Genomic DNA, 243,793 nt, shown 5'->3' on the forward strand with positions numbered 1-243,793 from the left:
CAAATAAATAAAAAGTCCAGTCCAACCCAAATAATTTGGTTATAGTGAAGACTCTTTCCTCAATCACAAGTTATAAGCATCCACCTGAATTGAGTGGTTGCAGTTAGGCAAGCAAGGACAGAATGTCAAATCGAAAAACTACACATTCCCAACTCTTTTTTTTTTTTTGTATTTTCTCAGTGCCAGGCAGACTCGCCGCAGACTCTTACCTCCTGCTATCTCGGTGAATTGAATAAAGTCACAGCAAGAACACAAGAGCGCCATGTTAAATAAATTCTGGTGCACAGAGTACATCAAGGATTGGCGGGAATAAATATAGAAATGTGAGGCAAGTCTATACCCTGTGACAGGAAAACCTGTCTCGCTCATCGAGAGGAGGAGTGAGTTGCTTGAAATATCCTGGCACCCTAAACCTGATTAACTGAGAAGGTTCTTCGTTTAACTATGAGTATAATTTCAAAATGAACTTGTTTTTACGGTGAAAATATGTACTTTCCACATCAATCAGCTCGTCGCGTGCACGCCTACCGCTAATGATCCGAAGCGGACGGTAGACGTCATGCTGAGGGATACCATCACACGATCTCCGAGCGGTCCATTCACAGGGCGAGATGATAAATACTTGCTTTCTCTGGTTTTGCGATTCCGCACCGCGCCCTCCAACTGTGGGCCTCTGCCGTGCAAAAAAAATGTCACCATCGCAGCAACAAACATCGCACGCTCGCAGGCAACTTCTAATCTATGTGGACTGCAGAATCCCTCCTGCTCACATCAACTCTGCCAAGAACACAGCTTGCCTTTTGCTGCATAATCGTCCAACAACAAAGTTCTCCTCATTAATGACACAATTACTGATCAGAAACTGGAATTGGCCTAAAAAAAAGAAAAAGACAGCTAGGACTGAGATGAACCTCCAAATGTTTGATGGACTGATGAAATAAAAAAAAAATACATGTAAAAAAATGTCAAACCTGATAGGCAATGTGAGAGTTGATGACTGATTTTGTTCATTTCAATTTTGGCTGCAGTTTTTCCAAATTTGGTTAATATGCAAAGGACAATCCCCAAAACATTTTTTCCCTTTTTATGTCGTCAAATTAAAAACACAAATCTGTGAGAAAGTAAGGGAAATGCAAAATTATCCAGATGGATAATGACAAATCTATTCATGGTGTTCCATAAATCATTATCGAATAGAGCTTGGAGGACAGCTGGACCATTAGTCTGCCCATACAGCATCGGTTGTACTCAAGTGGTCAGTAGTTTCTGTATCGAGCTTCCCCACCAGGTCTCCATTTGTTCCCATAAAGTGGGACCCAAGGATGGAGCGTACATTTTTCTTGAATTTGGGAGTTATACTTCATATGCTGCAATTTGTCATTCCTTCCCCTTTTGCTGTACTGGCTCGTTGTATCGATCAAAGGATTCATACCACAGTATTAGCCACAGAATCCACCTCAGTGGGTTTCAGCTGGTTATAAACAATTGGCACAGTTTGGTGAAAGAGCGAAAAGATAGCGTGGTGTCCAAACGGAGATGGGAGGGTGTAAACCTGTTCAGCATCTGGATAATGACAGACAAATGCTCTTCTGGGTGCATCAAGATAAGAAAACAGCGACTCTGTTCGACTTTGAAGCCGTTGAGCGATACACCAGCACAGCATAGTGGAACTCGACAATAAGACAATTGTGATACATTTCAACGTCGCGTGATTGATTATCCTTTGAATCATCAGCTCAAAAAGCGCTATGAAACGCAGTTGTCGCCTTTTGACAGGTGATTTGAGAGGGGGAAAACGTGAATATGTACAGAACTGAACACTGAGCTGTCAAGCCGAAAGAGACTTACACAAGCAAGATTTGTTTTGGGTCATTTTTGTTGGATTTTTAGCTCGTGAGCTTACCGGAGCAGAAAGAAGGCAGACCCTCCACCTATCCGTCTGTTTTTTTTTATTGTTGTTTTTATACCTGCTTATGCTATCCAGCGTCACGGTGGGCTGGAGTCAATGTCAGTTGAGTTCCAGCAAAAGGTGGATTTGATCTTGGACTGGTCAATCGCAGGACACATACAGTAAATAGAGAGACAATCATTTACTCGATCACTGACTGGGAATTGAACCTACGCTGCCTGCACTGAAGTCAGAGAAATGGACCACGATACCATCAGTAATGCTAGACACGGACCCATTTTCCGAAACAAAAAGTAATCCGAGGTGTTGCATGGGCTTGAAAGTATGGTTACATGTCTCACTTTTTCTCGTCATATTCTGTAATATCACTGAATTTATCACGACAGCAGACCGTTGGCTTGTGTACTTCCATAATTGTCAAGCAGACTCCTGGCGCAAACAACTAAAAGATGAGTTTGCTATTCCCGTCGCCTCATTAGTGCCCGGCCTTCAAGTGCGCTTCTCTCGTATTGATTATCCGAACCGCAGTTGACACTGTCCTTTCTGCCGAATTAATCCTTCCCAAGAAAGCAGCGATTTGGGTGGAGCATAAACATCAGAAGAGCAGCATCAGGGCAATTTTACCTCCCTTCCTGGCAGTAGTGGAGGAGAGAAGGATAATCAGCACCAAACACACAAGATAAAAAGGGAGAACCGTCGTATACGGTGTTCCCCCGCATTTTTGTGCGTTTTCCTATTCCTGGACAGTCCTTAAATCCTTCAGAGAGGTTTTGGCGCTGCATTGGCAGTCCCGCCCCATCGCTTGCCTCACTTCTCTTGTCTTTTCCAGAGCCAATCTATCTATGATGTAACATAATTGTTGGCACGTACTGCTGATTTTTGCTCGGGTCTCTCTTTGCGCTCTCTCTTGTTTTCACATGTGGCTGAAATGATTCCGCATGAGTCCAGTTTCTTTTTAGTTGTAGGTGTTGTTGTGATGGCCAGCGTGACAGTGTTGCTGCGTGAAAGTAGACAATCCTGCGAAATTGTTATCGCCGTAGAAAAGCGGCCGCCTCGGTCAGTCGCCGCCATAGATCTGCCGTGAAAGTAGTAGTTGAACAGTGTGAGTGTGCGTCGACGTCACCGACGACAACCGTCGGTGGTCTGCAGGTGGCTGAGCGACGCAGTGTAGCCAGCAGTGCACCTCGACTGAGGAGGCGTGTAGATGTTGTGGATTGTGATGGACAATGTTTCGAGGTAACGGCGATCGATTGCGCTTCGAGGTGGTCGGTCGAGGCGTCCAAACGTGGTGGTAGCTGATGTGGTTTCGAACCAGGAACGCCAGCCCGCCGCCCTTGCCGCCTCCGGTCGCAGCGGATGATGGCGTAGTCGGCGATTGCCGTTAGCTTGGCTTTGGCGGTGAGCTCGGTCTCTTGAACGGCACAGACATGAATGTCCTTGGCCACCAGGAAGGCTGAGACTTCGGCTTTCTTGACCTTGAGGCCATTGATGTTTATCTGGCAGACGTTGAACGACTCAGGTTGTGAGCTGGGCAGAGGCGGCGGCGTGGGTGGCGCAGCGTTGCAGCGGTGACCGATGTAGTTGTCCCAGTCGGATCGAAGGTTTAGGAGGCCGGAACAGCCCGGCTGGATCCAGTTTAGGCACGATGAACGCAAGATGGAGTTGTAGTTTACATAGCGGCGGCAGACTGAACAGTTGTCCGAAGGTCCCGGGTTGGGATGGACGTTGCCCGACATAATTAGCAGGATCCGGGGCAGGCCAGCCGGGCTAAGCCTCTCCCCCGGCCCAAAAAAAACGATGGACGCACGATTGTCGACGTCGACGCAGCGTAACTGCGCCAGAAAGGGTTGACAAGCCTTTGACCGCCTGGTGGTGGTGTGGATTTGCTGCTGACAAGCACATTCACCGTGAAATCCTTTTTCGTTGTAGTCGGGAAAAGTTGTCTGCTCTTTTTTTCCTCAGGTTATACTTCGAATGTTTGCACCTGAGTTGAAAGGGATCTGGTGTGTTTGATTTCCGTTGAACTCCATTGTTTTGTTTATAAATGGTGCGTGGAAGGAACATCCGTTATGTTTTATTCTCTCCACGGCATTAACAATTCTCCGGAGAGCCTTCCTCTTTGCTTGGGCGATGTTTTCATACCAGACGAGGATTTCAGAAGTGAGGATGCTCTCTATCAATCCCCTACAGACCAACATGAGTGGCTACAGCGCAGACCTCCCTTTCTGAGGAACCTGCTGAAGTAATGCCACCTTTTCTCTCAAGGCAGCACCGTGTGCCGACCAATTCTTGTTGGGTGACAATACGCAGATAAAGAATATTCGTCAATTTCAATCCCTTCAGAGATGAGAGGACGCAGATGGGGGTCTCCTTAAATCTGTAATAAACTCCCCTGTTCTGTAAGGTGTTTGTTTTCTATAGTCTGCCTCACCCACAGTCTCTTATTGGCATTCTTGAGGACAACTGCATCATCCCAGGTTGAGGTAGAGTATTGTGGATAGAGGTTGAGGAGGTACGGACTGAAGCTTTATCCCTTTGGTGAGCCGGTCCTGACTGCGAGCTCAGATGAAGCCTTTTCTCCAATCTTCACTACCGGTTGTCGAACAGTTAAAAACAGAAAACGTTTTCGGGATGTCAAGGTCAGCTTCACATTCCCCTGGGTCAATAGTGACAAACGCAGAACTGCAATCCAGGAAAAAGTATTCTGGAGTGTTACTGCGCAGGCCAGGTGTTGTAAGGTGTGCTGGAGCGCCAGGGCTACTGAGTAATCCACGGCTTTATCAGGATAGTAGGTGAACTGGAGGGTCAACAGTGAGAGTATAGAGCTGAGGCTAATTACTGAGGTCACCAAGGAGGACATTTTAAGCACCGGGACTTTCCCGAGAAATAAAAAAACAAAACAAAGCGGAACACTTGTGCCAGAAACACAAAAAATGACATTTATAACCTGAAGAGATTTAAAATCTCTACCACTAACTTGACGTTTACCAATCTGACAATGTGGAAAACTACTTTTCTCTTTCCCGTGCCCATGTCTCGTTTATCCAGTTCTTCAGTAATTGTGAATTTGAATCTCTCCCCGCTATTTCGTCCGATTAGGACTCAGAGAGCTAATTATTGATGCTCCTCCATGCATTTAAATCCCATAGGCGTGTGTCTGGGGGGACGTGCGATTGAATCAACACCGCCACACGTGCAGGAAAAAGTATCCAAAGTTACTGTGCAAACACAATCAGGATGGTGGGACTGAGCTTGCCTTGCAGACCCTGAAGTCAGGCCGTACGACCTTAAAGGGCCACTGTCATGAAATGGATGATTTTTGGTTTGTTATTAATGAAAAAACGGCAGCCAATATGGGCCCATGTGTTTTTTCAATACAAAACATGATTTTGACGTATTTTTGTAACTCCTGCCTGAAAATCCTCTCGAGGGATTTGTAAGTGATGTAAAGGACAGAAGCGCCCCCAAGTGGACTCGTTTGTTTCCATTAGTTTTACGTCCGGGAAGGTAGCTCGTTGTTCCTTCGTGTTAGCCAAAATGCCGGCTCGTTACATTGCTGGACATTGCTTAAACACTCGGGAGAAGGGATTTACTCGTCATACTTTTAAAAAAGACTCGGTTCGTTGTGAAAAATAGATTGCACGGGTGCAGAGGATGAGAGGTTCGCGGGTTCCAACTGACAGGTAGGTGTGTATACAGCTACTAAAAAAAAAACAATAGTTTGGGGCGGACCATGTAATTGGTCTCTCACAACGTAACAAAAGATCCGCGTACGAAGCAAAGGCTGCGCTTCGGGCTCGCGGGCGGTGGCGGTTCTGAAGAACGCAGTACTAATGCCTCACTCAACCGCGTGCGTCGACAATGCAGTAAAGCACCCCGGCTAGACGGTGTTGTTCATCGCGTACTGCGGCGGCTATGAACAACCCCTTAAAGCACCACGGCTCGGCTCCATGATAAGCCACCTCGGCGCCGAAAATGAGCCACACTGGCCGGCTGCGATGAGCCGCGATGGCTCATCTCCGCCGCGGAAGTAAATCGGACGGGGAGGCGGTTTGGCCGTAATCGCATATTATCTGAATATGGCCCGAAACAATAGTGTAATATTGCCCCGCTAACTTCACTCAGTAGTGTGGTGTCAGAAGGGGCGTGTTCGTCTCCCAGGGTTAGGGTTAGGGGTTAGGGTTAGGGTTACCCTACCCTATGCTCCCAAAGTTCATTGAATTTTATTTCAGTTGACTTTGGTCTTGAGTCTGTTTTTAGGTCCCATGAATCAGCATTATGCCTCCTTAACAAGGAATGGCCAACAGGCAGTCTTGTGGTCTCTTTTCTCTCGGTATAACTATTTACAAGATCCACTTGATTTAGCCTCCTCCCCACATGTTCTGCTGTATTATCTTTATGAAGGGAAATCAAAGTCACTCAGAACATTTTGGGGAATATCTGGCAGCACAGTACGAAACTAATTTCTTTTATTTCCCCAGTATTTCAGTGAAGGTCAGCAGTAATCAATCACTTTTCTGCCACTCGAAAATGTCTTTCCGCGAATTGTTTACAAACACTTTAAGTTGGTTTGTATAATGTCATTATTGCCATCTCATACTGTTTTTTTTTTTTTTGCGTTGATGGCATTTCAAATAAATATTCATCTCAACACAAACTTCAACAGAGGGAGTATATCAAACTCCCCTGGTGCAAAGCAAAACTTTTCTAGCATGATAAGGCATAAAGATCCACTACACTGCATAAATAAGCAGCCAAAACAATACAGGTTAAAAAAAGATTCTATTTCTAAAGAAATATGTGATAAGGCGAGAGCCACCAGAAATACTGTGTAACACTGGCTATTACGCACATTTAGCAATACTCAGATATTCTGTGATCAGAAGTATTTTTGGTGAGCTAAATTACTTTTTGAATAATGTCAGTACTATCAAATATGCTGGATTAACGAACTGTTTTGGGGGATTGTCTAACGGTTCACCCAAATCACTCGCCATGATAAAGTTTGTAACGACAATGTAGTTACCAGACAAGATGCCAACAAGTTAAGTTTCTTCGAGTTCCTCTTCTGCGCTTACTACTTCTTTGTGTTTTCAGGCAGTCTAGCCGCCCCTGTGGCTTACGTACACCACACCAGAGCTGCAAGAACACGCGTCCCCCCCCCCCCCGACCCCTCCCCCTGCTGACATGTGAGGTCTTTCAAATTTTCTAATTCTGTAATTGTGTCCTTGGCTTTTGGGTTTCTAACTTCCTTTGAAGAAAAAAAAAACCCAACACAATCGCTAGGTTGCCCTTCAGCTCGTGCATTCAGAACAAAACATATGCCTCTAATTCTGGAGTCTGCAGTCATTTGCTTCCTTTTTGTTTTGCAACTCTACATGACATATTTGCGCGACTATTGCACATAATCTTGTTTGCTCTGGTCAAACTATGTATTATCTGACATTAAATTCCTTTGAATTGAAGTTAATCAGGAATTCTCTCTTTAGACATTTTGTGATGTTAAAAGGCAGTACTCACGACGGTGGGTAAAAAAAAAAAAAATATTCACCCCGTTCTCTTCTCTCATGCATCCCACGCCTTCGCTCAGATCGTGAATGAGAAGATCGATCTGCGAGAAAGTGCACGATCACACATCGGAGGACGATAATACAGACATCTCGTTCTTACCAGCTCTAATTACACGTTTGATCAATGCACTGACCTTTAACATTCAGGTTGGAAGAAGAAGAATGTGCTGCTAGCACCTTGGAAGTGCTTGATAATAAGAACACCTTAAGGGGTAGGATGGTGGGGTTTGTGGAAAGTCGCCGTGATAAAAAGTTGAAAAGATGAACAATACTTTTGGGTCAATGTTTTATAATATATTTATCAAAAATCCTGCTTTTATCCTTGTTAGTTGTTTTTTTTTCAACCCACTAAGTTGGCCCTTCTACTTCACTTCTTCTTTTCCTTTTGGCTTATCCCGTTAGGGGTCGGCACAGGGTGTCATCTTTTTCCATCTAAACCTATCTCGTGCATCTTCTTCTCTTCCACCCACTGTCCTCATGTCCTCCCTCACAACATCCATCAACCTTTTCTTTGGTCTTTCTCTCTCTCTTTTGCCTCCTCAGCACTCCATCCTCAGCGCCTCTGCACCTGTCCAAACCATCCAAGTCTGCTCTCTCTACCCTCGTCTCCAAAACATCCAACTTCGGCCGTCCCTCTAATGAGCTCTTTTCTAATCCTATCCAACCTGCTCACTCCGAGCGAGAACCTCGACATCTTCATTTCTGCCACCTCCAGTTCTGCTTCCTGTTGTCTATTCAGTGCCACCGTCTCTAATCCGTGCATCATGGCCGGCCTCACCACCGTTTTATAAACTTTGCTCTTCATCCTAGCGGAGACTCTTCTGCCGCATAGGACACCAGACACCTTCCGCCAACTGTTCCACCCCGCTTGGACCCGTTTCTTCACTTCTTTACCGCACTCCCCATTGCTCTGTATTGTTGACCCCAAGTATTTGAAGTCATCCACCGTTCTAGTTCACATTTTATCCAAATGGCTACTACAGTTTTTCAAAGTTCCCCTGGTCGGCGTGACCCCTCACAGTTCAGCTTTGTCGCATTTGTGTGGTTGTTGTCGTTGCCAGGTGTGACTGGTAAATGCTAGTTTCTTGCATGATGATCGTGGCAAAAGTGGTGCTTCAACCCGAGTTGTGAGACAATCAAAAGAGGTCAGATGTCAATTCAAATTTCTTAAACTATTGGTCGTCTCTGTCCTCAAGGGATTGTCCCTTTTCTTTGAAATCTAAAAGAACTGATTGCTCAGGACATGAAAAGACTACCTTCCCGTGTTGTGCTACGCTTTTGTGTCGGCATTGTTATGCTTTTTCCGATGTCCTGTAGTGGTCACGCCGCTCCTCACTACACTGTGCTGCATAAACAACACCGCTGAGTTCGCCCCCAGGGAACCTTGCCCCCGAGGTGAGCGATCTTTTGTCCGAGGGTGTTGAAGTGCATAGGTGCGTTCTGTTTGGAGAAAAATCCTTCTGGGTTTCTCGGACAAAACACCACAATATTCCACCCCCCGCTGCGTTTGTCCTCAGGGCCAGGTGGCCTTTCTTCTACTGACTGGTTTGACAAATATCCAGTAGTGTCACAGTTCGGTGTTTTGAATGCAACTCGGCGCACACACGCTCAGTCACTCAATCCCCCCACTCCCACCACGCACCCATGCTCCAATGAAATCCCGAGTTCTCTTGTCTGAACCTTCTTTTCATTGCTAGATTGCCCAAAAATTGTTTCAGGATCATCAGTCACTGTCTGCCTTAGGTCCACATCCAATCAGCCATGGAATCCCACGACTGCCACCAATTTTCTTGGAGGGCGAAAAAAACATTACTGCATAGAGAAACCCTGTAAAATAGATATCATAACTTGCGGAGGTCAATATGTTTGCAATGTTGCCAGATAATGGACATAGAGACAAGGGATTATGTCGGTGTCTGGCGGAAAACTGGTCTCGCACATGCTGTGACGTGCAGAACCAAATCTGCTGATGCCTCTCACACTGTCCATCGTACCTGGGAAGAACAATCACTCACGACCTGATGTGTGAGTCCGGCACCACAAAAAAAAAAAAAGGCTCAACGGCGGATGCACCGCTGAAAAAAAGCATTGGCCTGCCACAGGAGCTACGAGGAAGTTTTGCAGCCCACTGTGGGTGTCAATCAAGGGTCCCGAATGAAAAGCACAAGCTCGCGAGCCCCCCCCCCCCCATTTCACCAAGCGCATATGACATTTTGATTTAATTAGCTGTCACCAGTCGGCTATGTAAACATCACAAGCATTTTGGCAGGGAAGCAGTGCCGTGATTATCTCTGACTTGTAAAGGACACACTAACACACATGGACACACTTCATTACCATTCAGCATGGCAATAAAAAAAAAACAAAAAAAAAAAAAAACACATGGGCAGATGATCAAACACTGCTCCATAGAGAGGTTCAGAAACAAGCAGCCAAGCGCTAAGAAGTGGTCATCACTGGAAAAAGAAAAAAAAAAAACTTTCCCTTGAAAGTGTGGCGGATACCTCTCTGATACCGATCGACTGCGGGGCAATGCGGCAAATTGTCTCTTTCAAGAGCGTTTTTAGCCGTTCATCACTCGTCACCCGGCTGCTCTCCGCTCCCCTCCCCTTCCACTTTTCATTTTTTTTTTGTCCCCCCCCCCCAAAACCAACAGCTCCAGCTTTCTTCCTCGTTCAAAGAATCCCTCCCATTTTTTTTTCTTTTTTTTTAATCCATAACACTCGCATCCACGAGTAAAACACGGCCCCGACACCATTCATTATCTGTGACACCCGGAGTAACAACGGCGCGGAAGAACACACCCGACCCTGCGTGGTGAACGCGAAGGGTGAGTTTTAAAAACTGGGGGGGTGGGGGGGTCCCCCTTTGACCTATAGCAGGAGAGAAACTGCAACTCTGCGTCTCACTTCGCCAAACGCTCCTTTGTGCGACTCGATTAAAGCGGATCAAAAGAAATAAGACTCGCTAAATAAATCATCTCCAGCGATAAATTACTTTAAGACCTTCTCTCCGCCATCCGCCCGTGCGGATGACATCACATCGGGGGAATTGTAAAGGGGACAAAAATGATAACTATTGTAAGAGCTCATGACAGACCGGGGGGGGTCTAGAGGTGAGCGTTATCAATATTGTATGCATCGTTTAAGTGCTGAGGCCCCGAGTCATATTTTTTCCTACAGCATCCCAAATCCCCGGCGGTAACCCCCCCACCCCCCCACTCGACATCATATCAAGGCTGAGTAGCCCAACAACTTACCACTGAGCGTGCTGAAATCAATTTTTAGCGACGTACACCTCCCCACCCTGTACTGCGGTTGTACTGTATTTTCCTTTCACTTTCCGGCCACATACACAGGCAACAACACCCACCGATAGAATGTGAAATGTATTAAAATTGCTGTGAATGCTTTGCCAAATTGTCTACAAAAATATTTTTTTATTCAATTCCGTAACAAAATTGAATGCAATATACATATATTGATTTTTTTTTTTTTTTCCCAGTTTTTGTCTTCATTATGCTGCTGCAGAACGGGGGTTACCTCACCCTGATCCAAATCACTTGCTGAGCATTAAAATATAATTTTAAGCATTTACCGCATACGAGTGCATGCACAGCTGTTATTGCATTGATTTTTTTTTTTTTTTTTTTTTTTTTTTTGCTGTCACACTATCCATGCCGGTGAGGGGTTAAAAGAGGATTGGATTTAAATATCCTTACTATAATTTCTGCTGCGCAAAAGGACGTCACCTTGTTAACTCAAACAATCAAAACGCCGCCACGCATACAAATCCAGACTGTTGTAGTATGCGTGGACGACAACAGCCGCACTCACAATCATAACCGAGGGTCAATTTGGAGTCTCCAATGAATGCATGTTTTTGGGATGTGGGAGGAAACCGGAGTGCCCGGAGGAAACCCACGCAGGCACGGGGAGAACATGCAAACTCCACACAGGCGGGGCCGCGATTTGAACCCCCGTTCCTCAGAAATGTGAGGCGAACTCTCGGCATCTGCTACGACGTGCCTCTTCTTCTTTTTCTTTCGGCTTGCCCCGTTTGGGGTCGCCACAGCGTGTCATCTTTTTCCATCTAAGCCCCTCTCGTGCATCCTTTTCTCTAACACCCACTGTCTTCATGTCCTCCCTCACAACATCCATCAACCTTTTCTTTGGTCTACCTCTCGCTCTCTTCCCTGGTAGCTCCATCCTTGCCATCATCCTACCAATTTCCCCACTCTCTCGCCTATGGACATGTCCAAACTATTGAAGTCTGCTCTCTTGAACCTCGTCTCCAAAACATCCGACTTCGGCTGTCCCTCCAATGAGCTCATTTCTAATCCTATCCAACCTGCTCACTCCGAGCGAGAACCTCGACATCTTCATTTCTGCCACCTCCGGTTCCGCTTCCTGTTGTTTCTACATTGCCACCGTCTCTAATTTGTACATCGTGCCCGGCCTCACCACTGTTTTATAAACTTTGCTCTTCATCCTAGCGGAAACTCTTTTGTCACACAGAACACCAGACACCTTCCGGCAACTGTTCCACCCTGCTTGGACCCGTTTTTTCACTTCCTTACCACACTCTCCATTGCTCTGTATTGTCGTCCACCCTCGTCATCTCTTCTACCTCGAGCTTCCCTCTCACCCCTCCGCCCTTCTCATTCACGCACATATCTTCATTCTTCTCCTTTCCAGTGCGTACCTCCATCTTTCTAATTCTTCCTCCTGTTCCCTGCTTTCGCTGCAGATCAAAATATCATCTGCGAACATCGTGGTCCAAGGGGATTTCGGTCTAACCTCAGCCTATCCGTTACTACCACAAACAGGAAGGGGCTCAGCGCGGATCCCTAATGCAGCCCCACCTCCACCTTAAGTTCCTCTGACATACCTACGGCACATCTCACCGCTGTTCTGCTGCCCCCATACATGTCCTGTAAAAAAAAAAAATAACAACACACACCACCAGCCTCGTGTCACCAGGATTTCACACTGAGCTTTGTTGAAAGGCAGATTGGTGAGGAGTGTTCATCATGTAATCGAGTATTACAGTATTTGTAATAAGAACTGATACAATACTGTACTAACAGTGCAAGATAGCAACCTGAGCTCCCAAAAAAATTAAAAAGACTAACCCATCAGAAACATGTCGCAGCATGGTACAAAATTATTCTACATTAAACCATTAAAAATCTCTCCCCTATAGATGATAATAAAAGCAGCGCATATTAAATTAACCATCAAATTATGCTTCGTTTCCCTCTACAAGTCACCCCCTTTTTTTTTTTTTCCCCCCCCACTCCCCTCATTCTTGCGGTGCGACGTAACCCTGCGGAGCAGCAGCCGGTGTGTGCTTTGTGCGTTTTGCATCTTTATCAAGGCAGGAGCCTGACTTACATGATTAGCCTTTCATTAAAGCTGGATGTTTCATTAAAGTGCGGCGCTTCCCTCGGCGGAGGGTTCGTTTATGAAGGCGGCACGTGATCTGCGCGGCGCGGGGAGGAGATCTAAAGAAACATTCTTTCCCTCCTTTTGTCCCACCCCCCCCCCCCAAAAGATGGGGAAGAAAGGAATTCTGTTGCTTCAAAACTACGGCGAATATTTAATAGAGCCTAGATACTAACACGCGCGCGCACACACAAATCAAGTTATTGAAGAAAAATAACAAACGGATAATCGTTTCATAAAAGAAAGCTGTCGTGAGTTCTGGAGTCCCGCGTGCATTGACTGCGAAACGAAAACGACTTGCTTTATGGAGGCTGACATTTTTTTTTTTTTACATTTTAATTTTCATTATTATACTCATTTTCATCCCCAAATGGAAATAATGTAGCAATTCTGCTTCACTCTAAATATTGCGCTGCATTCGATAGACGCATTAATTGGTTTGTTCTTTGCCGTCCAACACCACACCTAAAAAAAAAAAAATTATAATAATCAAATGAAACAACAAAGTAGGTTCAGAGTATGGAATTGAATGATCATGTGAAAATAATTATTTTATCTTAGTGTGTGTACGTATTATTATTTAATGTAGTTATCTCCATTTGTTCAATCTATAAAATATATCAGAAAAAGTTTTCCCGTATGTCATCAGATTTTTACGACGCATATGCGCAGGTCTGCGGATTTAAAATGTTACTTTATTTTTTTTCCCCTCAACACATGTGACACACTTGATTCAATCATCAAGCATTAGCAAATGCTTTTCCGCCGCTCCACCTTTGTATCATAATGATATGGAAATTGATAATTATTTTGTCATAAAACCGGCTTCTATCGAATGTGCATTCATAAGACAGCAGAAAGTGAATATCTTTCACAAACAATTTGCTTAATATTGCTTCCCCCCCCCACCCCCCCACCTTCGATGATTTGTGTGGGCCAGAGGCAGAATGAGATTGAAACATTGCGGTATTAGGTTTGCAAAACATAAAACGCGTTACGAGTCAGTGTTGTGGCTCAATGCTGATTGATGTCACTTTGAGTTATTGTCATATTGCCATACGGAATAAGCGATAAAGTATGAAGCCGTTTCCAACTTGCGAAGGTTTCTCCAGCGTCTTCGTAGGGATTCCTCATCTGTGTCACGGCCAGAACACGGGGTTGGAACCAAATGCACGACCCGGGAGGCGTAGAGGCAGTTCGGGAAAAGTGTTTTTTCGGTCCAAGGTTGGGGATCAGGCAGGCAGTGAACGGGAGCAGCAGTAACAAGAACGTCAGGCGTCGGAGGCAGGTCAGTGGGCAGGCAGGAGTCGGGCCACGGGAGATCAGGAACAGGATTGCGAGAGTGCGGGAACGAGGCATTAAGCAACCATCTGGCAAAGGCCAGACCGTACGTGTGGTTCTATAAAACTGGGACGTAATTTCTAGAGATGAGGCGCAGGTGTGTGCCTCGGCTGATTGCGGCAGATGCGTGCCACCACGGGGTCTGGTAAGGCCAGGACTGGGACCATGACAGGACCCCATCCTCAACGGCCGGCCCCGGACGGCCCAGGTGCCTCGGGGTGAGAGGCGTGAAAGTCTCTGATGAGGGACCACAAACTGGGATGGGATCCATGATAGTTCTTCGGGATCGTAGCCCTCCAAGTCCACCAGGTACTGGATGCCCCTTCCCTGACGGCGAGACGACAGGACCCGGCGCACAGTGTAGACCGGGCCCCCATCCACCATACGGGGGGAAGAGGGGGTTTGGCAGGCAGGACTAGCGGAGACGACCGAGCTGGCTTGAGCAGACTGACATGAAAGGTACGGTGGACCCGCATCGATCTCGACGAGTGTCAAAGATACCGCAACCGGGTTGATCACCTTAGTGACAGGGAAAGGGCCGATTGAACCTGGACGCCAGTTTCTTCTGTCACGGCCCAACGGTGCACGGGCGGACCCAAAATGCAGGATCCCATGGCGAGGACATGGTGATCAGTTGGTTTTATTCTTAGTAGCACAAAGCACACTCACAGACTTAGGGCGCAATGAACATAACGAACTTAATTCAGCATCTAATTGCAGTTCCAATATAAAGGTGGACAGGTGCTATCGAACAGGGCAGTGGCCACGCCTCTCTTGGCCGTGTTCCATCCTGGCACATGACAATCTATTGTGCGCTGGCCAATTTCCTGCTGCAGATCCAAGTTGCTCATGGTGTTGGGTCAGAATGAATTGCAAATAGACTAGACCGAACAGTGGACCTTTCCGATGGCGATCTTAAACTCCCCGCCCCCTTAGCCATGTCCCACAAGCTTACAAAATGGCGATTGAACAGCACATGTTTGAAGTCGATTCTCTATCGCGTGTTCCAGATAATATTGGGGTATGTTTTTCACCAAATCCGTCAGACTCGTCCAAGAGAGTTCTACAGAGAGGTCTCAACTATTTCACACAAGGATATGGACACGGAATTAAGATTTTGGACAGAGCAGGACGCAATGTCAGAGTTAAAACGAAAAAAAGTTTGGCGCCTCACAAACTTCATATTGAAATCCGACAGGATAAAATAGTGGAATCGTACTGCGCATGTAAGCCAGGGTGAATACTTTTTACTTGGAAAGATCACAAGTAATATCATTGTCGTCAGTGATACGCTAACAAAGTGAAAGTTGATCATCTGCAATGTATAAAGCACTGATAATAATTCAAACTCAGAGAAGATACTTCTCCCTCACTAACCTTCGAACACACAGCCTTGTGTTTGTTGATATTGTCCACATTTAGTTGCACGTGCGCTCTTCTGCGGGCCTTAATCCATCGTTGACACTTCGTCAACTGTGTTTTAGGCTTTGGAAAATGAATCAACCGGGCCTCTTGTAAGCTAGCAGGATATCTTTCATCAGAATTGCACATTCCCCATGCGCATGTAGGACCATTTTCTTCGTAGCATTAATTTTTCCAAGCGCACGCTACTGGCAACCAGCATTGCTTGTGGGACAATACAGAGAGAGGGGTGTGTCAAGACAATGCGGCGATCTGATTGGCTATTATTGTACGAGTGGTTGACAGGTCGGAAAGGTACATTGCGAGAGTCACAGAAAGCCATGGGTGCGGACGTTCATTCTCATTCCGAATTTGCCGTTTCACTTGATGGAAATTGAAGATTTGGTTGCAGTTCTGGTGTTGCATCTCTGGCAGGATGTGGGACTGGCGTGTTTATGTTTTTCCCTCCCGCCTCTGCGCTTGAGTGGAGGAAACAAACAAAAAAGAAAGCAGGACATGATCTGCCTGATTTCTGTTTATCAAAAATATTCCATTTGTTATCTCGGTATGCCGGCATTTTTTTTGTTGTTGTTGTTGTTGTTGAAGAAAAGTAATGAGAAGCGACTCTCGTCGTGTTGCGAGTCTGTTTACGCTCCTGAAGAAAAGTAGCTGAATTGATGCAATTTGAAGTGGGATATACATCTCCTGTACCATATACTCTAATCACAATCTATATGTATTCTACTTCGTGTATGTCTATTCAATACCTTGTTACTTCCTCTGGCACTATTTGTATCCGCTGACCTCAAACTTCACCCACAATTCCTCAATATAATCAGTTTCTACAGCCCTTCTTTTTTTTTTTCATCCTCTTCTGCTGTGAATACAAAAAAAAAAATAGACATTCAATGTGATGGGGGTGAAGGCCATAAGGGAGGAAATGAATGATTTAATTGCACTAAATATGACTATTATTAGGAGATTTGAAAGGCTATTACCAACAGCAGCGGCAGACAAGAGTCATTCAGGGTCCTCAGTCAGCCCCCCAACGCTACCCCCCCCCCCTAAGTGCCCAGTGTTCATCCAGAAAAGGTCATGCCACTGTTGTCACCACTCCTCAAATGAAGACACGCACGGACTCTGTACTCCCCCTTTTTTATACATTATAAATTGATCTGAAATTGCTCTCATCCTGGCGGCGCCATTCTATCTGTAATAACCAAATAATGTATGGATAATGGAATGCGTGCATTTAATTGCTTTTGCGGCTAATCCCGTGCACGGGCACGGTATTTTCGTGATGATAAATGCAAAATGACGAAAAAAAAAATGAATCAATACTGTACAAAGATGATGAAACCCCCCGTAAAACCCACACCCATAAAATCTATGATTGCAGTGCATAAAGTATATTTTATAAAAACAGCATAACTGCCATTGTGGTATGGTATATTTAAGTTTTTTTTTTTATTACTATTGTTTATAGAATTATGGAGGGCGGCACAGTGGGCTCAGCGGATAAAGCGTCGGCCTCACAGTTCTGAGGTCCCGGGTTCAATCCCCCTGCGTGGAGTTTGCATGTTCTCCCCATGCCTGCGTGGGTTTTCTGCGGGCACTCCGGTTTCCTCTCACATCTTCAAAACATCCAGCATGAATCGGACACTCTAAATTGCTCCTAGGTGTGATGGTGAGTGCGGCTGTTTCTCTCAATGTGCCCTGCGATTGGCTGGAAACCAGTTCAGGGTGTGCCCCGCCTCCTGCCCGTTGACAGCTGGGATAGGCTTCAGCACTCCCTCGTGAGGATAAGTGGCAAGAAAATGGATGGATGAATGTACACGAGTCTCATTACACCAGCATATGGTCTGGAAGTGGGTCTGCGGATCTCATCCAAGTACATAACAGCAGTTCGGATACCGCGGCCTTGCACAGGGAAGTCAGTGCGGTACTCCCAAGACAATCAGTAGCGATAAAAAGGCCACGCGGTGGACACGGGAAAGTTCTCCGCAGTTCTTTTAGCCTGTCTCGCATCCTGTCACAAGTGAACTTGCTCTCATCCGTGAAGAGCGCAGCGCACATTCTTCACTTGTCTGGCTCTCACGCCACCCTGTCTTTGCTGACAGTTTGGGCAGGAACATGCACACGAGTGGTTTCCTCGAAGAAATTAGTTGGGATCTGGCAGTTACACCTTCTGTTCTTCCTCGTGCGGTCCAATTGCTGGTTTGTCGCCCCCTCTCTCTCGGCCCACCTCTCTGGTATTTCCTTTGCATTCTTGAAACTTTTCTGGAGACCTTTTGGCCCTGAGTGACTTCCTCTCTGGAAGAATAGCCTTATTTATACAACAGTAAGTACCCTTCGATGTCATGTTCCTGCCGGTCCTCGCCCTGGCGGTGCAGTTCCCCCACACACCAGCTATAATGAACCCCAGTATATATAGGACCCAGCGGTCGGTCTGGCTTTGCCAGATCGTTGCCATCCATGCCTCGTTCCAGCACTTCCTTGTTTCTGATCCCGAATCCCAGCGTATCGACCTCCGGTTAAAGTTCTTGATACTGCTGCTCTCTCTGCTGCTCTCTCCCAGCTTACGACCTTGGAACAAATAAAGATCTTCTTTTAACTGCGTACCGAGTCGTGCATTCGGGTCCACACTAGAGATCTGGTTATGATATTGGGCTTTGTGGAATATTTCTAATTGTGGCTTTTTTTGTTTATCGTGGAAGATGACGTTATCGGGAACAACTGTTGAAGAATCATCAGAATTCAGGATGAACAATCACATTGATTGGACAAAGCGTCCAGGTCGGGCGTCCGTGTGCTCGTTCGTAGAACCGCGCGCTAATTGACAAGCGTAATTGCCGGCTTGGAGGTGCAGTCATCCGCGATTAATGAAAATATACTGCACGTTACTCAAGAGATGTGAGAAATTGTAAAATGGTTCGCTGAAAGCAACAACAAAAATGATGAGGGGGGGGGGAGCCTAGAACATGTCTCACAAATCTTAAATTAGATTTTTTTTGTTCTTGGTAGAAGTGTGCGACCTGGACCCAAAAAGCAGACGTAAGAACTGGACTTTTCACGCTGTCATTCTCATGGATGCAATATTAGTTTGAGGCACCGGAATCACACGTTTCCCCCAATCCCTTGTACTCAATTAGTTTTCAGCTGAGCTTTTTCATTTTTCATATAAAATGAGGTTTCTAATATTTCCCCGCATCACCTACATTCTCTAACGCAGCCTTCAATAAAGAAATACCATCGTAGGATTCTCCATTGACGACTAAATCTGTCATTTTTATTGCTGTATCCTTTTCCAGTAAATTCAACTCCGAGAAGACGCTTTTACAAGATTAGCGCGGCGACCAATTGAACAAAATGCATACTAAATTGTTTAATGAAGATATTGAATACGGTGGCCATATTGTGTTCCATAGGCAATGACTTAATAAATGTCTGAGGTAAAAATGAAAGTCATCCATTAAGACTCGTACTGCTATTCCGTTAGGAAAACCGCTCACGACTCAGACAGTCGCCATTTTAAAAACTAATTAAAACAATTAAATAAGTGCAAAAGCGGCAACTGGAGCCATTCTGCGGGGAAACGTTTGCGGTCTGGCTAAACGGCGTCCCCGACACGTCACGTCCTCGCCTCAAACTTCGAAGTTGTTGTTCTTGCGGTCCGGTGCCAATGGTCTTCCGACTTGTTTTAGGTCAACTCTAATCATCAGTTACAGTATAAAATGTATTTATTTCTTGGGTAATCCTGCACCCGGATTCGCAAGAGTTTCTGTCCCAGAAGACTCTTCCTAATCATGTCATTCACCTACAACCTTGCAGAGCCCTCAAATCACCAAGAATCTAAGTTCTTTCTTGTTTTTTTTTTTTTTCAGAAATAAATACATGTTTGTTTGTGATTGCTCGTAAATAGGGAAGTATTAACGAATCCCACAGCAGGCTCCCCACCAAACTGGAAAACTGATCCCCACAGTTGCAGTTGACTAACTAACTGAAGGTAGAAAAGTGGTGTACAATCCAAAATTCACATACTTAGGGAAATACTCAGTTAAACTTAAACCCATTGAACAGTAAAGAACTCAAACAGGATTTGGGCTTTGAGTTGATGATTCCAGGGCAAGAAACTGATGTAGTTCCTGCCGCTGAGGCCTCTGACCAAGAATCCCATCAACGCATCCCTTTGACACCCCCCCCCCCCCTCTCCCACGAAGGCGTCTCCGTCTTCAGGTCCCCGTGCAGTCAGCCGTGCTCAGCCCGGTGATGCCGTCTTGCGCCGGACAGCAAGGTCGATTGCCGGCCGCTGCTCCAATCATCATTTCCTCTCCCGGCCAGTTGGATGGGAGAGGTGGGCAACAACGGGGGCCGTGTAGCTTCACAATGATCAGCTTTCTGGCCTAATTGGCACCAGCGTGAGCCAGGAATTCGAGGTGATGATAAAAGGAGCAATCACCTCCCTGCCCACGCTGTGTCTGCTCTCTTACTTTGACGTCACTTCCAGGCCAGAAGCTCGCTGCTAACAAAGGGGGGCTGACTTGGATCCGACCAGGCCCCGTTGCACGCGCCACCTGCCCGTTTTTACGAAGGATGATCTCTTTCCCCCCGCCTCCCTGTTCCCCGTGACACTTTGGGAGCAACCCTCCTCTAGCTGCCGATAGTGTACAAGCAGTGTCAACAACGTATGTGGGCTGACGATGTGATTTTTTTGGGGGGGGGTTTGGAGCTCGGAGGACTTAGTTCATAAAGTGCTCTGGGAGTGCATTAGTATGTACTCTGGATCCACTTGAAGTTGTTGTCGACAAACATTTTAATCTGCATTTAATTTATTTTTTTACATCAGGTCGAAATGGACCACATAATAATGATTTGTTTTTAAAAAAATCTATGCACTTTTGTCTGTTGGTCAGTTATAACTGTGTAATTACCTAGGCTAGTGGATAATTAAATAGATTAAAATAATTAAACGCTTTAAAAAAGAAGGTACGGTGAAAAAGATGGAAAATCTGCATTTCTCCTTTGTCCTCTTTTACTTGAAATTCAATCACTAAGTCGGGTGACTCATTTAGAACTATTGACTCGGTTTATAGTGGCACAAATGACAATTGTAATCTTGGTCATTAGCTGAAAGGTTACGTGTCATCCCGTGGCCACCATATTTAAAAGACAATTTCATCACCGAGCTGACAGCAGATGATATTTTAATGGTGGGCTTTTTAGCGGGACGTTCGCGATCATTAAATTTATATTCACGGCAGCCGCTCGCCGTTCGCTTGATGGCGAACGTCAAGTGACAAAATCAAGTAAAAAAAGGTTCGTGGCTCGGGTAACGAGGAAGTGCCTCGTCTTGTTTTGCCGAACGTGGAAGTTTGTTGTGCATAATCCCAGTTAGCATGTCATGTTCGCCATATCCGTACTGTATTTTCTTTCCTCAGGTGTGTTCATCAACACATTTGCAATCACATCGTTTTTAGTAGCCCCAAACTTGCAGTCTTCGCACGGTCGATTACTTCTCAATCAAACTCATAACCAACACGAAACGTAATTAATGTTCGTCCAGTTTCCTGCTAGCTAAAACCGGTAAATTAGCTAAAATGTCCTTGTGAGTTTTGAAGTTAGATGTTGTCCTTGTTGTGTATTTTAAATTTATCAACCTTGCATGTTGCTGTTCTCGAGGAAAAACAATCCGTGAAACCAAATTTCATAATCTTGCGAGCACTTTCCATCAGCGTCATATCCTAAAAACGGTGAGTCGAGTCAGGTTATGTGGCTCACCGAATCCAAATGGGCTCTATTTTTGGTTGGAGGTGGTCCAAAACCATCACCATGACAGCACAAGTGCTTCCTGGTGCCAGTAGCTCTGATGACAGTTTTTAAACGAGCCCGTGTGGATGTCATTTCAGGACAGCAGAGGAATTGAAAACAAAACTAGATCTTGTAAGATTTTAGCTTTGTTCTCTACCGCCGGAGTTTGAATGCGTGACGTGTCGGTTGAAAGGCCCAAGCCAAACATACGTTTTATACATACTCATATTGGGAAAATCGATGACTGCAGGAAGGGTTACATAAAGTCTTGGTCCGGTCTCGTCCTTCGCATCCAGCAAATGTCTAACAGGAAAAAGTGTCTGGAGTCTTCGCACTTCTGGTCACAAAAGTTGTTTATTTTCAAAAGCAGAGGAACAAATTCATGGACATCTCCCGATAGAGTCGAAATCACAGTGGGCAAAACACAGATTTATATACATAAATGGCGTCTTTTGGTCAATCCTGACTATTTTAAATTGTGTCACAAGACTGACCATATTTGGCCTTGTCTAGATTTGATGAAAGCTAAAATGGCGTCGCAAATGTGCATACTGAGCCATGGGGCTGTGCAGAAAATGTGGCTATGGCTAAATATTAATGTCTTTGTTTGAAACTATTACTTGGCAGGCATCTCCCGCTATCCTCGTTGATATGCTAACCCGAAACTTGGCGACTGAGTGGCTTTCTGGTCGAGTGGACCCTAGTTTGAAACGCGCGTTAGCGCCACTTTAAAGCACTTAAGTGAATTAGCATTGGCCCGTGGTCAGACGGTCGTCAGAGTTAGGAGCACTTCACGCTTTTATTACGGGGAAATTTCGCATCGCTTCGGCTGCGGGCGCCGGCCGCTTTGCTCAAATTGTTTGGACCACGAAATCGAGAAGAAAAAAAAAAATGGCATCGCAAAATTTGGACTTTGCTCAGTCGAGGTTACTTGTTTTTGTTATTAACGGTTGAAATTAAAAAAACAAATCAAATGTGATTTAATATAGTACTGTATCAATTATTGATGTGCATTGGAGGAGAATTCTCTAGGGTGAAAAATGTATCGCAGAATGAGAACAGTAAACATTACATTGTAGTGGTACGATGGCTAATAAGTTTTATTCATGTTGTTGTTCCCCCCCCCACCCCTTTTTTTTATTTTATTTTTTAAAAACCAAAAAAGTATTGGAAAATCATGGATCAACTTGTTGGAGTTTGTCCCCCCCCCCCCTTCCAAAAAAAAAAAAAAACCCAAATTGTTTTAATGGTAAGCTAAATTTTTAGTCAGTAAAAGTAAACATTTTCTTTAAATTATGCGTAGGTCCACTGTATATTATAATGATTTTCCCCTTAGAAATTAATTCTGCTACAAATTCAACTGTATTAATTAAAAACATGATAAACATGATATGATGAGCGTGTAAAGTATATTTATGAAATGTAGTTCCCATGTGTCAGGTCAAGCAGAAAATTTTAAAAAAAGGTTTTACAGCATGTGTGCCTCTCAGGGGCGTGGCCTCATAAGTGATGTCAAGAATTGAACTAGCTTCACTAGTTTTACGTTTATGTATTTGGCTGCCAATAAATGGCTGACGATGCATCCGCTCCATGTTGCTAACCAAAACATTAGCACTGAAACAATGGTTGCTCCCCCCCGTCGCCCCCCACCCCCCACGTTGTGCCGCATTAATTTTTTTAAACTGCAGTATTATTTGACATACACTGTACAGTAGCTACAATGCTGTTTTAATATTATTTGAATTGCATTTGCATTCCACACTAATGTATCTAAATATGTTTTGGAATTCATTGCTATCCCGTGGCGTCTTTTCCCCAAATGGATTTTCTGTTCGGTTATCATTTCCATAATTGCGTGCGTTTTGCACGCGAGCCGTTGGCCGTAAAATCAGCTCTGCTCGAGTACCTGCTGAGTTCGCATCTGATTTTCCCCGCTGCAAGACCCTAAAATTAAGGGGAGGGGAATCTAAATCTTTATTAAAATTCAGATTAATTTTCGGGAAGGAAAACACATTTTAAAAGACATTTATTCAATTCTGCATACTGAAGTACACCGTAGCGGTAATCTAATTACGTTGTTTACAGCAGCATTATTAAAATGACTTTTCACAGATGCATTGGTTGCAAAAAATAAACATGTTAAGGAATTCTTAAATAGGAGGAAAACTAAATATTCTTAGTCATGGCATTGTAAATTAAAAAAAATATTTTTAATCTGACAATCTGTAAATTATCATGATGGCAAATCTGAACACTTTTTTTATTGAAGCAATTATTTGCTACAATTATAAGAGCATGTTAAAATAAATGACAATTATTCTCAAATACAATTTGACAACTAAATTTGTACAATTTCTTCTCCCCAATACAGCCATTACGGAACAAACTCCCACGTTGATATACTCAAATTATTTTGTCGTTTTTGTCATTTTGTCACAATATTTGTTCAATTTTGAGTTGATAATTTTCAGAAAGAAAATCTCATTTTAAACATTTTTTTTAAATTCTTCTATATTGACATGCATTATTGTCTTTCATGTATTTGATCAATTATCTCTTTTTATCCCCACTCTTAAAATGAAGAATTTGAAAAATCACTGGAAAATAAGAAATAGAAAATAACTGATCAAGATTCTTGACAACAGGCCACGGTTTAGTATGTTACAAAAAATAACTACAATACAAATTACAAAAATAAAATTTTTAATGTCTAAACTTAATCAATTAGTTGTCTGTCTAAATTAATTTGTCATAATTATTTTAATATCAGGTTAAAACTATTGGCATTGTTAAATAAAATTTTATATTTAGAGTGCTACAATTTCAGTTATTTTCATGTTGTATGCATCTGGATAATCATGGATGGAATTATTACCATCATAAATAGACAAATTTTTGTTTATATTTAAGTTATATATTTATATTATATAATATTTAAATTAAAGCCCCTGTTTAAATTTAGACTTTCAAGTTTGTACAAATATATCCAATAAATGTTTCCTAATCCTGATAAAAACCAAAATGTATTTCTTTAGCGATTAAATGTGCTGCTAACCGCACTTCCATTCCATTTTTGGCAGGGAGCACAATATCAAAGAAAAAATACTAATCTTTTTTTAATTACTGGTAAGTAGTTTCATGTGTTACACAATATTTGCAAAATTAGCAAGTTTAACGAAGACATTTTTTTAAATAAAATGTTGTTGGAAAAGAGCTTTTCAATTATGAATACAATTTGTTCTTCCTGTCTGAGTCAGTTGCAGTCATTCAATGTTTTTCACATACTGTACATTTATACATTACAATTTTTTTAGACCACATTGCAAAAGCTAATAAAAAAATTTTCCCGATATATAATACAAAAATATTGGGACCAATAGACCGCCAGTACTGGAAAAACTGACAGTCATTCAAGGACTTGCAAAGCTGAATTGAAATGAAACCATTTTTTTCCTCAACCAATTTTGCGATGTTGCCTCTTTCACAGAATCACAATCCAGCGAGAAGCGGGGGCCACTCGACCACCTGCGCCCTGCTGCCCCCGCGCAGTCAGTCAAATTTACTCCCAAATCATATTTAACATGATGACTCGGCATCTGTAGGTGTTGTGCCCGACTCCAGGTGACTGCAAAGTATGCATGGGTTGATTTTATTTTTTTTTTTTAAATAACCAATTTGCAGTGTGCCTATTTACCTGTCAATGAAAAAATCATTTTTTTTCAGGTGAATTTTATATAAATGTTTTTCCTCTGAATTTTTTAGGCTAAGCTACATTAGCGTCCAACTTTATTTTGAGGCCTTTTATTTATTTTCAGCGCACAGAAATGAAACTAAATACAACAGTGTTCACTGAGCAAAAATGTGATTTAAATGCAACATTATTCAAATTTTCAATTTTTTTGTTTTTTTTTTAACAAAACCAAGGAACAATATGAATTGGGGGGGGGGATATGATGAAATGATTGAAATGCACTGTCTGCTCATTCCTATTAAGCTCGAATAGGAATCATCAGCATTAGCAGCAGCAGCAGGAGCAGACGATTGAAATTGCAGGCATGATTTGCGGCACATCTTGGCGGCATCAGTAATACCAGACCCCCCCCCCCATCTCCCCCTCCCCCGTTACCATAATCAATACGCACAAACAATGCTGAATTAATCATCGTTTTGACATGACATACGATAAACAAACAGCGACGTAAACGCACAGGACGACCAACCAAACTATGACTGATGTGATTTTATTTGCTCCAACACTCATTTCATAAAGCCTATAATGAGGAATATGGTATAATTGTATTTACGTTTGATATTTGGATTGAGTTTGGGGCTTCCTAATATAGACCTGATTCGGGAACATTATGGATCGTTCCAGAACTGGAAGACATTTGTTGCGCCCCCACATTTCACCCCCCCCGCTGCACTTCCTCCCACTCATGCACACCATGAAATTTCCAAATAGTTCATACACAAACATGTACTCGATTACCCTGAGTACCCCATAAATTTACCCTCCCACTCGATTACCAACTCACATATGAAATATAACACATGTATTCAGTTTTAGATGTTTTTTGGGGTTTTTTTTAACTCTCTGGAATGATTGTTGACAGGTCCCATTTGAGTTCTTTAAACATCTTTTATCACAGACATATTTTTAAGTTGTAATTATGCCGTGATGATGGGTTTCTCAACATACGAGAAATGTTATTAAAACCTTTCGGGTGATTTAGAGGAGGAGCCAAAATAAAAAACTGAGCTACATGACTCAGCAGAAATGTTATCATCAGAACTTTTGCACTGGCTATGGTTGTTCTATATTTTAAATATTTTTTTTTTACATAAAAATAAAACATTTATTCTTGACCAATTGCAGCATTTGCTCTTGATTAAAACGCTTACGGTTAGCATCAATTTACAACCCCGTTACAGTAATTAGCTCTCTTAAAATGTCATTACAATTATAGTAAAATGTACCTGGATTGTAAAGAATTTATTCAGCAAAATATGAGGAATATGTATTTTTCAGGTGCCCGATTATCTGTAACAGACAAAATAATATCGTTTACCATTGGCGGTTGAACTATATGATGTTTCTTGAAAAGGGGGAAAAAGAGTTTTTAAAAAATGCGAGTGCATAAATTGCCGTACAATTGTGGAATTGCCCATAATAAGTTATTTTAAATTTTGAGCACATTACAGAAAAGCACACAAATGATGCCAGATGAGGCCTAGCAGCGGAAACGCCAAGACGTGAAAACATAAACGCCTGCAAATCAACACACTCAATTCGTAAATCTCATTTAATCTAATCCCAAATATATATATATATATTTATATAATATATATATATATATATATATATATATATTTTAACATCCGAAAATGTTCCAGGTGTTGATTTGCAGTGACTTTTTGTTTTTGTGATTTTACCATGTTTGACATTCCTGTACATTTGAGCAAGCCACTGCTTGAAATTATATATATATATATATATATATATATATATATATGTGTGTGTGTGTGTGTGTGTGTTTAATAATTATTTTTTAAATATTTAATTTAATTTTAAATTGTATTTGATGTTTTTAAAAATAGTTCATTTGTACTAAAGAGTACATTTGTACTATTTTTTTAAGGATAATTCATGTAGGATGGGTGAAAAAAAATAATAATCCACGTTTCAAATCAATGCTGCAATGATAACCTAATTTAATCTAATCCCAAATATAGATTTTTATTTATTTAAACATCCAAAAATGTCCCGGTGTTGATTTGCAGTGACTTATTGTTTTTGTGATTTCACCATGTTTGACATTCTTGTACATTTGAGCAAGCCACTGCTTGAAATGAAATCTAATCCGACATGAAGATTAATTCTGGTGAGATCTAATTTGTAATTTTAAATTATTTATGTATATACATATATATTATTTTTTAAATATTTAATTTAAATTTTAAATTTGATTTTTTTTAAATAGTACATTTGTACTATTTTGGAAATATTACATTTGTACTATTTTTTTAAGGATAATTCATGTAGGATGTCTGGAAAAAAATAATAATCCACATTTTAAATCAATGCTGCAATGCTAATCTAATTTAATCTAATCCCAAATATAGTTTTTTTTAACATTCAAAAACGTTCCAGGTGTTGATTTGCAGTGACTTATTGTTTTTGTGATTTCACCATGTTTGACATTCTTGTACATTTGAGCAAGCCACTGCTTGAAATTAAATCTAATCCGACATGAACATTAATTCTGGTGAAATCAAATTTGTACTTTTAAATTATTTATTTAAATATATATAATTATTTTAAAAGAATTAAATTCATTTTAATTTTGAATTTAATTTTAAAAAATAAAAAAATAGTACATTTGTACTATTAAAAAAACACGATTAATTCTACATTTGTATCATTTTTTTAAGGATAATTCATGTAGGATGTCTGAAAAAAATAATAATCCACATTTTAAATCAATGCTTTTGAATAATCTCGCCCGCGTTCCTTATAACAATAGCATAACAATAAGATGTGCTGGAGAAATGCAAATCAGATACCAGGTTTCATGCATAAGGAGCGTGGAAATATGGTTTCTTGTCGGCCGGCGTGATGAGGAAATCTCCAGCGGATCATCACGCGACGTGACACGGATGAGGACGCGACTGTCTTAACTCTACTTGATCCTATTATGCGTTTAAATGGATTTTACATGGCTGTTAAGATTCCGAATGTGCTATCAGACGTAGAGGAGGGGATCCATATTCATGGTGCGGCGGCGGGTCGCAAACTGTCCCGCTCGCGGTTCTGGGCCGTTTGAGCGAGGAGTAATTGTATAATGCCTCACGCCGCAATGCATGAATTGAGCTGTCGAACAGTCATGGTAGATTTTGTTTTCTCAGCGAGGGAGGGGGGGGGGGGGGGTTGCATGTGCGTAGCTCAGCAGAAAGAACCATAATGCAAGTGTCATAAACCTCACCCAGATAAATGGCGTTTTGAGCGGCCATTTGCATAAAAAGGCGTATCAACAGGCGGGGGCCGGGGCAGGGGGGGTTGAAGCTAAACTGCAGCTTAGCTTGCCTTGCTACAATAATAAATGCGCAGTGGACTGAATGGGATGAGGCTCTGCTGTGTAAATGCATGTAATTAATATGCTAATCAAAAAATAATGCACACCCTTTGAAATGAATGAATAAGCATCAGTGTGTGTTGTATTTCATTGTAATATTATTATTATTACAGACAGAGTTGTTTCTTACCAGGAGTATAGATATACAATATTATTGTGGGTTTTTTTTCGTAATGAAACGTGACAAAATTTTACATCCGGTACGTTCCCAATTACATATTTTTGTTCATTTTGTGAGAGGGGAGGAAAAAAAAAATCCTTTTGTCATCATGCCCAGGGCCCAAGCATTTGTTTTGATTTTAATAGAATGATTTGAAAACGTGATTTTTGTTTTACTTGGCCAACTGGATTCAATCATGACTTTGAAATTTTGCTCAGAAATTGCATATTTAAAAAAAAAAAAAAAAAAAGATCAGTACTTGAAGCTTTTTAAAAAATGCTAAATTCATTATTCCGGCTTAGTTTCGATTTTGATGCTCTTGGCAGTATTTTTATTTTTTTCACTTTAATTATTCAAATTTGGTGAGGTTGTTAAAACTTTGAAATTATTATTTGTAGAAGACATTTATTTTCAGTTTCAAGGGGACTTCCTAAGACAGGGATGAGAATTTTCCGCGGATTGGAGTTTTTTGGCTGAAAATGTGATTTCTGTGAGACGCGTCAATCCGTTGACAAAATTGGGGGGCTTGACGCGGGGCGAGGCTGCGAGCATCTATCGGCAACGCTCGTGAAATTAGTCACAGCTGTAGCTGATGGCAGAAAACAGCATTGTTTACGGCATCGCTATCTGTTTGCATTAAATCTGGTGTTTATAATAACGACAACATTCCGATTTCCGGCAGCATTTTGTCGGTATTTCGTCGGCATTTTCACTCTGATGTTAACATTTCATAGAGAAGCATTCTGTTTACTACGCCGTAGTTATAACTTATAGAAATATGTACGCATATGCTATCGAGCGGTCTGCACGTTTGGCGGTTTGGCAAAAGTCTCGGAGCGAAAAGATGAACATCGTGCCGGGGAAATTGATAAAAATCACGTGGTTAAAAAAAAATGTTTCAGATGGGCGTGGCTTGAAAAAAGTGTCACGTGCAGATAGGAACGAAAACTGTATTGTGTCTAACCGAACACGCACAAAAAGTGGACATTCCCGGCAAAGTGCTGTGTACTCTTCGTTCCGATATTATCAATTATGGAAGCCGAGGAGCAAAAAATATCTAGGAGCATATCCAAACCAGGAAGCACATTGGAAATTGGACATTAATTTCTCAAATATTATATAATTGACAACTGTTACTACGATTAGGGCTATCTGTAGCATTGGCCCTGTAGATCACGCATTTCATCGCTCACTTTTATATTTCATCATCAATCTCTCTCCCATATAAGATATATATGTAAAGAAATTACCTGTGTACTTATTTCTGAAGTATAACTTGTAAGTGCAGTAGCCTATTTGATATAAATTTCACTCATTCTACATTTTTATGTCAGAAGTTTGGCAAAATTATTTTGGTTGCTTGGACTCATTTTAAGTTTTCAAAAATTTATAATTGCCCTGTATTTGCACTGTTAGGAGTATCCAGAGGTCACCATTTAACAGTGTGCTTTATATAAAATTTTGCCAAATGTCGACATTTTCAATGTTTTTTTCCAAATTGGTCATTCTGATCCCTGCAAATATGGATCAATGGAACAGATGGGCAAATTCTTCAACTCGCTCGGTCGTCTTAGGAACACTCAAATGTCATATTGATGTCAGAATGAATGAAATCACTGGTGATCCTCTTTTTTTTGAGCCGCACTCTTCCTTTCGGCAAAAAAATCTCAAAGCAGCACGGTAGACAAACACAGAAAGGAAAAGATCTGCCCATCGCCACAAAGACAGATGCATGAAGGCGAGGAAAGGGAGGAAAAAAAATATTGCGATGATTTCAAGTTCAAAGAAGAGCCACCCAAACGAATAGTCCTCCCCGTGGATGGGTCGGGTGTTGGGGTGAGGTGTGGTTAAGGTGAAGTGGGCGGGTGGGTGTCAGGTGTTGGGCGACGACGGGACTCTCCTCGACTACGCGTATTCTTAAGCAATAACAACGTGATCCGTATTATCCACCCAAGAATACCCGTCGCCGAAGAGAGTCTTTCGATATACGCGGGAGGCTAACCAGAAACCATGTGAGCAGTTCCACCGCCATTGCATGATCGCATCCCCCGGCACCAACGGCCGTCACCGCTGCCATCAGCAGCCCTTCTTCATGCTCCGGTGGCAAACAGACACATGAACGGATTGAGAAAGGTGGCGCTTGCATTGATTGAAGACTGCCTCACCGCGGTTGTGAGGCTAAGTTCCATCAATGGCTCCTCTGCAAAGGAGAAAATTGACAATGGTGGCATTTTCAATATGAGGGTCATTCCAGGATTGGAAGACATTTTCTCTCTCCCCCCCATACCCCAGTCAAATTTCAAATAATCCATGCGCAAATGTATGTAACGTGTATTTGTTGTGTAAATTTCACTCGGCCTGAGAGATTATGTAACTAGCTGTCATAAAGCTGATTCATAGTTGTATTAGTATCACATCGTGTTAGCTAAAATATCATTTTGCTCTTGAGCGCCCCATAAAATGGGCTTTCTTTCATGTTCAATACATTTTAAATCATCTTTTTGGTAAGACGTATTCCACGTTAGCTTGAAACATTTCCTTTTATCGCAGAAATATTTTCAATTTAAATAATTGTGCACTGAAGTTGGATCTCTTAATATACATGTAACCCCGTTTGTAAAACTTTATCAGCCATCTTGAAGAAGGGGGTGGGGGGGGGAGTGGGCTACATAACTCAGCAGGAATGACATTATCGAGCTAATTGCTCTCACTGTGCGGAGGTGTAAGTCCTCTCGTTTTGTTTTGGGTATTTTTTATTTCCATGTTTTCAGCCAGAATCGAGTGTGCCACTTAAGCAAATACAATCCCGTGACTCATATTTATCAGGAGAAAAATCACATTAATATCCTGGCTTTTCTTGTTTAGGATATGTTTGTTTTTGGCCACATATCAAAGCAGCTGAGTGTTAACCATGAAGGATACTTTTGAGGAAAAACTCTTTTAATATTAGGTTTGATTTACAATCCTGTCACTGTAATTGTTATTACTATTGTTATCATTATGAAGCTGTTTACTCTTGTCTAGTTAGCCTAGCCGCTAACACAGCTAGGATGTATTCTTAAGCATCACTGCTAAAATTCGGATTGATTTGCAAACCTTTTACTTGCCGTTACTGAAATTAGAGTAACACTAAAACTCGATTCTTTTTCGAATTAAATATAACTTTATTTTATTGTAAAGAATTTGCTCAGCTAAGTTTTTTTAATGGCTTTTTCAGGGGCCCGAGGAACCGTAACCGCATTTTTGTTACTATTATTATTTTCAAGCAGTTTATTCTTGTCTAGTTAGCCTAGCTGCTAACACAGCTAGCATGTATTTTTGAGCATAACCGCTAACATTCAGATAGATTTGCAAACCTTTTGCTTGCTGTTACTGTAATTAGAGTAATATTAAAACTGGATTCCTTTTCAAATAAAATGTAAATTACTTAATTTTATTATAAATAATTTACTCAAGTTTTTTAAAATGTGCTTTTCAGGGGCCTGAGGAACTGTAACAGGTATTTTGTTACTATTATTATTATTATCATTATAAAGCTGTTTACTCTTGTCTAGTTAGCCTAGCCGCTAACACAGCGAGCATGTATTCTTGAGCATAACTGCTAACATTCGAATTGGGTTTTACAAACCTCTTGCTTGCTTTTACTGAAATTAGAGTAATATTAAAACTCGATTCTTTTTCAAATTAAATGTAACTATTTTATTGTAAAGAATTTGCTCCGCTAAGTATTTTTTTAAAAGGGTTTTTCAGGGGCCTGAGGAACCATAACAGGCATTTTTGTTACTATTATTATTTTAAAGCAGTTTAAGCTTGTCTAGTTAGCCTAGCCGCTAACACAGCTAGCATGTGTTTTAGAGCTAACATTCGAATTGATTTGCAAACCTCTTGCTTGCTTTACTGAAATTAGAATAATACTAAAACTCGATTCCTTTTTGAATTAAATGTAACTATTTTATTGGAAAGACTTTCCTCAGCTCAGTTTTTTTAAAAATGGGTTTTCAGGGGCCTGAGTAACTGTAACAGGCACAAGGTACGAGTCACAATCACACAGCTAAATATTTTAAAGAGAATCTGTACTGTTGATGGATGAACCAGATGGATCGAATTGTATTTTAGTATTTGTTAGCTGTTTTTGTTTTTATTTTTTCAAACATAACAAAAAATGCTTGTCCCTAAATTGTCGTCCAATTCTGGAATGACCCATGAGCTCGCAATGTGTGTGTGTAGGGCAGGAACAGAATATAAACAGAAAAAAATAATAATAATAATAATAATGGAGCAGAAAAGCTTAGGTTAGATTTCCTCACTTCTGGAAACAAAACTGGAGGTGAGAGCGTAATGGACATGACGATAAAAATAAAAGGCGATCAGTGTTCAGTGTCCACAGCAAGGCTCTTACCTGAGCCACTGCCTCTCTGCGCCGCCTTCCGTTGGTGACTTTTGGCCTCGGCCGCCACCGTTGCTGCCGCTGTTGCTCGGCCCTGTCGTAAATGAGAACTGGGGCTGTGGGTCGGGGTGGTGGGGGTGGGTGGAGTGGGGTTTCACATGTAGGAGAGGTGGGGTGGGTGGGAGGGTTTGTGAGGTTAGGGAGGTCATTCCAGGTGCTGCTTAGGTGAATTGGTGGACCTGTGTGTGTGTTTCATTGCCACCAGCAAACCCCCCACCCCACCCCGCCCCATCCCACATCCCACACCCCACCGTCTAAGGCCCACAGCCCGAGAAATGTACTACAGACGGGAGGTTGCAGCACATGCAGTCAACAAATTAGTTTAACTACATCAATATATTCCGGATGGGTGGATATAAAGTATGGATTCAAGCGCACAACTCGTGACGTATTCCAGCAAATTATTTTTTTAGCTGTTTAAGATTCAGCAATTTTAACGTCGTCGTCCCCTCCCATCCCTCGTTCCAATTTCAAATAAATGAGGAAAACAAACGATCTGACCATTTTTTTTTCGAAATGAATTAAAATGCACGTTAGGAACGATTGTTAGCTTTTAACCCCCTTGTCCTTAATGTGATGCATCTTTTCCCGCGTTTCTCTTTTTAATAAAACACATTAAATACGCAAAATTAGTCGACAAAGCCCCGCAAAGGTGTAAAAAGCTGCACCTTAAGTTGAGCGGATGCCAAGTCCAGATCGAATTTTGTAATTTTTTTTTTTTTTATGAAGTATGCCGCTAAAACCCGATGAAGCCAAAACCCGTGTTCATTTTCTCCCTCTCTTTGTCTCTCTCTCTCCACTTTTTTTTCTAAATTTGCATCCCTTCCTCGCCGAGAACGTCCTGCGAGACGCACACGCGCGCACAAATGCGCACGCCCACCTGAATATTACACATTACGCATGCATATCCAGAGCCAAAAAACAGTCTGAAACACCCCACCCCCCGCCCACCCACAGACTGCGGAGAGATAAGATTTACCACCCGCAGCCATACAAACACATACTCAGCCGGTGTGGCCCAACCCAAACCATCTGCAGGAAAAAAAAAAAAAAAAATTAAAACCTAAGGGCGCCAGCGTAGAGAAGCGAGAAATCCTTTCACTCCCCCCCCCCCTCCCCATCCCTTTCCGAACAAACGCAGATGCAAAATGAGAGGTCGGCAACACCGAGTGCTATTGATTATTCAGTGGAAGCACCCGAAGACTTATCAGATTACCCTGACAGCTCACGGCTAAAATCAGACATTAGGAATAATCCCTTTCGCCCTTTTCTGCAATTTACGCGCCGAATAATTTGACGGTAGGGAAGTACCACAGGTTGTCAATAACACTGTAATAACGCAGGTAAAAGAAGTTCAATGGGAGTGGCATGGATCTGTTATCCAGCTGTGTGTGGGAATATGCGGGTGATTTATTGGTTTTCACATTTTAACATAAGGGGCGGCCACATTTTGCTTTTTTTCCCCCGCAAAAGGTTAATGGCTGACATTGAGTTATGAGATATTACTTCAAAAAAAACAAAAAAAGAATTTAAAAAAGCAGCTAATACATATATGAACATCCGAAAGTTGGCTGAAACGTGAAAAATGTTACATTTTGTTGGAAGATTCTCCACCTAAGGAAAAAGACAGTGGCCGGCCTCTTACCCGCTTTTCTCCCCTTTTCCCGTAAAGCAAAGGGTGTTGCCTCTCCTGGCGCACCTCTAAAAAAAAAAAAAAAAAAAAGGAAAAAAAATTCCCTCCCCTTTCCCCTGCGCTGCGTTCAGCCCGATGCCTTCCTGAGGGTCCGTGGCAAACTGGGAGGCGGTGATCTCTCCCTCCCACCCACCCCCACACCTCCCAGTCGCAGGAAGAGCTCCCCGAAAAGAAGGAGGAGGTCGACGATCCCAGTAGGAAACGGAGGATCCGGCCGGCGCCGGGCGGATCGGTGCTGATGCTGCCGAGCGGGGATGGCGAACAAAAGCGGGGTCCTCTCCCCGCACTTCTTCCGGCCTCCCGCCTTTCCCGCCCCGGGGGTCCGTTCGAGGAAAAGGGAGCTCGTTGTCCCTCGCCGTGGCGAAATGAACTGGCGGGGCCGTCGAGGAAGAGAGGGGAGGGCGGACGTGTCGAGAGGGAGGAAGAGAGAGAGGGAAATGGAGAGCATGCGGGTGCGATGAGGCATAAGAGAGCGATGGAGCGGGGTGGTGGTGGTGGGGGGGGGGAAGAGATACGGAGGTAGAGATGGACGAGGGGCGGGTGGATGGATGCAAAAGAGGAGGAGGAAGACTGATAAGATGCGGAGACGTATGAGAGAAAGAGAAAGCAGACAGGAGATCTATAAAGAGAGAGAGAGAGATTGCAGTACCAACAGTTGTTCAATAGACTCTCCCTCCTTCTTTCACTCTCTCTCTCTTTCTCTCTCTCCCCCACTCCCACACACATTTATATTCTATTCTCCCTCACTCGAGCATAGTCACACCCTCATTCACGCCCTTGCAACCCACTAATGGTGGATTAATTGCTGTATCGTGTGTTTTGGGGTCCTTAGTCAACATCACGGAGGGTGGGGGGGTGTGGGGGTGGGAGATTAAAAAAGAGAAAAGATAACTTCTTTTTTTAATTTGTTTGTTGTTTGTTTGTTTGTTTTTTTGTTTAAAGGAAGCAAAGCATCATGATGATGGTGACAATGATGGGAATAAAGAGGAAAATGGAGTCATCCCCAAGTGGATTGATGAAAACACACAATGGGCCACTGGGTGGGGGTGGGGTGGGGGTGACAATTTCTGCTTTTTTTTCCCCTCCAAGTTAAAAAAAAAAAGTCCAAATTCTTTGCATATCCTGCTCATGTCTTTTTGTTCACAAGGGTACCTCGGTTTGGAATTTGATCCAGGTTATCGAAGGGGAATTAAAAATGTAGGCAAGGGCAGGAATAGATGGAATTAAACACTCGCACGTGGCTATCAATAAATAGATAAGATATTTCTGACGGGGTGGGGTTGGGGAGTATCAAGGGAGACGGAAGTAATTAACAATATGAATAAAATGTACAAAAATAACAAATGGGGATGGTGGAAAGTGTCCTAAAAGCTCAACACTTACGTCCGTTGTTCCACTTTTTTTTTCCATTTCAAATCCGAATGCATCAAACGAGCTTTAATATTCTTTTTTTGTTTGTTTGTTTTTGTTCTTTCACAATTGCTTTTCTAAACAGCAAAAAAAAAAAAAAAAGCCACAAATACATACTGCGATTATCTTTGAAGCATAAAACGAAATGAACGCATTCGATGGAACGAATACTGGACTGTTATGATTCACGGGAATATGAACGTGAAAATGTAGATTTCACATAGTTAGCCAAATTGTTTTGAACTTACTGTCACGATATCAAATTTTGTTTCAAAAAAATGAAATTGTACTTGGTAAAATAATTGTCTGCATAGATTCATAATCAACCGGGTCATGGTCATGCACAAAGGTGAAATTGAGGCAGATTGCTTATCCTGGGAAGAAGAAAAAAATATATAATGTTCTTTTTTTTTTTTTTTTTTTTAACCTAGTGGAAAATGTTCTTCCTGATTTTTGTGAAACAAAGGAAGGAGGCTGAAGACGAGGACCGTTTCATGGTTGCCCACTGCCCCCTAATGGCAGCGTGCAAGATGTTTGTTGGATGCTGGCTGGCTACTTGTAGGTAAACCAAACCACAGCTGCTTTTTTTTTTTTTTTTTTTTTTTTTTTTTTACAGCTCGAACAACAAGAAGTGTCCACATATACTCAATGATTTGTAGTAGTTCCCTTTCCTCTTCACACAATTAAAAAAAAGAAAAATAATAATAACCAATGACATTTAAAGGCAGTTAACTGGGCTAAAGCGCGGGTGTCAAACTCGAGGCCCGGGGGCCAGATCTGGCCCGTCACGTGATTTTATGTGGCCCGCAAAGCCAAATCTAGAGTGTCCATTTCCCATGATGCTAGTAAAAATCTGTATCAAAATTTCAAATTGTTATATATCATAAATGATAAAGTTGAGATTTTACAAGCATTTTTGTGTTGAAAAACACATGACCCTTGATTTCTGATCACAAAACTAGTTCATAAATTATGTAAATATGATGAGATGATTACATGTTTTTTGTTCCGCAGTCATAACGGCCCTCCGAGGGGGAAACAAACTACAATGCGGCCCATGAGAAAAAATGAGTTTGACGCCCCTGGGCTAAAGACACTGGCAAACGGGCGAGTTTAACTTGCGTAACAGGCTGTAACAGAGTTGTAATAAATGGGGTGACACGCTCAGTTTTGGCTGAAAACAATTCAAAATAATATGAAAAGTAAAAGCATTTCTGCTGAGTCGCATAGCTCACTTTTTTTTTCTCTTCTTCGGTAAGGTTTAATAACAGAGTTGGATACTATACAAAACAGTGGTCTCAAACCGGCGGCCCGTGGGCCATTTGCGGTCCCCAAGATGATGTTTTGTGGCCCGCTCCTTAGTGTGAAATTTAAATGATAGTGCGGCCCTGAAATTTTATACGAACGGCAATTTTACGGTGTTGTGCGCGGGGCTGACGAACCCACCAATCACGGTGGGGTTGTGGCCCTCGGGGGCGTGACAGCGACCAGGCTTGACGCGAGCAGAGAAACGTTATTCATTGAGTGAAAGTTACAGCGGTGTTGCCATGGAGAGTTTCATGAGTAGTTTTGCACACAACCTGTTTGCACCAGCTTCCTTGCTCATCTTATTTTGCGATGGAAAAAAATAAAATTAAAAAGACTTTTTTTTTGCACAAATTTCCCATTTAAATTGCGCGTATCGAGCCTGAGCTCGAATGCGGCCGCAGCGGCCCCCGAGGTGACTTGACTTTGAGACCAATATATATATATGTATATAAAATTGTCTGCGATTAAAAACTTTTAAAAATTACAAAGGAAGACCTGCACAAAATCATAGCAAATAAAGTTGATTTAAAACGTCGCTGTTATATTTGATATGGAAGTTGTCATTAAAAGAGAGAAGGACAAGGAAAAAAGCCACTTTAGGAGACGCTCAAGAGCAATTTTGCATTTCAAATCATATTTAAGAATTACTTTTACTGCAACTACAGCTACATTTGGTCTCGGGACAACTATAATTAATTTGATTTATTTCTGCCAAGATTATTTGAGATTTCATCGGCGGAGGGACGACCCATTTACATTCCATCCATTTTTGATACGACTTATTTTCACCAAGGTTCCAAGTGAGTTAACAGTATATCAATACATCTCGTGGACAAATGAAACAAAACAATGCGGTTTAGGCGGTGATGCGGCTAATTTGTGCATTTTTTTTTGTAACTGCCGCAAGGGGGCACTCGAGTGGAAAAGGCAAAAAGTAAACCCGGTGGAATATATGTGCCGAGGAAGTGACTTTTGCCGGTCCGGCCCTGTTAGCGCTGCGCTATAGGTATAGCTCCCGCTAAACATTTTCTGTAGAACATTTGTAAAGAATTTCCAAAGAACTCTAGAACTTTAGGACCCAAGTCCTATAGAATATCTATAGAAATTCTATTGTTCTGTAGAAATTGTATAGAATTCTATGGATTTCTGGAGAATTTCTATAGAATATTTTTAGCTATATAGCATGTTACTGCCGTGTTTTAGTGATTTTTACCAGTGTTTTCTTTTTAACCAGCCCTGTTAGTGCGGCGCTAGCATTAGCGCAGTGGCGCTAGCATTAGTATTAGCGCAGCACCACTAGCGTTAAACTCTCTATGTACCGAGGCTTGTAACCAGCTGCTCTAATGCTACCCAAATGCAAATGCTAGCCCCGCGCTAACGCTAGCGCTGCGCTAACCCTAACGCCACATCACCGCATAAACCGCACGGTTGAAAGCGTGTGGAAAAAAAGTCACGGCTTGTAGGCCGGAAATTACGGTACTTATTGTCACAACAGAGGCTTGGTGACCAACTACTGTACCGTAATTTCCGGCCTATAAACCGCGACTTTTTTCACACGCTTTCCACCTTGCGGTTTATACAGGGATGCGGCTAATTTGTGCATTTTTCCTAACGGCCGCAAGGGGGCACTTGAGCGGAAAAGGTAAGAGTGAGACCAGGGGATTATGACTTTTACCGGTCCGGGCCTGTTAACGCTGCGTTTAGTGTGTTACTGCCGTTTCTCAGTGACTTTTACCAGTATTTTTTTTTTTTTTTTTTTTTAACCGGACCTGTTAGCGCCGCGGCGCGAGCGTTAAACTCTCTGTGTACCGTCTTTCGTTGTAAATATCTCGTGTTTCAATTGTGGGTTTCCATGTGGGCACTTGCTGCGGCGTATGTACAGGTATGTACCAAATGGTATTTCCTTTACAAATGTACCAGGTGAGGCTTACAACCAGGTGCGCTCTGTAGTCCGGGAATTACGGTAGTTATACTGCATCAATTCCAGGAGACGCCACAGCGCGTTGCGGCATAACGTGCGGCTACGCCGAACTCGTGCAACTCGACCCACTCGCGTGGCCTCGATCGGAGTGATGGACGCCATTGGGGGGGGGGGGGGGCAGTATTTATGGACATAGATAGCGAGCGGTCTGAATAAGGGAGCTCTGTTTACCCAAACAAATCGCATCCTCCATTGAAGTCAACGGAAAGGTTTTCATTGACAGCTTGCGTCACAAAAGGTCAGAGATAGGCTCAGCACTACTAATTAAGTCCAATTGGTGAATGTCAGCTCCACAAAGGGCAATGCTAATCCACGGTGCTACCTAAATAAGAATCTTCGCGGCGTGTGGGTGATGTGAAAATTGGATTCATCGTGACCACCACCCTGCATCATCAAAGTCAAACGCTGACGACACACATATACGCTCATATATATGTATCCATCCATTTTCTGAGCCGCTTATCCTCACGAGGTTGGGAGCGTCGGAGCCAATCCCAGCTGTCATCAGGAAGGAGGCGCGGGGTACACCCTTGAACTGGTTGCCGGCCAATCGCAGGGCACGTCGAGACAAACAATCACAATCCCACCTGTGGGCAATTTAGAGCGTCCGATTAACGTTGCATGTTTTAGGATGTGGGAGGAAACCGGAGTTCCCGGAGAAAACCCCACGCAGGCACGGGGAGAACATGCAAACTCCACACAGACGGGGTCCGGGATTGAACCTCGGGACCTCAGAACTGTGAGGTGTGAAAGTTTACACGTACCACAAACATAACGTGTGAAACGAGCTAGCATCTCAAATTTTGGCATGCAACTCGCCGCAAAAAGCATACGTTGTGGGTCATAGTACCACCGTAGTTCATAAATTGGACTAATAAGGACACTGTGCATTTAAGGGTTGTTCATGGGGTCCCACAGGGGACCATAATTGGACCATTATTGTTCAGTCCATTTGTGCTTTCCCTTAGGCACCGCAAAACACGTTAACTTTGATTGTTATGTAAATGACACAATTATTTATAAATGAAACCTAATGAAAGTAATCAAATAAACAAACTCCTGGTAAGTCATAAAGGAGAAATACATTTATTTTCAAAACAGGCCCCGAGTGTCTTAATAACACATTTATGACTCTGTTTTTGCCAAACTACGCCAAGGCACTACAATGACAGCATTTGTCCATTTTTTCACCCTCTTTTTAGCCTCGCTGAAATCAGCCTCGGGCCAAAAAACCGAGTCACCCGGTTGAGAACTTGCAATCGTCGTCGCCCCCCCCCCCCCCACCCCAAACAAAAAAGCTAAATTATTGTGCACGCGTGAAACAACTTCACCCTCGCTATTTCCCGTCCTTGCGCCGCCTCTTTCCGCTTTCACGGCTGGAGAAAATGCAGTCACGCCGGGCCCCGGAGGACCCGAACCCGTCGAAAAAACAGACAAACTGTTATGAAACGACAGGGAGATAATGCGACGGTGTGGCGCGGCGACCTTTAAACACGGGCCCGCCGCCGCACCCCGGCCGGCGAAAACCCTGACCTTTGTAAACCATTACAGAAGACTCTAATCTGAAAGGCGCGGGGAGGGGAGACACGCAGACGTCGAAGCGACCCAATTGTGCGCAGGCAGCCTCGTCTTCAGACGCAAACATTTGCATGCGTATGCACGTGGAAAAAAAAAAAAAAAGTACAAAATTAGAATGAAATCTTATTTCCATTCTGACATAAATCAAGATAGATGTACAGAACCAAGAGAGGGATTTGCTTCATTTTTATCCGTTATTTCCTCTTTTTGTGCATTCTTTTAGCATTTTGGCTTCAGAGCAGCGCCTTGTGTTTACACTTTAAGCGAGCACTTTATTTTTATTGCCGTGTCATAAATGTGACGAGAAATTCTGCCTGTCGCTCCATATGGAGATTTCGGTGCATTTCTTTTTTGTTGTTCAAGATTTTTGGGGTTATGTCTTTTCAAAATTCCTCGACTTGGTTCTCAGAATGCCATTTCAATCGCAAGTAAATCATGTGGCTCTCGTTCAGCTTTTGTGGCGGGTGGGGGGCGGGGTGGTGGTGAATGAATATTGACATAATTACGTGCAATAATAATATTTATGCTACACAAATGGGATGATCTAACTCAGGGGTGTCAAAGTGCCATACATGTAAAACTAAAGGGCCGCAGTATCATTTAACTTTTGTACTAAGGTGGGGGCCACAAAATATCATCATGGGGGGGGCCGCAAATGGCCCGCGGGCCGCCATTTTGAGACCCTTGTTTTATATAGTATGCAACTCTGTTATTAAACCTTATTAGCTATTGAGACGAAGAAGAGGGGGAAAAAAGTGAGCTATGTGACTCAGCAGAAATGCAATCAGCTATTTGATTTTACTTTTCATATTTTTTTTGAAATGTTTTCAGCCTAAACCGAGTTAAAAGTTAAACTCACCCGTCTGCCGGGGTCTTTAGCCCACGGGCGTCACTCATTTTTCTCGCGGGCCGCATTGTTGTTCCACTTTCCCTTGTGTTGCGTTGCGACTGTGGAACAAAAATATTTAATCATCTCATTCTACTTACATCAATTTATGAACTAGTTTTTGAATCAAAAATCAAGGGTAATGTGTTTTTCTTTTTTTTTTAACTATTCACGTTTGGTTAACATAAAAATGCTTGTAATATCTCAGCGTTATCATACATGATGAGGCGATTTGAAATTTTGGAACAGATTTTAACAAAAAAAATCACGCACGTTGATACACATGATGTGCCTTCACGGGCCACATAAAATCATGTGGCGGGGCCAGATCTGGGCCCCGGGCCTTGAGTTTGACACCTGTGATCTAACCGATTGATCACAAGCAGTCATTTTTTTTTACTGTAGACCAGAGAGTTGATTGATTAGTCAAATAAATTTTCCTTCTCTGAATCAAGTCAAACAAGATGTACATTTTTTAACAGATTTCACTCATTTGCACTATGTGATCAATCAGGAAGGAGTTATTTTTATTTTATTTCTTTGTTTAATTTTGATGAATTTGTACTTGCTTGACTCACGACTTGTATTTTTAATTTTTCCGATAATTTAAGTATGTTTTGGGTTTTTTTTCGGAGGGATTTTTGTGAGTAACGTGGTGAGAAGGAATGCAGAGAATGTGAGCTTGTGCGACACTGACATCTACTGGTACCAAAAAAAAAATGATTTTCAAATCCGGTTCCCCTCGCCCGAGATTTGCGCTTTTATTTTGAAAATGCACGCTTTTATTCCGAAAAACTCTCGAGGAATATCAGCTGTTTTTTTCCGTGTGTATTTTTTTTTTTTTTTTTGTGTGTGTGTGTGTGTGTGTGCGTAGAAGTTGAGGAAGTTTGTTTCTCGTCTTTTACAGCTCAACTCATTCATCGTGGAAGTCGCGGGATGAGTGGTCAGACGGACGCCGGGATTTTGGCGACAGACATGTTGGATCTGGAGGAAGACGAAGACTTGGAGGTTTTCAGTCAGGTACGGTCCGACTTGCGGGTCGACCCGCACTACTTACCAGTCGCAATGCTCGTGACGTGGATGTGGCTCCAGTGAAGACGACTTAATAGTATCGAAATGGCAGAAGACTTGTTTTTTTTTTTTATTTTGTTAGCAATGCTCCTCGGTGCTTGTGACCCTTGACCTTGACTTTTAAATCACCTTTTCCTGTTCGGGTCTACCTTTGGAAATGACTCCGCCCGATAATTTGCTTAAAACGGTTCGTTTTGGTTATTTGTTCAGGGTTGGAGCATTGGAGCTGTCTGGAGGGGAAAAGTAAATAATAAGAATTGCATTCAGGATCAAATGTTTTATTTTAGTACGGTTGCTTCGAAGAATTCTCAGCTAAGTTCAACTACGAGTTGTCCCATTCTTTGTGGGCATGACATTAACCAACATTTTATAGAATATAAGAAAAAAAAAAAGCCATGATTGACTTTGTAGGATGCAGCATGCAAATAAAATAATTGGCAGTAAGAGCAAATTGAGAACACAAAAGTTAATATAATGCTGCAAAAAAAAAAAAAAAAATTCAAACAAGGTGCCCATTCATGGGCAGGGTGGCAATTTTTTGCCTTATTGAGATAAAAGTTTCCTAAAAGGCCACAATCAAGGAAATAACACTTATTTTTCGTTTATGGTTAAATTCAGAGCAAAAAAGATGTACCCTCTCGCGGGCAGCGTCCCAAAACTGGGACGAGTATGTTATCGGTTCTGTCAAGTGGTACATACAAGACTACATACTTTTTAGTATGTCATTAATGAAAAAAAGCCGGTATGGACCCATCTGTTTTTTTTCCACTACAAAACATGATTTTGACGCATATGGCTTTTTGTAACTCCCGCCATGAAAATCATCTCGAGGGATTTGTTTTCGACGAGAAGCAGGAAGTGACGTTGGAGGCAGTCGCACGCTCAAGCGGACTCGTTTGTTTCTATTAGTTTTACCTGTAGGAAGGTAGCTCTTTGTTCCTTCGTGTGAGCCAAAAAGCCGGCTCGTTACATTGCTGGACATTGCTTGAACACTCGGGAGGATGGAATCGAAAGACCCGGTTCGTTGTGAAAAATGGATTGCACGTGTGCCAAGGACGAGAGCTTCGTGGGTTCCAAATGACAGGTAGGTGTGTATACAGCTACTAAAAAACCAATAGTTGGGGGGGGGGGGACTACGTAATCCGTCTCTCATAACGTAACAGAAGATCCGCGTACGTATGACAGGGGTGTTAAATGTGTTGATGTCTGCGTCGGGCTTGCCGGCGAAGGCTTCCGCGTTGTGCCTCGCGGACGATCACGGCTTCAGCCGGGCTGGCTCATACATACTGTCTGGGAGACTGTTGTTAGTTAGAAGTGTTCCGCATATCATCTAAATATGGCTCGAAACAATAGGGGAATATTGCCCCGGACACTTCACTCGATTGTGAGATGTTCTCTTTTTTTGAAAACAGCTTCCGTGTCTGAAGGGGCGTGTCCTACAGTCGGGGCCACAGCGTGTGTTCAATGGCGAATGTCCGAGGTGACATCATGGGCAGGAGATGTAGCCAATATGGCGACCACTTGGATGTCGAATGACACTTCCGCAACTTTGCGCATGGATGACACGCTCTCCGCTCATATTTATTTTTTTTGTATGGGCATTGAAGTGAATGTTATATGCATTTTTTATTAGAATATCTATTTTAGAACGTTTATAGGGATGAGGGATGACACTTGACCTTTAAAGACATGGTGTTATATATTTGTACATAAAAAATGAAATACCACAGGAGTACAGCTTTCTTTATTGCAATGTTAGCATGTTTAGCATGACCGGGAATATTAAATACCTGAGATATACATCTGAATACATTTTTCTCTTTGGTCCAGAAATTATTAACGACGGATAGGGATCCAATGCCCAACTCTCCCAGTTCTCTGGTCAACCAGTACCAACTCGATGAAGACGATGAACCACAACTTGTCGGCACCAAAGACTTGTTTGTCACCGTTGACAGTCCTGAGAGTCACGTGACGGCGATTGAGACCTTCATCATGTACCGAGTCATAACCAAGGTAAGGACGTAAATCTTAAAGCTGTTTCTAGCTCACATGACGTACAATTCGCAACTGTATTAAGTACTGTGAGTTGATCGTGATCTGCGGCGCTCTTTCCAGACCACAAGGAGTGAGTTTGACTCCTGTGAGTACGAGGTGCTCCGGCGCTACCAGGACTTCCTCTGGCTACGAAGCAGACTGGAAGAAACCTATCCGACCCTCATCATTCATGTACGTACTGCGTCTACAAGCACAGCACATGACTACCGTAATTTCCGGACTATAAGCCGCGACTTTTGTCACTCGCTTTCAACCCTGCGGCTTATACAACGATGCGGCTAATTGATGCTCGAGCAGAAAAGGTGGAATATATGTGTTGTCTTATACGGTATGTTGTTTTACCCAGCCCTGTTAGTGCTGTCTTACTACCACCGTATTGCTGCTCTGTTACTACCGTGTCACATGCATTTTTTTGGAAAGAAGAGCTAAGGTACATTATTTTAACTTTTAAATCCCTTTATGTGTACCGTCTATCTTTGTAAATATCTCATGTTTCAATGTGGGCACATGCGGCTTATAGACGTGCGGCTTATGTATGTACAAAATGGTTTTTCCTTTTAAAAATGGACTGGATGAGGCTTATAATCAGGTGCGGCTTATGTATGAACAAAATGTTTTTTCCTTTAAAAATGTACAGGGGGAGGCTTATAATCAGGTGCGGTTTATGTATGTACAAAATGTTTTTTCCTTTAAAAAATGTGTTGGGTGAGGCTTATAATCAGGTGCGCCTTATGTGTGTACAAAATGTTTTTTCCTTTAAAATGTACTGGGTGAGGCTTATAATCAGGTGCGGCTTATGTTTGTACGAAATAGTTTTTCCTTTTAAAAAAATGTACTTGGCGAGGCTTATAATCAGGTGCGGCTTATAGTCCAGAAATTATGTTGCCTCATAGTATCATCAACAACTTGATGCTCATCTCCAGTTTTCTTCCATTTTCCTTTTCTACAAAGGAAAACCAAGTGTCTCAATTATTTTGTGTATGGATGTTAGCATTACAAAACAGGAACAATTTGACACTGCTCGTTTTAAAAAGTGGTTTTCCTTCAGCCTCTTCCAGAGAAGTTTGTGATGAAAGGCATGGTGGAACGCTTCAACGATGACTTCATTGGGACCAGAAAGAAAGCACTGCATCGCTTTCTCAACAAAATCGCCGGGCATCCCATCCTGTCCTTCAACCAGCACTTTCAAATCTTTCTCACTGCCCAGGTATCACACAATCAAAGCATACACGCATTTGCACCAGCACACAATTTTTCACATTATTAATTGGTACCAAGAACGGCCACGATGAAGTTGAATTTCAACTTTGGTCCATCTGCAGGATTTCTCATCTCACAGGAAGCAGGGTCCGAGCTTTTTGAGTCGAATGGGCGACACGGTGCGAGCGGTGGCCAGCTCGGTGTGGGGCGTCAAGAGCCGTCCGGAGGAGTTCACGCTTATGCAGGAATACGTAGAAAACTTCGGCTCCAAAATCTCGTCTGTTGACAAAGTTTCTCAGAGGATCATCAAGGAGCAGCGAGGTATTTTGTTTTATTTCGAAAGATTGATGGACAACATGTTTAATGTAGATAGTTTTAGCGTTGCGAATCCTGATTTTGTACAACTGGTAATTCTAGTTCCACAAATATGGGAAAAAAAAAATCTTCAGAATATTTAAGAGCTGACATTGTACTTTTTGATCAATTCTAGCATGGTCTGCCTCAGATGATAATGGTGTCAAATCTGAAACTGTATCTAAAATATTTCAGTGATGCCTAGGTTCTCGACCACAATCCGTTCCAGAAAACGGTTCGAAAAGTGAATTGTTCGAAACCAAATTGTGGTTTCCCATTACAATGAATGGAAAAATAAATAATGTGTTGGAAGCCTAAAAAAAAAAAAAAAGTCTATTTAAAGCATTTTTTTTGCTTTTTCTGATAATAAACTGCATAGTAGAAACAGAAGTATAGTATAAATACTTTATATGATAAAATAATTTAAGACATTTTTATTTTTTGCTTAAAATGTATGCTTTAGTAGTAGTGCACGCTAGGCTGGGAGTGCATTGCTGTATCTGTAGCGACTCGGCCCCCAGCCTTGCAAAGGTTTTTTTAATAACAAAAGTGCAGAATAACTTAAAACAAACGTGTATATCAACAGAGTATTTGGATGAGCTCAAGCAGTACGGGCCTCTCTATAGCCAATGGGGGGACATCGAAGAGGATTTGCATGACCCGCTGAAACTCGTGGCCCACTGTGTGGAGCAATGCAGTACAGAAACGGAAAAGCAGATCCAGAATCTTTCGGAGGTGTTGGTACCTGCTGTGCACGAGTATGTGCTCTGCACTGAAGTACTAAAGGTGAGTTGGAAGCCATTAAGTGATGTGGCGCGAAACATGCGTCACCCAAACATATTGTAAATCCACCAATTTGAACATTGTAGGACACGGGTATCAAACCCGAGGCCTGGGGGCCAGATGCGGCCCGCCACGTGGCAAATCATGTGTAAAATCTGGACCAAGATTTCAAATTGTCATGTCATATAAATGATGCCAATGAGATATTGCAAGCAATTTTGTGTGACCAAACATCAACAAGAGTTGAAAAACCCCTCGCCCTTGATTTCTGATTCCAAAACTAGTTGATAAATTTTAATGTTTAAAATATGATCGGTCAATTAAAGATTTTCATGGTTTCAGTCAAAATGGTCCTCTGACAGAAACCGTAATGACAATGTGGCCCACGATAGAAATGAGTTTGACACCCCTGCGTGTAGGACTTAAGCAGTGTTGAGTTGTAGTTGAAATTGCTTCTGATTCTGCGGTTCTAGACGGTGCTGAAACGGCGAGACAATATCCAGGCGGACTTTGAGACCAAAAATGAGGCCCTTGCGTCGAAAAGGGCAGACCAAGAAGTCGTAAGTGTTATTAACGTGATATACAAATGTCAATACTTATTTCCTTTTTCTATCCCTGGGAGCCAAAGTATGTCTTTTGTGTGATTCCATCATTAGCGTTCGTGTGTGGAGACATGGTGGGGGGGGGGGTTATCTTCCATCTTGTCCTTATCTAGATTTGTGTGGTGAAAAAGGAAATCAATGGTCATGTCAGTTGTTTGCTCAGTGAGGGGAAAAAAAGGTTTGTCGATATTAGATCAGGCTGGAAAGCCAGATGCTAATCACCCTTTCGTCAAAACTCCCACAATCAGACATTGACTCAACGTATGTGAGAAAAAGGCTGACTAAGATTGGTAAAGATTGGTATGTGTGTTCCTTCTCAGTGTGTACAAATACATATAGAGTGTGTTTTAAAAGTATTTAACGATGTATATATTTTTTAACGTTACATGGTCTCTTCGTCAGATTTTCACATGCGGTGGGATTCACTGCATTTTGAGGCAACTTGTTATAACCCATTGTCGCCAGGAGAGGGTAATAACAGTCTAATTTAGAATCACACAATTGCCTGAGGAAAACAGGCATTTCTGAACATCAATTACACTCTTTTAATTAATAGCATAATATTGTAATGTTGGGTTCACGAACAGAGCGTGGTCCACGTTAGATAAGCACAGGTACAGTAAAAACCCTAACCCTAAAACCCTCACTCAGTAGATTTGTAAAGGAAATACCATTTGGTTCATACGTAGGCCGCAGCCGTGGACAAGCCACATTGAAACCGACGTTGAAACACAAGATATTTATAAAGAAAGCCGGTACACAGAGAGTTTAATGCTAGCACCGCTGCGCTAACGCCACAGCACTAACAGGACCGGTTTAAAAAAAAAAAAAAAAAAAAAAAAACATACTGGGAAAAATAACTAAGACACAGCAGTAACACGCTAGCGCAGCACTAACAGGGCCGGACTGGTAAAAGTCACTTCCTCGGCACATATATTCCCCCGGTCTAAAGCTTACCTTTTCCGTCCAAGTGCCCCCTTGCAGACGCTAGGGAAAAAAAAACGCACAAATTAGCCGCATCACCGCTTGAACCGACCGGATGGTTGTAAGCGTGTGAAAAAAGTCGTGCCTTATAGGCCGGAAATTACAGTACACTAGTTGGTTACCAAGCCACTATTGCCTCAATAAGTACCGTAATTCCCCGCAAACAGAGCGCACCTGGTTATAAGCCTCACTCAGTACATTTGTAAAGGAAATACTATTTGGTACATACATGGGCCGCAGCCGTGTAAAAGCCACAAGTGCACACATTGAAACCTACATTGAAACACGAGATATTTACAAAGAAAGACGGGACACAGAGAGTTTAACTCTAGCGCCGCCGCATTAACGCTAGCGCCGCAGCGCTAACAGGTCCAGTTAAAAAAAAAACAAAAAAAAAACTAGTAAAAATCACTGAGTCACAGCAGTAACACGCTAGCGCATCACTAACAGGGCCGGACTGGTAAAAGTTCCTTCCTCGGCACACATATACCACTGGTCTCTCATACCTTTTCCGCTCAAGTGCCCCCCTTGCGGCCATGAGAAAAAATGCACAAATAAGCCGCATCACCTTAAATTACGGTGCACTAGTTGGTTACCAAGCCTTTGTTGCATCAATAACTACTGTAATTTGCGGCCTACATGCCGTGACTTATTTTCCCACCCTTTCAACCCTGCGATTTATGCGGTGATGCGGCGCTAGCGTTAGCGTGGGACGAGTGTTAGGGCGGGGCTAGGGTTAGCGCACCTGGTTACAAGCCTGCAGTACATGCATGAATCCAAATGTTCAACATCATTTCTGGATTGTACACGTTATTTTGTGCAGTTTCCTACAAATTATCCAATACATACAGTATAATTCATGATCCACTGTGCTCACTTTGCTCTGCCCCCAAAAAAACTTACAACCTCAATTTGTGAAATGGCAAGAGTAAATATTTGAAGAAGAAAAATAGATACATATCAGAAAGGTTGTTAGACATGGGAAGCGTGTTTGATGTTTGACCGACTGAGAAATGACAGAGCAGGGCAAAAAAAGAACCAGAAAATCAATACTAACGAATCGAGGCAGTCTCTTGCATAATCTTCGCTACATGTTTATTGGCGCGTTTTTAGGGTCAGCTGGAGAAAGAAGTGGATGCTCTGTCAGACCGAATGGAATTGGCCAACAATGCGTTGAAGGGAGATTGGGTCAACTGGAAGAACAGCATGAGAGGTGACCTCAAATCGGCCTTCATCTCAACCGCAGAGAAGAATGTGGAATGCTATGAAAAGGTGAGGGTTCAAATCAATTATTTAGCAGTTCAAGTTACATGAGGACTACGTGATTTTGTTGCAATTTTGGTGGGCTAAAAAGCGAAGTGTAGAGAGTCTCTCGCGCTCGCGGAACTGCACTTTTGCAGCCTAGAGTCGTCTAGAATAGCCTCATTGGCTACACCTTCCCAAATAGTCACACACTAATTCTTGCCTCTCTCTTCGTATTATTATTATTATTATAAGTGAGTCTATGACTGCATATTTTACTAACTAAATACCATCGATAGGTCTGTGTTTGGTGAAAATGCTGTTTTCGTCTTGCAGTGCCTTGCGGTGTGGGAATCATTTCTCTTGTCTCAAAGAAGTGACCCCATCGAGCATCAAGATGAAGAAACCACGTAATAATGTAACATAACTTCATGAATCAAACACATAATCGCAATATTATCCTTTTGAATGACCAAAACAATGTTGCATACAGTACTTGTTCAAATATTGTAATATGTGATTGTAGAATGTTTATACAATACAATAGAAGTATCCTACTAACTTTATTGATGTTAGTTCTGAATATGGAATTTTCTACGCTACTTATCGAAGAGGATGGCATGTAAAGGTTCCAGAAACTACTTTGTTCATAAAATATGCCATTTTCCATAAGTTTAACCTCCCACGTTTTGTGGTTAAAAGCTCGACTTGTAACTTTTTCACTGCTCGGATCGTTTTTGGTGAGACCTTCTGCGATGCATGACTTGACTTTCTGAAGAAAAAAAAAAAACGATTAATAAATAAGCAAGACTTAAAAGATATTTGACTATTCATTCAACATCACACCAGTTCCCATATCCTGTGGGATTGCGCAACAATTTATTGACGAGACCTTAAGTGCCAAGCCTATAAAAATGTTTCAAATATGAACGTGTCCGCCATCCCGATATTCATGGAACTGAGGTTTATTCTATTTCTTTCTGAATAGTTCACCTCAAAGGTAATGGACAATAGTGTTGAGATATCAGAATATAACAAAAGCATAGATATGTATGACTGTTGAATTACTTCGAAGGGGGTAATGTACACGCGATTGGCTGTTCACTGACTACAGTACTTACAGTGAAGAAAATAAGTATTTGAACACCCTGCTATATTGCAAGTTCTCAAACTTAGAAATCATGGAGGGGTCTGAAATTTTCATCGGAGGTGCATGTCCACTGTGAGAGAGATAATCTAGAAAGAAAAATATGATTTGTTAATGATTTACTTGTGTGATACAGCTGCAAAAAAGTATTTGAACACCTGAGAAAGTTTGCCAATGACCATTTAGATGATACAGAAGCATCATGGGAGAAGGTTTTGTGGTCAGATGAGACCAAAGGGTTAGGGTTGGAAATTTTTGGTCATAATTCCACTCACCGTGTTTGGAGGAAGACGAATGATGAGTTCCATCCCAAGAACACCGTCCCTACTGTGAAGCAAGGGGGTGGTAGCATCATGCTTTAGGGGTGTTTTTCTGCAAACCTGGTGAACAACCACAGGAAACCTCTGACCTCTGTAATTGCAAACAAAGGCTACTGTAGCAAATATTAACATTGGTTTTCTCAGGTGTTCAAATACTTATTTGCACATAAATCATTTTGAAAATTATACATCGTGATTTCTGGATTTTTCTTTTTGGATTATCTCTCTCTCTCTCTCTCTCGCGCAGTCGACATGCACCTACGATGAAAATTTCAGACCCGTCCATGATGTCTTAGTGGGAGAACTTGCAATATAGCAGGGTGTTCAAATACTTATTTTCTTCACTGTAAAAGTGCGCCTCGTCTTGAGTACGAGCATATGACTGTATATACATTGTATACAGATTATTTGTGAATAAATTGCAAACAGTACTTGAAACGTTTGGTTGTAATAATTTTTTTTTACAATCCCATATTTTAACGCGTGTAAAAGCATGGGACTAAGAACGTGGTTCCAAGAAGAATAACACCTACGCAAAAGGATCAATTTGACACATTTGTCACTGGGTTGTAAAAAAAAAAAAAAAAATACCAACTGTGAAAATATATAAATCACACAGTATGAGAATACGTACAATTTCTGTATGTAATATTGTTGTGTATATTTACACTATTCAATGAACAATGACTATCACTATCCATAAAACACCATATTTTAATAAAGCACCATGAAAAAAAAAAAAGCAATGACCTAGAGATGAAAGGGAATGGGAGGAGTCAAACAGTGCATGGTCAAAAAAGTAAAACCGTAATTGATCAAAAATATGACTTCAAGCATACTGTCATATGTCATAAATGTCACTTCATTTGCAATATGACCAAACAAAAGGAAATTGAATTGATTTCATTACATTGAGAAAAATTGAAAGGGGGGAAACATGCATTAGGAAAATTATATTTTCTAATGTGTATTTACTCAGCCCATAAATTGAAGCATAACCTTTCAGTTTGTGGTTTATTGCATTTTTCTTCTGTCAATCATAAAATCTTCATATTTGTTTTATCTCGATCGACTTCGTATGCGCCACCCACTGGCATTTCATCTGAATACTTACACTATACTATATGTATACTGTATTTTATCAAAATAAAGAGCACACTATACATATTGAATTATTATCAATTTAAAAAAACGACAAGTGCGTATTCCACCTATAGATGAGACTAAAACTGTTATCCATCAAAATGATAAGAAAACTCTTTGGAAATACTTTGTCTCTTTTTAAGATTTACTATCTGCAGTTATCCTCGAGCAATAGTTTTCTTTTTTTTTTTCCCTGAGATTTCATCAACCCTCATAATAAAATGAGTATTTTTTTGGAGAGTCAGTAAAATATATTTTATAAACTACGATTATTTGTGGCCGTGGCTGTGTTGTAAACGTGTTTAACTCGGTTGAGGTACAAATTTTCATTCCATTTTAATCTGTTTTGGGGAATATTCTCCACTGACTTTTTCAAAACTCCTCTACGCTCGTGTATAATACGCTCATGTATAATTTGAGAGGAAAAAGTACACGCTACACTACACTACAAGTATGTACATATTGACAATTAGGAGAGACATGATGGAACGATGTGATAATCGGGACAGGTTGGTCGACATTCCTTTCGGTTCCTGGAGAAACTGCCCTTGAGCAAGTCAGCCGGTTCCTAGTGTTCATTTGTTCGTTGTGCGACCTCATTTATACACCAGAAATAATCAGCAGTGAGAAGACAGATCCTGACTAGAACGAAAAGTATACGGTATACTGTACAATGTTCCCGAACAGTCACAATTTGCTACTCACAGATTTTTAGGAACCTTTCCCTAACTCGCCTATTTCATGCTCTGTGCCTGATATAAAAGTATTGCTTTGACGCCATCGTTGTCCCTAGGAACTAGTGCTTCATTAAGACAGGCCATTTCCCTGTCTAATAGAAAAGGAGTGTTTTGTGTATTTATCTGTAGGCATTTGTACATTTGGGGCGGGGGGGTTATTTTGATGACGATTGCAATGTTGCCATGGAAAGAAGGTAAACCGCCTCGTACATCGATGACGCATAAGTACCCACTGGCAATTCAATTCCGTCTCGAGAATATATTTCACCCACCTACGCTCAGGATGTGAGGGTCTGTTATCGACGTATACAGTTTTACAGTTTTTAATGCATAGATTAAGACCTCGCCGCTCAGTTAAATGTCCATTTTCTTCATTCGATTAAAGCTGGACATAATAATGGACTGATTTAAAAAAAAATAGATAAATAAAATTTTACAAAACACAGACGTAGAGGAGAACAGGATTAGAGCTGCACTTGGGCGAACTGGACAGGATTGTGAGAAACGGGGACGTCCTGTGCATCTGCTTCGCCGCTGACTCCGTGTCATGTGACCTCAGCAAAAGCGATGTGATTCTGCAGAAGACAAAGAGGAAAAATAACACCCCACCAGTTAGCTCATGTGAAGTAACAAAATCATTCATCATTTCATGAAAAAAAAAATGGAGGCAGCTGATTGGCAGCATGTTTGCCCTTTGATGAAATGACTTTTATTGGATTTATTTCATACAGAAAGAAGATAACTCTTCAGCAGTGTAGCCAGAGTGGTGCGCGCATCGCCGCTGCCCGACTGCACACAGCGTCCCCTTCGTAAGGCGTTTTTAAAATCTTTTCCGTGGATTTCAGCGACATTCACGAGTCTTGGCAATGCTTCACTTTCCGTGATTCGAAGCCAGCCTCGGCTGTCAAAACAATCGTGCCTCCTTGGCGTTTGTTCATTCACAGTGTGAGCAAGTGTGAGGATTCTGGCCGAGAGAATCCGCGAGGATGCAAATAAAGATGCATGCGTGAATGTGACAATATAAACATACACAGTGAAGAAAATAAGTATTTGAACACCCTGTTATATTGCAAGTTCTCCCACTTGGAAATCATGGAGGGGTTGGAAATTTTCATCGTAGGTGCATGTCCTCTGTGAGAGAAAGAAAATCCAGAAATCACAATATGATTTTTTTTTGTGTGATACAGCTGCAAATAAGTATTTGAACACATGAGGGAAAACCAATGTTAATAGTTGGGACAGTCGCCTTTATTTGCAATTACAGAGGTCAAACGTTTCCTGTAGTTGTTCACCAGGTTTGCATACACTGCAAGAGGGATTTTGGCCCACTCCTCCACACACAGATCTTCTCTAGATCAGACAGGTTTCTGGGCTGTCGTTGAGAAACACGGACTTTCAGCTCCCTCCAAAGATTTTCTATTGGGTTTAAATCTGAAGACTTGGCTTGGGCACGCCAGAACCTTGATATACTTCTTACGGAGCCATTCCTTGGGTTTTCCTGGCTGTGCGCTTCGGGTCATTGTCGTGTTGAAGGACGTGTTGTCGTCCGGTCCCATGTGCAGAAAAACCCCCCCAAAACATGATGCTAGCACCCCCATGCTTCACAGTAGGGATGGTGTTCTTGCGATGGAACTCATCATTCGATCGTTCAAATACTTATTTTCTTCACTGTATACATGATAAGGATCTTGAACAAATGCTATAATGGCTTTCCATAGTAGATACACACAAAAACGTACATTGTGTCCGTGATATGATGTGATTTATTTGTCAAACAACACACCTGGTTAGCTTTTTTTTTTTTTTTTTTTTTTTTTTTCTTTAAGGAGAATTTTAATATGATGTTGAGAAAGTGTACTTTATGAGTGCAGCATCTGGAAGTTGAGTTCAGAATGTGACGCAAGATATTACATAACGCACCGTGATAATCCCCCAAAAAATTTTGTCCAGCTTGTTTTAGCAATCTGAATATGAACTAGGGAATGTTTCTTTCATCCCTGTCATTTTGTTTAGTGCGGCCAGTTTCCCTCCGAGGCTTCCTTGCTGTGCTATTTTTAGGCCGGTTATTTTCCACCGAGCTTACCGTAGCTGAGTTTAATGTGACATTTTTTTATTTTTTTCCCCCCCTCATCTTCATACAACAGAATTTTTTTTTTTTTTTTCACACAGATGGATTTGAAACGAATGTGTTCACGCATTCCACCGTGAATCCATTAAATGTGCATCGTTTCAGGGGGTGCAAAGTATAGTTAGAGAAGGATGGTGGGTCTATTGTTTATTGCGTTAAACAAAGGATGACATTGTGGACAGTTGTTTAGTGGTGATTGCTAAAAACGGAATACACACTGTACACACCCTCCAAAAGTATTGGAATAGTGAGAGTATTTCGGTTGTTGTTTTTTTTTTTTTTTGGGTGGGGGGGTTCAAAGGACTATTGGATGATCCTCCCTTTTTTTTTTTTGCATCTTTGGCAGACAAAATTTAACTGTCGGCGTCATTTCGCCGCTGCCCTCAATTGTTGCATCGGAAAATGTTACTGAGCCCATCCCAGGAGAAGCCGTGCGAGTCCAAGCCTTGCCAGTTCTTTGGGAAATCATCTTTATCTCGTCAGGCCATAAAACATTATCAACAATTTTTGTTTTTAGGCTCATCTGGTCTCTGGTGAGTGTGGTAAAGAAGTGAAGAAATGGGTCCAAGCGGGGTGGAACAGCTGGCGGAAGGTGTCTGGTGTTCTATGTGACAGAAGAGTCTCCGCTAGGATGAAGGGCAAAGTCTATAAAACAGTGGTGAGGGTGGCCATGATGTACGGATTAGAGACGGTGGCACTGAAGAGACAACAGGAAGCAGAAGTGGAGGTGCCAGAAATAAAGATGCTGAGGTGCTCGCTTGGAGTTAACAGGTTTGATAGGATTAAAAATGAGCTCATTAGAGGGACAGTCAAAGTCGAATGTTTTAGAGACAAGGTTCAAGAGAGCAGAGTTCAATAGTTTGGACATGTCCATAGGCGAGAGAGTGAGGAAATTGGTAGGATGATGGCAAGGATGGAGCTACCAGGGAAGGGAGCGAGAGAAAGACCACAAAAAGGTTGATGGATATTGTGAGGGAGGACATGAGGACAGTGGGTGTTAGAGAAGAAGATGCACGAGATAGGCTTAGATGGAAAAAGATGTCACGCTGTGGCGACCCCTAATTGGGACAAGCCGAAAGGAAAAGATCTGGTCCCTGGATCTTCTGGTGAAGGCTGCATTTTGTCTATGAGCTCTTTTACAAATCGTACATTGTGAAACATTATTTTCATTGGCTTTATAAAATGGTATTTGGTTTTTTTTCTTGGCTAAATGGCTAAATATCATCAACTAATAGTAGTAAGATGATGAAAAGGCTCGAATTGTTCGCTGGAGTGCGACACTGACCTGTGAGGCGATGTACTTCTTCAGAGTGCTTTCTACTTGGCCCATGCCCAGCATTGTCGCGTTCATGTGCAGTTCCATCGGGGTGTCGTCATTCAAAAGCAACTTCCCTTTAAAAAAATGGACCACGCACACCACCTAAGCAGAGAGAGAAAAAAGATATGTTTATTCATGTAATGCATTGTTTTTAGAAAAAAAAAATAATAATAATAAACTCACCAAGAAGGTGGCAATGGCCGTGCCGATCATGAAACCGGCAATGACGTCCGACCAGTGGTTGCGGTATTCCGCGATGCGGTTGAGTCCCGTGAGGAAGGCCAGACACACGAGCGCCAGGGACAGCACCGGCTTGGCAAGACGACTCCCTTTCACCTGGACTGTGCACGTCACGTACATCTGAAAGGAAGCGGCAGAACGTACGCAAAAATTCAAAATCAGTGGACGGTGTTCCATGTCTTCAGCGTTTTGCTCTTCTGAAGACCTCAGAGCCACTGAGAAGTGACTGAGTTTGACACTGGTGAACTATGTGGAAATGAGTGGAGGAGCTTCATTTAAACAAGCTGGTTTTGTGACCAGATACAAACAGTTTTTTGTATCAGCGTCAATTGACAAAACACTTCTGACTTGTTGCTTGTGACCCGTATCCGATATCCGTGACTGTGTGCTAACATTTACCGAAAAGGCAGCGGAACAGCGAAAGCCGCTAAATCCAAGTGACACTATTCTGCCGCGATATTGTTCACTCGCGGTTTTTCCTCCTCTTTCAGGCTTTTGCGTTGCACATTGCTGTCAGCCGTCATCACGCTCACGCGCTGTAACTTCTTTGTAAAGCTTTTGAATGGCAAACCGCAGATCACACTTTATCACGGAACTGGAGGAGGACCAAACACGGAAGCACTCCTGGCTCGCTTGCGTACGGGGAAATGCCCATTTGATTTATCTCAAAGATTATTGCCGACTTCATGATTTTGTTGCTAAACTTGGCACAAAACGGCCACAGATCAAACTACTTTTGAATCCAAAACAGTTGCATGACAAAGCATGCCAGGACTGTATCTACAACAATTTTTGGGGGGTTATGTTCGTGTTTCACCACCTGCTTGGGTAATGTGAATCAGTTTAGGAACAGATACATAAATTTGTTCAAATGCAATATGGGGGTGAGGGGAATCCTGTCATTGTGGAGGGTTGTGTGCAATGTTGTCTCTAAGCTGCGCAACTGCGCATTTACGCACTTGTCACACACTCTCGGTGTGATGAAAAGAGATCCAGCGCAGTGAACTACAGTTTGATGTTTTTTCCCTCTCACAACGAGGTGCTGCCCGGCCACACCGGGCCACGCACACTCTACTTTCTAGTTAACCTGACTCCGCCCCCTCCGCTTATAAAGGGGTAATTACAGTTGGTGTGTAATGTTAAAATTCCACTTGCCACAGCCTGGTCGAGGATGAAAGCACAGATGATACAGTGCCCAAAAATCTACAGTAATTCTCTATTTTAAATAATATAACATTAATCCTAAAACTGTTTGGGAGGATCATTCAGCTTTCAACATGCATTTCTAAAGATATTCTGCAAGCAATAATTCAGTTTTACACCAAGAAAAACAGATGAGGATATCATTGTGGATTAGAAAAATAAATAAAAGAAACAAAGTTGTAGGTGACATTTCACATTTATTGTTCATAGTTGGGTTGGTTTGGTTCGCAATTTTTGTTTGTTTGTTGACATTTTCAGTGTAAGTTTCCAAAAACACAAAATTGTTCTTAAAAATGTTATGATGGGAATGTCATCGCAACGTTTTAATGAGCCGTGTGACTTTAATGGATGACACGGACTTGACCACGGTGCGTACGTCTGATGTTACTTACAGTGGTCGAAGGGGGCGCTCACGGCCTTAGACATGTAAAAAAATTAGAGGGAACATTGGTTGTGTGTACAGTTCTGAAACCAACATTAAAAAAAGAAATTCACTCCTTTTGGAAGTAAGGCTGTAACATAACCCTAACTTAGAAACTGTAAATTTCAAGTATGTTTTATGAATTTTGATCCTGTCACCCTGTACCTGTGTTTGCCGTTTTTAAAAATTAAACACCCCTTTTTTTTAGATGACGCTGAATTCCTCCTTCGCCTTCTGTCCACCTGGCTCCTTTGCCTCCACCCGACCATGAACAAACCTCCCCTTGTGGTTTCTCTCGTCCTTCTCGGCATTGGTCACGTATTCCAGATTTCCCGCAAGCCGCCCGCCGTCTGTTTTTGAATTTAGGTTTTATCCCGCTATGACCTCGACTTGCTGCGGTTGCTCTCTTGCCTTGCTTTACCTGCAGAACCGACCTCCAGAGAGATGGTTCGGACCAATCAGGTTTTCCTCTCTGACTGTCTCTTAAAATTAACGCTCAATTTCAAGCTTAGCACGTGTATACCCTTCGGAACCGCGACGTTTAGAGGGAAAGCATTGCATCGGGCAGTAGGGTAGAGAAACTCACAGCCAGGTAGAGTGCAGCATATATGCTGAGAGCAGCCTCCTTGGACGGGAAGGTCTTGCGGGCGTGCAGGATGTCGTTCTGGTTTCCCGTGCAGGCCTCCTGCTGGCTGATGTATCGGAGCGCCTGATGGCAACCCAGCGCTGTGTAGTTGGGTTTGCAGATGGTCATGAAATAGGGGGCCAGATTTCCCGTCACCACCTGGCCGGCGTTGACAAAGATGTCAACGGTGAAGAGTCCAAAAGTGTAAACTCCTGGTCATCAGAAAAAAAAGACGGTTTTAGAGACAAAGACGGAGAAAAAAGGCAGTCATCTGCTTATATAACATACCTTGATTTGTGACTCCACTCAGCAGGCAATATAAACAGCTTAAACGATATCATTTCAACACGGGTATCTAATGCGCTTGTTGTAATTACGATTGGTGCTTGAACTGTGCTGCCCGTCTGCTTTTTTGGCACCGGCTGGGGCTTGTTGGACCTGTGAGAGGATCAGTGCCTCCTCTTAGCTCAATAAATCCGCAACGCGGCGGCAGAATGGTCTATCTCCTTCTCCTTAGGCGAGTTTGTTTTTCGAAACTGTGCTAAAATGGGTTCCTGATAAGTACCGTGTTTGTGGCCGCGACTGTATTAATGGGGTGCATGCAATATAAATCAGCTGATTATCTTTCAGTTTGTGAGCATTTATTTGTCTTGTTTCTTCAAAATCTCGCTGAAAAACAATATCTTGTCGGGATTTAAAATATATTGTTTATTTTTCTCGAGTCTGCTCTAAAAACAGAAGGAAATGGTTGGATTCTCCCATATTGTGAGTGATTGTTAAAATGTAAATTTGTGTTTTTGTTGTTTGTGTACCGTGCCGCAACAAAGGCTCGAATCCCTGGTCACCATTTATGCCCAGCGCTGATTTCTCGCATTTATCCTCATCAGATGAAAAAATAGCAGTATCGGTTGATCAGGAAGACGGAGGAATACTTCCATACACAGCCGTGAGCACCGTCTTCCCGATCAACCGAGCTTCCCAGAGCTGTGCCGCTCACGACTGTGGATGGAAGTATTCCTCCGTCTTGCCGATCAACCGATACTTCTATTTCTTCATCAGATGAGGATAAATCGGCGCCGGGCATAAATGGTGTCCCTTGTAGTCGAGCCTTTGTTGCGCACGGTACACGTCACATCCGTGCACGGCGGTCATGTGACTCGCGAAAATGGCAGCGCCCCTGTAAATTCGTAATTGTCGATAATAATCTTCTCAAAACACTATTAAATGAAAGAGGATTTAACATCACACTGTCAAAATAGAGTACATATCACATGACCTTTTGGATACATTGTTAGTGCAAACCGGTAGATTTCCCCTTTTAAATGTGAAGGTTTGTACAAATCCTGCCGATGCTTGTAAATGGTAAATTGGACTTGAACTGACATAATTTGTATAAAGGGGGAAATTTAGTCAGGTGTCCTTTTCGTCAATATTCTTTTTAGTTGCAAGTGAAGTATGACCCCAAAAATAGCTTTTGTATTGACCTATGATCTGTTAAATTGATAAAAGTGGTGGCACCGAGTAAATAGTCCTCCTCTCAAATACTCAACATTTGCCATAATCCGTTCCATTTTTCTAGATTGTTTTTTTTTCCACGGAAAAATGTCCCTTATCCTGTGCTTATTGTTTCAAAATGTGCGCACATTTTCTTAATTATCCCTTGTCACAGCAGTAATGTGAGGCTCCAGATGTTGACAAGCCAGTTTTTAACAAGCATTAAATGGATTTTGTCAAGCCTCGTGTGACTCACTTGCAGCAGAGGCTCATCGTTCTAATTCTGTCCCACCCCCCAACCGACCCCCAGCCCCTCCGACACGAATGTGGCGATGTGGGCGCTTTGTGTTTTACGGATGACTGCTGCTTTCTAGCTGGCCATCCTTCACCTCCAAAATTGCTTATTAGGGCATGAACATAATTCAGTTCGTCTGATTGAATAAAGCTGGAGGAGCGCCGTGTTTTCTTGCCATATAGTGTCGAACAAGTATTTAATAATGAATCGAAGTCGTGTACGTGGTTCACACGTGCGGCTTTTAAAACTGAGTGGATCACCATAAAAATATTATACGCTCATACATATTATATTTGATACAGTGGGGCTTTGAGATATGAATTTCATTTGTTCCCTGACCACGTTTGTTGCTTAAAATACTTGTAGCACAAATCACCAACAAACAAAAATGTATTTTTAAGAAGAAATATAGGACTTTATAACATGGTATTTTTTTACATTTTTAATTCAGTTCGATGGACATTGTGCTGCTCCTTATGAAATGAAGTTCCGATGCAAAGGTTTTAGTACAACATCCGAAACCAAAGCACTGAAATGAAATATCCTTAACTTTTTGGGCGTTGTGTACAGTATATTAGGGGTACTCGAGTAAGAATTATTGTAAAACTGAATGCAAATTGTCTCAGCGCATACAATTTGATATGGCCACGTAAAGAAATGTAAAAAATGTCACGTACCGAGGAAACGAAAGGTCCTGCGCACCAGCGGGTTGAGATAGCAGCAGTCTCCCGTGGCCACGGTCTTCTCTGAATTGTCAAACTCTTTAGACGTATACTGGACCAGGAACAGCACCGTCTCCGTGACTGTGATCTGGTAGAAACGAAAGGCAGACAACGCACGACGTTTACACGGATCCACTTTGTTTATCAAAAAGAGAATGCGGGTGAGTTGTTGGTGAGTGTGGTAAGGAACTGAAGAAAGGGGTCCAAGCGGGGTGGAACAGTTGGCGGAAGGTGTCTGGTGTTCTATGTGACAGAAGAGTCTCCGCCAGGATGAAGGGCAAAGTTTATAAAACAGTGGTGAGGCCGGCCATGATGTACGGATTAGAGACGGGGGGACTGAAGAAAAAAACAGGAAGCAGAACTGGAGGTGGCAGAAATGAAGATGTTGAGGTTCTCGCTCGGAGTGAGCAGGTTGGATAGGATTACAAATGAGCTCATTAGAGGGACGGCCAAAGTCGAATGTAGGGTTCGATAGTTTGGACATGTCCATAGGCGAGAGAGTGAGGAAATTGGAAGGATGATGGCAAGGATGGCGCTACCAGGGAAGAGAGCGAGAGGTAGACCAAAGAAAAGGTTGATGGATGTGGTGAGGGAGGACATGAGGACAGTGGGTGTGAGAGAGGAGGATCCACGAGATAGGCTTAGATGGAAAAAGATGACAAGCTGTGGCGACCCCGAACGGGACAAGCCGAAAAGAAAAGAAGAATGATGCAACTGCTTTTTAATGCAAATTAGTTGTGTGTTTGTTTTCATGAGACAGGACTATTAAAATCCCCAAACAGACAATTTCTGCCAAGGTCAAAAAATTGGAATGTTAAATTCATAAAGTTTTAGCATGGACATAATCTGCAACACAGTGTTATTGCAATATTTTCGCAGCAATAATAGTCATATTTCATTCATACTGTGATTTACTATGTTATGAATAGCAACGAAAACTGCAGGGGGGCGGGGGGGTTTGACGTTCCTGGAGTTACTGATGAAATGTGTTCAAGTCTACTGAGGCAAATTTGTCCTTCAAATCTGAACGACATTGCAATTCAGTTCTTCTCAGTTGGCTGTCGCCAGGCACAGCAGAAGCTTTTGACTGTAAAGGCGGAGTGAAAAACTGCAAAGTTCTAAAAACCACAAATCCACTTTTCTCCCTTTAGACAAAACATTTTATCTAGGAACAAGAGAGCAGAAAGAGTGGGTAGAACGCAATACAAACCGTACCAAGCTCATTGTCTGAGTCTTAAGTATCTGAAACTAAAACAGTGTGTCCCTAGCAGACATTGTCAGACATTTTCGAATATTTGTGAAAATTATATACTAGGATACTCAAGGTATGTGGCAGAAAGTGCGTGACCTTTCACCTGCCATGTCACACACATTCACATCATGGTGGTAAAGAAGAATTCTTACATCAGTGTTGAAACTCATTGATGCAGCTTATGTCTGCAAAGGAGGTGAGGAGGTGAGTCCAATTCCAAACGTTCACTATCAGTAGACATTAGAGAGCTCCGGACCGGATAGGAAGAGGGACGCTCAGAGTCACAGCTGACAGAAAGCGCTGAAAAGCCGGACTGTGCATATTTGGACTGCTGATGAACCGTGTGAATAAACTGCTGTCAAAGACGTTCTGCTCCGGGCGGTTTTTGCTGAGCTTCACGTTTGGCACCAGATGGGACGTCTCCCGTGTTGTCGGTGGATTGAGCACAGCAATCACGTCCACCGTGTCTTTGAGCGTCTCTCTCTTTCTCCGGCGGAGGGTAAAGATATTTGGAGGGGGTCGCGTCAATTTACATAGCTTTGCGAACTTTGCATTGAAGATGATTTCATCAAATATTTCCAAAAATGCACAGAGCGTTCTCACGATTCTAAAATACTCTTTGTGTACATACAATCGTGAACTGGTGTCGGTTGATCCATGGACCAAACCAGGTCATCCTCGAGATCAGCAAGTTCTGAAATTTGATCTTGAAATTTTACCTGGAACCTCAACCTGCCAACTTTTTGTAATTAATCTGTTATATTGTCTTTATCCGACAGCGACTGCGCTGTGTTCAGTGACTTACACTGAACTCGATAATCACCGAGCTTGCATTCAAGGTACAGTGATTTTGGGGTCTTGTAATTGGCGGAACTGATGAAAGAACATTCAAAAATGACTGCAGCATTATTCATTTGCGATTCCTTCAGGAGACAATCGGCCATTGGGGGACAGTCATGTGATATTTGGGTCCTGGTGGCACATGCCCAAGACTTATTAACCAGTGAGGCGTTCATAAGGCATCCTACCAGATACCTGAGGCCCTGACTCTTAAGCCACCTAGTACTCGGACATCCAGGGAAGGAAACTCATTTCGAACTGTTGTCTCAGTAGTGTTGATTTTATTTTGGGGTCATTATCTACATCTTATGTCCATACACTGTTAAGAGAAGGCTCGGCCTATCGGCTTCACCGCGAAAAGAATGATGCAAAATCCATATCACGGCTGACACTGGATCGATCTGCCTGTCAATCTACAAATCCATACTTGAGTCACTCATGAAGAAGACCCTAAGATACTAAAACTGCTCCCATTTGGCCAGGATCTCATCCTTGACAGCTATTCTCGCTCAGGACCGTGGTCTTAGATCTGGTTGAAGACGAACCAAATTTTGAGACTGGTTGTACCCCAGATGGGGAATAGCTGAACTTCATCTACATGAGGGACAGCCAAATCCAAGTTTTATTATTTCATTGTTTGATGTCTTTAGGGGTCTTGTTGTCTGGTCCCTCCACCCTTAGCTTAAAGCACCCCAAACAATTGCGCTATTAGGATCAGTTGTCAGGACATCCAAACCTTTCCGCCATGATAGGGTAGATAAGCGGGGGGAAAAATCCAGCATCTCTGCTATGTGGCAAGTTTATTCAACGCCAGACAACATCGCAGTATTTGGTAGCATAACAAGTTGACAGTATCTGCGTCAGCTCATCACAGATTCTCCCACATCAGCTCTTTGCCTCAAACGAGAGCGCATACGAAGCTGGGTTGTGGGGAATTATTGATAGAGTCGCTCATTGTAAACAAAGGATTTTCAAACAACGCATTTTTCCCCGTCTTCTGCCTTCCACGTGATCAAGCGAGAGTACACAACCCCTTGAACAACCAGAGAGGACAGTTGAAGTTACGTCTCAAAACATTGTGTCGGAGAGGTACGAAACGCGTTTGTAAGGCTTTGTTTACGTGTCACTTTTGGTTTGGTTGGAAGAAGCCCTCCTGACGTGCTCGGGAGTGCGTTTCGTTTAGTGCGAACGTTCAGAAAATCAGATGCAGAACAAACGGGTAAACTGAGACCACCCAAGGAGTTAGTCCACTGAAAGCGGGATTCGTGTGCGCTTGGGTTCATTTCAGTTGAAGTGGGAATGCCGCCTGGATCAAACTCATCTACTAGCTTTAGAATGATGGCGGAAAAGATTGGGAAATTGTATAATATTTAAAATGCTAAGATGCTCGTATAAAACGGGAACTATGGTACTGTATGTTTTGAAGTGCATTTTATCTCATAGAACAAGCACTATTCCGGTGTTATCATAGTATTTGTGAATTTATCTGCGCTCGAACCGACATCACAAAATATAACAATTCCTTTTTTTTCCCCACATTGCAACAACTGCTATTAAAAAAAGAAAACACGCTAATAAGACTAACGAGCAAGAGCGAGAGATGCAGTCAAATCTTCAGCCGCGCCGGGTTTTGATTTCTCGTTTTGTTGTTAATCCATCCATCCATCCATCCATCCATTTTCTGCCACTTATCCTCACGAGGGCGTGCTGAAGCCTATCCCAGCTGTCAACGGGCAGGAGGCGGGGCACACCCTGAACTGGTTTCCAGCCAATCGCAGGGCACATCGAGACAAGCAGCCACACTCACAATCACACCGAGGGGCAATTTGGAGTGTCCAATTAATGTTGCATGTTTTGGGCATGTGGGAGGAAACCGGAGTGCCCGGAGAAAACCCACGCAAGGCACGGGGAGAACATGAAAAACTCCACACAGGCGGGTCTGGGATTGAACCCAGCAGAAGAAACGTTTGCCAGAGCAATTCATGCTTCAGTTCATTCTCATTTTATCATAACATGTATTACTTGGCCTAAAAGAAATATACATACACTCTATGTGTGTGTGTGTGTGTGTGTGTGTGTGTGTGTGTGTGTGTGGTGTGTGTGTGTGTGTGTGTGTGTGTGTCTATATATATATATATATATATATATATATATTGTTCAATCATAACATACTTAATTTTACTCAGATGAACTAAACAAACACCACAGCATTTAATGTCATGTGAATATTACAATCCCCAAAAAATGGATCAGCTTCAACAAGAGTTGTTGAGAGAAGAAGAAAGTGATAAAAATATAGATTTGTCACAGCGGAGGTTGATTTATTTATTTTTACACAATGCATCGTTGACCTAAAATGTTCTACTCATTTGTTTTCCATAATAATCTCCACTAGTGACATCGCGGCATCCCTGTCAACTCTTAGCAGCTGTTTTAGTTAATAATACAGTAAAAGCAGCTCTAATTGCAGCTCAAGCTCAGAAGCAAAAATGTAGCTATGATTCGAAAGAAAATGACATCACCAGAAACGTACTAAGCAGTCGATCACATTGCTCTTCATAATTTTGATGAGCTCAATTTAAGGGAATTGCTGTTTCTACTGAGGTACTTTTTTTCCACGACATGCTAAAAACAGCCGTTTCGGATTATATCTTTCATCTGATTATTGATTCCCCCCCACTCCTTCAGCTAACTTCATTCCACCGATGACGCCGAGACTCACCAGCAGCGTTGGCAGCACGGCGACTACGGCGTACAGCAGGATGGGAGGGATGGCGCTGTGGTCCTCCGGTCCAAGGTAGGGTTTGGTGTAGGTGGTGTCGTAGCAAAAGAATCCCTGCACGTGCACGCTGAAGGTGTCGGTGTACTCAAAGTAATAGGCCAGCATAACGGTCCCAGCCATGATCACCAACTGAAAGTACAACATGATGCAAAAATACAAGAACAGACATTTAATTGGGAAAAAAATACAAAATACTCCTATTTCTTTCTCTCTTCTACCCTGCGACCCCCTCCTCCATTCTGGCAGCGGTTCATGGCGGCTCGGCTTTACATGACAAGCCCCTTTTCGCGATGGCTCCCCAACCCTAATTTGCTCCGTCTCTCTCTCTCTGAGCTACAACCGGCGAACACGTGTGGGGGTGGGAGAAGAAGAGAGGGGAATACTTCGCCGTCGACGAAGGGAGGACGAGCGAATGGGTGTTTATCGGCGTGTGAAGTGTTTTTTTTTTTTTTTTTTTTGGTTTTTTTTTTCCAAAGTGTGTAATTCGTGTCCAAAAAGAAGATGCTTCCCCATCATGGCCACCGCCCACCTCCTTCACATGAGAGAGAGAGAGAGAGAGAGGAGAGAGAGAGAGAGAGAGAAAGTAGAAGTATGTGGAATGTAGAACGTTCTAAGCTTCGGCAAGATATGTTTTCGCCTGGGAAATCCTGATTGTATTTGCTGCAAGACAAATAATCCCGATTCCATGGCCAGCACTAGGATTTCAACCACTCCAAAGATAGAGAAGTACTCACACTCTTTAATCCGAGCCTCTCTGGCTCTACGTGAGAAAGTAATTGTGCCCGTTAAAACCGTAGTTAACGGTGATTAACCACACGTTTTTCCAGAGCCGAGTTAATGAAATCTCTTCAGAAGATGAGTAGGTTTCAGGATCTCAACAAGAAACATTTTCACAAGAAATCCAAGAGAAACATAGTGATTGAAGTCTATATTAGTCTGGAAATGCTCGCAATGCTATTTGCAAGGCATTGTGACTCCAGCGAACGACAGTAAGAGCCATTAATTATACACATCTGAGAGAGAGAACTGGGAAGGGTGGTGAACCTTCCCAGGAGTTGTCAGCCGACCAAAATCATCCCTAAGACTGCAGCAACTACTCATTGTGGAGGTCACAAAAGAATCCAGAACTGTCTGACTGAATCAGTAAAATGTCTTTTTTCATTTTTATGTAATTGGTATTTACATACATTATTCTCAGTTGGTAGTGACAGGCCATTTTATAAGGAAAGGATTTTTTTGGGGGGGGGGTGTAAGTGTAGTGGCTCCTCTTTGTTTGTATAGAAAAAGTAAATTAAAAAATTCATCATCCTGTTAATTTAATATCCCTGCCAAAGAGAGTCCCGAAGATGTTTCATCAGACAAAACAGTAATTTTCCGTAATTGGAATACTTTGAAAGCTCTAAATGTACAGTGTACGTCTGGGATAAGCCGAGGGTCGGTGACCAAAATATTTTAAAAAAAAAATCATTATTTCTGGTAAGACAACATTCCGGATAATGATCTCTTTATTTCCACTACAATATCTACGTAATTAATCAAAGATTACAAAAAGGGGGTAGGGGGGGGGGGATACAGCTGCCAGGACGTTGCAAGGAATAAAAGCGTCGGTCGAGAGATAAGAAATGCTTCCGCTGTGGTTTGGACCACTACTACGCCAAAGGCGGCAGTATGACCCAGATACACTGAATACATCACACAACAAGGCATATAAAATTATCCTGGCTAACAAGCCCCGCACATCACATTGGAAAGCATATCAATAATTTCTCAGTCCACAAAAATGACATCAAGATGTTCTTCCACAGAACTAAGCAAGAGGATCAAGAATGGGTATTTCATATTTTCAAAGAAATGTATCAAAATATAAGTGGTTAGTTCGAGCAGAGGAGTGGACTTCTCGATCGCATGTTTTAAGTCGCGCTGGCTCATCTGGCTCATCATGCCGAGTAAAATATTCATTCTCATGACCTGCTGATGTGAAAGCACTTCCTGCAGCGTTCTTGAATAAAAACGGTGGCGGCTCTTGAATAAAAATACTGTTGACAGGAACGGTGGAGCTTTTTGGCTGAGGTCCACAAGGAGGAAGCGCGTCCATTCCACCCCGAAGTCACCGCGTGATGTCCCGCGTTAGCTCTGACTTTAGCCTTTAGCGCAGGGAAATGTAATCTGATTTTCATTTAGCAAGGGTGAAGGATTTGGTTGGTTAGAGAATTCCACAGGAGCACCACAATAAAATGTAGACTTTGGGAGTGTTTTTTTTTTTTTTTTAAATATGAAACAGTGGCTAACTATTAAGTATTGAAACTCATGAGAAGTCCTACATGAGTTCTCAACCTCATCCCCTCATCACTTCTCAAGTCATGTCTTCCATTACTCTTCCCTCTCACCTCCAATATCATCAATGCCTCCAGCGAGCCTGCCTAAACCTAGACCCAGCTAGAACATCATAAACACCTTGTGTCCAATCTGCAATCTCCCCATTTTTATTAAAAAATTGCATCTGGATTGATATCACAATGCTTCCTCGAAACGACTTCTCCGAAAGACGCAAACGAGTTCTCCTATCTGTCGAATCTGGACCCTTCATCGCCCTCATCCTGCGTGACCTCAGAATAGCCTTTGAAGCGATCAATCATTCACTTCTCTTTATAAACCTGATCCCACAACTCTGCCTTCTCACAGTTCATATCTGACAACAGTAACAGAAAGAACTTCATTCCCACCAACCTTCTTTCTCAAAGTATAGCATTAAGTATGTATCAGTCACCTTGTCAGAATCTCTCAACAACTGGCTATGGAACTTCATACCCTTGTCATTACTGCCATCTGGGGGATATAGCGCACAGCACACTTATCAATACATCTCCCAATTCCCAAGGAGAACTTGTCTCCGATGACTTAAAATCTCAACTTTGTCGTCAAAGCGATTTTACTTCCAAGTGTAGTCTTCAAGCTACATTTGTAATTTCTCTTAAACAGCCATATAAGCCTTTTTTTTTCTATCCATAACCTCTTTGCTTTCACAATCTGTCCGTGTAAATATTTTGAAACATTTATCTTGAGGTACCGTCAACAGGTGTCTCCTGTATTTCCATGTACCGCAATAACCCCATATGACCTAAAATGGTGAGAACTTCTCCAAATGGTTGCCACTGTTCATCACATTCTTGTCTTTCTTTCTTTCTTTCTTTCTTTCTTTCGGCCTATCAGCTCGGATTTGTTTAGCACAGTTTTTACGCCGGATGCCCTTCCTGACCTCGGGGAGTGGAGGCCCCAGTGAGAAATGAACTCACGACCCCTGGTTTGCCAAACGAATGCTAACCACTAAGCTACGGCGCATCACATTCTGATACTTCCACTGGTTCCTCTGCTGTGAGTCAACTCAAGGGCTCAGGCGTTCTGTCTTGTGTTTCAGTGATTTAGTTTTATTTCACACACTTGGGAAAAAAAAAAAATCTGTGTGCTTGATCGATCATGATCAATTTGACTGCTCGTCCCTCTTATGCATTGGACCATTCCAACTTGTGTCAGTAAGGAAGGAAAGAAATGAAGCAGTTACCCAAGTGAAAAGTTGAAGGCAACAAGATATTTGTTTTTTCCTCAGGTCAGAAGTCAGTATATGTGAGAAACAGTATGGTTTCATGCTTAGAAAGAGAAGCACAGATGCATTATTTGCCTTGTGGACGCTTGTGGAAAAGTACAGAGAAGGTCAGAAGGAGCTACATTGTGTCTTTGCAGACCGAGAGAAAGCCTATGACACAGCACCAAGAGGGGAACTGTGGTACTGCATGCACAAGTGCGGTGTGGCGGAGAAATATGTTAGAATAGTCCAGGACATGTATGAGGGCAGCAGAACAGCGGTGAGATGTGCCGTAGGTGTGTCAGAAGAATTTAAGGTGGAGGTGGGACATCATCAGGGATCCGCGCTGAGCCCCTTCCTGTTTGCGGTAGTAATGGATAGGCTGACAGATGAGGTTAGACGGGAGTCCCATTGGACCATGATATTCGCAGATGATATTGTGATCTGCGGTGAAAGCAGGGAGCAGGCGGAGGAACAGCTAGAAAGATGAAGGTACGTACTGGAAAGGAGAGGAATGAAGATTAGCCGAAGTCAAACAGTATATGTGTGAGGAGTGGAGGGGCAAGTGTGAGGCTACAGGGAAAAGAGATAGCAAGGTTGGGTGACTTGAAATACTTGGAGTCAACAATATAGAGCAGTGGAGAGTGCGGTAAGGAAGTGAAGAAACGGGTCCAAGTGGGAGGGAACAGTTGGTGGCAGGTGTCTGGTGTTCTATGTGGCAAAAGAGACTCCGCTAGGATGAAGGGAAAAGTTTATAAAACAGTGGTGAGGCCGGCTATATTATACAGATTAGAGACGGTGGCTCTGATGAGACAACAGGAAGTAGACTGGAGGTGGCAGAAATGAAGATGTTGAGGTTCTCGCTCGGAGTGAGCAGGTTGGATAGGATTAGAAATGAGCTCATTGGAGGGACAGCCGAAGTCGGATGTTTTGGAGACGAGGGTAGAGAGAGCAGACTTGGATGGTTTGGACATGTTCAGAGGCGAGAGAGTGAGTATATTGCTAGAAGGGTGCTGAGGATGGAGCTGCCAGGCAAGAGAGCGAGAGGAAGACCAAAGAAAAGGTTGATGGATGTGGTGAGGGAGGACATGAAGACAGTGGGTGTTAGAGCGGAGGATGCACGAGATGGGATGAGATGATACGCAGTGGCAACCCCTAATCGGTACAAGCCGAAAAGAAGAAAAAGAAGATGCTCTGCCTAGTAGCAGTAGCACTGCTGTCAGTGTCAGTCAAGGTGGATGAAGGGGACTAACATGAGCGACGCCATTTTCACGAAGACTGACTTGAGATGTTAAACCACAGTTAAGACTCGATTCACGCTCTTATCATTTGCGAAATAAGTATTAAGCTGATTCTCTTGTCAGAGAATAATTCTCAAGACGCTTTCCCTGGAGACCTTGTGCTGGGGTGGTAAAAACAAAAAAAAAAACCCTAAAAACTTTTGAAAGTGCAGTTTTGCCTTGGGCCCCGCATGACTAATGCATGGCCTTTACCGGTTGTAAACATTCACCGCTTCAAAATGAACGCGGACTCCGGTTTTCGTCGTGTTAGGCGATTAGTGAATTAGTAAAACATCCCTATTAATCTTTGAATAATCCCACCACGAGGTGAAACACGCTGTAAAATAAATAAATGAATAAATAACTAAAAAATCACGGGCGGTGCGCACCGCGCATGCGCGTTGGGATCGTTCCTGCTGTCGCTCCTGCGTCCGCGCTCCGCCTGCCTTCCAGCGTGGAACATGCTCGGAAACGACCCTCTCGCGAGATAATTCAAATCATAAGAATCATTTAAAAAAAGAAAATAGAGGTTTTATTGGAAGCTTTATTTGACATCTGACAGGGTGCGGAACGTCTGCTCTGAGCTCCCGTGTAGAAATAAGGGCATGGGGCGCTCGTGATCGACAAGCACAGCAGCCATCCGTGCCTCATCTCGGATCCGGTTCGATGTCTGGAGGTCTGGCCATGTCTGCAAAAGAAAAGGCAATTCTCACCAAGGACAGTGTCAGTCTGCTTCCCTGTTTCTATTTCGTTGAGGTGGGTCATTCAATCCTCTCTCTTGTCTCTCTCTCTCTCTCTCTCTTTTGAAATTTTATTTTCAACTAAACCCGCTGCGTGATGCTCAGCGCGTGTACCGTTCGCGGTCTTCAAGTGGATTATGTAGGTCAAATCAAGACGGCAACGTTTTGCACACAATAACGGCGAAATGTGTGCTCTTAATGATGTGGGGGGACGTGAAATAAAATAATAGAGATATATATTTGCTGGAATATGAGAGAGTTCCTCTAGGAGGAACGTAAACAAAGCTAAAATGCAACATATTTTGCAGGGGAAATGCATTGAAGACAAAGGTGATCATGGCAACACCCCACCCCCCACCCCCACGACCCCCACCACCCAAAAAATGACTAACATCATGGAGATAAAGAGTCCAGGGTACAGGTGTCAAACTTGAGGCCAGGGGTGCAGACCCTGGCTCACCTCCTAATTTGATGTGGCTCACCAAAGCCTGCAAATGATCAGAGCTAATAAGACCTATGCTTTGGGAGGGGGGGGGGGGGGTTGTCATTTTTCATAAATGTATTTATAAATAGCAAATCCCAGGAACCCCACTTTTTTTCCTGAATAGTATTTGATGCAAAAAGATATGAGCATTTTTTTAATAGGAAAGTGTCGTTATATATTTAGATTTATTTTTTTGACTGACCTAGCTCCAACATATTTCTCTACGTAATTCTTATTAAAAGTCAGAGGAAGTTATGTAATAATATACGCACACTTAAAGAGTCCAGGGTGCAGGTGTCAAACTTGGGGCCAGGGTTGCAGACCCCGGCTCACCTCCTAATTTGATGTGGCCCTCCAAACCCTGCAAAGGATATAAGATAATGGGACATATGTTTTTTTTTTTTGTCATTTTTTTATAAATGTATTTATAAATAACAAAACCCAGGAAAATTACCATTTTCCTTCACTTTTTTTTTTTACCTGAATAGTATTTGATGCAAAAAGATAGCATTTTTGTGGCAAACCCCTTGGAAAAAAAAGTGTAGTTATATATTTAGAATTTTTTTTTTTTTGACTGAGCTAACTTCAGCACATTTCTCTACGTAATTCTTATTAAAAGTCAGAGGGAGTTATGCAATAATATACACGCGCTTATACGGTTTCAGTCGTACGATTCCCCACTGGGGGGGCAAACCCATTTGTAATATACGACGCGTTTGACACTCGCGGGGCAGGCTGACCGGAGCGGAAAGCCGCAGCGAATGCTTCTGATGACGCAATACCGCAATTGCTTCCACTTAAAAACTTGGTTGTAAAAAAAAAAAAAAAATTATTATTTTTTTTTTTCTAACTGCGTCCATACAGATTTCATGTAGCTTGTGGTGCCTGCCTCTTTTCCCCAGCTTGACAATTTATGCATGCTCTAATTCACCAGTGGCCTGTGGCCCTAAAATCAAACTGCCGTCATATATTATAGATTTGCCTCTAATGCAATATGATGGATGTTGCATGACTGCGTGTATCGTCTCGCTTCCTGTGACATTTTGCACGAGCGGGGTTTCCCCTCCTTTCCCTTTTTTGGAATGCCAACCATTTTATTTGCGAATTTCCATCGTGTCGCGGGAACAAGAACGCGTGGTTTTTTTGTACAGCTGATTCCGCTAATCAAAATCGTCCTGGCCTGTATTGTTTTGCAAGAAGCAGGAGGCTTATAAAAAATGAGGTCAGCGCTGAAAGTTCTGCTCAGTGAATTATAGCTCTTGCGGATAAAATTATACCCACTCCAGCTAATTCTCAAGTCACTTGCTGGTTGACAGAGAGCTGACGTGGTCCCGGACCCCTTTGCTCGTTCCTATTTCCTGAGCCAGAGAACCTGCGCTTGATGTTGTGAAAACGGGTTTAAGATGAGTTTTCTCTGCCACAGCTCGTAGGACAAGCTTCTTCTTCTTCTTCTTCTTTTCCTTTCGGCTTGTCCCGTTAGGCATCGCCACAGCGTGTCTTATCTCGTGCATCTTCCTCTCTAACACCAAGTGTTCTCATGTCTTCCCTTACAACATCCATCAACTTTTTCTTTGGTTTTCCTCTCACTCGTTTGCCTGGCAGCTCCATCTACAGACTCCCTCGCCTCTGGACATCTCCAAACCATCGAAGTCTGGTCTTTCTAACCTTGTCTCCAAAACATCCGACTTTGTCTGTCCCTCTTATGAGCTCATTTCTAATCCGATCCAACCTGTTCATCCCAAGCAAGAACTTCAGCATCTTCATTTCTGCTACCTCCAGTTCTGCTTCCTGTTGTCTCTTTCGTGCCACCGTCTCTAATCCGGCCTCACCACTGTTTTATAAACTTTGCCCCTCATCCGAGCAGCGACTCTTCTGTCACATAGAACACCAGACACCTTCCACCGACTGTTCTACCCCGCTTGAACCCGTTTCTTCACTCCCTTACCACACTCTCCATTGCTCTGTATTGTTGACCCCTCGTGTTTGAAGTCGGCCACCCTCGCGCTCGCCTCTCCCTGGAGCTTCAACCTCAAGGTTGAAAAGAGAATATGCATAGTCCATAGAACAAGGACTGGTTGGCCAAAGCTGTCTCCAGTTTCAAAGCCCAGGTCCTTACCGATGAGATCCAGTCGCCTCATTCTCATTTGCATCCGTTCTCTCAGAACATCACTCTGGAGTTTGATGTCATCAAATTTGATTCTTGCTGTTATTCTATCAAATTAAGCTATAAAAAAAGATTTGTGCCCCCTCTAAAAACCCGAGCGCCCTGCCGTAGTCGGATATGAATTTAAACTGAGTTACATTGGTTTTTTTTGTTCCCACTGCCTGTTGCGAAAGCATCGTGAATCCATCTGATATGTATCAACGATCTAGAAAAGTGTGATTATTCAATATTATCTTCTGATCAAATTGCATTAGCGGTATGAGAATCGAATTTATCGACATAATTCATTTTCTCAGAGAATGAACAGAATAAATACCAGGGCGAGACTTCGGTTTTAAGAGCGCCACACCATCTATCCATGCCTTCGGCCCAGCACCCTGCCAAAATGACTTCTAGTCAAAGCCCACCAGAGCTCGATTTCCATTTTTACACATCTATTATTCAAATGCCAGTCTCTTTTCTCTGATCTCTCCTCGCAGTCACCGAAGGCCCGGCACAAACACATCGGACTGCCGGTTCAGTATTCTCGTGCGCAGATGTCAATTTCTCACCACAGAACACAAGCGCATAAGGCAATGCTAGGATATATAGGAAGGTCAGGGGGAAAAAAAAAGGACAATAATTATCTTAAAGACATTCTGGGAGAGTTTTGTGGACTGGTAGAGAAAGTAAGAAGTAGAAAACTAATTAAATGGGCACAGCAATAGATGAACTACTTGGAGAATTGAGCACTTTGGACTGATTATCAGAACAGTCGATGGAAGCTTTGAGCATGTAAAGGCCATCTATGAAAAGTGCCACAAAGTAGCTCTTAATTTAGCCTGTACATAAATGGCAATTGAATTTCACATAGCAGACCCAATCAGTCTAATCTAAATTGAATTTCCATGCCTCCACCCTTATTAACAAATCAAATTACTTTCGTCATTGAAGCATGGCGCGCTTGCCGCGTTTACCAGCTCGGTAACAACGTATTTATTCTCTTGGCATTTTGTTCTTGACAGTTTATGACTTCAGTGTGTCTCATTGTGATTTTGCGCCACTGTGTTCATTTACAGCTGCCGATCCTGGTGTCATCTATGGTCAGCTTGTACTTCCTGGAGTGGACCGACGTGTTCAAGCCGGTAAAGTCCGGCTTCAACTGTAACGACCGCAGCCTGAGCCTACCCTACGTCGACCCCAACCATGAGGTCATCCCGCTGCTGATGCTGCTGAGCCTGGCTTTTGCAGGACCTGCGATCACGGTATGGGATCAATCAAATAATATCTGTTGCGTCAGGAAGAGGAAGGATGATGGCAGTGCGAGGAGTTAAACCCCCGGAATGTTTAGAACAGATCTTCACGACGGATTCCTTGGAAACCTGTCGGGAAAAGAAAACAGTGAGGAAACCGCAACGAAGTCGGGTTCAGCCAAATACCTCCAGAGTAAAGCAGGTTCTGAAAAGATCTGAGCTGTCCATAGATACACCCAGTATGTTTTCAGATACTTCTCTGATGTAGTAAGATGTTCAAAGGCAAAGCTCTCCAGAACGCAAAAGGTTTGACATTAAGTCCAGTCCGCTGAGACTATACACGTAAAACAAGGAGGGAGGCCAAGGTCTTGTGAACATCAGACTCATGATCAAGGATGAAACGTTTGATCAAAGAATACTTCAGGAAGACGCCCCCTTCCATTGCTGAACTGTGAAGTGAATGCCTCAGAAAGCAGAAACCTCAAGACCAGGAGCAGAAAGGAGAGCAACCAGCAAAGTGGTCCAAATACACAGAACACAGCAGAAACTACAGACAAAAAGTGGCTGATTTTTAAAAATCCTTTCAAACGGCTGGAAAATTCTGAATTCAGAAAGGCTCCCAGATGCAGACTGTTCAAAGAGTTCCTTGAAAGATTGAGGAAGATCCACTTTGCACTGCTATTGATAAAATATTGAGAATGTTCTCGAGAATAGAAAGTCTTCTCGAGGATAGAGAACTCAAGAGTTTTGTTTTTCATGGGGAATTTGAGGCAACACCTCTAAACTCAGCACATTGATTGGTCTCCGTCTTGTTTCGCGTCCCCAGATCATGATCGGAGAGGCCATCCTGTTTTGTTGTCTCTCTCGACGAAAGAGCCGCACCGGCGCCGAAGCGAACATCAACGCAGCCGGCTGCAACTTCAACTCTTTCATCCGTCGAGCGATCCGTTTTGTCGGTATGTCCCCCACCCCGCCACGTTCTACATCCTTAACACGCTGTTAGTCTGGTTTTTTTTTTTGTTTGTTTTTTTTTTTTGTACTTCATGGTTACGTTCTCACCAACAATATAATAATCATTCCAGTTTTTTTTCCCCCTTATATTTTCCTCAGGTGTTCATGCATTTGGTCTTTGTGCCACTGCGCTCATCACAGACATCCTTCAGCTGATGACGGGGTACCCGGCCCCCTACTTCCTCACAGTGTGTAAGCCAAACTACACCAGCCTAAACATCAGCTGCGAGCAGAACCCTTACATCATGGAGGACATCTGCTCCGGGGTCGATACCGCAGCGATTAACCGGGGCAGGTCAGCTTCAAATCTCTTATAAGACGGACGATAACTCGTAAATTATTTAAAGCCGCACACAACCTGGGTTTTAATACTGATATGTTTGGGTAGCTGGCTTGACAGTGTTTGTTTCGTTATGTCTGTCTATATTTTCCAGAAAATCATTCCCATCCCAGCACGCTACCCTGGCGTCATTTGCAGCTGTCTACATTTCAGTAAGTTTGTGTCATTGCAAATATACCGTAATTTCCGGCCAACAAGCCGCGTCTTTTTTCCCACGCTTTCAAACCTGCGGTTTTGCGGTGATGCGGGTGATTTGAGCATTTTTTTTCTCACGGTCGGAAGGGGACACTCGAGCGGAATAGGTAAGAATGAGACCGGTGGAATATATGTGCCGGGGAAGGGATTTTCACCGGCCCTGTTAGTGCTGCGCTAGCGTTAGCGCTGCTGTGTTACTGGCGTGTCTCAGTGATATTTATCGGTAAATTTTATTTTAACCGGCCGTGTTAGCGTTATTGCTCGCTTTAGCATGGCATTAGCACTAGCGTTAGCGCTAGCACTAGTGTTAATCTCTTTCTTTCTACAATTTTCGTTGTATATATCTCGTGTTTCACTGTGGGTTTCAATGTGGGCACTTGCAGCTTTAACACAAGTGCGGCGTATGTACGTACCAAATGGTATTTCCTTTACATATGTACTCGGCGAGGCTTGTAACCAGGTGTACTCTGTAGGCCGGGAATTACAGTAAAATCTCCCTAGTGACTGCTATAAATATATCCTTAAAATAAAAAACATAATTTTCATTTTGTCTAAATAGCGTGAAATGAAATAAATGGAGGGATTAAAAAAAGCTATTGCAAAATATTGCATTTTGAAAAAAAAAACAACAATATTTTTGGTGGCTAGGCTGAATGAAAATGTATTCATTTGTTTTGTTTTCCTCATTTTTTGTTTTGTTGATCCAAACTACTTATTACACTGCAGTATTTTGTCGTGGAAGCATTTGTCTCTTACCGTGACACTGCAAAATATTAGTATCCAGGCCACAGGTATCAAACTCACGGCTCGGGGGCCAGATCCGGCCCGCCACGTGATTTTATGTGGCCCGCGAAGGCAAATCATGCATATCAACGTCCATGATTTTTGTTCGTCTGTACCAAAATTACAATTGATTGATTTTGGATTACAAAACTAATCCAGAAATGTCATGTGCGAACATGATGAGGCGGTTAAAGATTTTTATGGTTTCACAGTCATAACGGCCCTCTGAGGGGGAAAAAGCGACTACAATGTGGCCCGTGACAAAACTGAGTTTGACACCTTTGATCTAATATATGGATTAAAAAATGAAAAGTTGCTTCACCTAATAAACTGTCGCAACAGGAGCGAATTAACATAATCGCACAATTTGGTGTGGCTCGCGCAGCGCTTTGACGACCGTTATTGATGCGTCAACAGATGTACTTCAACAGCACTCTGACCGATTCGTCCAAATTGCTCAAGCCCCTGCTGGTCTTCTCCTTCATCATCTGCGCCATCATTTGTGGTCTGACTCGCATTATTCAGTACAAGAACCACGCCATTGACGTCTATCTGGGATTTCTGCTTGGCGGAGCCATCGCTCTCTATCTGGTATGCCATTCCTACTTATAGGCTCCTTTTTTGGGGGGAGGATCAAATACATACAGTATTGTGCACACTTGTTGATCACTACTAGCTTTATTTTCGTGACTCTTTTCACAGCAATGTGAACCAATCGAGTCAACAAAATTTGTTTGAGGAATTGTCCATGAAGTAAAAATCCAATTTTAACAAGCAATTTATATTTCAATCAAGGCAACTGTATTTTTATTTTATTTTATTTGCTAAAACAACAAATCTAATGGTGACCCAAGACTTTTGCACAGTACTGTCGAGCAATAAAATCAGTGATTAAAAAAAAAAAAAATCTATGTGAAACAGGTGAATCAACAAAATTTGAGGAATTGTTCATGTATTAAAAATTACATTTTAACGACCAATTCATACTTCAATCAATTCAACTGTTTATTTGTTGTTGTTGCTATAACAACAAATCTAATGGTGACCCAAGACTTTTGCACAGTACTGTCGAGCAATAAGATCGGTGATTAAAAAAAAAGTGAAATAGTTGAGTCAACAAAATTTGAGGAATTGTCCATGTATTAAATATGACGTTTTAATAACAAATTCATATTTCAATCAATTCAACTGTTTTTTTTTCCTAAAACAACAAATCTAAGGGTGACCCAAGACTTTTGCACAGTACTGTCGAGCAATAACATCGGTGATTTAAAAAAAAAAAAAAAAGGTTTGCACACCGTAATCAGTAGAGATGAACACATTTTCAAAATTACTTTAAAAATGATTTTATTTGTCAACGTTATCGAAATTATACATTCTAATTGGACCTGCACGCTTCATTAAACTCTGGGAAAACGCAGCCTGCAGTGCTTTTGCATTACGACTGCAGACGCAGTGCCCCGAGACACATGTCCCATTATCAATTTGTGAAAATTACATTTTTTTTTTTCAGAACTTAGAAACAGTGCGCCAAATGCGTTTATTATGAAATGCTTTGCAATTTACAAGTTGCAAGATTCTCTGTCCAAGTATCGAGCTTTTCTCTGGAAAGAAATTAAAAAAGGTATTTAAAAAAAAAAAAAAGGTTCTAATAGACTTCGCTTAATCCTTTTCAACTTTTCAGCTTTTTCCATCTGGGCATTTGTTGGCCTTTTACAGTTCCAAAATGGTTTTGCCAAGCTGTGAGAAATAAAAAAAAAAAAAATCATTTTGCTGCAGGATGATGATTGTGAACTTCGGTAATGAACTGAAAAACTACAACCATATGGTCATTATCATATTTTAAAATGAAAATCTCATGGGAATTATTTTTTTATGCAGGCCACTTTTGTACAGATTTTTCATGCGTCGCTGACTGCGGTGTATCCGAAAATATACTCGATCAGTCCTGGTACCGCTGCACATTTTCGGGTCCTCGGTACATCACAGTGCGGTGTTCATTCATGAGGTATTTTCTTTCGTTACCAGGGTTTGTACGCAGTTGGAAATTTCCTCCCTAGCGAAGAGTCGAGCACCAGCCTCCCCTCTCAACCGCACTGCCCCTCCTGCTCGTTACCGCACATTAGTCAAGAGGCGGTGCTTCACCACCTGCAAATGAAAGCCAGCATTTCGGGGGAGCCCGGCATTCCCGCCTCCCAGTCCGAAGGGCTTCTCCATCGCGGCCTTCCGCCGCAGAAGGGCGACGATAGCCTAAAGTGCGCGGGCAGGGATGCGGACGGGCTCTCCTCCCACAGCCCGCGGAGCAAAGAGACCATAGTGACCTTTAGCCACACCCTCCCTCGTGTCCACACACCGCAGGCCATTGCGGCGTACGAGGAGGCAGCCAGACGTCACGCTGCCACCCTTCACCACGCCTCCATGGATTCTAGCCGTTCGAAGCAGCTTTTGTCACAGTGGAAAAGTAAAAACAACCACAAATGCACTCTTCAGGTACCTGACTGTTTTCCGCCGTCAGGAGACTTATCTGTTCAGCCCGCTCAGCATCCTCATCACCACGGCAGCATGGAGGTCCGATCCAGCTCCGAACCGTCGGCCATGGGTCTGGATGCGAACTTTGAAGCACACGCGTATATGTCCAAACTGGCCACAGGAACCAGTACCACGTTGCCAAGTAACTGCAGTGGAATTACCGGAGGGGCAAGAATGCTGATGCAGTCTCGACCTGGATCTTCACAACTGGTCCACATACCTGAAGAATCCCATGAGAATTACCACAATAGCTCCCCGAAAGCAGTAGGAGGAGAAAGGAGTGACAGTATTTCTTCAGGAGATGGCACCGTTCAGGCGAACTGGCAAAGGGTTGCCGAGAAGACTGCGATTTGCAGGACTAACGATGACGGGAAGAAAACCCAGCCGAGAATCATGCAAGTGATTGCTATGTCCAAGCAGCAGGGTCTCCTTCAGACTCATTCCAAAAGCTTGGACGAGAGCAGCACTGTCGGAAGTTCCCAGGGCTTGGCTCACTGCAGGGCTCTTGCTGCTGACAAGGACCCTAGTACCACTACAGGACCCAGCTCACTGGGTAGTACCACAGGCAGTATTTCTGGCAGCACCGGAGCAATTGTCAGAATAGAGGCGCACCCTGAAAACAACAAGCCGGTTATTCAGGCTCCTTCCACCGACGGGAGCGGATCGTGGAGGTGGCGATCTCTGGATCACGGCAATGGAGCTGTCGTAGGCCACGGGAGTACAGGAGGTGGGAGTTTGCGGCAATCCTTCGATCTCAACGATCTGAGCAGAGACTCGGAAAGCTCAGACTCGATAAGAGAAGATTCGATCGACAGGAAGAGTGCTTATCACGTGAATACCGCCTCCGTTACCCCGCCCGCAGTGACTGTTCATACAAGCCAACCAGAGCAAAAGCTCCATGTTCAGAGCCTCTCTACTATAAGGGTCACACCGGGGGATGTTAGTGGCACCGGATCTGGCGGAGGCAGTGGAGACGCCGCTTCAGAAATACCATCAGTCGCCTCCAGCCGGGAATCCACACTACGGCGGAAAGGCCACAATGTCATCCTGATTCCAGAGAGAGGAAACAGCCCGGATATCACCCGAAATGTTTTTTACAAGGGCGCGTCGATACCGAGTAAGGAATAACGCACAGAATGACCGAAGGCTTCAGGGCCGTATGTGATCATGAAGCGACACGCTCGTTTTTCCAGGACGCTTTCACGCTGGCGCCCTTTGAATCAAACTCTACTTCATTTCTACCCTTGATGCATTTCATTTAGTGTAAACAAAGTCATCAAAGTTTGAGTTTGGTTAACTGGTAAGCGGTCTGGGTGCGGTTTTACCAACAAATCTAACGTGGTCCTGTTGGGAGAACCTCCTATAAGCCACTCCAAATGGCAAACGAAAATATCAGGTGTGAGCCCAAACGGCTTTACGGTGATGTGAACGTAGCTAGTAAACGGATTAAACCGGTGGGTGTTTGAACCTGTCTTTGTTTTTTTAGCATACATGCACTTAGCAAGGCATCATTCAAGTAAGACCCGATGAAGGGTTTGCTTGTGACGTCCTCACAAAGCGCAATCAGCCGTTCTCTGGTATTCCGAAACCCGGTAGAATGTGCGATCTTGCTCCATGTCGTGTTAATTAGCACCGTTGCACTCACAAGGCCAGCAACTATACAGTCTTCCTGTCTACATTCTCGCGCCGTTAGCAAGCCAATAAAAGACGAGCGCAATGTCGCGTTGTTTGTCGTGACGCGTTGCGGTTCGGTTGAAATTTTTACACTGCGACCGCGTTCCCAAACCCTGTCCCCACACCTCAGAGATGCCCCCACGTGTATCTATCCCATAATATTACCATTCGGTATAAATATCAGAAAAACATTTTATGTAGCATGAGATTTTTTTTTTTCTTCTAAATGTTAACTAAAGCACAACCTTTTAAGTGTTGACAGAAATAATCACTGTGTACTTTGTAGCCACTACGGATACTTATTTTAATATCTGTGATTTAATACTGGTGTCGATTGAGTTTTCTTTTGAAACAGCTTTGTATGTTTTAGATATGAACTCCAAAAATACAAAAATGGGGGATACTGCGAAGAAATGAGATTGAAGTTTGCGAGAGCGGTATTGATGACGGTGTGTTTTTGAGAAGGGCGCTATACCAGAAGATACTATTACCTTGGAAAATACGGTGATGAAAATAAGTATTTCAAGACCCTGCTATATCGCAAGTTCTCCCACTTAGAAATCATGGAGGGGGTCTGGAATTTTCATCGTAGGTGCATGTCCACTGTGAGAGAGATTTATTTGTGTGATACAGCTGCAAAAAAGTATTTGAACACCTGAGAAAACCAATGTTAATCTTCGGTACAGTAGCCTTTGTTTGCAATTACAGAGGTCAAACTTTTCCTGTAGTTGTTCACCAGGTTTCCACACACTGCAGGAAGGATTTTGGCCCACTCCTCCACACAGATCTTCTCTAGATGAGGCAGGTTTTTGGGCTGTCGCTGAAGAACACAAGAGTTTCAGCTCCCTCCAAAGATTTTCTATTGGGTTTAGATCTGGAGACTGGCTAAGGCACACCAGAACCTTAATATGCTTCTTACAGAGCCACTCCTTTGTTTTCCTGGCTGTGTACTTCGGGTCATTATCATGTTGAAAGACCCAGCCACGGCCCATCTTCAATGCTCTGACTCTGACCTTAATACAGCGCAGTCGTCCTGTCCCATTTGCAGAAAAACACCCCCAAAGCGTGATGCTACCACCCTTATGATTCACAGTAGGGATGGTGTTCTTGGGATGGAACTCGTCATTCGTCTTCCTCCAAACACGGTTGGTGGAATTATGACCAAAAAGTTCCATTTTGGTCTCATCTGACCACAAAACCTTCTCCCGTGACTCCTCTGTCTCACCCAAATGGTTATTGGCATCTCTCTGACAGTGGACATGCACCTACGATGAAAATCTCAGACCCTTCCACGATTTCTCAGTGAGAAACCTTGCAGTATATAGCAAGGTGTTTAAATACTTATTTGCTTCACTGTACTTCAAATTCACTTTAAAAGCAAAGAAAAGAACTACGACATAACATAATCTATTTTATATTTTTGGCTCTTTCTGTGGATAAATTCTCAACAGAAAACTGGATTTGAACCACAAGTGTGCTTAGTATTCCTTCTGTAGCTTTGAAGTGAAATAAGATGTCACTTGCACTGAAACTGTTGTACATTGTAATATTTGCTGTAGGACCATATCATAATCTCCCCGTGTGTTCGTATCGCCGGCTAAATTTTTCAAACACAACTAGATTATTTATCCCATACATTTATGAGACTATATTTGAATATTTTCTGGTATGAGTTACACAAATCCATCTGAGAGTCGCTTGGTATTTGTGGGCATTTTCCTCTATGTGGACGATAATAAGGTCAGTCAAAAAAAATAAGAAACAATAATAATAATAATAATAATAATGATAATAATAATTGCTCCTCAACATGCAGCATATTCAATCTCAATGACTGATTCATTTTCAGTTAGCAGAAAATGTTTCAGGGTGCCTTTTCTTAAAAAAAAAGAACAAAGAAAATAAAAATAAATGACTGTGTAGATATACTGTACATTTATGTCACTGTACATTATTTTAAAAATGAAATGATTTCCCATAGCCTGCCGTTTACAAAATGCAATACTAAATATCACAAATGTACGACGATCCGGTACTACTGTAGAGCTCAGTATGCGGCATCACATGCAAACCCTCGGTCGGTTGTGTGTTGTATGAAATATGATTTTTGGGTTGGGGTTTGACAACTGCTGCTACTACAGTGTAGTACACAGAAAAACAGTAATTTCTAGTAATACTTTTGGTTATTATTCTATTTTACGGTTACGTCGGCTCCAATCAGGTACACGGTGTTGTTGAGTATTTCATTCAAAATCACATTTTTTTCTCTGCTGACCAAAGTACACGACATTCAAAGTGTTTTATGTCATATTATTGACATTAAAAATTGATGCTGTGCTGGATGGTACTTAAAATAATAGAATAAAATAAAACTTACTACATTCCAGTTACTCACATCAATTGTTCAGTGGAATCACTTGCCAGAGTGTGAAAATACATCCAAACCCCGAATTTTTCATATTTTCTCAGTGTACAAAAAGGTTTCTACCGTATTGCGTATTATTTATTCAATAGTGTTTGCATGCATTATTCTGCATATCACTCATCACCCGTGTTCTCTAATTTTTAATATTTTTTTCCTTTCTCGTGACAGATTTTCTAAATGTTCAACTGAATTATTGTTTCCATCAAAAATTTGGTTTTGACTTTTTTGTATTGACAGTTATGCACATTTTCACCCCCAAAAAATGCAAAAATGTAAGACTCGCAAACTTTGAAATACTTTTACAATCAATTTATTTAACAGAGGGTGATCCTCTTTTGTGTAATGAAAGTGAAGTGTGTAATTGAAATTGTTGTGTTATTTTACTTTTTTTTTTTTTTTTTTTTTAATTTGTGTCGAAAACAAGACAAAATATTTGTATCAATATGAATGTTTTCTGTATTTAGGGTCTCGGTCCAAACCCTTCTGGAACTTGTTCAGTCACTTATATAGCACATTTTGTTTTCCATAACAGATGGTAAGATGTATTATTTTTATTCCATAATTGATAGTTTCTGTTCCCCGGCAACATTGCAGTTTATATAGGGTTGAACGCAGGGGGTGTCAAACTCATTTTTCTCGCGGGCCACATTGTGGTTCCGGTTTCCCTCAGAGGGGTGTTATGACTGCGGAACAAAAATATTGAATCATCTCATCATATTTACATAATTTATGAACTAGTTATGGAATCAGAAATCAAGGGTCATGTGTTTTTCAACTTTGGTACCACAAAAGTGCTTCTAATACTGTATCTCAACTTTATCATTTATGATGTATGACAATTTGAAATTTTGGTACAGATTTTTACTAGAATCATGGAAATTGACGCTCTGGATTTGGCTTCGCGGGCCACATGAAATCCTGTGACGTGCCAGATCTGGCCCCCGGGCCTTGAGTTTGACACCTGCGGTTGAGAAGGATACAAAATATTTATCATTTATGTATTTTAATTGTTGTTAATGCAACCATTGAGTTCTGTTTGTTGGTAGGGGAACACGCAAGTGAGAAAACGAAAACATTTACATATCAGTCTGAGACAATGTGAACCTGAGTGAAGACCAAGGCAGGTTCAGTACCAGGACCAGGTTGGGGCTAGGCAGTGGTTCTGAAACTTTTTTTCTAGCAAGTACCATCTCAAAAAAAATACCCTCTAAATCCCACCTTTATGACCACCATTAAAATAGCATAGTAGATCCAAAGTATGTGATTATTTAAAAAAAAAAACGATGCATTATTGCAGGGGTGTCAAACTTATTTTTTTGTCGTGGGCCACATTGTAGTTATGATTTCTCTCAGAGGGCCGCTGTGGCGAAACCAAAACCTGAATCTCCCCATCATATTTACACGAGAAATATATGAACTAGTTTTTGGAATCAGAAATCAAGCATGATGGGTTTTTCCACCATTGTTCATGTTTTGGTGACACAAAAATGCCAATTATATCTCAACATTATCATTTATGAATAAATCAATTTATAAATTCAAAATGTTGGGATATATTTTCACAAGAATCCACAGATTTTGACACCGTTGCGGGCCACATAAAGTCATGTGGCGGGCCGGATCTGGCCCCCGGGCCTTGAGTTGGACACCTGTGCATTATTTTATGCCACAAAAGCCAAAATAGTGATTCCATGAAAATGTATCGTGGATAAATGTCTTAACAACGAAACGCAAATGTAGTGTACTTAAATTCACGACACTGGTTTAACGTGCGCAGTTTAAACATTAAATTGGGTGATTCTTGTAAATACCACTAGAGGGAGTCCACGTGCCGCACTTGGAGAATCACTCATCAAAACTGCCAACTTGACCTCTGCGTGGATCCCAAACATCCGCGGGATGTTTCACGATGATGCCCACCTTTTCGCCCCAAACTGCTTTCCATTGGTGCTTGCAGTCCCTCACTGCCATATCTATCTTTTTTTAAAAATTATTATAATTGGCGAGAAGGAAAGCACACTTCGGTGTCAGAATCTATCAGAGACGAGATCTTAAATTCTACGGCAATTAGCTATAGTGCGAGATAATCACATTCCCCTGACATTCCTTGATTCCCAGTCATTTCACTGAATGATAAAATGAGAAATATGAAATATACCCCTGGTATATTCCTTTGTCGGGACACCAAAATGAACTCCGAATCATTTAGCGCAAGCTAGCGACTACGTGTGAAGTGTCTGTCATGGAGAAGAGAAGAGATGAAAGTATTCGATGTACTTCAAAGGAGGGGAAAACTGTGAATTGCATGAATCGTTTTGTGTTGCCACTGGTTGTGTAATAAATATTTCTTTATGAGACTGTGATCAGCTGTATGAATTCTATGCACCATGAAAAACAAAAAAATCTCATCCTGAGCTCAGATATATTATCAATAGTACTTTTATAATATCATGTTTGCTATCCATGGTTATAATAATAAATATATTGTCTGTTTTTATTACACCAAATGTAGTTAAAGAAAATATGTATTTAAGCAATCCAATTTACTCAACTGAGCACGCTGATCAGGGTAGTTGATGAATTGTGCATTGTCAAAATGATTAAAGTTTGCTAATGAAATAGTAGTTTGGTGTCATGTGCTTTATTTGGCTCTAGTGTTTTTGTGTCTGTATGGTTTCGTGCTTAGAATACCACAGATGCTCGTGGAAAAGTACAGAGAAGCTCAGAAGGAGCTGCATTGTGTCTTTGTGGATCTAGAGAAAGCCTATGACAGAGTACTAAGAGAGGAACCGTGGTACTGCATGCGCAAGTCCGGTGTGGCGGAGAAATATGTTACAATAGTACAGGACATGTATGAGGGCAGCAGAACAGCGGTGAGATGTGCCGTTGGTGTGTCAGAAGAATTTAAGGTGGAGGTGGGACTGCATCAGGGATCCGCGCTGAGCCCCTTCCTGTTTGCGGTAGTAATGGATAGGCTGACAGATGAGGTTAGACTGGAGTCCCATTGGACTATGGTTTTCGCAGATGATATTGTGATCTTCAGTAAAAGCATGGAGCAGGCGGAGGAACCGTTAGAAAGATGAAGGTACGTACTGGAAGGGAGAGGAATGAAAATTAGCCGAAGTCAAACAGAATTCGTGTGCGTGAAGGAGTTTCCTCCGCAGGGTGTCCGGGCTCCCCCTTAGAGATAGGGTGAGAAGCTCGGTCATCCGGGAGGGGCTCAGTGTTGAGGCGCTGCTCCTCCACATTGAGAGGAGCCAGATGAAGTGGCTGGGGCGTCTGATTCGGATGCCTCCCGGACGCCTCCCTGGTGAGGTGTTCCGGGCACGTCCCACCGGAAAGAGACCCCGAGGACGACCCAGAACACGCTGGGAATGCCTCAGGATCCCTCCGGAAGAGCTGGAAGAAGTGGCTGGGGGAAAGGGAAGTCTCGGTATTCCTGCGACCCGACCCGGAAAAGCGGCAGATAATGGATGGATGAATGGAATAAGAGGGGTGGAGGAGGAAGAGTGAAGCTCCGGGTGTCATGATCCTGGATTCCAGCCAGGGCTGGGCGTGGCCGTCTAATCGGAAGGGTCACACCTGCGCCTCATGACCTCCGATTAGACCCAGTACATATAGGACCCGGGGGACGACAGAGACTCTGCTAGATCGTTGCCTCTCATGCCTCGTTCCCGCACTACTGTACTCCTGACGTCTACCTCCCGTGTACCGACCAACGCCTGTCTCCCGACCTACCCCGTAAGCCTGCCGTTACTGATCTTGCTGCTTGTTTGGACTGACTCCCTGGTAACCGACATTGGAACGAATAAAGGCTTATTCCGCACTGCTTACCTCTCACCTGAGTCGTGCATTTGGGTCCACCCCCGAGTCTCGTCCGTGACACCGGGACAATAGAAAAGGATGGGTGGACGACTTCAAATACTTGGGGTCAACAATACAGAGCAATGGTGAGTGTGGTAAGGAAGTGAAGAAACTGGTCCAAGCGGGGTGGAACATTTGGGGGAAGGTGTCTGGTGTTCTATGTGACAGAAGAGTCCCCACTAGGATGAAGGACAAAATTTATAAAAAAGTGGTGAGGCCGGGCACGATGTACAGATTAGAGACGGTGGCAATGTAGAAACAACAGGAAGCGGAACCGGAGGTGGCAGAAATGAAGATGTCGAGGTTCTCGCTTGGTGGTAACAGGTTGGATAGGATTAGAAATGAGCTCATTGGAGGGACAGCCAAAGTCGGATGTTTTGGAGACGAGGTTAGAGAGAGCAGACTTGGATGGTTTGGACATGTCCAGAGGCGAGTGAGTGAGTGAGTATATATTGGTAGAAGGGTGCTTAGGATTGAGCTGCCAGGCAAAAGAGGGAGAGGAAGACCAAAGAAAAGGTTGATGGTTGTTATGAGGGAGGACATGAAAACTGTCATCAAATCTTCCGTAGATCATCAGTCTCAATGGAAAATGGTCAAATCCAAACAAATCGGAGGAAGATCAGCATCATAAAATGGACGACGTTCAACCGTTGCGGCAGTTTAAAGGACAGCCTTTGAGGGGTTGAAGATTCACAACATGTTCTTCACAACAAATCTGCTGCCAAGAGCTGTGATCCAAAAAAAAAAAAAAAAAAAATAGAAAATATGAGTCATTTGCATGTAAAGGACACAACACCTTATATGAATCACGTCGAGTGACAAACGCACGACTGACTGCATCCGTTTTGTCAACGCGCAGATGGGAGCAGTTGCTTGTTTTTGCAAGATTTTATGAGCTTCGTCAGTCATATTTATCTTATTTATCATAACTTACACTGCATTTGCTCAGTCGAAATTTCAGTCCGCGCTGAACCCCTTTGAACCAAATTTGACCGTACACGTGCGCGTAAATACGATTCCCTTTTCATAATTGAAAATATGTACGCACATATTATATATCACATCAAGGAATGCTGCTCTGAAGACAAAACGGCTTGAGTCAGTTCCTCCTCCTCCTCGCACTGGCCTGTGATCTTGGACAAATTTGAGTGGGTAATGTTGCTATGGCAACAGAAATCTATCCGTGTAATGCCTAAAATTGGGACAGTATTTCAAAAGCAGCACACAATTTTTTTTTTTTTTTTTTTAACCCCTACTGCGCTGGGGTTTATAATTAAGTCAACGGCAGATGGGATTCATAACATTTCCAGAATTCTGGATATGAACTAGTCGGTTTTGGTGTCAGATCCGTTTGGAAAGAGGGAGAGGGAAAGAGAGAGCGAGAGAGAGGGAGGGGGAGGTGGGGTTGTCTTCCCTGGCTGCCCGAATCCGTCAGCCCACACAATCTCCTCACCACAATCCCGAAGCGCCATCATGATGTTGGACATGCTTTAAAAGAGCCGCTTCTTTTAATATCCGCGCTCTCTGATCTCCGGCCGAAAGACGCACGACGCGCTCGGTGAGTGGACCTCGCAATTATTCCGACTACTCGCCGCGTAAATTCCAGTCCAGGATGACGTTTGAAGACAAAATGCGTGGCTTTTGACTCGGTTACGACTGATCACCTGAAAACACACACTAATGGAATATATGTGTCGCGAACCTGTTCCCATAATATTTTACACAAATCCAGAAGTTTTTTATCGCATGTATCAATCTTAGTACATGGACTGTATGCGTACACTAGTGTCGAAAATCTTTCTGCCGCCAGCACCATTCACTTCGCAACATCCACTCGAACCACAATTTTAAGCGTGGCAGCGACTAGAAAGTGTCTACGATTTCCATCACTAGTTATTAATGTTTAATTTATGTGTGTTAATACTATCAATGCCCTTGTCCCCACATAAATCCTGTTTTGTGTGCCTGCGAGCCTCCGACACGAGAAATCATGTGAATAATCTATGTGGTTGTATTAAATGAATAATTCTCCGAATAGCCGTTTGAAACGTTATTTCTCCTGTTCTGGAAATCAATCAATTCTAATTGGTTCTAGATACATACAGTGAACCAAAGTTGCTTTAAGTCTGCGTGTTTTAACTACACCATCGATGAAATCACTGTTGCGTCAATAGTCCAAAGTTTAGGTATGTGTAATCCATCCAAAACTCAACGGAGAAAGTTAAATTTCAAAAATCTGGTCTGCCCGTGAGGACGCCATTCAAGATCCGTCCTGGAACTCGCGCGAGAAATCCGCCCAATTTCCTTTCAATCTCTCAACACGGGAAGCCCGGAGTACCCAAAGAGAACCGCGGAAAAACATGTTGGTCAAGACTGTGTGAGCAGTTAATCCATCGCAGATCAGATTAAGGAGGGGGACAGCGGAGATTACAAATCAGGAGGACCTTGGCTGAACGGCAACGCAGACAGTGAGCTATTGGGGTCACGTCACTCGTACTGGAGTCTGCCTAAGATCGCCGCCAGGTCAGCCAGAGATAAAAATACCTAATCTTTACTCAAACTTTCTTCGCAGATTACAAAAGGAGCAGCGTGTAATTAATCGGTACACTTAAGTGGTTTGCATCGCACTTACAGAACAAACGATTAGCAATTCCAAACCGCCATGCTCTGTACATTTTCCCAATGTTCCGCTGTTATGATTGGCATTTTATGCTTTTTATTCTAATTTGCGACACACCGTCTTGACATTCTCTCACAGCCAGTACGGACGCACGGTTAGCTTTGGAGCCTCGGTATTTTTAGCATGTTGGATCAAACTACCATGGTGCCAACAGGTGGGACAAACAAGCAGCGCCGTGACCTTTACCAGCAAAAACAACTACAATTCCCTTTTATTCTTCTCTCTCATCTGTTTGTCTTTTCATCTATCTATCTATCTATCTATCTATCTATCTATCTATCTATCTATCTATCTATCTATCTATCTATCTATCTATCTATCTATCTATCTATCTATCTATCTATCTATCTATCTATCTATATCTATCTATCTATCATCTATCTATCTATCCATCCATCCATCCATCCATCCAGACAATCGACTGGACAGCCATTTTTTTCTCCCCTGGAGAAAAATAAAAGTAATTAAAACCCTTTTTTTTGGGCTTTTTTTTTCTGAGATTGAATTTGGTGCTGAGGAGAAACAAAGGAATGAAGGAATCTTCTCCCCCCCAAGCTCCTAGCCCAGTACTCATCAAATGCATCATTCTGACTAAATGGGGACAGGATAACCCAAATTGCTCCAGGGTCTCTGAAACAGACTACAATGGGGCGGTACTCCCCTGTGCTGGCGTCAAGGTGAAATCTGAATTGGTCTTTTGCTTTTGCCGAGTTTTATCCTCCACTGGATGTCTTTAAAGGTGTTTTATTTGTACAGGAAGCACCAAATCTTGGTACGAATCAAAATGTTTTCAAGTCAAACCATTTTCCAGTACCAGCTCTTTACTGGAACACCACCACACTTCCCAGTATAGAGTTGCAAGCCTTGACCCGGAAATCAAGAGCTCGTTCTTTACGCCGTTGCAACGAGTTGAAGAAAGGGTGGCAGCAGTCTCGCCAAATTCCAGGGAGACTCAGATTCCTGAGCCAGAACAGAAGAGGTTCAATGGCTACACTGCACTGCTGCCCTGAGATGAGATATGCCTGCCTGATTCCCATTACGACAAGCACTGGACCACTCAACCCTCCCCACACCAGCTCCACACAAAAGGCACCCTTATACAAAAGTTTCACCTTGGACAGGACGTTCCCCAACATTAAAGGACTGTGAACCACAAAGAAAAACCCGCTTTTTGCTGTCCAAACGACATAATGGCTGTTTTTCACCCTCCAGATCTCTAAATATTTCTCATCAAAAACAAATTAGACAATCTGGATGTGTCTGGAATGCTGTCTGATTTCGCGGCACCAATGAACGTTTCAATAAAACCTTTCAGTCTGCCAGCTAAAATCTTTGACGGTATTTCATAGTCCAGTCAAACAAGAGCCGTCGGTCTCCAGTTCTTAGCTGTTCTTTCGCTAGTAGTCGAAAGACCACAGCACGGTGAAACCTAGGTAAAGTAGTTGCAAAAGATTCCTTGAAAACATGAAGCGAGTCCTGTTATAAAATATTTAAAGTGTTCTGCATGTAGTCCGCCCATGCATGAAGATTTCGCAGAGGGCCTCTGTGTCTCTGCTCGGGCAGATGATTTCTGATCCCAGGGTGGATTCACCTGGGGAAGCTCGAGACGAACTCTGATTTCTGTAGATAACAGAAGTACCTAGTTCATCAGGGCAAAAATGGGTGATTTTCCCTAAGACCAACCTGGTCCGCAATGCCCAGAAACACTTTCTCAAATCTGGACTGCGGTGCAGGACTGACCTGATCTGACATTCTCTTGCAGATCACACCACCATTTTGAAGCTCACCATGGAGGAAAGAAACCTGCTAAAAGAACGTCTGCAGGCTATCACGGTAAAGACTGTTTTTGTTGTTGCTGTATCTACATTTCACTCTCGTGCAACAGACATATGCTTTATAAAACAGCGAGAATTGGTGGCGCAGCCAGGAAATGAGAACTAAAAATAAGATACACGTGGGTGTGCCTTCGAAAAGGTGGAATACGCTTTGGGGATATACAGAACATTTCCCTGGTAGGGAAAGGGACACTCTTTTGTCTCAAATATTTTTTTCCCCCCTGAAGGTACATTCTACAGCAATTAGTCGTACAGTAAATTACAATGTAATTACACAGTTCAGTGTAAAGTCTCAAGCTGAGATTTGATTAGCTCTTTCAGCAATGCTGTAATTTGCCGAACGTAATTTGAACACTACGAACTAGAAAATGTGTTTGTCTCTTAGTCTGTGGGCTATTTTCTGGTTTTATGGAGGATGTTGAACAGATCCGTGGTCCCGTCATTCATTTCTGCATCGAATTTTGAGACAGTTTATCCTGTCAGAGGACGTTTCGCAGTTGACTTTGGCTAAAAGGCAGACTACAGCCTGGATAGTCTGTTCTTTACCCATTTGCCACTAAGAAGGAAGTAGATGTATTTTTTTTTAGCCTTGTAATTAAATTTCCCCCCTTGTATTTTAATTTTAAGATGACTTCGGGTTGTTCTGATTGGGACGTCAAAATACAGCGATTATACAGGTATTGTGATATTAAGAGTAAAACATGAAAGAGTCATCTTGATGTCTTTGTGACTTAAGAAGGCAAAGGTCATAGGACATGTTAAATAATAGATATAATGAATTTTAAAAAATCCCATGAATCTCTGGTTATGGTATTGACAAAAATAGTCACACATGAAATAACACAAAAAACACTCAAAAGTCGTGACTGTGTAGTACATCTTTAAGCACACACATACTTGAGCTATAGCTGAAAAGCCAGGTAAGCCTCAAGGAAATATTCAAGGTGTCACGTTTCTCAACTTTTACGACAGGTTCCAGAGTGAAACTCGGTGTCAACAAAATGGTCATGATCGGACACTCTCAGGATCGTCACGGTTCCGTTATCATTGGTAACGCACAACAGTACCTTTGATACAGTCAAAGTCAGACAGTTCTATAAATACCAGGAGACAAAATTAAAGAGATCTCCTTTCACTAGCGCTAGCGCCAGACTGATCCTGGATCTGGCAGCTAATTTCAAGCTACAATATTCCACCAACATCCTCTGCATCACTGACACAAACATGCCTTATTTTAATTGGATTAACAGTTCAGGGCCGAAATCCCAATGTGGGAGGGCACTAAAGGTGGGTGTGGGTGAGGTCTTAAAGTGCTACCGTGCTACTTTTTGGTTATTTATGGCTGTCTGTTTCCAGCTGTCACCTCAAGGTTGAAGACTTTGACCTGCCAAGAGCACAACAGGTGTAAACATGTTTCGATTTCCTCAACAGGACAAAAGGAGAATCCAGGAATATATCGCCAAGAAGAGAAGAGAGATAGAGGAAGAAAAACTCAAACTACAATACATAAAGGTAATTTTTTTTAAGACAGCGAGAAGCGAGCAACCCTGGTTATCACTGGTTTACATTTTTGGGAGCAATACTTGAAGATGGAACATGAGCTACACCAACTTCCAATTTTACGGAATGGTTCTTCAGCAGATCAACAAATTGAAACTTATCGAATTGGCCGAGTTCTGGCGTTGTTTGCAAAAAATTTATAAGTGATACTAATAGGAATTACTAACGGTATTGTCTATTCGACAAAACTCTGGCCTGCCTCAGTGAAGCTACTTCCTGCAGTTCAACATCAGCGGTTACCATGTAGATGCCATCACAGATATTTCGATATTAGACATGGCTTTGGCCTGAGGGGAAAAAAACAAGATTAAGGGAGGATAGGTTCCCGAAAAAATCTTTGAAAAGAGGCAATTTCGTTAAACCGAAGCACAAATACTAGAAGGTTCGCCGTCTGTCCATATTTTCTTCAGTTTCGACATTGATGTACTGATGTTTCTGTGTACATCTTTCGTTTAATTAACAGAAGAAGGCCCTGAGGGAGCAATGGCTGATGGATGGTTTGAGTCAGCAATCAGAGGAGGAACAGGAAGCGATGAGGCTTCAGGCTCAGGATGAACAGCAGCAGAGCGATCAACTCCAGAGCAACATCGACAGGTACGGCCAATGACGCCGGCTGAAAACATAAAAGATCATTACGTGCTGCGGTGCGGTACGCCGGTTCCGTAAACAGTTTGCGGAAGACAAGGAGAGGAAGGACATGGTTTACCCTAACCAAATCCCGTGGTCTGATGAGACAACTTAAAAATGGATTTGGTTCAGATGGTGTGGCAGCGACTAAGTGAAGAGTACAAAGACAAGCGGGTTGCCTGCACTCATGCATGCTTGTGCGAGTGTCATGAGCACTGAAAGGGACTCGGTACTTCCAGTTGCGGGAACCTTCGGGCGATTAAAAATAAATAAATAAATAAAACATGGCTGACTTCAAAGTAAGGCCAGAATCAGCAGAACCTTGGTTTTTCCCTGTTCTACCCTGTCCTGTCGGAAAAGAAATGCCAAGCAAATGGGCTAATGAAGCTATTTTCTTGCGGGATGCTACTAAAAACATTGATGTTTCACTCTGTAGGATAGAAAAAGAGATCAAGGCCCTAGAAACCGAGGAGCTCAACATCTCCGCTAATGAGGAATACGTTCTGAAGCGGTTAAAAGAAGTTGAGAGGACACCGGAAGACATAATCAAGGTAGGCTGGAAGAGCAAAAGAATTGATTGCTTGCTTGTTTGCTTTGTTTGCGGTTTTACTGCAGTGGAATTTTAACTGAAAGTTGTGATTTGCATTTTTTTTTAACCCCAGACAATAACATGTCAATTGTAACAAGCCATTAGCATTAGCATTAGCATCACTGCACTTGTTGCTCATTTTTTACCCATGTCCTGATTCTTTATTGACTATAGGAGCTCTGTGACAGAAAATATTGTTTTTTTTTTTAAGGTTGCAATGGATATACCACGGACTTTATTTTTTTGAATCACAAATATAAGCAACCTTTGCTGATAGTGCTAAGTCTCAATTAGCTAGCTACTGATACATAGTTGTGTGCTGTATTTACCGCATTGACTTTTGGGACCTTTTTTTTTTTTTAACATTCAAATTGCCTTCCCAATTTTGAGGAAAGTACGAGTACGGCACTTGTTCCATGCATACCAGGGGATGGAAAGCGTCATGATCCTGATCAACAAGTAAATTTTTATAGTTTGATAAGGTATCAAAAACTCTTAAAGGTACGACGGTGGTTTTTCCATTTCTTGCTTTATTGGTAAGTTTTAATTGAAACAGGGTACCCATCTGGTGAAGAGAGAACTGGAGACATATGTCCTCTTTTTAGGTGGTGCAGACTTTTGCATCAGAGGAGACTCTTAAGAGAGTCGCTGGAACCGGCTGAGTTACAATAATCCCGCCGAGAAGTCGCAAAAGGATGAACTAGATTTTTCTGTATCAGCTGGCGGCAAGAAGTCAGAATTATTGATGTTGCACAAGTGAACAAAATGTTGCCCTTGACATTTTCTATATGTAGGAGTTCCCTTGTAAATATCTTCTGTGTCCCAAGGGATGTCATTTCCGTTTTATCTGAATTCAGAAGCAAGAACTTGTGGGTCATCCGGTTTTTCCTTTTTTTATGGCATACCTGAAGTTTGTATAAAGGATTGGTTGAATTATTTTTTTATTTGATGAATAGTCATCTGCATAACAGTGGAACTCAAAAATGTGTGGTCCAGGCATGGACCCCTGTGGGACGGTATGACTGGTATTAGCAGTATTGACAGTCTAAGCAAGATGACAAGTAGGATCAGAGATCAGCAAGGATGCAGTCGTGATTTGACTTAGCTTCGGAAATCCGTGGACGGTCTATAAAGAGTAAACGGTTTTGGTATCAGTTCCTGTACTGTCCAAGTGCCCCAAACTTTGAGCATCAGGGTCAGGGTGTGCTGGCAAACCCCGCCAGCATTCTAGAGACTGTTGTACATTTCAGCCACATGTGGAATATTTTTTCTGTAACGGGTACCAAAAATGTTGTCCTTGTGTTTTGATTTTTCACACTACTCATGCTGTATGTGATATTACTGTACTTACTAAAACGGTGTATTTAGTGAGTAGCAGGTTCATCGTTTACTTACATGGTTGTTGTGTACTGAACAATGACTGACGTATTTGCTTTCTGAAGTTTGCCTGCTTAGATTTAACCCTGCTAAAACCGACGATCACTTTTACACGGCCATGGCGTTGCTTTGCACGAAAACACTTTTTTACTGGATTATTAGTATTACTGTGATGTTGACTGCTTATTTTCCTCATCATTTCGATTTTCAAGTACTTTGTCTTCAAATGTAGGGGTTAAATGCGGATTACCACACAGGTAAATATCACACTTCAGTTGATTATTTTATTTTTGGTGGTGTGATTGGTTTGTCAGTACCTAATATAGTAGGTGTACCATGTAATATTGTGTCACACAAACATTACAGTATATAAACTACTGTAATTTCCGGCCTTTAAGCCGCGACTTTTTTTCACACGCTTTCAACCCTGCGGTTTATGCGTTGATGCGGCTAATTTGTGCATTTTTTTTTTTTTTCTAACGGCCGCAAGGGGGCACTCGAGCGGAAAAGGTGAAAGTGAGACCGGTGGAATTTATGTGCCGAGGAAGGCATTTTTACCTGCTGGGGCTGCGCTAACATGTTACTGCCGTGTCTCAGTGATTTTAACCGGTATGTTTTTTTTTTTTTAACCGGCCCTGTTAACAGAGTGCTAGTGTTAGCGTTAGCGCAGCGGCTCTAGCGTTAAACTCTTTCTGTGTACCGTCTTTCTTTGTAAATATCTCATCTTTCAATGTGGGCACTTGAGGCTTTTACACAGCTGCGGCGTTCGTATGTACCAAACGGTATTTCCTTTACAAATGTACTTGGTGAGGCTTGTAACCAGGTGCGCTCTGTAGGCCGGGAATCACGGTAATTATATCAATCGACTACTCACGAATTTGTAAACAATTGTTCCTGAATAATTCATCATTTTATAACATATTTATAAAATTTATATTTATACAATAATAATAATGTATAATATATGTATAATTTATGTAATATATGAATAATAATTAGTACAATTTCATAACAACCTGCCTGATTCAGACTTACTGCACGTAGTGTTTCAGAATGACTGATCCTTGTTTTGATCATAACGGTATTTGATGAGGATTTTGTACATGGACGTGTGAAACCTGTATTAATAGCAAAATCCAGAACATTTTACTCTCGGTAAATGTGTTAACATTTGAATGGTCTGTGGAATTTCCACCCAGCGATTCTAAAAAACTGGTAAAATCATGAAGTTTCTTGAGGTGATAAAAATTCGACAGGAAAAAGTCGCTTACAGTGAGTCGTGGACATTTTCTGACATGCCTTGTGGTAACTGCTAATTTCCATTAGCCCACCTATGGTGTTTTGTCAAATGGGATTTTCCATTTTGGTTCACTTCGAGCGTTTTCTGTGTCCCATGTTGCGCTGATGTCGCAACAGCCGATTTTAAAACACATCCTTCTGTCTTCCTCCTTCGAACCCAAATTTTTACTTATTTTTCTACCCCGCCGCGGGACGGAATCCCAAGTTCTGTTGCTTAGTGACACGTTCTAAGCGTACAAAAGCTGACCTTTCTTGTTTTTGAAGGTTAGTAGTGCTTTTTTGGAGTTTGAGCATAAAGAGTCCTTGTGAGTTAGGTTTGGGCAGGGGTCTGGAACCGATGGCTCGCGAGCCATACCTGGCTCTTTTGGTGGTCACGTATGGATCACACAGCCCTCATAACGGCATACTGTATACACCAGGGGTGCGGTTGACACGTAGACGTAACTTTCATTAACAACGACCTACTGCACTGCAACACATATCTTCTTCCTAGATTACCTTGCACCGCCCCCCTCCGCTCTTAAAGGGCTACACTCATAATTGCAAATGTTACAGTCCTTACGCAGCCCATTAATGTGGTTTATAATGACAGTTCACGGATAACGGACAGAAGTCTCAAAGACTGCACGAAGTTTAATCTAATGACGTATGAAAGCAAAGAAGTCGCATTAACGGTAAGAAGAAGCTTTTGTCATCATTGGTTTGCAAAAATGTCATTTAAACACTTTTATAGACTTATTGTACTCTTAAAATGTCTTACATAAAATGCACAAATATATTTAATTGAAAAAAATATCGCATGGCTCTTTTGAATGACATTTTAAAATACTTGCCGTTTATGGCTCTCTCCGTTTAAAAGGTTCCCAACCTCACGAGTTAGGGTGCCAGGAGTTGGTTTCTGGCTTTGCATCAAGTTTGCAGCAGAACATAACAACAGCAGGGTGTTCGAGTACTTGCGATGTTTGTCAACAAGAATATTCAGAGAGACATTCTGTGTTCAGTTTGGAAAACTGGCATGTTACAGTCTTTGTGTTGACTGATTTAAATTGCTCTTGTTTTGTTAACTACAGTTTAAAATGCGTACGTTGTACATAAATTAATGTTTTATATCTTTTTATACATTTTTATATTGTTTAATTAAATATTTTTATACTTTTTTAGATTTTCATACCTCTATCCTTCATGATTTTCCAATTGCGATAGGAATGAGAATTCTTTATCATGTGGTCATGCAATCAAATACATGCAATGATTGGCTTCGTTCAAGTAATTTCATAATTTTGAGATGTTAATTTAATTTTTTTTTTCTCAGATACAAGCAACTATTCTTCTTTAGAGCCCCCACAAATTCCATTACTTCCCTCAAGGTCATCTCCAAAACGTCTGGGTCAAAACAATGGTAAAGAACCAAAAACTGTCACAGAACTGTCGTATTTTGAAAAACTCGTTCGTCGGGTCACTTCTACCTCAAAGCGCCACAGCATTGCATAAAAATAAAAAAGAATGATAAGACACTCGGGGTTTTTTTTATGTTTTTTTTTTTTTTTTGCTTTCTAGCAACATTCGCGATGGAGATCAGCGTGGAACACGATAAAAGAACAGGAAAAAGTCGAGTGGTCTCGACTGCGACCGTTACCCCAGAGAACATCCAGAAGAGTGGCTTAAAAGTGTACGATGACGGACGAAAATCCATATATGCTTTGAATCCGGACGGAGGCACGCATTGCCCCGGCGTAGGCGGCGAAATGACAACCAAACAGGCGGAGGAACTTCTACGACAGGCCGCGGATGAGAACGTACCTCGCGATCTGCTGTACCATCAACCTGTGTACTCTGCTTCTTACTTCGGAACCAGCAGGCTGGTGAGACCAAAGAAATCGGATAAAGCGCAGAACCAAACGCTTACAAAATGCCAAAGCCCTTCACAGCCTGGTACAGAATCTGCCAAGCTTACTCAAGAACAATCCCAAAATGGAGAAGAAATTAGCACGTCCAGTGAGCAGATTCAAAACCCAGAAAAATCTGTTCCTCCACACATTTGTTCGCTTCATTTTAGTGAAGGTCTTGACGATAAAAACCACACGGACGGTTCCGACAAGACGTCTCTCGTCACAATCAAAGTCCGACCTGAAGAGAAGTCGACGCCATTGCAGCTTGTTTGCACAGACAAAGATGGCAGCAGGTCTTCCGAGCCTGGCCACAAAGACAAAACTGAGGCTTCGATGGAGAGCTCAGACAAGACAAAATCAGACATTGGAGCAGAGAATTTTGCCGCAGCAAATGTTTTCAACAAGCAATGTGGACAGCCGGAATCGGCACCTGTCACCATGATTTTTATGGGTTATGAGAACGCCTTCGATGAGGGACATGAAGACTTCCAAGCAGAACTGGTGACAGTTGGTTGCAGTGATGATGAGGACGGGGAGGAGGAGGAGGAGGAGGAGGAAAGCAATCATATTGAAACTCAAAACGACGGAGAGTTCGTCTTGTACCACCCGCAAGGATACAAGAGCAAAGTTTTCCAACCTGAACTGGCAAAAAGTTTCGTCACAGGGTCCGAATCTTTCACCGAGGATGCCGCCGCGACCCGGAAGGATTTGAGACGCCACATGCCAACATTCATCCACAAGTCAGGGAACAAGAAAACACTTTAATGCTGCATCCAATTTGCTAACAATCGCCATTGAAATTCGATTTGTATTACTGCGTACGGGGTACCCCTTCCTCCATATTTCAAACATATTTGAAATAACGGGTTTATAATAAAGAGTGGCTAGTCCAACATTGAATTTACGTTGAATTTCTCCAGGCATCATTTGCATAAACGGAAGCTTTATCAAACAAATGAAGACAACGAAGCTGTTTGTGGATTACTTTCATGAATTGCTCGTCATTATTCGATGCCATGAAACATCAGACAGCAATTCTGATGGGTTTTTTTTATTATTTTTTACAGCTGTTATTGTTTGTATACTCAGTTTTATGTTTTCACATTTTTAAACCCTACACATAGGAGAAAGACTGTTGTATTTTCATTATATATTATATTATCTATTGTACTATTTATGCTTCTCTCGGCTTTTCATGAGAGTGTTGTTATTCCCTACACGTAGGAGAAAGACTGTTAAATTTTTATGACATATCTATTATACTATTTATGCTTCTCTCGGCTTTTAATGACAGTCTTGTTATTGTCATTTTCGATCAGGATAATTTATAGTGAGTTAAGTATATCAAATTTTGACCTGCGCATTAATCGGACTGACTAATTTAAGCCAATTTAAAATATTTATTGACCCCAATCAGCTCAAACAATTATTCTTATTGATCAATGTTGCTGGCACTAGTTTAAATCAAATAAATAGTGAGATTAATTAAAAAGTATTCTTAATATAACATTAAGGACCTTAAAAAGAATAACACTTCACCTAAATATAGGAGTATGAAAATGATGATAATAATAATGAGTCAATAAAAATGTATGACACAAAGGCAGATAAAAAATGTCATTCAAAAAAGTTAAAGACAACAGAACTGTATGGATTCTCGCGTGTACCATTTGTCCCGACAGTCTGAAGACATTAAACGAACAAAAAAAGAACAATTCATTGTCACAACTGCGAAATTTGCTTACGATTCATTTAAATGTTGGGGATCTCGTCAGGATGAACATTACTCTACATTTCATATTCACGTTTATTGCAAAGCCTGGCTGTGCATTTCCACTTTGTTTACATAAATGTGGCTTTCGCCACATATAGAGCTCGTGCACCTGCGTCACAGAATCACGTGACTTTTGTTTACGTCGCCATATTGCCGGTCAAGCTAAGCGTTGCTCATTGCTAAGTCGGTTGGAAACGACACGGAAATATGATGCGCAGAGTCTTGTCCGATACCGACAGATATTTAAAAGGTGAAAATAAACTACGGTACGTGGAAAAATTAGATAAACTCGCCATAGAGGACCCATATTTAAAGCGAAATGGATGTTTTCACCGATAAGAAATTGGACTGTTAATTCGCTTCCGCTTGTCTTGGACAGTTGGATCTCCACACGGATCTAGTGAGGACGTCGTCGAGATTTACAGGGAAAAGTTTGAAAGCGTATAAAAGTCTGGACGCGTACGAATACTTTGTTGCTGGATCTTTTCTCATCAGGAATCTCATGACTGCTCGTGAACGCGTTAACCTTTGCCGTAATCCATCGAACTTTTCAGCTAGTATTCAATACAAATACCAATATTTAAATAAATGAACCCTGGTTTTACACAAACTCGCATTCATTAACTATAATTCAAAAAATAAAAGTGGACTGAGTCGTCTCCATGGAACGTACATGGAAGCGATTGCGGCTAAACTTAACCTCCGTAAACCTCTGTGATTGCTACATAGGCTGTGCGTGTATTTTGGTTGGGCGCTACCCATCACATTTAATTGCTGAAATCCATTGATTTTCCGGTCTTTTCAGCTGGTATTCCATAGAATGATCTCTTTGAATATCTGTCTCGTCTGTTGTGACAACCAACAGCACAAAAGGTCTCGGGGTAATGTAAATATTCTCGCCTGGTTCAATGTTCCCCACAATGTCGATGAGCTCTGTTCGACCTGCAATATGGCGCCGTAAAAATGGTGGCGTCACATGCACGAGCTCTATGGTTCGATAAATAGGGAATAAAGTTCAAAATGATTGTGCATTTACAAATATAATCTCTTTTAAGATTGAAATACCACCCTGTGCCGTAATTGATCAAATGATTAGATTTTGTAACAGCGATATCATTTTTTTTTTTAAGCGGTGATAACGAGGCAGGTGATTATTTTGAGGAGTTGGACGCACACGCACGTGCGTATGTGTGAGAGCACAAAATGGAATCTTCTGTTCCCGTTGTCGATCAACGCCAGCCCGAGTATTGGTCGTCTTTTTCACACCCCGTTCGCTCGCCATCCAATCGGTGACCGCAGAAGCCAGGCAGAGAACCGCTAGTTTGAGGCTGCTCTTAGGAACAGAGCCGTCTCGCGCGCGAGCCCGCCGCTCGGTCTCAGGTAGGTCTGTCCGCGCGCACGCAAAATGGAAAAACATCATGATTATCCAAGTTTTTAAAGATTTTTTTTTTTTTAAATTGTGTAAGAGGAGCCAACGTGGATCGGGGGGGGCCGGGGGCGGGGGGGGCGTCAGATAAAAGGAAAAGCCTCACGGCATCGAGTCTCGACGGGGTTCTGTCGCAAGCTGCATGTGTGAGGGGAATCTTGGAGTGGGACTGCATATAGCGGGAGCTGGAAAATGCAGTCCATGAAATATATGCCGATCATAACAGTTTTTACATATCATTTCATAATTTTCCTGATTTTGGTGACTACAATGTGTTTTGTAATGATACTCAACTGCGATTTCACTGCAAGAACTGTTTCCTATTACATTGAAATGACATGATGCATGCATGTTCTTTATTTTTTCTGATATCGGTAGTGCCTCCTGTGAGAGAATTTATCAATGCCAAATAAGGAAGTATGCCACACATATGTACAATATATAAAATATTGTGATTTTTTTTAATTATTTAATTATTTTGGGGGGGTTTCTAATGGTAAGGGCAGTCATGTTTTGCAATGTTTAGTGTTTTTTTTTTTTTTTTTTTTTTTTAGGATCTAAATTGCTCTTTGGTCCCATCCTTCCTGCGCTGCAGCAGCGGCTTCGGCTGCGACCATGCGAACTACAGACTTCTAATTTAGTTTTTCCTCAGCAGCGGCGCTACTTGGTCGCCTCTTCCTTGACGCCGTGCAGCTTAGTTACTTCAAACGCGTGACGGGAGCGCAATTTCTGTCATGCTGCGGTAGAACACGCAAAAGAGGGTGCTGAGAGGTCTCGCTCGGTGGGGTTTTTCTCTTCCGACAGGGTCCTCCTCAATTTGGAGGAGCAGAACGCGGGAGATTGAATCCACGTCTGGACGATCCCTGGTGATGTAATGTGATTTAAATCTTAATTTTATTCTTGAATCGTCAGGTAGCTCTGGGGAAGTAAAACATGTTTGCATTTTATATTTCAGATCTGTTTGTTTTTTATAGTCGTAATAGGTACAATTTTTATTAAATCATTCGGTACCTTTTTTTTTTTTGTGACAGCTTTAAGACCAGTGCTGATGTTCATAGCGTGTACTCGGTGGTACTTGGTGTTAAAAAGTTCAAGAAGCACAATTTTGGACACAATTTAAGCTAGGTCTCGGTTACTTGCGTCACTTTCGCTCGCATCAAGACGTTGTGTCACAGGTGTCAAACTCGGGGGCTGGGGGCCAGATCTGGCCCGTCGCGTGGTTTTATGTGGCCCGCGAAGCCAAATCTAGAGTGTCAATTTCCGTGATTCTTGTAACAATCTGTACCAAAATTTCAAATTGTCATATATCACAAAATGACGAAGTTGAGATATTGCAAGCATTTTTGTGTTACCAAACATCCATCCATCCATTTTTTTTGCCACTTATCCTCACAAGGGTCGCGGGGAGTGCTGTGGAGCCTATCCCAACTGTCAACAGGCGGGAGGCGGGGTACACCCTGAATTGGTTGCCAGCCGAACGCAGGGCACATAGAGACAAATAGCAGCACTCACAATCACACCTAGAGGCAATTTAGAGTGTCCAATTAATGTTGCATGTTTTTGGAATGTGGGAGGAAACCAGAGTGCCTGGAGGAAACCCACGCAGGCACAGGGAGTAGATCCAAACTCCACATAGGGAGGCCTCGGATGGAACCCGGGATCTTCAGAAATGTGAGGTCAACGCTTTACCAGCTGACCCACCGTGCCGCCTACCAAACATGAATAGTCGCAAAACACATTACCCCTTGATTTCTGATTCCAAAACTAGTTCATAAATATAAAAAAGTTTGTTCCGCAGTCATAATGGCCCTCTGAGGGAAACACAAACTGCAATGTGGCCTGCGAGAGAAATGAGTTTGACACCGTTACATCCTCACTTTCCAACAGAACCAAATCGAGATGCTGTAACGTTAATCTAAGTGTTTTCTGAATTTGACATGCCAAATAATCATCACGTATGTAAAATGAGGTCTGGTAATAATGATGAAGTACTGCTGGTGCCAACACATGTGCTCGAGCTTTTATTTATCAAGGATACCAAATACGTGCTCCAACATTTGGACCTATAGGGACCCACTCGAAGACTGTGTTGTGACTCCACAGGAAGTCCAGAAGTCAGTATCAGTTGCAAAGTCCCTTGTGTGCCAGATTGGACTCCAGTCCCTGTGGGGTGGTAGCAAACGGAATGTTCCTTCAATAGCCTCGAATGGGTTGCCAGGTCTGCGATTCGCACAATGCAACTGTCCCTGATGATTTTGCTTGTCGCCATCTGCGGCTGCGGCCAACTTGTTGGTGAGGGATTTTGCATGGCGAAGAAAAACACTTTTGTAAGGGGTGTTTTATTTGGCTGTCAGAACAGCATGCGCAAGTCCAGTGTGGCGGAGAAATAAGTTAGAATCAGGGCAGCAGAACAGAGGTGAGATGTGCCATACGTGTGTCAGAAGAATTTAAGGTGGAGGTGGGACTGCATCAGGGATCCACCCTGTGCCCCTTCCTGTTTGCGGTAGGAATGAATAGGCTGACAGATGAGGTTAGACTGGATTCCCCTTGGACTATGATGTTCGCAGACGATATTGTGATCTGCAGTGAAAGCAGGGAGCGGGCGGAGGAACATGGACATGGTTTGGACATGTCCAGAGGCGAGAGAGTGAGTATATTAGTCGAAGGGTGCTGAGGATGGAGCTGCCAGGCAAAAGAGGGAGAGGAAGACCAAAGGAAAGGTTGATGGATGTGGTGAGGGAGGACATGAAGACTGTGGGTGTTAGAGAGCAAGATGCACGAGATAGGCTTAGATGGGAAAAGATGACACGCTGTGGCGACCCCTAATCGGGACAAGCCGAAAGGAAAAGAAGAAGAAGTAGTAGTTTTATTTGGCTGTCAGAATAACACGTGCTATTATTCAAGAGCTGTCGAGTTCTCGCTTTTTAAATCCTTTCAAATTGCAGAATTTTGATCGGCGCCCGACCACAGCATTACTCCCCGGTCCGCTGATGAGTTGGTGAGTGGGCGGCGGAGGAGGTGGCGGATGAGAAGTGCAGCGAGTGTCACTGCTCATGGTTGCCATGGCGACCCAGTCTGTTACCCGGCGCGACGTCCTTGTAGCTCGTTTTGTTGTGTTATGCGTCACTGGAAATCATTTCAAGCATTCTCCGTCCGTGATTGGGATTGACCGCTTTGATGAAAAAGGGGCTGAGAGAAATAAATAGTTATTAGGATTGTTTTTCCTCAAACTTCCCGTACGCTGTCACGCAGGGAATATCTGTGAACATATCTTGAAAATCTTGTCACATCATCTATTCATCTTTTTTCCAGCGCTAATCTTGTTCATGGATGGAGGAGAGCTAGCGCTATGGGCGAAAGGTGAAAATTACAAGGCACAAATAGACGAGCGTTCTTTCACGCTTGCATCCACACCAATTTAAGATCTTCGCTAAACAGGAGCAAGCTTGTTTTTTTTTTTTTTTTTTTTTTTTTTTTGCAACATGAGACAAAACTAGACTGGCACAGATAACTCCTTGTTGAACCCCAGAGGGAAAATCCAAGCGCCGTTGGAACGTGTTTTGCTGTAACTTCACTTGACCGTTTTGCCAATCGAAAAAAGCGTAACGGCAGTTAAAACGGGAAGTTGCAATGCGGCAAAGTACACCCGGGGAGGAAAAAAAAAAAAAAAAAATTGCATCTTTGAAATCCTCAAGACTTGACAAGAATGAACAATGAATGTTTTAGAATCCATCCGACGGTGACCCTCCCGACGATGTGTGGGAGGCAGACGCAGTCCGGCTCTTATATAAGACGGACGTGTGATGCATCAAATTGCGCTGCCGCCAAGCTTGCTGGTCTTTCGGCGGAATAACCCACTTAAATGTAATAAAAACACTGCAGCGGCATATCCCTCATCCCTCGTCACACACCCCCACGCAACCCCCCCCCACCACCGTACACACGCGTACAAACAAACACCTCCATCACCCCCCCACCCCCTGCTTCCACAGATACATCGGAAATGTTTCTTTGCTAGGCACAAAGCCTGAATATGGATCGTGGGTTTTAACACATATACAATGTGATAGTGAAAATGTCACGCAGTATCGAAACATGATTTCCGCACAAAGGAGACAGGATTGCATAAAATGAGCATAAGTGTCTGAGTCACTTCATTTCATACCAAAACTCAATTTTCCCCATCTTCCTTTTCTCTAATTTATTCAGAGAGCCGCTTCGGAGACTGAAGAATCAGATGGCCAAGAACTGAACAAAGGTTCCGGCAGTTCACAGAATCACGATCCGGACGATATCGCTATGGAAACTACTGAGCGAGCAGAACTGGAGATGGACAGTAGCGGGGAGGTTGATGTGGCAGAACTAGCCGAGAAGGAAATCAATTTCAATGTCGAGAGTCAACAGATTAGTATTCATGAAGATCCATCAGATTTCAGCGACGGGTCGAGTTCTGGCAACTTCTCCACTGACGTGGTAACCGACGCCGTCAACGTGTTGCCCGCCTGCCCTGAGACCGGTGTTTGCAATGAGCTACCGATCCTTGAGGAAAAGGAAACCGTAGCAATTGAGGAAGAACACGACGAGCTTAAAAGAAACGAGTCCATCACGTCTTCTGTGTCTGACACGCTCTCAAGCGCTGAAAGTGTTTACGAAAACGAGGCTCACTGTAAGACACAAGTGGAAATAGAACCGGAGCGAGGTTCAGAACAGCATTGTGAACTACAGAAAGATCTGAACCCGGTGAAGCTCGTTGAAACTCAAGAAACATCAGATGTAGAGCCAGACACGTGCCCAGAGCAATCTACAGATCTACAATTATTCCTGGGCGAGGATGAGGAACCCAATTTTTGCAACGATGACTATCACAATTCGGAGTTGGATGATGAAGAGGACCCTGAAGTCCCTGGAAATATTTGTGAAGAACACAGTCCCGAGGAATTAATGCTAGAGCAGAACGTCAGAGAAGATGCTATGTCAGATATATCAAGCGAATCCTGCCGTTATTTTGACCCCGATGAAGTCGATGAATGCCTAAGAGTTGAAGTCGCGGCTGCTTCCTCTGATAGCGAGACGGACGAAAAATGGAGAACAATATTTTCCTCGTCGATAAACAAAGAAGACGACGACTCCTATTTGGACAGCCTTCAGTTAAGCGCGCAGGAGCTCTTTGTGCAGAAAGTTGAAGTGATCGACTCAGAAGAACCAGAGAGCGACCCCTATAACGAAGTCCAACTTAACGTCCCGGAAATAGAAGAACTGCTAGAACAGTCAGACACCGTGTCTTGTTCTCCACCGCCACAGGATGGTAAATGTATCCCTTTGAGCCTTCAAGGCCTCTCCAAAATCTCTGAAGATGAAAGTGAAAATGGGAAAGATGACAGTAATAATTCCAGCACTCAGGAACAATCCTCCCAGAACAAGATGTCCGATCCAAACAGGAAGCTCCCCAAAGACTTTTGCGTGATACAAGAGACAACGAGTGAGAATGTCAGCACCGAGCATGTTGACTTCCAATTGGCTCGTAAACAGTGGCGGGCAATGGAAGAACAAACCAAAAACAAAGTTCTCGTACCTGCAACCAGGCTCCCCAATTTCCATTGCAGCCACAATTGCATGTACACGCCGGTCCGAAACATCGAAAGAACAAACCGGAAGTCCCAGGATCTGGAAAACCTGACTCTGGTTGGGGATTACACAAACACTCAATTCAGCCCGTGCTCAGAAGATTCTGGCTTGGACGATTCCAGCTACAGATCTCCGAACGATGACTTTGAAACACCGGTGGAAAGGGAGATTCGCATTTCGATGGAAAGAGAAGAGCGATTCAGAAAGGAGAGGAGTCTGTCCTGTATGGGCAAGTCTGCAGACGCTCCGTTTAGCACTCCGGCACAAGGAATCCCGAGATCCATAAGCACTCCGCTGACGCCGTCGTTCATCATCACCTCCTTTCCCGCGAAGGAACCATCAAAAAATGAAACCTCCCCAACAAACGTCAGCATTCTTGACCCAAGTAGCGATTTCAATTCCAATCCACGGCACGGCGAATGGCGCTCCGAGGACGTCGGCTCCAATCTCATCATTTTAGAGACGTCGAATCTGATCATCCGCAGCGCCTCGGAGTTCTCGCTCAACAAGGCCTGCGAGCCCCAGGAGAAAATGTTCTTGAGCAACCCCTTTTTCAAGCTCCGTTCCAGAAGCACTATGTCGCTGGTGGATGAGGAGATCCAAATGGTGAAGCAAAGGGAGGAAGAGCTGAGACAGGAGAGGGCGCTTCTTTACGGCAAAGGCAGGTTCGGCGATAAAAGGATGTTGTCAAACAACTTGGGGACTTTATCGTTGGATAACTCAGGTAAACGTAGATTTCTAGAAATTGGTGAGAACAGTACCGCAGCTTTACATTCACTGATGAGCAATTTTTTTTAGCTTGTTTGCCAGTGAAGTGCAAGTCCTCGCCATCATCGCCAATGAAAACGCCCAAGATGGATCGTTCGACTCTATCCTGCGACCACAGAGTAAGCTCTAACAGATACTTATGTTTATTAGTATTATCATCGTCGATAAAAAAAAAAAAGTGGATTTGTCTTTCTCAGTTTCCAGACGTCTACACCGCAGGACGACGTAAGAGTGCCATGGCTCTGCGCTGGGAGGCAGGCGAGTTTACAAAAAATGACTAAAAAGGAAGCGATAAGACGTACGTCATCGATTCTATGTGTTAAAAAAAATGACAAAAAAAGATTCCGTGTTGCCAATATTCATCTGATTTTTGTGATATCCAATCAATGTTTTAGTATTGCTTTGGCCTGGGAAAAAAAAATGCAATTGTTAAAAATGTTTGTGGCTCTGTTCTGCTGTAAAAAAAAGTCTTCGGAGTGTTTTAACAATCATACAATGGACAAAGTATGTTTTGAGTTTTGGATGTGCAATACATTTAATAATCAAATCGAGGAAAATGAGAAATAAATAAATCAATTCAAGTAATCCAAGTAACTGCCTATGGAAGCCACATGTTGGTGGAAAAGCACTATTTTTGTCTAAATTAAGCTCCTCTACGATCTACGTTCCTACCCTCACTTATGGTCGTGACCGAAAGAACAAGATCCCGGATACAAGCGACCGAATTTAGTTTCCTCCGCAGGGTGTCCGGACTCTCCCTTAGAGATAGGGTGAGAAGCTCGGTCATCTGGGAGGGGGTCAATGTCGAGTCGTTGCTCCTCCGCATTGAGAGGAGCCAGATGAGGCGGCTGGGGCATCTGATCCGGATCTCTCCTGGACGCCTCCCTGGTGAGGTGTTCCGGTCATGTCCCACCAGAAAGAGACCCCGAGGACGACCCAGGACATGCTGGAGAGACTCCGTCTCTCGGCTCGCCTGGAAACGTCTCGGGATCGAGCCGCTGCTCCTCTGCATTGAGAGGAGCCAGATGAGGTGGCAGGGGCATCTGATCCAGACTCCTCCATGGTGAGGTGTTCCGGACGTGTCCCACCGGAAAGAGACCCCGGGGACAACCCAGGACACGCTAGAGAGACTACGTCTCTCGGCTGGCTTGGGGAACGCCTCGGGATCCATCCAGAAGAGGTGGAAAAAGTGGCTGGGGCATCTGATTTGGGTGCCTCCCGGACACCTCCCGGGTGAGGTGTTCCGGGGATTTCCCACCGGAAAGCGACCCCAGGGACGACCCACAACACGCCGGAGAGACTGTGTCTCCCGGCTGGCTTGGGGAACGCCTCGGGATCCCTCCGGAAGAGCTGGAAGAAGTGGCCGGGGAAAGGGAAATCTGGGTATCCCTGCTGAAGCTACTTCCCCCACGACCCAACCAAATGGATGGATAAGCTCCTCAATTCACTTCAACATAGTTCTCTGGCACCAAGATGGCACCAAAGAAATACTTTTATTGCTTTTGCACAAAAACATTGCTGAATAATGCAAGATAGCTTCCTAAAAATATTCCACAAAAGGGTGTACATGTATTCACAAATGCTGGTATTCCACTTTCTGGTCCGGTTTTGTGCATACATGGTTGTAAATGCCGCCCCAGTTGTTGCCATACTTTTGTCTGTACAATTTATTAAAAAAAAAAAAAATAGAGCAACATTGTGCATATCAAAGTCAAGAACGAAGCAGACATTATTTATAACCTTTTGCCTTGATATATTGTTTAGTAATCAAGCTAGTTTTCCACTGCAATTATACAATTTGAAGAAGAAAAAAAATGATTTAGTGTGGAAGGGGGGGGGGAGCCTTGGGTATAAAAAATGATTTTGAAAGCTAAGCCAAAGATGGAACACAAAGGGGGGAACCAACCGTCGTGCTAACGTCGGTCCCCTGTGATTGGCTGGGGTGTGTTTGTTTTCTCGCCCCAAATCCCCTCGAAAACAGGGACAACCTAAAAATGAGATACGCATCCAAAGATTTGTGATCATACTTTGTTGAGGACCTCATTTGTGTTGAGAAGAAAATGATTGATGAAGGGGTCGCGTAAATGTTTTGCAACAACGTGACGGCACCGGAATGAAATTCAGGGGGAAGCTTGGCTCGCAATTTTGTGCAACGCAATTCTTTTCCGATGAGTAATTCTTCGAACAGACGATTTATTATTTTTTTTTTTGTCATGTGGCTTTTGTACTCCGACCAAACACACGAGACTTGTTGCTGAGATTTCTGTGAATGTAAGACAAATGCATTGTTGAATTCAGTCTTTGCTAAAACCACTGCTGACACCTTAAATGTGAAACATATTTATTGACATATTTTCAAGTTACTATTCGATATGCTAATCGGGCAAATGCCACGTTCTGCGTGTATTTCTTATTATAATTATTATTATGCTAGTTTGCGACATGTGACCACCCATCCGGTGAGCTGGGTGGCATTAACTCTTAATATAAGGTTAAAAAAAAAAAAAAGAAGATTGTTACAAAGGATTTGCTTATATGTGCCATGATGTTTCTTTTATTTTTTAAATGCCAATGAATTAATATATAAAATGATGTATATATATTTATATAAATTATTTAATGATAGATCTAAGATAAAAAGCACTTAAATGAGACATTTTGTGTGGTTTTTTTTTTTTTTTTTTTTGTATGATTTAAAACAGTGTCTTAACATTTGTGACATGTCCAAATACCCCACGGATTTATTTTTTGTCTTCCGCTTTTCAATAATTGTGCTGATCTGTGTACGTGGCACATGAAACGGGCTTATCACCAAAGGTAAATTGCCCAATTTAGATACAACTAAAAAGCGACTTTTGCATAACTTATGTCCACTTTAACTTTTTTCTTCAGCTACAGTATATCCAATCGAATAATTATTGCTTATGTTATAAGAACGCATTTTCACAACAGCCTGCACAAAAACAGCAAGCTTGGGTGTTTCTTGGCCTTCGTGTCGACTTCCAGTCTTGTTTTACACCCCATGTTGATTCATTGTTCAAGCACTGTATCGATCTTGCTGATGTTTAAAAAATCTTCATGTTTCCTGCTAAGGTTTTTACTGGGTGATGCTTTGGAAATTCTTATTATTGCCCATGCAAGTGAGCCATTTGTGCAACAATAAAATATTACAAAATCAGGTGGTTTTATGTGATTGAGAACATGCTCGGATGGGTTCAATGTTAAAAGACTGAATTGTGCCGATAGATAGGATATTATTATATTATTATAGATAGCAGAACGACGGGGTTGCTAGGCTTGTATTTGGAAAACTATGAAGTTTGTGCTAAAAGTTTTTTGATCTCCACTCAATAAGCTCAAAAAAGTGAAACCAGTTTGGCAAATAAACAATGACAACATGCATCCCTTTAAAGGCTCCCCGCAACCCTTGTGAGGATGAGCAGCTAAGAGGATGGGTGGGTGGATGGATGGATGGAAAGACGGATGATTTTTTTCACATTTTCTTTGAATCCTTATTATTTAGCAAACAACTCCCTCAATGTGCGGATTGAAAGACCGGTTCTGATCAATATTAATACCCCGATCAAAAGTAGATTGTGAAAAATTAAGCAAACTATCATGTGTGCATCGTCATCATACCAAACAGCAAATAGACTTTTGCAGGTAGACTTTGACAGAGATTAAGATGGGGTCCTGTGAGAGGTATATTGAGAACAATAGTGGTCTTGGAATTGAACCCTGGAGGGCCCCTTTTGAAACAGAAAGATAAGAAGAGCACTACACAGCAAAGTGGACACGCTATGTGTGTTCTCACCTGGAAGGTTGTTTGAAAATCAATCAACAGCGTGTTAGCCTTTGTTAGAAACTCTGTCAACAATGCTGTTATTACAGTATTATAACCTTTGCCAGGCCACAAAATGTCGACGCAACCAGATTCGGACCCTTTTGAGATTTCGATCCTCAAAGACGCATGTAAAAAAAAAATAATAATAATAATAAAGACAAAGACACAGCATATCGAGTGGAACCTTGATTTACAAGTTCCCCAAGTTTTTGTAATGTAATAACAGAGTAACCAGCTTGGTTAAAAAAGGAATTAAACTCGTAAATCAAGCTACCACTGTAGTCATATAACAACTGCTTACTTATACAGTACTGTATAGGGAAAGCAATGATACATCATCCCACGCACACCCATGTATATTTTTTTATTCTCATCCTACTCACATGATAAAGTGCGAAACCAATCGTAATCCCGTTGAAATCCCACAGGAATCGCGGGCAGTCGTAATTGTCAGATACTTTCGATTTACTCCGATGAGCTCCAGACAATATTCACTTTTGCAGTATAGTTTTTTTTTTTAGAAATTATTCAATAATTCTAATAATTAATGATGGTAATAATAATGATAATAAATTAATCACAATTAATAATATGCTTATTAAATACATGAAGAAATCCAGAGGACATATACCAATGCTTATGCATTTCCACAAATGGTCATATTACAAATACAAAGCTCCAAAAACTGAATTCACCATCACGACGCAAATTTGCTTTATGGATCGGCCTGAAAATCAGCGATAAGCTATGACGCTTTCATTCAGCGTTGCTTATAAATTAGTCTTCATGATTTTTCGGATTAGTCATTGAGATGAAGTTATGGTGAATTAGAATATTTAAATCATAAATTTGTACCATGTATTATAATAAAGGCTTCTTAGAAAGGTGGTTGTTCTTTTTAATGAAAAGTATAAATGTTGTTAAATGCAACATTTGTATTAAAGCTAGATGTTACGTTATGTTCACAGTAACTTCATGCATGTATGGAATTGCAATACTCAAAAGTCATTTCTCAGCTAAAATAATATTAAATCCATTCTGCTGCTTTTCTGCCACCGTCTGGCCATAAAAATAACTGGCCTGCTGTTGGTGCTGCCATGACAACAGTTGCCAGGTGACGAGGTAGCAAATGAAACGTCAAACCGGGACGATGTCTAAGATGACGTTTTTATCATTATCATTAGTAAACATAATCGTGGTCTAGTCGATTAATATTTTGTGTGAAGTCATAAATATTTCCAGAAGCTGAGCGCAAAATTAGTAATGCCCAGTTTAATAATAAACCCCATGAGTGAGAACTTTATTTGCACGGTTTGATGTTTTTCTAGTAGTCATAAGTTATTTTCATTGACCAATACCCCCCCCCTTCCCTCCCCACCCAACAAGTATGTCAATAGAGGATTTTGTAGGATCAATAATTTTTGTATTATTTAGTGGGACTCAATAATCAAACTTGGGTAATTGTATAACATCGATTGAGTTGTTTTAATTTGAGCCTTTGGACAACTTTTTAGTTCAGTCATTCCACAACATGTATTGTACGGTGTACAAAGATGTACTACATACTGCATCTGTTACATGGTTACAGTAAATAGTTCGGAGTCGGTTACTGACAGATCCGGATCACAAAATACCCAACGGAAATGAAACCAAACCGTAACGCACAACTGTGTGTCGTACCCACGATTTCTATCTTAGTACCGGTCAGAAAAATTGATTGGGAGTTGCATTGTGTAGTACTGGGAAAAAATGAAAAAAACTTCACATTTAACATTGCATGTCTACCACTGAGCTTTGAGGATCACAGTCTTATTACAGTCTTATTACGCTTGTCTAATAATTTTGTTTTCGCACAGGGAAAAAAAAAAATCTCCAGAAACTTAACAACCACCACCAAAAATATAGAAAACAAAATCTGGCACTGTGAACAGTTGGCATCAATTAAAAAAACAACGTCGTAGTAATGGAAATATATATTAGCGGAAATAACGTAGCTTTGTCGACAAGTAGCGAGAGAAGCGGCACAGAGCTTTGTAGTACTATTAGTACCAGAGTGAAGTTCCTGTATTAGTTTAATCGGTAAAGTTTTCCAGTTCCCTCCGTCGTAAACATCTGTAAAATTACTATACACGTTTTTCTCCGACCTAAAGAAGCCACACCTGTTCCCTTTGTTTCCCGTTTGCCCGCACGAATTATTTTTTAAAGGGCGTCAGTCTGCTGATGTTGTGCCAGAAGGTCGAGGCCTTGCGCTTGGGTTCCTCCAGCATGAAGACGTGCTGTTGGGGTAAGGCCGTGGGGAGGGACGGGTGTTTCTGCCTCAGGAGTAAATCGTAGTAGGGTCTGCTCACCACTGAGGAAGCGGAGGTGAAATTATATTTGCGTCATTTCGGAAATTGGCGGGAATTTGTCGACCGATTTATGCTGGGTTTCTCACCTTTGGGTTTTCCAGATAGGCAGTTTCTGCAGGCGTTTAGAATGGCTTGTTTTTTCTGGTCTTCGGTGAGAGTGAAACCTTTGGAAAAAAATCATAAAACCCGCACAGATACTGATTTACATGGACTGTGAGATGAATACTTGTGGATTCATATTCATAATACTACACTATTGTCCCTTAGCCGTGAGTATATTTATTCTTAAAAATACAACAAAACGTTTACGTGAACGCATCGGACCTGTATCCCGGTCAGACTGGACCCGCCTCCTCTCCTCGGCGAAGGCCCGGAGCCACCGCTGCTTCTGTTCCGGCTTCTTGGCGCACAGGAGGTGAACCTCGTCGCCGGCCAGCGAGCGCAGCTGCAGCGTGTTTTTCACGCTGACGTTAAAGTGGCTCTCCTTGCCGTCCTCGACGTCGACGATCTCCATCCGGTCCATGTCCAGCCGACCTTTGTAGTACAGCATGTCGCGGCGCAAGAGATCCTGCAGTGGTGAATAAGAACAATTGTTTATTATTATGATCATCAAACTACATTTCATCAGACTTGATACTGTCTACTGTACCCGTTTTCCATCCCATCATTTCAAAGGGATTTGAAACTGAACTAAATATTCTACACGTAGTTTTCTGCGCGCAATAAGATTTTCATGTTTCGGTTGGCTGTCGACGGCGTCGGACTATCGGAATAAAGGTGATGGGCCACACAATGAAGTTATGGGGAAGAGTAGTGGAGGGTAGACTCGGGTCAGAAGTCAGTATCTGCGAGCAACGGTATGGTTTCATGCCTAGAAAGAGTACCACAGATGCGGTATTTTAATTGAGGACGCAAATTTAAAAGTACAGAGAAGGTCAGAAGGAGCTACATTGTGTCTTTGTAGACCTAGAGAAAGCCTATGACAGAGTACCAAGAGAGGAACTGTGGTACTGCATGCGCAAGTCTGGTGTGATGTGCCGTAGGTGTGTCGGAAGAATTTAACGTGGAGGTGGGACTGCATCAGGGATCCGCCCTGAGCCCCTTCCTGTTTGCGGTAGTAATGGATAGGCTGACATGATGAAGTTACACCGGAATCCCCTTGGACTATGTTGTTCGCAGATGATATTGTGATCTCCAGTGAAATCAGGGAGCAGGTGAAGGAACAATTAGAAAGATGGAGGTACGCACTGGAAAGAAGACGAATGAAGATTAGCTGAAGTAAAACAGAATATATGTGAGGGGTCGAGGGGTTAGAGTGAGGCTACACGGAGAAGAGATAGCGAGGGTGGACGACTTCAAATACTTGGGGTCAACAATACACAGCAATGGAGAGTGTGGTAAAGAAGTGAAGAAACGGGTCCAAGCAGGGTGGAACAGTTGGCGGAAGGTGTCTGGTGTTCTATGCGGCAGAAGAGTCTCCGCTAGGATGAAGGGCAAAATTTATAAAACAGTGGTGAGGCCGGACATGATGTACGGATTAAGGACGGTGGCCCTGAAGAAACAACAGGGAGTCGAACTGGAGGTAGCAGAAATGAAGATGTTGAGGTTCTCGCTTGGTGTGAACAGTTTGGATAGGATCAGAAATGAGCTCATTAGAGGGACAGCCAAAGTTGGATGTTTTAGAGACGAGGTTCGAGAGAGGAGACTTTGATGGTTTGGACATGTCCAGAGGCGACAGAGTGAGTATATTGGTAGAAGGGTGCTGAGGATGGAGTTGCCAGGCAAAAGAGCGAGAGGAAGACCAAAGAAAAGACATGAGGACAGTGGGTGTAAGAGAGGAAGATGCGACTCCTAACAGGACAAGCCGAAAGGAAAAGAAGAAGAAGGTTGGCTGTCAACGGCGCTTACTCGGTTTTAAGCAATGCTACGAAAGCAGCGCGCTAACCTTTTTGCAGTACACGATCTGATGGTCAAAGAGGAAAAACATTCTCTGCTGACTCCTGGCATGCGGCAGAGACAGTTTGGTCAACTCTCCCGAGAAGATGAGGTCAGAGCTCCTGCTTAAAACATCTGAACCCTGCACAGAAATAAAGGCGTATGAAATGCGTCATGCTATTTATCATCCATATAGCGTTGGACTGAACAACAACTCTCCCGTGGTGCATACCTCCCAGCCCTCTATGGAACTCTGCCATCGGGCGATCTTTTCAATATTCTCAAGACGGCGTTTCCTCTCATTAATGAGCCTGGCTACATTCTTCATTGCGTTTAGGGCAGCCTCCACATCTTTGTACTCCCTAAGGACAAAATAGCAGCGAGCAGTTCAGATCGGGACCGAATCTTACGTTGGCGTGTCTTTTTGTCAGTATATGTTGTGCTTCACTGCTATGAATACTTATACAGGGAGTCCTCAGTCTATAACTGAGATCCGTTCCTAGAGTAGCGTCTCAACTCGAATTTACATCAAAATACTTTGTATCAAAAAACAAATACCGTAATTTCTGCAGTATAAGGTGCACCTGATTATAAGGCGCACCGCATTATAAGGTGCTACAGCAGAGGCTGGGTTGACATTATGCATCCATTAGATGGAGCTGCACTAAAGGCTCAATATTGATCCATATATAAGGCGCACGGTCGGCTTTTGAGAAAATTAAAGGCCTTTTAGTTGCACCTTATAGTTGAAATGAATTGAAATAAACAAGATGATGTACTGAGCATAACTGCCGTGAGGTGGATGGAGAAGATGGAGGGGAGGGTGTGCTTTGCTATTGCAAAGGAAACTGGTCCTCAATCCTCTCCATCTCGACAAGTATCATAGAACCTGGTTTTGTGATCATTGTATCAGACACAGGAACGGAACCCTTCACATACGCTAAAATACGGGCTTTGTCTTTAATAATTGTCACCACGGTCGACCGACTGAAGCCTTGGTGGTGTTGGTATCTCTCCTTTCGCCGATCTTTTCATGATCTTGAGCTTCGTTTCCATGGTAGTGGATTTTCTTTTGGTTGCAGAAGCATTGCTAAAAGACAGCTTTCTTCTTTGGGCCGATAATGTCTAAAAAGGAGGGCAAAAAATGCAAAGATATTCCCGGCGCATAAACACGGGCAAGCGTTAGCCAGACAAAATGGCGGACGAGGACGGGCGTTGTAAAGTCGAAATATCTTAGGTTGAGACCGTCTTGACCCGAGGACCCCCTGTGTAGAGTATCTGAACCCGTGCTTGAATGTTGTTAACACTTTCGGTCACCTGTGCTGCGGGTTGGTGTATTTGAGCAGCTCGGCTAGTTGCAGCGGATACTTGCAAATCTTCTGGACCGGCGTGAGCAAGAATCCATCCAGAGAAATATCGATCATCTTTTGGAGGAGTCGACAGGCCTCGAAGAAGAACACGTACTTGCTGACTTTCATCAGCAAGGACAGCTGGATGCAGGCGTTGGGATGATTGTTGCAGTACTCCGAGTAGATCTGGAAATGAACTTGCTGCGCGGAAAACGGACGTATGAGGAGTTTGAGGCGGCTGGGTTGTAAAAAGTGTTCTCGTTCCCGAGCGTGTGCGCTTACGTGTTCAAGGAAGCAGCAGCCGATCTCACTCAGATGAGGCTGCTCCTTGTTGTACTTCTTCTCGAGGATTTTCAGGAACTTTCTCTGGAACTTGTAGATCTCCTCAACGTTGCCGAAGATGGTGTGAAGCTGCTCCTCCGTGAACATGTCCGTCCTCTTGCGGCACTGTTTGATGTAACCCTAATGAGAGAAAAAGACGGGGGCAGAATTATAGGCTACATTTTTGGGGGGGTTAACTGATAACTGAACAAATTGTCGAAGCGAATTTTCAAGAGAATGCATCATAATATCTAAAAATAATTTTACAATATTGGCGGTGGTGCGGTTAAAGTACAACAACGTCCAAGCAAAATCAAACCCCAGACCTCGCAGATGTCTTTGAGGTGTTTGATGTAATCTCGCTCCGTGTTCATAATCTCATTGATGACCTTTGCCCTCATCTGCTCCTTGCTGGGCAGTCCTGGTCCCAACAACAATCCGAGACCCCATTCTTTGCCCCCTGCGGACTCGCCCACCTCCAGGTGGGCTTCGAAGTCCTCTGCCGGCTCGTCCTGGTTCACACGCAACTAAACCGGGAGAGCACCATGCACAAATTGAAACACCGAATCATGTTTTGAATTTCATTTGTAACCACACCATCGGAGCCAAGCCGGAACCCAAGGACACGCCCAGCTGCTGTTGTAGTTTCTTTCCGTCCCTTCGACTCACCCGAACGAAGCAGGCCGGAAACCATCCCTCATTGTCTATGATGCGCCCCCACCACCACTGTTTGTTGGTGGCGTCCACTACTTCGATGACGTCGCCAGCCTTAAAGCCGAGCTCCTGGTCGTCCATGGTGACGTGGTCCCAGAGTGCCTCTGCGCACACCACATTGCCATCGCTGATAAGCTGCGGGGAAGCGTCGGTAGATCCAGATCAAACGCGTGCCGACATGGGGGAGATGACTTAAAAGCAGAAATTACAGTGAGCGGATATTACTGTGGTTCCGACATCGGTGCAGTGAGTTGAAAAAAAAAACATAGAAATAAGGAAAACCCTCTGCTGTACCTTCTCTATGGGTCCGTACAACCTGAACTTGCAATGTAACACACGAACAAAATAAAGACAGATGGTTTCAAACAATGTTTTTATTGTTTCATTACATCAAAACAGGTTCGAAAATCAATTTCAGGTTCAAGAAGACAAAAGTGAAGATTCAGTAAGCACACGGTAGTCGAGGCCAGGACCAGCGAAGAAAACGACGGCGTACCTCCCAGAAAACTATAACTGGGTTATAAAACAGTGTCTTGAAAATGAAGTTTTACGTTTTGCCAAGTATAAATCATAAAGACATTGAAGCTGGTTTCAGTGGAATTTCTTTCAGGTTATGAATACGAAAGCGTGTTAGAAAATTTCCAGGAGTGGTGTCACAAAGATATCTTTAAAATCCAATGCGTGTTTCTCCATCTCGGACTCCCAGTTGGATTCTTCCGGGGTCCAAAGCAGCTCCGGCCATGTTGGTGTCGTGCTTGTCTTGAAAACGAGTGGAAATTGTAAACAATCAGAGAATCAGGTCAGGGAGTTGTTAGCATTTGTGTTGCCGTGGAGACGCAGCCACGTGTGGCCCTCCCGCAGCCCTCGCCTCTTCTCGAGCACTGAAAGACGCTAACGTCACAGGAGCTTCATCGTAGTTCGGGTTTGAAAAGTATCTTGTGCAATCCCAGTCCTGGTACTTTTCTGACACACGCCGTATAGTAACATTTGTCATTGAAGCAAAGGCAGGAGAGCAGAAATACGCAGAGAAATTCATCAGACGCGAGTAAACATGAATCCAATTTTTCCCCCGGTGTTAGCGAAACTGACTCCCCCCCCCACAAAGGTTTTTATAATTGCCTGCCGATTCCACAAGATGGTGGCAAAGCACTCGTTCTTTTCAGTCCATTTAGACTGAAAAACATTTTTTGTGTTTCTAGCAGCTCTGAACAGCAAGGATCAAAATAAAAACATGAAATTTTAAAAATCTGAGCAATGTTGAGCACTTGCCAGTGAAATGGAAGTTACACGTAGAGGCAAAGAGTGGGCTGGGTCGACCAAACACCCCAAGTGTGTTTTAGACCCAAAAAAAGAAAATCACATCATCCCACCTCAAAATAAAAGCTCTTCATTCTCTCCTGCCTCGAAGCAGTTTCATCATTTCGGGCGGCCGTCAATCCCAGATGCGAGCCTCCTCAAAAAAAAAAAAAAAAAAAGGCAGCCGTCGTTCACCGACGGACACATTCTGGTTTTGGTTTTGTGAAAAACGCGAGGTGTGGCCCCCGCGTTCTACTGGAAGGCCAACAGAAACATGAGCACCACGTTGATGATGATGAGCAGCATCATGATGAAGAAGACGACCACTTTTTGCGTCTCGGGCGGGAGGTTGCAGCGCAGCACGGTGTTGACAAATCCCATCCTCTGCCTGCTCCACCTCCCCGAACCGCTGCCCCGAGCCATCAGTTCCGTGGTGTCCGCCTCCTCCGGCTTCGGGGCTCCACACCTCCTCCGTCTGCTTCCCCTCAGCACCGAGCCCCCGCACCACACCGGGTCCTCGCGTCCCCGTCCCCGGCCGTCTTGGTCGTCGCCGGCCCTCGGCGCCTTTCCCCCAGCTCCCCCGGTTGTGGCCGATGCCTCCTCTTCTCCTCCTCCTGCCACTTTGCCGACGTTTACAGGAGCTCCGGCCTGCCGGTGGAGGCTTCGAGAAAATATGCGTGTCGTGGAGCTATTTGTGGCTTTCGCGGCGCGACGTACCGAACGGCCCCTCCTTTTCTCTTCTCAATTCTCGCACCGCTCTTCCTCGTTTTCCTTTTGCTGCTCAAAATATCAGGACGTGTGGCAAAAACTGACGCTGCATTTCCATTGTTTATTCTCATATCTCCTCTTATTGTTTGTCATGTGTGTTTCCTCTTCTTTTTCAAGTGGTCGTCATCCTCCTGTTCCATTGATCCAAAAACATCCAAAATGTAAAAAATGATCGTTTGCTCTCTCCCAGCCAAGTGTTAAAAAAGGATGCTCTGGAGAAGCTCTGCCCGAGCCCTCCAGGATCGCCCTTTTTTCTTTTTTTTTTTTTTGCCTTCCTCTCCTTGCTATTTTTTCTGCGCACACCCTTGCAGAGCCAGCAGCCAATCAGGATCTGGACTATGCGAGCGTACATTGGATACCAGAACGGCTGAGGCTGCGCCTTAGCAACCTCTGATGAGGAGAGGTGGGGGGGGGGGTGCGTTGTCGGGTAGCGAGGCATGTAAATGGGAGGAGGGGCGGGGGGCCGTGGAGAATAGAGCTAAACAATGAATCGAATCTCGAAGGGAAGCACTCGTGCGTGTGCACACGTGCAGCGGCGTTCAACTTTACATTTAGAAATCGCCGTAAGGGTGATAATACAATTTGACACACGACGGTGAAAAGTGTTATTGACAACCATGCCAAATTTGAAGGATTAAAGAAAATCTCCAGGTATACCAAATGAAATTTACAAATCATGCAAAATCTAGCTGATTTTTGTGATATTTGTAGCACAGTGGAGTTTTCATTGGGGAAAACCATTGAAATCCAATGATTCATTTTTATGCAGTGATTATAAAATATAATATTCAATATTCTTTTACCTTAAAGTCTAATTTTGGTCTTGTTGGATCGCAGCGCGGCTTTTTATACGGTAGATCGCAATATGCTGCTAAGCAGGTTGAAATGTGGGTAGGACTAAGTGGAATGGTCTTTAAATGGTTTAGGTCCCACCAGGAGGAAAGGAGCGACTTTGTGACGATTGGAGGTGCTCGGTCTAAGTGAATGGCAGTGACTGGTGAGGTTCCTCAAGGGTCCGTTCTTGGACCTCTCCTGTTCAGCCTGTGTATGCTACCCTTGGGTCAAATTCTTCAAAACTTTAATTTTGACTACCAGAGCTATGCAGATGACACAGTTATATTGAGCAGTGTCTCCAGATGACTACAGTTCACTTGAGGTATCGTGCAACTGTCCAAATCAGATAAATAACTGGACGAACCTAAATTTTCTTCAACGGAATCACAACAAAACTGAGACAATTGTTTTTGGCAATAAAGAAAAGAGAATTACTGTTATTAAACACCTGGACTATCTTTAAAAAACAAAGACCAAGTCCGAAACCTTGGTGTTCTGATTGATTCTGATCTGACTTTCAACAATTATATCAAATCAATCACAAAAACTGCCTTCTACCATCTGAAGAACATATCTAGAGGGAAGTCTTGTCTCAAGCAGACCAGGAAAACCTCATCCATGTTTTTATCTCAAGTAGGCTTGGCTATTGTAACGGTCTTCTGATTAGACTCCCAAAAAAGAGAATTAAATAGCAGCACCTCATACAGTTCTGACCAAAACAAAGCGATCAGAGCGTAGAACTCCAATCCTAAAGTCCTTGCACTGGCTTCCAGTCAGCTTGAGAATAAATTTTAAAGTTCTGCTACTGGTCTATAAATAACTAAATGATTTATGTCCTGAATACATGAAAGAAATGCTTATGGAATACAAACCCGGTAGAGCTCTGAGATCAACTCACACACGTCAAATAGTGGCGCGCAGAGTCCGAAGCAAACATGGTGAAGAAGCATTTAGCTATTATGCTGCACACAATAATAATAAGTTACCAACAGAGGTGAGGTCAGCCCCAAGTGTGAATGTTTTGAAATCCAGGTTGAAAACTCTTCCTCTTTTTTTTTCATGCTTTTTAGAATATATCCACTTTTTGGTCATATTACTTGCACTGTATGCGTTTTTTTTTTCTTTTTTATATATATTTTGTTTGTCATTTTTGTTGTTTTTGTCCTGTTTTAAATGTTTTATCTGTTTTCAAATGCCTTTAATCATGTAAAGCACATTGAGTTACCACGTGTATGAAATGCGCTACACCCAACCAATTTGCTTTGTTTTGAATGATTATGATATGGAATTCTTCATCCCACAACGATCTGTATTAGGAAATACCTCATTGACAGCCAGCTGCTCTCCCCCACCACCTCCTGGATGTCCGAAACAGTGAACTGAACTGCAGAACTCTTCATACAGCAGGTCTTCCTCGCTGCCCAGCTCTTCTCCGGACCTGGACTTCTGGGAGGCCCCTTCAGGCAAAGTCGCTGCAGATGGAATACGGGTGAAAGCGACATAAGGTAAAGAAACACGGGCAATTCCAGTTCAATCAAATATGTGCTGCTCATTAATCTTTTCATTTTATTTTAGCTTTGCTGAAAACCCTAATGGGCTTTTTGGGATTCTCAAAATATAATTCAACATACAAAATAGCTAGTGAACACCTTCCAAAATGGCTTTTTGTGTCCCCTGTCCATCCATCTTGATGTAATACTTACATGTCAAATATAACAGATAAAATACATCTTAAATCAGCTAACATTTCTCGCATGACTTTGTCGTCATTTTAAAAATATTTGAAGCAGTACTTGTTACACTTTGAAATTATCTCTCAAAAATTCATGGAACCGTGTTGGTAGAATTATTTTTATTTTTTTTTCTGACAAGAGGAAGAGAAAAAAAAAAGTGAGCGCTGTGACTCAGAAGTGACATCATCTTTGCCGGAATGACATCATCAAGCTAATTGCTCTGACCATGGTTAGATCAAGATAAATCATCTTTTCTATTTCTCCAATGATTTCACCTTTAATGGACTGTGTCACTAAATCCCAGGCAAACCAATTAAAGATATTCTTTTTTTTATTATTTACATTGCGAAGCTTGTTTTGGCCAGCTAGCATGGCAGCTAACACAGCTAGCATCTCTACTCGAGCAAAATCGAGCAAAAATTAGCATTGACTTGCATTAAATTGCATTTAATTTAATAATTTCTACAGGATTTAGTCACCATTTTTTGTGTGTGTCTTTTACTTATGTAGGGTTGCGCCAAAAAAAAAAAGCAAAATATATGATATGGCAAATAAAACATCCCCCCACATTCAGCTATGATAGGCCTCAGCCTTGCAGAAAATAGACACAGTAAAGGTTATGGATGGAGGGCTCAATATTGTTTCATATAAGAGAGGGGATGTAATTATGCAGCTCTGTTACTGCATTTAGTCTCGACACCCTAGGAGACGTCTGTACTTCGTGGCTACCTATCAAAGAAGCTAAAAATACTCTCGCTGTCACTCCTCATCAGAGGCATCACCAACAACGCCTTTGCAAGTCGTTGCCAGGGAAAAATGTGGGACACTTTGGGACTAATGAAAACAAAACGCAATTTACAGATTTTCTTTGCCGCGGTAAAATCCTTTATCAGTCGTAACGATGTCATGCGTGGCAAATGATGAATATGTTCATACTTCTGGGCATTCTTCAATCGTGTTCAAAATTTTCACCTGACTCAGATCTGAATCGACAGGAATTTGGTTGTTTTTTGCTGCCAGGAGTGGCTTGTCCACTTATTAAATCCATAGTTTCGCATATTATAATTTTTGTTCCCAGCACTTTGACATTTACATGCTACGTTCAGGATAAACATGTAGATCGAATTGGTTGGTATTAGTAAAAGTGTTTGTCTACTGTTGTGAAATAAATGAAGATCAGATCACATTTTAAGACGAATTTATGGCATAATATTACTTCCAATGTTTTTAACACACAGTGTGGTGTGCTTTGGCTAACGAGCGGTTTCCTGTCTCACGCCATATTTTATCTTCACAGCATTCTTAAGTTAACCTTGGCTTCACCTGTCCAAAGAATGTGACTTCAGGGCACGGAAAGTTAACACTTAGATTAATCATCCATCCATTATCTGAGCTGCATATCCTCACGATTGTCGTGGGAGAGGTGGAACCTATGCTAGCTTTCTTTGGGCCAGAACTGGTTGCCAGCCAATTGCAGGGCACACAGAGACAAACAGCCACAATCACACCTACGGGCAATTTAGAGTCTACACTTAATGGTGCAGGTTTTTGGGATGTGGTAAGAAACCGGAGCCCCCGCAGAAAACCGATGCAGGCATGGGGAGAACATGCAAACTCTACTCAGGTGGTGCTAGGATTTGAAACCCGGTCCTCAGAACTTCATAATTCTGAAATGACTCATCTATTTCAACAATCAATGAGCAAAACTGCCATGTTGGACACACATAGCTGTCAATGGCAGTGAATGGTTCTTAAAGGGGACATATTATAGAATAATGTGTAGTGTGCGTATTGCTGGCCGAGCGAGCTAAAACGCTTCCTTGTCTTTAGGGGCACTCACTTTTTTTTTCCCCCCCCACACTCCGGGCTCGAGTTCTGCAAGTAGAGGCAAGCAAGCGACACGGAAGAAAAGACAGCCAAACGCCGGCGGGAAGCACTCTAGATTGTTACCAAAATGATCCGTATGAAATGGAACCATTTCTGCGTTATGCATATAACAACTGCAAGTACCATACAGCAGCCTTTGTGCAATGACTCAAGGAGTACTTAAGGTTCAACATAAGACACAAAAACATTGCATTACGAAATTTCAATATTCAATATTTGTGACGATGACCTTTCCATTAATCACGATTCTTAAACACGTTTTGCAGAACACCATTTTTATCTTATTTTGTGTACGTCTGCGCTTCCTGTTTCAAGATGAATAACGGAAACAGATCGCCGAAGGGTTTTGCACAATGCGCGACGAAGGTGAGAAATAGACCCGACCGAGAAAGGAGAACCCATTTTGCAATGTAATTCTCGGAAATGTACAAGCGTGCGCTTTGGCGGAAAAAGTTACTTATAAATGTTGGCTTCGTTTTTTGCTCACTGTTTTAATAAATGTCTGAAACTCAGTCGAGGTAGGAGATGAAGTCGCTCAGGATGAATGGCTATTCTACAATGACCTATATCCAAGAGACCATTGTGCCATCTATTTTTTTTTTTCCCTCTGATTGATGCTTTCAGACATGCTTCCCTTCCACCCCTCAGCATTTCAAACAGAAAATGTTTTCATGGACGCGACATCTTGTTGCACTGACATTATGTACATTACATTTTTTTAGGGCAACAAATTGTTCATTTTTCAGCAAGGTTCAAATGAGTTTCAAACCTTACCTTCAATATTCAGGAGTGATGGGTAAAGCAGTTTGACTTTTTCATAATATGATTTAATCACTTTCCCAAAGTACCCCAATAATATTCCCAAATTAAAACATTTTACATATTGACCTTCTCCTTCCACATTTCTTGACTGATTCAACCATTCAAATTTCGAACAAAAATCTTCAAAACGTGGAAAAATGTGACAGTCCAGTGGAACCAAGCTTTAATTATCTGGCCATAATTCCAAAAAAAACTGTTTGGGACAATCACAACAATGCTCATTGCGGGTAGAAATACAAAAAAATTGTGACAGAGAAGTTATGGCAATGATAGCATCATGCTATCTTTTTTCAAATGTGGCAGAACTATTCCAAAGCCAGGAAAAGCCTACTAGAACATCTGACCTTTATTCCGAGTTAATCAGAGGTACTTTAAACTCTGGCAGGTGTGGGCCGACTCATTGAACATGAGCTTGAATGTAATTCAATTTTTGCATCCATGTCTGTTTTTCTACATCACAAAGATCTGGTGAACAGGGGTGTGTAGACTTTTCCTATCCAATGTATTGTGGTGCTGCTCCGTGTCTTAAAGAAGCAGTTATGCAGTTATTTGAAGGTTTATAATTACCGTGTGTGTGTGTGTGTGTGTGTATGTATTTATGTGTATATAAATATGTATATATATATATATTATATATATATATATATATATATATGAAGAAAATAAATATTTGAACACTGTGCTATACTGTAAGTTCTCCCACTTAGAAATCATGGAGGGGTCTGAAATTTTCATCGTAGGTGCATGTCCACTGTGAGAGAGAGAATCTAAAAAGAAAAATCCAGAAATCACAATGTATGATTTTTTTTTTATGATTTATTTGTGTGATACAGCTGCAAATAAGTATTTGAACACCTGAGAAGACCAATGTTAATATTTGGTGCAGTAGCGTTTGTTTCCAATTACAGAGGTTAAATGTTTCCTGTAGTTGTTCACCAGGTTTGCATACACTGCAGGAGGGGATTTTGGCCCACTCCTCCACACAGATCTTCTCTAGATCAGACAGGTTTCTGGGCTGTGGCTGAGAAACACAGAGTTTCAGCTCCTTGCAAAGATTTTCTATTGGATTTAAGTCTGGAGACTGGCTAGGCCATGCCAGAACCTTGATATGCTTCTTACGGAGCCACTCCTTGGTTTTCCTGGCTGTGTACTTCTGGTCATTGTCATGTTGAAAGACCCAGACATGACCCATGTTCAATGCTCAGACTGAGGTAAAGAGGTTGTTCCCCAAAATCTCACAATACATGGCCGCGGTCATCCTCTCCTTAATGCAGTGCAGTCGTCCTGTCCCATGTGCAGGAAAAACACCCCGAACGCACGATGCTACCACCCCCATGCTTCACAGTTGGGACGGTGTTCTTGGGATGGAACTCATCAGTCGTCTTCCTCCAAACACGATTAGTGGAATTGTGACCAAAAAGTTCAATTTTGGTCTCATCTAACCACAAAATTTTCCCCCATGACTCCTCTGAATAATCTAAATGGTCACTGGCAAACTCAAGACAGGCCTTGACATGTGCTGGTTTAAGCAGGGGAACCTTCCGTGCCTTGCATGATTTGAAACCATGACATCTTAGTGTATTACCAAGAGTCACCTTGGAAACGGTGGTCCCAGCTCTTTTCAGGTCATTGACCAGGTCCTGTCGTGTAGTCCCGGGCTGATTCCTCACCTTTCTCAGGATCATTGAGACCCCACGAGGTGATATCTTGCACGGGGCTCCACTCTGATTTAGATTGACCGTCATGTTTAGCTTTTTCCATTTTCTAATAATTGCTCCAACAGCACACCTTTTTTCACCAAGCTGCTTGGGAATTTTTCCGTAGGCCTTTCCAACCGCGTGGAGTTGTACAAATTTGTCTCTGGTGTCTTTGAACAGCTCTTTGGTCTTGGCCATGTTACAAGTTTGAGTCTTACTGATTGTATGGGGTGGACAGGTGTCTTTATGCAACTTACGACCTCACATCATCTGGTTCAGGATAATACATGGAGCGGAGGTGGACTTTTAAAGGAGGACTAACAGGTCTTTGAGGGTTAGAATTCTAGCTGATAGACAGGTGTTCAAATACTTATTTGCCGCTGTATCACACAAATCGTTAAAAAAAATTCTCTCACAGCGGACATGTACCTATGATGACAATTTCAGACCCCCCAATGATTTCTCAGTGGGAGAACTTGCAAAATAGCAGGGTGTTCAAATACTCATTTTTTTCCACTGTATATATGCTAATCTCTATTACCCCGTCTATGGCATTTCATATTACTCTATACGTTAGCATTGCGGTGGGGGTTCATTTCATGCTTCGGTTGAACATTTTGGTTTGAATCTCTTTCGTTTTTTATGTCAGTTTTACAATAAATAACTGGAGTGACCAATAAACAACTTGAACCTTATTTAGTGAAATCTGCAAGAAAGGCTTTTCTTTGCAGTTAATCAAAGTTACGTTACACGATCACATTTCTTGACAGAGTACGAACAGCAGAATCCTTTAAAAAGTGTGTTTTGGATTTGGACTTTCAACTACTGCATGGAATTCTGCAACATCTAAGATAAATGAGAGTTCACTGTTTTTAATTGGTACACCGTAGTCTGTGACAGCATTTCTGCAATTTCACCTTCGACCTCAACTATTCAGTGCCATTTTCTATCAGATTTGAAATCAGAAGGTCCAAACTGTGAAGGTCTGGGTAAACACACACAAACAAAGGAGCGAGACACTGTCACCGTCCATCTTTTCCCAAAGATAACCCAAACTTCATGACGACATGTCAACCTGTTGCCACCCGCTGATCATTACGACATGATGATGGGCATCATGGGTAGGAAATGAGACTGAACTCGAGTTTCAAAATTGGAATAAATACTGAAAGGAAGGGAAAGATTAAGGTTGGTTTACCTGTGGTTGAGTGGAGACTCTCCAAGCTCCAGTACCGAGACAGCACACCTTTCAAAGTGCCGCTCAGGCTACCTTCAAATCCCCTGATACATCCGCCACCCTCGACACCGGTGTCCACCATGCTGTCACCCGTTCCGCTCGTCAGGGACGCTCCGTTAGAGTCGGACCCCGGCGACTCCCCTAAGCTTCCGCTGCTGCCACAGCTGTCCTTGGGCAGGGGTGCACTTCCTTTCGAGGACTGATGGGTCCGCATTTTGATGCAGACACAAACAACGAGCCGGGGAACTGGAGTGAGCGATGTAAAATGAAGCTCAGTGGCTGAGCAAGTCGTTTATTCTGCCACCATGGAGACTGCGCAAAGACGAACCACTAAGGCTGCACTATCCGCTGAGGTAAGCTTCAGCTGTCGGCCTGATTATTTCTACCCCCGTGCACAAAACGCGAGAGTTACACCAAGCCATCCTTCCTTCCATTCCGTTCTCTGCTCCTGCTTCTGTGTCTCTCTCCACCCTATTTGCACACTGCCCTCCCTCCCACCCTCCCTCGCTACCGCTAATCTCGCTCCCCTCTCTCGCTCTCTAATTCTTCAGTATAGGATGACATCACCGGGGTATTCACAGGGGGTTTCTGAACCTCGATTATGTCAATGGCTGGCAAATTCACGTGCAGAAATGTGTATGTATAAATATATGCCGGTATATATAAATAGGGGTAGTGCCTTTGTGATAGAACAAATGAAATAGATTGTGCGAACAGACACTTACAGAACTTTGAAATGTGTCTTCTCCTGCCCAGACAGTCCAGACCAACCGGGGTGCTATGTGAGAAACAATGGTCCTTGAGGGACAATCGTCCGAACGCCTTGGTGGGTCCAATGGTAACGCTGGTTTTAGTCTGTCAAAATAAGAAGCAAATCTGTTCATCGCCGTCCTCATCGATATCAACTTACAGAGTGCCGCGGAATCAAATGGACACTGAAGAACGCGCTTTAACGTGCGGATGCCGGAGACAGAGGTTCTGATTGAGGTCAGGCAAGAGTCTCAAGTGATGTTTGCAACTATCATTGTGATCTGTGAGAACAGGGATGCAGGTAGAAGAGAACCTAGAGATGTGGAGGTATCTACCGGAAAGAACGAGGTAAAAAGATCTTGATGCTGTAGCTGTGATCAAGCTCAAAGATGCAGTTAAAGCAGCTGATACAGAGTAAGATGTAAGCTATCTATCACTCTGTGATTGCTACCATTACTTTCTACATGGTGATGTGTTCTACATTTTACTACCTCATCTCATTCTTGAGTAATGGTTTACTTAATTTCTGCAGAATACATTGGGTAGCTCGTCTCCAATCACAATATACGAGGGACCAGAAAATTCTAACCTCAACCCTGCACCTTGCTATAATTTTAATGCCCTCTTTGTTCATATACTGTTGTATTTGTAGTCTGCGGTAAACGTCTTTAAAGAGACAAGACGAGGAGTCAAGAAACAAGGCAGTCGTAGACCGAAACATGCCAGGAACTGCAAGGCTACCACGTTGCTGCAACTGACCTGCTCTCCACAAATCACATGACTTATCTTCAAATCGTGGGTAATAAAACTCTTACCTCAAGCAGGATATTTACCTTTGAATTAAAGGCGCCAGGTTTGTTTGCACTTGGTACATCTAAACAATTTGGCTCCATTATTCCGCGGCATCCCACGTAAACGTGACCGGTACTTGATTGTTGTTGGTCTTGCCGTGATTTGGGGTTCTCTGCGATAGAATAGCTTCGGCTATCAATGGAACACGTGTCTCTAGTGCCGGATTTCAAAGGGACAGTAGGATTTTCTGAGTTTTTCTTTGCATCCTCACACACAGCAAACTCCTTTCTGTGGTTGTGGTGAAGAGATAAAGATTTTATCCTTCTGGTTTTACTCTGTCCAATACAGAAGCTTTCGGACGCCGCCTGCCGAACCTTGACATTCTCAAGTCCCACCAGGCCGTTGAGAGAATCCTCCACCTCATGACGAAGACCTGAATCTGAAATCGTGTGGGCCTCCTCTGCATGTGTCCGGTATTCAGACGTGTAACCTCCATCTACCGTTTTCTGGCTCACTTTGAAGAAGTTATCACCTAAGCAACAATCTTCTGTCCCAGATGCTTTAAATAGCTGAGGGGGTTCTTCAAGGGATTCTTTAGGCTGAAGAGATTTAAAAAAAACAAACATGCTTTTGAGAACCAATGTAAAGTACTCCAGTAGGATCTTCTGGATCTAAATACACTTCGTGGTTTTGTTTTAGAATTAACTTCACAGGGATTCAAAATTGGAACGAATGACTTGCCGATCTGATCTCGAGAGGCGTTTGGGCCAGATGGACGAGGAGACGTTGCACAGACTTTTTCCTCGGTTGCAATATATTATTAGCTAATCAATCCACCCACTGCTAAAATAATCAGTCAAAATTTTTGAAAATATTTTTTGGTGAATCATATCACTCGATGAATACGAAGGATGTTTAAAAAAATATGTTCTCGTAGTTATTTATATACATTAGATGGGATGAATCCAAGAGATTAAAAGGACATTTGTAAATGGTTTACAAGCCTCAAATATTTTCTGCCTTATATCAATCAATTCTTAGATTATTACAAAGAAAATAAGATCTCATTCATGAATGTTTTCACGTTATTTGTGCAATGACTGATTTGTAGATCAAGCTGATAGAAAACAAAATGAGGATGATGCACAACTTAGGGCAAATGAAATGTGTACTTATACTCACTTTTCTGTGTATCAACGTGCAGGCTGCATCCAGCACCAGAATGTAAAAACGAGTCGAAAACCAGCTTAGCACTGCTCCCATGGTCCCACATTAATGTAGACGCAAATACTCGCTGAGTCTGGACCCGTAATACTCCATGGCTGTACCTTGCCCAGGTCCTCCCTTCATTTTAGGTCCCCTGAAGTAAAACCTCCAAATTTCAAATGACCCTTTTCTTCCTTCGTCAGTAGTATTGAAGCTCTTTTGTCGGCAAAAAGAAAGCATTTCCCTCCATGTTTTTATTTTTTTGTTTTGTTTGTTTTCCCAGTGATCCTCCTACAGTGGCTTAATCCTCCCTAAAAAAAAAAAAAAAAAGGATGTACGTGGTGATCTCTGCGATAATAGGAACAGACACTAAGATGCCGTGCTATAAATACGAGGCCCGTAAAGTCAAGGAGGGCATTACGCCTCTGCCCATTGAAGAAAGCCATTCATGCAAAATGCATTCATCTAAATTCATTGGGGCCACGCATACTGTCAATCAATTGACGGCTATTGATTGAAGTAAGTCTTTTCACTTATTCATAAAGACTATCTAATGCGAGCATTATTTGGAGGTGGAAAAAAAATCTATAGTACTCTATATGGGCCGTCACTAGTAAGACAACTCAGTGCACTCGTTGCATTTTTGTACTAGTGTCCTACAGCTGAATGACATTAATTAAAGAGTAATAATACTCTACTGGGGAAATATTAAAATGTTTGATGGATGACCTAAGGACCTATGACGTCACTCCCGGCATGCTGGCATTGACGACAAACGTCATGTCACTATCCAAGCCGCTTATCCTCACAAGGGTCGCGGGAAAGCTGGAGCCTATCCCAGCTAGCTTCAGGCAAAAGGCGGACTACACCCCGAATTGGTCGCCAGTCAGTCGCAGGGTAGATATCAGCACGATCACTGAGCGGGAAACGATCCCACGCTGCCCGCACCAAAGGCAGGCGTGTGGACCACAACACCATCAGTCACTCTCAATCATGACACAGCCAGTGAAAATGTGATGTTCCCACATGTTTTTGTCACATTATATCATGCTCGGGGACACCTGTAGGACCAAATGAAAACCAAGGAGGTCGTTTGGGCAACAAAAAAGGTCATTTGTGATCATACCTGTGAATATGGCGTGTTCCGGTCCTGCACCGCAACAACGATGCGTATAACCACCTCCCGAGAGTTTACCAACGTACAAAAATGCCCAGTTTTATGCCAATCTACGAGTCTTTATTTCATTGGCCTCTGCTTGAACGGACTCTCAAGACTCCCGCTCGGTCAGCATCTCTGAAGAGTCCAGAACTGTACAGTACGTAGACCCCAAGCCAGTTTCAGCACACTCGTAACTTGGATGTGTAGGACGCGCGACAACGAAGGAACGAACGCGTTCCCAGACTCGGCTACAATGGTTCCTGCCGGTCTGCGATGGCGTTGTACTGCCCCCTGAATCCGTGTGGAGGGACTCGACGGCAGACCGCTTGGAACAGACCCGTCGGCAATGCTGTGAACTCACGATGACAACGGCTGACATTTACATGTAAAGAAATCAACCTTTACTTTTAACGTACATCTGTGTATTTTCCATCAACTTCGGGGTGGTTATAATGACATTATAAACCATTCACCAAAAAAAAAAATACTGCACAATTTGCTGTCTCACAAGTATCTGAATGGCAACAGTTTTTTTTCCCCCCATTTTTAGGGATTTTTACTGTTTTGCTGTTCCGCTGCAACCCCCTGATCCCATTCACAGGTTTAAAGATCAAATAAGCTTGACCTGGAAAGGGGAAAGTGCATTTGAGGTTCATTATGAAATTTCACCCGAAAAACCCAACATTTTGGATGTAGTCTCTGGGATGCATCCAGCATGTATTACAATGGTACAGATATCAAATGCAATGTCCGTTTGGGGGTCAATATTGGAAATATCGATTACATTAGAATACAAATCTTGTTAGAATTTTGCACATACAGAACTCGGAGGGGATCTGACCACTGACAGTTCCTCCGTCGGTTTTAAGACAGCATTTTGTGTTTTATTTTGTTGATGTTTGACCTCAAGCTTGTCCAAGCACTCCTCCATTTTTTACAAAATGGTTAGATGTGCCTTATTACATTGTTTACAACACTCGGGAAAACAATCGTCTGACAATATTTCTTTATCTTTACAGAGTGTATCGGTGCAGCGTTTTCATATCGACAGAATGTGTACATCGGACCCCTGGTGTCTCCTCATAAACTTCACGGCTCCTCAATATGGCTTCCCTCCGAGAGCAGAGAGAATCTCCTGCCTCTCGGTCGCGGTGGGCATTTCAGGTTTGACACCTTCCCTTCTCCTGTGCAACATAATATTGTGCTGCAGAAAGGAAGACAGAACAGTTATGAAATAAAATGCTGTGATATGGGTGAAGCCAGTAGATGGCAGTCTAATAACACGTTAATACAGGCACGAGACAGCAAATTTGCTTTTCCGACATTTCGTGTAAAGTACATTTTCACAATAGACAAAGACACCGGTCTGGATTGTGTTGTGGAACCTATCCCCAGGAAGTTGTGTTTTTTATTCTGAAATGCCCAAAAATGCCACAAGGTGCTACCGAAGTCCTGTCTAAGCAGGAAAGTAGTAGTGTCGAGGTAGTACTGTACTGAACTGATACGTCTCAATGAAGAGACGAGCTTAGTATGTCGGGGTGGGGCTAAGTTTAGCCTGGGTTCCGAGTGGAAGTTCCGGAAAGTCTTCGCCGCATCTGCATACTTCAGGTGCAAAAATTTCAGAATCAAATCATCTGTAGCGTAAGCCACTTATTACTTAACGGTTAAGTAAATATTTATGGTTTGTAGTGTTTTGTGTGTGACGTCGCACATGCAGGTTACCTTGGGGGTCAGAATACAGTTAAGAAAATAAGTATTTGAACACCCTGCTAAATTGTAAGTTCTCCCACTTAGTAATCATGGAGGGGTCTGAAATTTTCATTGTAGGTGCATGTCCATCTTGATATTTAATAAGAAAAATCACAATTAATGTTGAATGATTTATTTGCGTGATACAGCTGCAAATAAGTATTTGAACACCTGAAGAAAAAAAAAAACAATGTTAAGATTTGGTACAGTAGCCTTTGTTTGCAATTACAGAGGTCAAACGTTTCCTGTAGTTGTTCACCAGGTTTGCGCACACCGCAGGAGGGATTTTGGCCCACTCCTCCACACAGATCTTCTCTAGATCAGACAGGTTTCTGGGCTGTCGCTAAGAAACGCGGAGTTTCAGCTCCGTTTCAGGTTTCGATTTGGAGACTGGCTTGGCCATGCCAGAACCTTGATATGCTTCTTACGGAGCCACTCCTTGGTTTTCCTGGCTGTGTGCTTCGGGTCATTGTCATGTTGAAAGACCCAACCACAACCAATCTTCAACGCTCTGACTGAGAGAAAGAGGTTTGTTCCCCAAAATCTCACAAAACATGGCCGCGGTCATCCTCTCCTTAATACAGTTCAGTCGTCCTGTCCCATGTGCAGAAAAACACCCCCAAAGCATGATGTTGACCCCCCCGCTTCACAGTAGGGACGGTGTTCTTGGGATGGAACTCATCATTCGTCTTCCTCCAAACATGGTTTGTGGAATTCTGACCAAAAAGTTCCATTTTGGTCTCATCTGACCACAAAACTTTTTCCTTTGTATCATCCAAATGGTCATTGGCAAACTTAAAGGAACACTTTGTCAAAACTAATGGGAATGGGAGCACACATTAAAAGTTAGGAAATGAGGGATCAGTGTTTCTTTTAATGCCAGAGTTAGCTCGACATTTCACCAAGAAACATCCCTAATTGGAAAAGTGTTATCGAAATTCCTGTCGCATCGTCGTAAATAGTAAACTGGCAGTATTGTGTGCTAAAAGCCAACATAGCAAGTATAATAGGGAGTCGATGCTCTGTATTATTACTACTCCCGTCATTCTGCAAACAAAACAAAAATAACAATGTACAATGTTCAAGCGTTTAAGCCAGAACACACACAGGTGGGACTCGACGTGTTGGGAGGTGCGTGGCACTGACGACAAACAGTAACAGTCCCATTAAATGGAGAGAGGAGATTTGTTTGATGCTTTTCTGACAAGTTAGTTTAGATGTAGTGAATATGCAGCAGGCGTGGCCAAACTTTTTTACCTCAAGTTGTAATTTTCAAGCAGCCACCTTCTCGCAATCGACCGGCGGCGGGGATGGCGGGAGGGAGTTTGCACGCGCGCATCGCCGTAAATAGTCACCGGGAAGTGTTGTTTGCTTACGCGTATATATCCATCCATTTTCTTAGCCGCACAATGGTCGCAGGAGTGCTGGAGTCTATCCCAGCTGTCAACGGGCAGGATATATACGCAGAGACTCAGAGAACATGCAAACTCCACACAGAGAGGTCCGGGATTGAACAGCTGCGCCACCGTCCCGCCTCATAAAGTATGTTGTTGCTTATTATTACATGTGAATTTAGACTAACGTTAACCTTTGTTCAAACCAGCAAAATGCGACGAGGCAGTTGTATTGCGTTTAAGACAATTTAATCGCACACACATCAACACAGCAAAAACACGACAAAATAGCTGACACAAAATAGAAGTTCAAGAACAGAGTAGTTGAGCCAAAACGGCGAATAGTCACCAAGGTTGAACAAATGTTCCCAAACAAGCAAATGTTCATCCCAGCGGGTATTCCAAGTTAGCGAAAGTTAGAGCCGGTGCACACACGAAAGACAGCAGGCATCCGTGTAGTTAGTATTCCAAGCAAAGTACTTTCCCAGAGCAGCGGTGAGGTCGGAAGAAAAACCCTCATTGTCAGTCTTTCTCGTCCTTATATAGGCACTCCTCGAAACATTTCAGACTTCCGCGTGACAAAGGACCCAAGAGTATTAGAGGAAACCACGTCACATCATCAGGACTTAAAAGTATGAAAGGTAACAGTGTCACAAAGAATAGAGAATAAAAATACACACAAGCGTAACATTGTACAGTACCAGCACGAGAGGCTATAACTAAACGGCTAATAACCAGTAATGATTAGATGCGTGCAAATTTCCCCGTTGATGAACGAGCCTCAACTGTGACAGCCACAGCTTTATCCTGTCAGCTTGACCCCACGGGAGGTTCAGGAAAGAGAAATTTGCGTGCGTCTTCTCAGTTTTGTTGAACAACACGTCGGCATCTTCACTTAGCTAGAACGAATGGTGTGTAATGCTAAGCACTGGCGATGTCAGGGGCGGGGTCAACGATGTTTCTTCTGGTTTGGCAGTGAAAGCTGGCACATATCCAGATTTTGCTTGGTTTTCAATTTTTTTTTTTCAATTAATGTCCAGAATATATGTAGTAATAATAATATTAATTCACATTGTGTTGTTTTTTTTGTAATTTTGAACAAAGTCCTCCTTTAAGATGGGCTTTGACTTGTACTGGTTTAAGCAGGGGAACCTTCCGTGCCTTGCATGATTTGAAACCATGACGTCTTAGTGTATTACCAACAGTCATCTTGGAAACGGTGGTCCCAGCTCTTTTCAGGTCATTGACCAAGTCCTGGCGTGTAGTATTGGGCTCATTTTTCACCTTTCTAAGGATCATTGAGACCCCACGAGGTGATATCTTGCACGGGGCTCCTCTCCGATTGAGATTGACCGTCGATTTTAGCTTCTTCCATTTTCTAATGATTGCTCCAACAGTGGACCTTTTTTCACCAAGCTGCTTGGCAATTTCTCCGTAGCCCTTTCCAGCCGTGTGGAGTTCTACAATTTTGTCTCTGATGTCTTTAGACAGCTCTTTGGTCTTGGCCATGTTGCAAGTTTGAGTCTTTCTGATTATATGGGGTGGACAGGTGTCTTTATGCAACTTACGACCTCACATCATCTGATTCAGGATAATACATGGAGCGGAGGTGGACTTTTAAAGGCGGACTAACAGGTCTTTGAGGGTCAGAATTCTAGCTGATAGACAGGTGTTCAAATACTTATTTGCAGCTGTATCACACAAATGAATCATTGAAAAAAAAAAAAAAAAAAAAATCATACATTGCGATTTCTGGTTGCTTCTTTTTAGATGATCTCTCTCACAGTGGACATGCACCTACGATGAAAATTTCAGACCCCTCCATGATTTCTAAGAGGGAGAACTTGCAATATAGCAGGGTGTTCAAATACTTATTTTCTTCACTGTATGTTTAGAATTCTAAGGAGACATTTTGATTTAATCAAGCTTTGTTTTACTGATTAAATCATACTGTCCACTGCAAGGGAACCTAAAAAATAGCTAACTAACATCTCTATAATGTCCAGGATTTAACACATTGGTCCAGAATTACAGTTCTTTCACACTTGACCTACTGTTCCCCCAGGTTTGACCCACTCAACTTTAGTAAAAGTAAATGCATATGTACCCAATATTTCCTACAGTTCTTGTAACTCTGGAAGTAGGCTGTGCACATGTTCTTATCATAGTTGGAAGCATCCAAACATTTTTGAGAAGCGTCACTCTCCTGCAGGAAGACAACACAAAAAGAAATTCATCAAACATGGTTAAAATGTAATCTTAAAACTATTAAAAAATGTTTTACATCTGACTACACTGATTAAGGTCTTACTTCAATGCAAGGATTTATGTCTTGATTCCGGACTTTTCTGGAATTTTTGTCCATTTGCACCTGTGAAGACAAACAACAACAACAAAAAACTTTAACGCTTCTAGCAAGATTAACAATAGTGTTATTATATATTCAGGCTGTTATATACTTTTGTTGTTAATCTTTTTCACAACAAAACATATACAGGCATGTATACAATCCTTGTGAAAACATCATTCATTTTTATTTATTTTTTTTTATTTTTGTGTGTGTTCCTTTATGGAAGTAAGAAGGAAACTGTCTGACACTTCCAGTTGGTTCCAAAATGACCGCCGGGCTGTAGTGGAATAATGGCATTTTAATATGGTAAATTTATTTGATACTTGTATAAATAAAGGCGCTAGCTTGGTCACATGACCAAATAAACTCAGTCAAGGTACCACTTTATCTGGTTTATTTCCATTGTAGAGAGTAAAACTAAAAAGTCGTCCGTCAGGATGGGGGAAAAAAAAATTATATATTAAATATTGTTAACAATTGATAACTGAGAAATCGACAGAGCAGCACAGTTGCCAGTAACGTAAATAAAATGCATTTTATTTGAGTCTGGAGATGATTTGACCTCTACGTCCACGTGTAATATTGTTTAGTAGATGCTGCAAAACAGCAGGAAGAACGCAATTCTTTCAACTTACCTCACCCGTAAAGAGTCAGGGGAAGGAGCGCCGTAATGAAGTAAATATTTAACGAATTATGTCGCGGAATCCATAGTTTAGCGTTATCTTCCTGCTAACGGAACGTCTGCGTGTAGCAGGAAGAACAACAACGAGGTAGCACACGATTGACAGTCGCGTCAGCCAATAGCATCCGTTTAACTGCGGTCCAACTCGATTGACAGTCGCGTCAGCCAATAGAATTCCGTAAATGTCGTCCTGACGGAGTGGCAACCTAACCACCCTATGGGTTACTTGACAGGCGTGTACGTTCTCTTAACTTATACTTCAGTGGGAATCTGCGCGAAACGCTTGACAACGTATATTAAAAGTTTTTAAAACGTGTTTCGCCAAAAGGCCTCAGTAAGTGACCCCAGCGCGAATGCGGCAGCGTCTTATTCGATATGGTGTAACCTCAAATGGGCGTGACTTGGTTCCAAGTGCGGTTGCATTGCAGCGCACATACAATGGCTGCTCGAAAGATAGGAAAGCAAACAAATTTCAGGCCCGCCGCGTCTAGCAAAAATATGAGAAAAAAATTATTAAAAATTCGGAAAATAGTTCAAAGTCAAGAAAAACACAGCAAAGGGGATGCTGAAGCGCCCAGGGTAAGTTTCATGTCAATTAAGCATACCGTTACTCATTTCTTGAATTAAAATATCGGGGTTATTCAAATTATGAGAGACGGGTGAGCTCGGGAAAAAAGTTTGTGTTAATCTCTGCCCAGTTTGTGACCACAGACAAGAACCCGGCACGGCTTCGGTAAAACACCTTTTAACAAATTAGGTCCAAGACAGTGTTACCGCGCACCTCTGTCAACTCTAATGTCTATAGTAAAAAATATATATATAATAATAATAATTTTAAAAAATTGAGCGCAGTGGTTATGGAGCTGATGAAAGTTGATCGCAGTCCGCTGACGGCATTCGGCGTCCATGGGTAATAATAATAAATGAGCCGTTCGTTTTCCGAAACAACAACTATAAAGTCTTATTTTCTGCTGTTTCCTGGTGGCTGCGGTGAATAGTGTCCACTCTTCGGCTTGGGCTGAGCTTGTCAATCGATCACCATCGATGCAAACCATCTGTCGGCCGCTTTCACAAACGTCTTCATCGGCTCGGTGTCATTTTTTTCCGCCGCAATCACAATATTGACAAACAACTCGGGCAAAGTGACGCGAGTGGAAGGCCAGCCGAGATAAAGACGCGGCGATTGATCATAAATCGCAAATGGAGGCACTATATGGAGATGTTTTTGGCAAGCAAATGAGGTTTTCGGGACTTGTCTGCGCGACATGTGTCCCTGTTTGTCGCTGACAGCATTGAAACGAAATTCAATTTGTGGCGATTCTTTTTTTATTTGTATTTATTTTTATTTTTGTAGGGGGGTCGTTTTGCAAATGACAGCAAACGCAAGTTGACTTCTGCAAGCTCCTTAAAAGTTTCCAAGCAAGTCCTTTGCACGTGGGTTGCCTTATATCATTGCTTTCATCTTAAATATTTATTATTTTACATTATTTACTGCCGTGAGGAGGCTTTTTTGTCGTCTATTTGCGAGTAGCACGACTGGAATTGCTGAAAGTTCTCAAGTTTTCCACTGCTGGTTCCCCTTTCTACCTTAATTAAACATAATTCGACAACAAAGTACCACACCAGTGAGTCTCACACCTTTAAAACAAAAAATAATAACCAGCTATCCAATTATCACCTTCACGACCAACGTTAAAATGCAGCAGTGTAATTAAAACAAATTAACAATTCATTTAAAATGTACCGCATTAAAAAAAAAAAAAGCTACATAAGAATTGTACCTATACATGTTTGGAAAGAAACTTTTAAAAGACACAACGCAAATGAATTGGACTTTAAAGTGAAATACAACTGAACCGTACTTGGAGAGCGGTTCTGTGGCATGCCACAAGAGGGAGCCGGCGCACCAACACTTTTGAGAATCACTCGCGATTTACTTTACATGTGGGTGTCACGGTTTTCACAGTAAAGCGGGGATTTCGTCCACACCCTCCCGCGATTGGTGAAAATCCACAAGATACACAGACCATTTTTTAAAAATAGTTTCCTGCAGCATGTTTTAATTTGTCAAAACACTTTTCGCGAGCACTCTTTAGTGGTTGTTCTCGCTTTTTCACTGCGAAGAAAAGGGAGACTCGTGTTACATCACTCGGAGGGAGGGGGGGGGAGAATTCTCTCGCTCGCTTTTCTCCTTTATGAGGCAAAGGACGCTTGTTTCAAGACGTTTATTTGTCTCTCCCGGTTGAAGTCGAAGATCAAAATGTTTAAACGAACCGAAATTACAATGAAATTGGACAAAGATATCTTTGCACATTTGGAATCGTTTAAAAACTGCTTTTCCGTTCTTCTCATATGAAAGTGGAAATGATTTCTTTGTATTAGTCATATAAGTTTTAAAAAAATGCATGTATATTTTTTTTCGATTAGTGAGTTTTGTAAATTCAATGAATGTGATGATGCTTACCTCTTGAACAAAAAAGATGAGTAAATATAAGAAATGGACCACAAAGAAGTTTAAGTAGTCACGGTACTTCTTTCATCATGTTAATATGGTTATAAAAAATGAATTAATTCAAAAGTTGCTTCAGTGGCCATTGTTTAATTGCTTGCTCAAGCTTCACTCGCTTTCAAAATTTTCAAAACTACATTAAGATTGTTATGATTTGACAGATCTGTCATGCTCCTCTCTTCGGTAAAATAATTATAAATAACAGATGGATGAGCCCGCAGTTTATATGATTTAGGGGAAATGTTGCCGTGAATGTAAAATAACATTTTGCAATTTTTTTTTTCCAAGCAGATGTTTCATTGTCATTTCCCGCATTGAACTCAAAACCCTTTTTTTTTTCTTTACAAAACAAGGTAATATTTGTCATAAAACATTTCGCTATTAAGCATTGTGTGTTTAGTTGTTTGATATAAGTTTCGTTTATTACAATATTGCGAGATAAACTCAATTCATAATAAATTCCATCGAACTATCCTCGCCCAATCCAATTGAAAGTGGAATTTTAAATTCTTCAATATGAAAAAAAAACATTTACAATAGAAACGTGCTGTCTATTGTGCATTGCTACAACAGGATGTATTTTTCTGATATGTATATTCGATTAAACATAACTTTATTGTCATTCCTGGGAAATGTTGATGAGCAAATGCAAATATTCAGTCAATATTTCAAATGTTTTCAACAATTTTAGGAGTTAATGCAGCGAGCAACTATCGTTTAAAAATGCGATACATAAGTATAAAGCGTTAAAGACAAACTATTATTAATAGGAAATATATAAGCCAGCCAGAGGTGTATTAAACAAATAAATAAAAGCACTGAAAATAACAATGTCGACACCGACTGAAAATGTTAAATTTTTAATACATTATTAGCTTTATTTTTTGCTGTATCTTTTTTGGTGTGGTATTATTTGCATCAATATTAATTAGACATTGCATTCTTTGTAATTACTAGTTTTAATATAAAGTCACTGCTGGTGTAGTGGTACACACCTGCCTTTGGTACGGGTGGCGCGGGATCGATTCCCGCTCAGCGACGGTGTCGATATCTCCCCTGCGACTGACTGGCGACCAGTTCAGGGTGTCGTCTGGTTTTCGCCTGCTAGCTGGGATAGGCTCCAGCTTTCATGTGACCCTTGTGAGGATAAGCGGCTTGGATAATGGATGGATAGTTTTGATATAATTACTGTGGAAGTAAGGTGGATGTTTGGCTATCCCCCGACCGCACGTTCAAACGAGTAAAAACAACAACAACAACAAGCGTTCTCATGTCATTTAATTTCTTGTCTGTCTCAGGTTTATAAATCCGGACCATGTTGAGGACCCCAAAACTGGATAAGGTACCCACATCAGCACAATTTGGGAAGTGCGCCCCTATCCATGTAACCGGTGTGTCCTCAGGTGCCATGGCCACAGGAACCCAGGGCCACCTTGACCAAGGTGCGGAGAACGCAAAGCTCGCGCCACCCATGGGGAGGCGCAGAAGAGCCGAGGGAAAGCCGAAAAGGAATTTCCCTTGCCAGGACTGCCAGAAAGCTTTCAACAGTCTGGAGAAGCTGAAGGTGCATTCTTACTCTCACACCGGCGAGAGACCCTACTGCTGCTCCCAGGCTGGCTGCACCAAGGCTTTTGTCTCCAAGTACAAGTTGCTAAGGTACAGATTAAAAAAAGGTCCATTTGCTAACGATCCTTCATGTCGTGATTTCCTTAAAACGTCACGGTCACAAGTGCTCACAGACGGTGTCTCTTTCCCAAGGCATATGGCGACCCACTCGCCCGAAAAAACCCACAAGTGTTCATACTGTGAAAAAATGTTTCACCGCAAGGATCACTTAAAGAACCACCTGCACATCCACGACCCGTATAAGGAGGCGTTTGCCTGTCAGGAGTGCGGGAAGAGCTACAACACCAAGCTGGGTTTCAAGCGCCACCTTGCCCTCCACGCTGCCAATAGCGGAGATCTCACCTGCCAAGTGTGCCTGCAGCCATTCCCGAGTACCGGAGTGCTTCTGGAACATCTCAAAAGTCATGCGGGCAAGTCCTCGGGTGGGGCCAAAGAGAAAAAGCATCACTGCGAGCACTGCGAGCGGCAGTTTTATACCCGTAAAGACGTCCGGCGTCACATGGTGGTCCACACGGGACGTAAGGACTTCCTGTGCCAATACTGCGCTCAGCGGTTCGGGAGGAAGGACCACCTGACGCGTCATGTTAAGAAGAGTCACCCTCAGGAACTGCTGAGGGTGAAAACTGAGCCCGCTGATTCGCTGGAGCCTATTGTCTATGACCTGGTATCCGGGGGCGTGAAGGGAGAACTCCCGGACACGCTGACGACAATGCAGCACCAGCACAACTTTTATACCGGCCCCATCCTGGACTCGGAGCCTTTCCCCAACGCTGCGCACCTGCTCTCTTTAAAATACCCGTTGGGCTCCAACATTACCTCATGTACTGTCTCCTCACAGGAACGGGAGCAGAATCTAAAGGGAGAACTGGAGAGCTATCTACTGGAGCTACAGAGCGCCATGCCCTCCTCGTCCTCTGCGGCACCAGATCCGCAACTCCCTATCTGCAAACTTGAGACGGGCAATCGCGCGGACATGCTGGAAGAATCAAGCGAGGAAAGGTCCTTGTCCAAAATCGCCACATCGGTGGCAACAGCTGCTTTGGCAAGCGACTCCCTCGCCTCGTCCTCCTCCCTGATGGACTTCTCGCAGTTTTTCAACTTCTTGCCGCTGCACGGCCCCCTCTACAACCACGCAGGGGCCGGCGAGGGGCAGCACACACTGACCGAAGAGAACGTACATCTCCACCTGCCCCCCGAGCCCTCCGGAGGCCCCGAAGCTACGCAGAGTCCACTTGAAAGCCAAGCCTCCTTTATTTGCAACTTGAGCACACCCACCACGTTGCCACGCTTCCATCAGGCTTTTCAGTGATCCGGCGAGGTTTGAGCACGACACACACACACACACACACACACCGCATACTCTCACGTACCGAGCAGTACGACCATCGCGGCGGACACTTTGCAGACGCACCGGCAATCTGGGAAAATCCGCGGCGTAGGGAGACCATCTAGTTTTGCCACTCCCGTTTGCTTTAAACACATTCAAACTCATTTAGATGCATTTACATTTTTTAAAAAACACAGTATTCTACATCTTCTAAGTGCCTGTTCTCACTCTCTTGCCGTCAAAAAATGGGACGCTATCGTATAACGTGACTTTCATGACTCGCTCTGTCTCCAACCTGGAGGCAAAGCGTACTTGCTTCAAGCTGTTTCTTTGTCGCTCTCAGTTGAAGTGTACTGTAAAACCGATTACGATTCCCACGTAGTTTCCAATATTTCTGGCTCCAGGAGACGCATCCCCGGACTATCTTTTGGAGAACACGCCCGACTCCTTCAAAGAAGTACGTGACTCCAGTGTGGCCGCGTTGATATTTTCCCTCCGAAACCGAACCCAACCCTAATCCTGATCTTCACACATCCTGAACCGCCTTAACCCATTCATGGGCAGGGTGGCAATTTTTTGCCTTATTGCGATAAAAGTCTCCGAGCAGGCTACAATCAAATAAATAACACTTCTTTTTCGTTTATGGTTAAGTTATATGATACCTCCAAAAATGGGACGCTGCCCGCGAGAGGGTACTTGGGTTTTCTTAGTAGATCGTCCCAAAAACCAGAATCAGAATCAGATTAAAACACTTCAATATTTTCATATACCGAAGGATATAATGCGTGAAAATCATGATGTCCCCAAAATGGGACGCTACCCACGAATGGGTTTTTTTTTTTTAACCCAAAACCTAACCACAAGAAAAAAACGTTTTGGGTTTTTGTTTCATCATTTTGTTTTTGGTCATCTCGCTCCATCCATCAGTCCGCCCTTTGCGTCGCGTCATATTACAGCAGAGCGTGTCCCGCCTGGAAACTATGTGGGAATGCTAATGCTGATGCTAATGCTAGACTGAAACATGAAACAAAAAGCACCCCTCGTCATGCCGTGGGAAAACGCTGCGACTACACGGTGAGCTAGCCGGATATATTTTTGTTATTCGAGCACGTGTAGCGGACACACCCAAACTCTAAAACTTTTAAAACAGCCTGCACTTTAACCCGCGCAGCAGCAGCACACGTAAACAGCGTGTAACATTACTCGTGGATATTTTTTCCATTCTTCTCTGTGGAAACTACCACTATTGCAGGAGTTTAGTTGGGGACCTTCTCTGCCTCCTCTTGTTATTGCGGTTGTTTATCTCTTTTTCTGTTTTTACTGCGTCTCTTCAGGCAAACCTCAATGCTACTTCCTGCCTGGCACGCTGCAGCGATACTGAAGGCACGCGGCTGTCATCTCGCATTAGAGCGTTAGCATTTCGTTAGCAGGGTGTTGCTATCACATGGTTTGGTCGACCGTTCGCTAGTTTCATAAAAAAAAAAATAAAAAATTCTGAAACTCTCTTTTGAGTTGGGTCAATTTAACGGTAAAACTTCGACTGATTGCTTCACGGCAAAACAACTTGAAGCAAGCGATAAAAAAAAAACTGATTATGATCAGTAAAAAAAATAAACAATCTGTGATGCGGCGGCGTTGCAAGAGATAAACTGCGATTCAGCTGTGGACACAAAGCATATAATTCGGTAAACAAATCACGATTTGGAGCTGGGAATTATCGTGAGTCCGTAAGCATTTTAATAATATGTTGACAAATTATTCCCACGAGCAAGCATTGCTAGTAATTTACTTTTTTTTTTTTTTTTTTTGCAAGAATGTGAGTACGAGGTTTCGGGGTTTCACCGCTGGTTTTGTTTTCACTCAGTTGGAGCACTGTCATTATTTTTCCACCATCGTTAGCAAAGCCTTGTGTCAAGAGTGCAATAATGTTTCGCTGAAATTAATTAACATAAATGTCTGTCGTTAATTCAATCCAGCAGCATGAGCGTCAGTCTCACACACAGCTATGTAAACAAAAAACAACTACAGTACTATCACATTCTGATTTTACCATTTTGCCTTTTTGGGATGTGAATATTTTTCAAAAAAAAAAAAATACATACATGAGTAATTGCTAAGTTTTATTCTTTAATCTCTCACTTGGGCGTTCTTTGTACACCTTTTTTTCGCTTCCTTGCTTGCTTTTGCGTTCAACTTAATTTGTAGAAGGTTTCTTAATAACCAGGCTGTAATGTTGACATTGATAAAATTTCAAAATCGTGGACAAAAAAAAAAAAAATCAGCTGCTGAGAATTTTACTTGATCAAGATCATCCATTCCTGCAATTCTGCTTTCAGCAATAGATTTTTTAATATAATCCAAACTTCTCGTGGAAGCTAAAAGGCTGCCGAATCTCGAGAATATTCTCTGACTAAAGACAGAAAGGGAAAAAAATGGGAGGAGTATTTTAAAAGGCTTTCAAATAAATAATCAACAACGCATTTCAAATGATTAAGGACGAGGTACTAAGAACTACTGAATAATTAGTATTATTGTTAGTTATACATTTAAATTTCCTTTTTTTTTTTTTTTACTTTGGCAGTTGAAAAAGTACTCAAATGTGTTTGAGAGGCGACGTTAAGCTTGTTGAATTGTCCACGAAACCAAAGAAAGTCAAACACGACAGCGGTAGAACTGGCCACAAACATTACTGGAGCGTGTAAAATGTTTACGTCTCACCTCAGCCACCGAGTTACTCTTCCCCGGAAAGACTGGAATTGATATTCAAACAGTCATCCATCCCTTTTCTTAGCCGCTTATCCTCACAAGGGTCGCGGGGGAGCGCCGAAGCCCATCCCAGGCGTCAACGGGCACTCGGCCGCCATTGTTGCAGACAAGCAGTCAGCTGTCCGTCGTCGTCATGCCAGATTTTTGTCGACGGATGTGGAAATCGCGGAAACGGTGACATTGGGAAACGATTTTTCCCGTGTTCCGGAGATGAGATTGCATGAAGGAGAAGATACGATGGAGTTGTCGAAAAAACGGCAACAAAAGTGGCTTGCAAATATACGACGTGCGGATCTGATCGAAGCTCGAGTACACGAGGCAAATGGTTATTTGAAAGTCTGTTGTGATGATTTTGTAAGCGGTATTTCGAGTGTCCAGATATTCTATTTCAGGGAAGTTTTTCAGATCCTTTGAAAGTACGTCGTCGTGGAGAGTATACGGATGGATATCGTCACAGAGCTTGACCTTCTGTACATAACTCGCTTTGGCGACATCATCGAGTGAATTAAAGAAGGCAGAAAACATCCGCGGCAAACACATGGGTCTGTGGACGTTGCCGTGGTGATGCCGTAGCTTGTCTGTAGAAATGGCGGCGATTATCACGTGATTGCAACCCAAGCGTTCGCCGTCTAAAATTCACCCTCTGTGCCACCGGGCGGGGTTACTTCAGGTCAGGACCGAACAGCCAGCCAATCGCGGTTCATAGTCTCGTGACATCACATACGAAGAAAGCGTAACTGGATTGGCTGGCTGTTCAGTTCTGATCTGAAGTAACCCTGCCTGGTGGCACGGGCGGTGAATTTCACACAGCGAATGGACCTTTCCGATGGCGACCTTAAGGTCCGCCCCCTTAGCCATGTCCCACAAGCTTACAAAATGGCGATTGAATAGAATATGTTTGAAGCGTATTCCAGATAAAATTGGGGTATGGTTTTTGCCAAATGCGTCAGACTTGTCCAAGAGAGTTCTACAGAGAGGTCTCAACTCAAACTCAGAGAAGATACTTCTCCCTCACTTACCTTCGAACAAACAGCCTTGTGTTTGTTGATGTTGTCCACATTTAGTTGCGCGTGCGCTCTTCCGCGAGCCTTAATCCATCGTAGACACTTCGTCGACTGTGTTTTAGGTCTTTGGAAAATGAATCGAGCAGGCCCCTTGTGACCTAGCAGGATATCTTTCATCGGAATTGCACGTTCACCGAGCGCATCTGAGGGCCATTTTCTTTGTAACATGAACTTTTCCAAGCGCACGCTACTGACAACCAGGGAAAGGGGCGTGTCAAGCCAGGGGTTAAGACAATGCGGGCTATCTGATTGGCTATTATTGTACGAGTGAGTGACAGGTGAGAAAGGTCCATTGTGGCCGGTTAAATTGTTAACATTGAAAAGTTCCACTGAAATACAACTATCGAAAATGTGATCTTTTTACATTTCAAATTCAAATCCTGGTGGCACATATTTACTTCTATATTCATTTCAAACAGTTGGACTCGAGGATTGAGTCGTTTAGAGGGGGGGGGGGGGGCAAAACCAGATTGCGTTTAAGATTAATACTTACAAAATGACTTAATGGGTGTATCTTTGGAGGTGGTGGGGTGGGGGTGGGGGGGTCATGTCCGCCACATTCCGTCAAAACAAATAGTAACGCTCGGTAGCTAGTAATGTGTCGCCAGATCTATTTTTGCTGTCATTTGAACAACAAATTGACCGATGGAAAATTTGCCAAACGGTCGTACACATAACGATCGATGCCTTCAAATTTTATGCAATATAACTTGTTTCCTAATAGCTAAAGCATGCCCAGCATATCACCTGCACTTTGTATATATATGAATGTTTAATTTTTCATTTTTGTTTAAAAAGCAATTATATTTCATAGTTGAATGATGCCATCATTTAGACGTATATAAATTTAAAGCTCCAAGTTTTGCACTCGGTGTACATGGAATAGTCGCAAAGTAAGAAATGTATTAGAACAATCCACAGAATGTGTACAGTATTTTATCATGAGATTATTTTTTTTTCGATATTGGAAATGTAGGGTTTTTTTTTTTGTTTTCAAATCATTGTGCATATTACGTTGAACTGTCACAATGTGTAATATATTTTTGTAACCACCACGACCTCTCGTTTGTTACATTCACCCATGATTGTTGTGCCTCTATGGAGTAATTTAAGACAACTTTAATGTTGTTAAGGACACTAAAATCTTTTTTTTTTTTTTGCAAAATACATTTGCAATCAATTGATAAATTGATTCCACCTGTTCACCAATTGCAAAATGCAATTTTAAAAAAAATGTGCAGTGATGTTAAAATGCAGTTAATTATTGATTGAATTAATTAATTCATTGATGAATTGATTGATTAATTAATTAAAAATAATTATTAAAACTGACAACAGAGGGAAAATCACAAAGGCACTTGTATGGTGTGCAAATGCAAATTGCAACAAAAAAATGTTCATGCTCATGTAATGATGCATGGAATTGTTCCATTTTTTTTTTTTACTTTGGACTGCAAAAAATGATTTCTAGTCCTCTTTGTGTTACTAACTAGTAACATTGCAACATGAAATGCTTGACTCGCGATTAACAGTGTTATCATTTGCTGTACCTCACAGACATATTTTTTTATGCTTACCATAGATGCTTCAACCATTCACTTTTAAACTGCCTTTTTTTTTTTTTTTTTTACAAAAATGGGATTGGTGGTGATGGTGAGATGTGCTTTTCCAAAATTTGGATTTTAATTTGTCGTTTCAAAGCATTTACACAAGTTTTGCTATTATCATTATTATAAGCTTTGTGGTTTTACAAGACGTTTTTAGCAAACCAATTTTTTTTCCTTCAAAATTTTCTCTTCTTTCCTTTTGTTAGAACATGTAGTCATAAATGTGTATATTATATTTAGAACAATAACATGTAAATAACGCATGAGATGTTTTACTTTTACAGGTACAATTTTTATTTTTTTTTTGCTTTACTTGCACATATTATGTGTGTATTGAGGGGTCGAAATTAAGCCTTAAATACATTTATTTTTCTGACAGGTTTGGATCTCAGTGTGGCAAACGTTGTGTATGAAAAATTGACATTTTCATTAGTGTATTTTTTTTTTTCGTGTGTGTGTGTGTGTTTGTTTTTCTGCCTAAAAGCTGCTAGAGGAGAAGATTACCAAACAGCATTTGGAGGTGGCAGGGATGAAAGACTTAATTGCTGGTGGTGGGGGGAAAAAAAGCACACTTTAAAAAAAAATGGGATAAAATATGATCATAAAAAAATGAATAAAAGCAGATGCTCTCACAAGTGAAAAAATACTTTCAGCCTTTCATTCATGCCACACCTCTTTAAAAGCCTCAGTGGTACCAGCAAAACGTTTTGAATGTGTATGGAAGAAACACTGCAATATTGCAATATATTTTTGTATTGGATCAAGCTGCTAACATACTTCTAAAGCTCCTTAAGGTGCTACAGACCTCTTTTATAGTTTTAGAATGTATTGTTCGTTTCAAAGTATTCAACCTAGCAGAGCAGCTGGCACGTGCGCGACTGATTGTACGATATAGCGTCATATAGTTTTACTGTACTGTGACACGTTTCATCTGTTTTTCTTTTTTTTTTTTTTTTACAAATTGTATCTCTCAAATATCCCCATATATTTTCCCCCCACTTGTGTTTTTTTTTTTTAATAATGGGAAGCTTTGTCATTGAGAGAGCAATAAGCAAAAGTGAAGTTCCTTTTTTTTTTTTTTTTTAAATGATGTATATGTGACAACATTCAAATTGAGATGAAATCTGTTCAATGAATGCATTCCAGCCATGTTAGTATTTTTGTGTTGCATAATAACAATACCATCCCATAACGATGATGGAAATGAGCGACTGAATGACGGTAACTCGCAATATTTAACTAAAAATCTATTTTACAAACTACTGCTATAATTTTAGTTTTATACATACATGGAATCTGTGTGTGTGAGAGTGTGTGTGTGTGTGTGTGTGTATATATATATATATATATATATATATATATATATATATATATATATATATATGCATGTTTGTGCGTGTATATATGTAAATAGTGTTGTATGTGTATAGATATATAAATATATAAAATATATACAGTAGTTAAATATATGAGATATGTTTGTAGTCTTTGTAAAATAGAAGTTTTTTTTTTAAAAAAAAACACTGACATAATCCAAAGAGGCAGATTATTTATTGTTTTGCATAATAACCTGATTTTTATTTACATACCTTGCTGCTATTAAAAAGGGGTGACGTTGTCGACTCCAGTGTTTTCATGCGATGTATTGTAAGTTCAATAAACGTAAGAACATTTTATATTATCTGTTTTCTTTTGTCTTTGCAATCCATTGGAAAAGTATGGGAACGCTGATGTACAGTAGTTTGCTGTTTACTTTACATGGTTGTCTGAATGGTTTGGGTTTTACATCAAAAGATGAACATTACAGCTTTCACTTCTAAATACATAAAATCCTTTTTTTTTTTTTTTTTTTTTTGCCGAGGATAAGTTTCGGACCATATACCATAGACCGCATATTAAAAATAATCATAATAATTAGTCGCCTATTACGTTTGATTCCCAACCCAATATTCAAACATGTTTTACAACATATTAAAGGATTTCGTAGCCACAAAGTCCGAAAAAAATATTGTCAAAATAATGTTATAATGACCAAATACAGGTAGGTCTCAACATAGTTCCATCTTAATCACATTTTGGAGTGCGAAAACACTTTTGCCACACTCAATATGGCGGATACGTCAACATGCAAATCAATGCCAATGAGAGGTCTATGATTTGATCTTGATGATTGCAGCCATATATTTGCGTGTCGTCAATGTGGACCACGTGATTTTTAAAGTCTTTATTAATACAAAATGGAAAGTTTGTATTGTAAATGAATACAGAGTAAAACTTACCGTACATAAGTGGTGTGTGTATAATAAATTCATACAAATGAAAGTCACGAAAGAAAACTAAAAAAAAAAATGAAACTCCTACGCTGTCGCCAATAAATGACGTCACAAACATGCGCTACTATCGTCGGACCAACACGAGAAGCTGCAAGCATACAAATTGTCAGATTGCGCGACTAAGGAGGTTGAAAAAAAGCCATTCATAGCCGGAGAATAAAATTAACGTGCGTATATTCTCCTTCCCCCCCCCCCCGAAAAAGGCCATTGTGAGTGGACGTTGATTTAAAAAAAAAAATAGGCGTCTCGGAGACTATGCCTTCTCCAGTCCCTCCCACCCGTGTGCTTTCCAAAGACATTTACCCCTCCGTGGACATCGGTACTTGTAGCAGCCCCTTATCCAAGCACTCATTCGGCTCCACTTTGCAAGTCCCCACGCAGAGGCACCACGGTAAAGTCGCCAGCCGTCTGTGGTCATCCGTCATCTACTGGAAGGAGCTGCACGGCGTTCAGCCCGTCGGTTCCGGGGGCTTCGGCTCCGTCTACAAGGCGAAATACCGAGGCGAGACGGTGGCGTTGAAAAAAGTCAAGAAATGCACCAAAAATAAACTGGCTTCCCGTCAGAGTTTTTGGGCGGAACTGAACGCCGCGCACCTCCGTCACCGCAACGTCGTCCGCGTCATCGCGGCGACCACCTGCATGCCGACGGACTTCGGAGACGAGAGGAGCATCGGGACCATCGTGATGGAGTACGTGGGGAGCAGGAATCTGCAGCAGATCATCTACGGCTGTGCCGAGGAGCCGCTGCCCCCGGAAAGGTGGGTCAAACACTCTTTGGACATCGCGCGCGGTTTGCAGTTCCTCCACTCCCACAAAATCGTCCACCTGGACATAAAACCAGCCAACGTTTTGGTGTCCGCCGAGGACGTGTGCAAGATCGCAGACTTCGGTTGCTCCGTTCAGCTCGATACCAAACGCGAAGCGTCTGAGGTGGTTCCGATGAGTCACGCCGGTGGCACGTACACGCACCGAGCGCCGGAATTGCTCAAAGGCGAAGGCGTCTCTGAGAAATCGGATATTTTCTCCTTCGGGATTACCATGTGGCAGATGATCACAAGGGAGCAGCCCTACGCGGGCGACCGGCAGCACGTCCTCTACGCGGTGGTCGCGCACAATCTGCGGCCCGATCTCGAAGACCAGGACGCGTTCCGGTCGCAGCGCGGCGGGTTCTGCAGGACTTTGCTGAGCAGGTGTTGGGATGCGGAGGCCCGGTCTAGATTCAGTGCCCGAGACCTCATAACCCAACTGGAGCAACTCCAGGCGGAATTGTGACGTGTGCAGATTTTAGCAGCATTTTACTTCTCAGGTATTGATTTTATCTCTTTTGAGATTGAGATGGATTTCCGATTATATGACCGCTTGGTTCTGATTCAGAACCAAAACAGATTATTAAATCCGTCCATTAATCCATTCAAAAATGAAGCTACTGCTAACGAGTCATTAAAGAAGATGATTTATGCGGGGTGTCATTATTTTAAATGGCTGACGGTTAGCCTTGTAATTGTTTTTTTTTTTTTTGTACTGCAGTATTAACGCGATGCTAAAAAAAAAACATGTCTCATAACTGGAAAGTCATTATTCATTTCCACATCATGGAATCATAAAGCTGCTAGTATTTTCATTTTAATCTTAAATATCTTAATCCTGAAGTGTTTTTTTTTTGAGTGTACTTTGTTTATGATAAGAGATTTTAGCGATTATACTTTAATTAAAATGGTTTCACACGTTTACTATTTTTGTTTGCCTCTAGCTCATTCATTTTTATATCCATGCATCAAATATCTGTTTGGACTTTGCCCTTCGGTTTGCCGTACTTTGCTGAAAAGATTTGATTCAAATGGAAAATTAATTGCATCCGATCGTGTTAGAGCATGAGGAAAATTAGGAAAATAACTGAGCGACTCCTTTAATAACTCGACCGCAGCTGAATTTCCTAAGTTTGAATGCTTTTGACGTCACTAAAACCTTGCACAGCGCGTCAGCGCGTGAATTAGCAATTGACCCCTCCGTGGATGTTGCGCAATCCGCGTCACTGACCAATCAGAGGCCAGAGATCTGCATAATCTCGGACTCAAATCTCAGACAACGCTGGCTGGATGGTCCAGTATAGCTTCTGTTGGCGTTTTATCGCGTATTTGGGTTCTTTAGCAATAGATATGGTTGAGAGGTGCAGTCACGGACTTTGTAATAGTGACGACAGGTATCCTGAAAGGCTAGTTGGTGGAGTTCAATTCGTACCCTTTTCAAAACCGAAGACCCAGTACGAAAAATGTCTTTGATGGATCAAACTTTGTGTAAGTAAGTTTCTTTCGGCTTGTCCCTTTCGGGATCGCCACAGCGTGTCTTCTCAGATGAACGCACATATGTTTGGCACAATTTTTACGCCGGATGCCCTTCCTGACGCAACCCTTCTCAGGGAGTGGAGGCCCCAGTGGGATACGAACCCACAACCCCTGGTTTATCAAACCAGTGCTCTAACCACTGAGCTACAGGGCCTCTGGATCAAACTTTGTGTAAGACCGCATAATCAACTGAATCCATCTAAAATCAACCGGAACAGAAGACCGAGTACGAAAAATGTCTTTGATGGATAAAACTTTGAGGAAGACAGCATGATCAACTGAATCCATCAACCGGAACAGATATGTTTGCACGAAGGTATGCCCTATATTTGATTTTCAATACATGTCTCATATAAATGAATTAGCAGTTCTTCGCTTGCATAATATAGCTACGTGTGAATGATTGTCACACTTGATCTGTGTTGAGCGATATTTTGCGATGATCTGACTGCACAAACGTGTCTCTGTTCGGCGCTCCCGAGCGAAGCTAAACCGGACTTTGTTTGGTAGCACGAAGGTATGCCGTATATTTGATTTTCAATACGTCTCATATAAATGGATTAGCAGTTCTTCGCTTGCATAACATAGCTAAGTGTGAATGATTGACACACTTGATCTGTGTTCAGCGATATTATGCGATGATCTGACTGCACAAACGTGTCCCATTGTTCGCGGCTAATTAGTTAAGCGAAACCGGACTAGCGTCCTAAAAGCCTTCGACGTGCACCGCGACACCAAGACTGAAGGAAGGATGTTTGAGGACACTAAAGTAGTGATTGTCGTACTTGCGTGGGTTCGGCACTAATTCAAGAATAATTATTGAGGGGAGCGCGTGACGTTACACAAAGAAAACGAGAGAAACAACTCGTAAATCAAGCCTCGCCTTCTTTTCCTTCATACGGTGGTTCACCAACGGCTATACAGACACATATACAGATTCTGCACACAAGTGTGATATGTCACACGAAAATAGGAAACTGTCAATGACGAATTCATCTTTGTGTTATAATATATTATAATATATATATATATAAGATATTATTATGTGGCTTCTCAGTCTTCCTCTGACTCTGGAAAGATCTTGCGCTAATATCAATGGTTTCTCCGTCGATTTGCATGTAAATACCATTGAAATACCCCTCGCTGAAATACTTGAACCCTGCTGTCTGCTTTTCAACGATTTTTCACTGTTAGCTAAGAATGCGAGTGAGAAATCAGCCGGTAAATCGGACAGTTTCGCTCTATTCCTTTCTTGCTGCGCCGATATTTTTCCTAATTGTTTGTCTGACGTCAGCGCACGTGGCGTGACGTCACTTCAGGAGGCGTGGTTAAGTGCCCTGTACAGAGGGGTCAATTAATTCTGAACGTAAAAATCACAACGTTGGGGATGATTTGTTGTGCAACGGCGACATCTAGTGGCTGATATACAAAACTGCATAAATAAATTCCTACGAGCAGATTCCAAAGTTACTATGATTATATTACATGTTTGATAATTTACAAATCAATTTAAAAGCACATTTAATAACAAAAAGGTGCAATTTGAATATAGCTTTCTGATTTACATGTTTTTTATTTATCCATTTTAATTTAAAAATATTTTACTGCCACCTGGTGGTTTTGAGAATAAATCAGTTATGCTTACCAACTTTTTTTTTTTTTTAACAACTTGGAGGGTTTGTATGATTTTGTATAATCTATGTATGCCTGGTCCTACCTCACCCCTTTATTAATGTAGCATAAATGAAAGTCATACTTTATACTTTCTTCAAGGCTCGTTGTGTCTTTAACTTTGACTCTTTAGTTTTTTTTTTTTTTTTTTGGGGGGGGGGAGATATTTATGGTACAGTTTGCAGTCCAGCTTGTTGCGCTCACTTTTGACTGTGCAGCTATTTGACAGCAATTAAGCGAGCACAGAGGAAAGTGGACACGCGTCAGCATGGTAAGTCACAGATTTATAAATCTAAAACCATCTTTGTAATAATGCCGATTTTTATTCCTTTGTTGTATGACTACCATTATGAGCAGCGTGTGGAAAGCCCAACATAATGTCCCTTGTTGGCCGAATGACAAATATGCACAAATCTGACAACCCGGATGAATGAATGAATGTTCCATTAAAAAGTCCACAATTAAAATGATGAAGCTGTAGCAAAAAATAAAAAAATATCACCATAATAATTGGACCACAAATGTTAATTAGAAAAATGTCAGGTTTTGAGAGTACAGTACCACCGGATAGTACTTTTCAATGTTATTTAAAAGACTAAATGTGTCAAATTTACTTTTATGTGCTGTCCAATGCATATGACCTGAATGAGGATGAGCGATATGGATGATTTATGTAAATACAGTGGGAGTCCTCGGGTTAAGACGGTCTCAACCTAAGACGTTTCGACTTTACAGCGCCTTTTCCCCCTCCGCCATTTTGTCTGGCGAACACTCGTCCGTGTTTTGTGCGCCGTGAGTATCTTCGCATTTTTCGCCCTCCTATTTAGACAATATCTGAAAATAAATGAAATGACACCAGTTCCACTGATCGATTAGAAATGTGAAAGGATGTCTTAGACCTGGGTTGTCCAACTCCTTTTTTTCTCGCGGGCCACATTGTTGTTTCGGTTTCCCTCAGAGGGCCGTTATGACTGTGAAACACAAATATTTAGACATCATATTTACATCAAATTTATGAACTAGTTTTGGAATCAGAAATCGAGGGTAATGTGTTTTTCAACTGGTCACGTTTGGTAACAAAAAAATGCTTGTAATAGCTCATCTTTATCATTTACGATGTATGACAATTTGAAATTTTGGTACAGATTTTTATAAGAATCATGGAAATTGACACTAGATTTGGCTTCGTGGGCCACATAAAATCATGTGCCGTGCCAGATCTGGTCCGCGAGCCTTGAGTTTGACACCTGTGTCTTTGACCCATGCTTGAATGTTACAATATTTGGTAAAAGTGCAAAAAATAAAAAAAAAGACCAAGCATTTAAAAAGGCAGCCATTTTCCCCCGGGAGTATCTTCACATTTTTCACCCTCCTTTTTATACAATATCGCCCCAAAGAAGGAAGCTGTGTCTTTTTTAGCAATACTTCAGCAGCCAAAAATAAATCCATTACCATGGAAACGAAGTTCAAGATCATAAAAAAAAAAATCGGAGAAAGGAGCGCCGCCAACGCCACCGAGGCTTCAGTCGGTCGACCGTGGTGACAATTATGAAAGGCAAAGCCCGTATTGTAGCGCTAGCGATGCGTTCCGTTCCTATGTCGGATGAAATGATAACAAAACCAGGTTCTATGATATTTTTTCGAGATGGAGAGGATGGAGGACCAGGTTCCTTCGCGATATCTAAGAACACCCACCCCTTCTTCTCCATCCACCTCTCAGCAGTAATGCTAAGTACACCATCTCGTTTATTCCAATTTCGGACTTTCATGGTGGAAATTCTACTCCAGGAACAGATTTCTGTTGTAGACCGAGGACTTCCTGTATATATCATAGTAACGTCTACTTTGTTTGATCAGCATTCGGAGTGCGTTGAAGACACGAAGGCAGGCGAGCCTCATTTCCCCCGCATGAGCTGTTTCTGGCCCGCGTGGTCGGCGCCATGGCCTTCCGGTACGACAGCGAGAAGAAGCGAAAGCACCAAAAGTGGAAGAAAAGAGCCAAAGAGCTCAAAGAGCATCTGGACGTTAAGGTGAATGAAAAGGGCCGTGTGCAGCAGTTCTAATGGTTGAGGATGGGCAGCATGGAGAACCAGTGGTTGCCACTTTTGAGGTTCTGGGTTCCAAGTCCGGGCTTGGGTCTTCCTCTGTGTAGTTTGTTCTGACCATAACACTAAATATGGCATCGTTACCTCCCAAAGAAAATATGACAAATGGTTTGATGTAATGGGTAGGGTTCCAATGACGTCACCTTGTTGTGTCATGGAGGTCAGAGAACAGAGGTGATAAGTTTTTTTTCGATCGTTAATTTATCTGATTGATCTCAGGGTGGTGGTGATGGGCTTGAAAAGTCATACCGTATTTCCCGGCCTACAGAGCGCACATGGTGATAAGCCTCTGTACGTAGCGGCTAATGCAAGCACGGCGGTGCTAACGCTAACGAGCGCGGCGGCTGTGAAATCAGTCGCGCGCGGCTTGTAGCCCAAGAATCTCATTTGCATTTTTTAATGTTTGGTATGAGAGCATCCATCCATCCATTTTCTTTGCCGATTATCCTCACACGGGTCGCAGGAAGCACTGGAGCCTGTCCCAGTTGTCAATGGGCAGAAGGCAGGGCGCACCCTGAACTGCTCGCCAGCCAATCGCAGGGCACAGAGAGACAAACAGTAAATAGTGAGACATTTTTAACAGCAATATACAGAAAATAAAGTTAATTTTGTACTTTTTGTTCATGTTGTTAAATACTCATAGCTCATTCCTAAAATACGACCAAATCAAGCCACTGTGCACACATCATGCGTAGACCTTAATTTATGGAAAATAATACAATACAAAATGCATTGATGTATTGTTTTAAGCATGTTTTATTATTGCTCACTTTATGTTTTAGATTAATATTTTGTTTTCCATGTTGCCTGTAAACTAATACTGCTGCCTGTTTTTCAAAATCAACTTTATTGACCAAGTATGAAAGAACACGCAAGGAATTTGCACTCGTTCCGAACGGCACTGTGTAAAAATGGAAAAAAAAAATAGATGGAAATCGTGACAAATCATTGAAATCATGTTAAAAATGAACCATAATTGTTCTTTTAAAAAAAAAAAAAACGGTCTTACTCTCAAAAACATGTCTCGAGTCTCGCAAATCACGTGACGGAAGCAAGTGCAGCTCCAGTTTGGCCACGCCCAGCAAGGACATCCAACGGGGCTTTGCTCTGTGTGACGTAGGCCAGTCGGGAGACGCGAATGGGTCTTATCGGGAAGAAAAAGTGACCAATTTGTCACTTTCACTTTGCCCTCCACTTGGAAGCACTCTGAAGTTTTTTTTCGCACGTGTCGGCAGCAAGCAAGCAGAGAAAAGCGAGCGAACGGCGACATGGTAAGTCAGATTTGATGCTAATTTTATTGCTTTATTGTTTTACAAAGCATCACAAGCAGCGTTAAAAATGTGCTCTTGCATCATGTTCGTTTATTAAAGCGGGGGGGGGGAATTGTTGAGATTCATCACGTATTTTTAATTTCTAGTTTTAGTGTTACATTTTTTTGTGAAGGGTTCACTATATGCTACATGTTTTAAAACTTTTTCTGAGCCACTTATCATCACAAGGGTCGAAGTACAAAAAAAAAAGTTGTTTTTCACGGGGGGAAGTTGTACTAAATTTATTTGAAAAAAAAAATGTATATCATGGTTGGACAAATTTAGGCTGGTAAAGCGTCGACCTCACAGTTATCAGGACCCGGGTTTGATTCCAGCTCCACCTGTGTGGAGTTTGCATGTGCTCCGGGCACTCCCTTGACCTTCGTGAGGACAAGCGGCAAAGAAAATGGATGGATGTCATAGTTGGCCAAATTTATTGATATAATAAGGTGATGTACTGTGCGTTTTCATAATATCTGTTTTTGTTTACTCAGTCTTGGGACCGCATTGAAGATATAAAGGCGGCCTTCGCGGATCACGGGAGCCACTGGCGCCCGCGCGAACTGCACTTGGCCCAGCTGCTCAGCTCCACGAGCTCGCAGCTCCAGAGGCAGCGGCAAAAGTGCCAAAAGTGGAGGAGGAGAGCCGAGGAGCTTCAGGACCGTCTGGAGTCCGAGGTGGAGGCCCTGATGGAGGCCCTGCACAGCAGACAGGTACGCACCTCCGTTTTTATCTATGTGGCATTTAGAGGTGAGCGAGTGGTTTGTGCATCTGACTCACGGTTGTGAAGTTCTGGGTTCAAGAGTTAGTCTTGGATGAAGAGCGGTGTGAATGCTGCTTTTGTCTGTCCAGTGGATCTAAAAAGTGTACACACCCCGCTGTACAAGTGCCATGTTTATATGAAAATTGTGTGAAATGTTTCCCAACAACTGACTGGCGGCTGACTTGTCTCTTTAATCCACGCAGAGCAACGACATGAGCGAGGAAGATGAGGCGGAGACAAAAAATGACGACAGTACGTGGAGAAGAAAAGATGAGAAAGACGAAAGAGAGGAAGAAGCGAGCGATAAGGAAGGATACGGACAAAACGAGAGAAAAATGTCCATCGGTGCGAAAACCAGCAGCATTTGGGACTCTCTTCCATTCTCATATTATTTTTTGTTCTGGCTGTTCTTGATGTTTTTACATGTATACACCGTATGAACACAAAGATAATGTTTGACGTACTCTTCTGTCTGTCAAAACATATTGTAAATATGTTTTTAAAGGTGTTATGTAAATAAATGTATCTATCTGCAACACAAGCTCTCAAAACTTATTGAAATTACCCCTTTTTCGAGGGTTGTCATAAAAATATTTACTCATTTCATCATATTTACATCAATATTTGAACTCGTTTTGAATCAGAAATCAAGGGTAATGTGTTTTCCGGCTTTTCAGGTTTGGTAACACAAAATGCTTGCAATATCGTTATCATTTACAATATCTGAGAATTTTACGTTTTTGGTACAGATTATTACAAGAATCATGGAAATTGACACGTAGATTTGGCTTCGCTGGCCACATAAAATCATGTGCTGGGCCAGTTCTCCCCTCCGGGCCTTGAGTTCTGACACCCGGGTCTTCGACCCATGCTTGAATGTTACAATATTTGGTAAAAGTGGAAGCAAAATCATCATCATTTCAATATGGAGGGTAACTGTGTCGTCGTATGAAATACAGGATAAAGGAAATGATTTGTTGACGAAAAGACCGTTAAAATTAATCCCAATAATTCAAGGCAGCTCAGTTTATTGCAAAAAAATGTACAAATCTTTGTTACCCGTCTTAGAACATTGAGGGCATCATAAATTATGTTTTATTTTGTCAACCCTGTGGAAGAGAGATATTAGTCTTCCTTGTATGAAAAAAATACTGCAGTTTCATCAAAATTAGCTGCCAGTGTTCTGTGAAAAGGAGACTCAATACAACACTTTTACCCTAAATGTGCCTTCATTTAATATTTTTCAACAAATATCCCAATAAAATTATAGACCTGGAATGTGTATATTATAAACTCCGAAAATAAATATGGAATGAAAAAGCAAACGTAATAATTGCAACCTGGGCCCTGATACGCAGCAACGGTCTTAAAAACAATATGTTCAGATCCGACCGTTCAAATCTTTCATAATCCTTAAATTAGTATTCCTCACACCAATATGACATTTTTGGGTGCCCCACAATGCCTGAAAACACAATATTTTGTGTATCTTTGTGAAAATGTTATGTATCATAGGGGTCCCCAACATAGACACGATGCCTGGAATTAAACTTGGCCATTTTGGCTTGAAACAATGTATTTTTTTTTTTTAATGTCAATTCATCAAATCTTTCATTTCAATTACTGGCATGGCTCCATCATATTTTTTTCCATGCTTACGATCATAAGACATTTCCACTGAATTATGTGTTGATCAGTGACTTGCGCGGCGCATATTTCTTCTACGCAAACGGCTTTTTCCATCATAATTACCAGATTAAATTCATGTTCTTTGTGTTTTTTTTATGTACAGTAGTTGTTGCTGTCATGGCAAAATATTATGTATATTACTGTAATTTCCGGCCTACATGCCACGACTTTTTTCACACGCTTTCAACCCAGCGGTTTATGCGATGATGCGGCTAATTTGTGCATTTTTTTTTTCCTCACAGCCGCAAGGGGGCACTCGAGCGGAAAAGGGAAGCGTGAGACCGGCGGAATATATGTGCCGAGGAAGTGACTTTTACCGGTCTGGTGTGACTGTCTGAACGTATGCATGTGCGTATATTTTGTAAATGTCCGGCCAGTCTTAAACATCCCCACCCATGCTTCAACATGTGGCATTCGACGACTCATCGCCGAGTGTTCATGTTCGCGATAGACGAACACATTGAACGTACATATATGTGAATATCTTTTTATCAATTTTTGTTTTAAGGTTATGTTTGGGTAAGGTTATAACGTATGTTAGCTCCCTCTATGTAGAAGAAGGGGAACTACGAGACCAGGGGATTTCCCATTAAGCGTCACGTACGTTCCCAGAGTTCCCCTGTTTTGTAACGCATGCGCATTAATCACAAGGAGACTTTTCAGCACGGGGGAGCCCTCAGACCGTCACACCGGCCCTGTTAGCGCTGCGCTAGCGTGTTACTCCTGTGTCTCAGTGATTTTTACCGGTATGTTTTTTTTTTTTGTTTTTTTTTTAACCGGCTCTGGGAGCGCGGCGCTTGCGTTAATGCGGCGCTTGCGTTAGCGTGGCGCTGGCGTTAGCATTAGCATGGCGCTAGCGTTAAACTCTGTGTGTACGGTCTTTGTAAATATCTCATGTTTCAATGTGGCTTTCAATGTGGGCACCTGCGGCTTTTACACAGCTGCGCCGTATGTATGTACCAAATGGTATTTCCTTTACAAATATACTGGGTGATGCTTATAACCAGGTACGCTCTGTAAATCGCAAATTACAGTAGTATGTTTAGGTAAAAAATTACTCATCTGGGTCTCGAGCGGAACATTTTGGCTTTCAAAGTGTAGCGCGAGACAGAAAGTCGCCGTATAAAATGTACAAAAAAGTGCAATAGAAAACAAAATGACTTGACACGTCAGACTCCGCAGTCGTTGCTCCTGTCTAGGACTTTACGTCGGAGGATGAGCGCAGTGGACAGCGAGGCCACACCGACGTGGAAGGCGATTTGCCAGGCGTTCCTTAGCCCGTGGAGGAAGACGTTGCATAGGACAACGGTTGTCAGCAGGCCCGCGGCCTTGGCTGCTTTTCGGGGGGAGTGGAAGACGTACAGGTGGCACTGCGGAAATTGGGGTTGCTTCACGGATCCCTTTGAGCTGTAACATCTTGATGTGATTAAGTGAATTTACCTGCAGCAGGCAGCAAACGAATGCCACGAGGAAAGCCACAATGTTCCACACGCTGTTGTAGTCTTCCTGCGCGGCGAAAAAAACAGTCACTTTTTTTGGTTCTGCTGCACTTGGGCACTGGCTAATACCTGGAATGTGTACTCTATGAGGTGTACGCCGCGGGTGACGTTCAAAGATGCACACATAATGTTGAGGACCAGAGAAAGGATGCCAGGCGCCGTAACTGGTTCCAGTTTTACAATCTGCCCTGGAAAATGAATATTATTCATAAATCATTCAAAAAAATCCACATACTGTAAAACATTCCAGCAATAGAATATTTAGTGGTAGCGGGCAGCCGGACCGGACGCGACCAACTGCGCCACGTGGCCGTTCGCAGAGCCGTTGGCGAGCGAGACCTCCTCCACGGTGAGAATCTGCGGCGGGCAGAGCCTCAGGTCCTCGTGGACCTCCGTCAAGGTGATCTGCAGAGCTGGCCCACCCCGGTGGTTGTACTGCTGCTTTAGCTTCTGAATGGCGCAGTCTTAAGTGTGCGAGAGGAGGTGAAGTCTTTATAACAACAATTAATTACAATAATAATGAGCAGTAAAATGTATGTATGGATAATTTAAATTGTAAGCTTCTATTAAAAAAAAAATCTAAATCTTATTTATTTCACAGTTTACAATTCATTGCCAAAATGCAATGGAATATATATAAATAAAATTATTTGGACATTATTAATCGGGTGACAAAAAAAACCTTTAAGAGACTCATTTAATTTGTTTGATCAGCAATCATAAACCTTGGATTTCAGTTCCCCCATTTACCAAATTCTAAAAATGGATATGGTCTGTCTGCCAGTGCCACAACGCTGTGATCGTAGCAGGTCGCGAATTCCCAGCGGAGGTCTTCCAAGAAGCAGAACGCCATCGCGACGGGAACGCTGCGGTGACAAACGGTCATGTAGGCGACGCCCTCGGAAGACGCCAAGCTGCACAAGGTGACAGGAGCACAAAAACGAGCCATTTTGCCATCGAAAGGTTCTGCTGCGAGTGTCAGCCGGCGGCCTTACTAGAATTTGAGCTCTTGGCCCTTGACCGCGGTTCTGTGCGGGAAGAGCGCCAGCGTCTTGCTGATGGTCCGGAGCTGCCGCTTCCTCTCCTGCAGCTCCCGGTTGTGCTCGAAGTCGGTAGAGGCGGAGAGAGGGAGGCCGTCCCTCAGTCGCGCCACGAAGGCAAACAGGATCAGAGACATGACCCATGGGTGCTTCTCTGTCTGCGCGGGTGAGAAAAGAAAAGCATCTTCAATAACTTTCTAAATAGATGGCGAATTAAACAAATACCGTCATTTCCGGCCTCCAAGCCGCGACCTTTTTTCACACGTTTTCAACCCTGCGGCTTATGCGGTGATGCGGCTAATTTGTGCAATTTTTTCTAACGGCCGCAACTCGAGCGGAAAAGGTAAGATTGAGACCGGTGGAATATATAGGCCGAGGAAGTGGGTTTTACCAGTATGTTGTTTTTTAACCGGCCCTGTTAGCGCTGCGCTAGCGTTAGCCCTGTGCTAGCATGTTGCTGCTGTGTTACTGCTGTGTCTCAGTGATTTTTTTTTTTGCTGGTATGTTTTTTTTTTTTTTTTAACCAGCCCTGTTAGCGCTGCGCTAGCATTAGCATGTTGCTGCTGCGTTACTGCTGCGTCTCAGTGATTTAGGTATGTTTTTTTAAACTGGCCTTGTTAGTGCTGTGCTACCGTGTAGCTGCCGTGGCTGTTTTTTTAATTTACCGGTATGTTTTAGTTTTTTTGTTTTTTTTACCAGGCCTGTTCGTGCCACTGTGTTGTTGCTATGTTAAGTTAAGCTAAGGTATTAAAACTTTGTAAACTCTTTCTGTGTACCGTCTTTCTTTGTAAATATCTCGTGTTTCAAAGTGGGTTTCAATGCGGGCACTTGCGGCTTTTACACAGGTGCGGAGTATGTATGTACCAAATGGTATTTCCTTTACAAACGTACTGGGTGAGGCTTATAATCAGGTGCACTATGTAGGCCGGAAATTAGGGTAAATAAGAACACAGAAATATGAATAATGATTCATAGGAATAAATACACAGAGGTAAAAAAGAAAACTGCAAAAACCCATAACAGCAATTGAGCTGACATTTTAAATGAAAATAAAAGAATACGATCAGTTTAAGTAAAACATAATAATAGCAGTTATTCTAAGCATAAAAACAACAAAAAGATGAAAACACGTTACTGACACTTTTAAAAAATATACGGTATACAGATGAATGTATAAACCAAAACAACCAATAACAATACCAACAAGGTTAATTACTGTGTAACTTTAAAAAACTGAAAAAGTAACGGAAAAAAATAATCTAAAAAAGATAAAACAAAGACAATATAAACGTAAAAATATGCAAGAATAGGGGGTGAAATTATTTCAACTGGAAAACATGACCTTGAGTCACATTTAATAAATAAATAAAATGGCTTTAAAATAACTCTTAGATATACTTGACAGTAAATATATATGCATAAGAACATTTACTGTGCAGTCTTTTTTTTTTAAACAAAAATGTTAATGATGTAAACAGAAAAGGGCAGATATCAATCGTGATGCTGGTATTAATATTTCAATTTAAAAAGTTGAGAAAGTTGTTCTATTACGTTGTAAAAAAATATCTAAATAATATCTTTTGACTTTGTTGATATACATTAGAGGCCCAGTTCATCCTGAAGCACCGCAGATTACAGCCTGTTCAATTAATAAACTAATACTTTTACCAAGACTCAAGCAGGCTCCAATAATTATCCATCTCATTTAGATAGCTTGAGTCTTCTTTATGGAGTGGGATTTTTAATGTTACATGCTGCACATGTTTTATGCAAGTTATGGAAGTCGTGGAGACAAGAAGTTGCACCTTACCTCTTGAGAATAAAGACTTTCATTCTGCCAGTTTGCTTATTTATTTAGATGACTACGCCGCCGGTTTAACGTAGCACATTACCGGCATGGTGCGAGTAAAGTGTATAATAGTAAGGTTGTTTTATTGATAACCACAAATCGAAATAAAAACACAAATTATTACGTTACTGAGGTTTAACAGACTAGGCGGTCAAGCAGAAGCTAACACAACAAATAAAGCTACGCAGTACGGCGAAGCGTGAGGGACAAAACTGGAATTCGATGCGTTTGCGCGAGCGGTATTCTCTTCAGAGATAGCTTCGCGTTGCTAACGTGTTAGCACAAGCTCCCTCCTTGGTGACTCGCTGATAATTTAGCTAGCTTTTGCTACACAGGTTTGTACGATGCTCTTTACTAATATCATTGCACATGTGAATGTTGAACGGTGAATTATTTTGAGAAATACGAACATAGGCGCTAGGCTAGTTAGCATTTAGTTCGCTTAGCTTTCGCTTTGAATGGTGTACGAACGTAATGTTGCTTGGCCAACTTTTACAATCGATTTGATGTGTAGTGGGGATTAAACATAAGCGACTGGTTTTTATACGGCGTGTAGACCGATTTATCTTATATTTACATTTATGTCGTGACTGGGTTTTCAAGTGCTGTTAAAATTGAAGGTTAAAGCGCAACACTTGTTGATTTAGCGTGATAATATACATTAGTAGCGGTCGTTGTTTAGTTTAATGGGGCCTTATTGTTTATTATTACATGGAATGTGAGAGTTAATAAAAGCAGTGCAAGAGGAAAACTGAATGTGTTTTAGCTATTAATACAATTGCATAGCAGATGGCCGCTCGTGAACCTTTTTTTTTTTTTTTTTAAACAAAGCACATATTTTCCATTAGAACGGCACACAGCTTATCAAAAGTCTCACCAAAAATGAAATGATTTGATTTTACTCAGTACTGACTTATGCTGTGTGACACCTGGACCTATTTAAGTGAAACATAAAGCTATTTTTCTGTTGTATGAAAGGCAGCAAGTAGATACAACGTTTAATCAGTACATTGTGCCATCAAGTGGAAGAGCAATTTTCTTGTTTTGCTTGTCATTGTATGTCGATGGCATGGATAGAGGACCAAGTTGTAAATAATTAATACTTTTTGGACCAATTAAGTGAAATGGGATGATTTCCCAGTACACATTTGACCTTTCACAGCACAGTAGTGTGGAATCACTGCATAAATCCGGCCTCTCTCTTTGCATCATCATCGTCGTTCCTCCTCCCATCTACCTCCACCTCCTCCCTTGCTCTCATCGGTCACAGTTTTCAAGCTTTTCTCTGTCCATTTACACACGGACAAATCTGAACGCACACAAGTATTTTTAGACTTTCTGTTCTCTCACAACATTTTAGGTCACCGGTGGGACTTTGATCGCAATGGGGGTGAAAGACCGGCCTCAATGTTACTTTGATGTGGAGCTAAATCGGGAGCCAGGTAAAATCTTTTTGCATTTCAAATGAGTATGATTTCATGTAAGAGGAGATTTAGGTTTTTATCATCCATATTTCGTGTTGACATCTATCATAACAGGATACACTGAAAACATCTTGAAGACCATTACCCAAACTTAGACAGGATGTCATCCATTTTTATTTGGAGCAACCATTTTGGGAAAGTTCCAGATTTTGTACTTGAACAACCATCAACTATGAAATTAACGAAAATGAGCATTAGTCGTAAGCAAATATCCCAGACAGATGTGGGCGGAGCCTTATGTCAAGTTTGATGACCATTTGCATGATTAGTCATGAAAACAAGGATATTGAAGTCCTTGGAAAGTTTGACAGAAAATTATCCCCCAAGACTAGTTTCATCTGTTGACATGAAATTAAAGTGTATTTATCAATCATAACATCATATATGAAAAAGGCTCATGGACCCATGCCCAAAACTGTACACCTGGTCTTAGTTTATTTCATCCATTTTGGGGAAATTCCAGGGCTTTTACTTTGGAGTAACTCCAACTTGGAATTATCCAAAATGACCTCCAATTTGAAGCAGGTATCTTAGACAGATAGGTGGCGCTAAATTGCGACAGTGTTTCATTTAAAACAGTCATCTGACAAGCCACCATTGCTTTCACCACACCGGAACGGTAGAATTAAGTGTCAGGTGTTCCCCTTCACGCCTGAATTCCCTTTCACACAGCTGCCATTTGTTACGCGGACACACCTCACCTCCCCCTTTCACATTGACCAACAACACGGGAAAAGCTGACTACGGCAGGCGATGTGAAAGGGGTTTTTGTCCCAAAAAAGTTCGTTACACCTTTTTCGAAACTGATTCTCTTCTCGATTTTTGTTTTGCAGTTGGGCGAATTGTCTTTCAGCTCTTTTCTGACATTTGTCCCAAGACCAGCAAAAACTTTCTCTGTTTGTGCACTGGTGAGTGAGAGAACCTTGCTTGTTTTCCATTCGCGTTAGAAACAGCTTAGAGTTGAGTTAAAAACAATAAATCGTGTGTCAGGATTGAAAAGGGCCCGCTTGGCGGTGTCCATATTTCACTGAGCAGCCAGGACACAGGCACTTGGACCATTTTTCTTCACACTTATCGTCACAAAATCTGCCAGTCTCATCTGCAGATTATTTTTTTGTATAACCTGTTCACTCAAATAAACTAGCCATAGACTAGAAACCCAAGACTCCCATCTTCAACAACCAGCCCTTTGTTGTTTTGCCCCTCATGCTCGCTAAATGAAATATCTGTAAGGTGAGAGTGTCGTCATCTCAAATTTCTTCTTTCCCCACAAGAAAAGTACCGGTTTGGTTTGTTGTGCGAGCCTTTCACTGTGCGCTTGTTGACAGTCTTCCGTATCCCTTTTGCAGGTGAAAAGGGAGCCGGCAAAATAACAGGGAAAAAGCTGTGCTACAAAGGCTCCACGTTTCACCGAGTTGTAAAGAACTTTATGATCCAAGGTGGCGACTTCACCGAAGGTGATGACGCTGTCTCGTATATCCAGATGTTGCTCAATGCTTTCTAATTTTCCTTCACACTAGAGTTCACCTTGAGGATAAGCTGTCAGAAACATCCTTTGCCAAAATATTCAGTTGCCACGTTTCACGCGAAAGTTTAGTCTCAAATATGTCACTGTTTCACAGGAAACGGAAGAGGAGGCGAGTCCATATATGGCGGCTACTTTGAAGGTAATTAGCACTCAAGCGATCTAATCACCCAATTTGTGTTGTCTCTCAAATGTTTCATTTAAACTTCTGATACAGTAAAGCCTCGATTCTCGAACGTCTCCGTTTTCGATTGAAAATTTCGCAATTTTTTTTTTTTTTTTGCTTCTGTTTTCGAGCGAAAATCGGTACTTGAACGCCCCCCACAAAACCTGGAAATAACATAATGCGCGCGGTACAAGCCGCTGACCCACCCACGACGCGTTTTGTTGTAGTCTATTCGAATGCACTCCAAAAAAAAAAAAAAACGGAAATGACATAATGCGCGCGGGGCAACCAGTGCACTTTTGTTATTCAGTATAACGCAACGCAGCCTCTGAACGCAGACGTCTCCCGGGAGTGACTGTTGTTTTTCTTCTCATCGAGGAGTACCGTATTAACCCCTAATCATGGCTCCAAAGAAGACAAGTTGCTTGTTTAAAGTTATTCTGCACTTTTGTTCATAAAAGTTTACAAGGCCGGGGACCGTGTCGCTACGGATACGGTAATGCACTCCCAGCCTAGCGTAGTCTACTACAACTTAAGCACATATTTTAAATAAAAAATAAATATATTTCTTCAGTTATTATATTATATTAAGTATTTAAAGTATACACGTATTTCTACTATGCAGTTTATTATCAGGAAAAGCTAAGAAAAAAAATGCTTTAAAAAGAAAAATTTTTTTAGGGTTGGAACGCATTATTTCTTTTTCCATTCATTGTAATGGAATCATCGATTCAATTTTCGAACAAATCACTTCTCGAACCGTTTTCTGGAACGGATTGTGGTCGAGAACCGAGGCATCGCTGTATTTAGGAACGAGCAAATGATTGTCAGCTGCTTTTCGGAAATTTTGGGTATCAGAATTTACTTACACAGATTTCATTTGTGGACTATCCGAGCTACACTACCGGTCAAAGCAACAGGAGAGAGACAGTACGGATTGTCGAGGCATTTAATGGTCACACTTGGATAAATACCTTTGCTTTATAGTGTTAGGTCAATTCATAATGGGTAGAGTGAGGCAGTTTATTTTTGTTGTTTTTTTTTTGTGAGGGGTAGGGCAGCCAGTGCACCCGTCTGATTGGGACACTCCCGTCTGCTCCCCTTTTTTTAGAAAATGAGCAATTCAGATCAGTTCAACAGTTACAGTGTGAAATACAATTCTATAGAAACATCAACAGCATTTGTAATTGCTTTGCCCCGACATTTGCTCACAAGTAGCATGCGGTGCAAGGTGGTTACTCTTCCTGTCCCGACTCGATACTCGTACTGTTGACCGTTTTGCGCTGAAAAATCTCTGGCCGGTAGTGTAGCTGAATGTCCCTGCTGACGTTCATGTCACCTCCTATGTACAGTAGTGAACGCTTATGGGCTTTTCTTGACCAAAAATCAGCATGGAGAAGTTGGCATTCTCTTTATTTAAAGGTCCAATCCTCTTGCCTAAAATTCTCCAACGTTATTCTTTTATTTGTAGAGGGGTCTTTTGCAAAAATGAGAAGGTAAGCCCATTTACACATGCCCACACTGTCCCCTCCACCACCACCACCACCACCACTTGCCCTCAAACCATATTTACACTGAGTGGATCTGACGGGAGCTTTTCCATTCCCCTTCCAAATACCTCAGCTCGCTCACATTTCTTTTTATATTACATTGTTAAAAAACGGCAACTGCCCTTCACAAGGTTGCCACGGCACACTCCCCGTAGTACCACAGTGGCACTATTGGCTTTAGTTGCGCAGGGTTGACATTTGATCATTTAGCTGTCCTCAAGTAAAAGTGAAGCAATTTTTTATTTCTGGCACTTTGATAAATATGGTCTATTTTTTTTCTCCACTTACCAATTCCGATGTTGTTTGATTCCATTTGCAAATAGAAATCTCAGTGATGTGAAGAAGCACCGGATTTTTTTCGAGGGGCCGGTGGGTGAGGCGACGGCTGGCTTTGACGGATTACTTTAATACCAGCCTTTTAGCATTGAGTTATATTTCCTGTCTTTGGCTCAATGTTAAAATCGACACACTTTGCTGGATTGCGCGCCTCACATAACAACCCCCCTCTCCCATCCTCCCTTGTTTTTCTGCTTTCAACAGATGAGAATCTCACCCTCAAACACGATCGGGCCTTCCTGCTGTCCATGGCCAATCGCGGAAAAGACACCAACGGTTCACAGTTCTTCATGTGAGCATCATTCTTTGATCATACCCCCCCCCATCACCATTTTAATAACTGATTTTTTTTTTTTAAAAAAGCACATCTTTATCATTGCTTCTGAGTAAGTGCCACTTTTGCTGTCGTGTCTCTTAACCTGCTTGGGCATCGACAACCCTCCCCCAATCCTTATGTGAAGTTTAGAAATGCGAAACATCGATTCAAACCCTTTTTTACCCACAAATGTGTTACATTTCTTCTCTTGCCGTTTTTTGTGTAAAATTTACAGAAACTCTAGCATCCTGCTCTTCCAAGGTAATGTGTCTCCAAGGCTGTGCTTTTCTCTCTTTCTCTCTCTCTCTCTCACTCTCCTGACTACATGTAGTAGTTTGTATTTGAAAGCATTTTGCTGAGTGTTGACTTTGGATGTGAACAGTAGTCACAAATGGCTCGAGGTAACAGATTTAAAGGGGACCTCCATAGGCAATATACAAATTTGGAGTTCACCCAAAATTGGAAAATATTGGGAAAATCCAATTTGTGTTCAATCCACAAAAGAACTTGAGCTTCTTTCGACGGTTTGATTTGACTGAATTGGAACCCTAAATTCACAGTATCTTTGCAATCGTATCTCTTTTGAGCAAAAGGTCTTTATCTTTTCCCATCGTAAAATAACACCAGGCTCTGCCAACTTTCGCTTTTTGTTCTCATTCTTGTTCTCTTTTTTTTTTTTTTCTCCTTTTTTCTGGTCCTCATCTCGCCGTCGGTCGACACACGCCTGGCTTGGTTTTTGCACCATCAGCACAACCAAAATGGCGCCTCATCTTGATGGGTATGTTGTCCCCACACCACCCTGCCCTCCTCGCTTTGTGTACCAACTTGAGTTATCTCACCTTTCCTACGCGCTGTGCTGCAGAGTCCATGTTGTCTTCGGCCTCGTCATCTCCGGCTTTGAGGTGATAAAGAAGATCGAGGGGCTGAAGACAGATTCGGCGAGCCGGCCGTACGCCGATGTCAGGGTGGTGGACTGTGGACAGCTGATCACCAAGTCTGCTAATGACAGTAAATTAAACATACTAAGTTACAAAGGGGGAAACAGTTATTTGATTTGATGATTATTTTATTGCACGGTGAATCAGCTGGTAAAGCGTTGGCCTCACAGTTCTGAGGTCCTGGGTTCAATCCCGGACCCGCCTGTGTGGAGTTTGCGTGTTCTCCCCGTGCCTGCATGGGTTTTTACAGGGCACTCCGGTTTCTTCCCCCATCCCAAAAACATGCAACATTTATTGGACACTCTAAATTGTCCCTAGGTGTGATTGTGATTGTGAGTGTGGCTGTTTGTCTCGATGTGCCCTGCAATTGGCTTGGCCGTGACCCTCGTGAGGATAAACTGCTAAGAAAATGGATGGATTATTTGATTTGAGTAAATACTCAGCGAAGGCTGGTTTTCACCATAAATAAATGGTGTTTTGAGCTCCTCCGGTTATTGAAGATCAGCAAGAGGCTCAGCGGTGTTCACTTGGTACTCACCCACCTGGTGCCTTCAAGCTCGCTTGTACTGAGCAGAACAAAACTTTTAATGAATGACTGTTTGATAGCTCTTCTACTTGTACTGTGGTTGAACTGTTATTTCAGGAGTAAGTAAAAATGATTTAAAGAATGTCTGCTGTGTCCTTTTTTTTTCCAGTTCTGGAAGGCAAAAGGATTAGGGCATCCCATTCCTCCGACTCCTCCCTCAACTCCCACGATTCATCACCATCAAGCTCCTTTTCTGGGGAGTCTGAGAGCGACTCTGAAAAGTCCAGATATCGCAAGCGCAAGAGACACGGAAAGAATAAACGATCCAAAAAGCGGAGGAGGGTGTCCAACGGAAAGAAAAATGTTGACCTTGAAACTGCCAAACAAAGGTGAGAAATTGTAAACGTCTAAGTTAATAGTTACTGTCACATAAAATCAATGAATGAATTTGCTTGGTTTTATGTTTGTAAAAAAAAAAAAAAAATTGTCTCGCATTTCAAGCTCCCATGAGCCTGTCGAAGAAGAAATGGGAGACACTGACCACGGCGGGAAGAGGGAAAAGCTCGTCGTCCGACCGGAGGAGATCCCGCCCGTGCCCGAGAACCGTTTCCTGCTTCGACAGGACATACAAGCACAGGAGACCAAAGCAGAGATGTCAGTTTACGCTGGATTCAATTCCGCTCTAAAGTTGTTCATCATCTTAAAGTGTGATTTTTGTTGTCCGATTTTCCAGAGTTGAGAAGCAAGAATCCACACTTGAGGCTGAGCAGAAACCAGCAGTATCAAAGTCTGGACGGAAGATTAGAGGCAGAGGAACAATCGTATGTGATTATCTTCAAAAGTTTCAGTTGCCATTAAATCCATGTATAAGATCAGTGGTTCCCCAAATTTTTAAGACATTATTAGTTGTTGGCGGAAACCCTGAGCCCTGCCCATACTCTTAACAATGCCAAAAGAAAGGAAAAATATGATTTTGATATTTAATCAAGCAGAAATAATGACCCCCCAAAATAGAACAAATAATCACACTAAAAAGCCCACATCAAAGATGAACACAGAAGGACTTGATTGATTCCAAGGAATTAAAATTCATTATTGCAGCATATCGTGACAATGATTTTTCCATCGCAGAAGAAAAATGGTCAACCTACAGTTGCTTGATTACATTTTGGATATTGTATTTATTTTATTTAATTGTGAGGACCTTCTCATATTAAATCTTTTTAAGAAAAAAAAATACAATGTGTGATTTTAGGCAGCATGGTGAAATTGTGAGTACCATTTTGGTCTCACTAGTCTTGAATTTTGGGGTTCAGTTGTAATATAGTTGTTTGTGTATATGTGCACTATGATTGGGCTGCGACCAGTCTGGGGTGTCACCTGCCTGTCACCAATCAGCTGGTATAGACTTCAGCTCACCCATGACCCGATAGAAAAATGATAGATGATGATATGTGTAATTGGTTTGTCTGCAGAGATATCACACACCCACGAGGTCGAAATCTCGATCTGTGTCAGTCGGTGAATGCGGTAGCAGTGAAACTCCGCCCCACTGGAAAGAGGAGATGATGCGAACGAAAGCATATCACCCTCCGAGTGTTGAGAGATGGAGCAAAGGAGACCGGTATAATTCCATAATCCGCTTTGTCCTTGAGCATGTTTATGACTTAACGCGCTGAAATTGTTGTTCCTTGTGCAGATGGGATGACAGAAGTGACTCTGGGTGGTCTAGGTCCTCTGAGCACTCGTCAGGATCGGCGAGGTCAAGCCTTCAACGGCCAGCTAAAAAAGAGAAGAAAAGAGCTAAACACAAGAGGAAGGCCAAAAAACGTAAGCATGGGAGGAAGAGAAGCTCCAAAAGCAAACCTCAAGAATGTATTGCATCAGAGGGAGAAAGGTCACCCTCTTCAAGAAGGTCCAATGTCAGAACATCTCGCTCCCCATCTCGTTCCTCTTCAAGTCAGCGTTACATGAGACCGCGGTCCTCTTTGTCCAGGTCTTACTCCCGATCACGCTTATCCACTCGATCCAGATCGAGGGCGAGGTCTTATTCAAGGTCAAGATCTTATTCACGATCCAGAAGCCCGTCTCGCTCTAGAAGTTGCTCTCGAGCTCGATCGAGGTCCCGGTCCTATTCTCGATCTAGGTCCAGACATAGGTCGAGGTCGTTTACGCCAAGCAGGAAAAGGTGTTCGCCCAAATCTCCAAGAAAGCAGAAATCTAGCAAGTCCAAAACAGACGTAACAATCCATACACCTGTGAAGCTTTCTGAAAGCAAAGTCACACCAGCATCCAGAGTCACGGCTGTCCCAGCTACAGAGAACGTTCCTGTGATTCCACTGAGCGACAGCCCTCCACCCTCCCGGTGGAAGCCCGGTCAGAAACCTTGGAAGCCCTCTTACATCCATACTCAGGACAGCAAGGCCCAAGTAACTTCAGTGAACTTAAGCGTAGGACAACCAGTTTTGGAGCAGGCGGCAAGTTCAGTTCTGGAAAAATGTCTACCTGATGACTCAGAGAGAGACAAATGTGTGACACAGCGGTCGCCCAGCAGATCCTCTAGAAGCAAATCCTACAGCCGCTCTAGAAGCAGGAGTGCCACGAAGTCCAGCTCCAGATCTCGTTACAGCAGCAGATCAGACTCTGTACATTCAGCACACAAGAAGAAGAAATCCCTTGACAAAGATTGGAAAAAGTACTACCGTTCTCTAAAGAGAATCAAGAATATAGACAAGTACATTTCAGCTGCAAGTGCTGAAGGTGTCCTGTCAGAGAAGAATGCAAGTGTCGAGCCGAGTCCTGATAAAGATGTTTCAAAGGGAAGTAAAGAGCGATCTGAATTTCAGGATGGAGAGACAATGAATAACAGTTCAACGCAGGTGGATAGCTTTAATAACCTGTCTGGATGGGACAGTGAGAGCGATAAGGTGAGCCAAACCAACAGTGATTCCTTGTCAAAGCATCAGAAACCATCTGGCAGCATGCTTGACAAGAGTTCTGGCCTTACGGGGTGGAATTCCGACAGTGATCCTGAAAACATAACCACCAGGGCGCTGCCTTTATCAGAGAAAGAAGAAGGTGAGGCGAGTTCTGAATCGGAACAGGAAACCTACAAAATGGCCTCCAACACTGTGGAAGCTCCTGTTTCTGGCCTTTCCCAGGTGAGTCCAGGGAAGGCCTTTGAGTCAGAGAAACACAAGAGCAAGAGGAAGTCCAAACGGAAACACAAACACAAGAATCGAGGAGAGGGCAAAAGCAGTTCTCATCATGTGAAGGAGAAGAGTAAGCGATCTAAAAAGAAACGTCAGAAGCTGAAGGAGACTTTTCATTGGCAGCCACCTTTGGAGTACGGTGAGGAGGATGACGAAGATGATTGCAAGAGAGAAAAACGGAGCCCAGCTACTGCTGATGTGAGGAGCGACAAAGACCCAAATGTAACCTCTTCGAACAAGAATTCTAATAGATTGGATAATAAGGCTCCACTGAGGGTAAAAGACTATAATTATAAAAATACCAAACTATCTGAGCCTCATCATCAGTCCTCCGCCAGGAACAGTAGTAACACATCCAACGTCAAAGAGCAGAACTCTATGGATGATATGGACATCTGTACTCCCGAGCATGACACTGAAACCACAGTTGAAGCTGGAGCCGTGCACAATTCCTTGAATAACACCCCAGAAAAAACGCTAAAAACTACCTCTCATTTGCCCGCCAAGGCAAGTAAAGATGCCCATCCGCACCTGCAGAGCCTAGAACAATCCTCTCTTCCCACCACAGATACGGACAAGCCAACCAGCACTGTAATCAATTTCAAATGGAGGCCCTTGAAAGGATTGCCTTCGCTACAGAATGTGAACACAGCGCAGCTCATGACCAAAAATCTCCACATTCAGCAGAGCCAGAAGTCCAATGCTCAAGGAGTGCGCATGGAGATCAAGAGCAAGAGCAGGGTCCGGCCGGGATCGCTTTTCGACGAGGTCCGCAAGACAGTGCGTCTCAACCAGAGGCCCAGGAACCAGGAGAGCTCTGGCGAGGAAAGCTCCCCGTCGGCAAGCGTAACCAGAGACAACTCCCAGAGGAACTCGCACTCTGCCCCTCGGCGGTCTCGCTCAGCTTCCAGTCAACGTTCCCGTGCCAGAGACTGGTCACACTCCTACAGCAGGTCCAGGAGTCGATCGCGTAGCTCAAGCTACTCCTCCAGGTTAGAATGAACACTTTTAACTAAACTGCAAGCACAAGTGCACCAGCGTTATTATATATTCAAAATATTAGCATGGATTGTAGAACAGTAACGCGCTGTACGACTTACTGTGCCGACGTTCCCTCTAATTTTTTGACGTGTCTGAGCAAACACACTCAGCCCGTGAGCTTCCCCCTTTGACCACTGTGAGCAACATCAGGCATATGCACTGTGGTCAGATCGGTGTTATCCATTGAAGTTACATTCCTCATCAAAAGATTCAGATTACAGCATTTACATTGCCATCAGAAAATTTTAAGAACAATTTCGTGTTTTTGCAAACTTGCAATGAAAATGTCAACAAACACAAAAATACATTTCTAACCAAACCAAGCCAACTACCAACTGTAAATTTGGAATGTCGCTTCCAACTTTTTCCTTTATTTATTTTTAACCCACAATGATATCCCCGCCTGTTTTTCTTGGTTTAAAACTGAATTATGGCATGCAGGATATTTTTAGCAATGCACGTTGAAAGCTGAATGACGCTACCAAACAGTTTTAAGGTTAATGTTATGAGGTCTCCTATTTTTAAAAATACAGAATTAGCTTTTTGGGCACTGTATTGTCTGTGCTTTCATCCTCGATCAGGCTGCGCCAAGGTGGAATTTTAACATTATACACTATCTCATCCTGTACTTTCTACTTTGGCTTCAGACCAGACTTTTTTTTTACTCAAAAAAAGAGGAAAATATCGTCCAGTTTCACCACTTTTTCCTTCATTATTATTATTATTCACATACTCTGACATTCATTAAAGCAACAGCATTTTTTTTTTTTTTTTTTTAAGTTTACTTTTGCCTTTATTATCTAGAGTAAACATAAGCAGCGTGTCTAACTCGTCTTTGCGCTACGTTGCCCAGACTGTGTTTCTAACTAAAGCTGGTGGGCGGTGTTTGTAATTGTGAGTGTACCCCTTTAAGAGCGGGAGGTGGGTGGTGTCGGGTAAACAAGGAAGTAGAGTGTGTGGTACGGTGTGGCCGAGCAGCAGCTTGTTAGAGACCACGTGTTTAAAAAAAAAGTCAGGCTGTGGTTCACTGCACTGGATCAGTTTTCATGTGCGCTGAGTATGTGCTACAAGTGCGCAATTGCGCAGGTGCGGAGCTTAGAGGGAATATTCCTATGAACCTCCTCATTTGCCTTCTGTGATATGTTCCAGAACCACCTACAATAAGTGAGAATCGGTGACAGATTTATGTATTTTGAAACTATTTCAAGTATTCCTTAGGGGCCTATTCTCATGCTCGCACAATTTTCCAAATATAAGGTGAAATGATCTCATATCAGAGTGATAATTTTAAAAGAAAAAAACAGTTAAACATTACGAACGCAAGTGCATATCTTTCTAGATTCTTCGTCATTTTGGACATAGTAATCAGCAAAGTTTGAATGGAGACAACCGAGGGATGCTTGATTAAACTGCGATATAGCGGAGGGAATATTGTCAAGTGGAGGAAGTTGGTAACAGAGGTTCCGCTCGCTTTCAGGGATCGAAGCCGGAGTCGACAGAGACACAGCCGGGGGCGGTCCCGCAGCAGCACATACCGAAGCTACAGAAGCCACAGGTAGACCTTGATTTTATCATTTGTGATTTGTAAATTTTTTTTTTTTTTTTTTTTATCATGAATTTTGTCTCAAACATGGTTGCGTCTCCCCTCATGTCAAGCCGGACATACAGTAGAAGTCACTCCAGAAGTCACTCCTATAATCACCACAGGAGATCCAGGTACACCTTGTCCTTTCATTCATTCAATTATTTTATATTTACAGCCTGGAAGTATTTTTCCACGCAAATCGTTGAACTAACGGTGTCCACGTATGGTCTGCTCGAAGTTCGCTGGGTGAGGAGCCAGCCACCCTTGTGAGGATAAGCGGCTTGGAGAATGGATGGATGTAATTGTTGCTTGACTTCTGTGTTGTAGATTTGCGATAGAATCAGGCGCGTTCTGACAAATTTGGATTCCATCGCTGCTATAGCAACGGGGCTATCATAAATCAATGAGGCTTTGTACTTGAGATATCAATATGGACGAGAATAAAGGCATCATCTCCACATTTTCCGATCACGTTCGATGTAACTCTACAAGGTCAAATGCCGGAAACTCACCCGAGCCAGATTACGGCGGTAATGTGCTTTGCGTTTTGGTTGTGAATTGCCAAAAATACATTTGCCTACTCGAGAAGCGGAGAAAAGAAATGATTGATTGAATCATTTTGAGTTAAATTCAGTGTATTGTTTGGTTTCCCCACTGCCGGATTTATAAAGCTTATCTTAAATATGACTGCCTCTCTCCTTCTTCGCCGCAGGTCTGCCTCCTCTGACAGCTATTCCAGTTGGAGTCGCAGCGCGAGCCGGAGGCGAGGACGCCGCAGAAGTGACAGTTACCGGAGTTCAGACCGCAGATCTCGGTAAGAAGACTACAGCTCCTCAAATTAAAAAAAAAAAAAGAAAGTTGCATTCGCTAAATTATATACCAATACATGTGATGAACGACAGAGGAGCATCTGTTATGATTTTTTAAAGACACTGTTATATATGTAATATAAGTATGAGTGAGCTATATGGTGGTTCGGTTTTTATTTTTTTGACCCAAAATTGTTTTTGATAGCGCATTGCTAATTGCCATGGCTACCTTTTACCATTTTGCCGTCTCAAAACCTGTAGACCAGTTTTGTACCATACATTCTACCAATATATGAAGTTTAAAGGGAAATTCTGGTGGTTTGGAGTGACAATGTATCCATTAAGTCACGTAATATGGACTCTATCTTGATAATGTGATGTTAAATCCTCTCATTTAATCGTGTTTTGAGAACATTTTTATCGACAATGACGAATTTTCGGGGACGCTGCCGTTTTCGGGAGTCACATGACCCATGTGCGCAGATGTGACGTGTTACGTGCCGTTCCAAACCCTCGATTACACGGGACATCATTATGCTCAGCGCTGATTTCTCTGATTTATTCTTATCTGATGAAGAAATAGGAGTATCGGTTGATCGGGAAGACGGAGGAATACTTCCATCCAGACATGAACCTGTGGCTGTAAATAATGTTGAATATTCGGGTAGTTCTTTGGGCGGAATGATGCGGAGTCTGACCAGCGAGCTCCACCGAGTGGCGGAGCCATGAGCGAGCTCCCCGCCGAGCGCCAGGGGAGCGAACTCCGGGGCTACCACTTGGCTGTAAATAATGTTGAAGAGTCGGGTGGTTCTTCGGGTGGAATGATGCGGAGTGTGACGAGGTCGGCGGAGCCGTGAGCTCGTTACCCGGCGAGCTCACCGCTCCAGGGAGCGAGCTCAGCTCACGGCTCTGCCTCTCGACGGAGCTAGCTCCTCAGACTCCGCGTCATTCCACCCGGAGAACCATCCGAATATTAAACATTATTTACAGCCACAGGTTCATATCTGTATGGACGTTTTCCTCTGTCTTCCCGATCAACCGATACTGCTATTTCTTCATCGAATGAGGATAAATCCGAGAAATCAGCCCTGGGCAAAATTGTGTCCCATGTAAACTAGCGTTTGGAACGGCACGTAACGCGTCACATCCGCGCACGTAGGTCATGTTACTCGCGCAAATGGCGGCGCCCCTGAAAATTCGTAATCGTCGATAAAAAATCTTCTCAAAACACAATTAAATGAGAGAGGATTGAACATCACATTGTCAAGATAGAGTACATAATGCATGACCTATTGGATACACTTGATCCAAACCACCTTTAAGGGTTGAAATGGATCCCTCATAAATACGAATAAAACACGTTAGTATGCAGTATTTTCATATTTCTTTGTGTGTGTGGGGGCGGAGGTGAATCAATTCATGACAGCCATAGTAGTGTCATAGATACTTTAAAAGATATATTCTTTAGTTGTTTTTTTCACTATTTACAACAATCTGCGTCTGGATGACCCGTCTTGACGCCAAAATGTCTGGTTAACACCGCGCAGGTCCTCACGCTCGTCCAGTCGCAGTTCATCCAGACGCTGGCGTCGCAGTCGGAGCAGCCGCTACAGCTGAGACGTTAGCAACCCGCCATCATCTGTTACAGGCCAGTTAGTTCAACACCAAAAGCAACTGAGGCCATGGGGCCGCTTTTTGCGTACTGATCCACGACTGTCCTACGTGCTTGGAAATGAATGTAATGTATCAAAAAGATTGTACAATACAGCTAACAACATTGTATGGTAATCATACTTATGGGAAGATGTTATGTTTATGATGTAAATAATCTTTTTGTTTTCTTTGTTCATGACTTTCATGTTCATGTTTCAGCTGTCATGTGTTCATGTCATGTTGCCCCCCACCAAAAGGTTTTGTGAAAGAGTTTTAATTGATGTCGCTATACGGATGTTTCACTGGTGTAATAATGATGATGAAAATCTGGTTTATCATTTGGTTACGAACAATAGTGATGCGCAATAAAAAAAAAAAAAAAACACTTCTATTAGTGAGTTCCAAACTGCCCAGTGCTGGTCTCTAGTGGCTGGAGGTCAGTAGTACAAGATCATTTTATAGATCGTCCTCTCACTGGCTGGTAAGTGTGTTCTTTTATTTTTCAAAATTCATATTCACACTTATTTTGTAGGTGGACTTTTAGACTGACTGTTAGACTTGTGCATGAATTTTGAGCTGTATTGGTTATATTTTCTCGAGCATTAGTCTTTGGCTTCCACATTGACTGTTCTTCAGCTGACTCGATGAGGTCATCCATCTGGTTACGACGCTCCGCGGACTCCTCCCTGGTGAGGTGTTCCGGGCACATCCCAACAGGGACGGCATCTCATCTGACCTGGGAACGCCTCGGGATTCCCCCCCCCCCCCCCCAGAAAAGATGAAGGAAATCTGGGTTGTCCTGCCCAAGATGGTACCACAGCGACCCGACCCCGGATAAATGCAATGTATGTTTTGCTCCTACATTTCCACCCTGTTGGCTAAATTGCAATGGGCAGAAAGAAAAAAAGAATGGCATCTATCGATCCATCCATTTTATTTGCCACTTATCCTTACGAGGGTTGCGGGGAATTAGCCTTGAGCTGGTTGCCAGCCAATCGCAGGACACATCGTGACAAACAGCCGCACTCACAATCACACCTAGGGGCAATTTTGGGTGTCCAATGAATGTTGCATGTTTTTGGGATGTGGGGGGGGGGGGGACCGGAGTGCCTGGAGAAAACGCACGCAGGCACGGGGAGAACATGCAAAATTCCTCACAAGCGCCACCGTGTACTTGTCATCTAAACTAAGTTTTATTTGTGAACAGGTTGCTAAAATTTACTGAGCAATAGCTCGTTTGGATTTAAAGAGACCCTGACAGTAGAATTAAATATGAACTAATTACCAATTTGAAGATTTTTTTTTTTTAACAAGTCACCAATTGACCGAGAAATACCTTTAACACAAATGTTTGGCACAAAATATATTTTCCCCTGCTGGTGTTTAAGTAGTATTGTTACATTGGTGGCACGGTGGTTTAGCTGGTAAAGCGTTTTGCTTACAATTCCAAGGTCTCTGGTTCAATCCCGAACCCACCCGTGTGGAGTTTGCCTGGTCTCTCTGTGGCTGCGTGGGTTTTCTCCGGGCACTCCGGTTTCTGCCCACATCCCAAAAACATGCAACATTAATTGGACACTAAATTGCCTTTGGGTGTGATTTTGAATGCGACTGTTTGTCTCTATGTTCCATTCCATTGACTGGCGACCATTTCAGGGCGTACCCCGCCTCCTGCCCCTTGACAGCTGGGATAGGCTCCACCACTCCCCGCAACCCTAGTGAGGATAAGCAGTGAAGAAAATGGCTGGATGCATATATTTTCCCCTGCCGGTTAGTCTTTAAATACATTTCAGTAATATTACATTTCTTCTTAAATGGTGAATTTTGTGCAACATTCCTAAGAGGTGACACGTTGAGTTTTGATCACTTTTTTTTTTTTTTAATGGGAACTTGGTAAACCGCATGACGTCACAAACCGCGCACACTGGAAGCAAAGGCGCACAGGGGGGCTCTTCTGCTATAGGATAAATATGCGCATACCCACAAAATAATATATGATACAGATTTATGTGGTCGAGGTTACGCGTAAAAAGGTGCGTCACACAGTTCAAGGCTTCTTTTTTTTAAACGAAGCCGTGTCCCTTTAAAAACCCAACAACTAAAAAAAAAAAAGGAAAAGCGGCCATATGATCCCAGAGCTCCAATCAAAAAAAAAACAATTCCTCCTGCAAAAAAAAAAAAAGAAAAAGCGAAGCAGCCCCTGCAATTTTTGTTCTGTCTGTCTCGGTTGCTACAGGCAGCTCGGAGGTGCACGGGCAGCAGACGTGGGGGTGGAAGAAAAGGAACGAACCATACCAAAATGTGACAGATCTGCGCTTTTTTTTGTCGGGGGGGGTTCATGGCGGAGTGGAAACTGGCGCAAGAGGAGTTGCTGCAGGACTCCTTGGAGCCACTGGTCGCTGCCGGATCAAAATGGTAGGCTACACACAGACACGGCAGCGGACACATTTTGTTTCTTTTTCATGGTCGTGGGAGAGATGGAGAGGTGGTGGGGTTGGGGGGGTGTCCATTACTTTGCACACATTAAGCGTCATTTTGTTGCGTTCTGCCGCTTTTTGCGTGGAAGTTTGTGGAACAAGTTACTGCATGGACTGGAATGGCTGCAAATTTAAAAAAAAAAAAAAAAAAGTGACTGTGTTTGCGGCGCAGTGAAAAGTAAGAGTCCAGTTCCACGACTGTGCAAGATTCTTGTCTGGGTACTGCGGGAAGTCTCCGGGGGTCATCTGGGGCTGCCTCGTTAGGAAAGCATGTGGTGGGGCTTGATGCAGCAGCATCGGCGGCGGTGGAGTAATCCTAGCCAGTGTGTTCACATCTGGAGGCTTGGGTTAATATCTGGGTCAGGTCACTTGGGGTGAGCCGTGGTGGTGTGAGGAACTGACCTACCCATGTGACAATTGCAGGTTTCTGCCTACCAGTGGACTTGTACCAGTCGCTGAGTCACTTCCACCAGTTATAAATTTTCAGACTTTACTGAAATGGACAAGTCAGTAAAAGAAAGCAGCCGTGTTCACTTTTGCCGGAGTGTCACTCGGTCCATTTACAGCGTGGTGTCAAGTATGTGAAGGAAGAAAAATCCCGTGTGCTTAAATTAAAAGACCACAAAGCTCGCCTCGGGCATAACGAGACCAAAATAAATGGGTCTGGCTTTCGACATTGCTGGGAAGCTGTACTATGATACGGTAAAATATGGTGACATTTTTTTTAAATGTATTTCCAAACATGTAAGAAGGAATACAAATCTTGTGCTAGGTCAGGGGTGCCCAGATTTTTTTTTTTTTTACCCCAAGATCTACTTTTCAAGCAGCCAGCCTCTCGCGATTGACAGGTTGGAGGGTCTTTTTTTTTTTTTTTATAAGAATGACCAAGAATGGAGTCACTCATGGTGTAGTGGTACACACGCCTGCCTTTAGTGCAGGCAGCGCTTGGGATCGATTCCCGCTCAGCGATGGTGTAGATATCTGCCCTGCGACTGACTGGCGACCAGTTCAGGGTGGAGTCCGCCTTTTGCCTGGAGCTAGCTGGGATAGGCTCCAGCAGTCACGCAACCCTTGTGAGGATAAGCGGCTTGGATAATGACATGACATGACCGAGAATGGGGTGGCACGGTTGGCTCAGCTGGTAAAGCGTTGGCCTCACCTCCCGCATCCCAAAAACATACAACATTAATTGGACACTCTAAATTGCCCCTAGGTGTGATTGTGAACGGTGGCTGTTTGTCTCCATGTGCCCTGCGATTGGCTGGCAACCAGTTCAGGGTGTACCAGGCCTCCTGCCCGTTGACAGCTGGGATAGGCTCCAGCACTCCCCGCAACCCCCGTGAGGATAAGCGGTGAAGGAAATGGATGGATGGATGAGGATTATTTGTGTGCCTTGCATAACCGCATGAGCCAATATTGCACTCCACAACATAACTATGAACATTTTTTGGGAATTTTCTGAGGTCACATTCTTCTTCTTTGCACATTTGGGCTGTGTCGCTCGCGCGGGATTTTAGTTCGTTCACTTTTCTCACTCTCCGCTCGCTTTTCGGCGGAACGTCGGCGTCGTACTTATCGAAAATTGTCGCGCCGCATTTCACTACACTGGCAAATGAAGCAAACGCACTTTGAGAATGACATCGTGGGTGGGGGGGGGGTCCGAGGCCACGTTCACACTCTATTTCCTTTTAATTGTCAAAAAAAATTCCCATAATCCAGAAATTGTTTCAAGAAATGTCTGTACAGAAACTGAAAAGTTGTAGTTACACGCCAGGCCTGAGGTGGCACTGTAACGCTGCCACAGGAGTCACCTAAAATAAAGAAGACTGTGTGTTGTAAACATCGACTAGCTGCAATGGAAGATGATATTTATGTGGACTGACAAGGTCATAATTACTTTGGAATAAAAACCCAGATAACCACCAAGGTAAAAAAAAAAACACCCGACACTGTGATCCAATCTTTTGTTGTCCTCGTTGTCGCTCGTACTAGCGGTGTTAGCACGCGGTGACGCAAGAACAAGAAGTTAAAGCGTCTTCATCTGGTCATTTTGCTCCATTAGCCACTTATTTGCCGGCGCCAATCCCAGCTATCTTCAGGCAGGTGGCGAGGTCCACCCTTAACTGGTTGCCGGCCAATCGCAGGGCACACGTAACCAAACAACCGTCGTCTCGGGAAAGTCGCAACTATGTTGGGGTTATTATTGGCCGTGACCGACAGGCGCTTGTTTCTTTTTCCGAGGCCCTTGTAATCATTCCTCATTGTCAACTCCCGTCTTCATCCTCACAGGGTGATGCGAGACTTTACGTAACCACCTATTCACGGCATTCCCGCCCGCCCCTTCGCTCGCGGGGGCTTTCGTTATCTCCCGGTGCCAAGTGAGGGTGACTGTCTGCCTGGTGAAAAGTGCAGCCATTCCAGAACCCGGCAACGAACTCTGCTCAGCGGTCCGGGAGTACGTCCGCCGTGGAAACCGGGCTGCTAATTTATGCCCCAACGTGACTGGCGGTGGAGTCTGAGCCACTACAAATGCCACCTTTGTGTTTTTGTTACACATTACACTCGGATTTTTGGAGAGGATGCAGGATGAGGTGAAAGAAGAGAACTTTCCACACCTGAGAAGGCGTACTCAGGAGATTTTAATCCTCTTTGGATCGACTTACATCCGTGAACGGACATTGTCAGTCACGGAAGTTCGATAAATCCAAACACAGATCCTCTGTCACTGATGACCACCTCTCAGATGACTGGATTATTCTCATCAAAAAGCTAAGATGAAGGGAAAACAAGTTCCACGTTACTTTTATTCCATTTCCCAGTACAAGCCGGTTCTTGAACGTCTCCGTTCTTGAACAAATCGGTTTTCCAATGAAAATTTTGAGGGGTTTTTTTTTTTTTTTTTTTTTTTTTGCTTCTGTTTTCGAACGAAAATCGGTACTCGGAACGCCTGCGACAAAACCCGGAAATAATGACCAGATGACCCAGATGACGCTTTGTTGTGAATTCCCACGCTGCCGAAAAACCCGGAGATAACGTAACGCGCGGGGTCCGATCAGCTGACCTACGACGCGCTTTGTTACTGTAAATTCGAACGCACCGCGAAATAACATAACGAGCGCGACCAAACCAGCCGATCCATGACGCGCATTGTTATTGTGTATAACGCAGACGTGGGAAATACCGATTCGGTTTTCGAACAAATCCGTTCTCGAGCCGCCTTCTGGAACGGATCGTGGTGGAGAACCGAGGTTGTACTGTATAGAATTCACTGCATTTTACAATGGGACAAAGTTGAGGACTAAGTCCAAGTTATCAATTTTGCAGCCCAACGGCATCGTTGTGGGGGTGGGTGATGTCCTAAACACGGAAAACTCGAAGCCCTCGTGTAAGCCGACTCCCCGCCCTCCGTCCTGCGAGGCCGCTAAAGCTAACTGCCTGTATCTTAATTGGACTAACATGATTGGTCAGCAGAATTCTCGTCAAACTCTTGAGCAGAAAGAGAATAGGCGCATTCCCAAACAGTCCTTTAGGCTCTTCTTCCCCCCTCCCCAACCCTCCCACCATTGATTGCCTGTGGCTCTCGAAAGCTGAAGCATCAGCTCTCTCCATCCCTCCCTCTCCCTCTTACCTCTTCTACCCTTTTGTCCTCTCTGACCTTCTCATCAACACCGCCCCCCCCCCATCTCTACCCACCCCCCTCCTCCCTTCCACATACACACACACACGGCAAAGATTCCTGCGATAAGAACCTCTTTGCAGTCTTGTGTTAGCCTCTGGTCTCTTTGTATCCCTCCCACGAAAGGTATAATGAACATATCACAGTATCCTCCCTCATGTCGGGCCTCGGGCCAAGTCCGCACCTGCTCGCCGCTCAACGCCACAGAGCTCCTTTTGTCTCCAACAGACCTCGTCAGAGCACACACACGCAGTTATTAGGTACGCATATATGAACTTAAAAAGGAAACGCACGCGAAAACAACAGCGGGTCTGTTTTGGGCTCGTGGGGGTGAATTTTGCGGTAAAGAACAGCAGTAGTGCGATTTACTTGTATGAAATTGCAATTAAGACGATATAAATGGAAAATCAAAAATATGTGTACAATGATACTATCGCAAAGGGGGTTTTTTAGGAGCCTTGTTTAATTCACTATAAAAATAAAATCAGTTTAAAATAAAGCCAGTTGGTTGGGGTGAAGCAAAAAAAAAAAAAAAAACGTTATTAATTAGTAATTATAATTACCCATGTCTAAAATAAAGGTGTCAAACTCATTTTTTTTCTTGTGGGCCACATTGTAGTTCGTGTTTCCCTCAGAGGGCCGTTATGACTGCGGAACAAAAATATTTCATCATCTCACCGTATTTACACAATCAATTTATGAGCTAGTTTTGCACTCAAATTAAGAGGAATGTGTTTTTCAACGATTCATGTTTGATACCACAAAAATGTTAGCAATATCCCAACTTTATCATTTAGGATATGTGACAATTTGAAGTTTTGGTCCAGAGTTTTACTAGAATCATGGAAATTGACATTATATTTGGCTGCACGGGCCCCATGAAATCATGTGGCGGGCCGGATGTGGCCCCCGGCCTTTGAGTTTGACACCTGTGGTCTAAAATATAACACTTGTATGAGTAGAACATAAATTTAGTTTATAACTCCTGCAATATTTTACAAACTAGGTTTTCAAACTTTCTTTTTCTATTGCAATAAGCATACACACATAAAGGGGGGAAAAAAACGTACAGTGATGCCTCGGTTCAAGATTCCAGTTCCAGAAGTGATTTGTTTGAAAACCGAATCGATGTTTCCCATTACAATGAATGCAAAAAGAAACAATGCGTTCCAAGCCTAAATAATTTGACTTTTTCAAGCATTTTTTTTTAGATTTTCCTGATAATAAACTGCATAGTGGAAATATATGTATAGTTTAAATGCTTTATATAATAAAATAATTGAAGAAATATATCCATTTTTTTGCTTGAAATGTATGCTTTAGTAGTAGAGTACACTGAGGTGGGAGTGCATTGCCGTATCGAAATTTTGGTTCGAAAACGGGGACTTTCAAGAACCGAGGTGCCATAAAATGATTGCTAAAACAATTTTTTTTAAACAGATTTTCTTTTTTCTTGCAATGCAATTCTAAAAATATGACTAAAATATTTTGTACAGCATAAGCATCCAAAAAAAACTGCACACTTAAGGCAGTTGTAGCAGGTTTTTTTTGGGGCTATACAAGCATATGTACTTATTAAATGAAGGTAAAGTTGGGAATAATTGTTATACTATGTAGAAATAGAAGTATAGACTGAATTAATGGCTTGCCCACCCCTAAGGTTTTTTGGCATAGTGGAGGTCAGTATTTGCCCAGTGTCATGGCATGGGAACATTGTGTTTTGGCTGAGGCATCGCAGCGTGTATTTGTGTGCATGTTTGTGTGTGTTAGAGATGCCAGCGCCACCCCACCCCCACCACCAAACAACACCCCCTCCCTTGGCCGGCCTTCCTGACTCAGCGCTCCCTTTCTCGGCTCGTTGGCTCAGACGCAAACTTCTTGGCGCTCATCGACGTCGGGCCCACCGACAGTCTTATCGCGGTGTGAATTCTGACCGGGCATCGCGCACGTGACCCAAATGTCGTCCGGGACAATCCCAGATCAAATCTCTGTGTTTCGTGCGTCGCAATTTCACGCCCGGCTGAATGCGGATCATACGTAGATTGGCTCGTCACCTGTCCCGGAATTTACATATAGATGGGAATGTATTCCGAGATGGAAAGGGATTTGGCTCCCTGGGACACTCCGAAAACTGCTGGATCAGGTGATGCGATGTGATTAGAGCCGATATTATTGTCTTTAATTTCAATGTTTTAAAAGGCTGCGGGGGGAATAAAATGGAACGCCGCAACCGTTAGGCTGGTGCTTCTCCTGCAAATTTGTCCAGAAATCTCATTTGGTTTTTTTTTCTCCCCCCCACCCCATTTTTTTTTTTATATTGCCCTAATTATTCCCAACGTCGTTGTTTTGTTTCAAGAACGATGAAGCTAGGTTTTTTTTTCCCCCTCAAACACTGGTACTAGTGTAGGATCTATTGAACTTCTGCAAAGATGGCCGATAGAAGTACCGGTATTGTGCAAACTTCGGTTGATATTATACTCGCAACAGAACCTGAGAAGTCACCCTGGCCTTGCATGATAATTTCTTTGTTTGTGAAAAAAAAGTATTTTGGTAAGAATGCGTCAGTGTGTCACCTTTTGCACGTCATACTACCGTAATTTCCAGCCTATAGAGCGCACCGGATTATAAATCTCACCCAGTACATTTGTAAAGGAAATACCATTTGGTACGTGCATAAGCCCCACCTGTGTAAAAGCCGCAAGTGCCCACATTGAAACCCACATTGAAACAGGAAATATTTACGAAGACGGTACACACAAAGAGTTTTCAAAGTTTTAATACCTTAGCGCAGCTTAACATAGCAACAACACTGTAGCACGAACAGGGATGGTTAAAAAAAAAAGAAAATAAAAACATACCGAAAACAAAAACAACAACACGCTAGCACAGCACTAACAGAGCCAGTAAAAAAAAAAAAAAAAAAAAACGTACCTAAATCACTGAGACGCAGCAGAAACACACTAGCACAGCGCTAACAGGGCTGGTTTAAAAAAAAAAAAAAAAAAAAAAAACATACCAGTAAAAGTCAATGAGAGACGGCAGTCACACAGAAGCAACACACTAGCACAGTGCTAACGCTAGCACACGGCGAACAGGGCCGGTTAAAAAAAACATAATACAAGTAGAAATCACTGGGACACACCAGTAACACAGGAGCAACACACTAGCACAGCGCTAACAGGGCCGGTTTAAAAAAAAAAAAAAAAAAGAAAAACAACACACCGGTAAATGTCACCGAGACACGACAGTAACGCAGAAGCAACACGCTAGCACATTGCTAACATGGTCGGTTAAAAGAACATAATATCAGTAAAAATCACCGAGACGCACCAGTAACACAGCAGCAACACGCTAGCTCAGCGCTAACAGGGCCGGTTAAGAAAGGACATACCGGTAAAAGTCACTTCCTCGGCACATATATTCCACCAGTCTCGCTCTTACCTTTTCCGCTCGAGTCCCCCCTTGCGGCCGTTAGGAAAAAATGTAAAAAATTAGCCACATCACCGCATAAACCGCAGCGTTGAAAGCGTGTGGAAAAAAAGTCGCGGCTTATAGGCCGGAAATTACGGTAAATTATTGTTAGACAAAACCAAAATTCATAACGCTCATTGAAAAACAATTTCTTACTCAAAAATGCCAAGATACATACAAGGAAAGCTTCACTTTTTGTAAAATACTCTCTTTACATTTCGTATAAGTCCCACTAAATTCTGTTACAAATCCTACTAGATCCTCGAGAGGAGGGTTAGCATTGTCAAAACTATTGATAAATGACCCCCCCCCCCCCCCAGATAACATGAAAAGTCATCCAATTAATACTTTTCACACTGCCTTAATGTTTGTAATTCTAAAAAACATATTCCATGATCACGGATTACTTTGACATTATCCTCCAGCCAACTTTTTATGTAATTCCTACTAAATAACACCACAGGGGTCAAACAACTGTTAAAATTGCCATTTGTAATGAAACGTTTATCACTATTGACCTTGACTTCATTGCCTTTTGTCGACCGATGCTTTTGAATCCCGACGCCGGCGTGTGTACGACCGCCGTGACCTTGGCAGCGAGGCTGCCACATTGATTTTTATTAGCATGTTTTTATGACGCGGCCCGTTTAAAAAAAAAAAAAAAAAAAGCACTACGGGGCTTGTTAAAAGTCCACCCCGGCCACATTTGGTTATGTCCTCGTCATCTGTTTGCATCTGCAGTGTCGTCGCCTCAAGGTCAGCGCTCGTGGGGATTTGAATTTAAGAGGCGGAGCTCAAGCGGGCACACAATAAGTCTGGACAATTTGGCTGGCTGCTATTCAATAATTGGGTACTTTATACCATATGATACCCGTAGAAGTTGAGATTTAACATTTGAAAATGCTACAACATACTCATTCTTGTCATAATACGCGACAAAAAGTACACCGCTCCCTTGCTAGGTTAGCCATTTTCCTTACAAGCTAACTTTGTCGCCATGTGACGACGTATTACCGCCGCACTGAAAAGAAAATTCCAAACTCAGAAAAAAAATTATACACGATATGCGTTTTTTAAAAAGTAGGATGTTCTATTCTAGTCTCATAATCTTGAGAATTATATAATTGAAAATGCTAATCTACACTGTGTGACATTTTCTGTTTGGATGGTGCTTCTGGCTAATTTTCTGGAGTTTGATTTCTAAATTTAGCATTACACGTTTGAAGTGCTACAGACCAGGTACCTTTTTGTACTGTTTTGATTTGTACTTCAGCTCTCATTATTATTATTACCCTGATTTCCGGCCGACAAGCCGCGACTTTTTTCACACGCTTTCAACCCTGCGGTTTATGCGGTGATGCAGGTAATTTGTGCATTTTGTTTTCTAACGGCCGCAAGGGCGCACTCGAGCAGAAAAGATAAGAGTGAGACCGGGAGAATATATGTGCCGAGGAAGTGACTTTTACCTGTCCGGCCTTGTTACTGCTGTGCTAGCGTGTTACTCCCATGTCACAGTGATTTTTACCAGTATGTTTTTTTTTTTTCTAACCTGCCCTTTTTGCGCGGAGCTACCGTTAGCATTTGCTTTAGCGCAGTGCTAGCGTTAGTGTGGAGCTAGCATTAGCATTAGCGTTGGCGTTAGCGCGGCGGCGCTACTGTTAAACTCTTTGTACTGTCTTTTTTTGGTAAATATGTCGTTTCAATGTGGACACTTGCGGCTTTTACACAGCTACGGCGTATGTATGTACCAAATTGTATTTTCTTCACAAATGTACTGCGTGAGGATTACAACCTTGTGCGCTCTGTAGGCCAGGACTTACGGTATTATATTATTTAGTAAAAATTAACCCAATCAATCGATTGATTGATTGGTTGATTGATGATATAACAATGTTTATAATGACGTCTGGCTTGTGTTTCTCACTTGTGACAAAATAGTGTTTGTTGTTAACATTCCCCCATCATTTTTACACTTGCAAAACCTGAGTTAAATGTCAAATTTAGTGTAGAAATTGATTTTAAACCCTCCTCAAAGATAGTAGAAAAAGCTTCCCTTTGTTTCAGCAGACATATTTTTTTTTTTACTCCCTCTTCCGACATCAACCCCTTCGCTCTTAAATCTGCCGTCCTGCGAGGTATGCGTGGCCGTAGTTACAGCAGAGTAACGCGCGTTGTGCGAGATTTACACGCGCTTGACAGGCTGAGGCCGAGGCGCCGGGGAGAGGCAGACTTTTTCGCACTGTTGTAAATTTAATTGGGGAGACGGGATACGGTGGCCAGGCGGTGTCTCCCGGTGCGCTCTCTTTTGTTTCGTTCGCAAGTGTCCACATCATCTCTTGACATTTCAAACATTTTACCATTCACTTCATTGTTGTCATTTTGTGACTTTATTCTGGCGGTTGTAGAATCTTTATGCAGGCCAAGCCAGACGCAACGTACGCGATGAATAATGTATAAAGCGGCGGCGTGTTGTGCTCGTGAGAGAGGCTTGTCGAAAGTGGCGTTCTAATGACGGCAAACAAAGCCCGGCTGACATTTTGGAGATGAGCGGAGGGGGCGGGAAGGACGGGGAAGATGACAGGAGACGAGAGCAGGGGAGTCCGTGAAACTCCATCCTGATCCAAAGTGCTTTTGGGATCGAAATGGAGCAAGGTCGGTTCTACTTCAGACTGACTTTTAGAGCGCAACTCCCTGGGGGGGTTGTTTGAGACGCTTCTCAGAAGTAATTGGTCACAAAAAAACTGTTTACGGCCCCCTAATTTAACTTGAAAAAAAAAAGAAGACATTTTTGCTTTAATTTTGTACAATTTAATCTTAATTTTATTCATTGTAGTTTCGGTATCTTTATTTCCATTTTTTAATTCAATATACTCTGCATTTTAAAGTAATTTACATGAAGTTTTTTTAATTTACTGTATTTATCACTTGATTTTAACAATTTACTGGAGTTACCTTTGTTTTCTTTCAAGCTCCAGTATTTTGTTTTATAATTATGAGGAATGTAATTTAATATTCCTTCATTCTGTCATTTTATACAATTTATACGTTTTGTTTTTAATTAAATATATCTTGACTTTATAAAATTGGATTTTAAAAATGTAGTTTCATTAAATAATTATTTTGCCTTAATAATTACAATTGTTCAAGTTTTAATTTAGTACAAATAAATGTCTTAGTTTCAATATTTTAGTTAATTTGATCCAAACTTTTTGTTGTATTTAATTGAATATATTTGACTTTTTAAATTGCGTTTTACAAATGTGCTATAATTTTATTTTTGATGTAATTAAATTTTGTTGGGATGCTTATGTTTAATATAGATTTTAATTTTGCTTTGTTCAATAATTTAAGTGCAATTTAGGTTTTCACTTTAATCTGCTTTTATTTATTGAATATAATTTTTCTTAAATTGCATATTCTATTGATTTTTATATTTACATTATTTAATAATTATGATTAAAAACCTACAAATATTTTTTTCATTCAACTGTTTTGAAAATTTAATTATTTTTTATATATATTTATATTTGTTTTATCTTAATTGAATTACATTCACGTTAGATTTACTTTTATTTGTTTTTTTTTTTCCATTCATAAAATCCCAATCAGTGATCCATACAGTATGATACTGATTAGATATGATAAGATATTTACGAAGCTGCCTTGTAACTCCCTCACAACCAACGCCAAACAGTTCGTATCTGTTGACATTCACAATACATAAACAGAAGACTTTTTACCGCGTTGTTGCGTTCGGGGGCCGGGGAGACGGCGACAATTGCGATGATTATTGCTAAAGTGGTATAAGTTTGTATTTGATCAGATTAAGGCCGCGGCGCCGTGTCCTTGGCCGGCGTCCGCAGAGAGCGAGCGAGCGATCGAAAAGATAATTCCGTCTCAACTCCATTCCAACTTTGCAATTTAGCAGCTCCAAGCCATGAATAAATCTTAACGCCTCTCGAATTTAATTCTTCAAAGAGGCGACACTTTCAAGGTTAGTTCCCCGAAATGCAAATGCGTGTTCTGGCCTGAATAATGTGTGTTGGGGTCAGATGCTCTGAAAGAAAAACAAATTTCACGCTGTAATGTCAATCATGTTGTCGTGTACAATGCCGTGAAAAACTATTGCACTCCCTTCTCAAATTATGCATCAAATTGCATCATTTAACATCATTAAACATCATTTAAAGGGGAATTCCGGTGGTTTGGATTAACAAATGTGTCCAATCGGTCATGTCGTATGTACTGTATCTTGAAAATGTCAAGTTAATCCCCTCTCATATAATGTTGTTTTGAGAACATTTTTAATCGGCAATTACGGATTTTCAAGGGCGTCGCCATTTTGGCGAGTCACATGACCTATGTGCTCTGATATGACGTAATAAGCGCGCGAACAAAGGCTCGATTACGATGGGACGCAATTATAGCCAGCGCTGATTTCTCTGATTAATTCTCATCTGATGAAGAAATTGCAGTATCGGTTGATCGGGAAGACGGAGGAATACTTCCATACCGATTTGTACCTGTGGGTGTAAATAATGTAGAATTTTTGGATGGTTCTTCGGATGGAAAAAGTCCCCCGGAGCTAGCTCGCGGCCCGCCCTCGGAGCTAGCTCGCGGCCCGCCCTCGGGGCTAGCTCGCGGCCCGCCACCGGAGCTCGCTCGTGGCCGGCCGCCGGAGCTCGCGGGCCAGCTCGCAGCCCGACGCCGGAGCTTGCTCGTCCACTCCGCGTCATTCCTCTCCGTAGAACCATATGAATATTTAACATTGTTTGCAGCCACAGGTTCAAATCTGTATGGAAGTATTCCTCCGTCTTCCCGATCAACCGATACAGGTTGGTGTGTATAGAGCTACTAAAAAAAAACAATAGTTGGGGCGGGACGTAATTCTCTCATCACGGAACAAAAGATCCACGTACGTAAGTCAGGGGTGCTAAATGACCTTGTGGATTTCCCGGCGTTGCCCAGACGTGGAGGTGAATCGGGCGGGTGAGGTGTTTTGGCGGGGCTCTCCCACCACCAGCCACCGGTGTCTGGCCACCCCACTTTGCGTTTTGGCACGCCGGCGACGGCTTCCGCGTCGGTTCGCTCGCCTGCCAGCGACGACCTGCTCGCCGGGAACGGCTTCTGCGTTGGCCCCGACGCGGAGGTGGTTTGCCCGCGTACGGAAGGAGAAAGGTCCTCCTGAGTAAGCTACATCCTGTCGGGGAGTGTGTTGTTCGTTAGAAGTGATCCGCCTATCATCAAAATATGGCTCGAAATTATGGGGTAATATTGCCCAGGTCATTTCACTCGATTGTGAGATGTTCTTTTCTTCGAAAAAAGCTTCCGTGTTCCATAGCAAGTTGCCACTACGTGATTTCAATGGCGAATGTCCCAGTGTAACATCTGCTGATGAGGATGCAGGCAACATGGCGACCACTTGGATGTCGGATGAGACTTCCGCAACTTTGCGCATGGATGACACCCTATTACAATACATTTAAATTAGCCAAAATTATGCCGTAAACTTAGTTTATTTGATATTTGTACGGCGGATATACCGTGTATGTATATATCGCCTAGTCGCGTCTATTTACAGCTCCGCATGTACAATCAAAAGGTGCAAGAGTCAGCGCTCTGTGCGAATCCTCGTACATCCCTCCCCAAGGTGGGTGTCGTTTTAGCAAGGTTTCAATCCGGACGGGACGCAAGCGAGGACACGCATCCAGGAACACGGTGTACGATGTGTTCCTTAAAAACACAAACACGCACACAAGAAAGCAAATGTCTACGTCGAGGACCTGGTGATTATCATTCGCTAATGTCCCCCTCGGCTCTGTGAGCCTCCTCCGTCGCTCGGCACGACCGCTGCGTCCCAAATCGTTTCCGAGACAAAACGCAGTCGGTGGGAACAATTAGTGACGGCGGATAAAGGAACCCCGTTGACAATTAACAGAGAGGATGAGTCGGAGTGATCTCCAGGGTGACGTAATAGCGCGGATGTGCCAGCAAAAGTATTTTACAGGAAGTATTTTTCCAAGAGGCGGCATTGGTGGACCAGCTGTAAAATGTTGACCTCACAGTTCGCAGTTCTGCCCGTGCCTGCGTGGGTTTTCTCCGGGCACTCCGGTTTCCTCCCACGTCCCCAAAACATACAACGTTAACCGGACAATAAATTGTTCAAATCTGTTTACGGGACTCCGCTGTTCAAGGCATTTGAGTTGAGAGCTCGGTCACAGAGCAAAGTCCACTCGCAGGTTAAGGTAGAACCCATCTGCGTTTCTGAAGTAACGCCGATAATTGTGTCCCCTCTCAGCTCATAGTCGAGAAGACCACCGACTTTCCCTCTGCTGAGTTCTCTTTGGTGGAGGATGTCGCCCTTCACTTCACCTGCTTGATGGACCGGCTGAACGAGCAGCGCCTCTTCCAGCCGGACCTGTGCGACGTGGACATCGTGCTGGTGCGCCACCACAGCACCTTCCCGGCCCACAAGGGCGTGCTGGCCGCCTACAGTCCTTTCTTCCACTCGCTGTTCGCAAGCAGCTGCGCCGCGTCGACCTCTCGCTCGACGCCCTGACGTCGCAGGGCCTGCAGCAGGTTCTCAACTTCATCTACACGTCCAAACTTTTAGTCAGCAGCCGCACCATCGCTGACGTGCTCAACGCCGCCACGCTGCTGCAGATGAGCGACATTGTCGCCTCCTGCCGCCAACTCATCGGCAGCCGGTCTCTGCGGAACGCCGACATGGACCAGCTGGACGGGGGTGGGACTGCATGTGAGCAGCTCTACCGGGACATCAAACAGGAGCGCGGTGGCGATGACAAGTCCAAGATATCGGATCCTCACGCGACCTTCAACAAAGACCAAATCATCGTGGAAGTCAACCTCAACAACCAGACGCTCAATGTGTCCAAGGGCTCCGAGGGCGGCAAAGAGGCGGAAGTGTTTTGCGGTTGTGACGGGAGGGAATCCGAGGAGGACGAAGCAGAAAACGGCCTGAAGAAAGAAATGGACATGCTGGGGCAGAGTACTGAAGAAGAGGAGAATGAGGAAGAGAATTCCCTCGATCTTCCGCCGGCCGAGTCAGACCTGGTCCGTCCTCGCAGGGCGCTCGCCGTGGCGGTGACGCTCGCCCGCCGGCGTCCGGGAGACGCGGAGGGCGCGAGCCCCAAGGCGAGGCTGGAGGAAAAGCAGCAGTTCTCGTGCAAGAAGTGCCCGCGAGTCTTCAACAACCGCTGGTACCTGGAGAAGCACACCAGCGCCACCCACAGCCGCGGGCACGTCTGCACCAGCTGCGGCAAGAGGTTCCTGCTGGAGAGCGAGATGCTGCTGCACCAGCAGACCGACTGCGAGAAGAGCATCCGGGTAGACCGTCATTTTGGTTCCTCTGGTCTTCAGCACGGACTTGCCGGACTTCATGCACAACTTTAAACTGTCCGTGTGTGCTCCGTAGTGTGTGGCATGCGGCAAGGCCTTCAAGAAGCTGTGGTCCTTGCACGAGCACAACAAGGTGGTCCACGGCTACGCCGAGAAGAGGTTCTCCTGCGAGATCTGCGACAAGAAGTTCTACACTATGGCGCATGTCCGCAAGCACATGGTCGGTGAGTCCTAAGCCGCCGTCGTTCCAGTCCGCTTATTCTTCTTGTTGCTCTGGCTTTTCTGAAACAAGAAATGTTCAAAGACACTCAACAAATCACTGATCGAAGATCAAGTCGGAAATCATTGTGTCTCTCACCTGACACCGCCCCGCTCTACTCTTAAAGGGGTACACTCATAATCACAAACAGAACACACACCTGCAACTTTATATCTGCGGGCATGACTGACCACACCGCATACATTTTTCAAATGTGAGTGACTGGGATGAGAATCAGCACCTCCAAAAACGAGACTATGGTCCTGAGTCTGAAAACGGTGGCGTGGCGTGCCCTCTCCAGGTCGGGGATGAGATCCTTCCCCAAGTGGAGGAGTTCAAGTATCTTGGGGTCTTGTTCATGAGTGAAAGAAGAATGGAGCGGGAGATCAACAGAGGGATCGGTGCGGCGTCTGCACTGATGCAGACTTTGTATCAGTCTGTTGTGGTAAAGAGGGAGGTCGAAAGTCGAAAGGTGAAGCTCTCAATTTACCAGTAAATCTACGTTCTTACACTCACCTATGGGCATGAGCTGTGGGTCGTGACCGAAAGAAGAAGATACAAGTTGCCGAAATGAGTTTCCCCCGCAGGGTGTCCGGGCTCTCCGTTAGAGAGGGAGAGAGTGGGAAGCTCGGTCACCCGGGAGGGGCTCAGTGTCGAGCCAGATGAGGTGGCTGGGGCATCTGATCCGGATGCCTTCTATGACGCCTCCCAGATGATGTGTTCCGGGCACTTCCCGCCGGAAGGAGACCCCAAGGATGACCCAGGACCCGCTGGAGAGACTATGTCTCTCGGCTGGCTTGGGAACACCTCGGGATCCCTCCGGAAGAGCTGGAAGAAGTGGCTGGGGAAAGGGAAGTCTGGGTATCCCTGCTGAAGCCACTTCTCCCACGACCCGACCCGGAAAAGCGGTTGGATGGATGGAGTGACTGTTGTGTGTTTTGTTTTTATTTTGTCCCATGTCCATTTTCCAAGCCGCTTCCGCTCACAAGTGTCATTTTTGTTGAAATGACAACATGAGTGTTGGGAGACTCACTGGTTGTCTCTCTCAGTTGACGTGCAGTGCTCTGCTTGTGCCACAGTGAGGCACTCGTTGTTGTTTTGGTTCTTATATTTTCTTTCTTATGTGGCAGTACTGGACTCGAATGTTTCAAAGTGCGGTATCGTGACCTCCACACAACCCAATCGAGAAAATGAGTCGGGTGTCTCTGTGTTTGCAGCCCACACGAAGGACATGCCGTTCACGTGCGAGACGTGCGGCAAGTCGTTTAAGCGCAGCATGTCTCTGAAGGTGCACTCTTTGCAGCACTCTGGCGAGAAGCCCTTCAAGTGTGAGGTTTGAGCTCTCGGACATCGGGTCGAACGATTTTATTCGCCAATGTTCGACAATATCGTTTGATTGATCAGCCGTTCTTGCCCCCTCGCAGAACTGCAGCGAGCGTTTCCAGTACAAATACCAGCTGCGTTCGCACATGAGCATCCACATCGGGCACAAGCAGTTTATGTGCCAGTGGTGCGGCAAGGACTTCAACATGAAGCAGTACTTCGACGAACACATGAAAACCCACACTGGTGAGTACAGCGAAACCCGCACAAGTGAATTCCGGAGCTTTGTTCCGATAAAAGTAGCGCTTTGCCGTGGAGGAGCTATGATTGACAACGGCCGCCGTTGACCGAACGCTCCAATGTCCGTCGGCAGGAGAGAAGCCGTACATCTGCGAGATCTGCGGGAAGAGCTTCACGAGCCGGCCCAACATGAAGCGCCACCGCCGGACCCACACGGGCGAGAAGCCGTACCCGTGCGAGGTGTGCGGCCAGCGGTTCCGCTTCTCCAACATGCTCAAGGCGCACCGGGAGAAGTGCTTCCGTGTCAGCCAGCCGCCGGACGACCCGGCGGAACCGGAGCGGCAGCCGGAGGAGACGAGGTCCAGCGCCGCGCAGCCCCCCATGCCTCACCCCCCTCCCTCGACGCACATACACCCTCTTCCGACGCCTGCCCTCTTTTCTGGGGGTAGGATGAATTTCAGCACCTGAACCCCCGAAAGGTCCCCCCCCCCCCCCCCCCCATCCATACCCTGCCAGTTTTTTGCACCTCAGCAACACTGCCTCTGGTGGAAATAAGTCATAAGTATTACTCATTTTTTTTTATAAATAACATTTGGGAAAGCCGGTTTCATCCGGGGACCAGCGACGTTCGTCCTTCCAGAGCCTTGCACAACGCAGTGATTGTAGCATCTCGAGTAACAATAAGCAAGAAAATTTCCATTTTTTTTTTTTTTTTTTTTTTCATTTTCCATCCACCGCCCACATGTAGCGGCGGGCGGGTGGTTCTAGTGCGACTCGGCAATAATAACGAAAAGATGATGTGTTTTTGAGAATACACACGACTAAAAGTTAAGGATATTACGCAGCTGGTTGAAATTTCAGGATGGATTTTAAATGTGCGCCCCCCCCCCCCCCCCGCCTGTCTATTTGCAGTTTTTGCGGTCTTTCTGAAACTCCCCAAAATGCCACTAGGTGGCACCAAAGCCATGAGGGGGGGGTGTACAAAAATAGTGCTTGTGGCATCTATAGTCAACGATCAGCCTTTTCAGGGGTCAGTTCACAATTTTTTTTTTTTTTTAATAATTCACAGCCAGGCTCGGTCCCGTTCCCCCGCGATTTCGTACCAAAAGAGTGTGTGACTCCTACAGGGGAACTTTTATTTGATCTTTTGGATGCACATATCCGACTACCGTAATTTTTACTGGTATGTTTTTTGTTTTTTGTTTTTTTAACCGGCATACCCGGCAATGTTAGCGTTAGCGTGGCGCTAGCGTTAGTGCTGTGCTCGTGTTAGCGCGGTGCTCGCGTTCGTGCGGCGCCAGCGTTAGCATTAAACGCTCTATGTACCGTCTTTCTGTGTAAATATCTCGTGTTTCAATGTGGGCACTTGCGGCATATGTATGTACCAATTGGTATTTCCTTTACAAAAGTACTGGGTGAGGCTTATTACCAGGTAGGCCGGGAATAACGGTATTTAAATACAAAATCTAATTGAACGAGGAAATGTACCAGTCAACCACCCGTTATGAATTTATTATGTATCCCTTTGGCTCCTTGGTAGAGAACAAACAAGTTGTGCAAAAAGTACTCAAAAATCAATCTTTTGGACATGTGCATTCAAATATAACGTGGATTATGACTTCATCTTAAAATTTCACCCGAAACCCAATATCCTTAACTGGGAGTTAGGCGTGTTTATGTGCGTGTGTATCTGCATACGTACACGCAATAACCAAATCTCATTAGCTGACGTGCTGTAGCTATTTCACGTGATCGTGTTTATAATCCGCCTTGCACCTTACATTTAATGATGTAACCGAAATGTAATCCTCACTGTTTCCATAATTAGAACCGTGAGTGTGCGTGCGTGCGTGTGTGTGTGTGGCGTGATTTAAAGGAGGTACTTGGAATGACGAAAATTTCTCAATTGTTGAAAACAAGGGTGGGCAAAGCCCACTGAGGCTGCATTATTATTTTTTTTATTATTATGAAACACTTGGTTAATTGTAACGTATTTAGAATTGGATTAGAATGACATTTTGTTGTTCAAATTAATGATTTTTTGGGGTCATTTATAAATGATTTGGCTCGTCTGTGTGTTATAATCAAATTTATCGCACAAAATTTTGCCCACCCTTGGTCTATATGAAAAAAGAAAAAAAAAATCAGTACGTCGACCCAGTTTCATATTTGTGCGAGAATCCTTCCGAATGTTTCCACGCAAGTGTTGGACTGAGCATATGAATGTCACCCGGAGGATTTGACCAGTAGTTGAACAGGAGCTAAAATGCCTGTTGCTGTATATTTTTTTTTTTATGACCCATTTTTTTCTCATCGAATCAAATAGTGTGTTCCATTTTTGCCTCGTAATTAAGTCAATTCAAGTGTCCTTAGAGCACTTTTGATGATTAATTACAGTAAATCCCTGTTTTTAAATGTCAAAAATCGATAAGTAATCCCCAAAATGTTCACATTAATTTCACTTTTTTTTTTTTTTTATTTTGAGTGTTTGCCAATGATTATTTGTAAATAGATTCAGTGTAATTGATTATTATGTCCGCCCCTAGGTGACCGCTAACATCTAAAGAGACAGTCCTACTGATCCTGCGCTCGCCACGAAAAAGGCCAAATTTTTTTGCAGTATTTGCACCGTTGACAATTATTTGTCAGAAAATGAACTGCGCCCAACGCATGCAAACGAAATCCTGACAGGTAAATGCAACTTCAATCATTTTAACCCTGGAAACGGTTCTTTCTCTTAAGCAAATCAATCCTTTTTGGGATTTATCAATTATTGTTTTGAGTTACGGTCTAGTGTGAGTGAACGCAAAGGAGCTTAGGAAGTGAAAAAGAAGTAGCCACTGCCGCGTAAATATAATTTTTTATGCTAGTTTCAAACAAAGCATTGCACTGGGAAGCTAACTAGCTTGTTTCTGTGTGTTTTTATACGCAACGCTCGTGAGTTAGCTAAATCCAAGTACAATGCCGTAGATAACATAACATAGACACAAGAATTAAATGTTAACAGGCAGCAAATACAAAAAGTGATCTACTAACTTTAGCCAAAGTAGGCTTAAAAAAAAAACTGAAGACTGCACTATCGACGCACTTAGCTTAGTTGTCGTTTAGCATTTAACTGTCAGCAAGCGTAAATCTAACTTTTGCTATTTTGGTTTCATTACAAAGACGAAGCACCTTGGTGAATCTTAAGCTAACCCTTTTTAGGATTATAAAGCTACATTAGATTTTTATTATTATTTTTTTTTAAAACACTTTTGTTTGCTCCTTTTGTACTACATGGTCCATTTAAAACCCTTAAAATGCACTCATTCCTGCAAAAAATTGAGTGGAAAATATTTGATTACACGGTAAAACATGATATACTATATCTTGTACCTCTTCAAAAATATTGATACAACTGACTTTATTTTAAATATCAAATCAGGAGAGAACATGTATATACATTTCCCTTTTTTCAGTGCTATTGTACAGAGCCCCTTAAGGAACATTTGGAAAAAAAACATTGCAATCAATATTTTTTTTCGGATATAAGACAAGTTTTTGCAATGTAGTAATTATGAGTTTAACACCCCTACGATATTACGAGAAAAGGCTCAAGTTGTTATACTGTACGTTTTTTTCTTTGCCGTTATAATAAGCATTAGCCAAAAATTCCGTGTCTGCAATTTAAGAAAAAATGAAAATACCGAGATCCATTGGCTGTAGTTTGACGTTTTGTGTTGTTTTTTTTTCTTCCAGTGTGACGTTTCTTGAATGTTGTCGTATGGCAGGATGCGAAGGGCGAGTAGTTCAAGCTACTTTTTTTTTTTTTTTTTTGCACATTGAACTCGGTACGCCGCAGCCGATTTTTGACGCATGAGCCTCCATTTTTGTCACGGATTTGAAGGTGAACGAATGGCAACCGTGAAGCACTTTATTGTCTAGTTTGGTTAATCTCGTTTTGATTTGGTGTCCAAAATTCAAAATATAGAATATTACCAAAATCCACACTTTACAGTTAAGAATAAAGGACTAAAATCAACATGACCATAATTTTTTCTTTTTTTTTATGTATATAGTGTAATAAAATGTCTTAGACCACCTACCATAAAGAAACCCAAACAGTTTCTTGAAGCGCTTTAATGCAAACTCTTTTGATTGGAGATGTCTTAGCGCGAAAACTCATTTTTATGTTCAGAAATTTATAAAATGAAAAGGGGGTTTTTTCCTTCTGTTTTTTAACAAAATAATTTAAAGAGTCTGTTTTTTTTTTCCCTTTTTCTTTACTCAATGTTATTTTAAAAGTAACCCACATAACAGTGCTATGAACCTACTTCTTTCATAATAATAAAGTATGAGCGTCTAAAAAAAATATTTTGTTCAGAGCTTCACCACATTCCCCCTTAAAGAAATACATTTTTAGATTTTGATAATTATGACTAATATAGCATAACATTTAGTGCATATACCTTACATTGAGTGCTGGTCTCATACTAAGCATTGAATAAATTAGTTCACAGTTGTACACTATAATACAGTAGATTATTGCAATTGAACATCAATATTTATATTATTTAAAAATTATCAAATGCAAATAATACAATACACGCCTTACCCCTTAATACGTGATTATTTTTTTGGGCCATTATATGAGGAAATATGTGAAATGGAGATTAAAGAGAAGGATATTTTTTTTTTTAATATACTATGGCGTCATCTGACATGTGCAGTATAAATGACCATATCCTTTTTTTTGTTTTATTATTATTTTTCAAAGCTTTCAGATGTTAATGTGGTGTTATACTAAGTGGCAGTAAAAAAAAAAAAAAAAAAAAAAAAGAGAAGGAGAAGGGACTTTTTTTTTTTTTTGCACATTTTTGTCGAGGATTCGTACGGGATTCCCGGCAGGTTGGCTTTTATCTTTTTTTTTTTTTTTTTTTTTTTTGATTAAGCGCAATTGTCCTTCATTGAGGCTGTCAGCCAAAAAGTGGAAGGCGGACATGCCCTTGTCCTTAAATATTCAGGGCTGGCTTAAAGGAGATTTTTCTACTCAGTTTGCACATGAGGGCTTACTTTACTAATAATAATCATGATATGGAGCATGCGTTTTGTTTTGTTTTTTTAAATACAGTTTTAGAGAAACTTGTGGATCGCCGACATTTGTGAATTAAAATTCACAAATTCTAACGTAACAGCCATGTCACATGAAATTACTCCATTTCGAGGGAGGAGGTCGAGCCACTGCTCACCCCGGCCAATGAGGGACAGGGGCGGAGCCGAGACGTTGCGACTAGGCGAGCGGGTGCTTGTTGTCAAACCAAGTCTGGAATCTGAAGAGAATCAAGGCAACTTCCGTAAAGTGGCCAAGTAGATTGAATTTTCCCTAGCGGTCAAGTTCACTCTCGAGACCCAACTACTCGGATACGAGCCATTAAAAAGCCAAATAGAATCACAATATGTCCCCTTTAAACATAAATGGAGGAGTATGTATCTCATTTTCGACGTGCACTGTTATTTGCTGACTGTCTGTCATATTTAGAGCAAGGGGTGGGGAACCCCGGGCCAGGATTAGGATTGATCTGGTCAGGGGAACAAAAAAAAAAACAAATCCTCATAATATACCGTAATTTCCGGCCTACAAGCCGTGACTTTTTTCACACGCTTTCAACCCTGCGGTTTATGCGGTGATGCGTTTAATTTGTGCATTTTTTTCTGACGGCCGCAAGGGGGCACTCGAGCGGAAAAGGTAAGAATGAGACCGCTGGAATATATGTGCCGAGGAAGTGTTAGCGCTGCGCTAGCGTGTTGCTGCTGTGTTACCGCCGTGTTTCAGTGATATTTACTGGTATGTTTTATTTTAACCCGCCCTGTTCGCGCTAGTGCTGGCGTTAGCGCTAGTGCTAGCGTTGGTGTTAGCGCGGTGCTAACCTTAGCGTTGGCGTTAGCACCGCGCTAACCTTAGCGTTGGCGGTAGCGCGGCGCCAACGTCAGTGCTAGTGTTGGACTCTTTCTGTGTACCATCTTTCTTCGTAAATATCTCGCGTTTCGATGTGGGCACTTTCGGCTTTTACACAGCTGCGGCGTATGTATGTACGAAATGGTATTTCCTTTACAAATGTACTTGGTGAGGCTTGTCACCAGGTGCACTCGGTAGGCCGGGAATTACGGTATAATGATTGGCATTTTTGTTTCTCGCCTTGCATTTAGTATGGACTTTAATGGCTCCCCACCTCTGCTGTAAACACTACGCTAGTATGTCTTAGTTACGTGGTATACAGAGACCTAATATGACAAAAAAAAGAGAGAATAGTGTCTAGAGGTGCTAATAACAATATCTTCTGTCCGTTCATGGTGTTAGTAGCGCACGCGCGCGTGTGTATGTATGTATGTATGTATGTATGTATGTGTACCGTCTGTTAAACAAAAGCCCGGCGGCGTCACATTATGTCAACATTAAAGTGTACTGAGATATTATTGTAAAAAAGGGCCTGTGTGCTGTGTTGTTTTCAGGGGGGTGGTCTTTCTGGGGACCCACGAGGAGTCGCATGTTATTGTTCCGTTTCCGACAAATTTTGGACTTTTTTTGGGGGGTGGTCTCAACATCCAAGAAAACGCACCTATTTGCTGTTGCGGTGTCTCAGAACGTTTGAACGACTAGGACCCTGACACCAGTTTCAGCAATTGACATGAAGTTTAGTGGAAATGTCAATCATGACAGGACCCGTGCCCGAAATAGAACAGGAAGTCAGGGTTCGGGCAAACTGACTATGAAATTTTAAAAAAAGGGGGGTCTTTTTCCCTTAAATGATGTGAGATAATGTTGTTGCAAAATTGTGCACACCCTAACTGCTTTCACCAATCACATTCAAATTTCTGCTAAATTGGAGTCAGCAAACACCTGCCGCCCTTTAAAGGGCCTCGAACTAAGCCCGGATAAATTCCAGCTGTTCAACAGGAAGTAGGCATTTGTAGAAGGGTGTGTAGACTTTATATTCACTCTAGGTAAAGTTATCTTGGACAAATGGGTGACGCTAAATTGAAATGTTTTTTTTTTTTTTTTTTTTTCTTCCCCCTACCCTTTCACGGCGTCAAAGTTTGATGATGATTTTGAGAATTTCCCAAGAGAAATGGCTTGTGTAATAATTTATTAGAATAAAACTAATAATAAAATCAGTCACAGCCATGATTGTTTACATTTAATTCGATGCTGTGCAAAAAATCGGTGGATGCAGAGCTAAACATAATAAAAAGTTAAGGGGAAGAGCAAGGTGAGAAAAAAAAATCAGAAAAATATACAATAATAATGCTACTTGTAAGAGACACCTGGAACCAGGACATTTTCCATCTTTCCAGCTTTGAAATATTTTTAGGAAGGCCCCCTTTTATGCTGCCTTTGGATGACTTTGTTGTGGAATTATAATATCTTATTTTGGGGTGGTGGTGGGGGGGGGTGTTGCGTAGCTTTTTACATCTTGGTGAGTCGCAGCGTATTTAGTCGGACCCCCAGAATAGTGGCACCCGAGGCGTACTGGATCTCTCTGAGGATCCCGATCCACTTGTTCTCAGTCTCGTTATACCTGGAAAGGGCACACAAAAAAAAAAAATCTATCGCTAAAACGTTTCAAGCAATATTTCCGCATGGTCGATTGTGTTTTTAACAGTAATAACAACAATATATATCATATAATAATTTTGGCAATATAGTCATTTTATACATCTACGATACAACTAAATCAAATGTACAAAAAAATACCTTCTTTTTGTCATTTTCCAACCTTTTCAACCATTATCACATTTTTACCAAAGCATGTTCGGGGCACACCAGGGGTGAAAAAATAATATGAATCATGATATTAATAATGATTAAAGGATGAGGAAAAATTAATGTATAAGATTTTGAATTAAAAAAAGGATGTCGTGTTACAATAGTCAAATTATATATTTTTTGAGACTAGTCATAACATAATTTTAGAATTTTTTTTAATAGTATATTTCCTTGAACAAAATGACTTTACCTTTATCTTATTTTCAATTTAGAGGGGAAAATGTCTGAATAAAAAAAAATATTATTTATATTATAGTTTTTTTACTATTATACATTTTCATAAATAAGTGTCTGGTTCACATTCAAATTCTTACTTTTTCCCATAAAAAGGTAAAGCAATTATGTATTTTTATTTTTTTATCCAAAAATATAATATATTTTTTTCTGGAAAATACAACTTTTTTGTGATTTCTCATACTAAAAATCATTGTAAATATATTTTTTAAAATTTCAAAAGTATAGCATTTCTCTTAAAATTGGCATTTCTGACTTTTCCCCCCCTCATATGAAATTAATAGGAAGTTTAAAAAAAAAAGTGTGGCCCCAAGACGACTTGGTGCGTTCAAGTTCCACCGCTCAACCCAATTCCAAACGATCTCTTCCCTTTATTGTGTTCTACGGGCTAAAATTCTTTTGCTTTGATGTGAGTTGCGACCCACCTCCAGATGTCATTCATCTCTTTGGGAATGATCTCCTCGCTGTCCTCCAGAGGCATCATGGCAAACCCCCCCACAGCAAAGAGCGAGCCCCCCAGAGACACCAAGTTGAGGGAACTGCGTTCTTGGGGGAACGGCTCCAGGTCGGACCACCTGCGGAACGGTCACAACGAGCCCCTTCGGTGAAACGTCACTCGATACACTGACAGTCATCTCTTTCGTGTCCGAGGAATTCACCGGTCGCTGGCGATGTCGTAGACCTCGACGGAATCCGTCAGACCCGTGTCTGTGACTCCGGCCGCCACGTAGATTTTGTTCTGGTGAACGCTTGCGCCGAACAACGAGCGTGCGGTCTTCATGGGAGCCAGCTGCTTCCATTCGAACCTCCGGGCGTCGTACGCGTACATCTTACTCAAGCAGTTCCTTTTCAGGTAAATCCCCCCCAAAAAAAAGTGTGGGGGGGGGGGGGGGTGAGGTGTAAATAGGTCACAACTAGCCTTAATGACACTGAAGATTGATGGGTCCGGCTGTTTCCGGCAGGTTTTCGTTCCCGTGGCATTGCGCCGTAGTCTAATCATTAACCTAAAGTAAGCTAACACAAGAGCAAAGTCATTAATTACAGTAAATGTATTTATGAAAAATATTCTTGACAATTCCAAAAAAAATAAAAGGAATTTTTTTTTTTTTTAATTGAAATTTTTAAAAAATATTTTGTAGATTGAGAACGTATTCCGAGCTGCTTCGTTGTCGGTAAATACCGGTATTTATCGGTACCATCGTGAAGCGAAGACCGCCGCATACTCACTTGTCTTCTCCTTTTCCTCCAATCACATAAACCATATCGTTGGAGGAAACCGTTGCATGTCCGTAGACCGCGTACGGGAGTGGGTCCGACTCGCCCCATTTGAAAGATCTACGAACGGGAGACCTCGTACGTGACTTCTGTCCTTTCAGAATCGCGTCACTTTTCCGAAGATGCGGCGCTTACTGTCTGTCGTAGACCGTAACCGAGTCCAGCGTGCGCTCCTGATCCTTCACTTCCTTCCCTCCCATGACGAAGATGGAGTTCTCGGCCTCCCCGAGCCCAAACAGGAAGCGGGGGGACGGGAGCGGGGGCATCCCAAGCCAGTCGGCGTTGACCGGGTCGTACTGAAGACGCAAAGGTCAAACGTTACATCGTTAAATGTGCCGCAAAGTCTCCGTGTACTGGAGAGGACATCCACGAGGCATTCAGTGAGTTCTTTTTATTTGAAAACCTTTAATATTTTCAGAATATTCTTTTAGGTAGGCTTGAATCTTAAAGAAAGTACTTCAGTACTTCATTATTATGAGGTTAAGGGATGGAGATGCCCCCGAACGACGTGTGAACTCACCTGTAGGAAGTACGAGCAAAGCGGATCCTCCTTATTCTGTTCGTCGATGAACAAACCCCCGGCCACGAAGACCTGGTTCTCCTTGGTGACCAGGCTGACGTGGTTCTTGGGAACCTGCGTGGAGACGGACGCCATGTAGCAGTCGTTCCCCCTTGGGTCATAGGCCACTGCTCCCGTGTCGCTGACCATCAGGATCAGCTCGCGGACAAACATCCCGAAACGCATGTTGTCGTTCAGGATACTCGGAAGAAGATTCTCCTCTTGTTCCTCATCCTCCTCATTCTGCCCTCCTTCTTTCTTCTTCTTGAGGATGGGTTTTACTTCAGGCATTTTTCCCGCCTGAGCGTCCCTGACCAACTGGAGCTTCTTTTGCAACTCTGGATTATTTGCGATGAGTTTGTTCTTCTCCACCTTCTCCTTCAGGTACTCCTCGCCAACCAGACGCAAGCGAACGCAGTCCAGCAAACCGGGTAGCTCCTTCTCCCGTTCCCCCGAGTCTCGCGCCACCCAGCTCATCAATGCCTCGAACACGACCTCCTCGGAGTCCACGTCCAGGTTGTCGTTGGCCAGGATGGCCGCCAGCTCGTTGGGCTGCAGCTGGAGGAAGTCCTCGTCCCTGGAGATGAGCCTGAAGCGCTCGCAGGCGAAGTTCCGCGCCGAGATGGCCAACCTGGGGCAGTCCAGCATCAAGCCTAGTCTGAAGACCGCGAGGCAGTTGCTGAGGCTCAGACGCTTCTGGAGGAAGGACACGCAGACTGTGAAAATGGACGGGATCTGGTAGATGTTAGCCACGGCGAAGATGTCCTGGACGTTCTGCTCCGTCACGTTGATCCTGGAGGTGTACAGGTACTTGAGGATGAGCCCCATGACCCCCGGCTCCACGTCCTCCAAGACCACCTCCCGTTTTTTGCTCTCGTCCAGGTCGGACAGAAAGAGAGCACGGAAATAGGAGCTGCAGGCGCACAAGACCAAACGGTGGCACGGGAACTCCTTGTCCTTGATTTTCAGAACGCAGTCCACCAGTTTGTCATTCTCCAGCAGGTCGTACAGGCCGTCTTGGAGAAGCGTCTGCTGGTACAGTCGTGGCTCGTCCATGGAGTTCACCTGTAGAGCCATTATTCCTGGCCTGGGGACAGGGTTTTCGAATCCGACGGGTTCTTCGTCGCCAGGAGAGAATCGGTCGCCAGCTGAAGCCCGTCCGCGCCCTCAGCTGTCCCCACCCTTCAAGCGAGCTCCAACTGGCGGACTATTTATAGCCGGCAATGGGCTTCATTCTGGAACATGACATGCATTCGCCCCCCCCCCCACCCCCCCTACCCAGAAAACCCACCAGAGCTCCCGGCGAACTTGCATCCGCCCACTTTCAGGCAGCTGACACATGGCTTCAATGCACTGAAATAGAATTTGTTTGCATGCTGCCCTGCTCTTGAGTCAACTATTTTATAATTCCATAACATGACTTTATTCCTATAATTACTCATTTTTTAATTCTGGGAAGGGGGGGGCAACCTGATATTCTTTACACCTTACCTTGAAAAACATTACAATTTTGTATAATATTGCTATTTTCTCTGTGACTTTTTATGTATTTTTTCTAAATCGGAATAACAGTGATATTTTTTAAAATTCTAGATAAAATTAGTCTTTGGCAATATTTTTACCCCTACTCGAAAAAAAAAAGTAAACAAGACTTGTTTTCACTTCATATATTTTCTTTTATAGCAGCTGTTTCAGAAACTTTCACACTCGTCATTCAAGAAAAAGGAACACCGGATGCGTGCCCCGGACCGGAAGAGTCGATCGTCTACTCTGCTTTTTGCTTGCTGGGGTCGACGACAGGTTGAGTGGTGGCTGGCGGTGGACTCGGCGAGTCCGCCGGAGGGGCGGTCGGGGCTCCCGACGGCTGGGTTCCGTCCACCACGGCGGGGGGAAGCGGCTCGGGGTCGTCGATGAGGGCCTGTCTCCTCTCGCGCTCCTTAATCACTTGAATCAGGCAGTAGGTCACGAACATGACGACCACGGTGGTTATGGGAAAACCTGGCAAAAACAAAGAAGCTTGAAGATGTCAGCTCGATTCCCAATGCAGATCCGTTCCCCCATTGGCTGTTGAATGCCGATATCCCAATTGTGTCTGTGTCTGAAATCTCAGCCCGAGACCTCACCTTTGAGCAATAGACGCTTGGCAACCAACTTGGCAAAGTCGAAACTGTTGAGAAGGAGGGTGTTGTACAGCACGATACTCCAGAAGTTGAAGATGCAGAAGACGGCCCGGATGCGGCGGGACATTGCCTCTGACATTGCCGTCTTTAAATTAAAAAAAAATAATAAGTTTTCAACCTATGGATGGGATCAAGTCACACGTGCAAATCCCAAGCAGGTCTCAGGTGGAAAACGTTCCACATAAAGATAGCATAGTCTAAAGTCTTTCAGTTTTTCCGCAGGTCAAGTCACAAGTTAAAACAATGACCCCACTCGACCCGTGCCCGAGTCGCAATGACTTGAGTCTGGATCTCTGGCGAAAACCACCGCGGAACGGATTCACGAACCTCGAAAGACGCAAATGGCTCCATGGAGAAGAACTTGGCGGCCCACAGCTCACAATTGAGGCCGAAGCAGTTGAAGAACGCCCAGACCAGGACCACTTTGCTCGGTCCCAGCCACAGGACGGTGACGGCGTAGGTACACAGCGTGGCCACCAGCTCCGCCAGCAAGTCATCGTGCTTGCCGCCCAGGCGATTGTACACATACCTTTTGTAAGGAAACCATTTTTGAGTATGGGTCCTCATACCGAGGTCTCTGATGTGGGATACTCACTTGCACAACCAGTCGTTGATCCCTCGATCAAAGTGTCTGAGAAAGGAGTTGAAGAATGATCAATAAAGAACATCCGGCGCAGATGAAAATACTTACGTTTCGGCAAAGACGTAGAGCATTGTGATGCATTTGGGCCGCTTGGGCGGGTCCAGGTGGTCCAGTCTGGACACGGTGGTGATGACTCCGAACATGACTGCGGCTTTCACCCAGTCGTACAGCAGGTTGAAGTAGGCCACACCAACTGGAAACAAAGCAGTCAGCGGTCAATCCTGAGTTAATTCTGAACCGCAGTCTTTTCGGAGGGAGCTTGGACCGACCCAGGGCCCAGTCCGAGAGGTGCCTGAGCAGCTTCAAGTCGCCGGGGATGGTGATGACGTACAAGAAGTGGAAGAGGACGTCCACAGCCAGGATCACAGCCAGGTGGGTCAAACCCTGCACGCTGATGTTCCAGACCTCTCGCTCCTTCCTGCTCGGGTTTGACTTATTGGCCTGCAGGGGGCGGTGCGCACAATGGTAGTGTAGCAGAAACTTAACACAAATCTCTCATTTTTAGAAATACACTCAATCCTACTGACTATTAGCATCCGTTGATACATTGTGTTAGAAAACATGTCGGAAAAGCTGCCTTTAATGTAATGTTTACTTTATTTATCAATACCAATGTATGATCTAGTACCAGGGGCCTCGCTAGGCATATTTTAGGGGTGCTTCCGCCCCCATAATATTTTTTGGCAGTACGTTTAATGCAAAATTGTATCTTAGCCCTGCTAAAACTCACCACAAAATGTCACAAGACCACCAATATCTTGGTTTTTATTTAGTTCTTGTACTATTTTTGCTACATTTTACATGTTAGCATGATCTATGTTGTGGCTGGTAAGTGTATCCACTCTATGTGCAAGCTAGTGAGGCACGCAGAGTCATAAATAGCTTGTGTGCTTGATTTGACGGTGTGACAAACCCACGAGGTTGTGGCTAACTAGAATCGGGTTGCACCCGTCGGCACTTTTGAGACCCACCTGCACGTAGAACTTATCAAAGGTCATGATGGGGCCGAAGTAGAAGAAGGGCAGGTAGAAGTTGTACTTGAGCAGCTCCAGGATACTGTAGTTGCCGTCCTTGCGCTCGCAGTTCTCCAGAGCGAAGCTGATGCAGCGCATGATGGTGAAGCCGCAGCCGCCGTAGAAGAGAACGTGGCGGAGGTCGAAGTCGCCCGCCACAAAGCCCGTCTGGAAAAGGAACGGGGAACAGCGACGCCATCTTGTATTTTAGGCGGCGTAAAAACTGGGAGGGCTCAGACTTTGAACATGGCCAGCGTACAAAATCCAGTGATAAAATTCAACCTTAAAGGGGTTAAAGCTACCAAATGTGTTTCCTTGTGTAGTCATGTGAACTCTTTAACATACCTGCCAAGACAGGAAAGGCTTAGACGTTAAGGTGACCCAGTAGTTATTTACATAATCTTAAAAAGCACCTATGTCCATGTTCAAGCTACCAAATGTGTTTTCTTGTGTAGTCATGTGAACTCCTTAACGTACCTCTCAAAACAGGAAATGCTTAGATTTTAAGGTGACCCAGTAGTAAGTTACATAATCTTAAAAAGCACCTACGCCGATGTTCAACCTACCAAATGTGTTTCCTTGGGCAGTCGTGTTAACTCCTGAACATACCTCCCAAGACAGGAAAGGGTTAGACTTCAAGGTAACCAGGCGCTAATCATGCATCATCTTAAAAATCACCAGGGTCCATGTTCAAGCTCCCAATTGTGTTTCCTTGTGCAGTCATGTGAACTCCTTAACATACCTCCAAAGACAGGAAATGCTTATACTGTAAAGTGACCCGTTATTAATTTAAATAATCTTAAAAAGCACCTTAGTCGCTGTTCAAGCGACCAAATGTTTCCTTGTGCAGTCATGTCAACTCCATAACATACCTCCCAAGACAGGAAAGTCTTAGACTTTAAGGTGCCCCGGTAGTAATTTACATCATCTTAAAAAGCACCTACGTCGATGTTCAAGCAACCAAATGTGTGTCCTTGCACAATCATGTGAACTCCTTAACATACCTCCAAAGACAGGAAAGGCTTAGACTTTAAGGTGACCCGGTAGTAAATTACATAATCTTAAAAAGCACCAGGGTCCGTGTTAAAGCTACCAAATGTTTCCTTGTGTAGTCATGTCAACTCCATAACATACCTCCCAAGACAGGAAAGTCTTGGACTTTAAGGTGCCCCGGTAGTAATTTACATCATCTTAAAAAGCACCTACGTTGATGTTCAAGCAACCAAATGTGTGTCCTTGCACACTCATGTGAACTCCTTAACATACCTCCAAAGACAGGAAAGGGTTAGATTTTAAGGTCACCAGGCGCTAATTATGCATCATCTTAAAAAAACGCTAGGGTCCATGTTCAAGCTACCAATTGTGTTACCTTGCGCAGTCATGTGAACTCCTTAACATACCTCCCAAGACTGGAAAGGCTTCGACTTTAAGGTGCCCCGGTAGTAATTTATATAATCTTAAAAAGCACCTGAGTTGCTGTTCAAGATACCAAATGTTTCCTTGTGCAGTCATGTGAACTCCTTAACATACCTCCCATGACAGGAAAGTCTTAGACTTTAAGGTGACCAGACGGTAATTCTGCATAATCTTAAAAAGCACCACGGTTCATGTTCAAGCGACCAAACTTGTTTCCTTGTGCGGTCACGTAGACTCCTTAACACACCTGCCAGGACAGGAAGGGCTCGCATTTGAATGTGGCCAGCGTACAAAACCCCGTGACGAAGCACAGCCAACGTATCTTGACCAGTGAGATGCTGTAAAGCAGAATGCAGTGGGACAGGATGAGGGTGACGTAGGTCCAGCCCATGCTGGTCCACACCGCCAGGACCCCATACGCCATATACACCAGGGACCTGTACTGTAGAACGACAACGACCGATGGCATGAGCCGACGCTAAAACGCTGACCTCTTTTTTTTATGAAGCACCTGAGGAGCCAGCATGGAGCAGAGCTTGGCGAACAGCACGTGTCCGGACAGAGCGAACACAATGTGAGCCCGGAAGGTCCAAATCCACATGGCCCACTCGGAGTCCGCCGTGTCCTGGAAGGAGAAATATATTTAAAAAAAAAAAAAAAAAAAGGTACGGCGTTATGTTTCATGAACGTGAAAAACTATAAAGTACTGTAGTAGTTTTACCATTTTCCTGCCAAAGTAGTGCCATCCTGGCTTCACGCTGGACTTGAATGTTTTTCGGTTTGTGTTTGCTGCAATCAAATAAGAAAATAACAAAAAAAAAAAAAAATCCCAAACTATTGTCAATATTTATCCATAAAATTATCATGGTGTATGAACGTAATCTGTTTTGCCTTTTTCACTACTCCTGTACGTTACATCATTGGTCGATTTTCAAATTAAGAGAGCCATTACATCTCAAATTTAAAATAATTTAATTTGAAAAATGTTATTAAATGTATGTTAATGATTTTATCTGTATTTTCCTTTCATTTCAAAAATTACTGCAGAATTTATATTCACATTGTATAATTTGTGAATACAATTGATAAAAGAATCACACTTGTAAATTTAAATAATTACAGAAATCACCGGTGTCCAACTCAAGGCCCGGGGGCCAGATCCGGCCCGCCGCATGATTTCCATGTGGCCCGCGAAGCCAAATCTTGCATGTCAACGTCCGTGATTCTTGTTCAAATCTGTGCCCAAAATTTCAAATTGTCATGTCATAAATCATAATGTTGAGATATTGCAAGCCTTTTTACGTTACCATACATCAGCAATAGTTGGAGAAACCCATTACCCTTGATTTCTGATTCCAAATGTAATTCATAAATTTCACACGTCAACATGATGAGGCGATAAACGATTTTTGTGGTTTCACAGTCATAACGGCCCTCCGAGGGAAACCGGAACGACAATGTGGCCCGTGACAAAAAATGAGTTTGACACCCCTGATATAAATGATTGATAAATTTGAATGAATACAATAAATTCATCCACTTGTAATTGCAACAAATAAATTAATAAAATGCTATCTGTAATCATACAATTTTAAACAATTGCTTTTTTTTTTAAAAAAAAAAAAGTACAAATTATAAAAATAAAATTTGTAAATGTATTTTATCTTAAAAGATTAGTGTATAAAAATTAGAAAATAAAAAGATTCAATAAATTTTTGTGATAAATACAATTGAATTCGATCAATGCAATTTTATATGTAATCAGACGATGGTTAAAAACAATTACTAATGCATACGATGCAAATGTTTACATTATGCAAGAGCAATCAATGGATTCATTTAATTGAATCAATAATTTTATTCAATTCAAAATGATGATGCTGCGCGCGTGTGCAACGTCGCGTTTCGCCGTACTCACACGTGGACGCGTCGAAGACCCAGCAGGTGCACCAGAACAGGGCCGAGGCCAGCACAGCGTTGTACAAGTACAGCTCGTATTTGGGAAGTGCCGCTTTGATCGCCATGGCGACATATACGTACGCTCCAGGAACTCTGGAGGGAAAAAAAAAAATTAAAAGCTCCTGCACACACGTGTGTTTGAACACGCCAAAACCGGTTTTACCTGTGTAAATGACTGCACACGGTGAACAACTAACTACTTGTTTCCGTATGCAAAAGGACCGGGACACGCCCTCTTCATGCACCTTGTACCGGTCCGGTGTAACGATTCGTTTAACGAGTTTGATGTGGAAGAAGTATCCGTTTTTCCATATTGTATAGCAGCGGAGTGACTTTTTACTATTGTCATGCGGTACACAGAAATAATAATTTTAATCATTCTTCGCAGAGGCAAATGATGACTGAGTACTGTGCTGTTGTCTGTCTACATGTGTTGCTGCACAATCTTTGTTCAAACATGCTTAAAGGGTGATGACCCATGCACATAGATGCTAATGGTTAGCCTGTGCTTATGCTGTTCCCATTAGGTGTTAGCATTATTCTCGCGGCCTATTTTTTTTTTTTTAATCATATTTCTCGCTTTGTTCTGACAGCAAACTTCAACGCGTCGTTTATTTGCCGAATGCAATTTTTAGCCGCACAATAAAGCTTTGCCGCCCCGCTCCGAGTGCAGCTGTCGCGCTTTACGGCTTGGCATTTATTCCGTAACCTCGTCCTCGTCGTTTAGCTTCTCCCACCCCGGCCTTGAGATGGCATAAAATTAAAATAATAATAATAATAATAATAAAAGGTCACTTTGTGTTGATGTGAGCTGCCAATCAAGGGAATGTGTGTCATTTGCACTCATTAGATGTCAACAAAGTGCAGCTGCTGGCTGCTTTTGAAAGCACATTTTAAAAAAATAAAACTATCTATTGAGAAGTTAAAGACAATTAAAGTCTTTAAAAAAATCAAAAAGTTTGTTATGAGCGAACAGAAATGTTTGAGTCACATGCGTGCCTGTAAATAGCAACAACTTCATGCGCTTGACTTTGTCCTCCGCGAGCACCTGTCGCCGTACTGACCTTGAACGCGGCAGCAGAAGTTGCTTCAACAAAACGTCCCGAATTATACTAAATATTCAAATGAGTTGAAATGTCAATTTTTTTTGGGGAGGCGGAGGGTTGGGGGGGGGGGGTGGCGGCTGCAGGTCCCGCTGACTCCCTGAGAGGGGAGCTGCCAGCAGTTTAAAAAGGTGACTTGCTGCATTTGTACATTTGCCGACAAACAGGGGCGGGACACAAGTGAAGTAATTGCCACTCGGGGTTTTTTTTTTTTTTTTGGGGGTGGGGGGAGGAAGTCGCTGCCAGATCGGGCACGCTTCGAACAGCAACACTGTGCCTAAATAAAATAAAAATTGTACCTGAATTAAACAAATGGTTCTTAAAAATAAGATGCTAACGTATCATACTAAAAAGTTAAATAAAAATGAACTGTACGTGGTTAGTGATTCTTATCCGTGCCACTGATTAAAAAAAAAAAACAAAAAATGCAATATGCGTCTTGAAAATATTTAGAAATAAACATATAATGTAGGTCATGAAGTTATTAGAAATATGTTTACAATATTTGTCTACATGAAATTAAAATAAAATGTGCATATTTTCTTGTTCATAAATATTTTTACTCAGTCTGTATTTCACCTGTATTGCAATTTTTTGCAACTATTGTTTTTATTTCATTTCCAAAATGAAAAGGACCCATTTATTAATACATTCATGAGAACTAGAACTGCACTAAATTATACTATATTAACCAAAATGATTAAAACCCAGTTAAATAAATAGAACACATTAAAAGTGTTTGATTTAAATAGAAATTGAATAATTTATTTCATTATATTAAAATGTATGAGTACCTTATAGATTTAAAACATTTTAAAATGAATTTTTAAATATTTTGCTTATTCTCAATTCATAAATATTTTAATTGAATAATAATTTTACTTTAATTTAATAATTGTTATATATTTAAAAACAATAACCAGAACACATTAAAAGGGTTTGATTTAAATAGAAATTTAATGATTTATTTCATTATATTAAAATGTATCAGAATAAAATTAACTTTATATTAGTACTTTATAGATTTAAAACATTTTAAAATGAATTTTTAAATATTTTGCTTATTCTCAATTCATAAATATTTTAATTGAATAATAATTTTACTTTAAGTTAATAATTGTTATATATTTAAAAACAATAACCAGAACACATTAAAAGGGATTGATTTAAATAGAAATTTAATGATTTATTTCATTATATTAAAATGTATCAGAATAAAATTAACTTTATATTAGTACTTTATAGATTTAAAACATTTTAAAATATTTTTCTGTTACTCTTAATCCATAAATATTTACATTTAATAATAATTTCATTTGAATTGAATAATTTCTATATATATTGTAAAAAAATAAATACAACCCATGAAAAGGGTTTGATTTAAATGGAAATTATATGATTTATTTCATTATATTAAAATGTGTAAGAATAAAATGAATACTTTATATTGGTACTTTATAGCTTTAAAACATTTTAAAATGTATTTTTAAATATTTTTCTGTTACTCTTAATTCAGAAATATTTTGCTTTAATAAGAATAATAATTTCATTTTAATTGAATATTTTTTATATATATTTAAAAAATAAATAGAACCCATTAAAAGGGTTTGATTTCAATGGAAATTGATTTATTTCATTATATTGAAATGTGCAAAAATAAAATGAATACTTTATATTAGCACTTTATAGATTTAAAACATTTCAAAATGTATTTTTAAATATTTTTGTGCTACTCTTAATTCATCAATATTTTAATTTGATAATCATAATTTCATTTTAATTAAATAATTTCTATCTATTTTAAAAAAAAAACCAAACACATTAAAAGGGTTTGATTTTAACAGAAATTGAACAATTTATTTCATTCTATTAAAATGTGCTGGAATAAAATGAAGTTTATTTTAGTACTTCATAGATTCAAAACATTTAATGTATTTTTAAATATTTTGCTGCTACTCTTAATTCATAAATATTTTAACTTAATAATGCTTTAATTTAATAATAATTTTAATACTTTTTGTGAAATATGTATTGATTTTTATACACATGCACACATACAACCAATGGAATAAAATGGAGGCTATGCTATTTTCTATGTTCCCGATGGCCGCAGCTGTTTTGGGAGGTTCTAAGCCCGTCGCAATGTGGAGCCATGTCCACGCTTCGAATTGTGCACACGACGCACAACAAAACACAATACAGTGAAAATAGACAACTCAGATATAGGACACGGCGGTCAAAGGAACCATATGACATTTATTATAAAAAGGGTGAATGCGAGGTATAAAAATAACAACAACGGCAGGTGCTACTGCTACACTTCCATTTGGGAATTGTTTTTATTTTTTTTTAAATGAGTAATGCGCCGCAGGGGACCTTACCCGGCACACGTCGTGTAGAAAAACAGTTCATAATTAGTGTTCGATTCCTTTAATATGTCTTCTAGCTATGTAAAAAATGTTAAGGCTCCGTGATGAGCATTTTCATCAGTCACTCCTTCTTGCTGGTCTCCTGCCCTTCAAAGAGGGGGTACTGCACTTCCAGCTGAGGCCACGCGGTGGCGCCGTTGGCCAGCGACCAAAGCACACAGGGCAAGGCATCCACCTGCACCGGAATTGGGTTCATTTTTAGTACAAAAGCATCAAAATACCGTACAAACAGAGTAAATTGTGCCCTTCCGACGATAGCAAAATTCTTTGAGTTGACCTCGTCCGTAAAAGGTATTGGAAATTGCGTATAGTTGCCACAAGATGGCGACAAAGCACTTAATAAAAGGATCATAAAGCATCAACAAATGAGTACAGTACAGGCTCGGTTCTCAAACGTCCCCGTTCTCGAACAACTTGGTTCAAATTTCGAGATTTTTTTTTTTTTTTTTTTGCTTCTATTTTCAAATGAAAATCGGAACTCAAATGCCCCCGACAAAACCCGGAAATAACAGAACGCGCGCGGCCCGACCAGCTGACTTGCCCACGACGCGCTTTATTGTCAATTCGTACGAACCCCCAACAACAACAACAACAAAAAAAAAAAACGGAAATAACATAACTCGGTTTTTGAACCGCCTTCTAGAACGGATTGGGTTCGAGAACTGAGGCTCTACTGTACTGTCGCATTAGGCTAATCGACGGTATTAGCTAGCATAATAGCTTAAATAACACAAACTTGACGTGACATCACAAAAAGGCAAACAAATATGCTAGCGCTGTATTAAGTCATTAAGAAGTAAATGTACCTTTTACTTTTGCACGAGGTGCATTCAAGGACAAAATAGGACAAACCGAACTTTGACTTTGGGCACGAAGCGGTCACACAGTTTTAGTGGAATGTCGTACCTCGACGCGGATCTGCCTCATGGAGTCGCGGTCCCTCAGGGTGGCGGTGTGCGGCGTCTTGTTGACGGTGTCGAAGTCGACGGTGACGCCGAAGGCCACGCCGATCTCGTCGGAGCGGGCGTAGCGCCTGCCGATGGATCCCGACGAGTCGTCCACCTTGTGGGACACGCCCTTTCTGGTCAACGCCTCGGCTGACAGGGACAAAAATCAGTCCGTTAACTCCGGTAGGGTAGGCTCCAGATCTCCCTCGACCCTTGTGAGGATAAGTAGCTTGGAAGATAGATGGATGGAACTGTGTGAGGGTAGTAGAGTACAACCTCGGTTCTCGACCACAATCCGTTACAGAAGGCGATTCGAGAACCGATTTGTTCGAAAGCCGAATCGATATTTCCCATACAATGAATGGAAAAAGAAATAATGCGTTCCAAGCCTAAAAAATTTGGCATTTTAAATATACACGATAACAACGCGCATCATGGATCAGCTGGTCGGGCCGCGCGTGTTGTTCTTTCTTGTTTTTTTTTTTGCGGTGCGTTCAAATTTACAATAACAAAGCGCGTCGCGGGTCAGCTGTTCTGCCCGGCCACGCGCGTTCTGTTATCCACGGGTTTTTTTTCCCGCGGGGTGAGAATTCACAACAAAGCGCGTCGTGGGTCAGCTGGTCGGGCCGCGCGCGTTCTGTTATTTCCGGATTTTTGGGGGGCGTCCGAGCACCGGTTTTCGTTCAAAATTTTCATTTGAAAACTGATCTGATTGAGAACGGGAACGTTTGGGAACTGAAGCTGTACTGTATATTTTAAATGTAGTGTTGCTTTACCGCCACTTGGGGTCACTGAAGAGTTTTGTGATTTTGATACGACACCCCATGCTCCAATAGCTTGGATTTGCATTACTTCTATTGGACCGATTCCGAGTTCTGAACAATGGACGTATGTGCGAGCAGTGAACTTACACAGTTGTTGGACAAAAGGCGTAAAGTCTTGGTTTTGGCTCAGAGGGAGGATGCAGCACTTGTACGGGGAGACGGTGGCAGGAAAACTGAAATACTGGAAAGCAAACAATCCCCCCGAAAAAATCAAAGGAGAAAATTCAATGAAAGAACCAAAAAGCGAAACAATGCTTGCGCCCCCCCCGACCCCCGCCCCACCGTCCTCTGTTCGTCTCCTTGCCGCATGTGGAAGGAGTGCTCGAAGATGGAGTACATGATTCTCCCGATGCCGAAGGACGGCTCGATCACGTTTGGGACGATCTCCTCAACTGCGGGCACGTTGATTAGAGAACCTGATGATTCATAATCGTCTTTGTTTCTTTTTAAATCCATTTTTTCTTTTATTTCTTACCATGCAACGTCTTCTGGAATCGCTTGACGGCCACCATTTCTTTGGAAAGCTTGAACGTTTTGCCCTCCGTCGACACGCTGAGCTCTCTGCCCGGAACAAATCGGACCTTACGACCGTTCTGAAACGGTGTCGAACGCGACCAAATTACCCGCTTTCGTCGAGTCGCTTCTCCCCGTCGTCGATGTAGCACTCGTCGCACGCGTCCAGGTAGTCGAAGATGAGCTTGGCGTCTTTTTTGTACGCCGCTCCGACGGCGCCCCTGTTGGGCTCGAACTTCACCACGTTGACCACCTTGTGTCGCGGGGTTAAGGTTTTTGTTTTAGAGCGAGTCTGCGTTTTTAAGATGCGCTCCCATTGCCAGGTAAACGATCAAGATCCATCGGGATAGCTCCGATTCCGATGCGACGGTAGCCGATTCCATGAGGATACACCAATGGTACTACGTCAGAGCTGACAAAAAAAAACCTACAAAAACTACACGACTACATTTGACTAAGTGTTCCGAAGGGTGTTAGGATATTGGTTCCTTGAGGGGCTTCTCAGCCACCAGAGGCACCTTGGTGGCTCTGGAGTGACACGAGAGGTCGTAGCACGAGCGGTCGGCGCACCCGACGATCTCGATCCAACCCTGAAGCCAGAGAGTTTTGCGTCACGCGGGCGGCCGTCCTGGTGGAAACCGTGCGGGGTGATTCAAAAGACGACTCACGTAGGAGGTTTTGGACTCGGCGTCCCAGCAGTCGCAGGCGTAGTGCGCCATCTCGTTCTCCATGTGCTGTCGGAAGCGCACTTTGTCTTTGCTCAGGCCCACTTTGAGCAGGTACAAGTATATCCTGCCGATGAAGTAGCCCAGCACGGAGTTGTTGATGATCCCCTGCGGGATGAAAATATGGCGGTTCTTCGGTTTTCGAACGTCTCTGTTTTCGAGCGAAAATCGGTACTCGAACGCCCCCGAGAAAACCCGGAAATAACCGAACGTGCGGCCAGACCAGCTGATCTACTCTATCTATCTATCTATCGATCTATTGATCTATCGATCTATCTATCTATCTAGCGTTAGTGCGGTGCTAGTGTTAGTGCGCCGCTGGCGTTAGCGCACCTGGTCATAAGCCTCGGTACACAGAGTTTATAACCAGGTGCGCTCTGTAGACCGGGAATAACGGTATATAGAAACTGAATTCTTTATTAACATATTGTTTGGAAAAAAAAATTAATCTTAAAATGTACAGAAACATGCATTGGAATGTATGTGTACATGGATGTGCCTTTAAGAGGCGGAGTCTGATGGCTTTGTGTGAGTGTGAGCTGTGGCAGACAACAAGTTCAGTGTGACTGTTTTAACCGCTCTCCCAGCTGTCGATAAATAACTGAAAAATGGGGCGAAAGTGCCGATCCTTTCCCATATGCGAGGACATTATTACGGACAATTAATTATAAAAAATGTAATACGTAAACACCGTATTGGTAGAAATGACATTTTCGTTACCTGCTCCACAGCATCTCCGAGCCTCATGACCTGCGCAGACTGCCCGCTGGTCTGAGCCTTGGAGGAGTACAAAAGGATGTCCACGTCGGCCACGCTGGAGAACTTGGGGTGGACTTTCTCGTTGGGGTCCACAAAGTGCTCGATCTCGGCCATGGTGAATTCCCTGCGACGTAAAGGCAAGTTTTCACTGCACCATTAGATGAAAACTAACGAGAGTTCTTCACGCGTACTGTACCTGACGCGGATGAGTCCGGAGCGAGGCGAGATCTCGTTCCTGAAGGAGTTTCCGATCTGAGCGGCGCCGAAGGGGAGTTTTCCCTGGTTGAACTCGAGGAGTCGCTTGAAGTTGAGGAACATTCCCTGAGCCGTTTCTGGCCTCAGGTAGCTGCCAAATGAAACGTGCAAGAGCAGCACTTTGGTTCTCGATCACAATCCGTTCCAGAAAAAGGTTCGAGAAGTTATTTGTTCGAAAACCGAATCGACGTTTCCCATTACAATGAATGGAAAAAGAAATAATGCGTTCCAAGCCTTAAAAAATCGGCTTTTTAAAGCATTTTTTTTTTAGCTTTTCCTGATAATAAACTGCATAGCAGAAATACATGTATAGTTTAAATACTTTATACAATAAAATAATTTAAGAAATGTATTTATTTTTTTGCTTAAAATGTATGCTTTAGTAGTAGAGTAGGCTAGGCTGGAAGTGGATTACCGTATCTGTAGCGACTCCGGCCCCCGGCCTTGTAAACTTGCAGCATAACTTTAAACAAGCAACTTGCCGTCTTTGGAGCGATGCTTGGGGGTTAATCAATTTTCGTTCGAAAACGGGGACGTTCGAGAACCGAGGGTTTACTAGTAAAGTGGTAGCATTAGCGGTGAGTACTAATAGTAGTAATTGTAACTCCTAGTTCCGCTGTCACTCGTAAAAGTACTAGTGAGCGTTAGTTGTGGTCGGAGTCGTACCCAGGGGTGTTGCCTCCTGGCCCGATGGAGGTCTGGAACATGAGGTTGAAGGAGATGGGAGACGTGAGGTCATTTCCTGTGGAGGGGGACTTGACGTTGTACTTGACGAACAGTCCGCCCAACTCCTGCTGGGTGTAGTTGTCCATCTGCCGCACGCACGCACAAAAAGATTAACGCGGGGATATGGAAATCATGTGACCACGATCGCCGCAACCTCACCTGCGTGATCACGTCCTCCATCTCAGCCACCTTCTCGGGGGCGCAGGTCTCCGTGGACATCACTTTCTTCAAGTGGGCTGCAACGAAGACGCTCTCAGTCTTTTTGTTGTGTTTGGTTTTTAGAGGAGGAGGAGGAGGATGCGATTTACGGGATGTCTTTGAATGCAGCACTCGTTCAACCAGCCGACTCAGCTCAAAAATGACCGAAAACCAAAAAGCATTTTTCTGATTTGGTAGAGGCGACCCCACCCCCCTCCCCCTTACGTTCCATCCTATGACAGATGTAGCAGAGCAGCAAGCTTGGACCTGCTTGACTTTATTAAACATAGTTTGTCGAATAAAAGAGCTGCTGGCAAAAAAAAAAAAAAAAGAAATCCAACGTAAAAGCTCATCGTGTCATGAGCAAGACTTGGTCACTGCCAAGAGGGGCGTGGCCACGCCGCCGCTCCGGGCGGTGACACCTGTTCACCTCGGGACTGTAATTAGTTTTTGTCACTGGCATTTGCCGTTTCGTTGCTTTGTGTTAGTGAGTTGCATTCACTGTCTGTGGGACTCTACGGGTCAGAGTAACCCTAATCACAGTGATTCTGTGCCCTTTTGTTTGGTCCTGTCCCGTTGAGTTTTTCGTTTGCCCCATAGTCATTGGACCTTGCTGCGTGTCTTTTGGATCGCGCCTAGCCTAGCGTTTCTGTACCTTGTCGGACTGCCACAACGTGTATGACCCATTTTTCCGGAATAAACCACATTGAACATTATGCCCCTGCCTCAAAAGTCCTGCATTTGGGTCCGCGACACATCGGGCACCAGAAAGACCAGTTACGTCCCAAGCATACCGATCGCAGCCCCGCCCTTTCCTCCAGATGCGAGCAGGTGAAATCCATTTGTCAGGTGTTAGGAGAAAAATTCACAAAATTGCCTCAATGACTTTAAAAAAAAAGAGATAAAATTTAAAAAAATAAACCTTTTAGGAGGTGATCAGCCCGGAAGCATTCTCCCGTCTTGGTGTCTTTCACCATGTAGTCGGCAAATTTGTCAACGTGGCCTGATGTCCTGATTGATAGGATAAAAGTGAGGAAGTTGCAATATTTTGATATTTTTCTGCTGGGTTTTTGTTTTTTTTTTAAGCGGGTCGCTCACTTCAGGACGGGCTCCGGGGTCAGCATGGTGCAGTCGATCTCCAGGATTTGCTCCTCCTGGATGAAGTGCTGCCTCCACACCTGCAGGATGTTGTTCTTCAGGGCGCAGCCCACCGGCCCGAAGTCGTACAGCCCGGCCACACCTAGAAAAAAAATATTATCAGTCGAAAAAAAAAAAAAATAAAAAATAAAACGGCTACAATTTTCAGGGTTTAGGGACAAAATTCTAAAAAAAAAAAAAAAAAAGAAAAAAATTTTAAATCCCTTCATTTGTCATCCGCTGTGAACCAAAAAGTAGCTGATTAAAAAAAAAAGAAAAATATTGCTGCTTGCTAATAAAAATATGACTCATCACACTATAATATTTTTAATTTCAATGTACATTTTTTTTTTACCCTACCTCCATATATAGCAAAAGACTGATCATAGAAGAACCTCCTCTTCAAGGTGTCGTCCATCTTGACCCTGTCAACGACGTCGTCTTTGGGCTGCAGGGACAGCTCCTGGGAGTTCAAAGGTCGAGGTCAGAATATCATTACGACCGGAACAAAAGAGCCGCGTTTGCAAAAGAGAAAGCAAAAGTGAAGGGCAACAGCGGAGAGGGGAGGCCGAAGGGCCCACCTTCATTTCGAGAGCTCTCTTGCGGACTTTCAGCTCGGCGACCGCCTGGTTCACCTCCAGCTCTGGGGCGCTTCGCTCCTTCAGCCGGGCCACCAAGTCGCCCTCGAGAAAACACAAACCGTGTGTCACTCGTCACGTTTGTGTCAAATGAGGCCGATCGTGCCTTTGTCACGATATGGAAAAAAAAAAAAAAGCTTCCAAAAATATGTATTAATCACATCTGTTAAAATACTTCAACTATTGATTGATTCTGCTAAACAAGTGGCAAGCCCGGTTTTCAAAATATAAATTACAGTATATGGAAGCAAACATTTTTAATCAGGCGATTAAAAACTTCGTACTTTGTTTCCAAATTATAGTGTGTGTGGATGACAGGCTTTTGTAGGTTGTTGCTTTCACTTGCATTCGTTTTTTTCATTACTGTACATTCAATACGTATAACATGGCGATAGTTGTGCGTTTGAAGTAGTCATATTAACCTTATCAACAAGCAAGCTGGGCGTGATATGACCATAAAACTTCCATTTCGTGGGCAATAACTTTGTGTGATACTTATATTAACTATTTATTTCGATTCAAGACAATAAACGGGTAATAATAATAATATATAATTTTCATTTTGTTTATTATAATAATAATAAACGGGGTTTTTTTGTAAAATTTGACACAAGAAGTTTGACTTTATTCAATATTATAATAATTGAAAAATAATTTAATTTGAAATTATAATGAAAAAATTATAAATAAGTTTTTTCATGCAGCACATTTATACACAGCGTAACTGAATGTGCTTAACATGAAAAGCAACAGCTGATTTGATGTATCCACGCCCATTTAACTCAGACTGCCCCCCCCCAAAAAAAAAACATAATGCATAACCAAGTCCTTTTTATTGTTTTTTTTTTTTTTTTAGAACTGACCTGCATCCGCACAGCCTCCCGCAAAGGTGCCAAAGCCTGTTCCATCGTGCCACGTGTCGAAGAGCCCAAAAAAACCCCGCGTGCGTTGCTCCCCGCCGATTGTGGCGACCCAGCCAGCTGTGCGGATGTTTTCTCCAAGAGCCGACCCGGCCCACCCCAGCAGGAGGAGCCTGTGAGTGTGCAAACCCTTCTTTTTTTTTTTTTTAAAACTTCATGCTGGACTGAATCTTGATGCCTGAAACCGAGGCTTCGTGTTGCATCATCCAAAGTCGGCTGCAGTCCGACTTCAGTACGTTTACATGCAGGCGTGTTTTCCCCAAACGTGTCCCAGTGACCTTTAGACCGACGCCGACCTCTCTCCAATTTACGCAAACTGTACAATTATTATGAGATTACAATTGACACTAATCACCAGTTACCTCAAACCAACATCTTAATAAAAATTTTCAAAAGTTTAAATTAGATTTAGAACAAATACTTCAACACTGTTCCTTTATTTGTATTTTGTTGCCGTTGCGACAATTGATTTTTTTAAATCCATCTCTCATCAAATAAATAATGGACAATTGTAATAGTCAGTAAAAAGCAAAAACTGTCCAGACTTCAAATTCCAAGCCGAACACACAACTAAATGTCGTGAATTTAAGCTTCCATTTTTACATTTATACCTAAAATTCAACCAAAATATTTGGATTTTCAACAAAACCTCGTGTCCAATTTTTTATTTTTTAATTGTTAACATGCAATGTTATTGGTTTTTGTTTTCCTGAAACTTGTTTTGGGTGGTCCAAGGTTTTCGCCGAAAACCAGTACTACTTCTTAAATTGAGCCTTTTTGCACTGATTGGCTATTTCCAACACTGCATGCTCATTGGACGGCCTCATCTGTCAATCATTAATTTGGCACCACCCATCCATACGGCCTAACTTTCTACTTTAGTGTCATAATTGTCATTCATTTATATAGAAACATTCTACCGTTTTAGTGGGGTCGCATGGTGGGCTCAAGGCTGGGCTGGTAAAGTGTTGGCCTCACAGTTCTGAGGACCCGGGTTCAATCCCGGTCCCGCCTATGTGGCGTTTCCATGTTCTCCCCGTGCCTGCGTGTGTTTCCTCCGGGCACTGCGGTTTCTTCCCACATTCCACATTATTTGGACACTCTAAAATTGCCCCTAGGTGTGATTGTGAGTGCGGCTGTTTGTCTCGATGTGCCCTGTGATTGGCTGGCAACCAGTTCAGGGCGTGCCCCGCCTCCTGCCCGTCGACAGCTGGGATAGGTTCCAGCACACCCACGGCGCCCCTTGTGAGGATAAGCAGCGAAGAAAATGGCTGGATGGATGTATTGTAGGCAGCACAGTGCAATCAATTCGTAGCAGGTTCTGGGTTCGAATCTCAGTACTGGCCTTCATGTGTGGAGTAGGCATGTACTTTCCAGTTCTATAAACACCCCCATTAGATTTACTGAGGACTAAATTGGTGTGAACCCATCCAACTATCCATTTTCTTAGCCGCTTATCCTCACGAGGGTCGCGGGGAGCGCTGGAGCCTATCCCGGCTGTCAACGGCCAGGAGGCGGGGCTACACCCTGAACTGGTCGCCAGCCAATCGCAGGGCACATGGAGACAAACAACTGCACTCACAATCACACCTTGGGGCAATTTTAGAGTGTTGGTAGCGTGTCCTTTTGTCAACATTCAGCCAGCGTGGAACTGCAAACACGCGCCGTAAACATTTTGACCTGGCACCGAAGCTAGCCCGGCTAGCGCGTAGCCACGGCTGTAGAAATGAGAGAAGCTTTTAAATGGTACGCACATGTCCAGTAAGTGCTGGCTGTTTTTTTTTTGTTTTTTTTATTGAGCGTTAAATATCTCAATCTAGTCTGCCCGAAAAGCAGAACAGCGGCGGTCTAATCTTCCCTTCAGTCGAAGACGCAGACTTGATGCCAGTTTTTTTTTTTTTTTTTTAACACAAGACTGTCTCGGTCATACATGGTTGGAAATGCAGCTCCTCCTTGTGGACGTGATCGATATCGGGGGTGATGATCTTGCTGGGTGATGCAAACGCAACAGAAGTCTGTGGATTTGTCGGCGAGGCCGACGGGCGGAGGAGAGCAGAGAGGACGCTTCACTCCTCCACCGCGTCCCTCCTGCTGGTCTCCTGTCCTTCAAAGATGGGATACTTGGCCTCCACCTCTGCCCAGGTGAGAGTCCCGTTGGCCAAATCCCGAATGATCACCGGCAGCTCGCTCACCTGGGGAGAAAGTTTTAACGTTATGCTGGATTTCCTCTGCAGGACAGCTACGGGCTCTGGATTGTGAACTCTGGAGGGCGTACCTCGGCTCTGATCTGCCTCATGGAGTCGCGGTCCCTCAAAGTGGCGGTGTGCGGCGTCTTGTTGACGGTGTCGAAGTCGATGGTGATCCCGAACGCCACGCCAATTTCGTCCGTCCGGGCGTAGCGCCTCCCGATGGACCCCGCGGAGTCGTCCACCTTGTGGGACACGCAGTTTCTGGTCATGGCCTCGGCTGAAAGGACGGTGAGAGGAACGTCGTGAGCAGAAGTGGTAGAATGAGTTCTTTGCTTCGGGTTGGTCCAAAATTATAAATATGCTATGAAATGCGGTACTTACACAGCTCTTTAACAAATGGCACAAATTCCTGGTTTTGACTCAGAGGCAGAACCGAGCACTTGTATGGAGCAACAGTAGCTGGGAAGCTAAAGAACTGTTGTAGGGGGGAAAAAAAACATGAGGAGATAGCCATTTATTTTAAATTGTACTATTGTTCTTATTCATTTACTGTCAGACCATGCCAATACCAGAATATACAGTGAAGAAAATGAGTATTTGAACACCTGTTTATCAGCTAGAATTCTGACCCGCAAAGACCTGTTAGTCCACATTTAAAAGTCCTGCTTAAACCAGCACATGTCAAGCCCCGTCTTAGGTTTGCTAATGACCATTTGGATGATACAGAGGAGTCATGGGAGAACGTTTTGTGGCCAAAATGGAACTTTTTGGACATAATTCCACTAACCGTGTTTGGAGGAAATCGAATGATGAGTTCCATCCCAAGAACACCGTCCCTACTGTGAAGCGGGGGGGTCAACATCATGCTTTGGGGGTGTTTTTCTGCACATGGGACAGGATGACTGTACTGTATTAAGGAGAGGATGAGCGCGGCCATGTTTTGTGAGATTTTGGGGAAGAACCTCGTTGCCTCAGTCAGAGCATTGAAGATGGGTCATTGTTGGGTCTTTCAACGTGACAATGACCCGAAGTACACAGCCAGGAAAACCAAGGAGTGGCTCCGTAAGAAGAATATCAAGGTTCTGCTGTGGCTTAGCCAGTCTCCAGACCTAAACCCAATCAAAAATCTTTGAAGGGAGCTGAAACTCTGTGTTTGTCAGCGACAGCCCAGAAACCTGTCTGATCTAGAGAAGATCGGTGTGGAGGAGTGGGCCAAAATCCCTCCTGCGGTGTGTGCAAACCCGGTGAACAACCACAGGAAACGTTTGACCTCTGTCATTGCAAACAAAGGCTACTGTACCAAATATTAACATTGGTTTTCTCAGTTTTTCTTTTTAGATTATCTCTCTCACAGTGGACATGCCCCTCTGATGAAAAATTCAGACCCCTCCATGACTTCTAAGTGGGAGAACTTGCAATATAGCAGGGTGTTCAAATTACTTATTTTCTTTACTGAACTTTGTAAAGGAATATTTTTTTTTTAATATCACAGCTCTTGTATTGTCTGAAGGGTCAATGTTTGGGCCGAACTTACCGTCCTTTGCTCGTCGCCCTCTCTGACGTGGAAGGTGTGCTCGAAGATGGTGTACATGATCCTGCCGATGCCGAACGACGGCTCGATGACGTTGGGGATGACTTCCTCCACTGGGTGAGACAAACCACTTTTAGTTCGGGGGGTGTCACGTCCACGCGTGCCGCTTGAGTTGAGAGCTTACCGTGTAGCGTCTTCTGGAATCGCTTCACCGCCACCATGTCTTTGGTCAGTTTGAACGTCTTCCCTTCCACCTCGATGGTGAACTCTCTGAGGGGTTCAAAAACCAGATGCTCGGGGTTCAAAAGGACCAACAACCTCAGAATTTTTTCGGGTTTTTGCAACTCACCCGGTCTCGTTGAGGAGCTGCTCCTTCTCCGAGATGAAGCATTCGTCGCACATCGCCAGGTACTCCAGGGCAATCTTGGCCTCCTTCTTGTAAGCCTTTCCGATGGCTCCTTTGTTGGGCTCAAACTGGACTACGTTCACGACTTTGTGCGGCGACATTAAGGAGCGGTTCCAAATTTGCGTGACACGGGGAGAACAAGCGGAACGTGTTTTTGGAAGGATATGGGCTCTTTCAGCAGCTTCTCTGCGACCAGGGGCACCTTGGTGACTTGGGCGTGGCATTTCAGGTCGAAGCAGGAGCGGTCGGCGCACCCCACGATCTCGATCCAACCCTGCGAGGTACAAACGCCACAGTCATCTTACGCGGAATTGCTAGCTAAGACCACGTGAGGACGCCTAAGGGACACGCACGTATGAGGTTTTGGTTTCGGCATCCCAGCAGTCGCAGGCGTAGTGGGCCATCTCATTGTCCATGTGCTGGCGGAAACGCAGCTTGTCTTTGGCTATTCCGACTTTAGTGAGATAGAGGTAGATCCTACCGATGAAATACCCCAGGACGGAGTTATTGATCACACCCTACAAGACAAAAATGTAATGCAATGTAATTAATTTCCTTTTACATTCCTGTGTCACAAAACAACGTACTAAAAATACGTACTGTAATTCCCGGCCGACAAAGCGAACCTGGTTATAAGCCTCACCCAGTACATTTGGAAAGGCTAAAGCTAGCGCCATGCTAAAAAAAAATTAAACAAAAAACAAACAAATGGTAAAAACCACTGGGACACTGCCGTTATATGCTAGCGCAGCGCTAACAGGGCCAGTTAAAAAAAAAAAAAAAAAAAAAAAAAAAGGTAAAAGTCACTTCCTTGGCACTTATATTCCACTGGTCTCACTCTTACCTTTTCCGCGCCGTTAGAAAATAAAATGCACAAATTAGCCGCAACACCGCACAAACCACAGGGTTGAAAGCGTGTGAAAAAAAAAAGTCGCCTCTTATTGGACCGGAAATTACAATATAATAAAATGTTAAAATCCTTCCCACCTGCTCCACAGCATCTCCGAGCCTCATGATGTGGGCGGACTGGCCGCTGGTCTGGGCCTTGGAGGAGTACAACAGGATGTCCAGGTCGGCCACGTTGGAGAACTTGGGGTGGACTTTCTCGCCGGGGTCCACAAAGTGCTCGATCTCAGCCATCGTGAACTCTCTTGTCGGAGAAAAGGTACAAAATTGTTGGCGTGAATACATTTCTTTTCACAATTCAATTGAGAAAAAATAAAATGAAAATCGGTATCAATCATTTTAAAATGTAGATTTTATCTTGTTTTGAAAAGAGCTTTTCGAAATCGAAACAAAATTGTATAACTCAAATATACAATACGAAAAACTGAAATCAGGCCTTCCTCACCTAACACGGATGAGTCCGGAGCGAGGCGAGATTTCGTTCCTGAAGGAGTTTCCTATCTGAGCAGCAGCGAAGGGGAGTTTTCCCTGGTTGAACTCCAACAATCGCTTGAAGTTGAGGAAGATTCCCTGAGCGGTTTCAGGCCTCAGATAGCTTCAAACCGACATCCGCGGGAGACAACAAGGAGTTATTTGAAATCGACAGTGACCATTGTCGGCTTTTCCTTTTTTGTCTATGTACCCTGGCATGTTCCCTCCCGGTCCGATAGAGGTCTGGAACATGAGGTTGAAGGAGATGGGAGGCGTGAGGTCATTTCCTGTGGTGGGGGACTTGACGTTGTACTTGACAAAGAGGTCGGCCAGCTCTTGCTGGGTGTAGTTGTCCATCTGTCGGATAAAACGTTAATCGTCCGATCCGAGAGTTAAGATCCGCTTTTTTTAAAATGAATCAAGCTCCAGTCGGACCTGCGTGACGACGTCCTCCATCTCGGCCTTCTTTTCTGCGGGACACTTCTTGTCGGCCATCATCTTCTGGAGATGTGCTGTGGAAGGAAATCATTAATAAACGAAAAATGCAGTTCTACCAACAGGGTGAGCAGATCACCATATCGAGGTTCAATATATTTATTTATGATCTTTATGCTTCCATTTTTAATTGTTAAAATGAAAAGTGACTGATTTTATGTCTGAGTCGGTAAGCTGCAGTAATAAGTCTTAACATGTTGCTTAAAATACCAATAACTAGCACAGTGATCCCAGCTTTGTTAGCCAGTCTATGGCATTCTTTTATGTGTTAGCACGCAGGTGTCAAACCCGAGGACAGGGGGGCCAGATCCGGCCCCCCGCATGATTTTATGTGGCCCGCGAAGGCAAATCGTGTACGCCAGCTTCTGTGATTCTTGTTCAAATCCGAACCAACATTTCAAATTGTCGCATCATAAATCATAATGAGTGGATCAGCTGGAAAGCGTTGGCCTCACAGTCCCGAGGTCCCGGGTTCGATCCCGGCCTGCCTGTGCGGGTTTCCTCCAGGCACTCCGGTTTCCTCCCACATTCCAAAAACATGGAACATTTAATCGGACACACTAAATTGCCCCCTAGGTGTGATTGTGAGTGCGGCTGTTTGTCTCGATGTGCCCCGCGATTGGCTGGCGACCAGTTCAGGGCGTACCCCGCCTCCTGCCCGTTGACAGCTGGGACTGTACGTCATAAACCGAGGACACCGTCCGGCCTACCTTTGAGGAGGTGGTCCGCCCGGAAGCACTCGCCATTCTTGACATCTTTCACCATGTAGTCGGCAAATTTGTCTACGTGTCCTGATGTTCTGGTGACACACGCAGAAAAAAATTAAAAATAGTGACTGCGTCTCTAAGGTGCTGCGACGTTTCACTTTTAAAAAAATGTATCTGCAACCGGGCTATGGAAGTCTGCAATAATGACAGCTCCCATGCGTGAAATCGCAGAGTTCAATGTGCGCCTGGCAAAAAAAAAAAAAAAAACACCCACAGTTCAGCACTTTGGAGCTGACTCTGGGAACCACGAGGCGCTGAAAAACCACAGGGAGGATGCGTCGCTTTTGCTCACTTGAGGACGGGCTCGGGGGTCAGCATGGTGCAGTCGATCTCCAGGATCTGCTCCTCTTGGATGAAGTGCTGCCGCCACGCCTGCAGGATGTTGTTCTTCAAGGCGCAGCCCACCGGCCCGAAGTCGTACAGGCCGCTCACCCCTGAGAAGAATGACCGCGTGGTCAACGATGTCTCCGGACGCATACCCACCCCCAAAAACCTGAGCGAGCTTTATCTCACCGCCATAGATGGCGAAGGCCTGATCGTAGAAGAAACGCCTCTTGAGGGTGTCCTCCATCTTGGTTCTGTCGACAATGTCGTCTTTGGGTTGCAACGCCAGCTCCTGCGGTCACACGTTGAATGAAACCCGAGGCAAAACTCGCAGGCCGTCTTCATCTAATCGTACCTTGGCCTCCAGATTCCGCTTCCTCGCTTTGAGTTCAGCCACCGCTTTGGTAACGTCCACATCGGGAGCGCCATCTTGCTTCATTTGGCGCACCAGATCCCCCTGAAAAACCGCACATCTGTTAAGATGGCTGCAGACAAAATGACGATATTCAACATCAAGTCAACGAAGGCCGGATTTTCCAGATGACGATAAAAGATGAGCCGACGCGGTTATCTTAGTCAGGTGAAGAGTGATAACCTAACGATATCATCTGCGAACACCATAGTCCAAGGGGATTCCAGTCTAACCTCATTTATCAGCCTATCCATTACTACCGCAAACAGGAAGGGGCTCAACGCGGACCCCTGATGCACTCCCACCTCCACCTTAAATTCTTCTGACACACCTACGCCACATCTCACCGCTGTTCTGCTCCCCATCATACATATCCTGTACTATTGTAACATATTTCTCCGCCAAAGCGGACTTGCGCATGCAGTACCAGGGTTCCTCTCTTGATACTCTGTCATAGGCTTTCTTGAGGTCTACAAAGACACATTGTACCTCCTTCTGACCTCCTCTGTACTTTTCCACGGGCATCCTCAAGGCAAATAATGCATCTGTGGTACTCTTTCTAAGCATGAAACCATACTGTTGCTCGCATATACTTAATTCTGACCCGAGTCTAGGCTCGACTACTCTTTCCCATAACTTCATTGTCTGCCTCATCTTTATTCCTCAGTAGTTTCCACAGTTCTGAACATTGCCTTTGTTCTGAAAAATGGGAACTAGTACACTTGTCCTCTAAATCGGTTAAAGTGGTAAAAATTGGAATGTGTGGAGCCTGTACCGACCTACGTCTCTAATCTCTCCAGCGGCCTGTATTTAGTTTCAAATATAATTTCTAGATGATCTGACTTAATCTTTCGTAACCTTTCACAATCATTTTGCAGCAATGTCGCCGAGGTCTGCAGCACATCATTTTTGGTCATCAAAAGAACCAGGGTGAAGCGCAAGGTTTAAAATCTGGGGAGACAGAAGCTTTGCTGTTGCAGCCCTCAAAATCTGTCAGATTAACCTGATCCTGACCCTCCTTGCGTTTAAATTTCGTTTAAAACCCCATTTGGTCCTTGGTGGTCTCAGACCTTATCAAAGAAACCTGTCCCATTATGTGCTTTTATTGGCATTTTGGTAAAAAGCTTTCATATGTACTGCTTTTTTTTTTTTTTTACCTGCGTTATATTTGATCTTTTTTTTTTATTGTCCCGTACTTGATCAACTGTTTTCAAATACTAGCACAGGGTTCTGCCAACTTTGATATAAACTAACAAGATAGTGATGAAAAAAAATGAAGAGATTAGTAATTACCACAAACGTGAATCAAAAAACTATTATGTGCTTGTTTTGATGCAATAAGGTTAAACTCGCCTTTTTTTTTTAGAATTTGACCGAAGAAGACAGAGTTGGATATGCACACGAAGGGCAAACTGTTTTGAAATTAAAAAATGAAAAACAGCATCAACTTCCCCGTCCTTCGAACCACACCCCGCTTTAAAAAGCCTCAGCAGGAACCGCGACTGAAACGTGGCAGAGGGCGCAGACATGACTGCTGCTGGGCAAGGTTAGCATCCAGCTACTTGACGAAGCCCCATTCACCCGCTGGCCTGAGCCGGATAAAAACGTGGCGGCGCTACCGAAAAGGGTTCCATTAAAGTGTCAAAGAAAGAGTTACCTGTTCCTTGACCGCCAGCCTCAAAGGGGCGAGGATTTGCTCCACGTCGCCGTCCATAGTCGCTCGTCCTTCTTCCAGCCGCTGCTGCTGCTGCTGCCACAGGCTCTTCTGCTTGTTCTTCTTGGAAAGGCGGGCCGACGTGGAAAAGGGCCGGTTGCGGGGGCGATCCAACCGAACACACCGCAGCCGTGGCACCGAGCGGAGGGAGGGAATGTCAGCGGTGGTCCTCAGCAGTGCCGATGCAGCAGCCCCGCGGAGAAGAACAAGCATGGACAGCCCGTAATGCGAGAAGACCAGGATGATGAAATCGCTCCAACATAGAGTAAACGTCGTGTGCATACAAAACCTGCACTTTCGGCTCAGGAAAAAAAAAAAAAAAAAACACGACGGCGAAGTATCCGCAGATTCGCCATAAATTAACACGCTCGAAAAACACGAAAAAAACAAACAAACAAAAAAAAAAACATATGTTCGTCCGTTTACTTTATTTACGTCTTTAAAAAAAAAAAAAAAGGCAGTACATATTTGTGTTGTTTTTGGAGCGTTCAAATGTGCTGGGTGCTATTTAAATATCGTCCACCAGATGGCACTACAACTCCATGTTAATGCAACGACAAACTTGAATCTGTACCTGAGTGGTCAGTCAGTTCTAAAATTGAATATTAATATGAGTCTTCCTACTGTTTTGCGGGAAAATTGTTATTCTTATAAGGGGAAAAATATTTTACTTTTTTTTCACTGAAACGTGTCAAGAATGAATGAAATTTAAAAAAAATAAAAATGCGGAATAAAAATGTATTTTTTGGTAATGTTTTAGAAAAAAAGTCTCTTCAGAGGTAAAAAGCCTTTCCCCCGCACATTTAAAAAAAAAGTGCAATTTGAAGCCTCAAAATCGCCCATAGATGTGAATGTGAGCATTAGTTTTGAGTTACCTGAATACGGAAACATATTCTTATAGTCAATTTTTGTGTTTGAAGGCCTCAGGGGAGGTTTTGTACCGAACTGCGTTCACGTTCATAAAACATTCAAGGCGTCTGCGAGCTCGCCACCTGTACTTGACGATAACGAGCCTGATCACTGGTGTCTTATCAAAGCAAATATCACAACCGTACGTATTTTAATAATGCATCAACCGAGACGTAGGTACGTGGCTCCAGGCAGGGCCTTCAGTTAGCTCAAAAAAAAAAAAAAAACAGCAACAAAAAAAAAAACTGAGGCCAGCAGGCTTGCAAAGAAATAACTCAGAAGTGAAACTTTGATTTTATTTTTAAAGGCAAATGCAACTCACGTGGCAAGAACGGTAAAATAAATTCAACGAGTGAAAATAATCGTCGAGCGCCTGGATGCAGTAGGTGAGTTTTGGGTATGTTGTTTGGTTGCAGACGTCAGATAATGTAGCTGTACAATTTTTGCTTCCATACTTATGCAGTAAAATGAGACGATACATTTGTCCAACAAAAGAGAAAGAATCGTAACTATTTGGTGACCTTACATTTTTTGGTGTGTGGGGGCAGAAATGAGTAAAAAATTTGTGTTTGTTAGCTAGCAGGCTACTTCCTGGTTCACAGATGACAGCCCGCCATCAGTCAACTATTAAATAGGAGCAAATAAGTTTGTTCAACAAATGGGGAAATTGTGCCTTTTTTGAGGGGTTCACAATTTTTGCCAAAGTTTTGTGATACATTTGTACTGTACTAAATTGGATGAGGGGAAAAAAAAAACAGTTCTTGTTCGGTTCACGTCCCAATCCCAACGTGCCATCGAGTTTTGTGAGAACCGCCTGTTCTGGAGTCAATCATGCTGTCCAATTTAGAAGTGAGCCACACGTACAATCGCACCACGTTACACGTTAATGGCGTATAACGGCGCCAGCGTCCTCCATTATGCAGTCAGGTAAGGTCAGTCAGGGTCGGTCGGGCCCGGGCGCCGTTAATGTGACGGACAAGGACGGTGAACTGGTACAGACACGGTGACGTCGTGCCCGCTGGCGCGGGACCAGGGAAGCACTTTGGACTCGCTTTTCTCCGAAAGTGAACCTGCGTGATTAATATTTATTATTCAGGTCTGTCAATTCATGAGGAGGATGACAGTTGAAGATGCTTTCTCAAAGGAGAAGAAACTTCAGGTTAAGATGAGAGACCAATCAAATGTTGCCCGCGTTGGAAATCATGTAAGCTATAATCGTTTTTTAACCTCCATTTTGATATCCAATACATGAGTATTCGAACGTTATGCTCAGTCGCAATTTCATCATAAACCTTTTTCTTCATTTTATTTATTTTTTCAAAATTTATTTGTTACATTTATTAGTAGCTTATTTCCACTTCATTTATTTGTAATTTGTTTTTAAACTGTAATTTATTTTGTATTTTTTGGAAAAAGCAGCCTTTGGCAGGTATGCTATGGTACATTTGTAATTTAATTTTCAATTTAATTTTATTAATTTTTTTAGAATGCTTCAATTTACTGATATATAATAATGTATTGGTAATTAATTGAATTATTTTAGTATGACATCAAATGACAAATATAATTTTTTTGTATTTCTACGTTTTAATTTGTTGTATTTTTTCATGGCATTTCGTCGCAATTTCATCATAAACATGTTTCTCATAATTTTCCCTTAATTTTTGATGACTTGTTTCAATATTTAAATTTAGCTTGAAATTAATTAGTAACTTATTTACACTTAATTTATTTGTAATTTGTTTCTAAATTGTAATTGAAATTGTAAAAATGTATTCTGTAATTTTTTGTAAATAGCAGCCCTTGGCAGGTATGCGAGGATACATTTGTAATTAAATTTTCAATTTAATTTAATATTTTTTAGAATGCTTCCATTTCGTGATGTACAATAATGGTAATATAAATAATTGGTAATTTATTGAATTATTTTAGTATGACATCAAATGACAAATACACACTGCTTTTTATTAGCTCTAGTTTTTGATTTATTGAATTATTTTTATGGCATTTATGCTCAATCGCAATTTCATCATAAACATCTTTCTTGTAATTTTTCCTTAATTTTTGCTATATTCTGTTTAAATATTAAAATTTAGCTTGAAATTAATAACTTATTTTCACTTAATTTATTTGTAATTTGTTTTTAAATTGTAATTTATTTTGTATTTTTTGTAAATAGCACCCATTGGCAGGTATGCTATGATACATTTGTAATTAATTTTCAATTTTAGTTTTTTTGGATTGCTTCCATTTAGCGGTATGCAATAATGTATGGTAAATTATTGAATTATTTTAATATGACATCAAATGACAAATACT

At 42.7% G+C, this 243,793-nt stretch overlaps 15 protein-coding genes and 1 non-coding gene across 25 annotated transcripts; 7 read left to right on the plus strand and 9 right to left on the minus strand.

The window, feature by feature from the left end:
* Window positions 1-42,918: 42,918 nt before the first annotated feature.
* snx7 (sorting nexin 7) lies at window positions 42,919-51,185 on the plus strand. The gene is made up of 9 exons (XM_061805173.1): window positions 42,919-43,092; window positions 44,974-45,159; window positions 45,262-45,372; window positions 46,250-46,408; window positions 46,524-46,722; window positions 47,342-47,541; window positions 48,012-48,098; window positions 50,238-50,396; window positions 50,703-51,185. The coding sequence occupies exons 1-9, from the start codon at window positions 43,009-43,011 to the stop codon at window positions 50,778-50,780; spliced, it is 1,263 nt and encodes a 420-aa protein (XP_061661157.1). The 5' UTR covers window positions 42,919-43,008; the 3' UTR covers window positions 50,781-51,185.
* Window positions 51,186-53,876: 2,691 nt separating this feature from the next.
* On the minus strand, window positions 53,877-67,177 carry plppr5b (phospholipid phosphatase related 5b). The gene is made up of 6 exons (XM_061805436.1): window positions 66,974-67,177; window positions 62,115-62,247; window positions 59,610-59,860; window positions 57,343-57,519; window positions 57,127-57,261; window positions 53,877-54,288 (listed from the first exon to the last, which is right to left on the minus strand). Exons 1-6 carry the CDS (start codon window positions 67,175-67,177, stop codon window positions 54,259-54,261), a joined length of 930 nt encoding a protein of 309 aa, XP_061661420.1. The 3' UTR covers window positions 53,877-54,258.
* Window positions 67,178-72,577: 5,400 nt separating this feature from the next.
* On the plus strand, window positions 72,578-82,808 carry LOC133492762 (phospholipid phosphatase-related protein type 4). The gene is made up of 7 exons (XM_061805408.1): window positions 72,578-72,649; window positions 76,340-76,525; window positions 77,340-77,469; window positions 77,624-77,819; window positions 77,959-78,016; window positions 79,260-79,433; window positions 80,871-82,808. The coding sequence occupies exons 1-7, from the start codon at window positions 72,578-72,580 to the stop codon at window positions 82,497-82,499; spliced, it is 2,445 nt and encodes an 814-aa protein (XP_061661392.1). The 3' UTR covers window positions 82,500-82,808.
* Window positions 82,809-90,612: 7,804 nt separating this feature from the next.
* palmdb (palmdelphin b) lies at window positions 90,613-112,257 on the plus strand. 2 transcript variants are annotated; one of them, XM_061805601.1, is made up of 8 exons: window positions 90,613-90,892; window positions 93,777-93,847; window positions 95,281-95,361; window positions 95,873-96,003; window positions 96,473-96,587; window positions 108,600-110,739; window positions 110,814-110,902; window positions 110,981-112,257. In XM_061805601.1, the coding sequence occupies exons 2-8, from the start codon at window positions 93,803-93,805 to the stop codon at window positions 111,062-111,064; spliced, it is 2,685 nt and encodes an 894-aa protein (XP_061661585.1). In that variant the 5' UTR covers window positions 90,613-90,892; window positions 93,777-93,802; the 3' UTR covers window positions 111,065-112,257. The 2 variants fall into 2 exon arrangements, with proteins under 2 accessions (XP_061661585.1, XP_061661586.1); XM_061805602.1 differs by lacking the exon at window positions 90,613-90,892 and adding an exon at window positions 91,795-91,857.
* Window positions 112,258-116,128: 3,871 nt separating this feature from the next.
* Window positions 116,129-133,372, minus strand: LOC133492840 (rho guanine nucleotide exchange factor 4-like). 3 transcript variants are annotated; one of them, XM_061805603.1, is made up of 12 exons: window positions 133,152-133,372; window positions 132,294-132,423; window positions 125,516-125,664; window positions 121,250-121,429; window positions 120,907-121,107; window positions 120,542-120,721; window positions 120,228-120,460; window positions 119,143-119,272; window positions 118,921-119,052; window positions 117,300-117,543; window positions 117,062-117,139; window positions 116,129-116,977 (listed from the first exon to the last, which is right to left on the minus strand). In XM_061805603.1, the coding sequence occupies exons 1-12, from the start codon at window positions 133,209-133,211 to the stop codon at window positions 116,820-116,822; spliced, it is 1,875 nt and encodes a 624-aa protein (XP_061661587.1). In that variant the 5' UTR covers window positions 133,212-133,372; the 3' UTR covers window positions 116,129-116,819. The 3 variants fall into 3 exon arrangements, with proteins under 3 accessions (XP_061661587.1, XP_061661589.1, XP_061661588.1); XM_061805605.1 differs by lacking the exons at window positions 132,294-132,423; window positions 133,152-133,372 and adding an exon at window positions 125,896-126,018 and having other exon boundaries at window positions 120,228-120,721; window positions 121,250-121,398; XM_061805604.1 differs by lacking the exons at window positions 132,294-132,423; window positions 133,152-133,372 and adding an exon at window positions 125,896-126,018 and having other exon boundaries at window positions 120,228-120,721.
* Window positions 133,373-136,105: 2,733 nt separating this feature from the next.
* On the minus strand, window positions 136,106-141,760 carry chchd7 (coiled-coil-helix-coiled-coil-helix domain containing 7). The gene is made up of 4 exons (XM_061805614.1): window positions 141,604-141,760; window positions 140,930-140,989; window positions 140,726-140,824; window positions 136,106-136,679 (listed from the first exon to the last, which is right to left on the minus strand). The coding sequence occupies exons 2-4, from the start codon at window positions 140,981-140,983 to the stop codon at window positions 136,575-136,577; spliced, it is 258 nt and encodes an 85-aa protein (XP_061661598.1). The 5' UTR covers window positions 140,984-140,989; window positions 141,604-141,760; the 3' UTR covers window positions 136,106-136,574.
* A 337-nt stretch (window positions 141,761-142,097) lies between these two features.
* On the plus strand, window positions 142,098-149,682 carry plag1 (pleiomorphic adenoma gene 1). Of its 4 annotated transcripts, XM_061805611.1 has the most exons (4): window positions 142,105-142,229; window positions 143,005-143,084; window positions 145,458-145,501; window positions 145,563-149,682. In XM_061805611.1, exon 4 carries the CDS (start codon window positions 145,568-145,570, stop codon window positions 147,092-147,094), a length of 1,527 nt encoding a protein of 508 aa, XP_061661595.1. In that variant the 5' UTR covers window positions 142,105-142,229; window positions 143,005-143,084; window positions 145,458-145,501; window positions 145,563-145,567; the 3' UTR covers window positions 147,095-149,682. The 4 variants fall into 4 exon arrangements, with proteins under 4 accessions (XP_061661597.1, XP_061661594.1, XP_061661595.1 ...); XM_061805613.1 differs by lacking the exon at window positions 143,005-143,084 and having other exon boundaries at window positions 142,098-142,229; window positions 145,458-145,815; window positions 145,918-149,682; XM_061805610.1 differs by lacking the exon at window positions 143,005-143,084 and having other exon boundaries at window positions 142,098-142,229; window positions 145,458-149,682.
* A 5,163-nt stretch (window positions 149,683-154,845) lies between these two features.
* Window positions 154,846-156,612, plus strand: mos (v-mos Moloney murine sarcoma viral oncogene homolog). The gene has a single exon (XM_061804643.1). It carries the CDS (start codon window positions 155,138-155,140, stop codon window positions 156,152-156,154), a length of 1,017 nt encoding a protein of 338 aa, XP_061660627.1. The 5' UTR covers window positions 154,846-155,137; the 3' UTR covers window positions 156,155-156,612.
* A 7,533-nt stretch (window positions 156,613-164,145) lies between these two features.
* Window positions 164,146-169,336, minus strand: sec22c (SEC22 homolog C, vesicle trafficking protein). 2 transcript variants are annotated; one of them, XM_061804646.1, is made up of 7 exons: window positions 169,112-169,336; window positions 167,257-167,459; window positions 167,012-167,175; window positions 166,546-166,725; window positions 166,331-166,444; window positions 166,203-166,268; window positions 164,146-166,132 (listed from the first exon to the last, which is right to left on the minus strand). In XM_061804646.1, the coding sequence occupies exons 2-7, from the start codon at window positions 167,436-167,438 to the stop codon at window positions 165,966-165,968; spliced, it is 873 nt and encodes a 290-aa protein (XP_061660630.1). In that variant the 5' UTR covers window positions 167,439-167,459; window positions 169,112-169,336; the 3' UTR covers window positions 164,146-165,965. The 2 variants fall into 2 exon arrangements, with proteins under 2 accessions (XP_061660630.1, XP_061660628.1); XM_061804644.1 differs by having other exon boundaries at window positions 166,331-166,449; window positions 169,112-169,335.
* Window positions 169,337-169,342: 6 nt separating this feature from the next.
* On the plus strand, window positions 169,343-184,676 carry nktr (natural killer cell triggering receptor). 3 transcript variants are annotated; one of them, XM_061804640.1, is made up of 17 exons: window positions 169,343-169,485; window positions 170,511-170,592; window positions 171,468-171,542; window positions 171,984-172,091; window positions 172,257-172,301; window positions 174,416-174,503; window positions 175,276-175,305; window positions 175,390-175,535; window positions 176,161-176,380; window positions 176,493-176,645; window positions 176,725-176,812; window positions 177,467-177,615; window positions 177,691-180,195; window positions 181,722-181,799; window positions 181,901-181,960; window positions 182,542-182,643; window positions 184,186-184,676. In XM_061804640.1, the coding sequence occupies exons 2-17, from the start codon at window positions 170,535-170,537 to the stop codon at window positions 184,253-184,255; spliced, it is 3,975 nt and encodes a 1,324-aa protein (XP_061660624.1). In that variant the 5' UTR covers window positions 169,343-169,485; window positions 170,511-170,534; the 3' UTR covers window positions 184,256-184,676. The 3 variants fall into 3 exon arrangements, with proteins under 3 accessions (XP_061660624.1, XP_061660625.1, XP_061660626.1); XM_061804641.1 differs by lacking the exons at window positions 169,343-169,485; window positions 170,511-170,592; window positions 171,468-171,542 and adding an exon at window positions 173,797-173,821 and having other exon boundaries at window positions 172,023-172,091; XM_061804642.1 differs by lacking the exons at window positions 169,343-169,485; window positions 170,511-170,592; window positions 171,468-171,542; window positions 171,984-172,091; window positions 172,257-172,301 and adding an exon at window positions 174,763-174,788 and having other exon boundaries at window positions 174,430-174,503.
* Window positions 184,677-186,446: 1,770 nt separating this feature from the next.
* zbtb47b (zinc finger and BTB domain containing 47b) lies at window positions 186,447-207,903 on the plus strand. Its single transcript, XM_061805666.1, is given in 8 exon segments — window positions 186,447-186,703; window positions 200,211-200,433; window positions 200,436-201,259; window positions 201,348-201,495; window positions 202,748-202,863; window positions 202,955-203,099; window positions 203,227-203,538; window positions 205,640-207,903. Coding segments are annotated over 8 exon segments (1,782 nt in total). The 5' UTR covers window positions 186,447-186,700; the 3' UTR covers window positions 205,651-207,903.
* A 2,634-nt stretch (window positions 207,904-210,537) lies between these two features.
* klhl40b (kelch-like family member 40b) lies at window positions 210,538-214,042 on the minus strand. The gene is made up of 6 exons (XM_061805312.1): window positions 212,927-214,042; window positions 212,542-212,702; window positions 212,359-212,466; window positions 211,791-211,976; window positions 211,557-211,706; window positions 210,538-210,649 (listed from the first exon to the last, which is right to left on the minus strand). Exons 1-6 carry the CDS (start codon window positions 214,040-214,042, stop codon window positions 210,538-210,540), a joined length of 1,833 nt encoding a protein of 610 aa, XP_061661296.1.
* A 611-nt stretch (window positions 214,043-214,653) lies between these two features.
* hhatlb (hedgehog acyltransferase like, b) lies at window positions 214,654-221,369 on the minus strand. Its single transcript, XM_061805667.1, has 12 exons — window positions 221,241-221,369; window positions 220,136-220,269; window positions 218,939-219,006; window positions 218,729-218,842; window positions 218,465-218,659; window positions 216,760-216,969; window positions 216,058-216,229; window positions 215,837-215,981; window positions 215,741-215,776; window positions 215,473-215,674; window positions 215,089-215,230; window positions 214,654-214,963 (listed from the first exon to the last, which is right to left on the minus strand). Exons 2-12 carry the CDS (start codon window positions 220,239-220,241, stop codon window positions 214,731-214,733), a joined length of 1,623 nt encoding a protein of 540 aa, XP_061661651.1. The 5' UTR covers window positions 220,242-220,269; window positions 221,241-221,369; the 3' UTR covers window positions 214,654-214,730.
* A 2,187-nt stretch (window positions 221,370-223,556) lies between these two features.
* LOC133492426 (glycine--tRNA ligase-like) lies at window positions 223,557-231,412 on the minus strand. Its single transcript, XM_061804568.1, has 17 exons — window positions 231,294-231,412; window positions 230,374-230,475; window positions 230,153-230,255; window positions 229,754-229,895; window positions 229,578-229,666; window positions 228,617-228,693; window positions 228,398-228,543; window positions 227,673-227,822; window positions 227,438-227,600; window positions 226,661-226,825; window positions 226,474-226,582; window positions 226,103-226,247; window positions 225,955-226,040; window positions 225,762-225,871; window positions 225,567-225,660; window positions 224,615-224,805; window positions 223,557-223,883 (listed from the first exon to the last, which is right to left on the minus strand). The coding sequence occupies exons 1-17, from the start codon at window positions 231,336-231,338 to the stop codon at window positions 223,770-223,772; spliced, it is 2,031 nt and encodes a 676-aa protein (XP_061660552.1). The 5' UTR covers window positions 231,339-231,412; the 3' UTR covers window positions 223,557-223,769.
* Window positions 231,413-233,111: 1,699 nt separating this feature from the next.
* Window positions 233,112-240,987, minus strand: LOC133492425 (glycine--tRNA ligase-like). Its single transcript, XM_061804567.1, has 17 exons — window positions 240,509-240,987; window positions 238,795-238,896; window positions 238,629-238,731; window positions 238,408-238,549; window positions 238,059-238,147; window positions 237,289-237,365; window positions 237,065-237,210; window positions 236,828-236,977; window positions 236,464-236,626; window positions 235,830-235,994; window positions 235,642-235,750; window positions 235,420-235,564; window positions 235,255-235,340; window positions 235,074-235,183; window positions 233,921-234,014; window positions 233,626-233,816; window positions 233,112-233,542 (listed from the first exon to the last, which is right to left on the minus strand). Exons 1-17 carry the CDS (start codon window positions 240,845-240,847, stop codon window positions 233,417-233,419), a joined length of 2,337 nt encoding a protein of 778 aa, XP_061660551.1. The 5' UTR covers window positions 240,848-240,987; the 3' UTR covers window positions 233,112-233,416.
* Window positions 238,222-238,368, minus strand: LOC133493106 (small nucleolar RNA SNORA84). Its single transcript, XR_009792844.1, has one exon. It is a non-coding gene; the product is annotated as a small nucleolar RNA SNORA84 (small nucleolar RNA).
* Window positions 240,988-243,793: the final 2,806 nt, after the last annotated feature.

This window comes from Syngnathoides biaculeatus, chromosome 19, assembly GCF_019802595.1.
Source record: "Syngnathoides biaculeatus isolate LvHL_M chromosome 19, ASM1980259v1, whole genome shotgun sequence".
NCBI classification, from domain to species: domain Eukaryota; kingdom Metazoa; phylum Chordata; class Actinopteri; order Syngnathiformes; family Syngnathidae; genus Syngnathoides; species Syngnathoides biaculeatus.

What these genes read in the sequence shown, in the direction of transcription:
- plppr5b (XM_061805436.1), bottom strand. Translation starts at nt 67,177, where the DNA reads ATGTTGTACTTTCAGTTGGTGATCATGGCTGGGACCGTTATGCTGGCC. An exon ending in CAGGACCTTTCGTTTCCTCG is followed by an intron (nt 59,861 to 62,114) that starts GTACGTGACATT and finishes TCTGATGACCAG; the next exon opens with GAGTTTACACTTTTGGACTC. An exon ending in CGGCCATTGCCACCTTCTTG is followed by an intron (nt 57,262 to 57,342) that starts GTGAGTTTATTA and finishes CTCTCTGCTTAG; the next exon opens with GTGGTGTGCGTGGTCCATTT.
- palmdb (XM_061805601.1), top strand. Translation starts at nt 93,803, where the DNA reads ATGGAGGAAAGAAACCTGCTAAAAGAACGTCTGCAGGCTATCACG. An exon ending in AACGTCTGCAGGCTATCACG is followed by an intron (nt 93,848 to 95,280) that starts GTAAAGACTGTT and finishes TTTCCTCAACAG; the next exon opens with GACAAAAGGAGAATCCAGGA. An exon ending in CACCGGAAGACATAATCAAG is followed by an intron (nt 96,588 to 108,599) that starts GTAGGCTGGAAG and finishes TAATTTATTCAG; the next exon opens with AGAGCCGCTTCGGAGACTGA.
- nktr (XM_061804640.1), top strand. Translation starts at nt 170,535, where the DNA reads ATGGGGGTGAAAGACCGGCCTCAATGTTACTTTGATGTGGAGCTAAAT. An exon ending in CAGGAGACCAAAGCAGAGAT is followed by an intron (nt 176,646 to 176,724) that starts GTCAGTTTACGC and finishes CCGATTTTCCAG; the next exon opens with AGTTGAGAAGCAAGAATCCA. An exon ending in AGATGGAGCAAAGGAGACCG is followed by an intron (nt 177,616 to 177,690) that starts GTATAATTCCAT and finishes TTCCTTGTGCAG; the next exon opens with ATGGGATGACAGAAGTGACT.
- LOC133492840 (XM_061805603.1), bottom strand. Translation starts at nt 133,211, where the DNA reads ATGGAGCCAAATTGTTTAGATGTACCAAGTGCAAACAAACCTGGCGCC. An exon ending in CTGGCGCCTTTAATTCAAAG is followed by an intron (nt 132,424 to 133,151) that starts GTAAATATCCTG and finishes TTATTTTGACAG; the next exon opens with ACTAAAACCAGCGTTACCAT. An exon ending in AGATCGTGTACTGCAAAAAG is followed by an intron (nt 117,544 to 118,920) that starts GTTAGCGCGCTG and finishes TCACCACTGCAG; the next exon opens with GATCTCTTGCGCCGCGACAT.
- LOC133492762 (XM_061805408.1), top strand. Translation starts at nt 72,578, where the DNA reads ATGTCTGCAAAAGAAAAGGCAATTCTCACCAAGGACAGTGTCAGTCTG. An exon ending in GCAGCGATTAACCGGGGCAG is followed by an intron (nt 77,820 to 77,958) that starts GTCAGCTTCAAA and finishes TATATTTTCCAG; the next exon opens with AAAATCATTCCCATCCCAGC. An exon ending in GAGCCATCGCTCTCTATCTG is followed by an intron (nt 79,434 to 80,870) that starts GTATGCCATTCC and finishes TTTCGTTACCAG; the next exon opens with GGTTTGTACGCAGTTGGAAA.
- snx7 (XM_061805173.1), top strand. Translation starts at nt 43,009, where the DNA reads ATGAGTGGTCAGACGGACGCCGGGATTTTGGCGACAGACATGTTGGAT. An exon ending in ATCCGACCCTCATCATTCAT is followed by an intron (nt 45,373 to 46,249) that starts GTACGTACTGCG and finishes GTTTTCCTTCAG; the next exon opens with CCTCTTCCAGAGAAGTTTGT. An exon ending in AAATCTTTCTCACTGCCCAG is followed by an intron (nt 46,409 to 46,523) that starts GTATCACACAAT and finishes GTCCATCTGCAG; the next exon opens with GATTTCTCATCTCACAGGAA.
- mos (XM_061804643.1), top strand. Translation starts at nt 155,138, where the DNA reads ATGCCTTCTCCAGTCCCTCCCACCCGTGTGCTTTCCAAAGACATTTAC.
- sec22c (XM_061804644.1), bottom strand. Translation starts at nt 167,438, where the DNA reads ATGTCTCTGATCCTGTTTGCCTTCGTGGCGCGACTGAGGGACGGCCTC. An exon ending in GGCGCAGTTGGTCGCGTCCG is followed by an intron (nt 166,450 to 166,545) that starts GTCCGGCTGCCC and finishes TTCATTTTCCAG; the next exon opens with GGCAGATTGTAAAACTGGAA. An exon ending in TCATAGAGTACACATTCCAG is followed by an intron (nt 166,269 to 166,330) that starts GTATTAGCCAGT and finishes TTCGCCGCGCAG; the next exon opens with GAAGACTACAACAGCGTGTG.
- klhl40b (XM_061805312.1), bottom strand. Translation starts at nt 214,042, where the DNA reads ATGGCTCTACAGGTGAACTCCATGGACGAGCCACGACTGTACCAGCAG. An exon ending in TTTGCTCGTACTTCCTACAG is followed by an intron (nt 212,703 to 212,926) that starts GTGAGTTCACAC and finishes TTGCGTCTTCAG; the next exon opens with TACGACCCGGTCAACGCCGA. An exon ending in TACGACATCGCCAGCGACCG is followed by an intron (nt 211,707 to 211,790) that starts GTGAATTCCTCG and finishes ACCGTTCCGCAG; the next exon opens with GTGGTCCGACCTGGAGCCGT.
- LOC133492426 (XM_061804568.1), bottom strand. Translation starts at nt 231,338, where the DNA reads ATGGAACAGGCTTTGGCACCTTTGCGGGAGGCTGTGCGGATGCAG. An exon ending in GGCTGATCACCTCCTAAAAG is followed by an intron (nt 228,694 to 229,577) that starts GTTTATTTTTTT and finishes TCTTCGTTGCAG; the next exon opens with CCCACTTGAAGAAAGTGATG. An exon ending in AAGGAGACGAACAGAGGACG is followed by an intron (nt 225,661 to 225,761) that starts GTGGGGCGGGGG and finishes TTTGCTTTCCAG; the next exon opens with TATTTCAGTTTTCCTGCCAC.
- hhatlb (XM_061805667.1), bottom strand. Translation starts at nt 220,241, where the DNA reads ATGGCGATCAAAGCGGCACTTCCCAAATACGAGCTGTACTTGTACAAC. An exon ending in CCTCTCGGACTGGGCCCTGG is followed by an intron (nt 215,982 to 216,057) that starts GTCGGTCCAAGC and finishes CTTTGTTTCCAG; the next exon opens with TTGGTGTGGCCTACTTCAAC. An exon ending in CTCTACGTCTTTGCCGAAAC is followed by an intron (nt 215,777 to 215,836) that starts GTAAGTATTTTC and finishes CTCCTTTCTCAG; the next exon opens with ACACTTTGATCGAGGGATCA.
- chchd7 (XM_061805614.1), bottom strand. Translation starts at nt 140,983, where the DNA reads ATGGACAAAAATTCCAGAAAAGTCCGGAATCAAGACATAAATCCTTGC. An exon ending in ACATAAATCCTTGCATTGAA is followed by an intron (nt 140,825 to 140,929) that starts GTAAGACCTTAA and finishes GTCTTCCTGCAG; the next exon opens with GAGAGTGACGCTTCTCAAAA. An exon ending in AGAACTGTAGGAAATATTGG is followed by an intron (nt 136,680 to 140,725) that starts GTACATATGCAT and finishes TCCTTTCTGCAG; the next exon opens with CACAATATTATGTTGCACAG.
- plag1 (XM_061805610.1), top strand. Translation starts at nt 145,475, where the DNA reads ATGTTGAGGACCCCAAAACTGGATAAGGTACCCACATCAGCACAATTT.
- LOC133492425 (XM_061804567.1), bottom strand. Translation starts at nt 240,847, where the DNA reads ATGCACACGACGTTTACTCTATGTTGGAGCGATTTCATCATCCTGGTC. An exon ending in CCGAAACCAAAACCTCATAC is followed by an intron (nt 235,751 to 235,829) that starts GTGCGTGTCCCT and finishes TGTACCTCGCAG; the next exon opens with GGTTGGATCGAGATCGTGGG. An exon ending in AGGGCGACGAGCAAAGGACG is followed by an intron (nt 234,015 to 235,073) that starts GTAAGTTCGGCC and finishes CCCCTACAACAG; the next exon opens with TTCTTTAGCTTCCCAGCTAC.